The 245789-nt window shown below is 44.2% G+C and overlaps 1 protein-coding gene and 1 long non-coding RNA gene across 2 annotated transcripts; one reads left to right on the forward strand and one right to left on the reverse strand.

Moving 5' to 3' along the window:
• The first annotated feature begins 56758 nt into the window (after positions 1 to 56758).
• Positions 56759 to 58581, forward strand: LOC138657876 (uncharacterized). The gene is made up of 3 exons (XR_011317234.1): positions 56759 to 57154; positions 57238 to 57434; positions 57752 to 58581. It is a non-coding gene; the product is annotated as an uncharacterized lncRNA (long non-coding RNA).
• A 60411-nt stretch (positions 58582 to 118992) lies between these two features.
• Positions 118993 to 237513, reverse strand: ZDHHC21 (zinc finger DHHC-type palmitoyltransferase 21). Its single transcript, XM_069765111.1, has 8 exons — positions 237357 to 237513; positions 189522 to 189728; positions 171005 to 171103; positions 170471 to 170582; positions 149602 to 149740; positions 145102 to 145218; positions 120573 to 120616; positions 118993 to 119896 (listed from the first exon to the last, which is right to left on the reverse strand). The coding sequence occupies exons 2-8, from the start codon at positions 189673 to 189675 to the stop codon at positions 119764 to 119766; spliced, it is 798 nt and encodes a 265-aa protein (XP_069621212.1). The 5' UTR covers positions 189676 to 189728; positions 237357 to 237513; the 3' UTR covers positions 118993 to 119763.
• Positions 237514 to 245789: the final 8276 nt, after the last annotated feature.

A 245789-nucleotide genomic window follows, 5' to 3' on the forward strand; every position in this document is an offset into this window, starting at 1 on the left:
CCAAAAATAGGACCATAACGGACTAACTGCAAAGCATAAACCAAAAACCAACAGAAGAAAAAAAGCAGCATATAGTCCAAGTACAATGTAGAAAAAATACTTTATTAGTAGTTAAACCAGATTAAAAACGACAGGGGGAGACAATCCCCATGCTACACTCAGCACGCACCTAAATGGACAGGACATAGGTGCTTACAAAATAAAGGAATCCACACAATAACCTGCATAGGCATTATACAATGATCAAAAGTTGTGTAAAGTACATACAGTATGCCTAGATATATTAGGTACACTGACCCAGAAGATGTCTAACAATACATGCACAGTACAGATCACTAATATACATACCGGTTAATGTGGCAATATATCTCAGCGTATACTTGGCACCTCACTCCTGTCCCCCCCGACGCGCGTTTCGGCTTAATGCCTTTCTCAAGGCATTGACAGCTGGCATCGGACAAGGATCCAAGTGGAGTTTAATAGAGCAGCCCACTAACGAATTAGCCTCGTCACCTGTGGAAGGAAACTCAGAAACAGCCACAGGCATCAGAGAAAGTCCATGGACAGAACCAGCCGAAGTACCATTCATGACCACAGGAGGGAGCCCGAAAACAGAATTCACAACAGATTGGCCCCCAACCTCGGTAAAATTTTTACCTCCGGTCACAGCTGTGGGCTCACGTTCTCATCTGACAGCGTGGGAGAGGCGTCTCTCTGAGCGGCGGTAATGATCTTACCTCTGATCAGAGGCAGTGTTTGCTGCACTGTCATGCACAGCATGGCAAACACTTGATGTTCAGGACCCTCCATTCAAGTGAATGGGTTTCCGTGTTCGGGTACTGTTCTAGTACCCAAGCAGAACTTTTTTAACTGTTCAGCCAACCCAAACATCCAGGGGTTCACCCATCACTAATCCCGATAAGTAGAATTAAGAATCTGCATCTGCCTTGAGGATTTGCATGCTCAGAAATTTGTTGAAATTTAACAGAGTTTTTATAGCTGTTAGTACACCTGCTTTTTTATTTGAGTTGACTTGGTAGATATGGGGGAATTTAGAATGGTAAAAATTAAATCTGTTGATTTTCAGTTTTGTTTCCTGAAAGGTGATGATGTCTGCTTTGAAGCTTAAAACTTCTTTCCACATAGTGTGTCTCTTATATGTACTGTTCAAACCCCCTAACCTGGGGTCAGATTTTGCCTTGAGAAGAGGAGGGCTTCCTTAACTGGAGGTTTACTAGTACATTTCTAGGAACCTCATGGGAGATGTGCTTAGATTTAGGGATCCTATGTGTTCTGTCAAATATTATTATTATTATTTATTTATATAGCACCATTAATTCCATGGTGCTGTACACGAGAAGGGGTTACATCAAAATAAAAATATCACTTACAGTAAACAAAACTAACATATTAAATCCCTCTTGTGGGTTGTTGGAAGGAATTTTCTTATGAGGTCCTGTATGTAACGTGCAAGGTACTGTGTGTGTGTGGGGGGGGGGGGGGGAGAACAGACTCCCGGATTGTTTCTTGTACCCCTGTCCGATAAGTCAGCTGTTTTTAGTTGGAGTAATTTGTCCTCTTTCGGGTGAGCCTCGTGTTTGGTGGAAAGAGATTTGTAGGCAGAAGATAAGTCATTTATTCCTTTTTCATTTTGACTTAAGCTAAGAAGCAAGAGAAGTATAGGGTCTTATCTGGTGGTGAGCAATAAATAATCTGATAAGAAGTGCTTGCTCACCTGGTACAGATGTGTAAGATGAATCCCGTTTGTAACAGGTAATAGGTAAGAGGACTTTTTTACTCAAAGGAGGCATCCAGAGCTTGAATCATCCCTTAGGTATAGGTGGAAAATTTCTTTATCTGTGACTCTAATGCTACCAATATAATCTATGCGACTGTTGGGACTCAGGATGATTGATAGCACCATCTGAGGCGCGGGAGGGGGAACTCCTGACTTTCTGCTTGTCAGGGGATAAAGGGGAAGAGCTGTAATCTGAATCAGGACCAGAGCTTCCGGATATAAGCGATATGCCCCCGGGGGTGGCATTAGGCTGTTTTCCCGATAAGCTTTTCTGCTTGATGGACTGGGAATGGGGTTTGCCTAACTTCATGAGACTTCAGGGTCTCCACCGAGTGCTACAGTCTTCTAGTGTGCTAACCTCGGGTGCTGAGTAGGGAAATCAAGGCTTTCCCTTTGTCTCTGTAAATAAAGTTGTTAACTTGCGGATATCCTGTTCTGGCTTTCTTAATATGACCAGCGCTTGATGCAGGAGAGATTTAGCAGATAGGCCACGCTCCTGTCAGTTTGTAACTTATGAACATCTTCTATTAACTACAAAATACTGCGTAGCCTGGTGCCATTGTTAAAAATAGAAATAACACTATTAGCCTTGCCTTCAAGATCATTAAGCACTTAGTGACTAAGTCCAATTTTTTACATCTGACATATGCCCCTTTATGTGGTAATAACTCTGGAACACTTCAACATATCCCAGTGGATATGAGACTGTGTTTTCGTGACACACTGTACTTTACGTTAGTGGTAAATTTAGATTAAAGTGTTTTTGCATTTACGTAAAACAAATAGAAATTTGATGACAATTTTGAAGTATTTGCAATGTTCAATCTTTGAATGTTTGTAACTTTAAATCAAATAGTATACTGCTCAAAAAAGATAGTCTACTTTATGGCAGAATCCTTCTTTAAACATCCTTTTACTTTTTTAGATGTTAACCCCTTCCCGACCTGTGACACAGCGTATGCGTCATGAAAGTCGGTGCCAATCCGACCTGTGACGCATATGCTGTGTCACAGAAAGATCGCGTCCCTGCAGATCGGGTGAAAGGGTTAACTCCCATTTCGCCCGATCTGCAGGGACAGGGGGAGTGGTAGTTTAGCCCAGGGGGGGTGGCTTCACCCCCTCGTGGCTACGATCGCTCTGATTGGCTGTTGAAAGTGAAACTGCCAATCAGAGCGATTTGTAATATTTCACCTAAAAAAATGGTGAAATATTACAATCCAGCCATGGCCGATGCTGCAATATCATCGGCCATGGCTGGAAATACTAATGTGCCCCCACCCCACCCCTCCGATCGCCCCCCCAGCCCCCCGATCTGTGGCCCGCTCCCCTCCGTCCTGTGCTCCGCTCCCCCGTCCTCCTGTCCGCTCCCCCCGTGCTCCAATCACACCCCCCGTGCTCCAATCAAACCCCCCCGCACTCCGATCCCCCCCGTGCTCCGATCCACCCCCCCTGCACACCGATCCACCCCCCCTGCACACCGATCCACCCGCCCGAACACCGATCACTCTCCCCCATGCTCCGATCCCTCCCCCCCCGTGCTCCGACGCCCCCCCGTGCCCTGATCTCCCCCCCCTGTGCCCTGATCTCCCCCCCTTATACTTACCGATCCTGGCGGGGTCCGTCCGTCTTCTTCCCCGAGCGCCGCAATGTTCCAAAATGGCGGGCGCATGCGCAGTGCGCCCGCCGAATCTGCCGGCCGGCAGATTCGTTCCAATGTGAATTTTGATCACTGTGATATAATCTATCACAGTGGTCAAAATAAAAAAACAGTAAATGACCCCCCCCCATTTGTCCCCCATAGATAGGGACAATAATAAAATAAAGAATTTTTTTTTTTTCCACTAAGGTTGGAGTTAGAACTAGGGTTAGGGTTAGGGTTAGGGGTAGGGTTAGGGGTAGGGGTAGGGTTAGGGGTAGGGGTAGGGTTAGGGGTAGGGTTAGGGGTAGGGGTAGGGGTAGGGGTAGGGTTAGGGGTAGGGTTAGGGTTAGGGGTAGGGTTAGGGGTAGGGTTAGGGGTAGGGGTAGGGTTAGGGTTTCGATATGTGCACACGTATTCTGGTCCTCTGCGGATTTTTCCGCAGCGGATTTGATAAATCCGCAGTGCTAAACCGCTGCGGATTTATGGCAGATTTACCGCGGTTTTTCTGCGCATTTCACTGCGGTTTTACAACTGCGATTTTCTATTGGAGCAGTTGTAAAACCGCTGTGGAATCCGCAGAAAGAAGTGACATGCTGCGGAATGTAAACCGCTGCGTTTCCGTGCAGTTTTTCCGCAGCATGTGTACAGCGATTTTTGTTTCCCATAGGTTTACATTGAAATGTAAACTCATGGGAAACTGCTGCGGATCCGCAGCGTTTTCCGCAGCGTGTGCACATACCTTTAGAATTAGGCTATGTGCACACGGTGCGGATTTGGCTGCGGATCCGCAGCGGATTGGCCGCTGCGGATCCGCAGCAGTGTTCCATCAGGTTTACAGTACCATGTAAACCTATGGAAAACCAAATCCGCTGTGCCCATGGTGCGGAAAATACCGCACGAAAACGCTGCGTTGTATTTTCCGCAGCATGTCAATTCTTTGTGCGGATTCCGCAGCGTTTTACACCTATTCCTCAATAGGAATCCGCAGGTGAAATCCGCAGTAAATCCGCAGGTAAAACGCAGTGCCTTTTACCCGCGGATTTTTCAAAAATGGTGCGGAAAAATCTCACACGAATCCGCAACGTGGGTACATAGCCTTAGGGTTAGGGTTGGGTTGGAATTAGGGTTGTGGTTAGGGTTAGGGGTGTGTTGGGGTTAGGGTTGTGGTTAGGGTTACGGCTACAGTTGGGATAAGGGTTAGGGGTGTGTTGGCGTTAGAATTGAGGGGTTTCCACTGTTTAGGCACATCAGGGGGTCTCCAAACGCAACATGGCGCCACCATTGATTCCAGCCAATCTTTTATTCAAAAAGTCAAATGGTGCTCCTTCCCTTCCGAGCCCCGACGTGTGCCCAAACAGTGGTTTACCCCCACATATGGGGTATCAGTGTACTCAGGACAAACTGGGCAACAATTACTGGGGTCCAATTTCTCCTGTTACCCTTGAGAAAATAAAAAATTGCTTGCTAAAACATCATTTTTGAGGAAAGAAAAATGATTTTTTATTTTCACGGCTCTGCGTTGTAAACGTCTGTGAAGCACTTGGGGGTTCAAAGTGCTCACCACATATCTAGATAAGTTCCTTGGGGGGTCTAGTTTCCAAAATGGGGTCACTTGTGGGGGGTTTCTACTGTTTAGGCACACCAGGGGCTCTGCAAACGCAACGTGACGCCCGCAGACCATTCCATCAAAGTCTGCATTTCAAAAGTCACTACTTCCCTTCTGAGCCCCGACGTGTGCCCAAACAGTGGTTTACCCCCACATATGGGGTATCAGCGTACTCAGGAGAAACTGGACAACAACTTTTGGGGTCCAATTTCTCCTGTAACCCTTGGGAAAATAAAAAATTCTGGGCTAAAAAATTATTTTTGAGGAAAGAAAACGTATTTATTATTTTCACTGCTCTGTGTTATAAACTTCTGTGAAGCACTTGGGGGTTCAAAGTGCTCACCTCACATCTAGATAAGTTCCTTTCGGGGTCTAGTTTCCAAAATGGGGTCACTTGTGGGGGGTTTCTACTGTTTAGGCACACCAGGGGCTCTGCAAACGCAACGTGACGCCCGCAGACCATTCCATCAAAGTCTGCATTTCAAAAGTCACTACTTCCCTTCTGAGCCCCGACATGTGCCCAAACTGTGGTTTACCCCCACATATGGGGTATCAGCGTACTCAGGAGAAACTGTACAACAACTTTTGGGGTCAAATTTCTCCTGTTACCCTTGGGAAAATAATAAATTGCAGGCTAAAAAATCATTTTAGAGAAAATAAAATTTTTATTTTATTTTCATGGCTCTGCGTTATAAACTTCTGTGAAGCACTTGGAAGTTCAAAGTCCTCACCACACATCTAGATTAGTTCCTTTGGGGGTCTAGTTTCCAAAATGGGGTCATATGTGGGGGATCTCCAATGTTTAGGCACACAGGGGCTCTCCAAACGTGACATGGTGTCCGCTAATGATTGGAGCTAATTTTCCATTTAAAAAGCCAATTGGCGTGCCTTCCCTTCCGAGCCCTGCCGTGCGCCCAAACAGTGGTTTACCCCCACATATGGGGTATCAGCGTACTCAGGACAAACTGGACAACAACATTTGCGGTCCAATTTCTCCTATTACCCTTGGCAAAATAGGAAATTCCAGGCTAAAAATCATTTTTGAGGAAAGAAAAATTATTTTTTATTTTCATGGCTCTGCATTATAAACTTCTGTGAAGCACCTGGGGGTTTAAAGTGCTCAATATGCATCTAGATAAGTTCCTTGGGGGGTCTAGTTTCCAAAATGGGGTCACTTGTGGGGGAGCTCCAATGCATAGGCACACAGGGGCTCTCCAAACGCGACATGGTGTCCGCTAACAATTGGAGCTAATTTTCCATTCAAAAAGTCAAATGGCGCGCCTTCCCTTCCGAGCCCTGCCGTGTGCCCAAACAGTGGTTTACCCCCACATATGAGGTATCGGCGTACTCGGGAGAAATTGCCCAACAAATTTTAGGATTCATTTTATCCTATTGCCCATGTGAAAATGAAAAACTGAGGCGAAAATAATTTTTTTGTGAAAAAAAAAAGTACTTTTTCATTTTTACAGATCAATTTGTGAAGCACCTGAGGGTTTAAAGTGCTCAATATGCATCTAGATAAGTTCCTTGGGGGGTCTAGTTTCCAAAATGGGGTCATTTGTGGGGGAGCTCCAATGTTTAGGCACACGGGGGCTCTCCAAACACGACATGGTGTCCGCTAACGATGGAGATAATTTTTCATTCAAAAAGTCAAATGGCGCTCCTTCCCTTCCGAACCTTACCATGTGCCCAAACAGTGGTTTACCCCCACATGTGAGGTATCGGTGTACTCATGAGAAATTGCCCAACAAATTTTAGGATCCATTTTATCCTGTTGCCCATGTGAAAATGAAAAAAATTGAGGCTAAAAGAATTTTTTTGTGAAAAAAAAGTACTTTTTCATTTTTACGGATCAATTTGTGAAGCCCCCGGGGGTTCAAAGTTCTCACTATGCATCTAGATAAGTTCCTTGGGGCGTCTAGTTTCCAAAATGGGGTCACGTGTGGGGGAGCTCCAATTTTTAGGCACACGGGGGCTCTCCAAACGTGACATGGTGTCCGCTAAAGAGTGGAGCCAATTTTTCATTCAAAAAGTCAAATGGCGCTCCTTCCCTTCCAAGCCCTGCCGTGCGCCCAAACAGTGGTTTACCCCCACATATGAGGTATCAGCGTACTCAGGACAAATTGGACAACAACTTTCGTGGTTCAGTTTCTCCTTGTACCATTGGGAAAATAAAAAAAATGTTGCTAAAAGATAATTTTTGTGACTAAAAAGTTAAATGTTCATTTTTTCCTTCCATGTTGCTTCTGCTGCTGTGAAGCACCTGAAGGGTTAAAAAACTTCTTGAATGTGGTTTTGAGCACCTTGAGGGGTGCATTTTTTAGAATGGTGTCACTTTTGGGTATTTTCAGCCATATAGACCCCTCAAACTGACTTCAAATGTGAGGTGGTCCCTAAAAAAAATGGTTTTGTAAATTTCGTTGTAAAAATGAGAAATCGCTGGTCAAATTTTAACTCTTATAACTTCCTAGCAAAAAAAAATTTTGTTTCCAAAATTGTGCTGGTGTAAAGTAGACATGTGGGAAATGTTATTTATTAACTATTTTGTGTCACATAACTCTCTGGTTTAACAGAATAAAAATTCAAAATGTGAAAATTGCGAAATTTTCAAAATTTTCGCCAAATTTCCGTTTTTATCACAAATAAACGCAGAATTTATTGACCTAAATTTACCACTAACATGAAGCCCAATATGTCACGAAAAAACAATCTCAGAACCGCTAGGATCCGTTGAAGCGTTCCTGAGTTATTACCTCATAAAGGGACACTGGTCAGAATTGCAAAAAACGGCCAGGTCATTAAGGTCAAAATAGGCTGGGTCATGAAGGGGTTAAAAGGGTTAAAAATTTAGCTGCAATTTATTTTTTTTCATGGAAATTTCTAACAATTATTTCTTAGGGGACCTACTCAGTTTTGAAATGACTTTGAGGAGCCGATAGATTTGAAATCTCCTAAAACTGATACAATTTTAAGAACTACATTCTTTAAGGTATTTAAAGTGGAATGAATAATTACATTTTCCAGGACGTCCCTCCTGACAGCACCCCGGAGGACGTCCTCCTCCTCCTCGCAGGGACAGGAAACACACGAGAGTTCAAATATCTGGTTCCACCCACCGATCCTCAGTGTTTTTCCTGTCCCTGCACGGAGGGACACACGCAGAGAAGCAGCAGGCTTACCGGGCTCAGGGGGATCGGGCGGGCATCCAAACCTTCCCCCTGTCAAGCGGCCCAGGGTCGAAACTCCCCGGGGGGAGTCCCTCTACCCCAAAGGCCTGGAGCAGGACGAGGCTCCGGGATCGAACCGCTCCTCCCGGTGGAAGGCTCTCGGTTCAGGATGCGCCGGCGATCCATCAGCGACTCCATCTGGCAGAGCGCGCAGTATTGGAGACGCTACAGCGGCCGGCACTTCCGCGTATGGGGAGTCGCGTCACTTCCAGTTTCATCGGAGCCGGCGAAACGTCACTTCCGGTGGCGTTCTATGAGCAGTAAAGCAGATGCTCCAGCAGGAGAACGCCGACAGAGCGGTCGCTACTGTGCTAGCGTCCAGCACCTTAGGAGGGGGTCGTATCATCTGCTACAGGTCCGGCTATGGAAGAAAGAAACGTCGAGGAGGGGGTAAGTCTGCCCTGGGCAGTACACCCCTTTTATCCAGGAGATCCCTCGTTCCATCTAGCCTATTCTCCCTATCTTATGTTGTTTTGGATAAGGGAAACCCCGCTGCTCCCCCGGTCACGACTAAAAAGTCTGGGAAGGTCACGGTGAAGAGCTACAGATGTCCTGTATGCCATATTAAACTACCATACTCCCATGGCAAGACCCTCTGTGACACCTGCACGTCTAAAATCATGAAGGACGAGCAGTCATTGCTTTTTTCTGAGATGAGATCCCTTATTCGGGAGGATGTGCAGGCTTCTATATCCAGCCTCTCACATTCTCGGCCTGCCAATCCCATAACTGGTTGCAAGCGGGCCAGGAAGGAGGAAGCTCATGGGGAGCCAGAGTATTCTTCTGATGAAGGTTCCGAGCTCAGGGACTCACTATCAGAGGAGGAGGGAGAAATTCCCGTAGAAAACCAGGACCAGGGCAGGAAGTACCTCTTCCATTCTGAAGAGACAGATGAACTGGTCCAGGCGGTCAGGAATACGATGCAGATTGAAGACACTGCTAAGCCACAGTCCAGACAAAACTTAATGTTCGGGGGTCTTGTGGCACGAAACCAGACTGTGTTTCCCATTCGTGACCATATTAAAGCTATGATCCTGGAGGAATGGAAGGATGCTGAATGCAGACTAGTGTTATCTCATGACTTTAAAAGTCGCCTGCCATTCGATCCCGAGGATGTCAAGCTATGGGAGGAGATCCCTAAAATTGATGTTCCTGTCGCAAAAGTCACAAAAAAGACTGCTATACCCTTCAATGACTCCTCTAGTCTTCGTGATCCTATGGACAGGAAGGCTGACATACTCCTTAAAAGGGCTTGGGAGGCCTCCGCAGCCGTGATTGGAACTAACATAGCGACCACTTCGGTGGCCAGATCTATGTACCTATGGATGGGGCAGTTGGAAGAGCAACTGTCCAATAAGACCCCCAGATCAGATATTCTGCATTCCCTTCCCATAATGAAATCAGCAATGGCTTTCTTATTGGATATGACAGCCGAATCTGTTAGATTTTCAGCCCGTAATAGTTCTCTATCTAATGCGGCTAGGAGGGCGGTGTGGCTAAGGTCATGGTCAGGTGACATTGCCTCCAAATACAAACTCTGCTCTATTCCGTTTTCGGGACAGAGGGTGTTTGGACCAGCTTTAGACTCCATCCTCGAGTCAGCCTCGGATAAAAGGAAGGGATTTCCGGAGGACAAACCTAAATGTTCTCAGTCCTTTCGGAGAGGTTTCTTCTCCAGATAGCAGTTCGATCAGAGGGGTCAGGGTCGGTCCAGCAGAGGATCCTACAGAGGCTCCCGGGGACAGAGTAGTAGGAACAGAGGTTCTTTCTTTAGCCCTTCCTATAAAAACAAGTCTTTATGACGCCACTTGTATCGGGGGGAGGCTTCGGAGGTTTGCAGGAAATTGGGCGCAAATTACGCAAAATCAATGGGTTCTCAGTACTGTATCCGAGGGTTACAGTGTAGAACTTTATTCTCCTCCCCCAGAAAGGTACATTACACCTACGTTAATCGTGGCAGATTCGGCTATACTAAAAGACTTACAGGACATGCTCAGGACAGAGGTAATAATTCCTGTCCCTCAGTCAGAGTTGGGGAAAGGTCACTACTCTTCCCTTTTCACTATCGCACAGCCATCAGGCGACACCCGCACCATAATAAACTTAAAGCCTTTAAACCATTGGGTGAGATACAAAATGTTCCGCATGGAATCCATTTGTTCAGCAATCCTGCTTATAAATCAAAATGCGGTCATGTGCACTATTGACCTAAAAAGGGCCTACTACCAGGTCCCAGTACATCCTTTATCTCAGAACCTGCTGAGATTTGCAGTAGCTCTGCCATCTCGGACCTGCCACTATCAATTTCAGGGCCTCCCCTTCGGTCTGGCTTCTGCTCCTCGTATTTTTACCAAACTTGTATCAGAGATGGTGGCCTTCCTAAGGAAACAAGGCATCATAATAATTCCATACTTAGACGATTTTCTTCTCGTGGCAGATTCTGTAAAGCTTCTGGAAGATCACAGAGAGCGGACTAATGCTCTAATGAGACATCTCGGATGGGTGATAAACTGGCAGAAATCCGATCTTGTACCAGAACAAAGGAAAACCTTCCTGGGAGTGCTTCTGGACTCCAGACGCAGAATATCTTCACTACCCGACATCAAGAGAATGATAATTCAGACTCGAGTCCGATACCTGTTGGAACATCGAGTTACCATAAGGATGGCTATGAAGGTTCTAGGCCTAATGACAGCTTGTATACCATGCGTCAGATGGGCACAGGCGCATTCAAGACAGCTACAAAAGCAGATCTTGTCCAGCTGGAATCGACGTCAGTCATCACTAGAGGCTCCATTAAGGCTGACTGGTCTAACACGAAGATCTCTCTTCTGGTGGATACGATCAGAAAATCTAAAGGTGGGAGTTCTGTGGATCACTTTCCCTTACGTAGTTATTACTACGGACGCCAGCGCATGGGGCTGGGGAGCTCATCCTCAAGGCAGAATTTTGCAAGGCATGTGGCCAGAAAGTATAAAAAACAGATCGTCCAATTTCAGAGAACTCTACGCCGTATGGCAAGCATTAAGACACAATCAGCTCAGCCTCTCAGATTGTCACTTAAGAATATTCTTAGACAACATAACAACAGTCTCATTCCTGAACCATCAGGGAGGACCAAGATATCAACCACTGCAGGACCTAGCAGAGATGATCTTCAGCTGGGCAGAAGACACAGTGCTATCCATAACAGCGATCCATCTAGAAGGATCCCAGAATGTGGTAGCGGATTACCTAAGCAGGCGGAACCTGTGTCCAACAGAGTGGGAATTGGAGCAGAGCATATTTCGAAGATTATGTCTCAGATGGGGAACTCCCAACATTGACTTATTCGCAAGCAGGAGGAATGCGAAGACCCCAAGATTCTTCTCCCTGAACCCCTCGGATTTGCCAGAAGGGGTAGATGCTCTGAGCCAGCGATGGGATCAACCTCTGTCATATGCATTTCCACCACTGGCGTTATTTCCAGCTGTACTGCGAAAGATCAAGGAAGATCAGGTGGCAGTCATCCTAATCGTACCGCATTGGCCAAGAAGGAGCTGGTTTCCAGTGCTGGGGACTCTAGCAATCGACAATCCAGTCGAATTGCCCATCAGAGGGAAAGTCATTCACCAGGGTCCAGTGTATCACCCAGACCCAAGCAAACTCCGTCTTTCAGCCTGGATCCTGAAAGGGACATCCTGAAGTCAAGAGGTCTATCAGACCATATCTACTATCCAAGGTAGTAGAAAACCAGTTACCTCAGCCATTTACAGGAAGATCTGGAAACGCTTTTGTCTAGAAGGTGGCAGGTCTGATGTTGTATCAGACTCTCCGGACATCCCTGGTATCTTATACTTTCTACCGAAAGGGTTTAATTTGGGTCTTCGTCCCAGCACATTGAAGGTCCAGGTGTCCGCGCTAAGTTCATTCCTAGACTATCCTTTGGCATCTCACCCATGGATAATAAGGTTTATTCGGGCCACTCAGAGGATGCGTCCCTCCATTAGACAGCTGTCTCCATCTTGGGACCTTAACTTGGTTCTTAGGGCCCTATGCAAGGGCGTTTACTCTTTGGGGGATAATATGCCTATTTCTATTCTCACTCGTAAAATAGCTTTTTTAGTGGCGATCACTACGGCTAAGAGGGTTGGAGAGATTCAGGCTCTATGTATCAGAGATCCTTACCTACAGATAAGGGAAAACTGCCTAATCCTGAAATTAGATCCAGCCTTTATTCCGAAGGTAGCCTCTACTAAAAATAGAAATCAAGAAATTATTCTCCCTTCATTTTGTAATAATCCAGCTAACGACAAAGAAAGGGCCCTCCATTCTCTGGATGTTAGGCAGGGGGTATTAGACTACTTAAAAGCCACAGACTCTTGGCGTATAGATCCAAACCTTTTCATTCTGTTCGGGGGAAAGAATAAGGGTAAGAAGGCCTCTAAGGCCTCTATTGCACATTGGATCACTAATGTAATCTCAGACGCTTATCGGTCAGAGGGTATTTCCCCCCCTTCAGGCTTAAAAGCTCATTCTACCCGTGGTGTTTCTGCCTCCTGGGCGGAGCGTACGGGAGCTTCGGTAGAACAGATCTGTAAGGCCGCAACGTGGGCCAAGGCTGACACTTTCTGTAGACATTATAAACTTGATGTAACTTCTGGTCAGCACACGGCTTTTGGGAGGAAAGTCCTCCAAGCGGTAATCCCACCCTGAGGAGGTCCTTTGGTACACTCCATGGTGCTGTCAGGAGGGACGTCCTGGAAAATAGGTATTAGTCATACCGGTAATTATGTTTCCAGGAGTCCATACTGACAGCACCAGTAGTTCCCCCCCATGTATGTAATAAACTCAGGTGTATTCAGACTTGTGCCTATATATTATTTTGTGATGTGATTATGTCATTAAAAATTTTATTTGCATTATTCCATGATTTGGTTCTTGTTACAACACTGAGGTTCGGTGGGTGGAACCGGATATTTGAACTCTCGTGTGTTTCCTGTCCCTGCGAGGAGGAGGAGGACGTCCTCCGGGGTGCTGTCAGTACGGACTCCTGGAAACATAATTACCGGTATGACTAATACCTATTTTTACACTGAAATGTCACAAACATCCTAACCACCTTAGTTGACAGATCCTGTGGCCATTATTTGGCTTTGTATTGCCTTAATAACTATCAGGACAATATGATTTTGATCAGGGGAAATGGAGAAGGCAATTAATTTAATTAGGTAACCCACTCTCCTTTTGCACCATCTAAATGTGTTAACCAGAATGTCAGCTATAGTACACATACGGATTGTCATTAAGGTGTATTGGCGATAATTTAAGGGGTTAACAAATGAGTTTAATAATGGCAGACCCATTACCATTAAGGTACACCAATTATAACCTTAGACCATTCAGAGCAGCAGCCATTTACAATTTTTTGGGTCCAGTCATGTTGCTAGATTTTGGTCAAATTAAAAACCATTTGAGCGAGCATGCTTGGTACTCGAGATTTCCGAGCATGCTCGAGTAGTCTCCGAGTATTTTGGGAGTGCTCAGAGATTTAGCTTGTGTCGCAGCAGCTGCATGATTTGTGGAGAGAATAGAAAAAGGCGTTCCAGCTCCGTAAAACTTCCAAACTTTATTTCTTCATTAAAAATGTGTACAGCAAATCCTTGCCTTGGTGCGAAAGTATGAATGCAGAGTACATGCGACGCGTTTCGATCTAAATGATCTTACTCAATGCATGGTTTTTTGGAGACTGCGGTGATAGTTAAACGCTTGCTGACCAATCCATTTGCTGGTGCAAGTCACGTGACTATTACTACAGGTCCTGTGCGCGCAAACTTCACCGCAGCTGCCAAAGATATACAACAACTTAACCAAGGTAAAGAAATAATACCTAACAGAAAATACTAAAAAAATATACTATAAATATAGCTAAAACATACAGTCAATGATACAATGAGAAACTAGCAATAATGGTACATGATCTCATTTTTGCGATTTAAACCGAGTGGGTGTCTAGTTCTCAGATTGTAGATCCAGAAAGCTTCTCTGGTTAGAAGCTGTCTCTTAACATCTCCACCCCGCTGTGATAAATTGACATGCTCTATACCCTGAATCGTCATCATAGATATATCTCCTCCATGGTGCACATTAAAATGTTTTGCAACGGCTGATATATTTCTACCAAGAGTGTCACTCCTCCCTAGGTCCCTCAGATGCTCAGATATTCTAGTTTTCAACTTTCTAGTTGTACAGCCTATATATGCTACATTGCATTCGGTGCAATCGATTTTATAAACTACGTTCCTAGTGTGGCAGTTAATAAAACTTTTTATATGATGGATTTGAGTTTTATCCCTATCCTGAAACGTGTTTTTTACAAATGCATTCCGACAAGTACTGCAAGCAGCGGCACCACACTTATAGAAGCCCTTACATTCAAGCCATGTTTTTGAAACCGGCTGCGATGAAAAACAGCTCGGCGACAGAGAGTTGCCAATAGTCGGCGCTCTTCTCGCCACAACATTGAGACCGTCTTTAAGAATTTCAGAGAGAGAATCATCTTCTTTCAATAAAGGTAACCTTTTTAAAATTATGTTCTTAATTTCATGAAACTGAGTGCTATATTGAAAGCACACATAGGGTTTTTTCTTTCTAATTTATTTTTCTCTCTTATTTTCTCTATCCGATGTCAAAAGACTGTCTCTTGGCTTACTTTCAACTATTTTTTGCGCTCTATTAAGGGTCCAATCAGGATACCCTCTTTTTTTTAATTTTGTTTTTAAGAGACAAAACTCCTCTTTACTTGATGTATCTCTGCTGCAGTTCCTCTTTAGCCGCGTGTATTCCCCAACAGGAATCGATTTGACGGTGTGTCTGGGATGGCTACTTTTTGCATGCAGCACAGTGTTCCCACTAATGGGTTTAACATGCGTTTTACTATCGATGATCTCATTGTTCACACCCATCAGATCAAGGTCCAGAAATGAAATTTCATTCTGGTTCCATCTGTGGGTGAATTTGATGCCATAGTCATTTCCATTAATGTACCCCATAAAGTCCGGTACGGCAGACACATCGCCACCCCAAATGATAAGGGTGTCATCGATGTATCTGCCGTACCAGACAAGGAAGTCAGCAAAGGGATTGTCCACACAATAAATATATCTACGTTCCCAATACGACATGGTTAAATTGGCCAATGAAGGTGAATACGTAGCCCCCATTGGAACACCTGTTCTTTGCTCATATACCACATTCTCAAAGGAAAAGATATTGTGTTTGAGAAGAAAGAAAGTGACATCCAAAACATAATTAATAAGGTCCCGCGTATAGATGCTGAAATTCTCCAAATGATAATGCAACGCTTCCATGGCCAATGTATGCGGTATGCACGTGTAAAGTGATATTACATCACAGCATAGCCATGAGTAATTATTGTGCCATACTTTCTTAGAAAAGGTTCGGAGGACCTCCCTAGAGTCTTTAATGTAACCAGGTAATTTGACTACGAGCGGTTGTAAGATGGAGTCAACCCACTCACATAAATGTTCATTCATTGAGCCTATACCTGATACTATAGGTCTCATTGCTGGCAAACCCACCCCTTTGTGTACCTTGGGCAAACCATACAGTATGGGCATTTTCGGATGGGGAACATATAGGTAATCTGCCTGTTTTTTGCTGAGGACACCCAAGCTTAAACCTTCATTTATGATGATGTTAATTTCCTCATTATATTTCTTTGATGGATTTCCCCTTATTCTACCATATGTTACATTATCCATTAACAATTCCAACATTTTGTCTCTATAATCTTTTTCATTCATAATGACTATCATGCCCCCCTTATCACTTTTTTTTATAATAATTTCTTTCTTTTCTTTTAATTCGTTGAGGGCTTTCTTTTGTCTATATGTGAGATTATTAGTTTTATTTTTCTGGGGTGCTCTAGAGATAATGTCTTTAAGGTCCTTCAAATCCCTTTCTATCCTCTCCTGAAATCTATCCATACACTCCACCCTAGATTGAATAGGGTAGAAGTATGGGTTCTTAGTACCAAAGTGTGTGGACTGCTTTTTTTGTGTAGATCCCATTTCGCTCTGTGCCGATAAATCTTGCAGACATAAAAGCGCTAATTGCTCACTAAAGTCCATATGTGCAAATTCATTTTCTTCTTGTCTTTTCGTTTCCAAATCTCTTTAATCTTTGCTTTTAACAAAATGTTTTTTTATGGTGAGGTTACGAATGAATTTATTCACATCCATAATGGTCATAAACAAATTGAATTCAATGTCCGGCACGAAATTGAGACCCAGAGACAAAACATCCAATTGATCCTCTGTTAATTCGCATGTTGAAAGATTGATAACATTGCATCTCATTTCCTTTTCTGTTTGCTCTTGTATCTGGTGGTTACTCTCGGCGTGTTTTTTATGTTTTCTCCCGCCCCGTCTTTTCCGTTTTTTGGCGGTTTGTAGGATGACCTCCTGTTCTCCCATGTGTTGTTTTCCAAGGACATATCTGATGTGCTAAGGTTTGTGTCCGATGATTCAGCATCTGATGAAATAAAGCCCACCTGCGATTTGTTGATCGATCTTCTGTGAGCTGAACTGGACTTTAAGATGGATCTCGGGGATTTATAACTTCTATCCCACTGGCCCCACTCGTAAACTTTGTCTGAGGCATAGTCTTTTAAATCTCTCTCAAATTTCCGTTTTTTTCGATCCATGATTTCAATTTCTAGCGCACTAAAATTATCTTTCATTGCTTTTATAGATGATTCAAACTGTGAGGAATCCCTGAATTTGTCAATAGTGATATTGAGTTCCTCAATGTTTTTTTGTATTTCACCCAGTTTCAGCTCCTCATTTTTTATTAACAGTTTCATCAGGTTTAGTGAACAATTTGTCAATATTTGATTCCATTCCTTCTGAAAGTTTTCCGAATAAATTGTGGTAGAGACTTTTTTTATTCTTAGACCCCGTGGAATCATCTCTTTCGCTAGATAATTATGCAACGTGGTATTATTCCACCAGATTCTCATTTCATGTTTGGATAGTTTTTCTAACTCCAACATGTGCAAGGAGAAATCAGGGTTTTCAGCTGAGGTGCTATTGAGGTCACCAAAGACTTTGGCAGCCTTTGCTGATCTATCATTAATGTTCATGGTGACCTCAAACACTCTGCACTACTAACATTCGCAATAAAATAAATGGAAACGAAAAGACAAGAAGAAAATGAATTTGCACATATGGACTTTAGTGAGCAATTAGCGCTTTTATGTCTGCAAGATTTATCGGCACAGAGCGAAATGGGATCTACACAAAAAAAGCAGTCCACACACTTTGGTACTAAGAACCCATACTTCTACCCTATTCAATCTAGGGTGGAGTGTATGGATAGATTTCAGGAGAGGATGGAAAGGGATTTGAAGGACCTTAAAGACAATATCTCTAGAGCACCCCAGAAAAATAAAACTAATAATCTCACATATAGACAAAAGAAAGCCCTCAACGAATTAAAAGAAAAGAAATTATTATAAAAAAAAGTGATAAGGGGGGCATGATTGTCATTATGAATGAAAAAGATTATAGAGACAAAATGTTGGAATTGTTAATGGATAATGTAACATATGGTAGAATAAGGGGAAATCCATCAAAGAAATATAATGAGGAAATTAACATCATCATAAATGAAGGTTTAAGCTTGGGTGTCCTCAGCAAAAAACAGGCAGATTACCTATATGTTCCCCATCCGAAAATGCCCATACTGTATGGTTTGCCCAAGGTACACAAAGGGGTGGGTTTGCCAGCAATGAGACCTATAGTATCAGGTATAGGCTCAATGAATGAACATTTATGTGAGTGGGTTGACTCCATCTTACAACCGCTCGTAGTCAAATTACCTGGTTACATTAAAGACTCTAGGGAGGTCCTCTGAACCTTTTCTAAGAAAGTATGGCACAATAATTACTCATGGCTATGCTGTGATGTAATATCACTTTACACGTGCATACCGCATACATTGGCCATGGAAGCGTTGCATTATCATTTGGAGAATTTCAGCATCTATACGCGGGACCTTATTAATTATGTTTTGGATGTCACTTTCTTTCTTCTCAAACACAATATCTTTTCCTTTGAGAATGTGGTATATGAGCAAAGAACAGGTGTTCCGATGGGGGCTAAGTATTCACCTTCATTGGCCAATTTAACCATGTCGTATTGGGAACGTAGATATATTTATTGTGTGGACAATCCCTTTGCTGACTTCCTTGTCTGGTACGGCAGATACATCGATGACACCCTTATCATTTGGGGTGGCGATGTGTCTGCCATACCGGACTTTATGGGGTACATTAATGGAAATGACTATGGCATCAAATTCACCCACAGATGGAACCAGAATGAAATTTCATTTCTGGACCTTGATCTGATGGGTGTGAACAATGAGATCATCGATAGTAAAACGCATGTTAAACCCATTAGTGGGAACACTGTGCTGCATGCAAAAAGTAGCCATCCCAGACACACCGTCAAATCGATTCCTGTTGGGGAATACACGCGGCTAAAGAGGAACTGCAGCAGAGATACATCAAGTAAAGAGGAGTTTTGTCTTTTAAAAACAAAATTAAAAAAAAGAGGGTATCCTGATTGGACCCTTAATAGAGCGCAAAAAATAGTTGAAAGTAAGCCAAGAGACAGTCTTTTGACATCGGATAGAGAAAATAAGAGAGAAAAAGAAATTAGAAAGAAAAAACCCTATGTGTGCTTTCAATATAGCACTCAGTTTCAGGAAATTAAGAACATAATTTTAAAAAGGTTACCTTTATTGAAAGAAGATGATTCTCTCTCTGAAATTCTTAAAGACGGTCTCAATGTTGTGGCGAGAAGAGCGCCGACTATTGGCAACTCTCTGTCGCCGAGCTGTTTTTCATCGCAGTCGGTTTCAAAAACATGGCTTGAATGTAAGGGCTTCTATAAGTGTGGTGCCGCTGCTTGCAGTACTTGTCGGAATGCATTTGTAAAAAACACGTTTCAGGATAGGGATAAAACTCAAATCCATCATATAAAAAGTTTTATTAACTGCCACACTAGGAACGTAGTTTATAAAATCGATTGCACCGAATGCAATGTAGCATATATAGGCTGTACAACTAGAAAGTTGAAAACTAGAATATCTGAGCATCTGAGGGACCTAGGGAGGAGTGACACTCTTGGTAGAAATATATCAGCCGTTGCAAAACATTTTAATGTGCACCATGGAGGAGATATATCTATGATGACGATTCAGGGTATAGAGCATGTCAATTTATCACAGCGGGGTGGAGATGTTAAGAGACAGCTTCTAACCAGAGAAGCTTTCTGGATCTACAATCTGAGAACTAGACACCCACTCGGTTTAAATCGCAAAAATGAGATCATGTACCATTATTGCTAGTTTCTCATTGTATCATTGACTGTATGTTTTAGCTATATTTATAGTATATTTTTTTAGTATTTTCTGTTAGGTATTATTTCTTTACCTTGGTTAAGTTGTTGTATATCTTTTGCAGCTGCGGTGAAGTTTGCGCGCACAGGACCTGTAGTAATAGTCACGTGACTTGCACCAGCAAATGGATTGGTCAGCAAGCGTTTAACTATCACCGCAGTCTCCAAAAAACCATGCATTGAATAAGATCATTTAGATCGAAACGCGTCGCATGTACTCTGCATTCATACTTTCGCACCAAGGCAAGGATTTGCTGTACACATTTTTAATGAAGAAATAAAGTTTGGAAGTTTTACGGAGCTGCAACGCCTTTTTCTATTCTCTCCACTATATTCACTCATCCTGGTCCGAGATGAAGTTCCGTGCACCTGCGTGGATCGGTGAGCTGGCTGTGGCTGTTTAGTCTATTTATCTTGCATATTGCATGATTTGTGGCTGCTAGACAGCCTCAACACATGTGGGGATTCCCAAACAAACAGGTATCCAACACATGTATTCAGGCTGTCTAGTGTTAGGTGTCAAGTTCCCGCCTCTGCACAGGGGGAATCTCGAACTATCTCTGCTGCGGTTTCCCATTCTTCTCCAGCCGCAGTGGAGTCTACTCAGTGGAGACATCGGTCCCAGTGTCTAGCTCAGGCTGATACTGGATGACTGGTTACTACTGCCCTTCCAGGCTCTGTTCTTGTAGTCAGCAATGTTCAGTAGCGAGCAGGTCTTTCTGGGACTAAGTCCTGCTTTTCCCTTACTGAGCATGCCCATGGGATGACCTCCCATTGGAGGTCGGGGGTCACATGCTCAGGTCCTGTTGCGGCTCCTTTTGGACCATCTGGAAGGTCTTATAGCACTGCCTCTATAAAAGGTTTGCATGGCCGCTCGGCCATGCGCTAATGTATACTTGTAAACGTGTGTGTGTTGACGTGTGAAAGTTGCTCATTAATTATCCCCTCCCTTGTGTATGACTGCTCATGTAAGGTGGATGATTGCTATCTAGCGCCTGACTTGCTATCAGCACATGACACACAAAACAGTGTCAAATTGCTGTGACCGCCAGTGCGGCGCTGTGCGCTTTCACAGCACTTTCCTTGCCCAAGCCTGAGTGGTTAGTGGCGTCCGCCAGAGCGGCACCACACACACTCCCGTGCAATTAAATTATTATTTCAGTTATGCTGAAACCCAAGTTGTGGTGTTGAGCGCAAGAGGTCTTGTTGTACTCTAATCCCGAGTCTAGGGGTAGAGTTCTGTGATTCCTTGCTTGCGCTCTTTTGTGCAGTACCGCGGCCCTGTGACGTAACAGGGTTAGCTTTCTTCATACTGGGTGAAATTAACCCGTGTGTAAATCCATATTGTACTGCCATATAGTCCATCATTACTTAGCAGCAGGTTCCGTCTCTGCACGGTGGACCCCGGGCTGCAAATGCACCTTACCCAATCTTTCTAATTATTTGGTGCATTCCGCTAGAACTAACATCTAGCAGCCGCAAATCATGCAGCTGCGGTGACTCAAAAATAATCTCCGAGCACGCCCAAAATACTCGGAGAACACCCGAGCATGCTCGGAAAACCCGAGTACCGAGTACACTCGCTCATCACTACAAGCCATACTTTCTATGCTTGTGGAGCTTAAATCATAATTTACCCATTAGGCATCTATGTTGAAAAATTGCTAAATTTAGCCACTACTCAGAGTTTTGTGGCTATTGGTGTCTTTACACCAGTTTCTCCAAACTTCGTTGAAATGGGTGGAGCTGGGGATGGACAGTGGGGACGACGACCTCCATCGTCAAATTCACGATGAGTGGCAGCATTCGCTATACCAACAAATGTTACTCCAGCAGTAGTTTGAGCAGGATTTGTAGCACGGTGTACACTGAGCATTCCAGCACACCCTCTCATTAAGACTGGCATTAATAATGCTGGTCTTGATTAATCGAATCCTGTATCCCCAGCCATGCTTTTGTTCAGGTTTCTACTCGCTTCTGCACAACAACAAATCAGGTTTGTCAACTGTTCTTTGTAAAACTGTGCAGCCTATCCATTATAATGTTAATTTCTACTACATACTCCTTTATATATTCTTTTACAAGCCCTTTAAACATATTTAAAAATAAACAGCAAAACACACATTGAAGAATACATTTTTCTTCAATATCTTTTTATAGTCATATTCCAATTAAAAAAAACATATAGTGAAACAGAACACTAAATATTCACCCCAATTAGGTAGTAATAATAATAATAATCTTTATTTTTATATAGAGCTAACATATTCCGCAGCACTTTACAGTTTGCACACATTGTCATCGCTGTCCCCGATGGGGCTCACAATCTAGAATCCCTATCAGTATGTCTTTGGATTGTGGGAGGAAACCGGGTTACCCGGAGGAAACCCACGCAAACACGGAGAGAACATACAAACACCTTGCAGATGTTGTCCTTGGTGGGATTTGAAACCAGGACTCCAGTGCTGCAAGGCTGCTGTGCTATTCACTGAGCCATCATGCTGCCCTGGTAACAATGAATAAGTACCATAGAAGATCCTAACATACCTTCCAAACACGATACATTTGAGAACAATGGAGATGGAGGGGGTAGGAGCAATTTTCAAAGTGTAATACAACACACCATTTTGATGCAACATTTTGGTGACACGCATAACTGGTTTTGGGATATGGCAGAACATTGCAGAGTATTCCACTTCATTGTCTTAGAAAACAAGTGGGCAAATTTTGCAGTATGTTTTGGGTCATTCTTCATCTGTACTGTGAAGCGCTGTCCAATCAACCTTGCTGCATTTAATTGAATTTGGCCTTGTACACTTCAGAATTCATCTGGCTGCGTCTGTCTTCAGTCACATGATCAATAAACACTAGTGACCCAGAGCCATTGGAAGCCATGCATGCCCAAGTCATCACACTGCCTCCACCATATTCTACTGAGACTTTGGTATGCTTTGGATAAGTAGCCATTTAACTCCTTCTCCATTCTTTCTTTTTTCCTATCATTCTGGTACAAGTTGATCTTATTTTTATCTGTCCTAAGAATGCTTTTCCAGAACTGGCCTAGCTTCTTTTGATTTTTTTTTAGTAAAGTCCAATCTGGTCTTTCTATTTTTAAGGCTAATTAATGGTTTGCACCTTGTGTTGTTCCCTCTGTATTTGCTCTCGTAAAGACTTCTTCTTATGGTAGACTTAGATACTTCCTGGAGAGTGTTCTTCACTAGGGTGAATGCTGTGAAGGTGTTTTTCTTCACCATGGAAAGGATTATGTGATCTGTTGTGAATTCTGTGGCTGAATTCACTCCTGTGGTCACAAGTGGTACTGCAGCTTCTGGGCTTCCTCCCTCAGGTGTTCTGGTGAGCTCGTTGGCTGCCTTGTTATTTAACTCCACCTGATTCTTTCTTCCTTGCTCCTTGTCAATGTTCCAGTGTTGGATCTGAGCTTCTGGATCTTTCCTGTGGCCTGCTGCTCTGCTTAGTTAAGTGCTTCTTTGCTTTTGTTGCTGTTTTTTCTGTCCAGCTTGTCTATTCGTTTTTGCTGGAAGCTCTGAGACGCAGAGGGTGTACCGCCGTGCCGTTAGTTCGGAACGGTGGGTCTTTTTGCCCCCTTTGCGTGGTTTTTGCTTTAGGGTTTTTTGTAGACTGCAAAGTTCTCTTTGCTATCCTCGCTCTATCTAGAATATCGGGCCTCACTTTGCTGAATCTATTTCATCCCTACGTTTTCTCTTTTCATCTTGCTAACAGTCATTATATGTGGGGGGCTGCCTTTTCCTTTGGGGTATTTCTCTGAGGCAAGTCAGGCTTGTATTTCTATCTTCAGGCTAGTCAGTTCCTTAGGCTGTGCCGAGTTGCATAGGTAGTGTCAGGCGCAATCCACAGCTGCCTTTAGTTGTGTTTAGGATAGGTTCGGGTATTGCGGTCTACAGAGATTCCACGTCTCAGAGCTCGTTCTATTGTTTTTGGGTTATTGTCAGATCACTGTATGTGCTCTGATTACTGGCACACTGTGTTACTGGATTGCCTTCATAACAGTACAAGGAGCCAAACTAATGATTCTCAATAGAGGGAAAAAAGAAGTTCTGACATCATTTTTTTTTCTCAGCTCTGTGTTCAGTCTTTTTTTTCCCCTAGACATTAGGGTGCTTCAGGACACAGCTGTGGACATGGATATTCAGGCTCTGTGCTCTTCAATGGATAATCTCATTATAAATGTACAAAAGATTCAAGATACTATTGATCAGAAATCTATGCTAGAACCAAGAATTCCTATTCCTGATTTGTTTTTTGGTGATAGAACTAAGTTTCTGAGCTTCAAAAATAATTGTAAGCTATTTCTGGCCTTGAAACCTCATTCTTCTGGTAATTCAGTTCAACAGGTTTTGATTATTATTTCTTTTTTGCGCGGCGACCCTCAGGACTGGGCATTTTCTCTTGCGCCAGGAGACCCTGCATTGAGTGGTGTCGATGCGTTTTTCCTGGCGCTCGGATTGCTGTACGATGAGCCTAATTCAGTGGATCAGGCTGAGAAAAATTTGCTGGCTTTGTGCCAGGGTCAGGATGATATAGAAGTATATTGTCAGAAATTTAGGAAGTGGTCAGTACTCACTCTGTGGAATGAATCTGCGCTGGCAGCTTTGTTCAGAAAGGGTCTCTCTGAGGCTCCTAAGGATGTCATGGTGGGTTTTCCTATGACTGCTGGTTTGAATGAGTCTATGTCTTTGGCCATTCAGATCGGTCGTCGCTTGCGCGAGCGTAAATCTGTGCACCATCTGGCGGTATTGTCTGAGATTAAACCTGAGCCTATGCAGTGCGATAGGACTATGACCAGAGTTGAACGGCAAGAACACAGACGTCTGAATGGGCTGTGTTTCTACTGTGGTGATTCCACTCATGCTATTTCTGATTGTCCTAAGCGCACTAAGCGGTTCGATAGGTCTGCCGTCATTGGTACTGTACAGTTCAAATTCCTTCTGTCCATTACCTTGATATGCTCTTTGTCATCGTATTCTGTCATGGCGTTTGTGGATTCAGGCGCTGCCCTGAATCTGATGGATTTGGATTATGCTAAACGTTGTGGGTTTTTCTTGGAGCCTTTGCGGTGTCCTATTCCGTTGAGAGGAATTGATGCTACACCTTTGGCCAAGAATAAACCTCAGTACTGGGCCCAGCTGACCATGTGCATGGCTCCTGCACATCAGGAAGTTATTCGCTTTCTGGTGCTACATAATCTGCATGATGTGGTCGTGTTGGGGTTGCCATGGCTACAAACCCATAATCCAGTATTGGATTGGAACTCTATGCCGGTGTCCAGCTGGGGTTGTCAGGGGGTACATGGTGATGTTCCATTTTTGTCTATTTCGTCATCCACTCCTTCTGAGGTCCCAGAGTTCTTGTCTGATTATCAGGATGTATTTGAAGAGCCCAAGTCCGATGCCCTACCTCCGCATAGGGATTGTGATTGTGCTATCAATTTGATTCCTGGTAGTAAATTCCCTAAAGGTTGTTTATTTAATTTATCCGTGCCTGAACACACCGCTATGCGCAGTTATGTGAAGGAATCCCTGGAGAAGGGACATATTCGCCCATCGTCATCACCACTGGGAGCAGGGTTCTTTTTTGTAGCCAAGAAGGATGGTTCGCTGAGACCGTGAATTGATTACCGCCTTCTTAATAAGATCACTGTTAAGTTTCAGTATCCCTTGCCATTGTTATCTGACTTGTTTGCTCGGATTAAGGGGGCTAGTTGGTTCACTAAGATAGATCTTCGTGGTGCGTATAATCTGGTGAGAATCAGGCAAGGAGATGAATGGAAAACGGCATTTAATACGCCCGAGGGTCATTTTGAGTATCTAGTGATGCCGTTCGGACTTGCCAGTGCTCCATCTGTTTTTCAGTCTTTTATGCATGACATCTTCCGTGAGTATCTGGATAAATTCCTGATTGTTTACTTGGATGACATTTTGATCTTCTCAGATGATTGGGAGTCTCATGTGAAGCAGGTCAGAATGGTTTTCCAGGTCCTGCGTGCTAATTCTTTGTTCGTGAAGGGATCAAAGTGTCTCTTCGGTGTGCAGAAAGTTTCATTTTTGGGGTTCATCTTTTCCCCTTCTACTATCGAGATGGATCCGGTTAAGGTCCAAGCCATCCAGGATTGGACTCAGCTGACATCTCTGAAAAGTCTGCAAAAGTTCCTGGGCTTTGCTAATTTTTATCGTCGCTTCATCTGTAATTTTTCTAGCATTGCCAAACCATTGACCGATTTGACCAAGAAGGGTGCTGATTTGGTTGATTGGTCTTCTGCTGCTGTGGAAGCTTTTCAGGAGTTGAAGCGTCGTTTTTGTTCTGCCCCTGTGTTGTGTCAACCAGATGTTTCTCTTCCGTTCCAGGTCGAGGTTGATGCTTCTGAGATTGGAGCAGGGGCGGTTTTGTCACAGAGAGGTTCTGGTTGCTCAGTGTTGAAACCATGTGCTTTCTTTTCCAGGAAGTTTTCTGCTGCTGAGCGTAATTATGATGTGGGCAACCGAGATTTGCTGGCCATGAAGTGGGCATTCGAGGAGTGGCGTCATTGGCTTGAAGGAGCTAAGCATCGCATGGTGGTATTGACTGATCATAAGAACCTTACTTATCTCGAGTCTGCCAAGCGCTTGAATCCTAGACAGACCCGTTGGTCGTTATTTTTTGCTCGCTTCGATTTTGTGATTTCGTACCTTCCGGGCTCTAAAAATGTGAAGGCGGATGCTCTGTCTAGGAGTTTTGTGCCCGACTCTCCGGGTTTATCTGAGCCGGCGAGTATCCTCAAGGAAGGAGTCATTGTGTCTGCCATCTCCCCTGATTTGCGGCGAGTGTTGCAAAAATTTCAGGCTAATAAACCTGATCATTGTCCGGCCGAGAAACTGTTCGTCCCTGATAGGTGGACTAGTAAAGTTATCTCTGAACTTCATTGTTCGGTGTTGGCTGGTCATCCAGGAATCTTTGGTACCAGAGAGTTAGTGGCTAGATCCTTCTGGTGGCCATCTCTGTCACGGGATGTACGTACTTTTGTGCAGTCCTGTGGGATTTGTGCTAGGGCTAAGCCCTGCTGTTCACGTGCCAGTGGGTTGCTTTTGTCCTTGCCGGTCCCGAAGAGGCCTTGGACACATATTTCGATGGATTTCATTTCTGACCTTCCCGTTTCTCAAAAGATGTCAGTCATTTGGGTGGTCTGTGATCGCTTTTCTAAAATGGTCCATCTGGTGCCCTTGGTTAAATTGCCTTCCTCCTCTGATTTGGTGCCTTTGTTCTTCCAGCATGTGGTTCGTTTGCATGGCATTCCTGAGAATATTGTTTCTGACAGAGGTTCCCAGTTTGTTTCAAGGTTCTGGCGAGCCTTTTGTGGTAGGATGGGCATTGACCTATCTTTTTCCTCGGCTTTCCATCCTCAGACTAATGGCCAGACCGAACGAACCAATCAGACCTTGGAAACATATCTGAGATGTTTTGTTTCTGCAGACCAGGATGATTGGGTGTCCTTTTTGCCGTTGGCTGAGTTCGCCCTTAATAATCGGGCCAGCTCGGCTACCTTGGTCTCTCCATTTTTCTGCAATTCTGGGTTCCATCCTCGTTTCTCTTCAGGACAGGTTGAGTCTTCGGACTGTCCTGGTGTGGATTCTGTGGTGGACAGGTTGCAGCAGATCTGGACTCAGGTAGTGGACAATTTGACCTTGTCCCAGGAGAAGGCTCAACTTTTCGCTAATCGCAGACGCCGTGTGGGTCCCCGACTTCGTGTTGGGGATCTGGTTTGGTTATCTACTCGTCATATTCCTATGAAGGTTTCCTCTCCTAAATTTAAACCTCGTTTTATTGGTCCGTATAGGATTTCTGAGATTCTCAATCCTGTGTCCTTTCGTCTGACCCTCCCGGACTCCTTTTCCATACATAATGTATTCCATAGGTCGTTGTTGCGGAGATACGTGGCACCTATGGTTCCATCTGTTGAGCCTCCTGCCCCTGTTTTGGTGGAGGGGGAATTGGAGTATATTGTGGAGAAAATTTTGGATTCTCGTGTCTCTAGACGGAAACTCCAGTATCTGGTTAAATGGAAGGGTTATGCTCAGGAAGATAATTCCTGGGTTTTTGCCTCTGATGTCCATGCTCCAGATCTTGTTCGTGCCTTTCATGTGGCTCATCCTGGTCGGCCTGGGGGCTCTGGTGAGGGTTCGGTGACCCCTCCTCAAGGGGGGGGTACTGTTGTGAATTCTGTGGCTGAATTCACTCCTGTGGTCACAAGTGGTACTGCAGCTTCTGGGCTTCCTCCCTCAGGTGTTCTGGTGAGCTCGTTGGCTGCCTTGTTATTTAACTCCACCTGATTCTTTCTTCCTTGCTCCTTGTCAATGTTCCAGTGTTGGATCTGAGCTTCTGGATCTTTCCTGTGGCCTGCTGCTCTGCTTAGTTAAGTGCTTCTTTGCTTTTGTTGCTGTTTTTTCTGTCCAGCTTGTCTATTCGTTTTTGCTGGAAGCTCTGAGACGCAGAGGGTGTACCGCCGTGCCGTTAGTTCGGAACGGTGGGTCTTTTTGCCCCCTTTGCGTGGTTTTTGCTTTAGGGTTTTTTGTAGACTGCAAAGTTCTCTTTGCTATCCTCGCTCTATCTAGAATATCGGGCCTCACTTTGCTGAATCTATTTCATCCCTACGTTTTGTCTTTTCATCTTGCTAACAAGTCATTATATGTGGGGGGCTGCCTTTTCCTTTGGGGTATTTCTCTGAGTCAAGTCAGGCTTGTATTTCTATCTTCAGGCTAGTCAGTTCCTCAGGCTGTGCCGAGTTGCATAGGTAGTGTCAGGCGCAATCCACAGCTGCCTTTAGTTGTGTTTAGGATAGGTTCGGGTATTGCGGTCTACAGAGATTCCACGTCTCAGAGCTCGTTCTATTGTTTTTGGGTTATTGTCAGATCACTGTATGTGCTCTGATTACTGGCACACTGTGTTACTGGATTGCCTTCATAACAGTGATCATCCAACACTATTGTCATCCATGGACGTCCAGACCTTTTTGAGATCCCGAGCTCATCAGTGCGCTCTTTTTTTTATCAGAATGTGCCAAACTACTGATTTGGCCACTCCTAAAATTTCTGATATCTCTCTGATAGATTTCTTCTTTTTTTTTTTCAGTCTAATGATGGTCTGTTTCTCTTCTATTGAGAGCTTCTTTGTCTGCATGTTTTGGTTCACAGCAACAGCTTCCAAATGCAAATGCCACACCTAGAATCAGAACCAGACCCTTTACTTGCTTAATTGATGATGGATGATAACTCATGCAGCCCAATAAAGGGCTGTTCAATTACTTTTGGTCAGTTTAAAAAGAGGCAGCTACATATTAAAGAGCTGTAATTCCTAAACCCCTATTCCAAGTAGAATGTGATTACCCTCAAATTAACGTTGACAGCCTGCACTTTAAGCCCATATGGATTATATAACTATTTCTGGAATATGTTTTGGCAAACAGCTAAAATGCCAAAACTTGTGTCGCTGTCCAAATATTTCTGAAACTAACGGCATATATAAATCTCCTCAGTTCTCACTCCTCTGTAACATAATGTCTGCAGATTAGCATCCATTTTCATGGCGACATGTTCCCCTTAACAATTTCTTCTCTGCCTCCTATCAGCACATATAGGTTGGTTTGTTAAAGGTCAAAAAATAGGGAAAATACAGTTGTATTCACCGCTGTAAAGACAAATTTTCATTCTGCTGACAGTTTTTTAGGACACTAATGTAAAAATATTACTGCCCTGCTTTATTTGACAACTGCGAGTTATAAAAGGAATGGTTCAGTAACTGCTACAGTATATGATTCCCTAAAAATATGAATAGAACTTTTATCCAGATTTTGTTTTGCAATCTTTTTTCTCCATTACATAGATAAATAAATCTTTTGATCTAAGCTATATGGTAAACATAAAAAACAATAGCTGTTTTGGAAACACCAAACAAAACATGTACTTTTGTTGATGTTTGTCTTTATTTGCTATTGCTGTTTTTATGATTTCTCATTTTTTTAATTCTTACATGCAGATGCCAAGAAGAACGATATAGTCTTGCTAAAAGAATGATATTGCAGTTTATTATCAAACAGCTACTGGCAAAACAATGCATACAGATCCACTTTCTCTAATGAAGCGTGCCTTATTTTCACTGAGCTGGATGATGTAAGTGTTTTCAGCAGGGCAAAAGAGTCAATGAATACAAAAACATATGCTGTGCTCTAATTTCATCTACGATTTATATTTTAGCTATTTCAGCTTTAATTTCCTTTGAATTGCATTAGCATTTAGTGTCACACAAATATAAATACATTTCTCTTTGTGTCAGTTTGAAAACATATTATTTTTGGAATTATAAAAGACTCTGCATATGCATTTTCCAATCGGTAGAATCAGGGACAAATATACAGTGCCTTGAAAAAAGTATTCATACCCTATGAACTTTTCCACGGTTGTTCACGTTACATCCACAATTTTAAATGTATTGTATTGGGATTTTATGTGATATACACATGTGGTCAGAATTGTTGGTACCCCTCGTTTAATGACAAAAAAACCCACAATGGTCACAGAAATAATTTGAATCTGACAAAAGTAATAATACATAAAAGATCTATGAAAATGAACAAATGAAAGTCAGACATTGCTATATAACCATGCTTCCAAAGAATTTAAAAAAAATAAAACTCATGAAATAGGCCTGGACAGAAATTATGGTACCCTTAACTTAATATTTTGTGGCACAACCTTTTCAGGCAATCACTGCAATTAAACGATTCCTGTAACTGTCAATGAGACTTCTGCCCCTCTCGACAGGTATTTTGGCCAACTCCTCAAGAGCAAACTGCTCCAGTTCTCTTATGTTTGAAGGTTGCCTTTTCCAGACAGCATGTTTCAGCTCTTTCCATAGATGTACAGATTCTAGACACCCTGTGTCAGATGCAGCAAAGCAGCCCCAGAACATAACAGAGCCTCCTCCATGTTTCACAGTAGGGACCGTGTTCTTTTCTTGCTATGCTTCATTTTTCTGTCTGTGAACATAGTGCTGATGTGCCTTGCCAAAAAGTTCCATTTTTGTCTCATCTGTCCATAGGACATTCTCCCAGAAGCTTTGTTGCTTGTCAACATGTAGTTTGGCAAATTCCAGTCTAGCTTTTTTATGATTTTTTTTCAACAATGGGGTCCTCCTTGGTCGTCTCCCATGAAGTCCACTTTGGCTCATACAACGATGGATGGTGCGATCTGACACTGATGTTCCTTGAGCTTGAAGTTCACCTTTAATCTGTTTAGAAGTTTTTCTGGGCTCTTTTGTTACCATTCATATTATTCATCTCTTTGGTTTGTCATCAATTTTCCTCCTGAGGCCATGTCCAGGAAGGTTGGCTACAGTCCCATGGATCTTATGGATCTTAAATTTCTGAATAATGTGTGCAACTGTAGTCACAGGAACATCAATCTGCCTGGAGATGGTCTTATAACTTTTACCTTTAACATGTTTGTCTATAATTTTATTTCTAATCTCCTGAGACAACTCTTTCCTTTGCTCTAGTCCATGTTGAGTGGGATACACACCATGTCACCAAACAGCACAGTTAGTATCTGTAGCCCTATATACAGGCCCAGTCACTGATTCCAAGATTGTAGACACCTGTGATGCTAGTTAGCGGACACACCTTGTTGTAACATGTCCCTTTTGTCACATTATTTTCAGGGGTACCATCATTTCTGTCCAGGCCTAATTCATGAGTTTCATTTTTTTTTTATTCTGTAGAAGCATGGTTGAAAAGCAATGTCTGACTTTCATTTGTTCCTTTTCATAGATCTTTTATGTATTATTACTTTTGTCACATTCAAGTTATTTCTGTGACCATTGTGGGTTTTTCTGTCATTAAACAAGGGGTACCAACAATTTTGACCACGTGTGTACTAACATAAAGTAGCAAGTATTTCTGAAGTGTAAAGGAAATGGTACATAGTTTTCTAAATAATTTAAAAATATAAATCTGAATAATGTGACGTGCATAAGCCCTCTGTAGTTTGATACATCTTAATAAAATCCTGAGTGACCATTTGCCACCAGAAGTCACATAATAAATACATTTTATAATTATTTGTGTGTAATTTATTCTCAGTACAACTGCAGCTGTTCTGTGTAGGCCTCAGAAGTTTGTTTCAGAACATTAGGGATCAAAAAGCTTCATAAAAACCAAGGAACACCCCAGACAGGTCAGGGATAAAGTTCTGGAGAAGAGCAAAGCAGGGTTACATGATTAAAAACAGCTACATGAATGTCTTCAAATAGAGATTGAAGCCTGGAGCAATGTAGGTTGGAGGTCTATCTTCTTCAATGATGAGTCACGCTTTTTGTCTTTGACGCAAAGATAGGTGCAGATTGGTTTGAAGGCTATTTAAGCAACACCATGAAGAGGCCTTCATGATACTGAGACTCCAATCTTATCAGTGCCTTACTATTGGTATGGGCCATGACATATTGTTGTTGATATTCATTTTACTACACATCTGTATCTTCTATCATATATCTTATTAATCTATATATGTGTAGTAGTATTGTCCAATACATAAAAGGTGTGGTATTCATTTGTCTGATTAGGAGTGTGAATCTGGTACAACAGTTTAACCTCATTTACGGTATATTTTTTGTATGATATTTGGAATATGCTATTGAGTACTTTTAAAAGCAGCATTTATTTTAAAGTGATTTTTAGGCCTTTTTTCTTCAGTTTGTTGAGACCCTTTTTTTATTACTGTGTCATACTGTTGTTTTGTGTCAAAGTTCCTTTAAATAACCTTTAGCAGTGTGGCACCAGATATTGAAAGCCAAAAGGTAGCTTAACACAATCCTTCACATGCAAATAAAAAACAGTAAGTAAATGGCCACAGGTTGCATCCTTTTGCAATGTAATGTTTGTGTAAAGTTTTCATTTAATGATATTCTCTTTACATAGTAACATAGTAACATAGTTCAGGGCTGCCACTAGGAATTTCAGGGCCCCATACTGGCAAAATTTTCAGGGCCCCTTAAGACTCCGCCCAGGCTCCACCCCAGCCCCGCCTCCACCCCTCGAACTGTCAACAGCCCCACCGCTGTCTCTTGCCAAAACTCCACTTCTCACAAATCACACATTAACAGTTCCCATTACCAGATCAAACACATAGCCAGCAGCTTTTGTTTTGGCCAAAAGGTTTTTTTAAATTTGAGACGACAACAAGGTAGACTCTTTTGGCCGAGCCCTACTCTACTCTAATCTATTAAACATTTGTTAAAATATGCAATACAATTTAGGTGTATTTTTATTTATTTTTCAATTGACCAATAATACCACATACAAGGGACAAATACCACAACACCATGACCAGACACCATATTATCACCACATAGTGACCTATAATACTATCTACAAGGAACAAATACCGCCACACCATGTGCAGACCACATATTACCACCACAGTGACTGAACAATATCACATATAAGGGACAAATACCACCGCAGCATGTCCAGACCACATATTACCATCACATGGTGACCAACTACATACAAGGAACAAATACCAACACAACATGAACAGACCACATATTACCACCACACAGTGACCGAATAATAGCACATACAAGGAACAAATACCGCTACACCATGGCCGGACAACATATTACCACCACATTGTGACTGAATAGTACAATACTGATCATTAATAAAAAAAAAAATACTATCACCATAAGTGCCATTATACACAGGAGATCTGTACTTAGTATGCAGTGTGTGTACAGGTAATACAGTGGTCGCCGATGCCATTATACACAGGAGCTCTTCATATAGTGTCAGTGTACATGTAATACAGCGATCACTAGTGACATTATACACAGGAGCTCTGTATATAGTGTATAGTGTACATGTAATACAGCGATCACTAGTGACATTATACACAGGAGCTCTGTATATAGTGTATAGTGTACAGATAATATAGTGATCACTAGTGACATTATACACAGGAGCTCTGTATATAGGGTACAGTGTACATGTAATACAGCAATCACTAGTGACATTATACAAAGGAGCTCTGTATATAGTGTATAGTGTACAGATAGTATAGTGATCACCAGTGACATTATACACAGGAGCACTGTATACAGTATACAGTGTATGGTGTCAGTGTACAGGTAACATACTCACCAGTGACGTCTCTAGCTAAAGTCCTTCATCTTTGCGTTTCTTTTTAATCCAGCGCAGACCGCTATCACTTCTTTCTGCCAGGACTCGTCTCATCTGCATAAAATAACACAGTTATCTAGAGCACCGCTTCCAGAGCACATTCCCCATTTTTTCCCTTTCTTCTACACTACACATCTGACTACAGACGTTCACCCACCATTAATATATAATTGGTTATTATGCAACCCACCATTCCAAATATAAATTATAATCCGCCACTGTGCCCCCACTATCTGTATATAGCCACTTTCCTCATTTAATATATAAATTAATTAGCACCTGTATTCTTCCAATTTATTACCAGTTACTTTATCCTCAACGAACCCACTATGTACCTCCCGCTCTAACCCTTACCCCAATTCATTATAGTTACATGCCCCTTCTGCCTCAATTCATTGCCACGTCTTCTCTCTCTCCCACCCTCTATTCATTATCAATTGATCTTCCCCACCCTCAAAATTCATTATTTGCTCTCCCCACCTTCAATACATCATTTGCTCTTCCCACCCCCAAGTTCAATTCAATTGCTGTCCACGTCCCTCACACTCACTTCATGTGCAGTCCCCATCACCCCCACTTCATCATTTAGTCCCCTATCATCATTTAGTCCCCTATCCCCCCCGTCACTTCATCTGCAGTCCCCCTTACTTCATCATTTGCAGCCCCCTATCATTTCATCATGTGCAGAACCCCCTCAAACACACTTCATCATCTGCAGTCCCTATCACTCCCACATCATTACCTATCCCCATCCCCCCACATCATTTGCAATTCCCATCACCCCCACATCATTTGCAGTCCCCATCTCCCACATCATCATTTGCAGTCCCCATCACCCCCACATCATTTGCAGTCCCCATCACCCCCACATCATCATTTGCAGTCCCCCCACATCATTTGCAGTCCCCATCACCCCCCATCATCATCTGCAGTCCCCATCACCCCCACATCGTTTGCAGTCCCCCAACATCATTTGCAGTCCCCATCACCCCCACATCATCATTTGCAGTCTCCATCACCCCCACATCATTTGCAGTTCCCATCACCCCCACATCATTTGCAGTCCCCATCACCCCCACATCATTTGCAGTCCCCATCACCCCCACATCATCATTTGCAGTCCCCCAACATCATTTGCAGTCCCCATCACCCCCACATCATCATTTGCAGTCTCCATCACCCCCACATCATTTGCAGTCTCCATCACCCCCACATCATTTGCAGTTCCCATCACCCCCACATCATTTGCAGTCCCCATCACCCCCACATCATCATTTGCAGTCCCCCCACATAATTTGCAGTTGCCATCACCCCCACATCATCATTTGCAGTCCCCATCACCCCCACATCATCATTTGCAGTCCCCCAACATCATTTGCAGTCCCCATCACCCCCACATCATCATTTGCAGTCCCCCAACATCATTTGCAGTCCCCATCACCCCCACATCATCATTTGCAGTCTCCATCACCCCCACATCATTTGCAGTCCCCATCACCCCCACATCATTTGCAGTCCCCATCACCCCCACATCATCATTTGCAGTCCCCCAACATCATTTGCAGTCCCCATCACCCCCACATCATCATTTGCAGTCCCCCAACATCATTTGCAGTCCCCATCACCCCCACATCATCATTTGCAGTCTCCATCACCCCACATCATTTGCAGTCTCCATCACCCCCACATCATTTGCAGTTCCCATCACCCCCACATCATTTGCAGTCCCCATCACCCCCACATCATTTGCAGTCCCCCTCACCCCCACATCATCATTTGCAGTCCCCCAACATCATTTGCAGTCCCCATCACCCCCACATCATCATTTGCAGTCTCCATCACCCCCACATCATTTGCAGTCCCCATCACCCCCACATCATTTGCAGTCCCCATCACCCCCACATCATCATTTGCAGTCCCCCAACATCATTTGCAGTCCCCATCACCCCCACATCATCATTTGCAGTCCCCCAACATCATTTGCAGTCCCCATCACCCCCACATCATTTGCAGTTCCCATCACCCCCACATCATTTGCAGTTCCCATCACCCCCACATCATTTGCAGTCCCCATCACCCCACATCATCATTTGCAGTCCCCCAACATCATTTGCAGTCCCCATCCCCCACACATCATCATTTGCAGTCCCCATAACCCCCACATCATTTGCAGTCCCCATCACCCCCACATCATTTGCAGTCCCCCAACATCATTTGCAGTCCCCATCACCCCCACATCATTTGCAGTCCCCCAACATCATTTGCAGTCCCCATCACCCCCACATCATTTGCAGTCCCCATCACCCCACATCATCATTTGCAGTCCCCATCACCCCCACATCATCATTTGCAGTCCCCATCATCCCCACATCATGTGCAGTTCCCATCACCCCCACATCATCATTTGCAGTCCCCCCACATCATTTGCAGTCCCCCCACATCATTTGCAGTCCCCATCACCCCCACATCATCATTTGCAGTCCCCTATCCCCCCTTCACTTCATCTGCAGTCCCCCTTACTTCATTTGCAGCCCCAATCATTTCATGTGTAGTACCCCCTCAAATACACTTTATCATTTGCAGCCCCCTATTATTTCATCATGTACAGTACTCCCTAAAACACACCCCATCATCTGCAGTATCACTCCCCCCACCTCACCTCACCTATTAAAAAAACAAAAATGTTTTTTATACTTACCTCAGTCGTTCCCGGGGCGTCTAGTGTTTCCAGCAGTGAAGCAGCAGCTAGAATGTATGGGCTGCTGAGAGGACCTGACAGGAGCCCCTACATTCTAGCACATTCACTACTGAGACGGCTAGAATGTATGGGCTGTAGTCAGGACCTGCAGGGAGCCCATACATTCTAGCCACAGCCGAGCAGGAGCTGTGCAGCCGACTAGGTGAGACGGCCGTGCACAGCTCCAAAAAGGCTCCCGGGCCCCAGCGCCGACGTGCACAGTATTTTACTGCATGATGGGGCCCGATCAGTAGAAGCACAACAGTGGGGCCCCGGATCTGCGGGCCCCTCTGTGTACTGCTGCTGACCGGGCCCCATACAGCAGTAATGGCTGTAATGCCCTGATGGCGGCCCTGACATAGTTAGTAAGGCCGAAAAAAGACATTTGTCCATCCAGTTCAGCCTATATTCCATCATAATAAATCCCCAGATCTACGTCTACGTCTTTCTTTGGGGCAGATCTTTAGGCGGGTCTTTTCTTGATGCTCTAGGCCAGAGAAACCAAGAATATATACAGGTGCATCTCACAAAATTAGAATTTCATCAAAAAGTTAATTTATTTCAGTTCTTCAATGCAAAATGTGAAACTCATATATTAGATAGACTCATTACAAGCAGAGTGATGTATTTCAATGGTTTATTTCTGCTAATGTTGATGATTATGGCTTGCAGCCAATGAAAACCCACAAGTCAATATCTCAGTAAATTAGAATACTTTGTAACACTTGAAAAGATGATTTTAAAATCCAAAATGTTGGCCTAATGAAATGTATGTTCAGTAAAAACACTAGTACATGCCCTTATCATCTCCCGCCTTGACTACTGCAACCTCCTACTCTCTGGCCTTCCTTCTAGCACTCTGGCACCACTCCAATATATCCTAAACTCTGCTGCCCGACTAATCCACCTGTCTCCCCGTTATTCCCCTGCCTCTCCTCTCTGCCAGGCCCTTCACTGGCTTCCTATTGCCCAGAGGCTACAGTTCAAAACACTAACAATGACATACAAAGCCATTCACAATCTGACTCCTCCATAGTAACATAGTAACATAGTTAGTAAGGCCGAAAAAAGACATTTGTCCATCCAGTTCAGCCTATATTCCATCATAATAAATACCCAGATCTACGTCCTTCTACAGAACCTAATAATTGTATGATACAATATTGTTCTGCTCCAGGAAGACATCCAGGCCTCTCTTGAACCCCTCGACTGAGTTCGCCATCACCACCTCCTCAGGCAAGCAATTCCAGATTCTCACTGCCCTAACAGTAAAGAATCCTCTTCTATGTTGGTGGAAAAACCTTCTCTCCTCCAGACGCAAAGAATGCCCCCTTGTGCCCGTCACCTTCCTTGGTATAAACAGATCCTCAGCGAGATATTTGTATTGTCCCCTTATATACTTATACATGGTTATTAGATCGCCCCTCAGTCGTCTTTTTTCTAGACTAAATAATCCTAATTTCGCTAATCTATCTGGGTATTGTAGTTCTCCCATCCCCTTTATTAATTTTGTTGCCCTCCTTTGTACTCTCTCTAGTTCCATTATATCCTTCCTGAGCACCGGTGCCCAAAACTGGACACAGTACTCCATGTGCGGTCTAACTAGGGATTTGTACAGAGGCAGTATAATGCTCTCATCATGTGTATCCAGACCTCTTTTAATGCACCCCATGATCCTGTTTGCCTTGGCAGCTGCTGCCTGGCACTGGCTGCTCCAGGTAAGTTTATCATTAACTAGGATCCCCAAGTCCTTCTCACCGGCAGATTTACCCAGTGGTTTCCCGTTCAGTGTGTAATGGTGATATTGATTCCCTCTTCCCATGTGTATAACCTTACATTTATCATTGTTAAACCTCATCTGCCACCTTTCAGCCCAAGTTTCCAACTTATCCAGATCCATCTGTAGCAGAATACTATCTTCTCTTGTATTAACTGCTTTACATAGTTTTGTATCATCTGCAAATATCGATATTTTACTGTGTAAACCTTCTACCAGATCATTAATGAATATGTTGAAGAGAACAGGTCCCAATACTGACCCCTGCGGTACCCCACTGGTCACAGCGACCCAGTTAGAGACTATACCATTTATATGGGCGGCACGGTGGCTTAGTGGTTAGCACTGCAGCCTTGCAGCGCTGGAGTCCTGGGTTCGAACCCCACCAAGGACAACATCTGCAAAGAGTTTGTATGTTCTCTCCGTGTTTGCGTGGGTTTCCTCCGGGCACTCCGGTTTCCTCCCACATTCCAAAGACATACTGATAGGGAATTTAGATTGTGAGCCCCATCGGGGACAGTGATGATAATGTGTGAAAAAATGTAAAGCGCTGCGGAATATGTTAGCGCTATATAAAAATAAAGATTATTATTATTATTATTATAACCACCCTCTGCTTTCTATCACTAAGCCAGTTACTAACCCATTTACACACATTTTCCCCCAGACCAAGCATTCTCATTTTGTGTACCAACCTCTTGTGCGGCACGGTATCAAACGCTTTGGAAAAATCGAGATATACCACGTCCAATGACTCACCGTGGTCCAGTCTATAGCTTACCTCTTCATAAAAACTGATTAGATTGGTTTGACAGGAGCGATTTCTCATAAACCCATGCTGATATGGAGTTAAACAGTTATTCTCATTGAGATAATCCAGAATAACATCCCTCAGAAACCCTTCAAATATTTTACCAACAATAGAGGTTAGACTTACTGGCCTATAATTTCCAGGTTCACTTTTAGAGCCCTTTTTGAATATTGCCCTTATTGAATACATCTGTGACATGGTCTCCCGCTACCTACCTACATGCAACCTTCGATCATCTCATGATCTCCTACTCTACTCCTCTCTCATCTCTTCCTCCCACAACCGCATCCAAGACATCTCCCGTGCTTCCCCCATACTCTGGAACTCTCTACCCCAACACATCAGGCTCTCACCTACCACGGAAACCTTTAAAAGGAACCTGAAGACCCACCTCTTCCGACAAGCCTACAACCTGCAGTGATCCCCAGTCTGCTGAAGCGCCACATGACCAGCTCTACCCTCACCTAGTGTATCCTCACCCATCCCCTGTAGACTGTGAGCCCTCACGGGCAGGGTCCTCTCTTCTCCTGTACTTGTGTGTGCCTTGTTTTACTCATGTTTATTGTACTTGTCTATATTTGCCCCATTCACATGTAAAGCGCCATGGAATAAATGGTGCTATAAAAATGAATAATAATAATAATACTTGGTCAGGGCTCCTTTTGTATCAATTACTGCATCAATGTGGCGTGGCATGGAGGTGATCAGCTTGTGGCACTGCTGAGGTATAATGGAAGCCCAGGTTCCTTTGATAGCAGCATTCAGCTTGTCTGCATTGTTGGGTCTGGTGTCTCTCATCATTCCTCTTTACAATACCCCATAGAGCTATGGGGTTCAGGTCAGACGAGTTTGCTGGCCAATAAAGCACAGTGATACTGTTATTTTTTAAACCAGGTATTGGTACTTTTAGCAGTGTGCACAGGTGCCAAGTCCTGCTGGAGAGTGAAATTTCCACATGCAGAGCGAAGCATGAAGTGCTCTACAATTTCCTGGTAGACGGCTGCGCTGACTTTGGTCTTGATAAAACACAGTGGACCTATACCAGCAGATGACATGGCTCCCCAAACCATCACAGATTGTGAAAACTTCACACTAGACCTCAAGCAGCTTGGATTGTGTGCCTTGATTTCCAAGGTCTAGTGTGAAGTATCCACAATCAATGATGGTTTCAGGAGTTATGTCGTCTGCTGGTGTAGGTCCACTGTGCTTTATCAAGACCAAAGTCAGCGTAGCCGTCTATCAGGGAATTTTAGAGCGCTTCATGCTTCCCTCTACCTACAAACTTTTTGGAGATGGAAGTTTAATTCTCCAGCAGGACTTAGCACCTGTTCACACTGCCAAAAGTACCAATGGTTTAAAAACAACAGTATCACTGTGCTTGATTGGCCAGCAAACTCATCTGACCTTAATCCCATAGAGAATCTATGGGGTATTGTTAAGAGGAAATTGAGAGACACCAAACCCAACAATGCAGATGAGCTGTAGTCTGCTATCAAAGCAACCTGGACTTCTGTCACGCTCATGCCAACTGGTGGGCGTGAGCTCGGGGGGTTTGTGGCCCCACTGTGCCAAGAACCAGACTACCCTGGAAGGGGCGTGACTATGACAGCTGCCTTGGTTTTCACTGGAGCCTCTGATGGTGAGGTCAGGCTTGTGCGGCAGGCAACTGCCAGGTGCTACTCCAGGGTGGTGTCTGGCTGTGGCTGCTGATCTTACTTGGAGAACAGGAACACTAGGACAGGTGTGGGCATCAGGCAAGACTAGCAGATGATCATGGATGAAACTCAGACGAGTAGGCTGGCACGGCTGAGACACAAAGCTGGCAGAGACAGGACTGGCAAGAACAGCAGAGACACAGGGCTGGCAGGGACAGCAGTGACACAGGGCTGGCAGGGACGGCAGAGACACAAGGCTGGCAGGAACGGCAGAGACACAAGGCTGGCAGGAACGGCAGAGACACAGGGCTGGCATGAATGGCAGAGACACAGGGTTGGCAGGAATGGCAGAGACACAGGGCTGGCAGGAACGGCAGAGACACAGGGCTGGCAGGCATGGCAGAGATACAGGGCTGGCAGGAATGGCAGAGACACAGGGCTGGCAGGAATGGCAGAGACACAGGGCTGGCAGGAACGGCAGAGACACAGGGCTGGCAGGCATGGCAGAGACACAGGGCTGGCAGGAATGGCAGAGACAAAGGGCTGGCAGGAACGGCAGAGACACAGGGCTGGCAGGAACGGCAGAGACACAGGGCTGGCAGGAACGGCAGAGACACAGGGCTGGCCAGAACGGGAGAGACACAGGGCTGGCAGGAACAGCAGAGACACAGGACTGGCAGGAATGGCAGAGACACAGGGCAGGTTGGTGTGGTGTATGAAGGAACAGGTAGAGACCTGTTCACACAGGAGGTGCAGGCATGGATATGTAGTATGAAGGAACAGGTAGGGACCTGTTAACACAGAGAGGTGCAGGTAAGAAAACAAGCAGGAAGGAATGAAGCATGAAGGAACAGGTAGGGACCTGTTAACACAGAGAGGTGCAGGTACGGAAACAAGCAGGAAAGACTGGAGTGGGAAGGAACAGGTTGGGACCTGTTCACACAGGAGAGAACCGCAATGCTGCGGATAGGAATGGGAGAGCAGCAGGAGATGGAGCAGCAACAGAAGCTAAGCAGAGCGGAACCGCAAGGAATGTGGAGAGGAGCTGCAGCAAGTGGTTTCTGCAGAAGCAGAGCAGAGTAGAACAGAGCAGAACCGCAGAAGTGAGGAGCAGAGGCAAAGCTGCAAGAGAGCGAAGCCCAGGCAATGTCACAAGGGTTCAGAGCAGGCAGAGCCGCAAGAGTGCGGAGCATTAGCAGACTGAGAACACAAGGAAAGACACAGCAGGGATAGAAGTCACAGACAAGGAGGCAGAGATTTAACTAAGTACAGACAAGGATAATGGAGCAAGACAAGGTACAAGAACAAAGACACAGGGACCAGGATATACAGCCTCCTGGAGGGCAGACAAACATGATCAAGGCAAGGCAAGGAGAAAAGCCTCTAGAGAGGGAGTAACACAGAGCAAGGTCTGGCAAACTCAGAAGCTAAACACAAACTGAGCTATCACATTGCACAGGCCCAGTCCACTTTGGTGGAGCTGCACTAAATACTGGAGGCCTCTTGGTAATTGGTCAGGAACGGATTAGATAGGTGCACCTGATTCCTATAAGAACCAGAGCATTCAGGCGCCACCCCCCTATGCACAAAGACAGGAAGCGTGCAAAGAGCAGAGGCACAGAATATAGAGCTGGGAAGAAACGGAAACCACATCATGACCTGAGCAGTGGATAAGATAGTGTGAGAGATGAAAGGCCATTCCGTGATGCCAGCAGAGTTGTTACAACTTCTATAACACCTCAGCAGTGCCACAGGCTGATTGCCTCCATGCCACACCGCATTGATGCAGTAATTGCTGCAAAATTAGCCCCAACCAAGTATTGAGTGTATTTACTGAACATACATTTCAGTAGGCCAACATTTTGGATTTTAAAATCATTTTTTCAAGCTGGTGTTATAAAGTATTCTAATTTACTGAGATAACGACTTTTGAGTTTTTATTGGCTGTAAACCATAATCATCAACAATAACCATTTGAAACAAATCCCTGTGCTTGTAATGCCTCTTTATAACATATGAGTTTCACTTTTTGTATTGAAGAACTGAAATAAATTAACTTTTTGATGATATTCTAATTTTGTGAGATGCACCTGTATATACCTGATTACAATCATGCTGCGATTCATGCTGCCCGCGATTTGGGAAGCATAAATTAAAAAACTCTAATTACAAAAAATACACAGAAATATGATTATTGCCCCCCTAAAAGACCCAATTTCCCAGCAAAATTCAGGTCTGAAATTTTCAGGTTGAAAATACAGAATACAAAGCAGGATCCCACAAACCTCTGCGCTACTCACTGGCAAAGTGTGAAATAGACACATTATGCACACAGAAAGTATCTGCACAACCCTCCAAGGCATAACTTATTGACAACGTATTATGCAGGTGTTTCTTACAAAATGATATAATCAAAAAGTTAATTTATTTCAGTTTTTCAATGCAAGAAGTGAAACTCATATATTAGATAGACTCATTAAAAACAAATTCATTTCAAGTGTTTATTTCTGTTAATGTTGATGATTTTATGGCTTACAGCCAATGAAAACCCAAAAGTATTATCTCAGTAAATTAGAATACTTTATAACACCAGCTTGAAAAATGATTTTAAAATCCGAAATGTTGGCCTACTGAAATGTATGTTCAGTAAATGCACTCAATAATTGGTTGAGGTTCCTTCTATATCAATTACAGCATCAATGTGATGTGGCATGGAGGCCATCAGCCTGTGGCACTGCTGAGGTGTTATGGAGGCCCAGGTTGCTTTGATAGCAGTCTTCAGCTTGTCTGCATTGTTGATTTGGTGTCTGAACAACAAAGTAGAGGCAGGCACCGCCGCCCGGGATCACCTTCAACATGCTACAGGAACATAGTATAACCAACAAGAAAAGAATAGCATGCACAAAAGAAGGGATCACCGCAAATAGTAGCAAAACATAACAATTTTATTATAACACCACACATAAACACTACAAAAATCATAAAAACAGTTAAAATTGCACAACAAAGTACAAAGATGAATGAAAACCAGACCCAAAATAAGGTCAACCACGGTGCCCCCCTATATATATATATGCAAGAAGCTGCCTAATCTATCGATGCATGCAAGGGATACAAAAAAAGGGATGGTGACTCCCTCATACAACCAGACCCCTATGGAGCCCTATGGAGAACAACCTGAACAAGGTGAGGTAACCCATACAACCTGATAGAATAAGGCAGGTGTCCAAGGCAGCATTCCTGGCAATAATAACAGGGTGATAATGGCAGATGGCAATAGAGAAGGGGGAATGACACCGGGCACAGAAGCCCAACGCGTGTCGCCAGTAAAACTGGCTTCTTCAGGGGCAGTACTATTAGTGAGTATAGTGTGTGGTTAAATACCTTCATGTAAATGAGCAGAGTCGTGACAGCTGGAGACCAGGGGTGATCAGGAGAACTGCACATGCCGCCCGGCCGGAAGTAACCAGGACGCCGGCGGCTGCGCAGTGCGGGGGCTCCAACAGCGCTGCGCCCGCACAAGGCAAGTGCGCACGCGCCGAACCGACGCGCGCACAACGAGCACAGCAGGCCCAGCACAGCAGGGGACACCTCGCATAAAGCCCCGCCCACCGCTACCTACGTAGTAAGCTCAAGGGAGAGGGAACCTCCCGTCCCAAGGAGACCGCCCGTGGCCCAACGCGCATGCCCAGGCCGGCAACATGGGCCAGGGGCGGACGCCGAGAAGACAGGAGAGACAGTATACAACAAGTGGAAGCAGGGGGAGGCTGGGCACTAAAAGGACAGGGGAACTGCACACAGGGCCATGCTGAAGTACATTTACTAGGGAACAAGGGCAGTGGTCAAACATATACATATATACAAAGAAGTCACCACTGCCCAGACAAAGAAATATACATATATATATATGACAATAATAAAGAACAAGTGCCACAAGAACTGATTACACTTTAGTCAAAAGACGATCACAACACAGTTAACATACAGTCTAAGGCAGGTATAGATGAAGAAGAGCATACGAACAAATATATACATATACATATTTACACTCAAAGAGTGTCGCAAGGGTCAGCATAGAAGAACATATATATATATATACATCCATATTTCCTTCCCCTAACTACCAAAGAGAATATGCGGTGCAAACCCCTTGTACAATATTTGTTAGATATGGACCTATCATTGTATAAAGAAAAACCATGGTTTTCCACGGATAGAAACTAGTTCATCCGTATACTACATCTAAAACCAATAGGTATTTGTTCCTAGACCGGAAAGGAAGGAATGGTCACATGAATACAGAAAATACAAAACAATATACAAACGATAAGACATGCAAGAAGTCATTGCAAGCATATTAGTCAACAACCAGAATATTAAAGTTGTTTATAATAACCAGTGAAAAGTAGTTCCTCATTTAGTCCATGTGGGGTAAGAGAGTTCAAATTGTGAATCCATTTGGATTCACATCTCAACAAACTCCTGACCATATCTCCGCCACGGATGTTTTGTGAGATAGCCTCCAGTCCAATGACCCTAAGTCCCCTTGTCCGTCCCTCATGAAAATCCAAAAAATGAGCAGCTACCGATGTGATTCCCCTGTCCCTCTCACGATCCCTTGCTGCCATAGCGATATTTGAAAGATGCTGCTGCGTTCTTCTTCGCAACATCTGCGTAGTCTGTCCCACATAGATCTTCGGACACTCGCAAATTAGAGCATAAACGAGTGAACGGGTCTTGCAGTTGTAAAAGGCTTTTTTCGGCATAATCTGAAAGGGCCTGGTGGTTCCTCGTTTCTTGGTGTGTGGCACGCCGTGTTTAAATAGTTATTCTTTAGCTTATATATATATTTTTCTTGATAATTTTTCCTTATTATTATTTATGGATTTGCAGACCAGAGAGACGGCTTGGAGCCAGAGGGCTCAGGGGATTTTTGATAATGGAGGTGATTGTGCTGTTGAATTGGCTAGCAATGATGATGGCTTTTCTAAGGTCACCAATGATTTGACTAATTTGCATAAAACCTCATGACTTAGGGTCATTGGACTGGAGGCTATCTCACAAAACATCCGTGGCGGAGATATGGTCAGGAGTTTGTTGAGATGTGAATCCAAATGGATTCACAATTTGAACTCTCTTACCCCACATGGACTAAATGAGGAACTACTTTTCACTGGTTATTACAAACAACTTTAATATTCTGGTTGTTGACTAATATGCTTGCAATGACTTCTTGCATGTCTTATCGTTTGTATATTGTTTTTTTAAACAATAAATTTTTATTGAAAGTTTTCGGTTTACATTTACGTGATAATCAAGATAATCAAAAAAAAATCAGGATAAGTCTTTACATACAATCTGAACAATAGTGCATGTGGTTAACTGACATGCAATCATACAACCTAACCAAAGTAAGGGAAAGGGGGAGTGGGGGAGGGGAGCCCGAGTAAAGAGGTGTATAACGTCTAAAGGGTTTGGTAGGTTATTCTGAATCCGACTGAATGTAGTTAGTTGGGTATAGTACCGGTGTGGCAAAAGGGGTATGGTTGGTGTATTCCGCCCAGGGGAGCCATATTTTCTCGAATTTTCCAACTTTGTCCATTAGTATAGCCGACAATTTCTCATTGATCATGTACCAGGTGAGGCGTGTTTTGACTGCGGAAAAGTCTAAGTTTGGTTTTTTCCATGCCAAAGCAATGATTTGTTTCGCTGCTAAAAATATAAATGAGATAAGGGATCGGGTATGATTAGGGATGTTGGGGATGCGCTTGTTAAGTAGTGCCTCCCATGAGTTTTTTTTAAGGTTAATGTTCGCTATGGAAAAAACCAAATGGTATATCCTAATCCAGAACCTTCTGACAATCGGGCAAAGCCACCATATATGGAACATGTCTCCTGTTGAATTGCAACCTCTGAAGCAATTTGGGGAGTGGTTAGCCACAGCTTTAGCTACTCTAGCGGGGGTCAGATACCATCGGGTTAACACTTTGTAGTTGGTTTCTAACATAAGTGTGTTTAACATTCCTCCAGTAGATGAGGACCAAATTTGGGACCATTCCGAGTCTGTCAGGGTAGATCCGATGTCCGACTCCCAACGAACGGTATATTTCAAACAATGCCTATGGGAAGGGGCATTAATGTATGAGTAGAGGAGAGAAATAATCCCCGAGGCATGTGGGTTTTGACGACACTTTTGTTCAAAAGGGGTCATGGAGTAAGGAGGGGTAGAATTTTTTAATAAGGAGTTGGCAAAGTTTTTTAATTGTAAGTATCGAAAGATTTCTCCGGAGGGGAAGTGGTACTTTTCCTGTAGAGCCGCGAATGGGATTATCCCATCAATATTGAACAGCTGGTGAACCCTGGTTATGCCGGCTTCGACCCATCTATAAAAACTTTTGATAGATCCCACGCCTGGGGGGAATAGGGTATTACCCCAAATGGGAGCGAGGGGTAAAAAGGGTGAGATCAGTTGTGAGGAATATTTTAAAGTGTCCCAGATTGTAAGAGAATGCTTTATAATGGGGTTCGAGATATGTTTGCGTTGAGTTGGGAGGATCCATAGTACTGTGTCTAGAGTACTGGGTTGCATTTCGAATGCTTCCAGGGATAGCCATAATGGGGGTTCGTTATAAGCATGGTATAAAGTCAGTTGGCCTAATTGAGCTGCGCGGTAATATTTCAAGAGGTTGGGGACTCCCAAACCCCCTTTTAGGCGATGGCGGTATAAAGTAGCCTTGTTAACTCTCGGGATGCCTCCTCTCCATACGAAGGTGTCTATAGACCTTTGGGCCATTTTAAGGAAGTGTGAGGGGATAGGTATAGGCAGAACGCGAAATAGATAGAGCAATTTAGGGAGGATTGTCATTTTTAGCGCACGTACTCGGCCCAACCAAGAGAGATGTAGTTTCTCCCATGATTGGAGCAGAAGGCGAAGTTTCCGGAGCATAGGAGGATAATTAGCCGCATAAAGGGAGTCTAGGTTAGCTGTTAGTTTAATCCCCAAATAGTCCAAATGGTCAGTGGCCCATTGGAACGGAAAGTTGTGCTGAAGTAGTGAAACAGTAGGTCGCGAAAGGGATATGTTCATAGCGTAGGATTTGCTGGTGTTTAAGTGGAGGCCGGATATAGTTTCAAAGCTTTCTAGGGTATGTAAGAGGGCCGGCAAGGAAGTCTTAGGGGACGACAAAAGCAAAAGCATGTCGTCAGCAAATAAAAGAAGTTTATGAGAAACTGACGCCACTTCCACTCCCTGAACTTCAGAATTAAGGCGCATATGAATAGCTAAAGGTTCAAGCACCAAAAGAAACAACAGGGGTGAAAGGGGACATCCCTGCCTGGTTCCCCTACTAATAGGGAAATACGTGGAGGAAAAGCCATTATAACGTACGTAGGCCGAAGGGGAGCTATAGAGAGCGTAAATCCAAGAGAGAAAGTGGTCGGGAAACTTCCATCTCCGCAGCACCGCAAACAAATATGGCCATGAGATAGAGTCAAAGGCTTTCTTGAAGTCTAATGACAGTAGCATACTTGGTATGTCACGGTGTTTGCAGAGGTGCAACAGATGGGAGACCCTCCGTATATTGTCTGAAGCTTGTCTCCGAGGGACAAAACCCACTTGATCTTTGTGGATTAGGGTACCCAGGCCAGAGTTCAGTCTTTGGGATAATATTTTGGCTAAAATTTTGAGATCTATGTTGATAAGGGATATTGGTCTATAATTAGACCAGAGTAGGTGGTCTGTGTTGGGTTTAGGTATCATAGATATTGCAGCAATTAGAGAGGCTGCACCTGGCTTATTGCCTTCTCTCAAAGAGTTAAAGTAATTAGTGAGGTGGGGGATCAGAATTGGAGCATATTTCTTATAGTAGAGGGCCGTAAAACCATCGGGGCCTGGTTTTTTATTGGTTTTCAAGTGTTGAATGGCTAGTTCGATTTCACTTGGCGTTACGGCTTGGTTGAGGAGTTCAATCAAATCGGAGCTAAGAGCTGGAAGGGGAATAGAGTCTAAAAATGTCTCTATCGTTTCTGAATTCGAGGTAATTGGGGCCTTGTACAGCTGCCTAAGTTTTTGTTGGAAAAAGTGGGAAATTTGTTGTGGATTAGATGTGATACCAGCAGGTGTGCGTATTCGAATAGGGGGCCTGGGTAAGGGTAGGCATTTTAAGCGTCGAGCTAAATTAGAGTTATTTTTATTATTGAGAGCGTAGAAGCGTTGCTGTGACCATCGTATGGCCCGGTCTGCGATCTCAGTGAGACTAAGATCTAATTCAGTGCGAGCATGGAGAAGGTCGCGATACGTAGTTGGTGAAGGAGTGCTTTTCATCTGAGACTCTAAGGCTGACACCCTGCCCTCCAGTTCAGCTATCCTCGCGTTCCTGTCTTTTTTCTTGCGGGAGGCCTCTTGAATGCAGAGACCTCTAAGCACTGCTTTATGTGCTTCCCAAAGGGAGATTGTCGATGTAGCTGAATGTTGATTCAAGGAGAAATAATCATCAATGTGATTTTTCAGCCTTTGAGAAATATCGGGATAAGAGAGCAGTGAGTCATTCAGAGCCCAGTTGAATGAACGGGGCCGTGGGTGGAGCGTCGAGCATGTGAGGAGATTTGGGGAGTGATCCGACCAGGGTGTAGAAAGAATGGATATATTAGAGATGTTTGGGAGGAAGGATGGGTTAGCGAATATGTGGTCGATTCTAGTGTGCACTAAGTGGCGTGCGGAGAAGTACGTGTAGTCTCTATTGGAGGGGTGGATCTCCCTCCATAAGTCCACCCAGTGGTGTTGGGCGAGAATCTTATTAAGAGCGGTTGAATCCGCAGAAGGGTAAGGCTGCGGGGGATTAGAGGAATGGGGACTTGAGGATTTATCGAGGCTAGCTTTCAGTATGCAATTGGAGTCTCCACATAGTATTGTGGTGCCTTGGGCATGTTCGGAGACTAATTCCAATAACTGGGAAAAGAAGGCAGCTTGGTGGGAGTTGGGAGCATAATAGGAGACTAAAGTGACCAGTTCATCTGATATCAAACCTGTCACCATGATATAGCGTCCTTCCTTATCAGCCACTGACGACTTAAAAACGAAGGGGACAGATTTTTTAAAACAGACCGCGACTCCTTTGGTTTTATTTGGGGCGTTCGCCATGTAGAAAAGTGGATACGAAGTGGACATAAATTTGGGGTAGGAGCTGGTTGAGAAGTGCGTCTCTTGGAGGCAAACCACATCTGCCTGTTGGGATCTATAATAACGAAAGGCCTTAGTGCGTTTGTGAGGGGAATTTAGGCCCCTCACATTGTGTGATAGGATCGTTAATGGCATGATAGATGGTTGTTGAATTTGCTTATGTTGGCAGTAAGTTTTGGGTCGTTGGCGGAGTTAGAGAAATTATTGTTAGGTGGACCAAATTGGTAGAGTGTACTCGGGCGAGTAGTAGGGATGGAAGGGAGGGCAGGTTGAACAATAACTATGATTAGGAAAGGGTAGGAAGAACTCGTTGGGAAGGGGGGGGTGGGACTGTTGTTGGCTAAGCACATAGTGCGAAGCATCAGTGTACAAGGACACTGTGGGGTCATGAGGGTCCGCTAGGGGGCACAATGAAACATATTTAAATGTCGTGAAGAACGGGAGTGAGAACGAGATAGTGGGTTAAGTTAAACTGGAAATTCAATTTCACAGGCTAGGAGTGGGCTTTTCATAGTGCCGGGGGAATTAGGGATAGAGGGCGTAGTGCGAGACCTGAAAATAACCATTATATTAAACATAGTTAATTAACGCCTTAATATGGTCTAGTGAAATATTTGAAACCTGGCTGCCCATTTAAAAGGCCTGACAGAATTCTACAACTTAACACGGTATAAAGAGGAGAAAAGAGAAAAAAAAAAAAACACTATGAAAACTCGTGTAATAAACATAGTCACTTGTCTGAAGTGAAGAGCAAGTCAAATGGCGTTGTCAGTCTGGAAGTTCGGTTGAAGCGAAAGCTGTAACGGCTTCTGTAGGGTAGGTAGTGGAGCTGTACGCTCCAAGAACGCCTGTAACAATAAACTGAAAAAGAACACATATGAACTATTTGTTCCATTGAACATTATAAAGTATAGGCTAGCGTGTTGTATCCGGGACTACGCTATGAGGTTGTCCTGAAGAGAAGCCTATGGAGTAGTATAGGCACGAACTAAAGTTAGTGGATATCCAGCACGTCATGGGGGAGCCGGAGGATCACGTGGTCTGGGACGGAGGGTCGCAGGTTGGGGCCTCGAGAAAGAAGGTGGGGGGGATGATGGGAGGTCCATGAGTTGTAGTTTAGACAAGCAACGGCTCGCTCCTTCAGGGGAGAGAACTGTATGGACCATATCGAGATGAGAGAAGATCAGTTTAAATGGGAAGCCCCAGCGGTACTTGATGTTGTTGGAGCGTAGGACCTCCAGGTATGGTTTCATAGCACGTCTTTTGGCGATGGTAGTAGGGGCCAAGTCGGAGAACAGTTCATATGAGTGGCCTTGGAATACCAGCGGTGACGAATTTCTTGCTGCCTGTAAGAGCTGTTCCTTGGTTTTGTAATGATGTAATTTAAGGATGATATCCCTTGGTGGACCTTCCGGTTTGCGTTTGCTCAGGGCTCTATGAATTCGGTCCATTTCTAGGCGCTCTATAGGGATTCCTGGTATTAGTTCTTGAAAGAGAGCCGTCGCCGTGGACTGGAGATCGGTGATTGTTTCGGGTATGCCCCTGATTCTGATGTTGCACCTGCGGGCTCGATTTTCGAAATCCTCCAGTCTGTTGTTGAGGGTGTGAATTTCGTCGTGTAGCATCTCGATGTCTTTCTCGTGAGTAGCAAGGGTTGTGTGGGTAGCGTCCATTTTGTCCTCCAGGTCAGAGGTACGGGAACCGAGTTCTCTGATCTCCTTGGTTAAATCCTTGGTCAATTTTTCTGACATTTTGAGTAATTCTGAGTGTAAAATTGATTGAAACTGTGATAGTAAGGCAGATTGATCTGAGGTTGAGGTATTAGGGGTCTTGGTTGTTAAAGCTGGAATCATTTCAGAGTCCGCACCCTCAGGTATAGACGAGTTAGAGGATTCTGACTGGGAGAAGGGGCCAGAAGACATATCGCCGTCCAGATCTGTTAAAGCGGCAAATCTGTTGCTGGGTTGTTTTGAGCTGGCTCTGCGTGCTTTAGGCATGAGGGCGAGTTGAGTAGGAAAGGGCCTCCGTGGTGCTTATCCCGTTCAAGGAAAGAGGGGCAGTAGGAGGGCATATTGCAGAGCGACCCCTAGCGGATATAGGGGGGGCACTTTAAGGCATTACAAAAGTCTTAAGGTGTATTATAAGCTGGGCTTATTTGGGGTGGAGACTGCGATGGGAGGGTTGGTATGATGGTATATAGCCGAGAGGATGATTTTTAAAGTAATCCTCATAATGTGCACGGAATTAGAGCTCAACATGGACACTAGGTGTCGCTATTGTATCAGTGAAGACGGTTGGTGACCAGCTGAGTCTTTTTTGTGTATTATAGAATGTATCACCAGTTCTTAGATTGAGCACTAGGTGTCACCAAACGTCTTTCTTCTAGGGCACCCTCTTTATCCCACTGTATATGACACTTTAGTGGAATGCAGACAGAATTAGCCTAGCGTGCCAGAGTATACTTGTATAGCTCAATGTAGCTATGGAGCCTGCAGGCTCAGCAAAACAGTGCACTGTAAAGTCAGTAAATTGTTGCAATTATGACCCCAGGGGAGAGGAGGGTCAGGGAAGCAAGGCTGAGAACCAAAAGAGTCCAGCATACAGTATACAGTATCTCTGTTCAATGCACTCCCTTCCTCTCTGCAGCGTAATGAGAGATAACAGTAGCCCCAGCGATAGGAGACAACAGAAACTCAGCAGGGTGAAAGATAAGTTGGATCTCTAGCAGGTTTATCTTCAGTGCAGGCTGAGGGAGCAGATGGGAGGAGCACAGACAATAATGCAGACTAATGCAGACGCTGGGAGCCGGCCAGTGTTTATGTAGTTAATGAGGGAGCAAGGGTCCCCGTCTCTCAGGGCACTCAGGGCACACACTGCACATTCCCCCTCTCATACCTCCAGGATTTCCAGCTAGTCCGTCCAGAGCCAAGTACCAGCACTCCGAGTCCCTCTCCTTCCAGGTGCACTGTTAGAAAATGGCTGCCGCCTCATGCAGACACTGCTCTCCACCAAGGTATCTCTGAATTAAATCCAGCTGCGGCCGTGATACCGACCTCCTCAGAAGCCGGATGCCTCCAGGTGCCCAGGTGAGCCCAGCGATACCGGTACCAGAACTCTCTGGGTAATATAGCTGCGGGTTATGGTTCAGGGTAATCAGAGCTCCAGCCAGGCACGTCTTTCCTGCTCCACTACAAAGCCACGCCCCCGTTTGTATATTGTTTTGTATTTTCTGTATTCATGTGACCATTCCTTCCTTTCCGGTCTAGGAACAAATACCTATTGGTTTTAGATGTAGTATACGGATGAACTAGTTTCTATCCGTGGAAAACCATGGTTTTTCTTTATACAATGATAGGTCCATATCTAACAAATATTGTACAAGGGGTTTGCACCGCATATTCTCTTTGGTAGTTAGGGGAAGGAAATATGGATGTATATATATATATGTTCTTCTATGCTGACCCTTGCGACACTCTTTGAGTGTAAATATGTATATGTATATATTTGTTCGTATGCTCTTCTTCATCTATACCTGCCTTAGACTGTATGTTAACTGTGTTGTGATCGTCTTTTGACTAAAGTGTAATCAGTTCTTGTGGCACTTGTTCTTTATTATTGTCATATATATATATATGTATATTTCTTTGTCTGGGCAGTGGTGACTTCTTTGTATATATGTATATGTTTGACCACTGCCCTTGTTCCCTAGTAAATGTACTTCAGCATGGCCCTGTGTGCAGTTCCCCTGTCCTTTTAGTGCCCAGCCTCCCCCTGCTTCCACTTGTTGTATACTGTCTCTCCTGTCTTCTCGGCGTCCGCCCCTGGCCCATGTTGCCGGCCTGGGCATGCGCGTTGGGCCACGGGCGGTCTCCTTGGGACGGGAGGTTCCCTCTCCCTTTAGCTTACTACGTAGGTAGCGGTGGGCGGGGCTTTATGCGAGGTGTCCCCTGCTGTGCTGGGCCTGCTGTGCTCATTGTGCGCGCGTCGGTTCGGCGCGTGCGCACTTGCCTTGTGCGGGCGCAGCGCTGTTGGAGCCCCCGCACTGCGCAGCTGCCGGCGTCCTGGTTACTTCCGGCCGGGCGGCATGTGCAGTTCTCCTGATCACCCCTGGTCTCCAGCTGTCACGACTCTGCTCATTTACATGAAGGTATTTAACCACACACTATACTCACTAATAGTACTGCCCCTGAAGAAGCCAGTTTTACTGGCGACACGCGTTGGGCTTCTGTGCCCGGTGTCATTCCCGCTTCTCTATTGCCATCTGCCATTATCACCCTGTTATTATTGCCAGGAATGCTGCCTTGGACACCTGCCTTATTCTATCAGGTTGTATGGGTTACCTCACCTTGTTCAGGTTGTTCTCCATAGGGCTCCATAGGGGTCTGGTTGTATGAGGGAGTCACCATCCCTTTTTTTGTATCCCTTGCATGCATCGATAGATTAGGCAGCTTCTTGCATATATATATATAGGGGGGCACCGTGGTTGACCTTATTTTGGGTCTGGTTTTCATTCATCTTTGTACTTTGTTGTGCAATTTTAACTGTTTTTATGATTTTTGTAGTGTTTATGTGTGGTGTTATAATAAAATTGTTATGTTTTGCTACTATTTGCGGTGATCCCTTCTTTTGTGCATGCTATTCTTTTCTTGTTGGTTATACTATGTTCCTGTAGCATGTTGAAGGTGATCCCGGGCGGCGGTGCCTGCCTCTACTTTGTTGTTCATACAAGACTTTTTTGAGGGCCTGGTGGTTCCTCGTTTCTTGGTGTGTGGCACGCCGTGTTTAAATAGTTATTCTTTAGCTTATATATATATTTTTCTTGATAATTTTTCCTTATTATTATTTATGGATTTGCAGACCAGAGAGACGGCTTGGAGCCAGAGGGCTCAGGGGATTTTTGATAATGGAGGTGATTGTGCTGTTGAATTGGCTAGCAATGATGATGGCTTTTCTAATGTCACCAATGATTTGACTAATTTGCATAAAACCTTAACTAAAGTTTGGTAGAACATTAGAAGTCTGGAGGAGTATAGGGCCACGGGACTTGTTCCTCGTGGCCTTAGAGTTCAGATATTTCCTGCATGGGAGGTCGATGCATCATTTCAAAGTACTTGGGAGGCAGGTTTAGTGAAATGTTCATCCATTTTAATAGATATGTTGATAGCCCATGACCAAACCCTTCTAGTTAAACTTAAAGATGATATTAAAAATAGAGAAACTACACTTGCCACTTTTGAGGTTTCCTCAGTGGCCACGTTTAAGCAACAGCTTAAAAATACAATTGATAAGTTTGAGAAAGAAATCACAGAGGGTAAACGACGCAAATTCTATAGAGACAAGACGGACTTTTCAAGTGGCCGAGCCTATAGATGGGGACACCGCGGCAATAAAAGAACAGCACCTCCTGAGAGAACCACTCAGACGAATATTAATAATAGATTGGAAGTTTCCTCTAGCGATTTTCTATCGTCAGATCCAAGCGATCTAGAAGGGGCTGTAGGCGGGGCAGACGTAAGACCAAGAGGCACAACGGCAAAGAAACGCACCAGGGGATTCAAGAACTTGTCCCCGGCATACAAGCGGGAGACGAGAAACAATTACAGGAAACGTTAGGCCTAGTACCCTGTCCCTCTCTGGAGCAACAGAATCTACATGATGACCCGGGTAATTTACAGATAATTAATTTGTCTACATATACATTGACCCCAGTAGAAAAACAAGTTTTGAGAAAGGGTCTTTCCTTTGCTCCAATGAACACCTTGGATACATTTACCCTGGTGAAGGACGTTTATTTATTTTGTCGTCAACTAACGTTTAAACTTTTGTACCATCATCCCTCATCAGTAGATGCGCTCCCGGACGACGAACGGCAGGTCCTTAGAGAGCTTATGGACCTTCTTCAGGAAAATGAAACGACATGCACAAGAAAACGTTTTGGCGGCAGACTTCCGTCACAGGCCACGCCTTCCTTCTCCCTTTTTCCGGCAGTCCAGATTTTTTTCAATCAAACCTGCAGGGAGATCCGGGCACTTCGGTCCGATGGTAATAGAAATAATAATCTTAATCCATCTGAGCGCAGGGCACTCTGGGACTTGCAGAAAAATCAAGAGTTCCTTGTTCGAGAGGCGGACAAGGGAGGAAATATTGTTTTGTGGCCTAACTCTCTTTATTTACAGGAGGCTGGACGCCAATTGGGAGATTCTACATGTTATGTACGCCTCCCAGCGGATCCTACGGACTTTTTCAAAAGAAAATTGGACCACCTTATTGGACAGGCAGCGGGTAGTGGCACTCTGAGTAAAAAAGAGGTAGATTTTCTTACCACGGAATTCCCTGTTATACCGACGTTCTATCTTCTCCCGAAGGTGTACAAATCATTGGTAGATCCCCCAGGTAGGCCTATAGTTTCTGGCATCAATGGTCTATTTGAGAAGCCATGTATTTACGTGGACTTCTTTTTACAACCTTTTGCCATGAAACTCAAATCCCACCTTAGGGACTCGACACATCTTATCCAATTACTTCAAGATCTTTGTGTACCACCAGGCACATTAGTAATTACTTTAGATGTCGAGTCCTTATACACCAATATTAATCATGATGTGGGATTGAAAGCGGTTTCCTTTTTTCTTGATCGTAATACCACAGGGGACAGGGAGCATGATCAATTTCTACTTGACCTTTTGCTCTTTGTCCTCGATAAAAACTACTTTGTCTTTGACAGGTGTTTTTATAGACAAATTAAGGGGACCGCTATGGGGGCACGGTGTGCACCCTCATACGCGAACCTCTTCTTAGGATGGTGGGAGGAGTCGGTTGTGTACGAGCATGTGGCTTTTGGGGAGAAGTGCCTCAAGTGGCTTCGATTTATTGACGACATTGTGATGTTTTGGACAGGCACCGAGGAGGACTGCAACCAGTTTATTGCAGACCTGAATGACAACTCTTGTAACATCCGACTTACGTCATGTATATCTTATACCTCGGTGGAGTTCCTCGACCTAAAAATCAGCTTGGTAGGTTCCAATGTCGTCACTACCTTATTTCGTAAGCCAACTGCGACGAATAGTCTATTACACTTTTCTAGTTTCCATCCTAGGCACCTCAAGAACGGGATCCCCACTGGCCAATTCTTGCGCCTTAAGAGGAATTGTAGTTTGACGTCTGACTTTCATCATGAAGCTAAGACACTTACAGACCGCTTCAGGCGCCGTGGTTACCCGAAAAAGATAATCTCTTCCGCATTTCAGAGGGCTCGTATCAGTCCACACCCGGATTTACTTCAGAGACGGACACGTGAGTCAAATGCACCTCTTGGTATTGTAACCACCTTTAATAATCAATGGCAGGACATTTATAGGGTTTTGGACTGCAGTTGGGGTACCTTATTGAGTGAACCAAAATTGGTTCCTTATATTTCTGCTACCCCCAAATTGATAGCCCGACGGGCAAAAAACCTTAAAGATCTGCTCTGCCATAGTCACTATACACGCCCCACATCAAGACTAAATAGGGGAATAAGAATTTTTGGAACTTTTCCATGTGGTGGGTGCAACGTTTGCCAGTTCATGGTGGCACAGGATGGCCTCTCGCTAACTGCTTCTCCCTTTCAGATTACGCCGAAAAAAGCCTTTTACAACTGCAAGACCCGTTCACTCGTTTATGCTCTAATTTGCGAGTGTCCGAAGATCTATGTGGGACAGACTACGCAGATGTTGCGAAGAAGAACGCAGCAGCATCTTTCAAATATCGCTATGGCAGCAAGGGATCGTGAGAGGGACAGGGGAATCACATCGGTAGCTGCTCATTTTTTGGATTTTCATGAGGGACGGACAAGGGGACTTAGGGTCATTGGACTGGAGGCTATCTCACAAAACATCCGTGGCGGAGATATGGTCAGGAGTTTGTTGAGATGTGAATCCAAATGGATTCACAATTTGAACTCTCTTACCCCACATGGACTAAATGAGGAACTACTTTTCACTGGTTATTATAAACAACTTTAATATTCTGGTTGTTGACTAATATGCTTGCAATGACTTCTTGCATGTCTTATCGTTTGTATATTGTTTTGTATTTTCTGTATTCATGTGACCATTCCTTCCTTTCCGGTCTAGGAACAAATACCTATTGGTTTTAGATGTAGTATACGGATGAACTAGTTTCTATCCGTGGAAAACCATGGTTTTTCTTTATACAATGATAGGTCCATATCTAACAAATATTGTACAAGGGGTTTGCACCGCATATTCTCTTTGGTAGTTAGGGGAAGGAAATATGGATGTATATATATATATGTTCTTCTATGCTGACCCTTGCGACACTCTTTGAGTGTAAATATGTATATGTATATATTTGTTCGTATGCTCTTCTTCATCTATACCTGCCTTAGACTGTATGTTAACTGTGTTGTGATCGTCTTTTGACTAAAGTGTAATCAGTTCTTGTGGCACTTGTTCTTTATTATTGTCATATATATATATATGTATATTTCTTTGTCTGGGCAGTGGTGACTTCCTTGTATATATGTATATGTTTGACCACTGCCCTTGTTCCCTAGTAAATGTACTTCAGCATGGCCCTGTGTGCAGTTCCCCTGTCCTTTTAGTGCCCAGCCTCCCCCTGCTTCCACTTGTTGTATACTGTCTCTCCTGTCTTCTCGGCGTCCGCCCCTGGCCCATGTTGCCGGCCTGGGCATGCGCGTTGGGCCACGGGCGGTCTCCTTGGGACGGGAGGTTCCCTCTCCCTTTAGCTTACTACGTAGGTAGCGGTGGGCGGGGCTTTATGCGAGGTGTCCCCTGCTGTGCTGGGCCTGCTGTGCTCGTTGTGCGCGCATCGGTTCGGCGCGTGCGCACTTGCCTTGTGCAGGCACAGCGCTGTTGGAGCCCCCGCACTGCGCAGCCGCCGGCGTCCTGGTTACTTCCGGCCGGGCGGCATGTGCAGTTCTCCTGATCACCCCTGGTCTCCAGCTGTCACGACTCTGCTCATTTACATGAAGGTATTTAACCACACACTATACTCACTAATAGTACTGCCCCTGAAGAAGCCAGTTTTTACTTGGGCTTCTGTGCCCGGTGTCATTCCCCCTTCTCTATTGCCATCTGCCATTATCACCCTGTTATTATTGCCAGGAATGCTGCCTTGGACACCTGCCTTATTCTATCAGGTTGTATGGGTTACCTCACCTTGTTCAGGTTGTTCTCCATAGGGCTCCATAGGGGTCTGGTTGTATGAGGGAGTCACCATCCCTTTTTTTGTATCCCTTGCATGCATCGATAGATTAGGCAGCTTCTTGCATATATATATATAGGGGGGCACCGTGGTTGACCTTATTTTGGGTCTGGTTTTCATTCATCTTTGTACTTTGTTGTGCAATTTTAACTGTTTTTATGATTTTTGTAGTGTTTATGTGTGGTGTTATAATAAAATTGTTGATTTGGTGTCTCTCATCTTCCTCTTTACAATACCCCATAGATTCTCTATGGGGTTATGGGCAGGTCAGTTTGCGGACCCTCTGTTCGTAATGACTCTTTATAATATATGAGTTTCACTTTTTGTATTGAAGAACTGAAATAAATTAACTTTTTGATGATATTCTAATTTTGAGAGAAGCACCTGTATATATTGCGCTGTTAACTAAAATCTGAAACAGGGCTGATCTGTGACTTCTGTATGAATAATGCATTAGTGCTGTTCTAATTAAAAGTGCAAGATCTAAAGGTAACACACAAGATCTCTCGCTTTGCTAATTAGGGGGTGCCGAGAGTTAAGATAAGTAATTGAGATGAGTGAATATTTCAATGTTCAGTACGGATTGCGATCGCCTATTTTGCAATAGTCAACGATTTATTGGTCGAATATTCGCCGAACATAGCCGGAAGCTATTGGAGTCAATGGGAGGCAAAAATAAATGCATACACACCATCAAACAGGCCCAAAAGCTGACAAAACACATGAAATTAGGGGCAGACACAAGGAAATTGGCCTCAATTCACCCACAGTACAAATTTTAGAATGGCACAGCAGCAAACAGCCATGCATGAGGTATCAGGGTCTGGGCCAGCATTTACAGCTATCAATTGAACTTCAAATTAAGATGAGGTGGGTGAGGGATCCGTGTAGGCCTGCTGTGCTGGTAGCCCTAATATCACATGCAGCAGCTCAACCTGCTTTGATGCTCAGCCACACTCATGTGGCACATATATCATTTTCGTAGATTACGATTGTCAGAAAAATCTAAGGATAGTAACATGGGTAGTTGACTCAAACGAAGTGGAGGCCTGCTGTTCTCAGAGGCCTACTGCTACAGGCAACGCACATGAAGGAGACCCAACCAAGAGTCTATACATTTCCAAAAATTAGTGGCAGACACCAAAGTTTCATCAATTTCACTAGAGTAGAAATAGTATAATGGGGACTGACACCTCTTCCACTACAGCCAACCCAGCAGATGGAGACTGTAACTGGCAAGGTTGTGGAACCTCTGTGCCATAGCCCTCAGAAAGCCTGGAGCGGCGTAACTGTATCTAGCTGGCCTACTAAATCCGACCTCGGATAAGCAGCAGCAGGTGAAAACTGAGACCCAAAGAGGGACAAGGAGTTGTCACCAGGTGCTACTCGAGCGCTGACCTACAGAGGGTGACAGCTGACCCCCTAGAGTGGCTAGGCTGGTACAGCCCAAAGGAGGGATGAAGAATGCAGGTAGGCACTATAGGGACACTGAAACCACAGGTGCAGATGCGACCTAATGAGGAACAGAAAAGCATTTGCAGATGCAGACTATACTGGCTGTTGGACAAATGCGAACTGGCAGGTGTGAGCTGAACCAGCTGAGGAACAGGAGAGCACTCGCAGGTGGGGACTGGACTGGGTATTAGACAGATGGGCCCTGGAAGGTGAGGGCTGGACCGGCTGAGGAACAGGAGAGCACTGGCAGGTGCGGACTGGATGGGTGTTAGGCTAGGTTCACATTGCGTTAATGGGTTAACGCTAGCGGACTCCGTTACTTGGCGAAATTGTCGCAACTACCGCCATGCAATGGATCTGTTAGCGCACCCATTGACGGCAATGTGCTAATGGATCTCTAGCGCATCGCTAGCGCATGCCAATTTCGGCACGCACTAGCGATGTCCCGTTAGTTTCGGACGGACCGCGGACGCTGCTTGCAGCCTCCGAGGTCCGTTCCTCGCTATCGCAGATCGGGTATGAACCTAGCCTTAGACAGATGGGCACTGGAAGGTGGGGGCTGGACAGGCTGAAGAATAGGAGAGCACTGGCAGGTGTGGGCTGGACCAGCTGAGGAACATGAAAACGTTGTCAGGTGCGGACTGGACAAGGTATTACACAGATGGACACTGACAAGTTTAGGCTGTACCGGGTGTTATACAGAGGAGCACTGGCAAGTGTAGGCTGGATAGGCTGATGGACAGAAGAGCATAGACAGATGAGCAGACGGGTACAGGGTAGACAATCATATGGGCGGACCTGGGGAACCTGACAACTAGCAAGCAGAGAAGGCAAACTAACAACATTGTTCAGGCACCTCCATATTGGAGTAGACTTAAATAGAAGGCGTTACCAAGCTATTGGCTAGGGATACCTTAGGGTGACACGCTCAATCCCTTTAAGAGGGAGGGAGCACATGCTCTAAGCATAGTGCCTGGGCCTACAAGTGAACCTTGGGGGACATCGACACATAGGGAGCAAGATTAGGAGGTGGTGTGTGAGTAGAAGATACTGAATGTCCTGTCTTTTAGGTACGAAGAGATCTAACAAAGGGCCAAGACTATGATGCCAAGAGATCAGAAAGTCTGTAGTAATAGGGAATGGTCCACCCTGTCAAAGGCAAGTGCCAGGTCCAGGGGAAGGAGGAGGACAAACTAGCGACGCTTTGATGTGATGTTTAGTAGGTCATTGGTGACTTCAGTCATGGCAGTTTCAGTGGAATGGTGCAGTCGGAATCCAGATTATAAGTGGGCAAAGAGGGAGGAAGAGGAGAAGTGGGAGGACAGTTCAAAATGGACATGTTGTTCCAGTAGTTTGGAGGCATAGGGGATAAGTGAGATTGGACGACAGTTAGACACAGAGGATGGTTCAAGGGAGGGCTCGAGGTGTGATCGAGATACGTTTCAATCATGAGGGGAAGACACCAGCTGTTAGTGATAGGTTCAAGAGGTAGGTGGGTTCGGCTTAGGATGAAGACTGTGGTAAGGTTTGGAATGAGGTGAGACATTATTGGGTCTAGTTCACAGGTGGTGAGATGTGATTTGGAGAGTAAAGAGGAAAGTTGATCTTCCGTAATGATGAAGTTGGTTTTGGAGGAGGAAGTTGAGTACTTATGAGGAGAGGCTGCAGATACTTTAAGCAAAGTTTTTACCTTACATTGTAAATCTTCTCCTTGAAGAATAAGAAAAAGTCTTCAGGTGAGATGAGAGGACAGGCAATGGGAGCTGGTGGACAGAGGAGAGAACTGAAAGTAATGAATAGCTCTTTAGGGTTGTGAGACAGGTATAATATGAGAGATGAAAAATAAGTTTGTTTTGCTTAAGGGAGCAATTGCGCAGCATTTTTACAGCTTCTGTTACTAGACGGGCTACTCCACTCCCTGTCTTTGGCAGCCGCACAGCGGTACACTTTGAAGATGAGGGTCAGAAAGAAAACGTGCTTCAGTAGATGACAAGTGCTTCATCAAGTGGCCTCTGCTCCTCTTCCTCCGACTTAACATCACAAACTGTACAGTCCTCAGAGGTGGCACCCCAATTATCCTTGTTTTCCCTCATGTCACAACTCCCTAACTGCCCAACTGACTGTAGAGAACCATAGATGGCTGAGTCTGCAGATCTGTTCACACATTCTATGCCATGGGCAGTGGAAGTGGACTCCAAAGATTCCTCCTTTCAAGAGGAGGAAATCATCTGCACCGATGCTCAAATTTTTTTCAGTTTGATCCAGGGCCGAAAGAAGTTGGGTCCGAGCAGAATACCCTCGTCAATGGATGTTAAATCCCAGGGGTGAAGGTGATCCTAATGAGACTCAGATACTTGAGGCTCACATTGACAGTACTGTGCAGTCAGAGCAGGAAGATTATGAGGGTAACTCTCAGGGAGAGGAGTGGGAGAACAGAAATGATGACAATGGGGCAGCATATCTCACTTGGTGCAAACCAAGAGGCATGCAGTTGAATAGCTCAGCAGAGGAGGTGAAAGAGGAAGACGAGGAGGTTACGTTGCGGCTTCCCACACAGAGTTATGCAGCCATGACAAGCAATGCATCCTCAGCCATAACTCTGTCAGTAAAAAGCGAATGGCACCGAGTAGCGCACTTTACTTACTTTTATCGCAGAGTAGACGAGGAATCATGGACACAATACAGTGGTTGTATCACGATGTTGAAGGTGCTTGCTGGAAAGCCACATGAAGAAATCCCAAAATGAAGAAAGATAGCAGCAACACTCCAAATGTTGGTGAAAAAAATCCTTAGTCCTTTATTTTACTAAGAATTGCATGGACAAGGTTGTGCGGGCAAGGACAAGTGCAGATTATGCAGAAAAGAGAAACAGGACTGTCCTTGCCCTGGATTTTAGCAGGCCAAAATCACCAGGCTATTTGAACTTTTGATCAGGGTCATTTGGATGTTTTGGGTTGTCATTATAATTTAAAAAAAGAAAACACAGTAGTTTGACAATAAATGGCTTTACCCAACCACTAACCATAAGTGGAGAAAAAGTTTTGGTGTTATCATTCATACTCTCTGAAAAAAGGCCAAGAAAGCAAAAATTCTGCCAGGGTATGTAAACTTTTGATCACAACTGTATATACACGTATTCCATGTGTTGTAATCCGTAGGTGGATATGCCATACGCTCACTATTAGATTTCCGATAACTAATTATTGTGAACAACCTACGGCCTCCTCGGTTGATCATCACCCAATCATGTAATTATCTTCACAATAGCGGGTGGTTCTGCGTGACTCATGGCCTATGATCTCTGTGATTATTGTACAGCCAAAACAATCTGATGACCATGGAAATGCAGCCTTTCTGCCTTATGGATACAGATGGTTTCCGAAAGCTGTTGGCCGTCGCAGTCTCCCAGTGCCAGTTGCTCAGTCACTATTACTTCTCTAAGGAAGATGTGCCTGCGCTACGTCAGCATGTCACAGACAATATCACCCGTTACCTGAAAATGTTATGTCTGCCAGGGTGAATTTTAACACTGTCACCTGGATGAGTATGCATTGACAGGGGCGTTACGGTCTGGTCACTTGGTGACTCTAGTGGTTGTGGGAGCAGGCTGGGAAGGGGCTGCACTACAAATCTTAGAATCCCCGAGGCTTGCAGGGCGCTTGGGGATGGAAAACTAAACCACTACACACCATTAGAAGGAGAACTAAACTACCACACAACAGGGCTTGGTGAAAAAAACTACTAAATACCCAAAGCTGGCTAACTAAAGCATTACACACCATAAGATGGAGAACTAAACAACTAGACAACAGGGGTTGGAAAACTTAACCACTAAAAAGCTAGGGTTGGAGAATGAAACAAATACACACCAAAGTATGAAGAACTAAAGTAATAGACAACAGAGGTAGGAGAACTAAACTACTAAACACCTTGAGTTGGAGAACCAGGGGATGGAGAACTAAAGCACTAGTGCCACAACACTGCTGTCGGGTGTTCTAGGGCAGGGGCTCCTTCCCTGCCCCTATCTCTAGGGCGCACGCTAACTTGCCCTATTCTCCGGGATACTTCCAAAGTTGAAGATGCTGGGGCCTCGACCCTTGCCCTGTCTCCTGAGTTAGCCTTCTGTCTGTTCTCTTCCCCCACCCATGGAAGAGGGACGCTATTGTGCACTGCAGTACACCAACTCGACAAACAAGGCTAAACAAACAACGGTTAACAGAAAACTCCAGTCATGCAAAATATTCACTCACATATAACAGAGGAATGCATCGAGGAGTGGAGATAGGGGAACAAACAAAAATAGAGAAAGGAAGAGAATTGCCACACTTACAAACCACGCAACAGTCACAGATAATTCCTCCAACATTCCTTCTTATATGAACACCTCTCCCTCCTGAAGCCATTGTCATGATCCGTTCCAGGGTTTATTAGTGCCTGTCCTTTTTTTTGGACGGATCATGTCAATGGTTAACTTTGCTCTGTCTCATTCTGGGTTCAGGTTTGCTATTTAGCTCTCATGAATCTTGCTGGCAGTGTCAGCTATAGTTCTGCTTTCGGCATGTTAACCTATCCCTGCTGGTAGCTCTTGATTTGCCCTGCTGTGAACCCTGACTTGTCCTGTGTCTGTTAACTCCCTCTGTCTGCCCTTTTCCCAGTATTTCTGTCAGTTTGTCTGCTTGATTCTCCGGTTCTGATCTCCTGGCTTGGCTATTGACTTCGTTACTGTTTGTCCCTATTGTACCGTATATTGCCCGTTCTGGTTTACTGATCTGTGGCTATGTCCTGACTATCCGTCTGTCTAATCCTATTATACTGTCGTGCTATCTCGTGCTTTTGACTCAGCCTGTCTGACCACTCTCTCGCCACTTGGTGGCGTCTGTTCTGCTGTCCTGTGTGTGCAGTCTCACTTTCCTCTCAAGCTCCCCCTGGTGGAAGTTATGCTGTACTGCAATGCAGCAGCCTGACAGCCATGCAGCAAATGCTACTCTGACAAGGATTTGCATCAGAGCCCAGATTATAAAGGGAATGGGAATGACTAACTGTGCTCAGCTGCAAGCTCAGAGCTCTCCAACATGGCTGATTAACCCCTGCTCTGGCAGAATAAATAAACACCATTAAAAATAAAGGTGAAGTGCTTCTTCTCAGTGCAGGAGTGGGAGCAATCAGATGCTGCAGTATTCTAGCTAATCTCTCTTGCAGAAACCCCACGACAACTAGACACCAAGGTGTCACTAGACACCAAGTCGTGGAATTCCCTGGGCTTGCGGGACAAACTTCTGTATCTAATAACACTAACAATAATGATCTTTCTTTATAGCATCAACATATTCTGCAGTGCTTTACAATTCAACAGTTCATATACAACAGTCATAGCAAAGTTAACGATAATACAATAATTACAATCTGCAATGAGGTGGGAGTGACAAAGTACAGGTGCTTATTTACAATGCTGGTCCAGCCATCTTGAGGAAATGAAGGGTAGATAAAGGTTGCATGAGCTAGTCACCAGCCAATATTTGTATATATATATATATATATATATCATAGTAACATAGTTAGTATGGCCGAAAAAAGACATTTGTCCATCCAGTTCAGCCTATATTCCATCATAATAAATCCCCAGATTTACGTCCTTTTACAGAACCTAATAATTGTATGATACAATATTGTTCTGCTCCAGGAAGACATCCAGGCCTCTCTTGAACCCCTCGACTGAGTTCGCCATCACCATATCAAATAACTTTGATTAGGGGACCTGATAGGCTGCCCTAAACAGATGTGTTTTCAGGGAGTGCCTAAAACTGTGTAAGTTGTGGTTAGTTCTAATTTCTTGGGGAAGAGCATTCTAGAGGATTGGTGCTACTCGTGAGAAGTCTTGGAGTCGGGAGTAGGAGGTACGGATTAGTGTGAATGTTAGTTGAAAGTTGCTTGCGGAGCATAATGAGTGGGTAAGCTGATAAACAGAAATGAAGGAGGAGATGTAGGAGGGTGCCGCACTGTGGAGAGCTTTGTGAGTGAGAACAAGCAGGATCCCATAATGTATTGGCAGCCAGTGCAATGACTGGCACAGAGCGGAGCCATCCGAGTACCGATTAGCCAGATAGATGGCCCTGGCTGCTAAATTAATGATGGACTGTTGAGGGCAAAGTCGAGTGAGGCCCTCTAACACTTCCTCCTGTGCTTCTGCTTCCACTACCTCCTCTAGAGCCTCCACCTACAACCTCAACCTCTGCCTTAGGCTACTTTCACACTAACGTCGTACAACGCACGTCACAATGCGACGTTGTGACGTACCAACGCATACTGTGAAAGCGCCGCACAACGGGGGCAGTGGATGCAGTTTTTCAACGCATCCGCTGCCCCATTCTGAGCTGTGGGAAGGAGGGGGCATAGTTCCGGCCGCACATGCGCGGTAGGAATTGGCGGACATGCCTCAAAAAACATTACATGCAACTTTTTTGGTTTCGACGGTCTAACGCAACACTAAGCAACCATCGCACGACGGTTGCGACATATGGCAAAGCGTCGCAATGCGTCGCTAATGTTAGTCTATGGAGAAAAATGCATCCTGCAAGCAATTTTGGAGGATGCGGTTTTTCTCCAAAATGACGCATTGCGACATGCATCGTACGATGCTAGTGTGAAAGTAGCCTAAATGAGTCACACGTTCCAACACTGCAGACAGAATTCCCCCACCTCCGTACTGTGCAGCCAGGGCTCACGGCTTTCAGGTAGTATTTAAATTAATATGCCTTGGAGATTGCAATCATACAGATCAAGAGTTGTGGACAGCTATCCATGCCGAGTTTGAGCAATGGCCATCTTCACTGAACCTGGAGCCAGGGAAGGCTGTTTTCAAAAACCTGGTGGGGGCCCTATGCCGGGGCAACCTCACACATGTGCCTTGCATAGCTCACATCCTCAACCTGATGGTACAGCAATTCCTCGGCCACTGTCCCAGCCTGGATGCACTGCTGCAGTAACCACTGTCGTTGTGTGCTCACTTACACCATTCCACTTAAGTTGGTATAGAGATCTTTCAGCCTACCAGTTGACCAGTTGATATGCGATGTGACAACACCATGGAATTCAACTCTGCACATGTTGCAGCGACTGTAGCAGCAGCGCCGAGTCCTGGTGCAGTATGACATTTTGCATAGCCTGGCCCAATGCAGTACAGACTTGGTGCAAGTCACACTTGCGGAGTGGACATAGATGAAGCACTTCTGCACGTTTTCAAAATGACTACTAAAATAGTCAGAACTGATGATGCCATCGACGAGGAGAAGGACAAGGAGGAAGAGGTGATGGATGCACAGCAGTTAGGATATGAAGAGGATAATGATTCCCTCTCTGGTGTCTGTGGTTTCCTGGAGGGGATGGAGGAAGCAAGCTTGAGTGTTATCCCACAGCCAACACACTATGGACTTGGATCTCTGCAACAGCTGTGCACAAAGATGAATTTCACCACCACTAAATGACAAGGTGGGATATGGTGTGCTGTATCACATTTAGCAACTGAAAAAATAAGATTTTGAAAGGTCTGTGTGTGCAACAGAAAAAAATGTTGTTATTTTTTTTTACTCTAAAACAGCTGTGCACAAAGGTGAATTTCGCCACCACTAAATGACAAGTTTAGATATGGTATCCTGTGTCACATTTAGCAACAGAAAAAAAAATTGCTTTTTTACTCTTCAACAGCTGTGCAGAACGAATATTTTCACCGGCACTAAATGACAAGGTGAGATATGGCATGTTGAATCATGTTAGCAACTGCAAAAAATATTTTTTTTTACTGTGCAAGAGCTCTGCACACAGATCAATTTCACCACCACTAAATGACAAGGTGGAATATGGTGTGCTGTATCACATTTAGCAACTGAAAAAATAAGATTTTGAAAAGTCTACACGTGCATGGAGCACAATAGAAGCAGTGCACAACACACTTCTATGAAATGTGCCCTGCTGTATTTGTCTGTGGACCTCACTAATGGCAAAAGAAAAAAAATCTGCTGGAAGGTCGATTTCACAGCCACACCAGACTCTAGCTAGCTAAACTGTCTGACTTTGAAACAACCGCCTAGCTAACTAGCTAAAATCTATCAGCACCCAGGCACACTATCAGGAGCAGACTCTCTGTCCTGTTATACTGACAAATTGGCACTAAAACAAGATGTCTACTCTTTATATAGAGAGGGACATATAATTTCAGAAGCCACCAAAGACACAAGCCGTTGTGTCTGGACATTGTGGATGCTTCCTGCACCCTGATTGGCTAGCCACAATGTGCACACCTGAAGATGGAAAAAAAATGTACAAGCACGCAGCTCCTCTGAACTCTCCCCACCCCTTTCCCTCATCAAACACATGCCCCACGCTCAGCATACATCACCACTATCCTAGCCAAAGTCAAAATACTTTAGTGGCAAGGCAAATATTTTCTCTCACTTTTACCCAATGTTACCAATTTTTATTGATTTTATGAACATTTGAACGTGTTTCCAATCACGAATCCGAATGTGCCATATTTGTGCCGAATTTATGTTTAGCGATCGTTTTTTCAACATATTCGTTCATCCCTATTCAGTAATTGTTCTGTTCATAATGCGGCAGTTCTGTTTTCATTAAAAGCATTAGATCTCACTATGATAAACAAGAGCTCGTGCTTTGCCAGTGATGGAAGCCATATAGGGTTGTAGGATCATGCTCTTTAAGTATTAGTATCATTTAACACAGCTCTCAACTGAAACCTCAAAGGACAGAGAACGCCAATATTCCCCTAACATCAGTGGGATCCCAACTTAAAAGACTATCTATGAAAATGTTTGGAATGCTATAATTTTTACATTGATAGATGACTTTGATCATCAATGCTGTGTATTTTATATTAAAAGTGATGCATTTTGTCTTGTAGAATTAAGTGGCATTCTACCTAGGTACATTTTCTTAGGCTTTGTTCATATCTATTATGCTCTGCTTACTTTATATAGCACCCTCATATTCTGCACATCTGCAGCATCTACTCATTTATAATGGGGTCACCATTGGGTGCCAATAAGGTGTTTGTTGCTTTGACAGAAAACCAGTGCAGCATACAGAAGTGTAACTAGCCTCACTCTATATTCTAACCATATTCTGTAAAGTCATCTAGTACTGCACAATAGTTACAGTCACTATAGAACCTCTAGCACGATTTTGGAAAATACTATTGATTTTAAGCTCAAAGACTTCAAACAAAGTTATTTTCTGGCAGGCAACACAACATTCAATCTATGACATGCTTATGTGTAAGAGTTCTTCTAAACTTGCTCTAGTACATGCTTTATTGGAAGTTCCACTCCATTAAAGGAAATGATTAAGAACTGGAATCTACAGCTTCATAGGGATCCACAAAGCTGTTAAACGCTATGATCCTTAGTCCCACGGCCCAACCCTCGTCAGAAAGTGGCGTCGATGTGTACATTTTGTAACTTGACATTTGCAAGAAACAATGCTATACATATTGGATTATTAGGGTTAGCTTGTAGTATCTGCATTTTTGTGGCCTAATATTTAATAGTTTTCAGTGATGTGCTTGGAAACGTATTACTTTATAAAGAAGATTTGCATAATAGTTGATTTTACAATTAGATCCTATAATGAGAACAGCTAGGAACAGATGTGAGCAGCGGAAAGCCTTCATGACAAATGTCAACATTTTATTTACTAATAGGGTACACAGACTACTGGAAGACCGCGAAGTTGTGTGGCTACCATAAGCATTGAGCCCCTCCTAGTGGACAGATGACTGTACTGCAACATATTGTACAGCTGATAGAGAAGGCATTATGATTTACTACATGAAAGATGTCCGTTCTCCATAATATACAGCTAATATATGTTAACTAGAAGGCTTTACGATTTACTGCTTGGAAGAAAATGAAATGTGAATTGCTACTTTAACCCCTTCCTGACATTTCTTTTTTCGATTCTTTTGCGCTTTCAGTTTTTCCTCTCATAACTTTTTCCGTTCACATAGCTGAATGAAAGCTTGCTTACTGCAGAACGAGTTCTAGTTTTGAATGACACCATACATTGTATCGTGTGATGTACTGGAAAGCGAGAATAAAATTCCCCAAAAATTCCAGCAAAATTGCGAAAACTAACAGCCACAACTGTTCTTTTTACAACGATAAATAAACGGTAACAATTACTTGGCAATATGATTCTCCTGGTTAGCACGATTACAGGGATACCAAACATTTTTTTTTTTAAGTGGTGAAAAAAAATTTGGAAATTGGTATGAAAAAATGTTTTTGCTTGCGATATTCCGATAGCTGTAATATTTTCAATTTTCAGATGATGGAGCTGTGTGCAGGCTTGTTTCTTTTTGTGTCCTGAGACAATTTTTTTATTGATAGCATTTTGTGCTAGAAATGATGTTATGATCGCCTCTTCTTGTATGTTTTAAGGCGTTGTGGCAGCCGAAAAAATGTAATTCTGGCAGTTTGATTTTTCTTCCATTTACCAATAAGGTCAACTAATGTTATATCTTGATTGACTGGACTTTTACAGATTTAGCAATACCACATTTGTGTATTTTATAAAAAAAATATATAGGTTTTTATAGTTTTAATGGGGAAAAAAGGGGTTTCAAAGTTATATATCTATATATATATATATATATATATATATATATATATATATATATATATATATTTATATATATATATAGATATATCTATATTTATCTATATATTTTACTGTAAATCCACCAGAAATGATACTACAATCAGCGACTGGTGTACATTTCTTTCATATTTTAGGTCACTAAAGCAGTGTCAATTTAGATGAATTTTCCAGGTAGGCTTCGCCGAGCCCTGTACATATAAGTAATGTATGGTGGTCGTTCAGATTAGTGGATGTCCATGTGGGGTGAACAGCATTACTCTACAAAAGCAGGAAATGCTCAGAGGACCTCTCCTCTCCTTTTTTGCTCATGCAGAGGTCCTCGTTTTCTACCATTTATTTGTCCTGCGATGACTCCAGATGCAATTTGTATATCATGCATATCTTTTTGGAGGACCTTCCACACCAGTACATTGAACATTGAAAGGAAAACCTACTGTTTGGCTTTTGTTAAGGGAAGCAGTTGAATTTACCTTCCTTGGACCTGCAAACTAAACCTTTACCATGTTTCCACTTGCACAGTATATCATTAAATGACATTCACAAATCTAAACATGCAGGCCATTTGCTCGCCGACATCAGTCACTGGCTACTGGCTGTGTGTTATTTTTATTCTGTTTACTCTCCGCTCATATTTTGTCTTCAAGATTCACATAGCGTAACAAGTTGGATAAAATAAATACGCATGTATATTTAACCCCTTAAAAGGAATCAGTCACCCCATCTGGGAGCAGCAGGATGTAGGGGCAGGGAACTCAATTCCAGTGATGTATCACTTATTGCTAAAATCACTGTTTTATCTGCTGCAGACCTGCCAGTTCTGTGATAGCTAAGCTCACTATAACCCCGCCAACACCACTGATTGGCAGCTTTCTGTATGCACCATTAGTAGGCAGAGAGCTGTAAGTAGTGGGGGCGGAGTTACCCTGAGCTCATGAATATGCCGGATTACTTGGAAGCAGGATTACTAGTCCTTCTAAAATTAGTTTTATCGGCAGGAGATTATTAAAACTATAGAAAGCAATCCCATAAGATACAGATCACTGGAATCAAGGTCTCTGTGTTAGGGTATGTGCACAAGCTGTGGATTTTGCTGCGGATCTGCAGCGTTTCCGCAGCTGCGGATCCGCAGCGGTTTCCCATGAGTTTACAGTACCATGTTAACCTATGGGAAACGAAATCCACAGTGCACATGCTGCAGAAAAAAACGCGCGGAAATGCAGTGGTTTATATTCCGCAGCATGTCAATTCTTTGTGTGGATTCCGCTGCGGTTTTACACCTGCTCCAATAGAAAACTGCAGGTGTAAAGCCGCAGCGGAATCCACAGTAGAAACCGCGATCAATCCGCAGGAAAAACCGCAGCGGTTTTGCACTGCGGTTTTTCCAAATCCGCTGCGGAAAAATCCGCAGTCCTCCAGAATACGTGTGCACATACCCTTAAGCATCTCCCTGGTTAGATGGCGAAAACCCGGTGACACAATTCCTTTAAAGACTTGCCCATTTTGGGCTATTAGGATAAAGCAAGTAAGTTCATTGTCACCTTACATTTCTTTTCAACCCCTTTCCTGACATGTCTATATTTCGATTTTGCTCTTTAGCTTTTACCTCCTGTTTTCCAGGCCCATAACATTTTATTGACACAGTTTGCTGTATGAGAGGATGTTTTTTTGCAAAATGAGTTCCACCTTTGACACCAACCATATTATCATGTACTGGAATGGGCAGCAGGAAAAAATTCCTAAGTGCAGCCAAAATTGTGAAAAAAGCACCATTCCACAATTTTTTTTCCAGTGTTCATTATTCAGCAAAAGTGGCCTGGAAATGTTATTTTTCACATCAGTACGATACCAAAAAAGCTTAGTTTAATTCCTTTTTATTTAAGTGTTGAAAAAAATTGGAAATTGAAAGCAAAAACAAAACAAACTTGCTATTGTCGTCAATGCTAGTGTCGACATATTTAATTTTTGTTGATGGGGCTGTGTGAGGGCTTGGTTCTTGCACCCTGAACTGATGTTTTTGTTGATTTCATTTTGGGGTAGATACAATGTTTTAATCACCTCTCATTGCATTTTTGAAGTGTTTCGACTGCCAAAAAACTGTAATTCTGACATTTTGACTTCTTTTGCATTGGACCATCTATTGAACGGGTTACTTCAATTTATATTTTGATAGATCTGTCTTTTACAGACTCTGCCCTACCACATGTGTATTTTTTTTATTTCTTTATGTTTAATGGGTGAAAAGAAAGAAAATCAAAATATATATATTTGATTTTTTTTACTTTATATTTGTTAGTTCCTTAAGGGACCTGAACCTGCGACTGTCTGATCACTTGTACTATACACAGCAATGTAAAAGGCTGAGCCAGGGCTGTAGTCGTGGCTGAGAACAACTGGTTATGCGTTGCCTGGCCCCCATTTACATGTATACAATGTCCCTTGTGCAGCATACCTTTCGCTTCACCCTATGGGTCCCATCAGGCTGGCTGGAGTTCCACTACTTCCGTTGCACAATAAGAGGCAGAGTCCTTTTCAAACTTAAAATGATGAACTTTACTACTTGCTTGTCGCAGCACATTTTGTACAATTACATCATAAACATTAGGTTCCACACAGTTCCTGTTCTCTGCTCTCCTACGCTTTCTCCTAAGTCCTGCAGTACATTACAGGGACGTATCGCCTCCTGCGATAAAAAAAAGTGTCCTCCCTGTGCGAGCTCACAACACCTGAGTGTTCCCTCGTCCATTTTTGGCACCGGCACGGAGGGCGCCAGCTCAAGCAATGATCTGCCACATGATGAGCGACCTGTGTCCCTGTACTGGTCAAGGACCACGTCTCTAGCTTCTGTCCCGAACTGTGGTTACACTGCTGCCTCAACTGTACTTCTGTCCATCTGGACTCTGAATGGCTGGGTATCTTGCTTGAATGTTGCAGAGCTGTCTGCCCAGCACGGGCACTAGGCCCCCCACTAACTCTAAAAAGGAAGATACTTTTCTCTTGCACAGTCAGCCCCTCCTACATAACTACTGTATGTATAATATTGTCCCCATCTAGTGTCTGACTAACTACGCTTACCCTATCAATGCTGAACCAAGTGGAATAAATACATTTGTTACACAAAGCGACATACTATGTACATAGCAGCATGACTTACAGTACTATACATCTATACACCTTTAAGGGGATAGGGATGTGCCCCCCCCCCCCCCTTTACAGCAATACCACAGTACTCTCATGGAACTGAAAGAATACAATATGCACACTCCTGGCCACATTGTGACTAGATGTGCATGGCAAGTGAAATAAGCCAGGTCCCACACATTAACCCCATTAAATTCAAATATATATATTATATTATATATATATATATATATATATATATATATATATATATATATATATATATAATATTACGGTACATATTATATTATGTTATTCCCATTAAATTCAAAGGGAGGCAAAACCATACGTATACACAACATCTTAAAGCTTCCCACACAGCTAAAACTAAGGGAAGACACCATGAAAAGTGGCATCAATTGACCCAAAGTAGAAATTTGCTAATGGCACAGCAGAAGTCAGCAATGTGCCATGAATTGAAGATTCAATTAAGATGTGGTGGGTATGGGAGTGGTGTAAGCCTTCTTTGCTGGGAGCCCTGGTACCTCATGCAACAGCTCAATTTGTGTTTTTTCCTAGCTACATTCAGGTGGCACAAACAACAGTGTCATAGAGTACATATCCTGGCAAAAATTATGGAATCACCAGCCTTGGAGGATGTTCATTCAGTTGTTTAATTTTCTTTATTTCTTTTAGAGTTTCTTAAAGCCAGAAAGTTGCCATTTGAAATGACTTTTAGTTTTGTGCAGTGTCTGTGATCTGCTTTTTTTCTATAAAATTAAACAACTGAATGAATATCCTCCAAGACCGGTGATTACATAATTTTTGCCATGGGTCGTACTCTTGGTAGAAAAATGTAAGAAAAGTAATACAAGTAGTTGACTGATCAATTGACCCACAGTAGAATATTTTATAATGGCACAGAAGCAGTCAGCCATGGGCCATGTATGAGGTATCAGGGTTTGGGCCAACATTTAGAGCTTTGAACTGAAGTTTCAATTAAGACATGATGGGCAAGGGAGTGGTGTAAGCCTTCTTTGCTGGGAGCCTTGATACCTCATGCAACACTTCAATTTTTTTCCCAGCCACTCTCAGGTGGCACAAACATCAGTTTCATAGAGAACTATTGGTAGAAAAATGTAAGGAAAGTAACACACATAGTAGACTGAGTTTGAAGTTTCAAAATATTATTGTCACACACCACTAAAGTGGCATCAATTTCCACAGAGTAAAAACAGTATTATAGGCCTCTAAAACACCTTCCACTAGTCTTTCCAGTCTGCAACTGGGGTGCAAAAGTCATTGGAGATCCATAACTTGTTCAATTTGATGAAAGTTAGGTGGTCTACAAGTTCAGGGGACAGCCGGATGTGCTTATCCATCAGAACACCACCAGCAGCGCTGAACACCCGTTCTGAGAGAATCCTGGCTGCCGGGCATGACAAAACCTCAAAGGCATGATAGGCAACTTCAGGCCACTCTTCCATTTTTGAAGACCAAAATGCAAAGAGTCCAAATTTCCCCTCATGACATTGATATTGAAATCAAGGTGTACAATAACAAATTTTATTTTAGTACCATGTTAGCCAGAAAAATCGATGTGAATACTTTTCTGCCCAATGATGATAAAAGTATTCTATGAGTGATACCTTTATTGGCTAACCAGAAAATAATATGTTTGCAAGCTTTCAGGGCACAGTGGCTCCTTCTTCAGGCAAGATTACAAATAGATTAATAAGAAAAAAGCACAATATTTAAAGAATACTACAGTAGGACATTTGCTCAGGAGGTGGGAAGTGTGATGCCTCCTAAAGATAAGCCAATGAAATCAAATTGGGCATTTTCTTACAAATGGAGAGGCAGTGCGAATAATGTTCTTAGTTATCTGGAGTCCTTCTGGTGGAGGTGTGAATTGTATCCATGTAGTGACTCATAAATCCAGGTGTTAAATTGAGTCCTAGTGTCAAAGAATTGAACATCTTCATTAGTTTGAATTCCCTAATTTTTCTTTCCCTGTCATCCTTAAAATGACCTTTTAGTATTAAGACTTTTAAATCTGTCATACTGTTTCCAGGTCCAAAGAAATGTTTTCCCACCGGCGTGTCCATTTAATTCCTGATTTTGTGTCTGCATAGATTCATCCTAGTTTGTAGTTTTTGCATGGTTTCCCCAATATAGATACTTCCAGGGCACCTCGTACATTGTATCATGTACACCACGTTGGAGGATGTACATACATGAAAAGGAACCTGTGACCTTATAGTCCTGATTTGTGTTTGGTACACGGACTATATTTGTTGGTAATATGTGGGTACACGTTTTGCATTTTTTATTGTTACAAGGGAATGTGCCAGTCACTGATGGTGATGAGAGGACACTTCTAACAAGGAGATTCCTTAAGTTAGGGGGCTGTTTATAGGAGAGAAGTGGTAGTTCTGGGAATATGTCTTCAATTTGTGTTCTCTGTGGAATATGGGTTGGAGATCAGCACCAATTTTCCTTAGGATGCTCATGTGGGGGTTGTATGTGACTACAAGAGGCACTATGTTGTTATCCTCTCTGTTTGTAATCCAGGAGGCTGTTTCTTGGGATCCTTGTAGACCTGTGGATCTGTTCATCTATTACCAGTGCATGGTATCCTTGTTGTAGGAATGTATTCCTCAGTGATTACCGCTGTAGTTACCTGTCTTTACTGTTTGAACAGATCCGAATATACATCAGAGCTTGACTGTAGATGATGGATTTTTTTGTGCGTCTTGGATGAAAGCTGTTTCGTCTAAAGGCCCCTTCACATTAAGCGACGCTGCAGCGATACCGACAACGATCCGGATCGCTGCAGCGTCGCTGTTTGGTCGCTGGAGAGCTGTCACACAGACCGCTCTCCAGCGACCAACGATGCCGGTAACCAGGGTAAACATCGGGTAACTAAGCGCAGGGCCGCGCTTAGTAACCCGATGTTTACCCTGGTTACAATCCTAAAAGTAAAAAAAACAAACAGTACATACTTACCTACCGCTGTCTGTCCTCCAGCGCTGTGCTCTGCACTCCTCCTGTACTGGCTGTGTGAGCACAGCGGCCGGAAAGCAGAGCGGTGACGTCACCACTCTGCTTTCCGGCTGACCGACGCTCACAGCCAGTACAGGAGGAGTGCAGAGCACAGCGCCGGGGACAGACAGCGTTAGGTAAGTATGTACTGTTTGGTTTTTTTACTTTTAGGATGGTAACCAGGGTAAACATCGGGTTACTAAGCGCGGCCCTGCGCTTAGTTACCCGATGTTTACCCTGGTTACCAGTGAAGACATCGCTGGATCGGTGTCACACACGCCGATCCAGCGATGTCCACGGGAGATCCAGCGACGAAATAAAGTTCTGGACTTTCTTCAGCGACCAACGATCTCCCAGCAGGGGCCTGATCGTTGGTCGCTGTCACACATAACGATTTTATTAACGATATCGTTGCTACATCACAAAAAGCAACGATATCGTTAACAATATCGTTATGTGTGAAGGTACCTTAAGATATGCAGGACGTCCTGTTGGCTTATGGTAAATTGATGTTTGTATGGCGTTGTTCTTGATGTATATGGTCTTGTCCAGAAAATTTATTTGGGTCTTTGAAAAGTTGAAGGTGAGCTTGATGGTTGGGTGGAACTTGTTGAAGTTATTGTGGAAGGTGAGTAGATCATCTTTTGAGTCTGTCCATATAATTAGCAAATCATCAATGTAGCAGTAGTATGCAAGAGGTTTAACAGAGCAAGATGAAAAAAATTCTTCCTCCAGTTTCGCCATAAATAAGTTAGCATATTGTGGGGACATTTTGCTTCCCATGGCGCTGCCCATACACTGTTGATATAAATTGTTCCCAAAAGAAAAATAGTTGAGATGGAGCGCAAACCTAATAAATTGCAGTGTTGGTTCTGTGGCTAGATTATTCTTTTGAAAGAAATATTTGCATTCTGCAATTCCATCCTCATGAGGAATGTTGGAACAGAGAGACTCTACATCCATGGTGGCTAGTATCGTGTCCTCTGGAAGTGGGCCCAGCGCTGACAATTTGCAAAGAATATCCGTGGTGTCCTGGATATAGCTGGGTGTGTGCCTCACCAAGGGTTTCAGAATGTTCTCCACCCAGCCTGAGATATTCTCAGTTAAATTCCCAATAACATAGACGATAGGCCTCCCAGGATTACCTTCTTTATGTATTTTAGGCAACATGTAGAAGGCACCTGTTTGGGCACACACTTCCCACCCCCTGAACAAATGTCCTACTGTAGTATTCTTTAAATGTTGTGCTTTTTTCTTATTAATCTATTTGTAGTTTCGCCTCAAGAAGGAGCCACTGTGCTCTGAAAGCTTGCAAACATATTATTTTCTGGTTAGCCAATAAAGGTATCACTCCTAGAATACTTTTGTCATCATTGGGCAGAAAAGTATTCACATTGATATTGAACTCAAGACACTCCTGCACCATCCTCTCGTGCCGTTCACAATGTGTCAGGTTTGTACTCTGTTCTGTTGGTGCACGGGCTGGTCTAACAAATGTGTGAAATGACTCACAGAAATTGTTTATGCCCCTTACACTGCTGCTGCTAATGTTTTTACGGTGACGCCTTGACGATCGTTGGGGTTGAAAGTCTAGAACTGCGATGCACACTGTGTGCCTCACTGCTGTCTAGGGGGAAAACCACTCTTAAGATTGTGTACAAGCATGTTTCAATACTCCAGTATGCACGTGTTCCTTTCCAGGGGTGGAATCATCTAACAAAATTTGCTCTTGTACCGTGGATCTGCAGAGTGGCAACCCAATAGTCAGCACTATTTCTAACCCTAAGAATCATCATGTTTAGGCGCTCATGTGTCAGGCAGTTCCATGAGGTCAAAGTCCATGGTGTGTTGTGGCAAGTAACCCTTAAGCTTGTTTCCTCCGTCCCCTCCCACCGACCATGTACAACAGAGAGGAGATCATTATTCTCTTCAGCTCCTGACTGTTGCGTGCCCATCACTTATTCCTCCTTGTCCTCCTCCATTTGTTTCTCGGCTCCTGCACCTTCACCAACAGTTTATCTGGTGCCATAAGCCCCCTCAATCGCTGTAATCCACCTTCAAATGGCACCCGCGTGTACGACGACAGTCCGGAACTTAGAGATATTGTCATCCCTTTCACATCCTCCTCTGCTTCCCCCTTTTCCTCTGGGACCACCACCTTCTCACACAGACTATTCAAAGTGTGCTCCAGTATGTAGATGCTGATGATGGCATCGTCAACGCTAATCATCTTAGTAGCCATTTCAAAACTGTGCAGAGGGGTGGAGAAGGTCCTTCATCTGTGCCCACTCCACAATCGTGATTTGCACAACACATCCATATTGAGTTGGCCCAGGCTATGCAAAAGAACATACTACATCATGGTTCACTGCTGCCACAGTCGCTGCAACATGTGCACAATGGAATTCCACCATGTCAGAACATCGCAAATCACATGGTTAACCAGTAGGCCGAAAGACCTCTGTAGCGATGCAAGTTGATGACCTGCAGGGTGCGATTGTCGTAAGTGAGCACACAGTGACAGTGCTTTCTGTAGAGGTGCATCCAGGCTGGGATAGTGAAGTAGAAATTGCTGTACTATCAATTTGAAGACGTGAACCATGCAAGGCACATGTGTGAGGTTGCCCCAGCATAGGGCCACCATCAGGTTTGTGCCATTATTGCACATGGCCTTCCCTGGTTCCAAGTTCAGTGGAGACAGCCATAATTCAGCCTGGCTAGCTGTCAACAGCTCTAGAGCTGTGGGACTGCGATCTCCAAAGGCATATTAACTTAAACACTGCCTGATTGCGGTGAGCCCTTGGCAGTGCTGTACAGAGGTGGGGTGATTCTCTCTGCACTGTTGTAACGCGTGTTTCATTAAGGGAGAGGTTGAGGGTGCAGATGGAGGGTCTAGAGGAGGTGGAGGAGCCAGAAACAGTGGAAGAAGTGTTACATTCAGAGGTTTGTCCCGCAAGAGGGAAGATATGTGTCGCAAAGGTTGTTATCCTGCATGATGTGAAACCCATAAGTTTTCCTCCAGCATGATATGTGCGGAGAGCAAAATAGTCGTTACCTGAGTCTGGTGTTCATGGTGAGTAAGTGTAAGAGATGGGCAGGATGCCTACTCACCATATCTTCAACTCAAGGGTGTGGTTGGATGGAGTTAAATGTCAAGCCACTGTTTTTATCTCTCTTGTCTGTTTGGAGGAAAGGAGCCTCCAGGCTGAAGCTCCAGGGAGAGCTGTCCTGAGGCTGGAGCCATACTGTGGTAGACTTTTGTATGAACTTTTTATTTTATTTTGTGCCAGAAAGGCTGTTTTGTGTTACTATTTTCGCTTTGTGGTTTATGAAGCAATAAACCACCCAGAGACTTGAATACAATGTGTTCCTGTGTCTACCTCGGGAAGCAGCTGAGTGAGCCGACCTTCACAAGTGCTTTGGATGTGAGCAACGTTCCAAGGGCACTGGCAGCAGTTGTGGACAAATCATATGTCTTGGGTGAAGGCGGCTACAGGGATAGAACAACGGTTGGACAAAATGGAGAAGTTGATCAAGCATCTGATTCTGAGCCAACAGCAGCAACTCCGGCTGCATCGACAGCAGCAGCAGCAGCTCCAAGAGTAACAGTACTGTGAGCACCAGCAGATACAGTAGGAGACAAAAACTCCTGATGCAACAGATTCAACAGCAGCAAAAGCAGATTGAACTCCTGGTGGGAGATGTCCATAGCAGATAAACCGCCCCTCCCCCACATTAAGGTGATGACTCGTATACCTGGAAAGCGGTAAGACGAGACATGTAAAAGATAACCCCAGGAGATGATATAGAGGTGTTTTTGACTGTGTTCAAATGAGTTTCAGAGCGGGAGAGGCTGCCCCCAGAGCAGTGGGTGGAGGTGCTGGTCCCCTATCTGACTTGCGAACTCTCGAAAGGTTGTTTTGACTTGGCCTTACAGGATGTCTGGGAATATGCCAAGTTAAAAACGGAGATATTGTCACTATGTCTGTCATAGCCCAAAGGGTTCATCACTGGGCGTATTATGGTGACAAACCTCCCCTGTCTCATATGTTTGACTTGTTGCATTTGGACCAGAAATGGTTGCAGCCAGAGTCCTCCACTAACAGTCCGGTGCAGACCTGGGTTGTCCAGGGAAACTCCCAGAATGCCGATGACCTGGTGGGCCTCGTAAAAAGGTACCAGATGGTCAAGAAGTCCCCAAGGGAGCCGAGGTGTGGGGCATCTCAATACTGGGGTACTCAGCGGGAGCACGAGTCCCAAAAGAGGGGTAGTAGAGTCACAATTGGGGGGAGTCCGAGATCCTAAAGAGTCACTGAGGGATTGCCAAAGGGTGCTGGTAAAAACCTAAATCTGCTGGAGATGCCACGGGCCTGGACACATAGCCGCCCATTATCTTATGTCCTCTGAGCAGATGGACTGCAGCCTATGGACGTGCTCTTCGTACTATGTCTATCACGCCTGCAGTGTGGACTATCAGCCCAGAGAGGGGCCGCAGCCATGTCCCGTGACAAAAAATGGAGTACAGTACTGGTGTCAGGACTCTTGGACTGGAGTTTGGTGACCCTGATAAGGGCCACACTTTCCCACCTGTTGATCCCAGGGAAATATGGGTGTCCGCTGTATTCATGGAGACGCCAAGGACTACCGTATTCCCAGAGTGTTGATAAAAACGAGCTGCGGTATGGAGTCCCATGAGGTCGGGGTAGTCAGACAGGTAGACAGGAGCTAGCTTAATCCTGATGAATCCCTGTCGCAGTCGGAGGAGTTCCCCTTGTGTGTCCTAGAGGTGATGAGGACAAAATGCTGACCATTTAGGCTGAGGTTCCTGTACTGGGGGTTATGGGGAAAATTTTGGGACTGCTCAAATGCAGAATATTACCCTAATAGGGGCATTTGAAAATGTGTCTGTGATCTATGGGGTTGCTCAAGAGCCGGGGTTGACACCAGGTACCCACATTTTGCTGTCAATCGAATTATTGTATCGGCTGACCACACTGAGGGGAGATGAGATAGTAGAGCAGCTGTTGGTTCCAGGACCCTACCAGCAGAGGGTTTTAGACATGGCCCTCATGTTTTGGGGGGACATCTGGGGGTAGAGAAAATTCATGAGAGAATAATGCAGAAGTTCTATTGGCTGGAATTTTACCAGGACATCCTGAATTATTGTATGTCCTGCCCCACCTGCCAGATAACCACGCCCTCCTCTCACTTCCAAAGTCCCCAAGTCCTGTTACCAGTAATAGAGGTCCCATTTGAGTGAATTGCCATGGACTTAGTAGGTCCTCTAGTTAGTCTTCACAAGGGCACCAATATATCCTAGTGGTCATGGACTATGTGACCCAGAACCCTGAAGCAATACCACTAAGGAACTCTTCGGCCAAGAGTATTGCTCAGGAACTTGTCCATATTTTTGCTAGGATGGGCCCACCGAAGGAGATTTTGACAGACCAGGGAACCCCCTTCATGAACAAGGCAATGAAAGAGCTGTGTAGGGTCATCCAGATTGCCCAGAGCGACAACCTAGTAGAGCGTTAAAATAAAACCTTAAAGGCCATGCTCAAGAAGGTCATTGAGAAGGACAGTCAAGACTGGAACTATCTGCCGAGGTCGCGCCACATCGGAGCATCATAGAGCATGTTGCCCAGCTGAAAGAGAGGATGGCAAAAGTAATGCCTATCGTGAAGGAGCATCTTCCCCTGGCACAGGAGGCACAGTATAGTAAACTCTGTTTTTTGTGGTTGGCGGGAGGGGATGGAGGAAACAAGCATCAGTGTTACCCAGCCACCAACACAGCATGTGCTTGGACCTCTTGGAGAAGCCCGAGATATGAGTACCTTCTTGCTGCAATATCTGCAACATGATCTCCGTATAGTTATGATTTGAAATAGGTTGCCACTCTGTTAGATGCACATTAAAAGAGTAAATTTTGCCAGATGCTTCCTGCCCTGGAAATTGACCAGCGAATGCTGGCGTATCGAAACACTTTTTTACACACTTAAGAGAGGTTTTCCTCAAGATAGTAGCGAAGCACAGTGTGCATTGCAGCTCTAGACTTCCAACCTCCAGCACATTAATTTGTCATTGTCAAAACCTGAGCAGCAGCAGTAGTGTAAGTGGGAGAAGAAACTGTTACACATTTTTTAAACCAGCTTGTGCACCAGCACAAGGAAGTCCAAGTCTGACACGTGAATGACTGCAGAGGATCAACTCAATATCAATACCATCAGGGAGGATTGGACCCTTTCACATTTTGGACTTCAAAAATGGATGAGTGGCCTGAGCTCGCCTCTCACAACTTGAAGGGTTTATCATGCCAGGCAGCCAGCATTCTCTCAGGACATGCCTTCAGCGCTGTTGGTGGAGTCCTGATAGATAAGTGAAGCCGGCTGTCTTCTGAAAGTGTAGACCACCTAACTTTCATCAAGATGAACAAGTCATGGATCCCAAGGACTTTTGCACCCCAATCGCAGACTGTACAGACTAGGTGATGTTGCAGTTTTTAGTGTGCTACATTGATCTTGTGTAATTGCAGTCTATAATATCTTTAGTGGGGCTTTTGTGCCTGCTGTTGCTGCAGAAGTTAACACTAAGGCCGAGATCACACATACGCGAGATACGGCCGAGTCTCGCAGGTGAAATCCCTCCTCTGACGCCGGCACTTGGGAGTGGAGCGTGCAGCTCCATGTGTTGCTGTGTGGCTGCACGCTCCGCTTCGGAGTGCCGGCACCAGAGGAGGGATTTCACCTGCGAGACTTGGCCGTATCACGCGTATGTGTGATCCTGGCCTAATTTGTGGAAATGTTGGATCTCCATCTGCTGGGTGGGCTGTTGTAGAAGATGTGTCCTGGTTGGGTCTCCATCTGCTAGGTTGGCTGTTGTGGAAGACGTGTCAGTACCTATTATTCTATTTCTACTCTCATGAAATTAATGCCACTTTTTGGTGTCTTCCACTAATTGTTGAAATCTGAACACTCCTGGTTGGGTCTATATCTGCTGGGTTGGCTGTAGTGGAATAATTTGTTGGTGTCTGCAAATAATTTTTGGAAATGTGGAGAGTTCTGACTGGGTCTCTCCATTTGCTGGGTTGGCTGTAGTGGAAGAGATGTCGCTCCCCAATACACTATTTCTACTGTGGTGAAATTGATGCCACTTTAGTGGTGTCTGCCCCTACTTATTTTAAATTTGAAGACTCCTGATCTCCATCTTAGATCTTGGATCTCCATCTGCTGGGTTGGCTGTAGTGGAAGACGGGTAGGTCCCTATAATACTATTTCTGTGGTGAAAATGATGCCACTTTGTTGGTATCTGCCACTAATTTTTGGAAAGGTGGAAAGTCCTGATTAGGTCTCTCCATCTGCTGGGTTGGCTGTAGTGCAAGAGATATCACTCCCCCTTATTCTATTTCTACTCTGGTGAAATGGATTCAACTTTGGTGGTGTCTGCCGCTAATTGTTTGAAATATGTACACTCCTGGTTGTGTCTACATCTGCTGGGTTGGCTGTAGTGGAAGAGATCTCGTTCGATTTCTACTGTGGTGAAATTGATGCCACTTTGTTGGGGTCTGCCCCTACTTATTTTAAATGTGAACACTTCTGATTAGGACTCCATCTGCTGGGTTGGCGGTAGTGGAAGAGATCTCGTTCCCTATTATACGATTTCTACTGTGGTGAAATGGACGCCACTTTGTTTGTGTCTGACATTAATTTTTGGAAATATGGAGAGTCCTGATTGGGTCACTCCATCTGCTGGGTTGGCTGTAGTGGAAGAGATGTTGCTCCCCATTATATTATTTCTACTCTGGTGAAATTGATGTAACTTTGGTGGTGTCTGCCCGTACTTATGTTAATTTGGAGACTCCTGATTGAGTCTCCATCTGCTGGGTAGGCTGTAGTGGAAGATGTGTCGATCCCTATTTCACTATTTCTACTGTGGTGAAATTGATACCACTTTGTTGGTGTCTGCCACAAATTTTTGGAAATATGGAGAGTCCTGATTGGGTCTCCCATCTGCTGGGTTGGCTGTAGTTGGAGAGTTTTCAGAGTCTAGTGTATTGATTTTTATCTCATTGCTCCAAATCGCCTGTTTCCAAATTCTACTGTCCACTTTTTGTACTTTGTTGCAAACAAGGTCAATGGCCAACACTTGTAACAATATTGAAGTGGAAGCTTCTCCACTGGTGCAACGTGTGTCGCCTGGTGTTATATTAATTAACCAGATGACTATTTTCTGTATGCCAAGAAGAATAGACTATTATCTACATGTTGACTTTTTGTGTGTTTCTTTCTGGTTGGTCAAGAAAACAGACTTTTGTTTGTGTAAGCTGTAATATTGACTTGTAACTTGACAATTTGTTGCAACATATTGTGCTCTTATCCTGGATGACTAGTGATACAGGGTCATGGAACAATGATGTTTTCTGGTATGTTGATTACACATTGTGCAGGCCAGCCAGTTTGTTGACTTGCAAAACAGAGTAGGAAAAAATTATGCAAATAGATTAAATCTATTGATCTTGTCACCATTCTTTCCCTTTAAATCTGAATGCTGGATGAAGGACATTTGTTAGCTATAAAAAGAGGTTATATGCCTCTGTAACATGAGACAGGCATTCAGCCATGAGATCCAAACATTCAAAGGACCAGTGACTTTATCCAGGAGAGCAGCCAAGACATCACGGCTCCATCATGAATGATACAGATTTGTCATTCTATAGGATGCAAGCCTGGCTCTATGAATTTGTTCAGAGAAGCAAGGTTGTGACCCTCCGGTCAACTGGCCGTGTACGTCAATGGACTGTTTTCTTCCCAATCTTGTCGTTACTTCATCTCTGTGAATGACACAGGTGGGGTAGTCGGTCCAGGAAGCTTTGAAGTCACAGCTGCTCTTATCCTGGCGAGTCAGTGGAAGGGTGAGACTGTAATTTTACACCATCTTCGGTATTATGCTGGGACACTTCTATATGCTATTGTGTATTGGTGGTTCAATAAATTATTGTCACACTGTTTTACCCTCACCCTGTGTTGTCTGAGTAGTGTTCTGTCCACAGAAAGAGAGCGCGGGCGTTAAGTGGTATGAGCCCTAGTCCATGCAGTCTTTCTAAAGACAGCAGGGCCAGCGGATGAGAGGACCCACTAACCCTATGTCTCTGCACCTTGCATGGACATTAGTAATCTCACTATTATGAAGCATACAAGCCACCTCCACTGCCGTGTTTGCCGGACCAGAACTGATAGATCTTGTGATGAACCAACTTGTTGAGTCCAATATTTTGCCAGGATGTCCACCTTTTGGCTTTTGCATGGACCTAATTTTGTATTCTTCTAAATGTCATGGTACTCACATGATATAGTTTTGCAATTTTCTTGGCCCAGAGAATGCTATCAATGAGCTTGATGATGCTATTTCTCTATTCTTGGGAAATCATCTTCATGACTGCTCCTCAATAGAGATGGGCAGACACCTGGATGTTCGGGTCCAGCGGGTACGGCCAAACAGTTACAAAAAGTTGGGGGTCAGGTACCAGAACAGTATGCGGACCCAAATTCGGACCCCATTCACTTGAATAGGGGCCCGAACGTCCAGTGTTTGCCACGCTGTCATGTACATGACAGCGCGGCAAACCGATTCTGATCAGCGGTGAAATCACCGCTGGTCAGAGACCTGCGGTTCCCTTGCTGTCAAAAGACAGCGTGATCCCGCAGCTGTGATTAAAGGTATAAAGTTCACCTCCAGTCACTGGTGTCCGCTGATGAGACTACCGCTCCCATCAGCTATGGGAAATCCTGCTGCCACTAATAAGTGAGAGCAGGAGCAGCTGATGGGAGTATTCATTAGCCGACTCCTGCGCTGTAAATAATTTTAAAAAAACCCGGTGTGGGTTTCCCCGTATTTTTGATAACCATCCAGGCAAAACTCACAGCTGTCAGCTTCAGCAAGGCTGGTTATCAAGAATAGAGGTGTCATCCCACCATATTTTTTAATCGCTTAAATAATTCAGAATAACGGCGTGGCCCCTCCCCCCCCTTCATTTTTGACAACCAGCCTTGCTAAAGCTCCCAGCTGGGGGCTGGTATTCTCAGGCTGGTAATGGGCCAAGGATATTGACCTCCCAGCCTTAAAATAGCAGCCCTCAGCCACCCAGAAAAGGCGTATCTATTAGATGCACCAATTCTGGCGCTTCGCCCTGCTCTTCCCATTTGCCCTGTAGCAGTGGCAAGTGGGGTTCATATTTGTGGGGTTGATGTCACTTTTGTATTGTCCGTTGACATCAAGCCCATGGCTTAGAAATGGAGAGGCGTCTATAAGATGCCAATCCATTATTAATCCTATAGTTGTATGGTAAAAAAAAGACACAGCCAGAATAAAGTATTTTATTTGAAATATAACAAAACACATTTTTACTTTTTAATTTAAAAATAACACAGTTATACTCACCTAACACCTAATTTCACTGAATCCATCATCTCCTGTAAAAAAATAAATAAATAAAAAAAAAACAACAATATCCCTGACCAATACGTCGTTCTGTCTCACGCCGTAATCCATGTCTGGGGAATAAACATTTTTCAACCTGGACAGTATCTCACGGTAATAGCGGGGACCTCAACAAGGTCCCTGCAGTTCAGCCCGGCTGGGAAAGCAACCTCAGTCACCGGAGGTAACCTCGATGACGTCACTGCTCGTCACTGAGGCTGTGCTCACAGAAGTTGAGTCACCAGTGGTCCTCAACTTGGACGCATCTTACAGACATAATCATTATGGACCTGTAGAAGCACAAGTGAAGTGCGAAACGGTCATTGCCCACCATGTCTTTTTTTCTGAAATCCCTGCACCTGCATTTACAATATTAGCACTACCGCACTTTATGATATTGTCCTGGATGTTAAGAAACTAAAAATGGACTGATTTACCTATAGATTGGGTGAGTGCTGACATTTCGTCTTCTCCTTAAGGCTATGTGCACATGTTGCAGATTTAGCTGCAGATCGGCAGCGTTTTGCGACACGCAGAGTTGCATCAAATACACACTATAGTGCACAAGCAATGTTAGTCAATGGGAAACTGACATTTGATGTGCACATGCTGCAGAAAAAAAACACACAGAATCGCAGCTTTTTTTCCCCCGCAGCATGTCAATTCTTTTTGTGGATCTGCAGTGTTTCTGCACCCATTGACATCCATTGTGTCAGGCCACTCCGCAGCAAAACCGCAGGTTTAAAAAAGATCTGCGTATTTGCTGCGAATGTGCCTGTGAGAAATGCGGCCGTGTGTAGGCAGGCATTGTCCGATGGGCCTACTAGTCCTATTCGGCTATGCCTTCTACAGTGACATGTAGCCGGATGATAGGACAGTAGTAGTCCCATCATCCAGCTACTGTGTTCAAGTGTAAAAAAAAGAAAAAAAAACATACACAGTACACACATAGACATACAACATACTCACCAATCACCTAGCTCTCGATCACCTGGCAAAAATTTAAAATTAATAAACCAACAGTATACTGCCTGATCCGATGTAATCCATTTAATAAAGAGTGTCCCACAACGATCTCCCAAGGAGAGCTGTCATATTGGCAGATGCGACCGCTCTCCAGGGGATTCGGGATACAATGACAGAAGGTATCCTTCCGCACTGCATCCCTCCGCCGCTGTGAGTACAGTATAGTTCATATTGTCACTTGCAGCACCGCTGCGTGGGAAAATTCTCAAGCAGCAGTGCAGTAAAGAGAGGCCATTGAACCCTCAGTGATAACACTGCAGGTACCATTGTCTCCTGTCAGTGTGTCACTGGAGGGCTATACAGCTGTCACATCTCCTGATGTGACTGCTCTATAGGGGACATCGTCGTGGGACATTCATTATTAATTGGATGGCATCGGACCAGGGAGTATACTGTTGGTTCATTTTTTATTTTTTGCAGGTGATTGATGGCTTCAGAGAATTAGGCGTGGTTGTAAGTATGGTGAAATTAAGAATAGTAAAATACTTTTTTTTGGATGTCTTTATTTAACTCTATCATTACTATAGGATTAGTAATGCATAGGTGTCTTATTGACCCCTCTCCATTACTAAACGGGCTTAATGTCACTTTCCGGGTAAGGAAAGGGTGAATCAAACACCTGAAAACTCCGCCCATATGACCGAAAACCGGTCCCGCCAAATTCAGGTGATCGGTTCCCTTTAAAGATTGCATGCAGATTTTGTGTGTGTGTCTTTATTTAACTATTTATGTAGCATATTCATTACTGTAATGAGCAGTAACGGTGACCGCTCACTACAGGAAGAAGCTGCAGCGCCGGGGAAGCAGGGACTGCACAGTGCCAGGAGCAGGTAAGTTATAACGGGGAGGGGGAGCGCTGCGTGATCCTCACCTGCTCCTCGTTTCGGCGCCGCTCCATCTTCAGCAGTGGCGCTAAGGTCAGAGGGCGCGGTGACGTGGTTAGTGTGTGCCCTCAGCCTGAACACCAGTGCTGAAGATGGAGCGGCACCACAACGATCAGCACGTGAATATTGAAAGTGCCGGGGGCCTGAGCGACGGAGAGGCGAGTATGTGATTTTTTGTCTGTATGGAGCATCTATGGGGCCATAACGTTTGTGCAGCACTATAAGGGGCCATAACGTTTGTGCAGCACTATATGGGGCCATAATGTTTGTGCAGCATTATATGGGGCCATAACGTTTGTGCAGCACTATAAGGGGCCATGTTTGTGCAGCACTATATGGAGCAAGTGTCTGTATGGGGCCATAATCAATGTTTGTGCAGCACTATATGGGGCAAATATCTTTATGGAGCATCTTATGGGGCCATAATCAGTATTTGCGCAGCATAATATTGGGCAAATATGTCTATGGAGCATCTTATGGGGCCATTAATAACCTTTATGCAGGATTATATGGGGCATATTTTAATATGGAGCATCTTATGGGGCCATAATGAACTTTATGGAGCATTATATGGAGCTCCTGATTCAATATGGATATTCAAAAACACTTAACCTACTGATGTCTCAATTAATTTTACTTTTATTGGTATCAATTTTTACTTTTGACATTTACCGGTAGCTGCTGCATTTCCCACCCTAGGCTTATACTCGAGTCATTAAGTTTTCCCAGTTTTTTTGTGTCAAAATTGGGGGGGGTCGGCTTATACACGAGTATATACGGTAATTTATGTATGAGATAGCCAAGATGATTGTCTATAAAATGATGATATTCTCACGTTCAAAGCAGTATTGGATGGTGAGATATGGAGCCTGAAAGTCAAAAGTTCAAAAAATTGTTACCATTTTGCTTGTCAGTGTAGGTAAAGACAAATTTGACACAGTCTTCTTAACTGATGAGTACCATGCAACCCTGGATGGTCCAGATGGATGGTCACCATATCCCAACAATCATGTTTTGGGAGGGAATCATGGGGAGAGAGCTGGTAGGCCACTGTAGGGTCCCTAATGATATAAAATGACCTCAGCAAAGTACATAGTTTCTGACTGACCACTTTCTTCTATGGTACAAAAACAAGAACCATGCCATCCACAACAAAATGATCTTCATTCATGAGAATGTACCATCTCATGCTGTAAAAAATACCTCTAAGTTTGCTGCTATGGGCATAAAAGGAGAGAAACTCATGGTGTTACCACCATCCTCCCCTGACCTCAACCCTATTGAGAACCTTTGGAGTATCCTCAAGCTAAACATTTATCAGGGTAGCAGGCAGTTCAAATCAAAATAGCAACTCTGGAGGCTATTCTTACATACTAAATCATATAAGGACCTAGTGTACTTAAAAGTATAACCTTTAATTAAACACCTTTAAAAATGCTACATTATGGCATACAATGGCCTGAAAACACACAACACAAATCGCAAACATAAAATATTAACAAACCATGGAGAATTGTATGTGGGTAACTATTAGCCCTGTGCTGCTCCTGTGCTTAACCCCTGCCTACCAGCGGATGTTGGCACCTTAAGGGAAGCGTTGTGGCACCCCCGCTCTTCGGCAGCTGACCCTAAGGGGTCCTGACATCCCCTGTATCTGCCAGTGTGTCCCCGTCTATAGTAATGCAACAACTAGCACTAGGATTTTGTTAGGACACATAAATCTCATGTAAGGTATGAGCAACCACCAAATTTATACTGGATAAATCATTGGACTGATAAATGAAAAGTCAGCAAAGAAAATGCATTCCAAATATTGATCCCAATTTTTTGGGGGGGTATACAGTCATTCAGCAAATATATAGAATAATCAGATTGGTACTCATCCATAACGGTATGCCACCAGATCATTGCCTCTGCCTCAACGCGTTTTGCCATGCTGACTCTTCAGGAGGCCCGATATCCCATGTTGCATCTGAATGCTGATTGATGTGTATGTGTTCTCCGAAGATCGCATCCATTTGTATGGCCGCTTTCTCAATAAACACACTCCAAAAATCACACAATTTCCTGTTTGATGAATCACCTGTTTCCAGTGCGTTCCAAGCAGGAACACAAGAAAGTATTGGACGGCGCTTCCAGGTCGCATGCATTCGTGACCAAATGTAGTACGGTCTGCACTGTATGCGCTTGACCGGAATTGACACGGTCTTAGTACCGTATGTCATGCAAGAAAGTATTGGATGGCACTTCTGGGTCGCACGGTCTCAGTTCCACACATCATTCAGCAACCTGGGTCAAATAAAGTGTGTTACCCTTGTGACATATGATGGTCACGTGCTGAAACACATATACGGGAAGTAGAGCCTCCTCTTGTTGTTAAATTGAGACATTTAACTCTTGTAAATGTATTTAGCATTACAGGGAAGCCAAATTGTGAATGCACAGGAGGGGGATAATTGTTTTTGACTATTTCTCGTAGATTTTGGAATACAGATATTCCCTGTCCAATGAATGTGCAGGGTCAGACTGGCCCACCGGAGAACCAGAGGATTCTCCGGTGGGCCCAGGCACTGAAACCTGCTGGCATACAGGGCTGGCAGCTGCCTAGGGCCCCCATTGCTCCAGGGGCCGCCAGCCAGTGGCATGTCGCTAATAGTGGCACACCATGCAGCGGCTATGGGGCCCATGAGTCAGGGGGCCCACCCGATGCCAGCAGAGCAGCATTGGGAGACAGGAGGCAGAAGCCTGTCCCCGCTGCTAAAGAGAAATGAATATTTACTCTTCCCCATGCCCCTATGGGCATGGAGAGGAGTGAATATATATTTCACTGTAATAGCTGGCAGTGTTAGCCGCAGGCTAGAATACCGCATGTGCGGCTGGTGGGGGCCCGGAGGTGGAGGGAGGCCCCTCCAGGCGGCTAACATTGAGGGTAATCTGGCCAGTTTATCTGACATCGAGTCTCCGGGGGGCCCCTGGCCAGATTGCCCTCATGTGTGGCAGGCAGGGAGCGATGCCTGCAGCTCCGCTGCCTACAGGAGAAAATGGCAGCGATCTGTCCTGCTTCCTGCCCAGCGCTTCCGGTCTGACACAGCAGCGCAGCTGGATGATATCATTCAGTGCACGGCTGTGCTGGAGAGGAAGCTGCCAGAGACGAAAATGCTGCTGGGGAACGGACAGCTGTTAGTGGTGCTGTGTGTGTGTCTGTGGAAGAACATGCAGAGGTGTGTGTGTAGATGGTGGAGGGAAATGTGGGTGATGGAAAGGACGATGGTGGTGGTGGGAAGTGCAATGATGGGGGGAGAAGGCAATGATGGAGGAGATGGAGAGGGCAATGATGGGATTGGCAGGGGAGAAAGCAATGATGGCTGGGTGGGGGAGAAGGCAATGATGGTGGTGGTGGAAAGGACGATGGGGTGGTGGGGCAGGAGGCAATGATGGAGGTGGTGGAATTGGCAATGTGGTATTGGGGGAGAAAACAATCAGAGATGGTGGAAAGGGCAATGATGGGGGTGGTGGGGAAGAAGGCAATGATGGAGGAGATAGAAAGGGCAATGATGGGGTGGTGGGGAAGGCAGTGATGAAGGTGGTGGAAAGGGCAATGATGGGGTAGTGGGAGAGAAGGCAATGATGGGGGCGGTGATGAGGACAATGATGGGGTGGAGAACAATGATGGAGGTGGTGGAGCGGGTTATGAGGAGTGCTACATTATATTCTATGAAGGGGCTTCATTATATTTTATCAGGGTTCTGCATTATACTATGTGAGGGCTGTGTTATATTCTATGAGGGGGCTACACCAACACCTTCTACATAATTAAGACGTGTACAACCTTATATTATACCCTGATATTAGCATGTTTTACCGCACAATCAGTGGTCTTGTATTTATTTTTATGTAGCTACACAGTGGGCCCCAAGAACAATTTTCTCTGGTGGGCTCAAGGTGCTCCAGTCTGATGCTGGTCCTATGATAAAATGCAACTTGGCCTATTAAGATGGTCTGACCAACGCGCCAGCTGTACTTCAGAATTTCATTAATCATGTTTTTTCGGATTTCATTAGGCGCTTCAAGGTGGTGTATCTGGATGATATCCTTATAGTCTGCTGATAAAATGAAACATATGGGTCATCTCCGTCATGTCCTCCAGAGGCTCAGGGAGAACTCTCTCTTTGCTAAACTGGAGAATTGTTCATTTTTTGTTTTCACATGGACCCTGGAAAGGTACAGGCTATTCTTGAGTAGGTGCAACCCAAAGATCTCAAGGGTCTTCAGCGATTTTTGGGTTTTGCCAATTACTATAGAAAAATCATCAAGGGGTTTTCACAGGTGGTTAAACCCCTCACTGATTTAACTCGCAAGGAAGCTGATATCAAAAATTGGTCAGCTCCAGCTTTAGTGACATTCTCTTCTTTAAAATAATGTTTTATGACTGCCCCTCTACTGATTCAACCTGATCTGTCTAAGCCATTTATCATGGCAATGGATGCCTTGGAGATGGGAGTGGGGGCGTTATTGTCTCAAGGGCCCATCACGTTAACCAATTTAAAGGGAACCTGTCGCCCCCCAGGGCCTATTAAAGTAAAAGAGCCACCTTCAGCAGCACTAAGGCTGCATTCTGTGAAGGTGGCTTTTGTTTATTATCCCTAGGAACGCTGAAATAATGAGTTTTATAAACTTGCCACCATACCTCTACTGAGTCAGGGAGGTATGTTTTCTACCCCTGACTCCGCCTCGCAGCCGTCCATCATCCCCCTCAGGCCTCCGGGTGCCTGCGCTCTGCAATCAGTTCTCAGGTATGAGCCGTGCGCGCTGCCCGGGAACTTACATCAGGTGATGTAAGGATATCGCGCCTGCGTGTAGCGGAGGCCACAGTGGGTTATGATGTATTCACACTGCGGGACAGGATCTGGGGCCTCTGCAACACACAATTGCAATATCCTTACATCACCTAATGTAAGTTCCCGGGCAGCGGGTGAAGAGTTGGAAAGGAGACATGCAGTCGAAAACAAGTATCTGCGCTATCCCATGTGAGGGTGCGTTTCTCTTTGGGAAAGCCCTAGATGACATCCTTAAAAAGGCAAAAGAAAGAAGGCTTTCCCTGAACCATCAATTCCTTTCTATAGAACATTTGAAAGGAGGCCATTCGGAAAAAGGAAGCAAGGAGAAAGAACAACGCATTGGGGCACAAAAGAAGAAAAACAGAGGGGTACTATGTTTAGAGGACCTACCTGCCGCAAAGACAAATACTAAAGTACTGGTCACTCCAGTAGGGGGTAGGCTAAAATTATTCTTCCCACAGTGGACAAAAATAACAGCTAGTTCGTGGATCTTGAATATTATTAAGGAAGGAATTAAAATAGAATTCCTCCAAATTACCCACGACTCCATCATAACATCCCTCAGCTCGCCAATACAACAATAAGCCCTTGAAATAGAAATTCAAAGCCTATTAAACAAAAGAGTCTTAGTTAAAGTTCCAGAGGGGCAAGAAGGTAGGGGTTTTTACTCTCCTTTATTTCTAATCCCTAAGCCCGATGGTTAATTTGGAATATTTTTTAGTATTAATCTAAAAAGGCTTAATACATTTACTAGAAATCATAAATTTAAAATGGAATCCATCAGATCCACCATTAAGCTCCTTTTCCCAAATTGCATGATGGGGGGCACTGATCTAAAAGATGCATATTACCATTTCCCTATCCATGACAGATACCAAAGATACTTCAGGGTCGCAGTGACATTCGAAGGCCAAATCCGTCACTTTCAGTACATGGCCATGCCCTTTGGCCTCTCCACAGCACCAAGGATCTTCAAAGTGATGTTAGAGGTGATGGCTTATCTTCGTCAAAAAGACACCTTAATTGTCGCTTACCTGGATGAATTTTTAGTCGTCGGGAATTCAGCTGTCCAGTGTGCTAACCATTTAGCTTACACGGTCTCATCTTTTAAGATTCTAGGCTGGATCATCAACTTCAAGAAATCCAGACTTATCCCACATTCCCTCCAGATGTTTTTAGGGTTCCATCTAGATTCCACAAGCCAAAGGTGTCTACTCCTTCAGGTAAAAAAAATTGCTCACTAAAAATAAGGTGACAGCCGCAATAGACAAACCACGAATGTCTCTAAGGGAAGCAATGTCCTTGTTAGGATCCCTTTTTTCCTGTACCCCAGCTGTCCAGTGGGCACAATACCATACCCGGATGCTGCAACATCAAATCCTTCGAGATAACCTTAAGTCCCTGCTTCTCTAGTATGGTGGTTAGATAGTAAACATTTGGCGGGTGGTGTCCCTTGGGTAATAACACAATCCCATACTTTAAACTACTGATGCTAGTCCCCGCGGATGGGTAGTCCATATGGGAAATAGTTTCTGCCAAGGGATATGGAATAAAGAAGAAATCCAACATTCATCTAACCTAAAAGAACTAAATGCAGTAAACCATGCATTACATCATTTTCTTCCACAGCTTCGAGGAAAACACATCAGCATTTTGTCAGACAACACGACAGTGGCATATCTAAACAAACAAGGGGGTACTCTATCAGACGCTCCAATGTCTTCCGCAGAAAAGATCTTGAACTTGGCCGAAAGACATCTTCTATCCCTTTCTGCCCTTCACATCAAGGGAGAGAACAACCAACAGGCGGACTTCCTAAGTCGATACATTCTACGACAAGGAGAATGGTGCCTAAATTATTAGATCTTCCAAAAAAGAGCATTACTATGGGGTCATCCTTAGACAGACCTTTTTGCTATGAGAGAAAACAAACAAGTACGGAAATTTGCCTCCCTATATTTGGCAGACCATCCGGACGGACATTCTAGATGCTCTTCAAATACCTTGGCGATTCAATCTAGCATATGCCTTACCTCCGATAATTCTACTGCCACAAGTCATTCAGAAAATCAGAGACGAGGAGGCCAGGATAATTTTAATAGCACCATTTTGGCCCATGAGACCATGGTTCTTGTGCCTACAAACAATGTCAGTGTCAGACCCCTGGGTCCTTCCCTCAGTCCCAGACCTACTCTCTCAGGGACCTTTCTTTCACCCTCAAGTAGACAGCCTCCACTTGACGGCCTGGAATTTGAAAGGCAGATACTAAGATCTAGAGGATTCTCAGAAGGGTTAATTGATACACTTGTAGATTGTGAGCCCTTATGGGCAGGGTCCTCTCTCCTCCTGTACCAGTTGTGACTTGTATTGTTCAAGATTATTGTACCTATTTTTATTATGTATACTCCTCCTCACATGTAAAGCGCCATGGAATAAATGGCGCTATAATAAATAATAATAATACACTCCTGCACATCAGGAAACAGTCCACTACAAAGATTTACGCTAAAATATGGAGGAAGTTTCTTCAGTTCCATTCAACTTCCGATTCTACAGAAGTCCCGATAGGACCCATCTTAGAATTCATACAAAAGGGAAAACAGTTAGGTCTTTCTGTAAATACATTAAAAGTCCACGTGTCTGCACTAGGTGCCCTCTATGGCTATAATGTTGCAAACAATAAATGGGAGTCCTGATTCATCACAGCTTGTGAACGAATTAGCCCTGTTCACATACCTAGGGTTCCTCCTTGGGATTTAAGCCTAGTCCTAGGCGCTCTAACAGAACCTCCATTTGAGCCTACAGATACAGCATCTCTAAAACACCTGTTGCTAAAAACAGCCTTCTTAGTAGCACTAACATCGGCTAGGAGAGTCAGCGACATTCAGGCCCTGTCTATACATCCACCCTTCCATCTGAAATTTCAGGATAGGTTAGTTTTAAAACCATACCCCCCATACCTCCCTAAGGTAGCGGGAAAATTTCATAGATCACAAGAAATACTTCTCCCGACTTTCATTAGGGACACCTCCACTCCTGAGAAACAAACGTTTCACACCCTGGACGTCAGGAGAATAGTATTACCATACATTGAAAGAACTTGGAGTTGGAGGCAGTGTAGGGCTCTGTTCATATCCTTCCAGGGCCAAAATAAGGGGTATGGAATCACGAAGGGCACCTTATCCCGGTGGATTAGAGACGCTATCCAGCTGGCTTACTTTGTGAAAAATAAAGATCCTCCGGAGGGCATTAAAGCACATTCCACCAGAGCTATGGCATCTTCCTGGGCCAAAAGGGGAAACGTTCCAATTGAGGACATATGTAAGGCGGCAACGTGGTCGGCTCCTTCTACCTTCTATAACCACTATAGGCTTGACCTCTAGTCGACTTCTGACCTGGACTTTGGCAGGACTGTCCTCAGCACGGTGGTCCCCCTAGGTGATGGTCTCTGGAAATCTCTCCAGTGGGTGTTGTCGTGGCGAAGAGTAAAAAGCCAGATTACTTACCGGTAATGCTCTTTTAAAGGGACACTGTCACCTGAATTTGGAGGGAACCATCTTCAGCCATGGAGGCGGGGTTTTGGGGTTTTTGATTCACCCTTTCCTTACCCGCTGGCTGCATGCTAGCTGTAATATTGGATTGAAGTTCATTCTCTGTCCTCCATAGTACATGCCTGCACAAGGTGCAATCTTGCCTTGCGCAGGCATTTACTATGGAGGACAGAGAATGAACTTCAATCCAATATTGCAGCCAGCATGCAGCCAGCGGGTAAGGAAAGGGTGAATCAAAAACCCCCAAACCCCGCCTCCATGGCTGAAGATTGTTCCCTCCAAATTCAGGTGACAGTGTCCCTTTAATGAGTCCACGACAACACCCAGTCACTTCCCTCCCTAAAGATTAATATAGTACATACTAATTGGATTACTCCTTTTATAGAGTAAATAAGTTTAAACATAAAATAATAAGTATTTTGCCTAATACTGGCGGTCCTCCTGGTACTCAAACCCAACTGAGGAGGAGAGGCGGACCACCCCCTTTTATTCATCCTGTAAGTTTCCAGTTCCTATGGGGCGGATCCCTCTCTGCAGTGGGTGCGGTCGTGGACTTATTAAAAAGAGCATTACTCGTAAGTAATCTGGCTTTTTTTACCACTTAAATGTTAACTTTTGAATAGGCCTCTATAGAGGGCAGACTCTAAGGCCGTTATTTGGCATTTTATTGCCAGAGCAGAAATCAGTACCACACAATCATAATCTCAGTATGCCGATGGGGTTAAAGAGTGAGACCGCATACTCCGTTAACCATTTAGATGCCATAGTCACTATTGACAGCAACATCTAAGAGGTTAATGGTTGGTGAAAACACCATTCAAGGTTGATGCAGCAAGGTGTACAGCCGACAGCTGCTGCATTTTCACCAGTCGGGGGATGCTATTGTCTGATTTGTGAGGTCAGTAAAAAGACGTATTGGTGGTCACTAAGGGGGTTACTATCCCCCTCGAAGAAGCTCTAAACAACACGCGAAAAGCACTTTGGGGCTCTAGAATTTTGTCCTGGTGACTATTTGGCTCCATTTGGGTAAGAGTGCAATATTAGGGATATGACTCACTGATAATTATAGCGTACTTTTTTGGACATGGTACCTGTGTATCCATAGCGATAGTTAGATTCATGTTATAGACCATGCCCATTATACATTTTTTTTCTATAATATTTTTTCTGCACTTCCCAGTGGGACCTACAATTTTGTCACATTATATAAACTTTTCATGCATCCGTCACTCAGGTAATGGTTTTTGGTTGTTGTCCTTTTTGTTTTATCATGTTTGTGTATTTTATATAATTGTTAATAAAGTGTATATTTCTTCTGCCAAAAACTCCTTTCTGGCTTTTTGCTACATATAATTCTTTGGAGTAGCTTAATGTGGCTTAGGTGGACGTATGGCTAAAATGATCCTAGAGAATCTATTGCTATTCAGAGAAATTATAAAACTAGCTAGCTCTGTAGATACTGCATCGACACCACATAATACAGTGGCAGAGGAGTCTGCCACTTGCATTAATGCCTTAACCCCATAAAAAAAATGTAAAATCTGTATACTGATAGTTTTTGATGGTTTTTCTAAGTGAATTACCACAATAGTAAACTGAGCACAAGCCTAGTCTTTACAGGAAGAAAGTTAAAAGAAGAAAGGAATGGGATTGACAGTCTTTATGCAATTCCACATCTCAAAAGACTGTCATTTTTATAAGAATACATTAGGGAACAAATGTGGACGGTTTATAGATAGTGTTCATCGGATAAACAGGAACATAATCATACAGCATTTCGCCTGTCACTTCCCTCCTAAAGCTTATGAAGACTCTTTATCTTTCCTAACCGGATGTATTCTGTGCAAATATACCTCCCACTGCACCTAAAATGAGTGGTAATCAACAAAGCCCATTGCAGTCAAATTTGCCAATAAAATCCGGTGGGTGCAAGAGTAGATGTCTTCATAGAAATTGATCCGACTCCCATGAAATCCAATTTTACAGAGTGAGTACAGAGAGAATACAAAACAAACCAGTCCATAAATAATTTAAGATGCAGCACTGTAGCCCAAGTGTCCAGATGTTCAATTCCATTTTCTCTCTGCTGAATTGTCACAAGCAAACACATGAACCACTCTTTGACCTATTCTCCAGCTCATAGTGGCTACTGCTGGAAAGTGTGCTCTTACCCCACTTCCTTTCACCTTCTAATTTAACACAATTTCAGATTATCACATGAGGAATTAGAACGGATGTGACTGAACGGTAAATAAAAGCTTTGTTCTAGCATTCGCGGAGGATTTATTTTTACACATACAAAGTAACACCATCAGACAAGTCATATGATTATGGGTCTGTGTAAATTAAGAATTCCATTTTTTGTGCTATTTTTTGCAAAAAGAAAAAATTAAATTCTTGCAGAGAAAACATCAGTCACATGACAGACAAAATAACATTTACTGTAAGAGTCCAGCTTGTTTCCATACTGAGGTACGTCATTTTATGGATTAGGAAAATCAAAACAGTCCAGTATGCTGTGCTATTTTTTTCTATTATAAATATTCTGTGACGAAGGAGATGTAAGCATGGCTAACTATCTGAAACATGAATAAAATAAGAACGCCATTTTCGTTTTTTTTAAATAAAATTATGTTTTATTCTTCTTAGGCATGACATATTAAAGGGGACAAATGTAAAAAGCACACTTTTTACAAAAAAGGAAAACATTCACATAAACCTCACATTGCAAGAGCTTGAACAGTATAATATTGAGCAGCGCAAAATAAAAATATTTTTAAAAAAATCAATTGTAAACATGAAAAATACATTTTCATTAGACAATCAAAAATCTGGAAGCAGAAGTACAAAGCTACAGATCTAATTAAAAAAAACCTAACAGAAAAAAATGGGCGTTTTGTACAACAAATTGATGATCAGCCTTTCTTTTCAAATTGATGTTGAAAATTAAAAGAAACTGAACAGTTGTTATAGGCAACAAGCCATTATACTTGACAGAATTGTTAAATGTGCACCAATAAATTATTGCTGTGGAATAATAATGCACGAATACTGCAGAAATCTATCTTTAAAGTGGATATTAAGGATAAGACATTGTGATTTTGCAATGCCAACAAAATCCCACAAAAACAATTGGAGAAGGAAGTTGTAACCTCATGGCTTCTTGTTTTACAAAAAAAAAAAACAAAAACAAAATAAAAACCAATGGTATAATATAAAATTAATTTTATACAAAATGATGGATACCAGGAAATTAACAAAAAAAGGAAAAAAAATATTACCTCATACAGTGTGCTAGATGTAAAACAACACCCTCAGACTTAAATAAGCTAGAGTTCAGAAGAGATCCATTGAAAAATAACTACCGTATATACTCGAGTATAAAAACGACCCGAGTATAAGCCGAGGCCCCTAATTTTGCCACAAAAAACTGAGAAAACTTATTGACTCAAGTATAAGCCTATGGTGGGAAATGCAGCAGCTACTGGAAAATTTCAAAAATAAAAATAGATACCAATAAAAGTAAAATTAATTGAGACATCAGTAGGTTAAGTGTTTTTGAATATCCATATTGAATCAGGATCCCCATATAATGATCCATGCAGTTCATGATGACCCCCATAAGATGCTCCATATTAAAATATGCCCCATGTAATGCTGCACAGAGGTTAATGATGGCCCCATAAGATGCTCCATATTAAAATATGCCCCATATAATGCTCCATAAAAAGTTGATGGCCCCATAAGATGCTCCATATTAAAAAAATGCCCCATATAATGCTCCATAAAGGTTGATGTCCCCTTAAGATGCTCCATAGAATAATATGCCCCATATGCTGCTGCGATAAAAAAAAAAAAATTACACACTCACTTCTCGTCACTGGGGGCCAGGTACCAGTGTCCTGAGCAGGCGGGGACACCGATGCGCTATGGGGGCCAGGTGCCCAAGTCATCGCTGCCTCAGGCCCCGGGACTTGCGATATTCACCTGTCCCCGTTCCGCCGCCGCATGCCGCTGTGTCTTCCAGGTCTCTGAAGTGACTGTTAAGGCAGAGGGCATGCACTAAACAAGTGACCTGAACATCAAAGCAAAAGGACCCGGAAGACACAGCGCGGTGGTTGAACGGGGACAGGTGAATATTGCATGGCTCGCCCTCCCCAGTCATACTCACCCCCTCCTGGCGCGGTTTCTGCTTCTCAGATGGTCTCTGGCGCTTGCAGCTCTTCCTGTGTTCAGCTGTCACATGGTACCGCTCATTAAAGTAATGAATATGTGCTCCACCTATGGGAGTGGAAACACGTCCATACTCATTACTTTAATGAGCGGTACCATATGACCGCTGAGCACAGGAAGAGCTGCTGCACAGGGACATCAGAATGATGCAGGGAGGACTTGCTATGATCGCGCGGGGAGTGGGTGAGTATGATGTATGATGGGCTGAAAATCTCGGCTTATCCTTGAGTATATATGGTATTAAATTATATAGAACAAGTTAAAAAGACATTAAAAAAGCAAAAATGTTTCACAGTGGACGCTAGTGTGGCCACATTGTTCAAGGACAATTGCCAAAATGCATAAAAATATTTCAAAATATTATTATTACTTATTATTATACATTTTTATAGCGCCATTTATTCCATGGCGCTTTACATGTGAATACGGGGCAAATATAGACAAATACATTAAACATGAGCAGATAACAAGGCACACGAGTACATAAGGAGGGAGGACCCTGCCCGCGAGGGCTCACAGTCTGCAGGGGGTGGGTGAGGATATCACTCTTGTCGTTTGGGTAAGGCTTGATAGATAAATAAGGTGCATTTTGGTATATAATATAGGCACTCTATACAGAAAGGGGTAAAAAAATAGAGGATTTTCTATACATACATATATATATATATATATATATATATATATATATATATATATATACATACATACATATACACACAGTTAGGTCCATATATATTAAGACAGAGACAACATTTTTCTTATTTTGGTTATAGAAATTACCAACATGAATTTTAAACAAAACAATTCAGATGCAGTTGAAGTTCATACTTTCACTTTTTATTTGAGCGTATCCACATTAAAATTGGATGAAAGGTTTAGGAGTTTCAGCTCCTTAACATGTGCCACCCTGTCTTTAAAGGGACCAAAAGTAATGGGACTATTGACTCCAAGGCTATTTCATGGACCGGTGTGGGCAATCCCTTCCTTATGTCATTCTCAAATAACCAGATAAAAGGCCAGGAGATGATTTGAGGTGCGGTGCTTGCATTTGGAATGTTTTGCTGTGAAGTAAACATGCGGTCAAAGGAGCTCTCCATGCAGGTGAAAGAAGCCATCCTTAAGCTGCGAAAACAGAAAAAACCCATCCGAGAAATGGCTACAATATTATGAGTAGCAAAATCTACAGTTTGGTACATCCTGAGAATGAAAGAAAGCACTGGTGAACTCATCAATGCAAAAAGACCTGGGCACCAACGGAAGACAACAGTGGTGGATGATCGCAGAATAATCTTCATGATGAAGAGAAACCCCTTCACAACAGCCAACCAAGTGAACAACACTCTCCAGGAGGTAGGCGTATCAATATCCAAATCTACCATAAAGAGAAGACTGCATGAAAGTAAATACAGAGGGTTCACTGCACGGTGCAAGCCACTCATAAGCATCAAGAATAAAAAGGCTAGACTGGACTTTGCTAAAAAACATCTAAAAAAGTCAGCACAGTTCTGGAAGAACATTCTTTGGACAGATGAAACCAAGATTAACCTCTACCAGAATGATGGAAAGAGAAAAGTATGGCGAAGGCGTGGTACAGCTCATGATCCAAAGCATACCACATCATCTGTAAAACACGGCGGAGGCAGTGTGATGGCTTGGGCATGCATGGCTGCCAGTGGCACTGGGTCACTAGTGTATATTGATGAAGTGACACAGGACAGAAGCAGCCGAATGAATTCTGAGGTATTCAGAGACATACTGTGTGCTCAGATCCAGCCAAATGCAGCCAAACTGATTGGTCGTCGTTTAATACTACAGATGGACAATGACCCAAAACATAAAGCCAAAGCAACCCAGGAGTTTATTAAAGCAAAGAAGTGGAATATTCTTGAATGGCCAAGTCAATCACCTGGTCTCAACCCAATTGAGCATGAATTTCACTTGTTAAAGACTAAACTTCAGACAGAGATGCCCACAAACAAGCAGTAACTGAAAACTACCGAAGTGAAGGCCAGGCAGAGCATCAAATAGGAGTAAACAGCATCTGGTGATGTCCATGAGTTCAAGACTTCAGGCAGTCATTGTCAACAAAGAGTTTTCAACCAAGTACTAGAAATGAACAAAATTATTTAATCTGTCCAATTACTTTTGGTCCCTTTACCAACAGGGTGGCACATGTTAAGGAGCTGAAACTCCTAAACCCTTCATCCAATTTTAATGTGGATACCCTCAAATGAAAGCTGAAAGTGTGAACTTCAACTGCATCTGAATTGTTTTGTTTAAAATTCAATGTGGTAATGTCTATAACCAAAATTAGAAAAATGTTGTCTCTGTCCAAATATATATGGACCTAACTGTATATATATTGCAAACTAAGAAGCAATGTTTGATTCAGCAGGGATCTAATTTATATCGGAGCGAAATGCTATTAAGTTCAGTTCCCTACAGAATCAATGGTAAACACAACATATGCGATATAGTAAATGAGAAGAATTGACGCATTCTCATTCCCCCATATGAAAGCCCTTGAGAGGTGGTGTAAAGTATATACCGTTAGGAATACCTGAGTAGAGTGCTGTAGTTGGTGGTCCACATGTGTGCCCCCTCATTGAAATTTTCCTTGTTTTATGGCATTCAAAACTGATTAATTTGCAAGACTCGCGGAGTGAGGGGACGCACGTGTGGACCAGCCACTACAGCACTCTAGCGTAGCGTCTCCATTTTTCATGATCTGGGATCGGTTGAGGGCTTATTTTTTGCGTGCCGAGATGACGTTTTTAATGATAGCATTTTGGTGCAGATACGTTCTTTTGATCGCCCGTTATTGCATTTTAATGCAATGTCGCGGCGACCAAAAAAAGTAATTCTGGCGTTTCGAATTTTTTTCTCGCTAATGCTTTTTTTTAAATGATAGATCGGGCTATTCTGAGCACGGCGATACAAAATGTGTAGATTTGATTTTTTTATTGATTTATTTTGATTGGGGCGAAAGGGGGGTGATTTTAACTTTTTTTTTTTTTTTTTTTTTACTTTTGCCATGCTTCAATAGCCTCCATGGGAGGCTAGAAGCAGGCACAGCACGATCGCCTCTGCTACATAGCAGCGATCTGCTGTTCGCTGCTATGTAGTAGAAAATCAGGTGTGCTGTGAGCGCCGACCACAGGGTGGCGCTCACAGCTACCGGCGATCAGTAACCATAGAGGTCTCAAGGACCTCTATGGTTACAATGGAGAAGCATCGCCGACCTCCGATCATGTGACGGGGGTCGGCGATGCAGTCATTTCCGGCCGCCCGGCTGGATGCGGTAGTTAAATGCCGCTGTCTGCGTTTGACAGCGGCATTTAACTAGTTAATAGGCACGGGCAGATCGCGATTCTGCTCGCGCCTATTATGGGCACATGTCAGCTGTTCAAAACAGCTGACTTCACTCGGCTTTGGTGCGGGCTCACCGCCGGAGCCCGCATCAAAGCGGGGCTTCTGACCTCGGACGTACTATCCCGTCCGAGGTCAGAAAGGGGTTAAACATTGCTTCTTAGTTTGCATTATATATATATATATATATATATATATATATATATATATAAAAAATCCTCTATTTTATGACCCCTTTCTGTGTAGAGTGCCTATATTAAACACCAAAACGCACCTTATTTAGAGTTGACCGAATTTGTTCGGATTCTGTTCCGAATACAATCGGCAGCGAATATTGTTTTTGCAATATTGATCGAACACAGCCGAACGTCATTAGATTCAATGCGAGTAGGAATTACCGAATATGATCGGAACCGATCATCAAACATGCATTCGGCACGAATAGGGTACCAATATTGCACGAATATGGCAAATTCAGATTCGGTGACCGAATCAAAACAAGTTCGCGCAACTCTACATATTTTTCTATCAAGCCTTTAACTACAAGAGTGATATTCTGAAGATTTTTTAGGCATTTTGGCAATTGTCCTTAAACAACGTAGCCACACTAGCGTCCTTTGTGAAACGTTGTTCTTGCTCTATTTAATTAACCCCTTCATGACCGGGGGATTTTTCGTTTTTCCGTGTTCGTTTTTCGCTCCCCTCCTTCCCAGAGCCATAACTTTTTTATTTTTCCGTCAATTTGGCCATGTGAGGGCTTATTTTTTGCGGGACGAGTTGTACTTTTGAACGACATCATTGGTTTTAGCATGTCGTGTACTAGAAAACGGGAAAAAAATTCCAAGTGCGGTGAAATTGCAAAAAAAGTGCAATCCCACATTGGTTTTTTGTTTGGCTTTTTTGCTAGGTTCACTAAATGCTAAAAATGACCTGCCATTATGATTCTCCAGGTCATTACGAGTTCATAGACACCAAACATGACTAAGTTATTTTTTATCTAAGTGGTGAAAAAAAATTCCAAACTTTGCTTAACCCCTTTACCCCCAAGGGTGGTTTGCACGTTAATGACCAGGCCAATTTTTACAATTCTGACCACTGTCCCTTTATGAGGTTATAACTCCGAAACGCTTCAACGGATCCTGGTGATTCTGACATTGTTTTCTCGTGACATATTGTACTTCATGATAGTGGTAAAATTTCTTTGATAGTACCTGCGTTTATTTGTGAAAAAAACGGAAATTTGGCGAAAATTTTGAAAATTTCGCAATTTTCAAACTTTGAATTTTTATGCAATTAAATCACAGAGATATGTCACACAAAATACTTAATAAGTAACATTTCCCACATGTCTCCTTTACATCAGCATAATTTTGGAACCAATTTTTTTTTTTGTTAGGGAGTTATAAGGGTTAAAAGTTGACCAGCAATTTCTCATTTTTACAACACCATTTTTTTTTAGGGACCACGTCTCATTTGAAGTCATTTTGAGGGGTCTATATGATAGAAAATGCCCAAGTGTGACACCATTCTAAAAACTGCACCCCTCAAGGTGCTCAAAACCACATTCAAGAAGTTTATTAACCCTTCAGGTGTTTAATAGGAATTTTTGGAATGTTTAAATAAAAATGAACATTTAACTTTTTTACACAAAAAATTTACTTCAGCTCCAATTTGTTTTATTTTACCAAGGGTAACAGGAGAAATTGGACCCAAAAAGTTGTTGTCCAATTTGTCCTGAGTACGCTGATACCCCATATGTGGCAGTAAACCACTGTTTGGGCGCATGGGAGAGCTCGGAAGGGAAGGAGCGCTATTTGACTTTTCAATGCAAACTTGACAGGAATTGAGATGGGACGCCATGTTGCGTTTGGAGAGCCACTGATGTGCCTAAACATTGAAACCCCCCACAAGTGACACCATTTTGGAAAGTAGACCCCCTAAGGAACTTATCTGGATGTGTGGTGAGCACTTTGACCCACCAAGTGCTTCACAGAAGTTTATAATGCAGAACCGTAAAAATAAAAAATCATATTTTTTCACAAAAATTATATTTTTGCCCCCAATTTTTTATTTTTCCAAGGGTAAGAGAAGAAATTGGACCTCAAAAGTTGTTGTCCAATTTGTCCTGAGTACGCTGATACCCCATATGTGGCAGTAAACCACTGTTTGGGCGCATGGGAGAGCTCGGAAGGGAAGGAGCGCAGTTTGACTTTTCAATGCAAAATTGACAGAAATTGAGATGGGACGCCATGTTGCGTTTGGAGAGCCACTGATGTGCCTAAACATTGAAACCCCCCACAAGTGACACCATTTTGGAAAGTAGACCCCCTAAGGAACTTATCTAGAGGTGTGGTGAGCACTTTGACCCACCAAGTGCTTCACAGAAGTTTATAATGCAGAACCGTAAAAATAAAAAATCATATTTTTTCACAAAAATTATATTTTTGCCCCCAATTTTTTATTTTTCCAAGGGTAAGAGAAGAAATTGGACCTCAAAAGTTGTTGTCCAATTTGTCCCGAGTACGCTGATACCCCATATGTGGCAGTAAACCACTGTTTGGGCGCATGGGAGAGCTCGGAAGGGAAGGAGCGCCGTTTGACTTTTCAATGCAAAATTGACAGGAATTGAGATGGGACGCCATGTTGCGTTTGGAGAGCCACTGATGTGCCTAAACATTGAAACCCCCCACAAGTGACACCATTTTGGAAAGTAGACCCCCTAAGGAACTTATCTGGATGTGTGGTGAGCACTTTGACCCACCAAGGGCTTCACAGAAGTTTATAATGCAGAGCCATAAAAATAAAACAAAATTTTTTTCCCACAAAAATTATTTTTTAGCCCCCAGTTTTGTATTTTCCCTAGGGTAAGAGGAGAAATTGGACCACAAAAGTTGTTGTCCAATTTGTCCTGAGTACGCTGATACCCCATATGTGGGGGGGAACCACCGTTTGGGCGCATGGGAGGGTTCGGAAGGGAAGGAGCGCCATTTGGAATGCAGACTTAGATGGAATGGTCTGCAGGCATCACATTGCGTTTGCAGAGCCCCTAATGTACCTAAACAGTAGAAACCCCCCACAAGTGACACCATTTTGGAAAGTAGACCCCCTAAGGAACTCATCTTGATGTGTTGTGAGAGCTTTGAACCCCCAAGTATTTCACTACAGTTTATAACGCAGAGCCATGCAAATAAAAAATATTTTTTTTTCCACAAAAATTATATTTTAGCCCCCAGTTTTGTATTTTTCCAAGGTTAGCAGGAGAAATTGGACCCTAAATGTTGTTGTCCAATTTGTCCTGAGTACGCTGATACCCGATATGTGGGGGGGAACCACCGTTTGGGCGCATGGGAGGGCTCGGAAGGGAAGGAGCATCATTTGGAATGCAGACTTAGATGGATTGGTCTGCAGGCGTCACATTGCGTTTGCAGAGCCCCTAATGTACCTAAACAGTAGAAACCCCCCACAAGTGACCCCATATTGGAAACTAGACCCCTCAATGAACTTATCTAGATGTGTTGTGAGAACTTTGAACCCCCAAGTGTTTCACTACAGTTTATAACGCAGAGCCGTGAAAATAAAAAATCTTTTTGTTTTCCCACAAAAATTATTTTTTAGCCCCCAGTTTTGTATTTTCCCAAGGGTAACAGGAGAAATTGGTCCACAAAAGTTGTTGTCCAATTTGTCCTGAGTACGCTGATACCCCATATGTTGGGGTAAACCCCTGTTTGGGCACACAGGAGAGCTCGGAAGGGAAGGAGCACTGTTTTACTTTTTCAACGCAGAATTGGCTGGAATTGAGATCGGACGCCATGTCGTGTTTGGAGAGCCCCTGATGTGCCGAAACAGTGGAAACCCCCCAATTATAACTGAAACCCTAATCTAAACACACCCCTAACCCTAATTCCAACGGTAACCCTAACCACACCTCTAACCCTGACACACCCCTAACCCTAATCCCAACCCTATTCCCAACTGTAAATGTAATCTAAACCCTAACCCTAACTTTAGCCCCAACCCTAACTGTAGCCCCAACCCTAACCCTAACCCTAATCCTAGCCCTAACCCTAGCCCTAACCCTAACCCTAGCCCTAACCCTAGCCCTAACCCTAGCCCTAACCCTAGCCCTAACCCTAGCCCTAACCCTAGCCCTAACCCTAGCCCTAACCCTAACCCTAACCCTAGCCCTAACCCTAGCCCTAACCCTAGCCCTAGCCCTAACCCTAGCCCTAACCCTAGCCCTAATGGGAAAATGGAAATAAATACATTTTTTTTTATTTTTCCCTAACTAAGGGGGTGATGAAGGGGGGTTTGATTTACTTTTATAGCGAGTTTTTTAGCGGATTTTTATGATTGGCAGCCGTCACACACTGAAAGACCCTTTTTATTGCAAAAAATATTTTTTGCAATACCACATTTTGAGAGCTATAATTTTTCCATATTTTGGTCCACAGAGTCATGTGAGGTCTTGTTTTTTGCGGGACGAGTTGACGTTTTTATTGAAAACATTTTTGGGCACGTGACATTTTTTTATCGCTTTTTATTCCGATTTTTGTGAGGAAGAATGACCAAAAGCCAGCTATTCATGAATTTCTATTGGGGGAGGCGTTTATACCGTTCCGCGTTTGGTAAAATTGATAAATCAGTTTTATTCTTCGGGTCAGTACGATTACAGCGATACCTCATTTATATCATTTTTTTATGGTTTGGTGCTTTTATACGATAAAAACTATTTTACAGAAAAAATAATTATTTTTGCATCGCTTTATTCTCAGGACTATAACTTTTTTATTTTTTTGCTGATGATGCTGTATGGCGGCTCTTTTTTTGCGGGACAATATGACGCTTTCAGCGGTACCATGGTTATTTATATCTGTCCTTTTGATCGCGTGTTATTCCACTTTTTGTTCGGCGGTATGATAATAAAGCGTTGTTTTTTGCCTCGTTTTTTTTTTTTTTTTCTTACGGTGTTTACTGAAGGGGTTAACTAGTGGGCCAGTTTTATAGGTCGGGCCGTTACGGACGCGGCGATACTAAATATGTGTACTTTTATTGGTTTTTTTTTTTTATTTAGATGAAGAAATGTATTTATGGGAATAATATTTTTTTTTTTTTTTTCATTATTTTGGAATATTTTTTTTTATTTTTTTTACACATTTGGAAATTTTTTTTTTTACTTTGTCCCAGGGGGGGACATCACAGATCAGTGATCTGACAGTTTGCACAGCACTCTGTCAGATCACTGATCTGATAGGAGTGCAGGCTGCTTCACAGTGCCTGCTCTGAGCAGGCTCTGTGAAGCCACCTCCCTCCCTGCAGGACCCGGATCCGCGGCCATCTTGGATCCGGGGCTCGAGCAGGGAGGGAGGTGAGGAGACCCTCGCAGCAACGCGATCACATCGCGTTGCTGCGGGGGGCTCAGGGAAGCCCGCAGGGAGCCCCCTCCCTGCGCGGTGCTTCCCTGTACCGCCGGCACATCGCGATCATCTTTGATCGCGGTGTGCCAGGGGTTAATGTGCCGGGGGCGGTCCGTGACCGCTCCTGGCACATAGTGCCGGATGTCAGCTGCGATAAGCAGCTGACACCCGGCCGCGATCGGCCGCGCTCCCCCCGTGAGCGCGGCCGATCGGCTATGACGTACTATCCCGTCCAGGGTCAGATAAGCCCAGGGCACCTCGACGGGATAGTACGTCTAAGGTCACAGAGGGGTTAAAAAAAAAAAAAAAAAAATAATTGCGCCATTTTCCGATACTCGTAGCGTCTCCATTTTTCATCATCTGGGGACGGTTGAGGGCTTATTTTTTGCGTGCCGAGATGACGTTTTTAATGATAGCATTTCGGTGCAGATACGTTCTTTTGATCGCCCGTTATTGCATTTTAATGCAATGTCGCGGCGACCAAAAAAACGTAATTCTGGCGTTTCGAGTTTTTTTCCCGCTACGCTGTTTAGCGATCAGGTTAATACTTTTTTTTATTTGATAGATCGGGCGATTCTGAGCGCGGCGATACCAAATATGCGTAGATTTGATATTTTTTTTATTGATTTATTTTGATTGGGGCGAAAGGGGGGTGATTTAAACTTTTATGTTTTTTTATTTTTTTCACATTTTTTTAAACTTTTTTTTTTTTAACTTTTGCCATGCTTCAATAGCCTCCATGAGAGGCTAGAAGCAGGCATAGCACGATCGGCTCTGCTACATAGCAGCGATCTGCTGATAGTATGCTGCTTATAGTACGCTACATGTCCAGATTAATTAACGTATTTGTCGAGTGAATAACATGAGGGATACAAAATATCATAATTACATATATACTGCAACAAAGCTATATTTATATATAAAAAAATACTTAACGATAAACTGAAAAGGCACATATATTATAGACCAGGACAACAATCTTTCTGTATTAATTCCCTTTAAATGAGAAATAGGATTTACAATCTATATACAAAAATAGCCTGTGTGTCCTCTTCATAGCACCACGAGAATGATGAAACTGTCCTTGCCTAGTTTGTTCTTTTATGTCAGGCCTACCATTCCTTAACAGCGGCTGTGTCACCAGGTCAAGGGGACCCCCATCGTGAAGGTAGCGACCGGTCCTGGAGATGAGGATCCGCATCAGACATCTACAGAATATATGCCAGAAATGACTAAAGGAGAGATTACCCCAATGTATTTTTTAAAGCTAGCCTTAATGATGGCCTGTTTACCAAATTGATATCTCCCCTGAATCAGGATCCAGTCACTTCTTTGACAACTCATTCTCTCTTTCTTTCAATAATTTTAATAAGTAAGCAAATATAGTTTACATTAGAAACATGACAGAAAATAGGATAAAAACTAGGATCTTTGTTATTTAATCATATATACAATGGAACATTTTGCTCCAGAATTTAGGCAAACAATGCGACAATATGCGATTTATGGCATAACAACTTGATCATCAAGTGTGACCAACAAGGCAGATCAGAGGCAGTTGGGAGAATATAAATCCCTAGATTAGATAGTAAAAGCTCATGTAGAATGAGTAGATAAAGGATATTTTAAATCCTTGATCCGCTCCTTTAATGAAACAATATGGTGCTTTAAATAATGCAGCATGAGCTGCATTGAAGTTTTTCTTGTTTTAAGGCATTCAAAACTGATTAATTTACACGACTTATTAACCTACCATACAATCATGACACCAGTGAGGCTAAAAATACAAAATAGATAGGTAACCCTGTATAATATATGTATTTCATATACGTTAAACTCTACACACAAAGCATAGTCAAACACATGAGATTTACAAAATGCTGAACATTTCAGGAGATATTTTTCATTTTATAGCTGCTCTAGGTCAGGTAGGACACAATTAGAGGAGAGCTTCCAACTAAATTGTATTTTAAATGACTTGTAATTGTACCCAGTTACTGCAAAAATTAAAGTAACCTCAAAATTCACTGAGCAGTAATTTATCGAGACTAACACTAAATAGTCGGTGTGTAGGGGGAAAGGGAAGCTTGCTAAGAAATTTATTTTAGCAACAATATCCGCATGTAATTGAGTTGCTGAGAATTACCTTTATTAGCGGTCGGTTTGCTATTAAATTGCTGGTAGATACTGGGTAGAACGATCTAGGTAAAAATAAAAATAATCATTGCTTCTGGTCACTGATACAATAAAAGTAATGCATTAAAGAGGTTCTTCAAGAATGTAATGACATGGCCCCCCCATCATGTAGTTCAAATGGTAGGCTATCCTAGTCACGTCTTAAGATGGACTGCTGTCTGAAGAAACACAGCTCCCTAAACCTGTGTCTCAAATAACAGAACACTAGTTAAGGTACCGTCACACTAAGCGACGCTGCAGCGATACAGACAACGATCCGGATCGCTGCAGCGTCGCTGTTTGGTCGCTGGAGAGCTGTCACACAGACCGCTCTCCAGCGACCAACGATGCCGGTAACCAGGGTAAACATCAGGTTACTAAGCGCAGGGCCGCGCTTAGTGACCCGATGTTTACCCTGGTTACCATCGTTAAAGTAAAAAAACAACCACTACATACTTACCTACCGCTGTCTTTCCCCGGCGCTGGGCTTCTCTGCTCTGGCTGTGAGCAGAGCGGCCGGAAAGCAGAGCGGTGACGTCACCGCTGTGCTTTCTGGCTGCCCGGCGCTCACAGCCAGAGCAGAGAAGCCCAGCGCCGGGGACAGACAGCGGTAGGTAAGTATGTAGTGGTTGTTTTTTTACTTTAACGATGGTAACCAGGGTAAACATCGGGTTACTAAGCGCAGGGCCGCGCTTAGTAACCCGATGTTTACCCTGGTTACCAGCGAAGACATCGCTGAATTGGTCACACACACCGATTCAGCGATGTCAGCGGGAGAGCCAGCGACGAAATAAAGTTCTGGCCTTTCTTCCCCGACCAGCGACATCACAGCAGGGGCCTGATCGCTGCTGCGTGTCACACTGGACGATATCGCTAGCCAGGACGCTGCAACGTCACGGATCGCCAGCGATATCGTCTAGTGTGACGGTACCTTTACTGTAGTATCGCAAGTAGACAAAACTCACTCAGTGAGAAGGGCGGTAACACCAGAAGAAAAAAATCCGCTATGTGCGCTTATGAACAAATACTCTGTCAGTTGATGCAAGGTAAGATTTTAATACTAGAGGTTTGGATCATCCCAAATTTGGGTACACCTTGATGCCCGTGGGATGGCCTTATGTTTGTTTTTTTTAACCAAAAACGGTGTTTACCAAGTAAACAATGTTGTTTATAAGCACTATTACTTTTACTTATTTACTTGCATTAGGGTATCTGTTAATTTTGTTTCTGTCTTGGTTTTTTTCAGTTGCAACGCTGGACTCGGAAGCTATGTTTCTTAAAACTGTTCTAACACGCGACTAGGAGGGTCTGACATTTGACTTATTTGATGATGGCAATTTGTTACATTCCTGGAGAATTCCTTAAAGTTGGTTTTCTCAAAGCTCAAGACCGCCAACAGAGAGCAAGTCTGTAAAAGCAGCTATCCCTCTGGTGGAAGCAGCCTGTCTATACATTAAATGGTTGTCTGTTATTTTCAATGGCTGGAATATAATGCCACATAATAACTAGACCTGAATTTCCCCAGAGACAGCAGATAACCAGGGCAAAAGAAGTCACACATGCCGATTCTCTTACAACCAGCTTTTAGCTATTAACAGGAGAAGCCACTGATCGTAAAGTTGGCATTTTTCCCCACAATAAATGTCTCCCCGCAGAGACTCAAAATGACATCAGTGCAATGTCACATTTTACACTGTGCAAGCCTAAATTTATACACCTCTTATACATGTAGACCAATTGTAATGCCACTCACTGCATGCACTATGTATATGTACACATTAGATATGGTTATTGGATAATTAATGGTAATTTTAGGCATACAAAATATGTAACGCTCAGCATAAATGCATGTGTACAATATGCATTAAAATGTCGCAATAGACCTGTGAAATGGTCTTATTCATAGCCTGTATTACATAATAACATTTTACAACTTCCTTAGGCATACGTACATTTTGCCATGTGCTATCAATAAGGTAACATTGCATATACAGATCGTGTTCTGATGTAAACTATGGAGCCAAGACAAACGTAAAAGTCTTGTTTCTGCTATTACTATAGCAAAGCTATCTGACACAAGCTTCCTATTTGGCTTTTATATAGAGATGTTGCCTTTCGATTGCATTTGCAAACAATCTTAGTCTAAATATTTTACAAGCTATGTAGAAGCAGTCAAGCTATCTAAGATTCAAACCAAAATATTTTAGAAGCAGATTACCATGACCCTATACAAGATTAATCAGTACACCAATCATCAGAAGTTATAATCATTGCGGTATGCTCTTAAATTATGTATTTAACTAAATGATGTCCTGCACCGGATTTGTACTGTCTTAAATGGGTGTGGTTTCTTACCAACAAGTCTAAAATTACTTGCCAATGTTTGAATGAAGCTTGTAAACCAGTTAAAGGGAATAACAGCAATCACAAAAAAAAAGTCAGATTTGCAATTCATTTCTCTCTCCTCTGATATGCTCTAGCATATCAGAGAAGAGAAATGGGGCCCACCCATGGACCCCCGATACCTCAGCCATCCCAGAGCCCCTCCTGCTCTGTCCCCCGGGCCTCCGCATCATCTTCCTGGAAGAAAATGGCTGGAGCATGCGAGGTGCACCCGCCAAGATCTGAAGGCGGTAACCGGCAACAATTGGAAATTTTTACGAGTTATTCCTTTTGATCACTGTGAAAAACCCTATCACAGTGATCCAAAAAAATAAAAAAAAATAAAAATACATCTTTTTAATTTTTTTTTCCATTCTTTGCAGTTAGGCTTGGGGTTAGGTTTTTTTCAAAAGTAAAAAAAAAAAAAAAAAATTATGACGACGATATGACAGCTAGTGTTGAGCGAAAGTATACATCAGTATACATCATCGAGTATACATCAGTTGCTAGGGTACGCCCGGAGTATCGTGGATTCCCGAGTTTGTTGTTTCGGGGGTACCATACAGCCACGAAACATGTGGGGAAGGGATTAAAGCAAGTCACTCGAGCACCCACGATACTCGGTGCATACCCAAGCGCCTGATGCAAACTGGAGAGCACTTTCGCTCAACACCAATGACATAATCAATATGATGACCTAATGTTATCAAATTCTGTGTTGTACCTGTGGGTTCAAAATGCTCACTAATACCCCTGAATAAAAACCTTGAGGGGTGTGGTTTCCAGAATGGGGTCACTTGCCAGGGGTTTCCACTATTTAGGCACATCAGGGGGTCTACATCGTGCTCCCATTGATCCCAGCCAAAAAGTCAAACTGTGCTCCCTTTCTTCTGAGCCCTGCCATGCACCCAAACAGTGGATTTTGCCCCACATATGGGGTATCAGTGTACTCTTCTGAAAATAAAAAAGTTTGGGAGATGCAAACTCGGCTTTGGGAAAATGGCCGCCGCGATCTCCATCTGCGCACGCGCGGCATCCCGCGGCCGTTTTCCTGAAGCCCCGTGCAGCAGAGCACTCCATCTGCGCACGCGCGGCCCCAGGAAGATGGCCGCCCCCACCGATGACAGGGGTAATAGCGCAGATCGCGCGCTGTTTCTTCACGTGCGCGCAGTGGATTCGTCACTTGGACATGCGCACACCACTACGCCACCAACGGAAAGCTGGGGAAGAACCAGCGATGTCACCACGCCCACCTGACCTAACCAGCCTGATTGACAGGCGAAAACGGCGACTTTGGTAATGTATTTCGCAGCATAGGTGGGGAATCAGGGTACACTACATACACTATTGAAACGCACAGCGCAGGCCCTATTTAACAGTATTTTTATCTCAATCTGAAAAAACGGGGTGACAGGTTCCCTTTAAAAGGTGGGGGGAGTTGTTACAAAATAATTACAGACACTTCACTGAAACATGACACCCAACAAACACTTAAATGGGTTGTCTCAAGATAGTATCATTCAAAGCTCAATAGGTGGTGAAAAACATGTATTAGCAATGAATCTACGAATAATGGTGTGTGGTTTTGTAACTATATTACATTTTCATTTGTAAGTGTCCCATGCCATTTCTCCTGTGCATTTCCATCTTCAGTAGTGGACAGTCATGCTCAGTCGTTTCCTGGCTCTGTTCCTGCCCATTCAGTGTAGTGATCGGTCCGCAGAGAGGCTGATTCTTTGAGAGGACTACCATGTGTAAGGTAGATGTAACAAGGGGAGAACACAGAAGAGGGAGATACACATACACATTGAAAAATAGATATGAGGTAGATAGGCAGGAGCTGAGGCGTTAATAGGAACAGTCTGCGATGTATTCCCTTTTTTTAATAAAAATAAATAAAATAAAAAACCTGTTTCTCATTAACCAATAGGCCATTCAGTGCCTGAAAAGATTTCTGAGCATTAGGATCCTGGAGATTTTTTTTGGTGCTTTCAGTTTTAATGATATAGGAAAGATGTCTTCATGCTGTCCTGAGCATGCACAAATTCTGTACACCTTGAACATTTATAGGACGTTTGCTAATTACTGGGCTAGACATTTTGCCAAACATGACACTTTATGCAATTTTTACAGAATATTACTCCAAAATGTCAAGTGCTAAGTAGCACTTCTGTAAGGTGCCAGGTGTTACGTTCCAAAAATAGTTGACTATAAGCAATCAAATTTTTCCCATTATTTTTATTTGTTCAAGTTATATTTGTGCATTTCAAAAGTGTGAAAATTGTCCCCACGCCCGTAAGATGAAGGCTCCGATTCAGCAAAGTGATTGTGCAAGACTTCTGATGTAAATGGCTCCAAAAAGATCCAACGTTTTTGCTCAACTCAGAGGTGAGCAAAAATTTAGCGACTTTTGCCATTTTCTCACCAGTTTCCCCCAGCTCCGCCAAAACCCCACAACTCAACTAATTAATGACGAGCTGCATCACTCCTTACTCCAGTCCCTGACTAGAGTAAGATTTGTAGCCAGGTGCACACCACTTGTTAGGCGCTCCTAACATATTAAGAGGCATGTGCCTCACATTAAATTAAGGAGATCTGATTCCAGCATGGCTCCTCATCAAGAATGACATGAAAAAAAACACAAAAAAAACCAAAACAAAAAAACCCAGTTTTCATGCATCAGTAAACAAAAAACCTTTATGTCACATCTATAGGACACGCCTCAGTTCTAATTAATGGGAACCTGATCTGAAAAACCCACACATCACCTCATTACAGCTTTCATACACTGCCACTAATGCAATGATTGTTTGCACTTGCCCATTATGGTACTTTGGTATCCTAGTTGTCAGACCCTGAAAGATCAGACTTTCTTGATATGATTGACTGGCTTTAAAAGTCATTCATAACTTTTTTTCTGCTGTATGAGAGATTGTATTATATAAGAAAATACTAGATGCTTTAATAAGAATTGCTAGAATTAGAACCACTTTCATTTTAAGACCTGTATTTGCAAAGACAACACAAGTATATAAGAAAAAACATACACCGTGAATATTCATTATGACATTTTCAATAGAGGGCAGTAAACTCAAAGGCTAACTAAATTACCAGATGAAACAGCCACCACAGAGTACCATATAATCAGTCAAAGAAAAGGTAGTAGCAACATTTACATTAGAATAGTGTTGTATAGTGGAGTGTTATAAAATCTGACTGTTCAAGCTAAAAGGAAATTGACTTACAGTCAGAGCTATTTTCTTATACTTTATATGTAGAATTAGTCCAGAAAAATAAAATATTAAAAACAATAATGGTTCACAAAAGACATTATGTTTTACATTATACAAAAATAAATACTATTTTGTTTGTTAAGAATAATAATTAAAAAAAATTTAATAGAACATCAGTGCACAGATAAAAGCAAAGAAAATAATAATAATAAAAAAAAGTAGCTGAAAACTTTCGGCTGACAGAAATCTTAATCCATGGTTTTAGTTCTTAGCCTGAGGGAGCTCAATGTGTCCTGAGGGTAAAAGGACATCTTGAAAGGATACTATGTTCAGCACATAAATACATATCTTGTACTGTTCCCACAACTGCATTGAGATCACTATTAAAACAAAGCCTGGGGCACTTTGTGATGTATAAGATTGGTGGGTGGATTATAATTGACTTGAAGACTGTCATAGCACTGTTATGATAAAACCTGTAACTTGCTTCCAGCATGGTGGACCCATCTGTGCCCACCATCCATCTGTTTAGACATGATTGGCAAAGTAGTAGGAGATTCGCAGTGGTCGCCTCCGCCTGAAAGGAATGAACCACAGGATCTTCCAGCGAGTGCCAAAAACTTCTGAGAAGGTCTGCTGCCATGGTTTTCGAGCTCTCGATCTACAGAAGACAGCATTATTAGTGAAAGACAGCATTCCCATGGTGCATTTCAGTCAGTGTAGACAATACAGGGTTGGCTGGGGATCTATTAGAGGGCTTAGATGAATTGTGCTCCCTAGCATCACAAATGTAGCTTTCCTTTCTTTGTGACATGCAGCTGCGTTTTACCACCACCTAGCAGGGGCTGAAACTTTATTGTCAATCAACGGAGGGCAACTTCTGAAGTTGTAGACAATCCTGGGATGACAAGAATTCATGTCAGCTGAACAGTGGCAAGTCCTTTCATACCTCTTTGAACCTTGAAAATACTATTGTGTCTTATCAAAAACACCCCTCATAAGAACAAAAACAGAATTGAAAAAGATGAAAATGTTGCTTCCCCTCCCATGAAAGGATGCCAAAGTAATGGAAATTAGAAGAAACAATAGATGTCAGTCATTTGAAAAATCAAACATCATTTTCCCTCACTATCATGATCAGGTAGAACAAATTACATACACGTGTGCTCTGAAATTAGGATATCTGCTTGGGAAACTGAACACTTTTCTTCCAATATGTGTTTGTATATTACCGTATATTTTATTTAAACATTAAAATAGATAAAATGTAATTGTATAAAATGCAAAATCTATTATCTACACACAAATAGGTACATTTGTAGATAAATGTTACATACATTTCATCACAACAGGTGGACATCTTCTCTATAGTAGTCATATCCTAGAAAAAAATAAAAATAAAAGAAGAGGGAAACAAATTAAGATGGTGCTTGTTCACAAGACAATAGCTTGTTTTAGCAAATCTCATGCACACACTGTTCACAGTATTTTCCTTGGGGAAGAACAGATCTTTACATTAGGTTAGGTTCACATCTGAATTTGAGACCGCAGCGTATCGTCCGCAACCGCAAGATAACGCAGCGTTTATCTGCATCAGCTTACGCATGACGGCAAAATAACCGCAGCGCTTGCATGCGTTTTTACATGCGTTTGCGCTTTTTATGCGCATGCATTTTATATTCCCAGGAGGGCGTGTCTCAATGGGCATGCCTAAATCAGTTACTGGACATGCACAGTCCAAAGTATGCAAGAGCATCGAACGCATGTGTGCGCAAAGACATGCGTATGTATGCGTTCCCATAGACAGTAGTGCGTTCTTTTAACTCATCTGCATGCCTGCGTATATTTGACAGAAATTTGCCGCCTCAAAAATTTCAACATGGTGCGTTAGCCGCGCCCCGCCGCACACCGCGAAAAAACCGCATGCATAAGCAAATGCGGGTGACCGCTTGCACCTGCGTCTACAATGTTAAAGATAGGAAATCAAGACGCATGTGGATGTATGCGTCAGAAACGCTGCAGACACAACCGCAAATGTGAAACCAGCCTTAGTGTAATGTCACATTCTATAGCCAATTTATTCCAGATTTTCTTCACTGACTTCAATTGGATGCCAAAACACAAGATAAAAAAAATACAAAGTAGATCCACAGCAAAAATCAACAAACCTAGAAAGAAAATAAAGCACTTTCCTACATGGATCCCTCTTGATTAGGACAGTTTTCATTTTTGGAACTCTACCCTTCTCCCATCCTCCTTTCAATAATCATAAATTTGATTTTTCCCCATCAACATAACTATATGAGGACTTGTAGTACTAGTTATTAAAAAAAATTGCCTTTACTTAACCCCTTTTGTGACCAAGCCAATTTTTTCAATTCTGACCATGTCACTTTATGTGGTAATAACTCTAGAACGCTTCAACGGATCCCACTGCTTCTGAGATTGTTTTTCGTGACATATTGCACTTCATGTTAGTAGTAAAAAAATTTTAATATGACTTGCGTTTATGAAAAAAAAAAAATGAAAATTTGGCAAAAATTTTAAAAATTTGGCAATTTTCAAACTTAATTTTTGTGCCCTTAAATGAGAGAATCGTGTCACAGAAAATAGTTCATAAATAACATTTCCCACATGTCTACTTTACATCAGCACAATTTTGGAAACAATTTTTTTTGTTAGGACATTATAAGGGTTAAAAGTTGACTAGCGATTTCTAATTTTTCCAACAAAATTGACAAAACCATTTTTTTTTAGGGACCACCTCATATTTGAAGTGACTTTGGGGTGTTAATATGACAGAAAATGCCCAAAAGTGACACCATTCTCAAAACTACATTCAAGAAGTTTATTAACTCTTCAGGTGCTTCACGAGAACTAAAGCAATGTGGAAGGAAAAAATTAACATTTAACGTTTTTCACAAAACATTTGTCGCGTTCAGAGACTCCCTAATGTGCCTAAACAGTGGAACCCCCCTTTAACTCCAACCCCAACACAGCCCTAACCTCACAACCCCAACACCACAACCCTAACCCCAACACCACAACCCTAACCCCAACACCACAACCCTAACCCCAACACCACAACCCTAACCCCAACACCACAACCCTAACCCCAACACCACAACCCTAACGCTAATTTTCAGGTTTTATTATTTTTACCTAAGGGGATGACCGGGGGGGGGGGTTAATTTACTATTTTTTTTTCTTTTGAGCACTGTGATAGGGTCTACAACCGTGGTCAAAATGAACCAATAGGAAAAATCTGTTGTTGCCGGGCACCGTCCGGCAGATTTCGGCAGGCACACTGCGCATGGGCTCACCATTTACTTCCATGGAGATGATGTGGTGTACCGCCGGACAGAACAGGAGGGTCCGGGAATGGCAGAAGTACCAGGGGACCCAGTTGCTCTCTCCTCTGGTATGCTAGATCATATCAGAGGAGAGAGAAATGAATTGAAATTCAGACTTTTTTTTTGCAATCGCCTTTATTCGATGAATAACGGCAATCACAAGACTGGGTATGGTAAAAACCGACCAGAATCATGTTCTGACTCCTTTCGCTGTACACTTATTTCTCAGCGCCGTTAAAAAGCGCAGAGGAATAAGGCCCTTAACTGCTGCTGTTAAAAAGGCATATTGGCGGTCATTAAGAGGTTACGTGTGTGTGTCTGCACACATACATGTAACAGTATATACACACACTCCATAGACTAAAATAAGAGCCTTGGTTACATGGGAAACTGACCCCTGCAGTGCCACATAACAAGAGCAGCAAAGCAAACCTAGATCATCTCTGTGCTGGACAAGGCATTCAGGTAATTGCCAGGTCCTACAGGAGCATAAGCAATGTAAGAGGTAATTTTTAGGGTTGATCGAATAGCTTCGGATGAGTGCTTATCCAAATAGCTATTTCGCTTACCGAATTGCTGCCTCGGTAACCTGGAGCGCTCCTGATAATCAGCAGGTCGGACCCACGGCTGCATGCGTCGTGGCTGTATGACAGTCACAACAAACATGTGTTATGATTGTCACACAGCCGCGACACATTCAGCTGCAGCACCGAACAGCTCCAGGTATCCAGGTTACAGAGGCAGCTATTCAGGAAGCGCTATACATATTCGGATATAAGCACTTATCCAAAGCTATTCGATCAACCCTAGTAATTTTCTTCACACGTTAAATACTTTATACAGGGGAATGTTGATAAGGCTATTGAACAGATTAACAATGCTGCAGATGAAAAGGAAGAAAATCAAGTACCAGGTTTACTTCCAAAGGGTTTTCCAGACAGATTATTAATCCCTTAGTGACAGAGCCAATTTGGTACTTAACCCCTTCATGACCCAGCCTATTTTGACCTTAAAGACCTTGCCGTTTTTTGCAATTCTGACCAGTGTCCCTTTATGAGGTAATAACTCAGGAACGCTTCAACGGATCCTAGCGGTTCTGAGATTGTTTTTTCGTGACATATTGGGCTTCATGTTAGTGGTAAATTTAGGTCAATAAATTCTGCGTTTATTTGTGATAAAAACGGAAATTTGGCGAAAATTTTGAAAATTTCGCAATTTTCACATTTTGAATTTTTATTCTGTTAAACCAGAGAGATATGCGACACAAAATAGTTAATAAATAACATTTCCCACATGTTTACTTTCCATCAGCACAATTTTGGAAACAAAATTTTTTTTTGTTAGGAAGTTATAAGGGTTAAAATTTGACCAGCGATTTGTCATTTTTACAACGAAATTTACAAAACCATCTTTTTTAGGGACCACCTCACATTTGAAGTCAGTTTGAGGGGTCTATATGGCTGAAAATACCCAAAAGTGACACCATTCTAAAAACTGCACCCCTCAAGGTACTCAAAACCACATTCAAGAAGTTTATTAACCCTTCAGGTGCTTCACAGCAGCAGAAGCAACATGGAAGGAAAAAATGAACATTTAACTTTTTAGTCACAAAAATTATCTTTTAGCAACAATTTTTTTATTTTCCCAATGGTAAAAGGAGAAACTGAACCACGAAAGTTGTTGTCCAATTTGTCCTGAGTACGCGGATACCTCATATGTGGGGGTAAACCACTGTTTGGGCGCACGGCAGGGCTTGGAAGGGAAGGAGCGCCATTTGACTTTTTGAATCAAAAATTGGCACCACTCTTTAGCGGACACCATGTCACGTTTGGAGAGCCCCCGTGTGCCTAAAAATTGGAGCTCCCCCACAAGTGACCCCATTTTGGAAACGAGACGCCCCAAGGAACTTATCTAGTTGCATAGTGAGCACTTTGAACCCCCAGGGGCTTCACAAATTGATCCGTAAAAATGAAAAAGTACTTTTTTTTCACAAAAAAATTCTTTTAGCCTCAATTTTTTCATTTTCACATGGGAAACAGGATAAAATGGATCCTAAAATTTGTTGGGCAATTTCTCCTGAGTACAACAATACCTCACATGGGGGGGGGTAAACCACTGTTTGGGCACATGGTAAGGCTCGGAAGGGAAGGAGCGCCATTTGACTTTTTGAATGAAAAATTATTTCCATCGTTAGCGGACACCATGTCGCGTTTGGAGAGCTCCTGTGTGCCTAAACATTGGCGCTCCCCCACAAGTGACCCCATTTTGGAAACTAGACCCCCCAAGGAACTTATTTAGATGCCTAATGAGCACTTTAAACCCTCAGGTGCTTCACAAATTGATCTGTAAAAATGAAAAAGTACTTTTTTTTCACAAAAAAATTCTTTTCGCCTCAATTTTTTCATTTTCACATGGGCAGTAGGATAAAATGGATCATAAAATTTGTTGGGCAATTTCTCCCGAGTACGCCGATACCTCATATGTTTGGGCACACGGCAGGGCTCGGAAGGGAAGGCGCGCCATTTGACTTTTTGAATGGAAAATTAGCTCCAATTGTTAGCGGACACCATGTCGCGTTTGGAGAGCCCCTGTGTGCCTATGCATTGGAGCTCCCCCACAAGAGACCCCATTTTGGAAACTAGACCCCCCAAGGAACTTATCTAGATGCATATTGAGCACTTTAAACCCCCAGGTGCTTCACAGAAGTTAACGCAGAGCCATGAAAAAAAAAAAAAAAAAATTATTTTCTCAAAAATGATATTTTAGCCTGCAATTTTTTATTTTACAAAGGGTAACAGGAGAAATTTGACCCCAAAAGTTGTTGTCCAGTTTCTCCTGAGTACGCTGATACCCCATATGTGGGGGTAAACCACTGTTTGGGCACATGCCGGGGCTCGGAAGTGAAGTAGTGACATTTTGAAATGCAGACTTTGATGGAATGCTCTGCGGGCGTCACGTTGCGTTTGCAGAGCCCCTGATGTGGCTTAACAGTAGAAACCCCCCACAAGTGACCCCATTTTGGAAACTAGACTCCGAAAGGAACTTATCTAGATGTGTGGTGAGCACTTTGAACCCCCAAGTGCTTCATAGAAGTTTATAATGCAGAGCCGTGAAAATAATAAATACGTTTTCTTTCCTCAAAAATAATTATTTAGCCCAGAATGTTTTAATTTTCCCAAGGGTAACAGGAGAAATTTGACCCCAATATTTGTTGTCCAGTTTCTCCTGAGTACGGTGATACCCCATATGTGGGGGTAAACTACTGTTTGGGCACATGCCGGGGCTCGGAATTGAAGTAGTAACGTTTTGAAATGCAGACTTTGATGGAATGCTCTTTGCATTTGCAGAGCCCCTGATGTGCCTAACCAGTAGAAACCCCCCACAAGTGACCCCATTTTAGAAACTAGACGCCCAAGGAACTTATCTAGATATGTGGTGAGCACTTTGAACCCCCAAGTGCTTCACCAACGTTTACAACGCAGAGCCGTGAAAATAAAAAATCATTTTTCTTTCCTCAAAAATGATGTTTTAGCAAGCATTTCTTTATTTTCACAAGGGTAACAGGAGAAATTGGACCCCAGTAATTGTTGCGCAGTTTGTCCTGAGTATGCTGGTACCCCATATGTGGGGGTAAACCACTGTTTGGGTGCACGTCGGGGCTCGGAAGTGAGGGAGCACCATTTGACTTTTTGAATACAAGATTGGCTGGAATCAATGGTGGCGCCATGTTGCGTTTGGAGACCCCCTGATGTGCCTAAACAGTGGAAACCCCTCAATTCTAACTCCAACACACCCCTAACCCTTATCCCAACTGTAGCCGTAACCCTAATCACAACCCTAACCCCAACACACCCGTAACCCCAACACACCCCTAACCCTAACCACAACCCTAATTCCAACCCAACCCTAGCCCTAAGGCTATGTGCCAACGTTGCGGATTCGTATGAGATTTTTCAGCACCATTTTTGAAAAATCCGCGGGTAAAAGGCACTGCGTTTTACCTGCGGATTTACCGCGGATTTCCAGTGTTTTTTGTCCGGATTTCACCTGCGGATTCCTATTGAGGAACAGGTGTAAAACGCTGCGGAATCCGCACAAAGAATTGACATGCTGCGGAAAATACAACGCAGCGTTCCCGCGCGGTATTTTCCGCACCATGGGCACAGCGGATTTGGCTTTCCATATGTTTACATGGTACTGTAAACCTGATGGAACTCTGCTGCGGATCCGCAGCGGCCAATCCGCACCGTGTGCACATAGCCTAATTCTAAAGGTATGTGCACACGCTGCGGAAAACGCTGCGGATCCGCAGCAGTTTCCCATGAGTTTACAGTTCAATGCAAACCTATGGGAAACAAAAATCGCTGTACACATGCTGCAGAAAAACTGCACGGAAACGCAGCGGTTTACATTCCGCAGCATGTCACTTCTTTCTGCGGATTCCGCAGCGGTTTTACAACTGCTCAAATAGAAAATCGCAGTTGTAAAACCGCATTGAAATGCGCAGAAAAAACATGGTAAATCCGCCATAAATACGCAGCGGTTTAGCACTGCGGATTTATCAAATCCGCAGCGGAAAAATCCGCAGAGGAACAGAATACGTGTGCACATACCGAAACCCTAACCCTACCCCTAACCCTACCCCAACCTTAGTGGAAAAAAAAAAAAAATTTTTTATTGTCCCTACCTATGGGGGTGACAAAGAGGGGGGGGGGGGGGGGGGTCATTTACTTTTTTTTTTTTTTATTTTGATCACTGAGAGGTTATATCTCAGTGATCAAAATTCACTCTGGAACGACTCTGCCGGCCGGCAGATTCGGCGGGCGCACTGCACATGCGCATGCCATTTTGGAAGATGGCGGCGCCCAGGAAAGAAGACGGACGGTCCCCGGGAGGCCAGGTAAGTATAAGGGGGGGAGATCAGGGCACGGGGGGGGGGGGCGTCGGAGCACGGGGGGAGGGTGGACCGGAACACGGGGGGGTGGATTGGAGCACGGAGTGGGGGATCGCTGTGCGGGCGGGTGGATCGGAGCACGGGGGGGGGGGGGGGGGGGGGAAATCGCTGTGCGGGGGGGACCGCTGTGCGGGGGGGGGGGATCGGAGTGCGGGGGTGTGTGATTGGAGCACGGGGGGTGTGATTGGAGCACGGGGGGAGCGGGCAGGAGGACGGGGGAGCGGAGCACAGGACCGATGGGAGCAGACCACAGATCGGGGGGCTGGGGGGGCGATCGGAGGAGTGGAGTTTTTTTAGGTGAAATATTACAAATCGCTCTGATTGGCAGTTTCACTTTCAACAGCCAATCAGAGCGATCGTAGCCATGAGGGGGTGAAGCCACCCCCCCTGGGCTAAACTACCACTCCCCCTGTCCCTGCAGATCGGGTGAAATGGGAGTTAACCCTTTCACCCGATCTGCAGGGACGCGATCTTTCCATGACGCATATGCTGCGTCATGGGTCGGAATGGCACCGACTTTCATGACGCAGCGTATGCGTCAAAGGTCGGGAAGGGGTTAATGACCAAGCCGATTTTTGCAATTCTGACCACTGTCACTATATGAGGTTATAACTCTGGAACGCTTCAACGGATCCCGCTGATTCTGAGATTGTTTTTTCGTGACATATTGTACTTCATGTTAGTGGTAACATTTCTTCGATATTACTTGCGATTATTTATTAAAAAAACGGAAATATGGCGAAAATTTTGAAAATTTAGCAATTTTCAAAATTTGAATTTTTATTCCCTTACATCAAAGAGATATGTCACACAAAATGGTCAATAAATAACATTTCCCATATGTCTACTTTACATCAGCACAATTTTGGAATACATTTTTTTTTTATTAGGGAGTTATAAGGGTTAAAATTTGACCAGCAATTTTTTATTTTTACAGCAAAATTTACAAAACCATTTTTTTAGGGACCACCTCACATTTGAAGTCAGTTTGAGGGGTCTATGTGGCAGAAAATGCCCAAAATTGACACCATTCTAAAAACTGCACCCCTCAAGGTGCGCAAAACCACATTCAAGAAGTTTATTAACCCTTCAGTTGCTGCACAGGAACTGAAGCAATGTGGAAGGAAAAAATGAACATTTTACTTTTTTTCACAAACATTTTACTTCAGAACCAATTTTTTTTATTTTCACAAGTGTAAAAAAAGAAAATGAACCACATAATTTGTTGTGCAATTTGTCCGGAGAATGCCGATACCCCATATGTGGGGAAGGACCACTGTTTGGGTGCACAGTAGAGCTCAGAAGGGAAGGAGCGCCATTTGGCTTTTTCAACATAGAATTCCCTGGAATTGAGATCGGACACCATGTCGCGTTTGGAGAGCCGCTGATGTGCCTAAACAGTGGAAACCCCCCACAAGTGACACCATTTTGGAAACTAGACCCCCTAAGGAACTTATCTAGGTGTGTGGTCAACACTGAACACCCAAGTGCTTCACACAAGTTTATAACGTAGAGCCGAAAAAATTAAAAATCATTTTTTTTTTCACAAAAATGATCTTTTCACCCCCAATTTTTTATTTTCCCAAGGGTAGCAAGACAAATTGGACCCCAAAAGTTGTTGTGCAATTTGTCCTGAGTATGTCGATACCCCATATGTGAGGGTAAACCTCTGTTTGGGTGCACAGTAGAGCTCAGAAGGGAAGGAGCGCCATTTGACTTTTTCAACATAGAATTCTCTGGAATTGAGATCGGACACCATGTCGCATTTGGAGAGCCGCTGATGTGCCTAAACAGTGGAAACCCCCCACAAGTGACACCATTTTGGAAACTAGACCCCCTAAGGAACTTATTTAGGTGTGTGGTCAACACTTTGAACACCCAAGTGCTTCACACAAGTTTATAACGTAGAGCCGAAAAAATTAAAAATCATTTTTTTTTTTCACAAAAATGATCTTTTCACCCCCAATTTTTTATTTTCCTAAGGGTAGCAAGAGAAATTGGTTCCCAAAAGTTGTTGTGCAATTTGTCCTGAGTATGTCGATACCCCGTATGTGGGGGTAAACCTCTGTTTGGGCGCACTGCGGAGCTTGGAAGGGAAGGAGCGCCGTTTGAATTTTTAATCTCTTAATTGTGAGAGCGGACGCCATTTTGGGTTTGTAGATGTGCCTAACAGCAGAAACCCCCCACAACTGACCCCGTTTTGGAAACTACACCCCTCAAAGATTTTAATCAGGGGTATATTGAGCAATTTGAACCCACATGTATGACACAGAGTTTGATAACATTAGGTCGTCATATTGAAAAAATTCATTTTTTTCCACGAGAATCTTGTTTTAGACCTGAATGTCTCACTTTTTCAGAAATAACATCAAAAAGTGGACCCCACAATTCGTTACCCACTTTATTATGAGCGCAGCGATATCCCATATGTAGTCAAAAAGTTCTGTTTGGACAAATGGCAGGGCTTGGACAGAAAGGGGCACAATGTGACAAATTTGGCTTTATTTGAAATTGAAGATCCAGGACCCATTCAAAGCTTCTAGAGACATTGAGCAAAAAAGAAAATCCTTCCAGGAATTATTACTCACAGAGGGAGGCATGCTCCTAAAACACAATGGCTGACTATAAAATTGGTCTTGCTAACAAAACAGTTGTCCTGCATTTGCGTATATTGTAGCAGGAAGAATAAACTGTACTGGAATGAAGGGCAAAATGTGTAGGAAAATGCAGCCAACTAAGTGGCAAAGCGGAGTTTGTTCCAAAGATGAAAGAACACCATCAGGGCTAGAATGGCAGACACTTTCAGAGACTGGTCGTACAACGTCCTTTTAGCTCCATCAATCCCTATATGAGAGACGAATGTGCCAATAGACGTGGTACACCATAGCAAGCTCCCACCCGCCAAGGTCAGAACCGCTATATGCACAAAACAACCAGTTCTCTATAGAAAGTATTGTCCGGTACCAGAGGTTCGGCAAGAACCATAAAGTAAAGCCCATAGTGTATAAGTACGGAACTTCCTAATTTTTTTTAGAAATCCTACAATAAAATGATCATGCCCGTATCATCAACATAAATATAAGTAATATAAATGGAAGCCAAAGTTTTGTGTAGCAAGAGTCATAAAGCAGTCAAAGTTAGATAAATGGTCAAAAATGTTTGTGAGTAATCAAGTCCTAGAATTCATTTTCAGATGATTTCACTTTTCAAGATCATTTCTGGGGTCCACATTCTAACGCTTATTGACATAGGTACGTGGACGAGAATTTGTTGGAATAGTAGTTTGGTATGGGATTGATCGAGTCGTAGAATTTTCAGATGACCTGACTTTGCAAGAACATTTGTGGGGTCCACACTCTAGAGCGTACAGACGTGGGTACGTGGATGAGAATTTGTTGGGATAGTAGTTTGGTATGGGATTGATCGAGTCGTAGAATTTTCAGATGACCTGACTTTGCAAGAACATTTGTGGGGTCCACACTCTAGAGCGTACAGACGTGGGTACGTGGACGAGAATTTGTTGGGATAGTAGTTTGGTATGGGATTGATCAAGTTCTGGAATTAATTGTGAAATGGGGTAAAATGGGATCTACTAATTAACCCCTTCCCGACCTGTGACACAGCGTATGCGTCATGAAAGTCGGTGCCAATCCAACCTGTGACGCATATGCTGTGTCACAGAAAGATCGCGTCCCTGCAGATCGGGTGAAAGGGTTAACTCCCATTTCACCCGATCTGCAGGGACAGGGGGAGTGGTAGTTTAGCCCAGGGGGGGTGGCTTCACCCCCTCGTGGCTACGATCGCTCTGATTGGCTGTTGAAAGTGAAACTGCCAATCAGAGCGATTTGTAATATTTCACCTAAAAAACTGGTGAAATATTACAATCCAGCCATGGCCGATGCTGCAATATCATCGGCCATGGCTGGAAATACTAATGTGCACCCACCCCACCGATCGCCCCCCCCCAGCCCCCGATCTGTGCAGCGCTCCCCTCCGTCCAGTGCTCCGCTCCCCCATCCTCCTGTCCGCTCCCCCCGTGCTCCAATCACACCCCCCGTGCTCCAATGAAACCCCCCCGTGCTCCGATCCCCCCCCGCACAGCGATCCCCCCCTCCGTGCTCCGATCCACCCCCCTGCACAGCGATCCCCCACCCCGTGCTCCAATCCACCCGCACACCGATCCTCATCCATGCTCCGACGCCTCCCCCCGTGCTCCGACGCCCCCCCCGTGCCCTGATCTCCCCCCCCCCCCCCCCTTATACTTACCGAGCCTGCCGGTGTCCGTCTTCTTTCCCGGGCGCCGCCATCTTCCAAAATGGCGGGCGCATGCGCAGTGCGCCCGCCGAATCTGCCGGCCGGCAGATTCATTCCAGAGTGAATTTTGATCACTGAGATATAACCTATCTCAGTGATCAAAATAAAAAAAATAGTAAATGACCCCCCCCTTTGTCACCCCCATAGGTAGGGACAATAAAAAAAAAAAAAAAATTTTTCCCCACTAAGGTTGGGGTAAGAACTAGGGTTAGGGTTAGGGGTAGGGTTAGGGTTCGGGATGTGCACACGTATTCTGGTCCTCTGCGGATTTTTCCGCAGAGGATTTGATAAATCCGCAGTGCTAAACCGCTGTGGATTTACCACGGTTTTTCTGCGCATTTCACTGCGGTTTTACAACTGCGATTTTCTATTGGAGCAGTTGTAAAACCACTGCGGAATCCGCAGAAAGAAGCGACATGCTGCGGAATGTAAACCGCTGCGTTTCCGTGCAGTTTTTCTGCAGCATGTGTACAGCGATTTTTGTTTCCCATAGGTTTGCATTGAACTGTAAACTCATGGGAAACTGCTGCGGATCCGCAGCGTTTTCCGCAGCGTGTGCACATACCTTTAGAATTAGGCTATGTGCACACGGTGCGGATTTGGCTGCGGATTCGCAGCAGTGTTCCTTCAGGTTTACAGTACCATGTAAACATATGGAAAACCTAATCCGCTGTGCCCATGGTGCGGAAAATACCGCGCGGAAACGCTGTGTTGTATTTTCCGCAGCATGTCAATTCTTTGTGCGGATTCCGCAGCGTTTTACACTTGTTCCTCAATAGGAATCCACAGGTGAAATCCGCACAAAAAACACTGGAAATCCACGGAAAATCCGCAGGTAAAACGCAGTGCCTTTTACCCGCGGATTTTTCAAAAATGGTGCTGAAAAATCTCATACGAATCCGCAACGTTGGCACATAGCCTTAGGGTTAGGGTTGGGTTGGAATTAGGGTTGTGGTTAGGGGTGTGTTGGGGTTAGGGTTGTGATTAGGGTTATGGCTACAGTTGGGATAAGGTTTAGGGGTGTGTTGGAGTTAGAATTGAGGGGTTTCCACTGTTTAGGCACATCAGGGGGTCTCCAAACGCAACATGGCGCCACCATTGATTCCAGCCAATCTTGTATTCAAAAAGTCAAATGGTGCTCCCTCACTTCCGAGCCCCGACGTGTGCCCAAACAGTGGTTTACCCCCACATATGGGGTACCAGCATACTCAGGACAAACTGCGCAACAATTACTGGGGTCCAATTTCTCCTGTTACCCTTGAGAAAATAAAAAATTGCTTGCTAAAACATCATTTTTGAGGAAAGAAAAATGATTTTTTATTTTCACGGCTCTGCGTTGTAAACGTCTGTGAAGCACTTGGGGGTTCAAAGTGCTCAGCACATATCTAGATAAGTTCCTTGGGGGGTCTAGTTTCCAAAATGGGGTCACTTGTGGGGGGTTTCTACTGTTTAGGCACACCAGGGGCTCTGCAAACGCAACGTGACGTCCGCAGACCATTCCATCAAAGTCTGCATTTCAAAAGTCACTACTTCCCTTCTGAGCACCGACGTGCGCCCAAACAGTGGTTTACCCCCACATATGGGGTATCGGCGTACTCAGGAGAAACTGGACAACAACTTTTGGGGTCCAATTTCTCCTGTAACCCTTGGGAAAATAAAAAATTCTGGGCTAAAAAATTATTTTTCAGGAAAGAAAACGTATTTATTATTTTCACGGCTCTGCGTTATAAGCTTCTGTAAAGCACTTGGGGGTTCAAAGTGCTCACCACATATCTAGATAAGTTCCTTTGGGGATCTAGTTTCCAAAATGGGGTCACTTGTGGGGGGTTTCTACTGTTTAGGCACACCAGGGGCTCTGCAAACGCAACGTGACGCCCGCAGACCATTCCATCAAAGTCTGCATTTCAAAAGTCACTTCTTCCCTTCTGAGCCCCGACGTGTGCCCAAACAGTGGTTTACCCCCACACAAGGGGTATCAGCTTACTCAGGAGAAACTGGACAACAACTTTTGGGGTCAAATTTCTCCTGTTACCCTTGGGAAAATAAAAAATTGCGGGCTAAAAAATCATTTTTGAGAAAAGAAATTTTTTATTTTCATGGCTCTGCGTTATAAACTTCTGTGAAGCACTTGAGGGTTCAAAGTGCTCACCACACATCTAGATTAGTTCCTTTGGGGGTCTAGTTTCCAAAATGGGGTCATTTGTGGGGGATCTCCAATGTTTAGGCACACAGGGGCTCTCCAAACGCAACATGGTGTCCGCTAATGATTGGAGCTAATTTTCCATTTAAAAAGCCAAATGGCGTGCCTTCCCTTCTGAGCCCTGCCGTGCGCCCAAACAGTGGTTTACCCCCACATATGGGGTATCTGCGTACTCAGGACAAACTGGACAACAACATTTGTGGTCCAATTTCTCCTATTACCATTGGCAAAATAGGAAATTCCAGGCTAAAAAATCATTTTTGAGATAAGAAAAATTATTTTTTATTTTCATAGCTCTGCATCATAAACTTCTGTGAAGCACCTGGGGGTTTAAAGTGCTCAGTATGCATCTAGATAAGTTCCTTGGGGGGTCTAGTTTCCAAAATGGGGTCACTTGTGGGGGAGCTCCATTGCATAGGCACACAGGGGCGCTCCAAATGCGACATGGTGTCCGCTAACAATTGGAGCTAATTTTCCATTCAAAAAGTCAAATGGCGCTCCTTCCCTTCTGAGCCTTACCATGTGCCCAAACAGTGGTTTACCCCCACATGTGAGGTATCGGTGTACTCAGGAGAAATTGCCAAACAAATTTTAGAATCCATTTTATCCTGTTGTCCATGTGAAAATGAAAAAATTGAGGCTAAAATAATTTTTTTGTGAAAAAAAAGTACTTTTTCATTTTTACGGATCAATTTGTGAAGCACCTGGGGGTTTAAAGTGCTCACTATGCATCTAGATAAGTTCCTTGGGGCGTCTAGTTTCCAAAATGGGGTCACTGGTGGGGGAGCTCCAATTTTTAGGCACACGGGGGCTCTTCAAACGTGACATGGTGTCCGCTAAAGAGTGGAGCCAATTTTTCATTCAAAAAGTCAAATGGCGCTCCTTCCCTTCCAAGCCCTGCCGTGCGCCCAAACAGTGGTTTACCCCCACATATGAGGTATCAGCGTACTCAGGACAAATTGGACAACAACTTTCGTGGTTCAGTTTCTCTTTTTACCATTCGGAAAATAAAAAAATTGTTGCTGAAAGATCATTTTTGTGACTAAAAAGTTAAATGTTCATTTTTTCCTTCCATGTTGCTTCTGCTGCTGTGAAGCACCTGAAGGGTTAATAAACTTCTGGAATGTGATTTTGTGCACCTTGAGGGGTGCAGTTTTTAGAATGGTGTCACTTTTGGGTATTTTCAGCCATATAGACCCCTCAAACTGACTTCAAATGTGAGGTGGTCCCTAAAAAAAATGGTTTTGTAAATTTCGTTGTAAAAATGAGAAATCGCTGGTCAAATTTTAACCCTTATAACTTCCTAGCAAAAAAAAATTTTGTTTCCAAAATTGTGCTGATGTAAAGTAGACGTGTGGGAAATGTTATTTATTAACTATTTTGTGTCACATAACTCTCTGGTTTAACAGAATAAAAATTCAAAATGTGCAAATTGCGAAATTTTCAAAATTTTCGCCAAATTTCCGTTTTTATCACAAATAAACACAGAATTTATTGACCTAAATTTACCACTAACATGAAGTCCAATATGTCACGAAAAAACAATCTCAGAACCGCTAGGATCCGTTGAAGCGTTCCCGAGTTATTACCTCATAAAGGGACACTGGTCAGAATTGCAAAAAACGGCAAGGTCTTTAAGGTCAAAATAGGCTGGGTCATGAAGGGGTTAAAATATTATTTATCAATTGTTCCAAATTGTACTACTGGGGCCACTAAGCAGAAAATAAAAATTATTGAAAAAAAGCAAACTAATAATTGTAGGTGGTGTGGTAGGTCTCAAAACAGTGGGAGATACAAAGGCCTGGTTGGGATGGGCATGTGGGGCAATAGAATCGGGAATCACTCCGCCTGCCATGCTTTCTGCAAACTCGGCACCTTTTTTGAGGATACCTTTGGGTGGGAGTGACAGGGACAGGGTGAGGAAAATGGCGTTCTGACAGTCTCCGGGAATCCTCAGAGTCGAAGGCTTCCCCCGGTGCCATGGACTCAAATATGAGGCTCTCTACTACTTTTTCCTGAAAGTGCAGGAAAGTTAGCGGTCCTTGAGATTTTTTATATAGGACAAAGCTGTTGTAGGTGGCAGTCTGAATTAGATAGATTCCCACCTTTTTATACCACGCCCTGGTCTTCCTCTTGACCAGGTATGGTTGCAGAACCTGGTCTGACAGGTCTACGCCACCCATATGTCTGTTATAGTCTGTGACGCAGACTGGTTTTTCTTTGTCCCTGGTGGCACCCCTCTCTCTGACCGTCACAGTGGTGTCCGTATGCAGTGTGGAAAGCATATAGACGTCCTTCCTGTCTTTCCACTTCACTGCAAGAAGTTGGTCGCTTGCAAGTGAAAATGACGCCCCCCTCTCCAAACGTCTGGACACGGAAACCCCACTCTGTTTTTCCTCACTGTCCCACAGGCCCCTGTATTTGCAGCATGGAGGGATTTGTATAGGGGGATACTCGTGTAATAGTTATCGGTATACACGTGGTACCCTTGATTGAGAAAGGGCGTCATTAGCTCCAAGACAATTTTGCCTGGGATACCAATTGTCTGGGGGCAGTTTGGGGAGTTTATTTGGCGGTCCCTACCTTCATAAATTAGGAAGGTGGACGTGTACCCTGATGAGCTCTCGCAAGCTTTATATAATATTACGCCGTATTTGGCTCTCTTGGAGGGAATAAATTGGCGGAATAACCGACGGCCCTTGTAGCTCATCAAGGACTCGTCGACTGCCATATTTTGCTCTGGGGTATAGGAATTTAGAAAGGAAGTTTTTAGGAGGGAAATTAGGGGTCTTAATTTATTTAGCCGATCGTAGTTGGGGTCAGTTCTTGGGAGAGCTTGGGAATTGTCATTGAAGTGGAGGAATCTCATCAGGGCTTCGTAACGGGCTCGGGACATGATGGCTGCAAATACAGGGGTGCAGTGGACAGCTTTTGTTGCCCAGTAAGAGCGGAGAGTGGTTTTTTTTTTACTATACCCATATTCAGGGTGAGGCCTAAGAATTTTTTTATTTCAGGGACATTTGTGGGGATCCAGGAACGGGAATGAAAGGCAGTGGGTTTTTGGGAAATATATTGCCGGGCATATAGATTTGTTTGGTGGACGATTAATTGCAGGACTTCGGGGCTAATGAAAATTTCAAAAAAATCAATGGGGGTAAAATTGGCGACATCTACTTTTATTCCAGGGACTGCAGAAAAAGGGGGAATTTGAGGGGAAAATGAGGTGTCATTATACCACAGCGGTGGGGGGACTGCGGTACTTGGTCCTGCCTCTGAAGCTTCAGCAGTGACGACCGACTCCGCTACCACCGGGCTGGGGGATCCCGTGGAGGAAGAGTCGTCATCACTGTCTGAAAACTGCTCAACTTCAGGGGCAGAATCTGTTTCGCTGCCGGAGCAAAGCAGGCTGTAAGCTTGCTCCGCGCTAAAAGTTCTGCGGGCCATTTTATCTAATTCCTCCCCTAACCCTAACAAAAAATTTAAAAAAAAAATTATAATTTTTCTTTTTTTTTTTTATAATCCTCTGCTGATGATGCAGGGATTACGGAGAACGGGGGTGGGTAAATTGGATGCTGGCGGAGGCAGATATTATGTTTTTTGTAACCGACAGGGCAGCACTTGAACTGTAGTCTCTCTCTCTTCTCTCCTAGAACAACTACAAGGAGAGAAGAGAAAGGTACAGCCCAAGTGCTGCCATGTTTATCAAATATCAGGGGTTTTGATCACTGTAATTGGACATATTACAGTAATCAAAACCCAGCAGCCAATGAGAAAATTCTCATAGGTTGCTGGGTCTCTGCTGGCAGATCATGGCAGGCGCACTGCGCATGCGCCCGCCATTTTCTTCCAGCAGAGAAGAAGAAGGGGGGCCAGGAGCCGTGGGCTGAGGACCGGGGACAGGAGCACTGATGTGCAGGCGGTATGGTGGGGGGCTCGGGGGCTCTATTTCTCTCCCTTCTGATGTGCGATCACATCAGAGGGGAGAGAAATGCAAAGCATTTTTTTTTCACAAACTATTTGCAGCGATCGCAACCCCGGGGGTCTGTAAAGACCCCCGGGATTGCGATCGCTCCAGGGGTCGGTAAAAACCGACCCCAATACACCGGGGGAAGCTAGGTTTTGGCGGGCGCATCTGCACTTGCGCCCGCCATTTTAGAGCCCGCACCGGAAGGAGGAGGGTCGGGGGACCGGGGGGGGGCACCTTCACCGGTACATTAGGTACCGTGGGGGGCTCGGGGGACCCTATTTCTCTCCCCTCTAATGTCCGATCACATTAGAGGGAAGAGAAACACAACGCAAATCGCGCTTTTTTTTTTTTTTTTTTGCGATCGCCGGTAAACGGTTAATTACCGGCGATCGCAAATGCGGGGTGGGTAAAAAACCCCCCGAATCATGTTCTCTGGGGTCTCGGCTACCCCCGGCAGCCGAGACCCCGGAGAAATTCGGCCTCTGGGGGGCGCTATACACTTTTTCCACAGTGCCGTTAATTAACGGCGCTGTGGTTTAAGTACCCTTAGCGGCCGCCGTTAAAAGGCGTATCGGCGGTCGCTAAGGGGTTAAAGCACTGTAGGCTATGTGCACACTTTCAGGATTTTTTTTCACGTTTTTTCATCCGTTAGCCGCTGAAAAAAAACGCTAAAAAAAGTATACATAAGCATCCCATCATTTTTAATGCATTCTGCAATTTTTCTGCACATGCTGCGCTTTTTTCCATGAAAAAAACACATTGCAGTAAAAAACGCAGCATGTTCATTCATTTTGCTGATTTTTTTTCGTTTTTGCCGTTATTTATTGCATTGGGAAGCTCTGGAAAAAAACCTGAAAAATCCACAAAAAAAGTGCAAAAAACGCATGCGGATTTCCTGCAGAAAAAGTCCGGTTTTGTTCAGAGCTGTCCCAGGTGGTGATGCGACCTCCAGCTTCTTATGTCCTGCTACAGTCAATTTAAGGCAGAGATTTCCTGTCTGTGCTTTAATTAAAAGGCCCAGCCAGCAGCTCTACAGTGTGCTCTGAATGGTGATTTCATGGTGGAAATGGCCTGTGATCCTCCACAAGTTTCACAGGGAGGGAGAGCATATTGCAGGCTACACACAAAGAAAGTAATCTTATAAGCTTGTGACTTTAGCCAGAGAGGTTGGTGCTTGCTGTTCCAGACTGCTAGATTACATCATAATAAATTAATACATTATTTGACTCATTGCTTCCCTATAATACATGGAGGCAGTGTGGTGTCAGTGCCAGCATTTGTAATATTGCTGACTGCAGGAGAGTGTCAGGATAGCACATACTAGGTGGAGTGGATGGAATTCTAGGAAGGAGAAACTAACTGTGTGCAGCAATTTATCCATCTTGAGGGCTTCTTCACACGTCCGTTTTTCATGTCCATATGCGGTCCATTTTTTAAGGGCTGCAAATATGGACGCCGCATTCTATTCAATGGTGGTGCGCACATGTCAGGTTTTTCACATGGACTGTGTAACGTGTGAGAAACACGCAGACAAATCAGTTTTATTTTTGCACAGCACTGACAAAATACGTGCTGCACAGTGATGACATCCGTTTGTTATCAGTGTGACACGTACCGGCGCATGGGAAGCAGTACAGTTCGCACTGTTCACAGGCGCAGGCGGCTGAAGGCAGCTCACATCATTGTCTCCTGCTCGCACTGAGATCAGCGCGACAATGAGAAAATGATGGTAGTTGTATTCAGCAGTAGCTGTGTACCTTCTGTGTAAAATAAAGAATTAAATTTAATACCCTAAATACTCGAGTATAAGCCAACCCGAGTATAAGCCGACCCCCCTAATTTTGCCACAAAAAACTGGGAAAACTTAATGACTCGAGTATAAGCCTAGGGTGGAAAATGCAGCAGCTACCGGTAAATTTAAAAAATAAAAATAGACACCAATAAAAGTAAAATTAATTGAGATATCAGTTCATGATGGGCCCCATAAGATGCTCCATACAGTTCATGATGGACCCCATAAGATGCTCCATATTAAAATATTCCCCATATAATGCTGCACAAAGGTTAATAATGGCCACATAAGATGCCCCATAGACACATTTTCCCCATACAGTACTGAATAAAGGTTAATAAGGGCCCCATAAGATGCTCCATAGACACATTTGCCCAATATAATGCTGCACAAATGTTGATTATGGCCCCATAAGATGCTCCAGAGATATTTGCCCCCATATAATGCTGCACAAATGTTGATTATGGCCCCATAAGATGCTCCATAAAGATATTTGCCCCATATAATGCTGCACAAACGTTGATTATGGCCCCATAAGATGCTCCATACAGATATTTGCCCCATATAGTGCTGCACAAACATTGAGTATGGCCCCATAAGATGCTCCATAGAGATATTTGCCCCATATGCTGTTGCTGCAATTAAAAAGAAAAAATGACACACTCCCCTCTCGTGGCTCAGGCCCCGGCACTTACAATACTCACTGGTCCTCGTTCCGGCGCCGCTGTGTCTTCCTCCTCCTCTGCACTAACGTTCAGGCAGAGGGCGCGCAGTAACCACGTCATCGCAACCTCTGACCTGAGCGTCACTGTAGAGGACGCGGAAGACGGAGCGGCGCCCGGAGCGAGTAAAGGTGAATATCGCGCAGTGCTCCCGCTCCCCATTATACTCACCTGCTCCTGGCGCGGTCCTTGCATCTCCGGTCTCTGACAGCTTCTTCCTGTATTGAGCGGTCACCGTTAGCGCTTATTAAAGTAATGAATATGCGGCTCCTCCCCTATGGACAATAACTCGAGTATAAGCAGAGAGGGGCACTTTCAGTCTAAAAAAAAAATGGGCTCAAAATCTCGGCTTATACTCGAGTATATACGGTAAAACTGCATGGGCTGCCGAACTATTTTCACAACCAGAAAAGGAAAACCCACAGCTGGGGACTGATGTTCATAATTTTGAAAAAGGGATAATACCCCATAAAGTTCCCAGGCTATTACAGGTAACCTGTCACCCCCAAGGGGCGTTCCTGCTGCGGTCCGGTCCGATAGGCATCGCGGTCCGGGGCGTCCCATCTTCTTATGATGACATCCTCTTCTTGTAGTCACTCTGCGGCTCCAGCGTACTTTGTCTGCCCTGTTGAGGGCAGAGCAAAAGTACTGCAGTGTGCAGGCGCTGGGAAAGGTTAGAGAGGCCCGGAACCTGCGCACTGCAGTACTTTGCTCTGCCCTCAACACAGCAGACAAAGTACGCCTGCGCCGGAGCATGAATAGAAGAAGAAAACGTCATCGTAAGAAGATGGGAGGCCCTGGACCGGACTGCGACGCCCATCATACCGGGACCGCCCCTGGGTGAGTATAATCTAACCTCTTTTTCTCATCTTTCAGGATACATCGGGGGTTTATCTACAGCATTTCAGAATGCTGTAGATAAGCCCCTGATGCCGGTGGGCTTAGCTCACCTTCGATTTTGGGGGTGACAGGTTCCCTTTAATAACATCTCACAGCTATTTGCTTAGCCATTACTAGTGAATTTATGGCTATCCCAGGAAGAAAAAAAAATTACGTAGGGTCCACCTATAAATACAAATCAGCAAAGGCTAAACAGACAGCTGTGGGTTGATATTAATAGCCTTGAAAGGGATCATAGATATTGCCCACCCCAGGCTATCAACATCAGCCGTCAGCCGCCCCAGAAATCGCGCATCCATAAGATGTGCCAAATCTGGCACTTAGCCTCGCTCTTTCCACTTGACCTGGTGCGGTGGCAAGTAGGGTAATATTTGTGGTGTTGTCAGCCTTGTATTGTCAGCCTTGCATTGTCAGCCTTGCATTGTCAGGTGACATCAAGCCCAGGGGTTAGTAATGGAGAGGTGTCTATAAGACACCCCCAATATTAACCCCATAGTAAGCTTGGAAATAAACACACAGCAAGAAAAAAATCCTTTATTTCAAATAAACAACCATATCGCTCACGTGTCCAAAGTGAAGATAAGCCATACTGTCACATGCCGTAATCCATCTCAGATATCTGGTTTACAACGTGAGCAGTGGAATGATGCTACCTTCCAGGTTGAAAACCATGAGACAATGAGGTGTGGCGAGCGCAGCTTCAATGACGAGTGGTGACGTCAAAGAGGTTACAGCAGGTCACTGAAGGTGCGTTCCCCGGCAAACTTCACTTGACCCGGGACAATGAACTGCGGTGACCTCAATGAGCTCACCACTAGCACCGTGAGAATTTTCTCACAGTGATCTCATTGAGGTCACCACAGTTAATTGGGCAGCTCACTCACAGAAGCTCATTGTGTCCTGCTTTTCAGCATGGACTGTCGCATGACGGCACCGATCATGTTGAATATCAGATATCAGAGATGGATTACGGCGTGGGACAGTATGGATTATCTTCACATCGAACAGGTGAGAAATATGATCATTATTTTTGTTTTTTACAGGGGATATGGGCTTCAGAGGATTATCTTCACGTCTGAAAGGTGAAGGATATGGTGGTTTATTATTTAAGTTTTTACGGGGGACAAGGGCTTCAATGGATTAGGCATAAGAGGAGTATAACTTTTTTTATTTTTAAATGTGCAAAACCAGGTGTTTTGTTTAATTTAAAATAAAGGATTAAATGTTTGCTGTGTTTTTATTTCAATACTATGGCGATAGTAATGTGGGCGTCTTATAGACGCATCTTTATTACCAACTGTTGGGATTGATATCACCTGACAATACAAAGGTAACCCCCAACCCTATTACCCCACTTGCCACCGTCACAGGGCAAGTGGGACAAGAGAGGCTAAGGGCCAGATTTGGAGCATCTTATTGACGCGCCATTTCTGGGGCGGCTGAGGGCTGATGTTAGTAGCCTTGGAAGGGGTGGCAAGACCTCTGGCTCCCTCCCAGGCTATTAATATCATCCCACTGTCTAAGCCTTTGCTGGTTTGAATTTATAGGGGGACTCTACGTTTTTTTTTGTTTTGTTTTTTAGGTCCCCGTAAATTTACCAGGAAAGGCTAAGAAAACAGCTGTGAGCTGTTAATCAACTGGGAACCTTTTGGGATATTGCCCCTTTTCCCAGATTATTAACATCAGCTCCCAGCCAGGCTTTCCCTCTGCTGGTTACGAAAATTGCGCGGGAGCCCACACAATGTTTTTAATTTAATTGTTTATTTTACACAGGAGGGACATAGCTGCACCTGAATACAATTCCCATCATTGTCGCCTGGTTGCGCTGATCTCAGGGAGACCAAGCGACAATAAAGAGAGCTGCCTTCAGCAGGTGACGGCTGGGAAAAGCAGTACAGTTCGCGCTGATAAGTAAGTGTCATACGGACACACAGACTGCACATGGATGTCACACTGATGTGAAGACAGCAAACGGACACATGGATGTCAAATACATACATATGGATGGCACACATATGGATCTCACCAGCACAGTTTTTTTTGTGAAGGAGGTCTAAGACAGTATAGGAGTCTGTAGACTGGGCTTTGCTGGTGGAGTGGACGGGCACAGAGAGTGTGTGAGCTGTCAGACACATACAACTGTCTCTTGGGAAATGTGGTCTAGAGGTAGAGAGGGAGAATTAGTAGGATATGCAGGATGTAAATATTTTTAAAAAATGGGGTTTGGGAAACCAAATTGTTTTTTTTAATTGGCGTGTCCAAAAATCTCCCTGAAGTTCCAACCTTAAATTAAACAATTTATGATGAGGTAAGGGATGTTTAAAACACATACTATTTTAGAGAATGAGGCTTTACATTTTATAGATTTAACGACCAAGACAAAACACAGCCTAATTCCTGAACCTGATGTTTTTGAAGGAAAAAAAAATATACTGTATAGACAAACAGATATAGGTTTTTCCTCTTGAAGTTTGTTAATGGTTAATAAAATAATGTATATTATCTGTATAACAATAGTAGCAATAAACTTGGCACTCAGAAATTTATAAACTTTTAAACAGATTTATTGCTACTACTGGATTACAGGTTGGAACCTTAAGGCCCCGTCACACATAGCGACGCTTAAGCGATCCAGACAACGATACGACCTGTCAGGGATCGTTGCGGCGTCGCTATGTGGTCGCTGGTGAGATGTCAAACAGTGAGATCTCCCCAACGACGCAGCAGCGATGCGGCGACCTATAGCGACCTGTACAACGATGCTATTTCATGACGATTCAATGGGACGTCCTGTCAACGAGGTCGTTGGTAAGGTGTCAAACACAGCGATGTGTGCTACCCAGCGGGACCTCAACGATCAAAAAACGGTCCAGGCCATTCCGACACGACCAGCGATCTCACAGCAGGGGCCTGGTCGCTGCTACGTGTCACACATAGCGAGATCGCTACTGAGGTCGCTGTTGCGTCACAAAACTTGTGACTCAGCAGCGATCTCGTTAGCGATGTCGCTGTGTGTGACGGGGGCTTTACTTGGGCACCTGAATCACTCACCAGGAGTGCCATATATTCCTTCTCTACATGCCTGTATAACAAATCATGATAAGCCTTGAAAATTAGGCCCTAGATTAGTCTGGGTGAAGGATGTAGCCCAGCTGAAACATCTGGTCACATTAAGATGAAAGAGACATTTTTAAACTTTAGGAAATAGGATTTCCAAATCCATCCTATACAAGTATCTGGGTAAAGTCTAATTACTTTATCTGGGTCATGGATAATCTGCTTAGGCAAACTGCATACACAAGCATTAGAGGAGAAGGGGAAGGATCATCACTCGAATCATGATCGAATTACCCAGACTCTACACTTGTTTTTTACCACAAATAATCTTGCCTTTAACAAGCAAGTACTGCATTTTTCGGATTATAAAATGCACTCCACCTCCCACCCCTCTCCAAATTTTTTTTAATTGTACTTTTGTTCATTAACGTTTGCCATCTTGTACATGCACACCAATTTTAGGATATCTTGTGTCACTCATCTCAGGATGTCCCAAGTCAAAAGGAAAGGTAGTGAAAGATGTTACTGTATAGTCTTACACTCTAAATAAGTAACATGAAAACAGGGACGTGACAAAAAAAAGAGTAGAAAACACACAGGTTCTTACCGTTAGTATGCCAACAACCTGGGTGTAGAACAAACTACACATTCCTCCAAACATGACAATGCCCATAAACGTTGATATTCGAAGAAGTGCCAGTTCATGTCTAAATACAAATAAATCCTGCAAGGACCAGATAAGATGAAATTAAAGCAAATGCATAATAATGCTGTGGGAGCATTACGCCTGTTGAAATGTTGGTTTCTTATCTCACTTCGTTTCATGGTTCAGTCCTGGTTTTACCTGGGAGTACACTTCAATGAAACCAAAGTAGTCAATGAGCAGCAATAGATGTTGCAAACTTCAATTGTTCCCCATTAGGAGAAAGGCTACAAGTGGCATGGCATCTGTCATTTTAGTCTTCTTTAGAAAATAATTGAAACAAAGTTCAATTCAAAGTTCAGAATTCAATTCAAAGTTCAAAGTTCACATGTGACTTTGTATGACTGAGAACTAAACACAAGCTATAGAGAGATTAAATCTCATGAGTGCAGCTTCGTTGTATAGAACAGATAAAGATTTAGATCCACAGCCAAACATGAGGGGTGCTATATCAGTAAGCAATATGATATACAACAAACAAAAGAGCATTACAGTAGCTAAGCACACCTTCACATAAATAATATTTTTTTGATTTCCCCTGAGGAAGCTGCTCTACAGCTTCATTTACACCCTCATGATATCCTCGGTATTTGGATCCTACATTATGGGCCCATTTGAAGTAGTATGCCAGGGTCACAACTGGCAGCAGCCGACTGCTGCTGCTGCTGCTAACACTGTTCTGGCCGTTAAAGAAAATTAATATTAACTGCTATCCATGCCCATAGTCTCGCCCACCTCTATGCACTGAAGCCGAGAGGTGGGAGGGACTATGGGCGTGTAGAGCAGTGAATAAATATATATATCATTTTTATTTTTTTTTTTTATAGCATAGTGTTAGCTGCAGCCTCTGGGTGATCACGTGTGCCTGCTATTAAACAGAAGGAATATTCACTGCTCTACACTGCCATTGGTGTGGAGAGAAGTGAATATTCATTCTGTTTAATAGCGAGCAGTGTTAACTGCAGCCGCCGGCTTCCTGCAGTGGCTGGGCGATCATGGTGCCCGCTATTAAAGAGAAAGAATATTCACTTATCTCCACATTCATGGGAGTGGAGAGCAGTGAATATTAATTCTCTTTAATAGTGGGCACACGTGATCTCCAAGATGCTGCAGGAAGCCCGCGTCTGCGGCTAGAACAGTGTGCCTGCTATTAAAGAAAATTAATATTCACTGCTCCCCACGCCTATAATCCCGAGCGTGGGGAGCATTAAGTATCCCGGCAGGTGACCTCAGCGTGAGGATGCACGGCAGTGACGTCATGCGCTGTTACATGCTAAAATGCGCTGCCTGCATTAGAACAAGACGCTGCTGCGAGGGAGTGGACAAAAGATAAGTAGAATTGATTATTCTTTTTATGTGTACAGCTTGATTGGGGCCCCGTATACCAGGATGGCGGCCCTATATACCAGGATGGTGGAAGGGGACCACATTATACCAGGATGGTGGATGGGGGCCACGTATACCAGGATGGTGGATGGGGCCACGTATACCAGGATGGTGGATGGGGGCCACGTATACCACGATGGTGGATGGGGGCCACGTATACCACGATGGTGGATGGGGGCCACGTATACCAGGATGGTGGATGGGGGCCGCATACAGCATAATGGTGGATGGAACCACATATAGCATAATGGTCAATGGGCGCCACATACAGCAAAATGGTGGATGGGGCCACATATAGCAGAATAGTGGATGAGGGCCACATATAGCAGAATGATGGATGGAGGACACATAGGTGGATGGTGGGTGGGGGCCACATATAGCAGGATGGTGGATGGGGGCCACATATAGGAGGATGGTGTATGGGGGCCACATATAGCATAATGGTCGATGGGCGCCACATATAGCATAGTGGTCGATGGGCGCCACATATAGCATAGTGGTCGATGGGCGCCACATATAGCAAAATGGTGTATGGTGGCCACATATAACAAAATGGATGGGGGCCACATATAGCAGGATAGTGGATGGGGGCAACACATAGCAGGATGGTGGATGGGGCCACATATAGCAGGATGGTGGATGGGGCCACATATAGCAGGATGGTGGATGGGGGCCACATATAGCAGGATGGTGGATGGGGGCCACATATAGCAGGATGGAACAGTCAGCAAAGATTGACTGTTCAAACCAAAAATAATAAAAGGCAGCTATGCACCTGCTCGGTTTGCATCTATCTCCACCTTTGTCTGGCTCTATGAAGCCAAAACATTCAAAGTAGAAGGAAGGTAGACAAGCAGGTGTAAATAGTGCAGCAGAGTCCAATGGCATTTCCAGATTATAATCTGCGCCGCCATAGCACCTTCAAGTGCCGCCTCTTAACTGCATGTGTGTGACGTCTCTCCGTTATCCACGTAGTGCTGTAGGCTTGCGCCTGCGCAATGGAATCAGAGCACTGAGCAAGCGCGTCTCACTGTGACCTATTGAACAGCCAGTGATTCCATTGCACAGGCATGAGACTTCAGCACTATGTGGATGACCAACGTCATCCACGTACATGCAGTTAAAAGAGGTGACGTTTGAAGGGACCGAGGTGACATTGATCGCAATTTGTAAACACCCATCGGACAGGATGGCGCAATTTACATGCAGCACAGGGCAAGTAGAAAACACTTTCTGATGTATGCAGGGGCATATCTAAGAACATAAAAGGGGTTGCAGAAATACCATTTTTATGATCTTAAAAAGTGATGGGAATAGTTTATAAGCCAAAAAACTGGTGACAGGTTCCCTTACCTTATTTATCACACCGTGCGGCGGTACTTAGTTTGAACAGTTACTCTATGCTGATGCAATCCCTTTAACCCTGTCACTACCTGTGATGTACATGTACATCAAACGCAGTGTCCCTGCCTATGCTGTGGGCTTGCACGCCAAGCCCACATCTTTGTCGGCACTTGATGGCTGACGTAATCAGCCATCAAGTGCCTGAATGAGCCGATAATAAATGGAGTGGTGCTCTGCCCACGACTGTTAATCAGCTAAATCCCATTGTCAATGACCGACAGCAGGATTTAACATGCGCCAACATGGGAGTCTGCTGACAACCCCCGTACCTGTCATTACGATCCTCATAGGAGATCGCAATTTCTGGTATACATAGCAGTGCTGATGCCCTGCTGTGTATAGCACGAGAGACTGGACGATCGCAGCTTCAAGTCTCCTGAGGAAACTATTGAACACAGTAAAAAAAAGTTTTTAAAAATATGAAAAAAAGTCAAATCACCCCTTTTGCACCATTAAAAAAAACAAAAAAAACCCCACACATTTGGCATTGCTGTGTTTAGAAGTTTCAGATCACAATATAAAATAAAATTAATCTAATCGGTAAACAGCATAATGAGAAACAGAAATAAAAATATTGGATTGCCAAAATTATTTTTTGGGGCCATCGCAACATTGCAATAAAATGCAATAAGGAGCAATCAAAATATTGTATCTACCCAAAAATGGTATCAATAAAAATAAACTCAGGGCACAAAAAATAATCCCCAGATAACGAAAAAAAACAAAAAACAAAACTTTATGAATCTTGGAAAATGGCGACAAAAATTAAAAATAGTTGCACAAATTTTCAAAAAAAATGTCACCACCTAAATTTAAAAAACACACTATACATGGTTAGTATCTGCATACTCTTAAGGTACCGTTACACTAAACGATTTACCAATGATCACGACCAGCAATACGACCTGGCCGTGATTGTTGGTAAGTCGTTGTGTGGTCGCTGGAGAGCTGTCACACAGCTCTCTCCAGCGACCAACGATGTCGAAGTCCCCGGGTAACCAGGGTAAACATCGGGTTACTAAGCGCAGGGCTGCGCTTAGTAACCCGATGTTTACCCTGATTACCATTGTAAAAGTAAAAAAAAACAAAAAAACAAAACACTACATACTCACATTCCTGTCACGTCCTCCAGCATCAGCTTCCCTGCACTGTGTCAGTGCCGGCTGTAAAGCAGAGCGGTGACGTCACCGCTGTGCTCTGCTTTACGGCCGGCCGGCGCTGACAGGCAGTGTGGGAAGCTGACGCCGGGGGATGTGACAGGAATGTGAGTATGTACGGTTTTTTTTTTTTCTTTTACAATGGTAACCAGGGTAAATATCGGGTTACTAAGCGCTGCCCTGCGCTTAGTAACCCGATGTTTACCCTGGTTACCAGTGAACACATCGCTGGATCGGCGTCACACATGCCGATTCAGCGATGACAGCGGGTGATCAGCGACCAAAAAAAAGGTCCTGATCATTCCCAGCGACCAACGATCTCCCAGCGGGAGACTTGTCAGCTTTTTGGAATGGCCTCTATTACACACTTATGTCTTGTTTTCTAAATTTCAAAATAACTACTTTTTTTTTTTTAAAGTGTATTCAGACATAGGAAATTAAAAAATAAAACACATACCCAGTTGATGGCTTTTAGTGGTAAAAAGTAATAGTAGTGGCAGAAATCTAGAATGAGAGTATAGCCACTAAGGAGCTGTGTATAAAAACAAAGCTGCAGAAACAGCCAGTGGTTATCTTCTCCAACACAGTTGTTTATCCTGCAGGAAGAGTTAACAATCAGTAACATGAAAAAAAACAAAAGCATCTCATCATCATTTTAGCAAAACCTCCTTTTCATCTCCATTTTAATTTTTATGCACATCCATTGATTAACAGGATCCGTCAATTCTTAGTACTTTTTTTTTTAGCAAAATACAAAAGGTATTCAAGCAGATGTGATTGCATTTGTTTATATTTTTCCAATGACGATTTCTTAACCTCTTAGTGACAGAGTAAATTTTCACCTTAATGACCAAGCCACATTTTACAATTCTGGCACTTTAAGTGATTCTAACTCTGTAACGCGTCAATGGATCCCACTGATTCTGACATTGTTTTTTCATGGCATATTGTACTTCGTGATAGTGGTAAAATTTCTTCTAAACAACTTGCCTTTATTTGTGAAAAAAAAATATGGAAATTTTGGCGAAAATGTAGCAATTTTCAAAGTTTGAATTCTTATGCCCTTAAAGGGAACCTGTCACCCCCAAAATCGAAGGTGAGCCAAGCCCACCAGCATCAGGGGCTTATCTACAGCATTCTTCTTACGATGGCATCCTCTTCTTGTCTTCACGCTGCGGCTCTGGCGCAGGCGTACTTTGTCTGCCCTGTTGAGGGCAGAGCAAAGTACTGCAGTGCGCAGGCGCTGGGAAAGGTCAGAGAGGCCCAGCGCCTGCGCACTGCAGTACTTTGCGGCAGGAAGACAAGAAGATGACGTCATCGTAAGAAGATGGGAGGCCCCGGACCACGACGCCCATCATACCGGGACAGCCCACCCAGGTGAGTATAATCTAACCTCTTTTTCTCATCTTTCAGGATACATCTTTTCTCATCTTTTTTTCTCATCTTTCAGAATTCTGTAAATAAGCCCCTGATGCCGGTGAGCTTAGCTCACCTTCGATTTTGGGGGTGACAGGTTCCCTTTAAAATCAGAGAGATATGTGACGTCTACTTTACATCTGTCAAACAAGAAAAAGATAGACTGATATGGTATACACACCCACAAATATTAAAACAATATATAACTGTAAATATATCAAAGCACCTTTATTAACACTTCAAAAAACACATTTAAAAGCATTTAAAACAGAATATCAAAATCAATACACACACCATACCCTGCAATGGATGATAATCCCATAATTATACCAACAGTCCCATATAAACATATAATGCCCTTTGTGCACCAAATGACCCTGCAGGCAATGCCCAAGAAGGCTGCATAAGCCTGACCCAAATATCTCAGTACCTAAAGCACCAGACATAAGTGTCCATCCTGCATATAATCCCCAGGTCAAATGTCATACTGAACAGTAGCAGTAGATACAACCTGTCGTTAGTCAAGTAGGTCAGCAGCAGGCAGCAGAGGGGATAGGTGGCATAGTGCTTCACCACAAGGGTAAAATACAAACAAAGCGTCCATTGGGTAAAGTGCGCGTGCGCACACCGCGACACCTGATAGGTTCGCGTTGCGCACGCGCAATGGATACCCAATGGACGCTTTTTTTGTGCCGGCCACCATGCCGTTGCTATGACGCAGTGGGCGCTTCCCGGCCTCCGCTCTCCTCCCCTACATGACGCTCCCCACACAGCGGTATGTAATCATGGCTATTTACCTGCTATTTAAACCGGTTATGTGTACCTTTAATCACTTCCCCTGACGAAGCTGCTGCGGCAGCGATACGCGTGGGGCCTGCTCCCACCATACCCTTCTCGATCTGTGGGCTATTTGTGCGCCTGGCTGCCCCCTGCTTTATGGGTATTTTACCCTTGTGGTGAAGCACTATGCCACGTATCCCCTCTGCTGCCTGCTGCTGACCTACTTGACTAACGACAGGTTGTATCTACTGCTACTGTTCAGTATGACATTTGACCTGGGGATTATATGCAGGATGGACACATGTCTGGTGCTTTAGGCTTTAGGTACTGAGATATTTGGGTCAGGCTTATGCAGCCTTCTTGGGCATTGCCTGCAGGGTCATTTGGTGCACAAAGGGCATTATATGTTTATATGGGACTGTTGGTATAATTATGGGATTATCATCCATTGCAGGGTATGGTGTGTGTATTGATTTTGATATTCTGTTTTAAATGCTTTTAAATGTGTTTATTGAAGTGTTAATAAAGGTGCTTTGATATATTTACAGTTATATATTGTTTTAATATTTGTGGGTGTGCATACCATATCAGTCTATCTTTTTCTTGTTTGACATGTCTCTATATATAGACTAGGTATTGCACCCCTCTATGGTTATTTGTGGTATGATATTGGTGCGCCCCTTCTTTTTCAAATTCTTGTCTACTTTGCATCTGCACAATTTTTGAAACTTTTTTTTTGTGGAAGTTATAAGGGTTAAAAGTCGACCAGCGATTTCTCATTTTTCCAACAAAAATTTACAAAACCAATAGCCAAAAGTGACACCATTGTAAAGACTGCACCCTCAAGGTGCTCAAAAACACATTCAAGAAGTTTATTAGCCCTTCACGTGCTTCAAAGGAACAGAAGCAAAGTGGAAGGAAAAATAATGAACATTTAACTAAATTTTTTTTATTTTAACAAGGCTAAAAAAAGAAAATGAACCACAATATTTGTTGTGCAATTTCTCCTGAGTATGCAGATACCCCATATGTGGGGAAAAAGAAACAAACACTGTTTTGGGCACATGGCAGAGCTCGGAAGGGAAGTGACTTTTTGATTGTTAAATTGGCCGAACCGAGAGCGGACATCATGCCATGTTTCTGATGTGCCTAAACAGCAGAAACCCCCATAAATAACCCCATTTTGAAAACTAGACCCATCAAGGATTTTTATCCAGGGGTTTATTGAGCATTTTGAATCCACGTGTACGACAATATGAATTTTGGGACACAAATTTGGCTTGATTTGAAATAGGTGGACATATTTGCAGAGCCTGTGTGGTTCAAGAGCAACAGAAATCCCCTATAAATGTATTTTTTTTACATTTCCCCCATGTAATGTATTTAACCAGCAAGGTAGTGAGTAGTTTGGTGTCACTATTTTTTATGTAGTTAATGCAACACAAATTTGATAATTTACAATTTGCATTTTTTGCACTGTTTCTTTTATTATTATTTTGTACATTCTGAGGAACACACCTCAAATTTTATTGCACTAGTTTTTCAGTGTTCAAAAGTACATCCAATATGGCTCCAATGTGAGTTCTGGACACACAGTTTGGTCTTTAGGGTAAAATTGGCTGATATAAAACTTGGTTTTGCTAACAAAACAGCAAGTGACACACATTGTAACCCCTCCTGTTACTTTAATTTGGTTCCTTTTCTAAGCATACCACTGATTGGTCCGTGCAATAGGGCTTGGTACACACACGTTTGGGAGACATTAGTCATCTTTGGGCTCTTCCGTCCTTAAGTAATGAAATTAAAAAGAGGTGTTACCAGCTGGGTACCAAGGGCCCATCAGTTACCTGGTTTGCAGTCCAGCAACCAGAAGCGCCAGCGGTCGCATAGAGACAGAGGCGTTATGTTAACGGAGGAAATGGCTTTGCTAGCTGCATTCCAATAGCCTAGAAGCTGCTCAGCCTCAACTCCAGCGACTGGAAGTTCCAGTTGGGTGTCTGGTACAGAGGCGCAGACGCGCTGTCATTTCACAGGAGGGGCAGTATCATTAAGGGTCAACAACTCGGAGACCGCCTTGGCGTGCGTTCCAGGAACCGGAAGCGTCATATAGTGGGTATGGAAAGTATTCAGACACCTTTACATTTTTCACTCTGTCTCATTGCAGCCATTTGAGTCCCCTGATGATTAGGCTTGAATGAAACGCATTGGGGCACCATCTAAGGGAGCGTGCAGGGCTTTTCTTCAGCACAGGAGTAGTTGTGGACTGCCCTTGTCAGGGCGGGAGTTTTGGAGATAGGTTACTGCTAGCCCCATAGGAACAGACAGGGTATTGTCCGTCTCAAGAATCTTCCGATGATCCATCCGCACACAAGATTCACTCCCCTCTGAAAGCATACGTCTGATTTGGTGAGAACATTCCTTTTCTTATACTCTCAAACTTGACTATTATGGGTCCATTAACTACTAGTGGTGACACATTGTTGCCATAGATGGTATACCACTCTGTCTATATGCAAACAGGGTCATACTGCCATGCATTGGTGACTGGGCTTAGATTTATTTGAGTTCAAGATTTTATCACACGACAGAAGGTCTTATATTTTTACGGATCCTGCTCCTGCCGTTGCAGGAAGAATCAGTTTTTTATCCTAGGGAGGTTTTGACCCCTGGATGATATTTTGAGCTGATTCGGCCAGAAGTAACCCCCCCTCCTCAGTTCAGAGGTGACACCTTTTTGTTTTGCTTATTTTTAATAGGTATAGTAAAAGTTATATTTTAATGTTTGATACTTCAAATTCTCTCTTTATGCTATATATAAACAAAACAGTTGTCCTGCACTTGCATATATTATGGCAGGAAGAATCAACTGTAATGGAGGTAAGTGCAAAATGTGGAGGAAAATGTAGCCAACTATGTGGCAAAGTGGAGTTTGTTCCAAAGATGAAAGAGCATCAGCAGGACTAGAATGACAGAGGCTTTCAAAGACTGGTCGTACAACATCCATTTAGCTCCATCAATCCCTATATGAGAGATGAATATGCCAACAGACGTGGCACATAATAGCAAGCTCCCATCTGCCAAGGTAGGAACCGATATATGAACAAAATAACCAATCCCCTACAGAATGCAAAGCATTGTCTAGTACAGGTGTTTCGGCAACAGCCCATAATGTATAAGTACAGAACATCCTCATTGTTATAGATGCTCCAATAAAATGATCATCCACGTAAATATACAATATAAATGGAAACAAAAGTTTTGTATAGCAAGACAGTTGTAAAAACAGTCAAACTAAGATAAATGGTCAAAAAAGTTTGTGAGTAATCAAGTCCTAGAATTGTCAGATGACCTGACTTTCTAGAACCTTTCCACACTCTGGAGTGTACAGATGTGGGCACGTGGGCGACAATTTATTGCAATCTGTGACGTAGATTGTTTTTTGCTTGTCCCTGGTGGCATCCCTGTATCTGACTGTCACAGCGGTATCCACATGCAGAGTGATTAGCAAGTAGATGTCCTGTCATACCACTTCACTGCAAGAAGTTAGTCACTTGCGAGTGAGAATGACGCTCCTTCTCCAAACGTCTGGACACCAACTGTGACGGAAACCCCACTCTGTTTTTCCTGACTGTTCCACAGGTCCCTGTATTTGCAGCGTGGGAAATTTGTATAGGTGGATGCTCATGTAGTAATTGTCTGTGTAGACGTAGCACCCTTGATGGAGAAAGGGTGTCATTAGCTCCCAGACAATTTTGCTTCGGATGCCAATTGTCTGAGGCAGTTTGGGGGGCTGATTTGGCAGTTCCTACCTTCACATAGTTAAATGGATGTGTGCTCTCACACATTTTGTACAGTTTGACGCTGTATTTGGCTTGCTTGGAAGGGATGAATTGGCGGAATGAAAGACAGCCCTTGAAATTCATCAAAGACTCGTCCACTGCCACATTTTGCTCTGGAGTATAGGAATTAAGAAATGAATGTCGTAGGAAGGGAAATTAGGGGTCTCAATTCATTTAGCCGTTCATAGTTTGGGTCAGCTCTTGAGGGGGCTTGGGAATTATCACTAAAGTGGATGAATCTCATTAGGGCTTCATAACCGGCTCGGGACATGACGGCTGCAAATACAATGGTGCGGTGGACAGATTTTCAATTGTAGGACTTCTTGGTTAACGAAAATTTTGAAAAAATCTAAGGGGATAAAATTGGTGACATTTAATTTTATTCCAGGGGCTGCTAAAAAAGGGGGAATTTGAGGGGAAAATGAACTGTCATGATACCACAGTGGTGGGGGGACTGCGGTACTTGGTCCTGCCTCTAATGCTTTAGCAGTGATGACAGACTCCTCTACCATTGGGATGTGGGATCTCGTTGAGGAAGAGTAGTTGTCACTCACTGAAAATTGCTTTACTTCAGAGGCAGATGCAGTATGGGTGTACGCCTTGCTCTGCGCTAAATGTTCTGATTGCCATTGCTTTATTCGCCTGCCTAACAAGAACTAACCCTAAACTATTTTTTTTTTACTGCCTAACCCTAATAATCATAACCCTAACTGCAAAATCATGACAAAAATAAAAAAAATCTAATCTGATAAAGGGGATGACAGAGAAAGGGGCGGAGGGGTAATCAATAAGGTTAAAGGGGGTTTGCAGACGCGGACGTAGACATGTGACCTTTTTTTGTCACTTTTTTTATTTGACATGGAAGCACTTGGGTGTAGTGTATCTCTATTCTCTCCCAGAACAACTACAAGGAGAGAACAGCCCAAATGCTGCCATATTTACGAATATTGGGGGCTTTTGATCACTGTGATAGGGTCAATCACAGTAAAAGGCAGCAGCCAATAAGAAAATTCCCAGAGGTTGCCTGGTGCAGGCAGATCATGGCAGGAGCACTGTGCATGCACACGTCATTTTATTTCCACGGAAGGAAGGAACTGGGCCGGGGATCACTGATCCAGTACCTAAGGTACCGTGGGAGGCTTGTCGGATCCCATTTCTCTCTTCACTGATATGTTAGGTGATATCAGAGGGGAGAGAAAAGGATTTTAAATTGGATTTTTTTTATGTGATCGCCATTATTCGGTGAATAACGGCAATCACATGACAAGAGACTGTAAAATCCCGCCCTAGTCATGTTCTTCGGGATCTCAGCTACTCCCGGTACTACTACTACTAGAAATTTTCTGATGCTGGGGCGCTATACCCTTATTTCTCAGCGCCGTTAAAAAGCTGCAGTGAGGAATGTCTGACGCCATTAAAAGGCGTATCAATGGTGGTTAAGGGGTTAAAGCCCTGAATCATCTCAAAACCTTAACTGGGTTCCACCTTATTTTGTAATATGGTATACAAAGGGCCAGATTCTTTATTGGCACTCATTTGGTTTAGTGGTATTCGCTGATTTATTTTGTTCCAAATTCTTTAACCATTTTTAATGTTCATGAAAATGCCCATTTTTGTCCAAAGAAATTTTAGTGATTGTTTACCACGAAGAGCTGCATATTCTGGTAAATTGTCAAAATGTGCAGGAAAAAAAAAATCAAAAGTACATAAAATCACTGCAAATGGGCACTGGAGTACAACGGTCCATGAATTTTGCGACTTTTTAAAAATCAGCCGAAAACTTCTGAAGATAAACTCCACCTACAATGGTGAACATTTAAAAACAACCAAACACCTAAAATAGACTTTAAAAAAGGAGCAAATTTAAAGTAAAAAAAGGTGCAGAGTTGGCGAAAAACTAGACAAAGAAAAAAAAAAATGACGCAAATGCAATAATGAATAGGACCCATAAGGCCAGATTCATCAAAGCTTTCACGCAAGAAATGTGGTGTAAAGTCTCAAAATTTTGGCGTAAACCAGAGTTATGCCCACATTTTACAACTATTAGCATCTTTATGCCAGTTTCTCCTACCTCTGCTGAAATGAATGAAGTTGAGACAGGATGGGGCGTGGTGACCGCCGCTTGTTAAATTCAGGCCGACCACTGGCGTTTTCTACCCACAAATCTTACTCCAGCTGGGCCTAGAGTAGGATTTGTGGCGGGGCACAGGTGTACACTGCTTGTCAAAGCTCCCGATTCATGAAGATGCATAAGCCTCTACATGAATCAGGATCGATCGTCTGACTCTAGCATATAAACAACGACGATCTTGATGAATCAGGTGTATAGGGTCTTGCTAAAGTGACACTTTTTTGGGGCAAAAATATCTGAAGCAAAATGTTGGCTTGTGAATATGGGGGGAAAAAAACAAACAAACAAAAAAACACCCTTTCCTGACATGCGTCGTACATATACTGCTCTGCAGGAGCTGCGTTCACGCTAAGTAGTATATGTACGACGTCGCAAACACATGGGCTCAAATCCACAAAAAAAAGCAAGTCCCCACTCAGGTCTGTCATCTATTAACAGAAACATAGGGGGCTTTCATGTTACAGGTAGCACAAAGGCTCTGAGAAACCTAAATGGCTCCTCGCCACCCAAAAGAAATTCAGCAAATTCTGAGGTCCCAATTCCAAATACCCTCCTCCTTTCTGAGCCCCAGTGTGTCTAAACCATATATAGCACCCACATGTTTGGCATTTCTGTAGTGTTGAGAGCCCGCCTAACTAATGAGTGCGTGTCTCCAAAAGCATAAGCTGTGTATAACGTACTGGTCACTTCAACATACTGGTCACTACAATGGCAGTTTGCAATTATCACTCAGCAACATCCACAGCTGCTGGTTTCTGGAAAACACACATTGAGTCAAAATCATCACACCACCTGTAAATAATTTCCAAAATGGGGTCGCTTGAGGGAGGAATCTGTTTTTCTAGCACTTAGGGGCTCTGCACATGGAGTCCACAAACTATTCTAGGAAAATCTGCGCTCCAGGAGGCAAATAGCACTCCATTCCTCCAGAGTCTCTCTATACGGCTAAACTGCATTGTACAGCCACATAAGGGGGATTTCCACATTTAGCAGAAATTGTGGGACAGATTCTGGTGCCATTTTTACCCATTTCCCAGTATGAAAATGTAAAGTTTGGGGCGAACACAATTTAGATGGTAAAAATTTGAATAATTTTTTCTTCACTGCCCAATGGTATAAAATTTGGTGACCCACCTGTGGTGTCAATATGATCACTGCACCCCTAGATGAATTCATAGAGAGGTTTAGTTTGTAAAATAAGGTCACTTATGGGGGGAGGGAGGGGTTCGGCTGTTCTGCCATCTCAGGGGCTCTGCTAATGTGACCCCCAAATCAGTGCAGCAAAATGTGCACTGTAATATAGCGCTACTTCCCTTCTGAGCTTTGCACTGTGCCTTAAAAGTAGTTTTCGACCACATATGGGGTAACGGTGAACTCAGGAGAAATTGCACAACAAATTTTGTGGTCCATTTTCTAGTGTTAATCTTGTGAAAATACAAAACTTTTGACTAAAAATATCGTAGTTACTCACCGATAACGGTATTTCTCTGATCCCATGACGGCACCACGGAGAGAGAGGGATCCGCCCTCAGGGACAGGAAACCCACAGGTTAAAAAGGCGGGACCTCTCCTCCACCTCAGTTTGTTTTATAGATCCTTGACAGGACTTCATCTGTAACTTAAGTAGTTATTTACACACACAGAAAGTCTTTCAAGTCATCGTTTATCATCATTATATTGTTATTAAAATTTTTATTTATTTTTTTTTTTCCCCCACCGCGTGGCTAAGCATTAATGGCTAACTAGAAGTGTGCACACCCATATGTGAAGGGAGGGAATATACGGGTGCCGTCATGGGATCAGAGAAATACCGTTATCGGTGAGTAACTACGATATTCTCTTACTCCCATGACGGCACCACGGAGAGAATTTCATAGGATGTGAGTTTTAGGGTGGGATTACTGCCTCCAGAACCCTTCCCCCGAAGGTTAAGTCTGAAGAGGAAGATAGGTCAAGCTGGTAGTGCTTAAAGAAAGTAGAGGAAGAGGACCAAGTGGATGCTCTACATATCTGGTCAAGTGATGCTCCAGCTCGCTCTGCCCAAGAGGTCGCCACCAATCTTGTTGAATGAGCCTTAATTCCTTCTGGAGTGGCTTCCTTGGATGAGGCGTATGACAGGGCAATGGCGTCCCATATCCATCTTGCCAACGTGGCTGTTGATGCTTTGTGTCCTTTGTTTGGCCCCTGAAAATAGACAAACAGAGACCTCCCTTTCCTACACTCCCTCATGGCTGATATATATATTGGGTGAGACATCTCTTCGCATCCAGTGTGTGCAAGGTTTTTCCCCTTTTTATTTTTTGGGGTTTGGACAAAACCATGGTAAGGATATCTCCTGGGGTCTATGGAAGCGTGATGCCACTTTAGGAAGGGAGGATGGATCAGTTTTAAAGACTACATGGTCCTTTTATATCTGGTTTAGAGGCAGATAAGCTGATAGAGCCTGTAAGTCACTGATCCTGCAAGCCGAGGTTAGTGCTACCAGAAGGAAGGTTTTCAGGGAAACTATTTTTAAGGAAGCCTGATAAGGGTTCAAAAGGCGCTTTGGTTAGTGCAGAAGGAACTACGTTCAGATCCCAGGAAGCGTAGTATGATGTACCACTGGCCTAGATCTAGTTAAAGCTTTATCGAACCTTTTAATCTAGTGTTCCCTTCCCAGTCACAGTTATAAAGGGCGCCCAATGCTGCGACTTGAACTTTTAGAGTTCTCGTTGCCAAGCCTTTCTCTAATCCTTTTTGGAGGAATTCTAGTATTTCCTGAACTGGGGTCTCTCCCGATAAGCTGATACCTGAATTAGAGAGGAATCTTTTCCAGACTTTGCCATACGCACTGGTAGTTACTCGGTTCCTACTGGTTAACAGAGTTCAGACTAAATTTGGAGAAAACCCTTCCTGGTCAAAAGTTCCCTCTCAAATTCCAGGCTGCCATATGCAAGTTTTTTTTTTTTTTTTTTTTTTTTTTTTATACTTGTGGATGGTTTATTGGCCCCTGGCGCAGAAGATTCAGGGAGGACCCAAGGGTCTGTTACCGACATTAGGCGTAGCCTTGGGAACCGCGTTCTTTTTGGCCAAAAAAGGGGCTATCATGATCATCTTTGCTCTGTCGTCCTGGAATTTCCCCAGGACTAATGGAATCAATGCTATCGGGGGAAAGGCGTATGTTATTTGGAAATTACAGGGAATTAGAAAGGCGTCTACGGTCTCTGGATTCCCCCGTGGATTTATTGGACAGAATTTCTCTGTTTTCTGGTGTTGACTGCTCTCGAATAGATCTATATCCGGGGTCCCCAACGGTCCACTATGTGATTGAATATTTGCTGGTTTAATTCCCTGTTTTAGCTGTGTTCTGCTAAGAAATCTGCTGTCTGATTTTCTGACCCTTTGATAAGTAGGGCTGTTAGGGAGGATAGGTTGGATTCTGCTTGAAAAAGAATGGATTTCGTTACTTCCATCAGGGATTGGGACCTCGTACCCCCCTGGTGATTCAAATACGCCACTACCGTCCTGTTGTCTGTCAGTACCCTTACGTGATGGGAATGGAGGGGAACTAAGAAATGGTCTAGCGCGTATTTACTGCCAAAAAACTCTTTCATGCTTGAAGTGAAGAGCTTTTCCCCTCTGACCATGGCCCCTGGGCAATTTGATCTTTTAAGTGAGCTCCCCAACCCCATGGAATTGCATCCGTGGTGAGGGTTACTGAGACCGGCCATATCCATGGAACCCCCCTGGCGAGATTGGTCGAGTCTATCCACCAGGCTAGGGAAGTCATTGTCTGCGAGGAGTTTTCCAAGCGCTTTCCTAAATCTCCCTCTAGGTGGGATTTCCCACTGGAGATCTCTGGAATGATACTGAGCCCCCTGGATCGTCGGGATGCAGGCTGTCATCGATCCTAATATAGACATTACTTTCCTTAAAGAAAAGACTGGAGAATGTTATAAGTGCTCCACCAATTGTGTCATGTTGGAAATTTTTAACTCTGTTAGACGACTTTTTTTTTTTTTTTTTTTAGTCTATTATTGTCCCCCAGTACTGCTGTACTTGTGTTGGGATAATTTTGGATATCTCTAGGTTCAAAACCCAACCCAGATTTGATAGGGCTGTCGTCACTTTGTCCGACTGCTAACTGCAATGGAGAGAGGATCTGCCCATCACTGGGAGGTCGTCCAGATAAGGAACAATTAACCCCTCTTGTTCCCTTATGTGAGTTATCACTTCTGCCATTAATTTTTTAAACACCCTCGGGCCTATGGCAAGACCAAAGGGGAGAGCTTTGAACTGATAATGCCTCAATTCCCCTTGAATCACTACCGCCACTCAGATATTTTCGGTGATCCGGATGGATCGGCACATGGTAGTATGCGTCCTTTAGGTCTATTACAGTCATAAAGCAAGACGGATGAAGGGTTCTGACACATGATTTTATTGTTTCCATCTTGAAGCTGTCTATCATAAGGTATTTGTTTAAGTTCTTCAGGTTTATTATTGTCCTGAAAATTCCATCTGGCTTTGTCCATAGAAAAAAAGGGGAGTAGAACCCTGTTGTCCCCTCCTGCTGTAGGACGTTCTTCAAAAAGGAGACTGTAGACTTACTTTTGAATGGCCAGCTATTTGATCTCTGATTCCCTCTGTGGTGTTGCGACAAATTGATGATGTGGCATCGTATGGAAATTCAACTTCAGACCCGTCTTGATTATGTTTACTGATTTTTTATTTTTTTTTTCGACTTTGAGAAAGTATGTCGGTCTCCCTCCTACCTGAGGCGCACTTTCATTGGGGCCGCTTATTATCCTGTTTGTTAAACATGAAGCCTCTGCCTTTAAATCTCGTCCTCCCATCCTCAACCTTGAAAAGGGCAGTCTATGAGACTGATTGGGAAAACCTAGGAAGGTTTGTTTTTTTTTTTTTTTGTTTTTTTTTTACTTTGTCCACAGCTTTCCCAAGAATATCATCCAGGGAGGCCTGAATAAAAATTCGCCCTGACATGGTATGGAGCAAAGCTTGGCCTTAGTTTGTAGATCATCTGGCCAGCACTTCAGTCATAGCGCTCTTTTTGCTGCGTTTGAGAATGAGGCTGATCTTGCTGTCAGTCTCACTGAATTTATGGAGGAGTTCGCTATACATGCTGCGGCCCCCTCATTACTGACACCGAGACTAGTATAGATTCTCTTGAAGTCTTATCTTTTAATTGGGTCTCCAGGTGATCTAGTCATGCTCTGGCAGTACATGTAGCAGCTATCCCGGGATTTAAACCCCCGCTAGCTGCTTCCCAGGAGCCTTTTCTAAGAAGATGTCGGCCCTTTTATTCATAGGGTCTTTGAGAGTTCCTATGCTTTCAAAGGGCAATGCAAAAAATTTTTTTTTTTTCTTTAGAGGTCTTCGCAATTGCGACATCTAATTTTGGTAGAATGGGTATTTTCTCTTAGGTGTTAACAGACTTTTTTATCTGGTCTTTACCACTCCTTTTTTATTAGGGCCCGAATTTTTTATTTAACAGGAACGCCCTGCGATTCCTTTGTTCTAGTCCGTCAAACATAAGATTCCACCCTTTGAGGATGCAAAGGAGGACGTAGAGCTATCTGAATTATAGTTAACGCTAGACTCCTGGGATTTATGTCTGGCCTTGCGTTTCTTTTACGGTTTTTTACGCTTTTCAGCGCATCTTTCACTTGAGACTTAATTAAGTCCTTAAGATCAGAAGTGAATCTTGGGGTTTCTTCACTTATGGTGTTCTCTAAGCATGTCGCATAGAGTTTCTTTACCCAGGTAGCGGGTAAATTTGTGGAGCAAAGTGGGCACACTTTATGTTTAATTTTCGATGTGCCTTTCCACAATGAATCCCTATTTGGAATATATACATTCACGGAGGTCACTTACCCTCCTAATGTGGGGGAGATACCGGTTCTGGTGTTTGGGGAAGCCTCCTCCATTTGAACCGTTGATTTTCTCCCGGATCCGCTGGAGCCTCTGCTGCATTGAGATCCCGAGTTGTGGCATTGCACAGGTCCGCCCTGCTGTTGCGGTCTCCGCTGCGGGTGATGGCGCTGCTGCGGGCGTTTCTCTCTGCGGGGATTGCAGTTTCCTCTGCTAGCCGTTTTTTTTTTTTTTTTTTTTTTGAAACTTGTTGATCAGCGGCTTCGCCCCTAGCGCAAAGCAGCATCCAGATTCCCAGAGGTGCCCTGCGCCGACCCGGAAATGACCACCGCACATGCGCCGCCAGCCCAACGCGCGCGCGTGCTCCTGCCGGCTCCCAGGAGGGACGGAAGCCTTGCAGCAGCCGCCGCTGCTGTCTCCTGTTGGCGCTTCCTGCTGGTGACCGCCGCCACCTCCTCCCGGGGCCCTAAGCCGGCGGTAACATACCAGGTAGCCGCCGCTACCTATTACCAGCTGCTGCTGCTGAAGGAAAGAGGCAGACTGGTGTCCTCTTCACTGCCTCTTCCCTGCACATTCGTACAAGGCCCGCCGACCCCGGATTGTGCCTTCAGGGAGAACCTCCACCTACGACCGCGGCAGGGCCCCCCACTGCCTGAATTCGGCCAGATGGTCCCCGGTATCCCGCGACGTCAGGTAACTGTGGGTTCCCCGTCAGGGACAGGAAACCGAACTGAGGTGGAGGAGAGGTCCCGCCTTTTTAACCTGTGGGTTTCCTGTCCCTGAGGTCGGATCCCTCTCTCTCCGTGGTGCCGTCATGGGAGTAAGAGAAAACATGTGTGTGGAAAAAATGTGATTGTTTTCATTTTCACGGCTCAACGTTATAAACGTCTGTGAAGCACTTGGGGTTTTAAGGTTCTCAATACACATCTAGATAAGTTCCCTGAAGGATCTAGTTTCCAAAATGGTGTCACTTGTGGCGGGTTGCCAATGTTTAGGCACTTCAGAGGCTCTCCAAATGCGACATGGCGTCCGCTAATTATGCCAATTTTTACATTCAAAAAGTTATATGGCGCTCCTTACCTTCCAAGCCCTGCCGTGAACCTGAACAGTAGTTTTCCCCACATATGGGGTATTGGCATGCTCAGGAGAACTTGCACAACAATTTGTATGGTCCATTTTCTTCTGTTACCCTTATGAAAGTAAAAAAAAATTGGGTCTAAAGGAAACTTTTTGTGAAAAAAAAATTAATGTTTATTTTTCTCCTTCCACATTCCATTAATTCCTGTGAAGCACCTGAAGGGTGTCACATTTCGGTATTTCTGTCATACAGACCCCTCAAAGTAACTTCAAATGTGATGTGGTCGTTAAAAAAATGATTTTATAAACTGTGTTGTAAAAATGAGACATTGTTGGTCAACTTTTTCCTAACAAAAAAAATAGGTTTCAAAAATTGTGCAGATGTTAAGTAGACATGTGGGAAATGTTATGTATTAGATATTTTGGGTGACAGGACTTCGTGATTTAACCCCTTTACCCCAAGGGTGGTTTGCACGTCAATGACCAGGCCAATTTTTACAATTCTGACCACTGTCCCTTTACGAGGTTATAACTCTGGAACGCTTCAACGGATCCCAGTGATTCTGATATTGTTTTCTCGTGACATATTGTACTTCATGATAGTGGTAACATTTCTTTGATATTACCTGCGTTTATATGTGAAAAAAAAACGGAAATTTGGCAAAAATTTGGAAAATTTCGCAATTTTCCAACTTTGAATTTTTATGCAATTAAATCACAGAGATATGTCACACAAAATACTTAATAAGTAACATATCCCACATGTCTACTTTACATCAGCACAATTTTGGAACCAACATTTTTTTTTGTTAGGGAGTTATAAGGGTTAAAAGTTGACCAGCAATTTCTCATTTTTACAACACCATTTTTTTTTTAGGGACCACATCTCATTTGAAGTCATTTTGAGGGGTCTATATGATAGAAAATACCCAAGTGTGACACCATTCTAAAAACTACACCCCTCAAGGTGCTCAAAACCACATTCAAGAAGTTTATTAACCCTTCAGGTGTTTCACAGGAATTTTTGGAATGTTTAAATAAAAATGAACATGTAACTTTTTCACAAAAAATTTACTTCAGCTCCAATTTGTTTTATTTTACCAAGGGTAACAGGAGAAAATGGACCCCAAAAGTTGTTGTACAATTTCTCCTGAGTACGCCGATACCCCATATGTGGGGGTAAACCACTGTTTCGGCGCATGACAGAGCTCGGAAGCGAAGGAGGGAAATTTGACTTTTCAATGCAAAATTGACAGGAATTGAGATGGGACGCCATGTTGCATTTGGAGAGCCCCTGATCTGCCAAAACAGTGGAAACCCCCCACAAGTGACACCATTTTGGAAAGTAGACCCCCTAAGGAACTTATCTAGGGGTGTGGTGAGCACTTTAACCCACCAAGTGCTTCACAGAAGTTTATAATGCAGAACCGTAAAAATAAAAAATCAAACGAAAATCATCTTTTTGCCCCCAATGTTTTATTTTCCCAAGGGTAAGTGAAGAAATTGGACCCCAAAAGTTGTACAATTTGTCCTGAGTACGCTGATACCCAATATGTGGGGGTAAACCACTGTTTGGGCGCATGGGAGAGCTCGGAATATAATTTATAATGCAGAGCCGTAAAAATAAAACAAAAATTTTTTCCACAAAAATTATTTTTTGGCCCCCAGTTTTGTATTTTTCCGAGGGTAACAGGTGAAATTGGACCCCAAAAGTTGTTGTCCAATTTGTTCGGAATACCCCGATACCCCATATGTGGGGGGAGAACCACCGTTTGAGCGCATGGCAGAGCTCGGAAGGGAAGGAGCATCATTTGGAATGCAGACTTAGATGGATTGGTCTGCAGGCGTCACATTGCGTTTGCAGAGGCCCTAATGTACCTAAACAGTAGAAACCCCCCACAAGTGACCCCATATTGGAAACTAGACCCCCCCAAGGAACTTATCTAGATGTGTTGTGAGAACTTTGAACTCCCAAGTGTTTCACTACAGTTTATAACGCAGAGCCGAGAAAATAAAAAATCCATTTTTTTCCCCACAAAAATAATTTTTTGGCCCCCAGTTTTGTATTTTCCCAAGGGTAACAGAAGAAATTGGACCCCAAAAGTTGTTGTCCTATTTGTCCTGAGTACGCTGATATCCCATATGTTGGGGTAAACCCCTGTTTGGGCACATGGGAGAGCTCGGAAGGGAAGGAGCACTGTTTTACTTTTTCAACGCAGAATTGGCTAGAATTGAGATCGGACGCCATGTCACGTTTGGAGAGCCCCTGATGTGCCTAAACAGTGGAAACCCCCCAATTATAACTTAAACCCTAATCCAAACACACACCTAACCCTAATCCCAATGGTAACCCTAACCACACCCCTAACCCTAATCCCAACCCTATTCCCAACCGTAAATGTAATCCTAACCCTAACTTTAGCCCCAACCCTAACTTTAGCCCCAACCCTAACTTTAGCCCCAACCCTAACTGTAGCCTTAACCCTAACCCTAGCCCTAACCCTAGCCCTAACCCTAGCCCTAACCCTAGCCCTAACCCTAGCCCTAACCCTAGCCCTAACCCTAAACCTAGCCCTAACCCTAGCCCTAATGGGAAAAAGGGAAAAATTAAAAAATTTAAAAAATGTATTTATTTCCAAACTAAGGGGGTGATGAAGGGGGGTTTGATTTACTTTTATAGTGGGTTTTTAGCGGATTTTTATGATTGGCAGTCGTCACACACTGAAAGACGCTTTTTATTGCAAAAAATATTTTTTGCATTACCACATTTTGAGAGCTATAATTTTGCCATATTTGAGTTCACAGAGTCATGTGCGGTCTTGTTTTTTGCGGGACGAGTTGACGTTTTCATTGGTAACATTTTCGGGGACGTGACATTTTTTGATCGCTTTTTATTCCGAGGCAGACTGACCGAAAACCAGCTATTCATGAACTTCTTTTGGGGGAGGCGTTTATACCATTCCGCGTTTGGTAAAATTGATAAAGCAGTTTTATTCTTCGGGTCAGTACGATTACAGCGATACCTCATTTATATCATTTTTTTATGTTTCGGCGCTTTTATACGATAAAAACTATTTTACAGAAAAAATAATTATTTTTGCATCGCTTTATTCTCAGGACTATAACTTTTTTATTTTTTTGCTGATGATGCTGTATGGTGGCTCATTTTTTGCGGGACAAGATGACGTTTTCAACGGTACCATGGTTATTTATATCTGTCATTTTGATCGCGTGTTATGCCACTTTTTGTTCGGCGGTATGATAAAGCGTTTTTTGCCTTTTTTTACGGTGTTCACTGAAGGGGTTAACTAGTGATATAGTTTTATAGGTGGGGTCGTTACGGACGCGGCGATACTAAATATGTGTACTTTTATTGTTGTTTTTTTTTTTTATTTAGATAAAGAAATGTATTTATGGGAATAATATTTTTTTTTCATTATTTAGGAATTTTTTTTTTTTAAACTTTTTTACTTTGTCCCAGGGGTGGGACATCACAGATCGGTGATCTGACAGTTTGCACAGCACTCTGTCAGATCACCGATCTGACTTACAGTGCTGCAGGCTTACCAAGCGCCTGCTCTGAGCAGGCACTTGGTAAGCCACCTCCCTCCCTGCAGGACCCGGATGCCGCGGCCATTTTGGATCTGGGCCTGCTACAGGGAGGGAGGTAGGGAGACCCTCGCAGCACGCGATCACATCGCGTTGCTGCGGGGGGCTCAGGGAAGCCCGCAGGGAGCCCCCTCCCTGCGCTATGCTTCCCTATACCGCCGGCACACCGCGATCATGTTTGATCGCGGTGTGCCAGGGGTGGTCCGTGACCGCTCCTGGCACATTGTGCCGGATGTCAGCTGCGATAGTCAGCTGACACCCGGCCGCGCTCCCCCCATGAGCGCGGCCGATCGCTATGACGTACTATCCCGTCGAGGGTCAGATAGGCCCAGGGCACCTCGACGGGATAGTACGTCTAAGGTCAGAGAGAGGTTAAGGACATAAAAATGAAAAGTTTGAAAAATGCAAACATTTTCAAAATTTTCACAAATAAACGTTAGTCATGTTGAATAAATTTTACCACTATCATGAAGTACAATATGTCACAAAAAAAACCACTCAGTTAGATCCATTGATGCGTTACAGAGTATGACATCATACAGGCTTCGGAGTGAAGGGGTTAAAAGGGGTGTTCCCCAAGAACAATAGTTCATTTTAAATCAATGGATCGCAGTTCCACAGTTGGAGTGTTTAAATAAAATGTGCTGAGATCTACTACATAATTGTCTAAGGGTCACTTCCGTCTGTCATTCTTTCTTTCTGTCACGGTTATTCATTCGCTGATTGGTCTCGGCAGCTGCCTGTCATGGCTGCCGCGACCAATCAGCGACGGCCACAGTCCGGAAGAAAATGGCCGCTCCTTCCTCCCCGCAGTCAGTGCCCGGCGCCCGCATACTCCCCTCCAGTCAGCGCTTACACAGGGTTAATGGCAGCGTTGACCGCGGTGTAACGCACTCGGTTAACGCTGCTATTAACCCTGTGTGACCAACTTTTTACTATTCATGCTGCCTATGCAGAAATAAAAAAAATAAAAAATAGTTACATACTCACGCTCCGGTGGCCCCACGGATCAAGAACCGGCCTTTCCCGTTCCGCGCGACGCCCCGGTGACCGCTGCATGCATTGCGGTCTCGCGAGATGATGACGTAATATACTACGTGAATGGGCAATATACTACGTGACTGGGCAATAAACTACGTGGCTGGGCAATATACTACGTGGACATGCATATTCTAGAATACCCGATGCGTTAGAATCGGGCCACCATCTAGTATTTTCATAAATAAACGCAAAACATATCAAAATAAATTAAACACTATCATCAAGTACAATGAGTCATGAAAAAAAAAACAACTGTCAAATCACTGTTATATGTTTAGAAAAATATTTAGAATTGAGAGTCCTCAGTGGTTGATACCTTTTAATGGCTAACTGAAAAGATGGTAACAAATTGCAAGCTTTCGAGACTACACAGGTCTCTTCATCAGGCAAAGACTAAAACAAATTCTGAAGAATCACATATTTATGCACAACATAGTATAGGGAAAAAAAAAAAGGGAAAAAAAAAAAACCATGGATAAGCCAGGTGACATGAAGCAGAATTACCATGGGTGATAAACAGTTACGTCCATAAATATTGGGCCAATTCTTAGATAAGGATTGTTTTATTGTCCTGTGATTCTAGTCCCGGCGAGATAGATACAATATACCGGAAATGGAGTGTGGCTTGAAATATAAGAATAGCCATTGGTTGATAGTGGTATAGCGATGATTGGGTGGTGGTGGATTTAAATAGACCAAGCCTCCTCTCCATGACACACGCCCCCGGATGAAGATACGATCGAAACGCGCGTAGGGGTTTCCTTGAGCGTGCTGTAGTGAGGTGAATATGCTTTTCTGTGCTCTACACTTACCATCTTGTTAAGTTTAGTACGTGCGCATTATATGGGTATATTCTGTTGAGGCAGGTGCCACAGAAGTTGCGGTATGTACCGGTTCTTGTATATTTATGCATGGCACTATGATAGTTCTTTTGCAGCTAAACTCTAGCACGCAAATTATTAGCACATTTGCACTTTAGAGAGCTCACATTCAAGCAGTCACCATACAATATGATACCTAAAACATATATAGCATTTTTATGCAATGTTGGGTTCAATTACTAAGCACACATCAAGGTCTTTTTTGGAATAGAGGTACTTGCATAAGTTTTTGTATTTTATGTTTTTATAAAATATATTAATAAAGTTTATATTTCTGAACTAAACATTCTGTCCCCTGAATGAGATTCTTGTGGGCCTGTGGGTAAGATCAGTTGTTTGAATGTGTTCTAATAGAGGTTCTAAGGACTAATATGTATAAATACAGAAAATGTTACGTCTGTTGTCTCCGGCCGCCGGACAAACAATTTTCGACGGATCTGGCGAACGACGGATGAAACGTGAGGCCATCCGTCGCTAATACAAGCTTATGAGAAAAAAAAGGATCCGGCGGCATCTGTCGCCGGATCAGTTTTTTTTCAAAATTCGACAGATTGTGACTGATGGCAAAAAACTGATGTGTGAAAGGGGCCTTAGTCACCAAGGGGTTAATGTTTTGTAATGCGCGTTTAATGTTAAGTAGTACCAAGTGGAAATATGGGTAACAAATGGTATGGCATTTACCAAGGACAGTGGTGATCCATCTTTCTGACACAGTGTCCACATCGACTGCAGTGGTGAGAACGTTTTGGTCTCATCAGATTACATTTGTTGCATAGCTCCCAAAATTCTTTCTCTAGTCAAGGTAGAAAAAATAAAAAAAGTAAAACAAATATTGCGGTCATTCAGAAGTTATTGGTTTATTTTCTCTGGATTATTTCTAAATGGCGTTCAGACATGTTCCATTAAACATCCAAAAGTTGGGTTTGGCTATTGTCTATGCTGAACACCACTCACACATGGATACAAAAGGAGCGATTCATTAAGACTGGTGCAGCGCACACGGATGTTCACAAAATCGCTTGCTGGAGTTCACTTACCGGATTCCTTAAATGGCATACACTGCTTAGTGAATCAGGCCTGTCTGATAGTGAATGTGGGCTAGCCGGAGTAAGTTACTCCACTTCAGTGATCAAATAACGGCAATATTTGGAGGTTACAAGCATTACTAAAAAGTAGCCTAATATAGTAGTAAACTATGACTGTTACAACCATTACCTGTAATGGGGATTTTTGGACTATCTTGCAGTTTACCAGGATCTGCAGTTGATGCTCTTAAAAGCGAAATCACACAAAAGATGGAAGTTACATAATAAGCTGAAAGACAAAATATAGCACACATTACCAAAACTACGGTAATATTTTTACTAAATTACTATATGATTATTTTGGCTTTTCCCAAAATCACAGGTTATCTGCCATCTACAGGATACAGGATTACTTGCTGATCATGGAGAGTTGGACTGCCGGGTCCCCCAATGATTCAAAGATCAGGGCTCTGCATTTGCATATTAAAAGACAAACCAATCATGTAATTTGTAGCATCTAAAGTGTCCCCAGTGTGGTGTTAGTGATGTAATGTGTGTCACTGACACATTTTCCCATAAAAAAACCCAAAAAACTTTTGATAGTTATATCTTACCTGCTTGTTTAGTCTTAGGGATGTGCTTCAAAGCCTTGAGTCAGGGTTGTTCCCAACCATGCAATTCAAATTAAGTTCCCAGGGTTGTGCTGATGTCACTGTAAATCCTGCACTTGAGCAGCGTTGTTTTGCAGTGCTCACGCAGTGTCTATTGGAGGAGTCGCACTTGCGCATTGTTTATTGGTGATCCGCGCATGTGCTGTGACGAGCAGCGCAACTCCAGGAACATGAATCAAAATTGGGTGGGCACGGACAAGCCAGACTCAACGCAATGAAGCACAACCCTATGACTAAACGAGGAAGTAAGATATAACTATAAAAAGTGCTTTTTATAAGAATTACAGGGTCGATTTTAATGGAAAAAACATGTTAGTCCTGCGCCTTGCATCACTAACACCCCACTGGGGGCACTTTAGATGCTACAAATGACATGACAGGTTCCCTTTAAATGCAGCAATGGTGCACATGGCACAGGTGTCAGTTACAGTGATGACTGGACGAAAAATAGAGTACAGCGCTTTGCTTTCCCCGGCAGCCCCGTAAAAGGTTGACTGGCGCAGAGGGGCATACATCACATAGCCATGTAGTAAAAGTCCTAGACCCTCCACCCTTTCTCCATACCTCGAAGCAAAAAATAAAAAATAAAAATCATTTAAACACAAGGAGAGGGATATGCATTGCGACACATGCACAAGTAATTATGCCCTTAATATAACCCCTTAGTGTTATCACCCACTACAATACCCCTTTCATGACCCCAGTAAAGTGTTATGCACCCCCAAAGACAATATATTCCCCTAATCAATCCCCCAAACACATGCAAAGTATTGTGCTGCCACAGTGCTCCCAGAAAATATATTTTTCGGCCACAGACCCTCAACAGCATAATATTATTATTTATTTATATAGCACCATTAATTCCATGGTGCTGTACATGTGAAAAGGGCTTACATACAGAGTTATAGATATCGTTAACAGTAAACAAATTTACAGTGAGACTGGTACAGAGGGGAGAGGACCCTGTCCTTGCGGACTTACATTCTTCAGGATAGTGGGGAAGAGACAGGAGGTTGGTGTGCTGCAGCACTGGTGGTGGTGAGGCTGCAGCTCGGGTGGTCGGTGACGTGGCGGAAGCTCGGGTGGTCGGTGACGTGGCGGCAGCTCGGGCGGTCGGTGACATGGCGGCAGCTCGGGCGGTCGGTGACGTGGCGGCAGCTCGGGCGGTCGGTGACGTGGCAGAATGGTTATTGCAGGCTGTAGGCTTTCCTGAAGAGATGGGTTTTCAGGTTCCATCTGAAGGATCCGAGGGTGGTGGATAATCGGACGTGTTGAGGCATGGAATTCCAGACGATGGGGGATATTCGGGAGAAATCTTGGAGGAGGTTGTGTGAGGACCGAATAAGTGTGGAGGAGAGGAGGAGGTCTTGGGAGGATCGAAGATTACGTGAGGGAAGATATTGAGAGATTAGTTCAGAGATATAAGGAGGGGACAGGTTGTGGATGGCTTTGTAGATCAGTGTTAGTAGTTTAAACTGGATTAGTTGGGGAATTAGGAGCCAGTGGAGGGATTTGCAGAGGGGTGAAGCAGGGGAGTAGCGAGGAGAGAGGTGGATTAGCCGAGCAGCAGAGTTGAGGACAGACTAGAGTGGTGCAAGGGAGTTAGCGGGGAGGTCACAGAGGAGGGTGTTGCAGTAATCGAGGCAGGAGATGATGAGAGCATGCACAAGAGTTTTAGTAGATTGAAGGGACGGATTCTGGCAATATTTTTGAGTTGGAGGCGACAGGAGGTGGCAAGGGTTTGGACGTGCGGTTTGAAGGACAGGGCAGAATTGAGAGTTACCCCGAGGCAGCGGATTTCTGGTGCGGGATAGAGCGTGATGCCGTTTACTATAAATAGATAGTTCAGGTAGGTGGGATACGCGAGATGGGGGAAAGATGATGAGTTCGGTTTTGTCTACATCGAGTTTTAGAAAGCGAGAGTTGAAGAAGGAGGATATGTCTGACAGACACTCCGGGATTCTGGACATAAGAGGCGACATCTGAGCCAGAGAGGTAGGTCTGAGTGTCGTCCGCATATAGGTGGTACTGGAAGCCATGGGACTTTATGAGTTGTCCTAGGCCAAGGGTATAGATGGAAAAAAATAGAGGCCCTAGGAAAGAGCCTTGAGGGACTCCAACAGAGATTGGGTGGGGTGAGGAGGTAGTGTGTGAGTGGGAAACGCTAAATGTGCAGTTGGAAAGGTATGAGGCAATCCAGGACAGGGCAAAGTCTTTGATGCCGAGGGAAGAAAGAATCTGTAGCAGTAAGAGGTGGTCGACTGTGTCAAAAGCAGAGGACAGATCGAGAAGGAAGAGGATGGAGAACTGTCTGTTAGCTTTGGCTGTGAGTAACTCATTAGTAATTTTGGTCAGAGCAGTTTCGGTGGAGTGGTGGGGGCAGAAGCCAGATTGGAGGTTGTCAAGGAGAGAGTTAAGGTACCGTCACACATAACGATATCGTTAACGAAATCATTATGTGTGACAGCGACCAACGATCAGGCCCCTGCTGGGAGATCGTTGGTAGCTGGGGAAAGTCCAGGACTTTATTTTGTCACTGGATCACCCGCTGACATCGCTGGATCGGCGTGTGTGACGCCGATTCAGCGATGTCTTCACTGGTAACCAGTCTTTACTGGTAACCAGTCTTTACTGGTAACCAGTCTTTACTGGTAACCAGTCTTTACTGGTAACCAGTCTTTACTGGTAACCAGTCTTTACTGGTAACCAGTCTTTACTGGTAACCAGTCTTTACTGGTAACCAGTCTTTACTGGTAACCAGTCTTTACTGGTAACCAGTCTTTACTGGTAACCAGTCTTTACTGGTAACCAGTCTTTACTGGTAACCAGTCTTTACTGGTAACCAGTCTTTACTGGTAACCAGTCTTTACTGGTAACCAGTCTTTACTGGTAACCAGTCTTTACTGGTAACCAGTCTTTACTGGTAACCAGTCTTTACTGGTAACCAGTCTTTACTGGTAACCAGTCTTTACTGGTAACCAGTCTTTACTGGTAACCAGTCTTTACTGGTAACCAGTCTTTACTGGTAACCAGTCTTTACTGGTAACCAGTCTTTACTGGTAACCAGTCTTTACTGGTAACCAGTCTTTACTGGTAACCAGTCTTTACTGGTAACCAGTCTTCACTGGTAAGCAGGGCCACGCTTAGTAACCTGATGTTTACCCTGGTTACCATTGTAAATGTAAAAAAAACAAGCACTACATACTCACATTCCGGTGTCTGGTCACGTCCCTTGCCTTCATCTTCCCGCACTGACTGTGAGCGCCGGCCGCCGTAAAGCAGAGCACAGCGGTGTCGTTACCGCTGTGCTTTACGGCCGGCGCTCAGTCAGTGCGGGAAGCTGAAGGAGAGGGACGTCCCAAGACACCAGAATGTAAGTATGTACTGTTTGTTTTTTTTACATTTAAAATGGTAACCAGGGTAAACATCGGGTTACTAAGCGCGGCCTTGCGCTTAGTAACCCGATGTTTACCCTGGTTACCCGGGGACTTCGGGATCGTTGGTCGCTGGAGAGCTGTCTGTGTGACCGCTCTCCAGTGACCAAACAGCGACGCTGCAGCGATCGGCATCGTCGTCTAGATCGCTGCAGCGTCGCTAAATGTGACTGTACCTTTAGATGAGAGGTGAGAGGAAAGTTGACCATGGACATGCTGCTCAAGGAGTTTGGAAGCAAACGGGAGCAGTGATATGGGGTGATAGCTGGGCATAGCGGTTGGGTCAAGGTTAGCTTTTTGAGGATGGGTGTGATGGTGGCATGTTTGAAGGCAGAGCGGAAAGTACCAGAAGATAGCGATAGGTTGAAGAGCTGGGTTAGGGCTGGAATGAGCGTGTTAGTGAAGTTGGGGAGCAAGTGGGAAGGGATGGGGGCGAGTAAGTTCTCCTTCAGTGATGTTGGAGAGGGAAGTTGTTGGGGGAAGGGCAGAGGTCTGGTATATGGAGTGGTTGGGGTGGTGGAAAAAAGTTTGCCTTGTTTGGTCGATCTTGTTTTTGAAGTAGGTGGCAAAGTCCTCAGAAGAGATTAGGGGAGTTGGAGGTGGCAGTGGTGGGCGGAGGAGAAAGTTAAATGTGCTGAACAGTTGTTTTGGGTTGTAGGATAGTGAAGATACAGGGTTAGTGAAATAAGTCTGTTTAGCAGAAGTGAGGGCTAGTTTACAGGCAAGTGTAGCTTGTTTGAAAGTGTTGAAGTTGTCTGACAGGCGTGTTTTTTTTCCAACGCGGCTCAGCGACCCTGGATGCTTGTCGGAGTTTTTTGGTGAGGTTGTTATGCCAGGGTTGCCTATTGATTTGTCGCACTTTGCCATGCATGAGAGGGTTGACTGGGTCTATGACTGATGTGAGGGTGGAGTTATAGAAAGCGGTGGCGCTATCCATGTCATGGAGTGAAGATATGGAGGACAGGGGTAGAAGAGAGTCTGAGAATGTCTAGGTATGCAAGGTTTCTGCGATGATGTGGTACTGGCTGGACGTGGGGGGCAGGTGAGGAGGACAAGGAAGAGAAGGTGAGTAGATGGTGGTCAGATAAGGGGAAGGGAGAGGTTCATAATATGCCCCACATAATGATATCCCCACACACAGTATCCACAGATCCCCCCTAAAGCCACTCTCCTTCCACCCACCCATACTTTAATGGCCTCTATAGCCCCCAACAATTAAAGACATTAAAAAACAAATAAATAAAACCTTCTCATATCAATGCTCTGCTCAGATCTGGGCACCCGATGTGAGTTATTAATGTCACCTGCTGCGTGGAGACAAATGTTCAGTCTGAATGGTACAGCAGGGAGCAGACAGCTCCCTGTTACATCATTCAGTTCAATAGTGCCAGTGCACTGGGCCCCATATCGACCACGTGATCGGCCTCCATTGGTTTTACAACCCTGAGCGGAAGTCAAGCATGTGCACCTCCAATCCATTAAAGGCTAGGCTGCACAGCCCTGCTCTTAGGATCACTGGGCAACTCAGCAGTCAGGCCACCTCATCAGCAAGTTATCTTTTATCCCATAGATAGGAGTTAAAAGGTTTTTTAACCCCTTAGTGAAGGAGCCAAATTTTTGAAATCTGACCAGTGTCACTTTATGTGGTAACTCTGCAACGCTTCAACAAATCCCAGTGATTTTGAGAGTTTTTTCGTGACATATTATACTTTATGATAATGGTAAATTTAGGTCAATATGTTTTGTGTTTATTTATAAAAAATATCAAAAATTTGAGAAAAATTTTAAAAAATTAGCAATTTTCAAAATTTGAATGATTATCCCTTTAATTCAGATAGCCATACCACAGCAAAACATTAATAAATAACATTTCCCACATGTCAGCTTTACATCAGCATCATTTGTAAAATGTTATTTTATTTTTTTTAGCATTTTAGGAGGTTTAAAATTGTACCAGCAATTTTTCATTTTTTCAAGGAAATTTACTAAATATATTTTTTAGGGACTTATCCATGTCTGAAGTGACTTTAGGGGTCTCATATTGGGAAACCCCCAAACGTGATACCATTTTAAAAACAGCAACCCTGACATATCAAAAACTGCTGTCCGGTAGTTTATTAACCCTTCAGGTGCTTTACAAGAATTAATGCAAAGTGGCATGACAGAAATGAAAATGTGTATTTTTACCACCTAAATGCCTCTAACTTCTGAACAGATTACTACAGCCGTCAGACTCTAAGGCCGCTATTTGGTCATGAATTGCCATGGCAAACTTCAGGACCACACAATCATGATCTGAGGGCACCAATTTGGATAAAGAGGAAGCTCTCACACTCTGTTAACCATATATAATGATGTAGTCACTTTTACAGCAGCATCTAAGGGGGTTAAACAGATTTGGACGGTGCAAACACTGATCGTGGCTGATGCAGAAAGTTGTCAGCTATAGTATACAACCGACAGATGCTGGATTGTTACCTGTATGGGGAGGCTATTCTCTCAAATGTAAGGTCAGTTAAAAGGCGTATTGGCTGTCATTAAGGGGTTTTAAACACACACATGAAGGAACCCTCAAGTTTCAAAGCCCTGCTGTGTGCAATTCCTGTACCATGTACAGATAGACGTCGGCGGCATGCATTGCCTCCTACCTGCAATATTTTCCTAAAGCGCAAGAAGTAACTAGTCCCTATAATGCTCCATTAAGAAAAACACTACCAAAGGTCAAAAATGACCCCTGTGTCTGCCAGGCAAGTATGCTATATTAACCCCTTAACCCCCAGCGTTTTTTCAGTTTTGGGTTTTCATTTTTCGCTCCCCTCCTTCCCAGAGCCATAACGTTATTTTTCCGTCAATATGGCCATGTGAGGGCTTATTTTTGTGGGACGAATTGTAGTTTTGAACGACACTATTGGTTTTACTGTGTCGTGTACTAGAAAACAGGAAAAAAAAAAGTTCCAAGTGCAGTGAAATTGCAAAAAAAAGTGCAGTACCACACTTGGTTTTTTGTTTGGCTTTTTGCTAGGTTCACTAAATGGTAAAACTGACCTGCCATTATGATTCTCCAGGTCACTTCGAGTTCATAGACACTAAACATGTCTAGGTTCTTTTTCTATCTAAGTGGTGAAAAAAAATTCCAAACTTTGCTAAAATTAAAAAAAAAAAAATTGGGCAACTTCCCGATACCCGTAGCGTCTCCAATTTTCGTGATCTGGAGTTGGTTGAGGGCTTATTTTTTGTGTGCCGAGCTGACATTTTTAATGATAGCATTTTGGTGCAGATATGTTCCTTTGATTGTCCGTTATAGCATTTTAAGCCCTCTCTGACCTTAGACGTACTGTCCCGTCGAGGTGCCCTGGGCCTATCTGACCCTCGACGGGATAGTACGTCATAGCGATCGGCCGCGCTCAGGGGGGTAGCGCGGCCGAGTGTCAGCTGCCTATCGCAGCTGACATCCGGCACAATGTGCCAGGAGCGGTCACGGACCGCCCCCGGCACACTGAGCCCTGGCACACCGCGATCAAACATGATCGCGGTGTGCCGGCAGTACAGGGAAGCATCGCGCAGGGAGGGGGCTCCCTGCGGGCTTCCCTGAGACCCCCGCAGCAACGCGATGTGATCGCGTTGCTGCGAGGGTCTCCTACCTCCTTCCTCGCTGCAGGCCCCGGATCCAAGATGGCCGCGGCATCCGGGTCCTGCAGGGAGGGAGGTGGCTTCACAGAGCCTGCTCAGAGCAGGCACTGTGAAGCCTGCAGTGCTGTAAGTCAGATCGGTGATCTGACAGAGTGCTGTGCAAACTGTCAGATCACCGATCTGTGATGTCCCCCCCGGGACAAAGTAAAAAAAAAAATTTCCAAATGTGTAAAAAAAAAAAAATAAAAAAAAATAATTCCTAAATAATGGAAAAAAAATTATTATTCCCATAAATACATTTATCTAAATAAAAAAAAAAATAAACAATAAAAGTACACATATTTAGTATCGCCGCGTCCGTAACGACCCAACCTATAAAACTGGCCCACTAGTTAACCCCTTCACTAAACACAGTAAGAAAAAAAAAAAAAAAACGAGGCAAAAAACAACGCTTTATTATCATACTGTCGAACAAAAAGTGGAATAACACGCGATCAAAAAGACAGATATAAATAACCATGGTACCGCTGAAAACATCATCTTGTCCCGCAAAAAACGAGCCGCCATACAGCATGATCACCAAAAAATCGCCAAAACATAAAAAAATAATATGAGGTGTCGCTGTAATCGTACTGACCCAAAGAATAAAACTGCTTTATCCATTTTACCAAACGCGGAACGGTATAAACGCCTCCCCCCCAAAAAAAGTCATGAATAGCTGGTTTTCGGTCATTCTGCCTCACAAAAATTGGAATAAAAAGTGATCAAAAAATGTCACGTGCCCGAAAATGTTACCAATAAAAACTTCAACTCGTCCCGCAAAAAACAAGACCTCACATGACTCTGTGGACTCAAATATGGAAAAATTATAGCTCTCAAAATGTGGTAACACAAAAAATATTTTTTGCAATAAAAAGCGTCTTCCAGTGTGTGACGGCTGCCAATCAAAAATCCGCTAAAAAACCCGCTATAAAGTAAATCAAACCCCCCTTCATCACCCCCTTAGTTAGGGAAAAATTAAAAAAATGTATTTATTTCCATTTTCCCATTAGGGTTAGGGCTAGGGTTAGGGCTAGGGTTAAGGCTAGGGTTAAGGCTACAGTTAGGGCTGGGCCTAAAGTTAGGGTTAGGGTTTGGATTACATTTACGGTTGGGAATAGGGTTGGCATTAGGGTTAGAGGTGTGGTTAGGGTTACCGTTGGGATTAGGGCTAGGGATGTGTTTGGATTAGGGTTTCAGTTATAATTGGGGAGTTTCCACTGTTTAGGCACATCAGGGGCTCTCCAAACGTGACATGGCGTCCGATCTCAATTCCAGCCAATTCTGCGTTGAAAAAGTAAAACAGTGCTCCTTCCCTTCCGAGCTCTCCTGTGTGCCCAAACAGGGGTTTACCCCAACATATCGGGTATCAGCGTACTCAGGACAAATTGGACAACAAATTTTGGGGTCCAATTTCTCCTGTTACCCTTAAGAAAATACAAAACTGGGGGCTAAAAAATAATTTTTGTGGGAAAAAATGGATTTTTTATTTTCACGGCTCTGCGTTATAAACTGTAGTGAAACACTTGGGGGTTCAAAGTTCTCACAACACATCTAGATAAGTTCCTTGGGGTGTCTAGGTTCCAATATGGGGTCACTTGTGGGGGGTTTCTACTGTTTAGGTACATTAGGGGCTCTGCAAACGCAATGTGATGCCTGCAGACCATTCCATCTAAGTCTGCATTCCAAATGGCGCTCCTTCCCTTCCGAGCTCTCCCATGCGCTCAAACGGTGGTTCCCCCCACATATGGGGTATCAGCGTACTCAGGACAAATTGGACAACAACTTTTGGGGTCCAATTTCTTCTGTTACCATAGGGAAAATACAAAACTGGGGGCTAAAAAATAATTTTTGTGGGAAAAAAAATTTTGTTTTATTTTTATGGCTCTGCATTATAAACTTCTGTGAAGCCCTTGGTGGGTCAAAGTGCTCACCACACATCTAGATAAGTTCCTTAGGGGTCTACTTTCCAAAATGGTGTCACTTGTGGGAGGTTTCAATGTTTAGGCACATCAGTGGCTCTCCAAATGCAACATGGCGTCCCATCTCAATTCCTGTCAAATTTGCATTGAAAAGTCAAACGGCGCTCCTTCCCTTCCGAGCTCTCCCATGCGCCCAAACAGTGGTTTACCGCCACATATGGGGTATCAGCGTGCTCAGGACAAATTGTACAACAACTTTTGCAGTCCAATTTCTTCTGTTACCTTTCGGAAAATAAAAAATTGGGGGCAAAAAAATAATTTTTGTGAAAAAATATTTTCTATTTTTACAGTTCTGCATTATAAACTTCTGTGAAGCACTTGGTGGGTCAAAGTGCTCACCACACATCCAGATAAGTTCCTTAGGGGGTCTACTTTCAAAAATGGTGTCACTTGTGGGGGGTTTCAATATTTAGGCACATCAGTGGCTCTCCAAACGCAACATGGCGTCCCATCTCAATTCCTGTCAATTTTGCATTGAAAAGTCAAATTGCCCTCCTTCGCTTCCGAGCTCTGTCATGCGCCCAAACAGTGGTTTACCTCCACATATGGGGTATCGGCGTACTCAGGACAAATTGTACAACAACTTTTGGGGTCCATTTTCTCCTGTTACCCTTGGTAAAATAAAACAAATTGGAGCTGAAGTAAATTTTTTGTGAAAAAAAGTTACATGTTCATTTTTATTTCAACATTCCAAAAATTCCTGTGAAACACCTGAAGGATTAATAAATTTCTTCTTGAATGTGGTTTTGAGCACCTTGAGGGGTGCAGTTTTAAGAATGGTGTCACACTTGGTTATTTTCTATCATATAGACCCCTCAAAATGACTTCAAATGAGATGTGGTCCCTAAAAAAAAAAAAAAAATGGTGTTGTAAAAATGAGAAATTGCTGGTCAACTTTTAACCCTTATAACTCCCTAACAAAAAGAATTTTGGTTACAAAATTGTGCTGATGTAAAGTAGACATGTGGGAAATGTTAGTTATTAAGTATTTTGTGTGACATATCTCTGTGATTTAATTCCATAAAAATTCAAAGTTGGAAAATTGCGAAATTTTCAAAATTTTCACCAAATTTCCGTTTTTTTTCACAAATAAATGCAGGTATTATCAAAGAAATTTTACCACTATCATGAAGTACAATATGTCACGAGAAAACAATGTCAGAATCACCAGGATCCATTGAAGAGTTCCAGAGTTATAACCTCATAAAGGGACAGTGGTCAGAATTGTAAAAATTGGCCTGGTCATTGACGTGCAAACCACCCTTGGTGGTAAAGGGGTTAATGCAACATTGCAGCGACCAAAAAAAGGCAATTCTGACGTTTTGAATTTTTTATCGCTACGCCGTTTAGCGATAAGGTTAATCCTTTTTTTTGATAGATCGGGCTGACCGCCTGTGCGGCGGCCCTGCCTGTGATTCCCAGCTCCTCAGTGTCTTATGATTTATTCACACTGCGGGGCTGGGATACCTGGGCATGCGCACTGCGTGTCTAAGCCACTCACCCAGGTCGCAGTGCGCATGCCCAGGAATCCCAGCCCCGCATTGTGAATAAATGATAAGACACTGAGGAGCTGGGATTCACAAGCAGAGCGGCCGCACAGGCGCAGTCAGCGAGACTGCATATGAGGACAGATGGGCAGCGCTCATTGCGCCTGCCCCAGGCAAGACAAAAGAGCGCAGGCGCCGGCAGATTTCAAAACAAATAGTGCTGAGGAGGCGGCACCCGGCGCCAAGAAGACTTGAGTGACGGCTGTGTTCCGTCTGCAGCAAGGGGGGAAAGACCTGCCTCCAGGACTAAAGACAGGTATTTCGGACAAATTAAAAAACGGATTATTTCTGCATTTACACCACCAATAACTAAAAGAGCCACCTTGTCAGAATGCAGCATTACTGCTGCACAAGGTGGCTCTTTTAGTTTCAAATGCCTGGGAGTGGGGGGGGGGGGTGGTGACTGGTTCCCTTTAAGATCAAGCTTTCTTCAAAAATTCCATTATTGATAGACTAGTTGGCCTGTGCGAAATTTTCCCACATTGGATGTCAGAGGCACAGGCAATTTCAGGAATATAAAGCTGTTAAATGTACTTAATAAGATGATAAACACAGAGAGGTATGTGTGTCACTGATATATATATATATATATATATATATATATATATATATATATATATATATATATATATATATATATATATATATATATATATATATATATATATATATATATATATATTTTTTTTTTTTTTTTTTTTTTTTTCTTTCACGAATATTTGAGCCCACGGATCCATTATATGTCCATTTTGCAAGCTGGCAAGAAAATCTTGCCATACGGATGTCACATGGATGCTTACATGCGAGAAAATCGCATCCTCGCACTGCTCACGGGTGACGTATGGATCACTGTTCAGGGAACATTTCTGCGATTCTCGTCCGTGTAAAACGGACCAATTGTTTATACGTTGCATGTGACTCCAGCCTAAAGGAGATCCCCCAACATTAAACATTACAGTATTTTACTTACTGATCAGAAGGGTCTGATTGTCAGGACCTTGCAAAAGAACAGGGGCAGCAGCATTTTTTTCCCCTCAACAGCAGCACTGCCATCTATCTGCAGTGTAGGGAAGTGCAACACAGCCCTATGTATGTGAACGGAGCAGCTCCCTGTACAGCAGTGCCATTTTGACAGAAAAAATGATGAAGAACTGACCCCATAACTGAGCGTATTTACACCCTTGTATAATGGCAAGTTTACCTTTCAGATGGTGTATCATTTGTGTATGTGGGTGCAGTATGAACGGAGAAACAAGGAATCACTGAAAAAGAGTGTTTTGAAATATTATAGAAGGATTATTTATAACCCACAATGCCATTTCTTATGTGACTGCAGACATGTGAATCCTCACAGTGTAGAGTGACTGCAGCATTTCGTGCCAAACCTAGACAGCCCCTTTATAAATAAATTCCTAAATAACTTAATTTACCAAATCATACTCATTATGCAAGGACTATGAAATTAAGATGGGCGTTGTCTTCTTACACTGACAAATACCCATTACAGAATATTAATAGGACAAATGCATGTGAGCATGTGCAGTAGAAAGCTCCGCCTCCTCCCTTCTTTGGCACAAAGCAGTGCTTCCAGGTTATATATTTTCACTAATGTTGGAGATACCAGTGGTGCTGAGGTAGGAATAGTCTGCTCACAATGCGGTCCACCCTGTCTTTCTAATCCAATATTGGAAATACTGTGGTCCCGGTGGGAATCATAAGCTGCATTCACCACTGCCCATTGTTTACATCAGGGGTGTCAAACTGCATTCCTCGAGGGCTGCAAACAGGTCATGTTTTCAGGATTTCCTTGTACTGCACAGGTGATAATTTAATCACCAACTCATTATTTGTGTAGGTGATTAAATTATCACCTGTGCAGTACAAGGAAATCCTGAAAACATGACCTGTTTGCAGCCCACGAGGAATGCAGTTTGACACCCCTGGTCTACATAATCTAATATTGAAGATACTAGTAGTACTGAGGTAAGAAGAGACTGCTCACACTGTTCTCCAAACATGTCTTTCTGGAAGCTGGAGCACTCACAAACTACTTCTCATACAACTTATCAGGAAAACTTCACTTTTTACAGCCCTGGATAGCCGATAATTAATTGCCCGATAGTGAACACCACCTTGCGCACTGTTGGAGTCTTCAGAGTTCATGGGGGTTCTTGGAGGCACTGGAGCAATACTCAGGCTCTTTCTTGCCAATTCACAGACTTGTGGTTAAAGTGTGGAGAGCCACCAGAAAGACACAATAGATGCGTCCTCCTTATGGCATAACAGTGCTTTTCCAGAATTGCTACATTCCCAAGATGCTCGGTTTTGGATGAACTTAGTGGTCAAGACACTGGCACAGGAATATATCCAGGGTGTTCTTGATCCTTTGATCAATGTCAACTGCTGTATCAAGCTCCCAGACACATTTTCTTTAAGTACCTGCCTCTAAGGCTACTTTCACACTGGCGTTTTTTGCAATACGTCGCAATGCGTCGTTTATGGCAAAAAAACGCATCCTGCAAAGTTGTTTGCAGGATGCGTTTTTGCCCCATAGATTAACATTAGCGACGCATTGCCACACGTCGCAACCGTCGTGCGACGGTTGCGCAGTGTTGTGGCGGACCGCCGGGAGCAAAAAGCGTTAAATGTAACGTTTTTTTTTGCTGCCGACGGACCGCTTTTTCCGACTGCGCATGCGCGGCCGGAACTCCGCCCCCACCTCCCCGCACCTCACAATGGGGCAGCGGATGCGCCAGAGAAATGCATCCGCTGCACCCGTTGTGCGGCGCATCAAACACTAGCATCGGAATCTCAGCCCGACGCATTGCGACGGGAAGATTCCGACGCTAGTGTGAAAGTAGCCCAAGACATGCCCTAAATACCCAGTTTTCAGACATTAGAAATGCTCTCATCTTCATAGCCCCTAATTGGGATTCTACGGAGCCAAGGGGTTTATTTACTTTATATATACCCAGTTATTAACCCCTTCATGACCTTGGGATTTTTCATTTTTCCGTGTTCGTTTTTCACTCCCCTCCTTCCCAGAGCCATAACTTTTTTATTTTTCTGTCAATTTGGCCATGTGAGGGCTTATTTTTTGCGGGACGAGTTGTACTTTTGAACGACATCATTGGTTTTAGCATGTCGTGTACTAGAAAACGGGAAAAAAATTCCAAGTGTGGTGAAATTGCAAAAAAAGTGCAATCCCACACTTGTTTTTTGTTTGGCTTTTTTGCTAGGTTCACTAAAAGCTAAAAATGACCTGCCATTATGATTCTCCAGGTCAGTACGAGTTCATAGACACCTAACATGACTAGGTTATTTTTTATCTAAGTGGTGAAAAAAAATTCCAAACTTTGCTAACAAAAAAAAAAAAAAAATTGCACCATTTTCCAATACTCGTAGCGTCTCCATTTTTCGTGATCTGGGGTCGGTTGAGGGCTTATTTTTTGCGTGCCGAGATGACTTTTTAATGATAGCATTTTGGTGCAGATACGTTCTTTTGATCGCCCGTTATTGCATTTTAATGCAATGTCGCGGCGACCTAAAAAACGTAATTCTGGAGTTTCAAATTTTTTTCTCGCTATGCCGTTTAGCGATCAGGTTAATGCTTTTTTTTAATTGATAGATCGGGCGATTCTGAGCGCGGCTATACCAAATATGTGTAGATTTGATTTTTTTTTATTGATTTATTTTGATTGGGGCAAAAGGGGGGTGATTTAAACTTTTATATTTTTTTATTTTTTTCACTTTTTTTCACTTTTTTTTTTTTTTTTTACTTTTGCCATGCTTCAATAGCCTCCATGGGAGGCTAGAAGCAGGCACAACTCGATCGCCTCTGCTACATAGCAGCGATCTGCTGATCGCTGCTATGTAGCAGAAATGGAGGTGTGCTGTGAGCGCCGACCACAAGGTGGCGCTCTCAGCCACCGGTGATCAGTAACCATAGAGGTCTCTAGGACCTCTATGGTTACCATCCGGACGCATCGCCGAGCCCCGATCATGTGACGGGGGTCGGCGATGACGTCATTTCCGGCCGCTCGGCCGGAAGCGGTAGTTAAATGCCGCTGTCTGCGTTTGACAGCGGCATTTAACTAGTTAATAGGTGCGGGCAGATCGCGATTCTGCCCGCGCCTATTACGGGCACATGTCAGCTGTTCAAAACAGCTGACATGTCCCGGCTTTGATGCGGGCTCACCGCGGAGCCCTGCTCACTGACTGTGAGCACAGCGGCCGGAAAGCAGAGCGGTGACGTCACCGCTCTGCTTTCCGGCTGACCGACGCTCACAGCCAGTGCAGGAGGAGTGCAGAGAAGCTGAGCGCCGGGGACAGACAGCGGTAGGTAAGTATGTAGTGTTTGTTTTTTTTACTTTTACGCTGGTAACCAGGGTAAACATCGGTTTACTAAGCGCCGCCCTGCGCTTAGTAACCCGATGTTTACCCTGGTTACCAGTGAAGACATCGCTGGATCGGTGTCACACACGCCGATCCAGCGATGTCTGCAGGGAGTCCAGCGACGAAATAAAGTTCTGGACTTTCCTCAGCGACCAACGATCTCGCAGCAGGGGCCTGATCGTTGGTCGCTGTCACACAGAACGATTTCCTTAACGATATCGTTGCTACGTCACAAAAAGCAACGATATCGTTATGTGTGAAGGTACCTTAAGGGTACCGTCACATTAAGCGACGCTGCAGCGATATAGACAACGATGTCGATCGCTGCAGCGTCGCTGTTTAGTCGTTGTGTGGTCGCTGGAGAGCTGTCACACAGACAGCTCTCCAGCGACCAACGATGCCGAAGTCCCCGGGTAACCAGGGTAAACATCGGGTTACTAAGAGCAGGGCCGCGCTTAGTAACCCGATGTTTACCCTGGTTACCATTGTAAATGTAAAAAAAAACAAACACTACATACTTACATTCCGGTGTCTGTCGCGTCCCCCGGCGTCAGCTTCCCTGCACTGTGTCAGCGCCGGCCGTAAAGCAGAGCGGTGACGTCACCGCTGTGCTCTGCTTTACGGCCGGCCGGCGCTGACACAGTGCAGGGAAGCTGACGGCGAGGGACGCGACAGACACCGGAATGTAAGTATGTAGTGTTTGTTTTTTTTTTTACATTTACAATGGTAACCAGGGTAAATATCGGGTTACTAAGTGCGGCCCTGCGCTTAGTAACCCGATGTTTACCCTGGTTACCAGTGAAGACATCGCTGGATCGGCGTCACACGCCGATTCAGCGGGTGATCCAGCGACGAATTAAAGTTCTGGCCTTCTAGCTCCGACCAGCAATGTCACAGCAGGATCCTGATCGCTGCTGCGTGTCAAACACAACGATTTCGCTATCCAGGATGCTGCAACGTCACGGATCGCTATCATTATTGTTGTTAAGTTGTTCAGTGTGAAGGTACCTTAAGGGATTGACCTCCCCACAATATGTTTACCCAGGAATTGAATAACATGCTATTCCAAATGTATATACCGTAATCCATCAATGCTATCAGACACCTAGCAAGTCATATAAAATGGCTAGATTAACACTATAGATTGGCATAGGTGTGGGGAAGAAGTGGTAAATTTTATACATTAGTGGTAATTACCCTCCTATTGTAGATTTTTGAAAGGAGGCCATACCTTCACTGGAACTGAAGGGCCTAGGGCAATCCTTCAAATATAACTTTGAAGCATTATCCCTCCTCCACAAAACATTTCAATTGACACAAAGAAGTCAGGCAGGTATCATTCTCCTGGCATTTGCAGACCCAAATTTGTCCATCAGACTGCAATCCACTGCTCCAATTGTGGCAGATTTACACAATTACATTCAACACCTGGCACTGTGCTTGGTGATGTGAGGCTTGAATGCAGCTGCTAGGCCATCGAAACACATACCACCGAGCTCCCAGAGTGCGGTCGTTGTACTGATGTTAAAGGGAACCTGTCACCCCCCCAGGTGTTTGTAAAGAGCCACCTTGTGCAGCACTAATGCTGCATTCTGACAAGGTGGCTCTTTTAGTTATTATTCGTTGCACTGCAGAAGGTGGTCCCTCATACCTTCAAATCGTCCGGGGGGGGGGGGTGGGGGCTTCAGGTCTTTCCCCTCTAATCCAGACGCACCACATCCGTCACTCTGTGAGCCGGGCGCCGCCTCCTCAGTGTTATTGAATTCTCCAGGCGCCTGCGCTGTCATATTCTGCCTTGGGCATGAGCAGTTGGCGCCTGTAAGCAAGACATCAAGTGATGTCAGTGGTCAGGCAGTGCGAACTACACATGCCCAAGGCAGAATATGACAGCGCAGGCGCCTGGAGAATTTAATAACACCGAGGAGGCGGCGCCCGGCTCGCAGAGTGACGGATGTAGTGCATCTGGATTAGGGGGGAAAGACCTGCCCCCCGGACGATTTGAAGGTATGAGGGACAAATTTAAAAAGCGATCATTTCTGCAGTGCAACGAACAATAACTAAAAGAGCGACCTTGTCAGAATGCAGCATTAGTGCTGCACAAGATCGCTCTTTTAGTTACAAATGCCTGGGGGGGTGACAGGTTCCCTTTACCGCTAGAGAATGTTTGTAACTCTGCAGTGGAGTCAAGAGAGCGATGGTGACTTAGGGTACTTTCACACTAGCGTTTTTTTAAATCCGTCACAATGCGTCGTTTTGCAGAAAAAAACTCATCCTGCAAAAGTGCTTGCAGGATGCGTTTTTTCCCCATAGACTTCTATTGACGACGCATTTGCGACGGATTGGCACACTTCGCATCCGTCTTGCGACGGATGCGTCGTGCTTTGGCGGACCGTCGGGAGAAAAAAACCCTACATGTAACGTTTTTTTCTCCCGACGGACCGCTTTTTCCGACCGCGCATGCGCGGCCGGAACTCCGCCCCCACCTCCCCGCACCTTACAATGGGGCAGCGGATGCGCCAGAAAAATGCATCCGCTGCACCCATTGTGCAATGCAGCAAACGCTAGCGTCGGAATCTCTCCCCGACGCATTGCGATGGGGAGATTACATGCAATATGCAACCCCACTTTATACCTTTACAAGATCTGAGTTACGTTGTGGCTGAGTTTATGTGGTTCCTAAATGCTTCCATTTTTCCATTATCCAAGTCAAAGTTGATTGTAGAATATTTTAGGAGGGAAGAAATTTCACGAACTGGCTTGTAACAACAGTGGAATTCTGCTATAGTACCATGCCTGCATACAGCAAGATCTTTGAAAAGAATGTTTATGATGGCAGACTAAATGACGTAATAGTGCTTTTTTTTTTTTTATTTACCTGTGGTAATAAATCCAAGTTAAAAACCTGAATTCAAGGATTAATAGGCATTTCTCAATCATTTTACCCATATAGTGTATTTACACAATAAGCTTACAGTTATAGGGGGCAAAAATATAGAAAAAGCAACCTACCACAAATAGCAGCAGCTGTTACATGTCCTTCTTCAAAGCGCGGGAAGAGGATGAGTTTTGGAATAAACAGTGTGTTGTAGAGCCATACGAAAAATATAATACCGACACAGCACCATCCCTGCGGGTCAGCAACAAAATGTATAGGCAGCCCCATTGTTCATAGTATGATTTTTTTTTCTTGGAGAAAATCTGTGTCACAGCACCAATCTGTAAAAACATAAGAATTTTAAAATTATACACAGTGGGCTGTGAGAAACAAAAAATGGCGAAAAGTGAATTATCGAAATTTAGTTAAAATGTTACGAAAAGGTTAATGGCTTACCACACACACTGGAGACCAGCTGTGGGGAATTGTGGAACTGGACATTATAGTAGCTATACTGAGTGTGAAACTTCCTCAACAGCACCATTACCCAATTATAGGGGTGCATTTATCCACTGTCAAACAGTGGCTGCCCTCTGCCCCAAGGCTCTGACATTCTAAGGGTACCGTCACACAGTGGCATTTTGATCGCTACGACGGCACGATTCGTGACGTTCCAGCGATATAGTTACGATCTCGCAGTGTCTGACACGCTCCTGCGATCAGGGACCCCGCTGAGAATCGTACGTCGTAGCAGATCGTTTGAAACTTTCTTTCGTCGTCTAGTGTCCCGCTGTGGCGGCATGATCGCATGGTGTAACAAAGGTGTGCACGATATTGTATACGATGTGCGCATAGTAACCAACGGCTTCTACATCGCACATACGTCATGAAATTATCGCTCCAGCGTCGTACATTGCAAAGTGTGACAGCAGTCTACGACGCTGGAGCGATATTGTTACGATGCTGGAGCGTCACGGATCGTGCCGTCGTAGCGATCAAAATGCCACTGTGTGACGGTACCCTAAGGCTTTGAGAACTCCAGTAACCAAAACCAGTAGATAAAAGCCAATCTGTAGATAATGCTGTAGTAAGATTTATACTGTGCTTCATCTACTAGAATCAAGTACGTACTACTGTAAAGTGAATATAAGATCGTTGAATCTGAAAAACTACAGCCAAGTGCGCAAAAAGAAAATTTGAAAAAGAAAGAAAGTGATGTTACTTGCAGGGGCGACGCTAGTCTCTGCTTAGCAGGTTTTCTCCTTACAATGCACACAGAAACTGCACTCTCTTGCTGGCTCGTCATTTCTCATCAGAGTCGGTGACGAAGCGCATTGTCACTGTGCGTTAAAAAGAATATGAGCATATGTCAGAATTGACAACTGACGCATGCTCAGTAGAGCAGTGACTAGCCCAGTCCCCGAAACAACGCTCCATTTCATGATGAGGGCAGAGGCTGTGGCAGTTACTGGCACCTCAGAGCCATAAGAGAGTCTTTTTTGAGTATCCCAGCATGCACTGGGGGTTATCAAACTAAGCATAATCAAAAAATAAAAGTAAAGCAGTTAGACAGCGTAGTGAGGGTACGATAGGGATTTTTTTTAAATTAAAGTATATTATAAAAGATTACATTATTACATTAGACATTTAAGATTAAAATAAATAGTTTTGGACCACACCTTTAAGAGCAATGTACTCAGATTACTGCAGGTAAAGAGCGTGTCTGTACATGACATGTTCCCTTTAATCCCTTCATTATTAAGCGATAACATATTGGGCAGAGTTAAAGTCACCCTAGAACCTCATCACAATAGTCACATGCTCACATGGGGCCCTTAAGAAAATTAATTACACACCCATGCCTTAAAGGATTTTGTAACCCCACCAGGAATTTCAAGTTAGGTGAATGAGCATGGAATTGAGAGTAGGAAAACTAGCTAGGACTCACTAGCACAACATTACCAGCAATCACTTAAAAAAAAAAAAAAAGCTTATTTTTTCTATTCCAATGTTTTTGCCACTTATGTTTTGTATTTTGGAATAAATTATGTAAGGATCAACCATTTGCAAAGCTAGTCCATAGCAAGAATGTAATGTGGCAAAAAGCAGCATTACATTGGCCTTTTTGAACGATACATTGAACATTTAGCTTTGGGTTAGCATCATGGAGGTCAAAAGTACTGCAGAAATGATACCACTGCTGACTGACTGATACAAACATTAAACTGCTTAAAGGGAACCTGTCACCAGGTTTGACCGAGATGAGATCCGGCTGTCACGATAATGTATAAAACGGAGCAGGATTTTTCATATTCCCTGTTAGCACACCACTGTGGGCTCCGACCCCCACCCCCCTCTATGCTTCTGCTGTGTGTGAAGCTATTCCTCTATGCTCTGCCCTTCCTCCAAGCCAGGATTTTTTATTGCGCTTGTAGCTGCACAAATCTCCCTCCAGCTGAAACTGGTCTGATATCCCTCTCAAGACATGAGGTTCTTTATTCTATTATAGTAAGATATTGGGCCACCGATTTGGGCTGGAAAAATAATAAGTATATATTGCTAACTTCCATCGGTAGATCTGTCTAACACTAAGTGCGAGCAGCTAAACACTACAAGTACAAAGTGCGATTTCTCCAGAAACCGCGTGGAACAACTAGGACAAATTTGGTACCAATAGAAAGCTAATTTTAATACAAAATGGGTGAGGTGTGTGTTATGACTCTGCCAGATTCTCGAACGAAGATAGTAGGAATTAGTCCTACTGGTAATAGTGGAGGTTGTCCTTCATATCCTTGATAGGGACAGGAACACAGAAGAGGTTAAAATAGCCCCTCCCCACCTCCACCCTTCAGTGATTTTACAAAGTACCACACCAGGATGGATGCAACGCAGTTTTATTCAACTTCCTCTCTATACATGCTCATATCACACATCAGACAGGAATTCAAGGGAGGGTAAAAAAGGGGTGCGGTTATGATGGACTCCTGGAAACACTATTACCGGTAGGATTAATTCCTACTTTCCAGGACGTCCCTTTTAACAGAACCACCAGGAGAAATACCAAATAACTCCTATTTAGGGTGGGATTACAGCTTGGAGGACTTTCCTTCCAAAGACCGTCTGTTGATTTGACAGAATGTCCAGCTTGTAATGTTTGCAAAAGGTATTTGAGTTAGACCAAGTTGCCGCCCGGCAAATTTGGTCCATGGATGCACCTGCTCTCTCTGCCCACGAAGCAGAGATTGCTCTCAGTAAGTGAGCCTTTAGATTTTCTGGAGGAGATTCACCGGCCGAAATATACGCAGCACAAATGGTAGATTTAATTCATCTGGCTAGAGTAGCCTTTGAGGCTTTTTTCCCTCTGTGCTTCCCGGACATCTGGATAAAGAGGTTTGAGTCAATTCTCCAGCTGTCTGTAAGTTTTAAGTATTGCAATACTGTCCTTTTAACATACAAAGAATGGACAGAACATTCTTTGTCATCGTTGTAGTTCTGGCAGAACGTAGGTAATATAATTTCCTGGTATAGTAAAACAAAAGAAAAAGAGGCTAAGCCTCTGCCAGCTCACCGATACCACAGGTGCGTGGAACTCGTTCTGACCCGAAGTGTAGTGGATACAATATATGGAATGAAGTGGTAGATCCAGCTCCTTAAAATTCAAAGTCTTTATTTTCCAAGTTAAAACTTCATAGTCATCAAAGAATCCTTGTACATCATGGATGCATGGGAAGCGAAAAAGAAAGGTATAAGCAACAACGCGTTTTGATCAACTAAGATCTTTATCACAGCTTAATCCTACACCTGATGTAGGATTAAGCTGTGATAAAGATCCTAGTTGATGGAAACGCATTGCTTATATCTTTCTTTTTCGCTGCCCATGCATCCATGATGTACAAGGATTCTTTGATGACTATGAAGTTTTAACTTGGAAAATAAAGACTTTGAATTTTAAGGAGCTGGAACTACCACTTCATTCCATATAATTTCCTGGTTTCTGTGAAAGTCAGTCACTACTTTAGGGCGAAACGTAGGACCCAATTTTAAGATAATACAATCTTCCTGTATTTTTAAGTATGGGTCAGTTATGGACAGGGCTTGGATCTCGCCTATTCGCCTTGCTGACGTTATTGCGACTATGAAGGCGGTTTTGAACGTTACAGATTTTAGGTCTGCTTGATCTAGAGGTTTGTATGGAGCTTTCCGTAATTCGTTTAGTACCAAGCTGAGATTCCAGGGGGGTACAGAACTACGTATTGTTGGCCTAATACGTGGCGTAGCTTTAATGAACCTTACTACCCAGGGGTGATCGACTAGTGGATAGTCATAAAAGGCGCTTAAAGCGGAAATTTGTACTTGGTCTCAAACCCATATCGAAGCCTACTTGAAGGAAATTTAACTCCTAAAGAATATTTGGTCCTTGAAAGATGGATATTGGAGTTTTGCTCTGTGCGCAAAATTCCTTCCAGATTTTTCGATACAGTACAAACCAAAAGTTTGGACACACCTCATTTAAAGATTTTTCTGTATTTTCGTGACTATGAAAATTGTACATTCACACTGAAGGCATCAAAACTATGAATTAACACATGTGGAATTATATACTTAACAAAAAAGTGTGAAAAAACTGAAATTATGTCTTATATTCTAGGTTCTTCAAACTAGCCACCTTTTGCTTTGATGACGGCTTTGCCCACTCTTGGCATTCTCTTGATGAGCTTCAAGAGGTAGTCACCGGGAATGGTTTTCACTTCACAGATGTGCCCTGTCAGGTTTAATAAGTGGGATTTATTGCCTTATAAATGGAGTTGGGACCATCAGTTGTGTTGAGCAAACGTTTGGTGGATACACAGCCAATAGTCCTATTGAATAGACTGTTAGAATTTGTATTATGGCAAGAAAAAAGCAGCCAAGTAAAGAAAAACGAGTGGCCATCATTACTTTAAGAAATGAAGGTTAGTCAGTCCAAAAAAATTGAGAAAACTTTGAAAGTGTCCCCAAGTGCAGTTGCAAAAAACATCAAGCGTTACAAAGAACCTGGCTCACATGAGGACCGCCCAAGGAAGACCAAGAGTCACACCTCTGCTTCTGAGGATAAGTTTATCCAAGTCACCAGCCTCAGAAATCGCAGGTTAACAGCAGCTCAGATTAGAGACCACGTCAATGCCACACAGAGTTCTAGCAGCAGACACATCTCTACAACAACTGTTAAGAGGAGACTTTGTGCAGCAGGCCTTCATGGTAAAATAGCTGCTAGGAAACCACTGCTTAAGGACAGGTAACAAGCAGAAGAGACTTGTTTGGGCTAAAGAACACAAGAAATGGACATTAGACCAGTGGAAATCTGTGCTTTGGTCTGATGAGTCCAAATTTGAGATCTTTGGTTCCAACCACCGTGTCTTTGTGCAACGCAGAAAAGGTGAACGGATGGACTCTACATGCCTGGATCCCACCGTGAAGCATGGATGAGGAGGTGTGATAGTGTGGGGGTGCTTTGCTGGTGACACTGTTGGGGATTTATTAAAAATTGAAGGTATACTGAACCAGCATGGCTACCACAGCATCTTGCAGCGGCATTCTATTCCATCCGGTTTGCATTTAGTTGGACCATCATTTATTTTTCAACAGGACAATGACCGCAAACACACCTCCAGGCTGTGTAAGGGCTATTTGACCAAGAAGGAGAGTGATGGGGTGCTACGTCAGATGACCTGGCCTCCACAGTCACCAGACCTGAACCCAATCGAGATGGTTTGGGGTGAGCTGGACCGTAGAGTGAAGGCAAAAGGGCCAACAAGTGCTAAGCATCTTTGGGAACTCCTTCAAGATTGTTGGAAGACCATTTCCAGCGACTACCTCTTGAAGCTCATCAAGAGAATGCCAAGAGTGTGCAAAGAAGCCATCAAAGCAAAAGGTGGCTACTTTGAAGAACCTAGAATTTAAGACATATTTTCAATTGTTTCATACTTTTTTGTAAAGTATATAATTCCACATGTGTTAATTCATAGTTTTGATGCCTTCAGTGTGAAAGTGCAATTTTCATAGTCATGAAAATACAGAAAAATCTTTAAATGAGAAGGTGTGTCCAAACTTTTGGTCTGTACTGTATATAGCCGAGGTCACTGGCTTCCTGCTTTTTTGCATGGTTGAGATAACCGAATCTGATAGACCTTTTGATCTTAGGAACTCCTTTTCAAAGATCCACGCTGAAAGTTATAGCATGTCTAGATTTTGATGGGCCAGCAGTCGCTGCGTCGGAAGGTCCCACCTTGGTGGTAGTAGAATTAAACCTTCCAACACCATCCACTTCAGAAGGGGAAACCAGCTCCTCTTGGGCCAATATGGCACTATTAGGATTACTGCTGCAAGACTTTCCTGAATTTTCCTCAAAACTCTCAGAATTAGAGCAAATGGAGAGAATGCGTAAGCAAGTTCCATGTTCTAGCTTTGTGCCAAGGCATCCACCCCGGTTGGATTGTCTCTTGGATTTAATGAAAAGAACTCGTCTTTGTATTTCGCCTTGAGAAAAATAAGTCTGTGGAGTGCCCCATTGCCATTCTTAGTATTGACAGAAACTTCAGAATTTCTTCCCTGGGAGTTCTGTCTTCAATGTGACCTTCCAGCTCGTCTACCCAGAGGCTCATGGATCTTGCTACAGAGGTGGCCGCTATGTTTGTTTTCATAATGGCAGCTGACGTCTTCCAGGCTTTTTTTAAGGAGATCTTCCGACCTTTTATCCATCGGGTCTTTTAAACCAGATGAGTCTTCCAAAGGAATAGAGGTTTTCCTTGAGACTTTAGCTACTGGAATGTCGATCTTTGGCACAGATTCCCAGACTTTAGTTTCTTCCGGATCGAAGGGAAGACGGTACTTGAAGTCCCTCGGGACTACTAGCTAATTTTCCCACATCTTCCCATTCTTCCAAAACACCGCCGCAGACTCCGGGAATTTCGCTACGCCCCCCGGAAGTCATCACCGGCGCGCTCCCCTCCGAAGCGAAGCGCCGGAAGTCTGGGGAGATGCCGCCGGTGCCGGCTCCATATGGAGATAGCACGGTCAGGGGAACAGCGCCGGACACCGCTGCAGCAGCCGCTGCCTCAGAGCCCTTTGTGAAGGGATGAGGCAGCTGATGGGAGTACACAGCTCTACCTTATCGCATGAGGAGTCCCTCCATCGAGACTCCCGCAGCCCAGAGCCACCTCCAGGAGAAGACTGCCCTCGGGAGCACCTGCTCGACCGAGCCTGTCATCCGGCATTATGTAAATCCATTATCTTCTGGAGATCACTCTCCTGCGTCTGTCCCGGATATGGACACGAAAAACACTGAAGGGTGGAGGGGCTATTTAACCTATTCTGTGTTCCTGTCCCTATCAAGGATATGAAGGACAACCTCCTGGTGGTGCTCTCAGGAGGGACGTCCTGGAAATGAGAGTTATAAGAATTGTTGGAAAAAACTGTACAGCTGAGGAGAGGGGAGGGCGATGTTAACTCAACCCCTTTAGTGATGTCTCAAGGCTGCAGTTATAAGTTTCTGCACTTCACCCAGCATTCATTCTCGCCTGGGATCTCACTATAGAAATACTCTCTTGAATTGGGATATTTGGCTCCGCCTACCAGCATGGTTTTGCCTGCAATGATCTGAGCACATGTGAGTTTTAATCCTTGTTATTTTATAATTGCTTTGTACATACTTTGTCTCATATTGTAACATCTTTATATACCTTTTTATAAACACTGTCTGATCTTTAGGCTGTGTGCACACGATGCGGAATTTGTGCAGATTCGCAGCGGATTTTTCCGCGCAGAAACGCCGCAGTTCCGCACAGTGATTTACAGTACAATGTAAATCAATAGGGAAAAAAAGCTGTGCTAATGGTGCGGAAAAATCCGCACTGAATCCGCTGCGGATTGAAAAGAAGTGCATGTCACTTCTTTTGTGCAGAACTGCATTTCTGCACCCTTCCATTACAGAAATCCGCAGTGGTAAAATACGCACAAAATCCGCACCTGCGATTTCTGCCAGGAGCTGCGGATATTGTGCGGAAAATTCTGCACCCCAATCCGCAACGTGTGCACATAGCCTTATGGAGTAAAATATTTAGAATACTAGCTTCGTTCTCCTGCTCTAAAACGTACCCTAAGACTTCTGAAGGGAATTACGCTACTGTTTTGGGTTAGCTTCGGACCCGTTAATTGAAGCTGGTGGCGGCATACCTTGTCCTGCGCTTTTGGGAGTCATTGTAGCGACTGCGGCGTTGATAATTATTGTTCCTGCCTGAGTGGGAGTAATTATATCGCCCTCGCTGCAGTGTGCCCAACAGCCAGTACATAGCAGGCAGCATTTCTGGCGACTAATTACCCTAGGTACAGTATCCAATCTGACCTGAGGGTAAGGGGGGGCGCCAGAGAGCTGCAAGTTGTCAAGCGGAACTGCAAAGCGGGATATACATAAATCCCTGCTGTTCGTGTTATATTGCAGAGCAGTGGGATCACTAAAATTAGCCCCTGCGGTAAATTGAGAGGTCAATAGCCTTGTTTGTGTTTTCATCACATTGGAGCAGGAGGGATAACTAAGATAAGCCCCCTGCACATGTGATCGCCGTGGGCTGGCCTAAGGTCACCCCGATCGGGACGTACTGTTGACCCTCACGGTGTGAATCGTGACAACGGCAACCACCTTTCAGGCCTGATATACAGCATTCTGTAATGCTGTACAGGTCCTTCTCAAAAAATTAGCATATAGTGTTAAATTTCATTATTTACCATAATGTAATGATTACAATTAAACTTTCATATATTATAGATTCATTATCCACCAACTGAAATGTGTCAGGTCTTTTATTGTTTTAATACTGATGATTTTGGCATACAACTCCTGATAACCCAAAAAACCTGTCTCAATAAATTAGCATATTTCACCCATCCAATCAAATAAAAGTGTTTTTTAATAACAAACAAAAAAACCATCAAATAATAATGTTCAGTTATGCACTCAATACTTGGTCGGGAATCCTTTGGCAGAAATGACTGCTTCAATGCGGCGTGGCATGGAGGCAATCAGCCTGTGACACTGCTGAGATGTTATGGAGGCCCAGGATGCTTCAATAGCGGCCTTAAGCTCATCCAGAGTGTTGGGTCTTGCGTCTCTCAACTTTCTCTTCACAATATCCCACAGATTCTCTATGGGGTTCAGGTCAGGAGAGTTGGCAGGCCAATTGAGCACAGTAATACCATGGTCAGTAAACCATTTACCAGTGGTTTTGGCACTGTGAGCAGGTGCCAGGTCGTGCTGAAAAATGAAATCTTCATCTCCATAAAGCATTTCAGCCGATGGAAGCATGAAGTGCTCCAAAATCTCCTGATAGCTAGCTGCATTGACCCTGCCCTTGATGAAACACAGTGGACCAACACCAGCAGCTGACATGGCACCTCACACCATCACTGACTGTGGGTACTTGACACTGGACTTCAGGCATTTTGGCATTTCCTTCTCCCCAGTCTTCCTCCAGACTCTGGCACCTTGATTTCCGAATGACATGCAAAATTTGCTTTCATCAGAAAAAAGTACTTGGGAACACTTAGCAACAGTCCAGTGCTGCTTCTCTGTAGCCCAGGTCAGGCGCCTCTGCCGCTGTTTATGGTTCAAAAGTGGCTTTACCTGGGGAATGCGGCACCTGTAGCCCATTTCCTGCACACGCCTGTGCACGGTGGCTCTGGATGTTTCCACCCCAGACTCAGTCCACTGCTTCCTCAGGTTCCCCAAGGTCTGGAATCGGTCCTTCTCCACAATCTTCCTCAGGGTCCGGTCTCCTCTTCTCGTTGTACAGCGTTTTCTGCCACATTGTTTCCTTCCAACAGACTTACCATTGAGGTGCCTTGATACAGCACTCTGGGAACAGCCTATTTGTTGAGAAATTTCTTTCTGGGTCTTACCCTCTTGCTTGAGGGTGTCAATGATGGCCTTCTTGACATCTGTCAGGTCGCTAGTCTTACCCATGATGGGGGTTTTGAGTAATGAACCAGGCAGGGAGTTTATAAAAGCCTCAGGTATCTTTTGCATGTGTTTAGAGTTAATTAGTTGATTCAGAAGATTAGGGTAATAGGTCGTTTAGAGAACCTTTTCTTGATATGCTAATTTATTGAGACAGGTTTTTTGGGTTATCAGGAGTTGTATGCCAAAATCATCAGTATTAAAACAATAAAAGACCTGACAAATTTCAGTTGGTGGATAATGAATCTATAATATATGAAAGTTTAATTGTAATCATTACATTATGGTAAATAATGAAATTTAACACTATATGCTAATTTTTTGAGAAGGACCTGTATATATATCCCAATCCTACCTGCAACAAAAGAAAAAGACCTTTTGTTATACTCCCCTGTGAGGCGGTAAGGTCAGAGGGGTGTCGCTTCTTGCAATGCTGTCGTCCTTTTTGCTTCATGTGGATGCCACGTCCATACACCATCTACACAATTTCCCCGTCATCGTGCTCCTGTGAAGGCGTACTTGTCTGTCCTGACTATGGCAGAGTGAAGTACTGCAGTGCGCAGGTGCCAATAAAGGTCAAAGAGCCCCTTGTCAAGGCAAAGAAGTATGCCCGAGCAGGACCGCGATGCCAGGGAGACTGTGTGGATGACATAGGTACGCATCAGCCACACGTAGAAAGAAGGAGAATAGCATCACAAGAAGAATGGAGGTGCCGGATCAAGACCAGCGACACCCCTCGGACCGGACCGTACCACACCGCAGGCGAGTATAACAAAAGGTCCAGCTTTTGTTGCAGGCCGCAGCGGGGACATATATACAGCATTATAAAATGCTGCATATCAGGCCTAAGGGTGGTGGCTGTAACGCATCTCGATCAAACCCGGTGACAGGTTCGTTGTAAAGGGAAACTTTCATTATGAAAATGCAGTTCAATCTGCAAGCACAGTGTTATACAACATGGAAGCTAACTGATACATAATCGAGGGCAGCAGATGAAAATAAAGTTTTGTGAAAAAAGAATCAGTATGAGTCAGACGAGTCTCGGCTCACTCACAACCATGTAAGTCTATGAGTGCGAGTGACAACGCACAACATTCGTTTATCATCCGAGTGCGGTGCGATATCTCTCATCGGATGCCACATGCTGGTGTGACTCAGCCTTAGATTTAGCAATGCAACAGAGCTTAGGAAGCTAACCCCGCCCACACCAGTCTCTCTCTCAATGTGTGTGTGTTTTTGTGTGTGTGTGTTTTTGTGTGTGTGTGTGTTTTTGTGTGTGTGTGTTTTTGTGTGTGTGTGTGTGTTTTTGTGTGTGTGTGTGTGTTTTTGTGTGTGTGTGTGTGTTTTTGTGTGTGTGTGTGTTTTTGTGTGTGTGTGTGTTTTTGTGTGTGTGTGTTTTTGTGTGTGTGTGTTTTTGTGTGTGTGTGTTTTTGTGTGTGTGTGTTTTTGTGTGTGTGTGTTTTTGTGTGTGTGTGTGTGTGTGTTTTTGTGTGTGTGTGTTTTTGTGTGTGTGTGTTTTTGTGTGTGTGTGTTTTTGTGTGTGTGTGTTTTTGTGTGTGTGTGTTTTTGTGTGTGTGTGTGTGTTTGTGTGTGTGTGTGTGTTTGTGTGTGTGTGTGTGTGTGTGTGTTTTTGAGTGTGTGTGTGTGTGTTTTTGTGTGTGTGTGTGTGTGTGTGTGTGTGTTTTTGTGTGTGTGTGTGTGTTTTTGTGTGTGTGTGTGTGTGTGTGTTTTTGTGTGTGTGTGTGTGTGTGTGTGTGTGTTTTTGTGTGTGTGTGTGTGTTTTTGTGTGTGTGTGTTTTTGCTTACCACAGGAAAAGGCTTTGCTGGAAAAGGGCTGGGGACCAGCTAGTCAAAAAAAACAAGCTGACAGATTCCCTTTAAAATACAAGTCATACTGAATCTTTTCTCAGAAAACTATATATGAATCTCCTCTTGCTACTCCTGCTCTATATGTAGATTGGAATGCAGTTTCATGAAGACAGGTTTCCTTTAAATATCTAGAAACAAAAATCTAGGTATTCAAGTGACTCCAAGTACGAGGAAATGAAAATTAACTTCCCATTACCAATGTGACAAGGGTATATGCAAATTCTGAATGCTGAATAACACAGTGTTAATAAATGCCATTTTCTCCTTTCTGAAATGGCTAAACAACCCATATATTTCACCTTTAGGGTTCATACTCACTTGCGTGAAATACGACCGAGTCTCGCATGTTAAAACCCAGCTCTGCCGCTGGCACTCCAGAGCGGAGCATGCGGCTGCATAGCAATACATGGAGTTGCACGCTCCGCTCCCAAGTGCCGGTGGCAGAGCCAGGTGTTACCATGCGAGACTCGGCCGTATTTCACGCAAGTGAGTATGAGCCCTTATAATTAAAGGAGTTTTCCAGGAATAGAAAAATAATAGACAATTGGAAAGGTCATTATGAATAAATTCCAAAGTAATTGTAATTAGCATTTCACACTTGTTTTGTAAATCACTACAGTACATTAACCCCTTCATGACCCAGCCTATTTTGACCTTAAAGACCTTGCCGTTTTTTGCAATTCTGACCAGTGTCCCTTTATGAGGTAATAACTCAGGAACGCTTCAACGGATCCTAGCGGTTCTGAGATTGTTTTTTCCTGACATATTGGGCTTCATGTTAGTGGTAAATTTAGGTCAATAAATTCTGCGTTTATTTGTGATAAAAACGGAAATTTGGCGAAAATTTTGAAAATTTCGCAATTTTCACATTTTGAATTTTTATTCTGTTAAACCAGAGAGATATGTGACACAAAATAGTTAATAAATAACATTTCCCACATGTTTACTTTACATCAGCACAATTTTGGAAACAAAATTTTTTTTTGTTAGGAAGTTATAAGGGTTAAAATTTGACCAGCGATTTGTCATTTTTACAACGAAATTTACAAAACCATTTTTTTTAGGGACCACCTCACATTTGAAGTCAGTTTGAGGGGTCTATATGGCTGAAAATACCCAAAAGTGACACCATTCTAAAAACTGCACCCCTCAAGGTACTCAAAACCACATTCAAGAAGTTTATTAACCCTTCAGGTGCTTCACAGCAGCAGAAGCAACATGGAAGGAAAAAATGAACATTTAACTTTTTAGTCACAAAAATTATCTTTTAGCAACAATTTTTTTATTTTCCCAATGGTAAAAGGAGAAACTGAACCACGAAAGTTGTTGTCCAATTTGTCCTGAGTACGCCGATACCTCATATGTGGGGGTAAACCACTGTTTGGGCGCACGGCAGGGCTTGGAAGGGAAGGAGCGCCATTTGACTTTTTGAATCAAAAATTGGCTCCACTCTTTAGCGGACACCATGTCACGTTTGGAGAGCCCCCGTGTGCCTAAAAATTGGAGCTCCCCCACAAGTGACCCCATTTTGGAAACTAGACGCCCCAAGGAACTTATCTAGATGCATAGTGAGCACTTTGAACCCCCAGGTGCTTCACAAATTGATCCGTAAAAATGAAAAAGTACTTTTTTTTTTTTTTCACAAAAAAATTCTTTTAGCCTCAATTTTTTCATTTTCACATGGGCAACAGGATAAAATGGATCCTAAAATGTGTTGGGCAATTTCTCCTGAGTACACCAATACCTCACATGTGGGGGTAAACCACTGTTTGGGCACATGGTAAGGCTCGGAAGGGAAGGAGCGCCATTTGACTGAAAAATTATTTCCATCGTTAGCAGACACCATGTCGCGTTTGGATAGCTCCTGTGTGCCTAAACATTGGCGCTCCCCCACAAGTGACCCCATTTTGGAAACTAGACCCCCCAAGGAACTTATTTAGATGCCTAGTGAGCACTTTAAACCCTCAGGTGCTTCACAGAAGTTTATAACGCAGAGCCATGAAAATAAAAAATAATTTTTCTTTCCTCAAAAATGATATTTTAGCCTGGAATTTCCTATTTTGCCAAGGATAATAGGAGAAATTGGACCCCAAATATTGTTGTCCAGTTTGTCCTGAGTACGCTGATACCCCATATGTGGGGGTAAACCACTGTTTGGGCGCACGGCAGGGCTCGGAAGGGATGGCATGCCATTTGGCTTTTTAAATGGAAAATTAGCTCCAATCATTAGCGGACACCATGTCACGTTTGGAGAGCCCCTGTGTGCCTAAACATTGGAGATCCCCCAGAAATGACACCATTTTGGAAACTAGACCCCCAAAGGAACTAATCTAGATGTGTGGTGAGGACTTTGAACCCCCAAGTGCTTCACAGAAGTTTATAACGCAGAGCCATGAAAATAAAAAAAAAAAATTATTTTCTCAAAAATGATCTTTTAGCCTGCAATTTTTTATTTTCCCAAAGGTAACAGGAGAAATTTGACCCCAAAAGTTGTCCAGTTTCTCCTGAGTACGCTGATACCCCATATGTGGGGGTAAACCACTGTTTGGGCACATGCCGAGGCTCGGAAGTGAAGTAGTGACGTTTTGAAATGCAGACTTTGATGGAATGCTCTGTGGGCGTCACGTTGCGTTTGCAGAGCCCCTGATGTGGCTGAACAGTAGAAACCCCCCACAAGTGACCCCATTTTGGAAACTAGACCCCGAAAGGAACTTATCTAGATGTGTGGTGAGCACTTTGAACCCCCAAGCGCTTCATAGAAGTTTATAATGCAGAGCCGTGAAAATAATAAATACGTTTTCTTTCCTCAAAAATAATTATTTAGCCCAGAATTTTTTAATTTTCCCAAGGGTAACAGGAGAAATTTGACCCCAATATTTGTTGTCCAGTTTCTCCTGAGTACGGTGATACCCCATATGTGGGGTAAACTACTGTTTGGGCACATGCCGGGGCTTGGAATTGAAGTAGTGACGTTTTGAAATGCAGACTTTGATGGAATGCTCTGCGGGTGTCACGTTGCGTTTGCAGAGCCCCTGGTGTGCCTAAACAGTAGAAACCCCCACAAGTGACCCCATTTTAGAAACTAGACCCCCCAAGGAACTTATCTAGATATGTGGTGAGCACTTTGAACCCCCAAGTGCTTCACAGACGTTTACAACGCAGAGCCGTGAAAATAAAAAATCATTTTTCTTTCCTCAAAAATTATGTTTTAGCAAGCATTTTTTTAGATTCACAAGGGTAACAGGAGAAATTGGACCCCAGTAATTGTTGCGCAGTTTGTCCCGAGTATGCTGGTACCCCATATGTGGGGGTAAACCACTGTTTGGGCACACGTCAGGGCTCGGAAGTGAGGGAGCACCATTTGACTTTTTGAATACGAGATTGGCTGGAATCAATGGTGGCGCCATGTTGCGTTTGGAGACCCCTGATGTGCCTAAACAGTGGTAACCCCTCAATTCTAACTCCAACACTAACCCCCCCACACCCCTAACCCTAATCCCAACTGTAGCCATAACCCTAATCACAACCCTAACCACAACCCCAATTCCAACCCTAACCCTAAGACTATGTGCCCACGTTGCGGATTCGTGTGAGATATTTCCGCACCATTTTTGAAAAATCCGCGGGTAAAAGGCACTGCGTTTTACCTGCGGATTTTCCACGGATTTCAAGTGTTTTTTGTGCGGATTTCACCTGCGGATTCCTATTGAGGAACAGGTGTAAAACGCTGCGGAATCCGCACAAATTGACATGCTGCGGAAAATACAACGCAGCGTTTCCGCGCGGTATTTTCCGCACCATGGGCACAGCGGATTTGGTTTTTCATATGTTTACATGGTACTGTAAACCTGATGGAACACTGCTGCGAATCCGCAGCGGCCAATCCGCAGCCAAATCCGCACCGTGTGCACATAGCCTAATTCTAAAGGTACAGTGGGGCAAAAAAGTATTTAGTCAGTCAGCAATAGTGCAAGTTCCACCACTTAAAAAGATGAGAGGCGTCTGTAATTTACATCATAGGTAGACCTCAACTATGGGAGACAAACTGAGAAAAAAAAATCCAGAAAATCACATTGTCTGTTTTTTTAACAATTTATTTGCATATTATGGTGGAAAATAAGTATTTGGTCAGAAACAAACAATCAAGATTTCTGGCTCTCACAGACCTGTAACTTCTTCTTTAAGAGTCTCCTCTTTCCTCCACTCATTACCTGTAGTAATGGCACCTGTTTAAACTTGTTATCAGTATAAAAAGACACCTGTGCACACCCTCAAACAGTCTGACTCCAAACTCCACTATGGTGAAGACCAAAGATCTGTCAAAGGACACCAGAAACAAAATTGTAGCCCTGCACCAGGCTGGGAAGACTGAATCTGCAATAGCCAACCAGCTTGGAGTGAAGAAATCAACAGTGGGAGCAATAATTAGAAAATGGAAGACATACGAGACCACTGATAATCTCCCTCGATCTGGGGCTCCACGCAAAATCCCACCCCGTGGGGTCAGAATGATCACAAGAACGGTGAACAAAAATCCCAGAACCACGTGGGGGGACCTAGTGAATGAACTGCAGAGAGCTGGGACCAATGTAACAAGGCCTACCATAAGTAACACACTACGCCACCATGGACTCAGATCCTGCAGTGCCAGACGTGTCCCACTGCTTAAGCCAGTACATGTCTGGGCCCGTCTGAAGTTTGCTAGAGAGCATTTGGATGATCCAGAGGAGTTTTGGGAGAATGTCCTATGGTCTGATGAAACCAAACTGGAACTGTTTGGTAGAAACACAACTTGTCGTGTTTGGAGGAAAAAGAATACTGAGTTGCATCCATCAAACACCATACCTACTGTAAAGCATGGTGGTGGAAACATCATGCTTTGGGGCTGTTTCTCTGCAAAGGGGCCAGGACGACTGATCCGGGTACATGAAAGAATGAATGGGGCCATGTATCGTGAGATTTTGAGTGCAAACCTCCTTCCATCAGCAAGGGCATTGAAGATGAAACGTGGCTGGGTCTTTCAACATGACAATGATCCAAAGCACACCGCCAGGGCAACGAAGGAGTGGCTTCGTAAGAAGCATTTCAAGGTCCTGGAGTGGCCTAGCCAGTCTCCAGATCTCGACCCTATAGAAAACCTTTGGAGGGAGTTGAAAGTCCGTGTTGCCAAGCGAAAAGCCAAAAACATCACTGCTCTAGAGGAGATCTGCATGGAGGAATGGGCCAACATACCAACAACAGTGTGTGGCAACCTTGTGAAGACTTACAGAAAACGTTTGACCTCTGTCATTGCCAACAAAGGATATATTACAAAGTATTGAGATGAAATTTTGTTTCTGACCAAATACTTATTTTCCACCATAATATGCAAATAAATTGTTAAAAAAACAGACAATATGATTTTCTGGATTTTTTTTTCTCAGTTTGTCTCCCATAGTTGAGGTCTACCTATGATGTAAATTACAGACGCCTCTCATCTTTTTAAGTGGTGGAACTTGCACTATTGCTGACTGACTAAATACTTTTTTGCCCCACTGTATGTGCACACTGCGGAAAACGCTGCAGATCCGCAGCAGTTTCCCATGAGTTTACAGTTCAATGTAAACCTACGGGATACAAAAATCAATGTACACATGCTGCAGAAAAACTGCACGGAAACGCAGCGGTTTACATTCCGCAGCATGTCACTTCTTTGTGCGGATTCCGCAGCGGTTTTACAACTGCTCCAATAGAAAATCGCAGTTGTAAAACCGCAGTGAAATGCGCAGAAAAAAACGCGGTAAATCCGCCATAAATCCGCAGCGGTTTAGCACTGCGGATTTATCAAATCCGCAGCGGAAAAATCCACAGAGGACCAGAATACGTGTGCACATACCGAAACCCTAACCCTAGCCCTAACCCTAACCCTAACCCTACCCCTAACCCTAACCTAACATTAGTGGAAAAAAAAAAATTTCTTTATTTTTTTTATTGTCCCTACCTATGGGGGTGACAAAGGGGGGGGGGGGGGTCATTTATTATTTTTTTTATTTTGATCACTGAGATATAATCTCTCTCAGTGATCAAAATGCACTTTGGAACGAATCTGCCGGCCGGCAGATTCGGCGGGCGCACTGCGCATGCCATTTTGGAAGATGGCGGCGCCCAGGGAGAAGACGGACGGGACCCCGGCTGGATCGGTAAGTATGATGGGGTGGGGGGGGACCACGGGGGGGGATCGGAGTACGGGGGGGGAATCGGAGCGCGGGAGGGGTGGAACGGAGCACGGAGGGCGTGGAACGGAGCACGGGGGGGCTGGAATAGAGTACGGGGGGTGGAACGGAGCACCGGGGGGGTGGATCGGAGTGCAGGGGGGGTGATTGGAGCACGCGGGGGTGATTGGAGCACGGGGGGAGCGGACAAGAGCATGGGGGGGAGCGGAGCACTGGACGGAGGGGAGCCGGAGCAGTGTACCGGCCAGATCGGGGGGCTGGGGGAGCGATCGGTGGGGTGGGGGCACATTAGTATTTCCAGCCATGGCCGATGATATTGCAGCATCGGCCATGGCTGGATTGTAATATTTCACCCGTTATAATAGGTGAAATATTACAAATCGCTCTGATTGGCAGTTTCACTTTCAACAGCCAATCAGAGCGATCGTAGCCACGAGGGGGTGAAGCCACCCCCCCTGGGCTAAACTACCACTCCCCCTGTCCCTGCAGATCGGGTGAAATGGGAGTTAACCCTTTCACCCGATCTGCAGGGACGCGATCTTTCCATGACGCCACATAGGCGTCATGGGTCGGATTGGCACCGACTTTCATGACGCCTACGTGGCGTCATGGGTCGGGAAGGGGTTAAAGCCATGGTTTTTTTTCTTGACTAAGAACACCTTTAATGGGAACCTGTCACCCCCAAAATCGACGATGAGCTAAGCCCACAAGCATCAGGGGCTTATCTACAGCATACTGGAATGCTGTAGATAAGCCCCAGATGTATACTGAAAAAAGGTTAGATTATACTTACCTGGGGGGGCGGTCCGGGCCGCGGCCTCCTATCTTCACAGGATGACGTACTTTGGCGTACTTTGCCCTGTTGAGGGCAGAGCAAAGTACTGCAGTGCACAGGCGCTGGGCCTCTCTGACCTTTCCCGGCGCCTGCGCACTGCAGTACTTTGCTCTGCCCTCAACACGGCAAAGTACGCCTGCGCCAGAGCCGCGGCGTGAAGACAAGAAGAGGATGTCATCGTAAGAAGATGGGAGGCCCCGGACCGCAACGCCCATTGGACCCGAACCACAGCGGGACCGCCCCTGGGTGAGTATAATCTAACCTCTTTTTCTCATCATTCAGGATACATCGGGGGCTTATCTACTGCATTACAGAATGCTGTAGATAAGCCCCTGGATGCTGGTGGGCTTAGCTCATCGTCGATTTTGGGGGTGACAGGTTCCCTTTAACTTTTAACTTTAAATCTTTTGTAATGTGTAGGACCTGATTCACCAAAGCTTCCACTCTAGAATTCTGGTTTACAAGCTATGAAAAGTCGTTAAATTTAGCCGCAACTTGTTTCTTGTTTTCAGGAGTTTCTCCCACCTCCAACAAAACGGGCATAATACCACGCACACGTCCTGATATTTCCAGAACTGGTTTTTCCACTGGCATTTTTCCATGGTCCTGAGTAGGGTTGAGCGACTTTTACTTTTATAGGATCAGGTCGGGTTTCACGAAACCCGACTTTCTCAAAAGTCGGGTCGAGTGAAATCGGCCGATCCTATAGAAAAGTCGGGGTCGGCCGAAACTCGAAACCCAATGCAGTGCATTGGGTTTCTAATGGTTCACAGGGTCTGAAGGAGAGGAAACTCTCCTTCAGGCCCTGGGATCCATATTTAAGTGTAAAATAAAGAATTAAAATAAAAAATCGCTATACTTACCCTCTGACGCGCCCTGGTACTAACCGGCAGCATTCCTTCCTTAGAATCAGCGCGTGAAGGACCTTAGATGACGTCGCGGCTTGTGATTGGTCGCGCGACCGCCCATGTGACCGCTCACGCGACCAATCACAAGCCGCGACGTCACCGAAGGTCTTTCAAGCGCTGATTCTTAGGAAGGAAGGCTGCCGGAAAGAAGCATGGCGAGTCCGACGGTGAGTATATTCCTATTAGGTAGGTATTAGGTATATACTCACCCTCGGACGCACCCTGCTTCTTTCCGGCAGCCTTCCTTCCTAAAGGCCCCTTCACATTAAGCGACGCTGCAGCGATACCGACAACGATCCGGATCGCTGCAGCGTCGCTGTTTGGTCGCTGGAGAGCTGTCACACAGACCGCTCTCCAGCGACCAACGATGCCGGTAACCAGGGTAAACATCGGGTAACTAAGCGCAGGGCCGTGCTTCGTAACCCGATGTTTACCCTGGTTACCATCCTAAAAGTAAATAAAAAACAAACACTACATACTTACCTACAGCCGTCTGTCCTCCGGCGCTGTGCTCTGCACTCCTCCTGTACTGGCTGTGAGCACAGCGGCCGGAAAGAAGAGCGGTGACGTCACCGCTCTGCTTTCCGGCTGCCCGACGCTCACAGCCAGTACAGGAGGAGAGCAGAGCACAGCGCCGGGGACAGACAGCGGTAGGTAAGTATGTAGTGTTTGTTTTTTTTTACTTTTAGGATGGTAACCAGGGTAAACATCGGGTTACTAAGCGCGGCCCTGCGCTTAGTTACCCGATGTTTACCCTGGTTACCAGTGAAGACATCGCTGGATCGGTGTCACACATGCCGATCCAGCGATGTCAGCAGGAGTCCAGCGACGAAATAAAGTTCTGGACTTTATTCAGCGACCAACGATCTCCCAGCAGGGGCCTGATCGTTGGTCGCTGTCACACATAACGATTTCATTAACGATATCGTTGCTACGTCACAAAAAGCAACGATATCGTTAACAATATCGTTATGTGTGAAGGTACCTTAAGAATCAGCGCTTGAAAGACCTTCGGTGACGTTGCGGCTTGTGATTGGTCGCGTGAGCGGTCACATGGGCGGTCGCGTGACCAATCACAAACCGAGACGTCATCTAAGGTCCTTCACGCGCTGATTCTAAGGAAGGAAGGCTGCCGGTTAGTACCAGGGCGCGTCAGAGGGTAAGTATAGCGATATTTTTTATTTTAATTCTTTATTTTACACTTAAATATTGATTCCGATACCGATTTCCGATACCGATTTCCGATATTGCAAACATATCGGAACTCGGTATCGGAATTCCGATACCAGATTCAGAAGATCGCCGACCTCATGGCCGACCCCACAAAGGGGTCGGGTCGGGTTTCATGAAACCCGACTTTGCCAAAAGTCGGCGACTTCTGAAAATGACCGACCCGTTTTGCTCAACCCTAGTCCTGAGGTCACGGCAGTTCAACCCGGCCTCGATGATGTCACCGCTGGTGAATGATGCTGCGCTCTCAGCATCTTATTCACCAGTGGTTTTCAGCCGGGAAGATCGCATCTTACCGCCGTCCAGGTTGAAAACTATTTAGCCCCCAGTCATGGATTACGGCGCGAGACAGAACAACGGACAGGTATGGTATATTGTTGTATTTTTATTTTATTTTTATTACAGGAGATCAAGAGCTTTGCTTGAATTAGACGTTGCAGTAAGTATTGTTCAACCCCTTCCATCCATGTAACCTGGGCCCTAATTCCCATGGACGGCATAGTACGTCACATGGGATCAGCTGTGCCCACGGGGGGGGGATTATCACAGCTGACACACGGTACTAAGTGCCAGGAGCGGTCAGAGACTGCTCCCGGCACTTTAACCCCTGGAACACTGCGATCAAACATGATCGCAGCATTCCGGTGGCATAGAGAAGAATCAAGCAGGAAGGGGGCTCCCTGGGTGCTTTCTTCAGACCCTCAGAACAACGCGATGTGATCGCGTTGTTCTGAGGTTCTCCCTGCCTGCAGAACCCCGGATCCAAGATGGCCGTAGGTCCTTCCAGGTCCTGCAGGGAGGTGGCTTCTCAGTGCCTGGTGAGAGCAGGCATTGGCCAGCCTCATTCACTGCCTGTCAGATCGCTGATCTGATACAGTGCTGTGCAAAGTGACAATAAAAAGGTAAAAAAATATATATAGATATATATATATATATATATATATATATATATATATATATATATATATATTTATTAATTATACTGTGTAAAAATATATATTTTTTAAATTCCTAAATAAAGGGAAAAAAAATGTAAATAAAAAAAAAAAAAACGATAAAAGTACACATATTTAGTATCGCCACGTTTGTACCAACCCGACCTATAAAACTTTCCGACTAGTTAACAACCCTTTCAGTGAACACCGTTAAAAAAAAAAAAAAAAAAAGGCAAAAAACAATGGTTTATCATCATACAGCCAAACACCACACGATCAAAAAGACCGATATAAATAACCATGGTATCGCTGAAAATGTCATCTTGTCCCACAAAAAATGAGCCGCCCTACAGCGTCATCAGCGAAAAGATTAAAAAGTTAGAGTTGTCAGAAAGCGATGCAAAAACAATTATTTTTTATATAAAATAGTTTTTATTGTATAAAGCGCCAAAACATAAAAAAAAAAATAAATGGGGTATCACTGTAATTTTACTGACTAGTAGAATAAAACTGCCTTATCAATTTTACCACACCCAGAACGGTATAAATGCCCCACCCAAAATAAATTCATGAATTGCTGGCTTTTGTTCATTCTGCATCCCAAAAATCTTAATAAAAAGCGATTAAAAATGTCATGTGCCTGAAAATAGAATTAGACTTACCGATAATTCAGTTTCTAGGAACCTTCCACAACAGCATAGGAGGTTGTCTCCACACCCTAATGGGGGACAGGAAGCACAAGAGGTTAAAAGACCCTCCCACCTCCTAATCCTCAGTATCTTATAACGAATCCCATAGCACTGGTTACTATTAAAACTCCAAGAACTGATCAAGGAATAAAGGGAGGGAAATTAGAGCTGTCGTGGAGGGTTCCTAGAAACCGAATTACCAGTAAGTCTAATTCTATTTTCTCTAGTCACCTTCCACGACAGCATAGGAGGAATACCAAGCTATTTTGTAGTTGGGGGGGGGGACAACAGCCTGAAGCACTTTACGGCAAAAGGCTAAGCCCCGGTTGGATAGAGAATCCAACCTATAATGTTTCGTAAATGTATGGATAGAAGACCATGTGGCGGCTCTACAAATCTGCTCTGTAGACGTGCCCGCTTTTTCTGCCCAGGATGTCGAGGTAGATCTTGTAGAATGGGCTTTAATGCACTCAGGAGGAGTCATACCCTGAGAAAGGTAAGATTCAGAACTTGCTTTTCTAATCCATCTTGCGATGGTACTCTGACACCTTTTTACCCTTATTTTTCCCCACCGGGTTGATAAATACAGGTCCTTCTCAAAAAATTAGCATATAGTGTTAAATTTCATTATTTACCATAATGTAATGATTACAATTAAACTTTCATATATTATAGATTCATTATCCACCAACTGAAATTTGTCACGTCTTTTATTGTTTTAATACTGATGATTTTGGCATACAACTCCTGATAACCCAAAAAACCTGTCTCAATAAATTAGCATATCAAGAAAAGGTTCTCTAAACGACCTATTACCCTAATCTTCTGAATCAACTAATTAACTCCAAACACATGCAAAAGATACCTGAGGCTTTTATAAACTCCCTGCCTGGTTCATTACTCAAAACCCCCATCATGGGTAAGACTAGCGACCTGACAGATGTCAAGAAGGCCATCATTGACACCCTCAAGCAAGAGGGTAAGACCCAGACAGAAATTTCTCAACAAATAGGCTGTTCCCAGAGTGCTGTATCAAGGCACCTCAATGGTAAGTCTGTTGGAAGGAAACAATGTGGCAGAAAACGCTGTACAACGAGAAGAGGAGACTGGACCCTGAGGAAGATTGTGGAGAAGGACCGATTCCAGACCTTGGGGAACCTGAGGAAGCAGTGGACTGAGTCTGGTGTGGAAACATCCAGAGCCACCGTGCACAGGCGTGTGCAGGAAATGGGCTACAGGTGCCGAAATGGGCTACAGAGAAGCAGCACTGGACTGTTGCTAAGTGGTCCCAAGTACTTTTTTCTGATGAAAGCAAATTTTGCATGTCATTCGGAAATCAAGGTGCCAGAGTCTGGAGGAAGACTGGGGAGAAGGAAATGCCAAAATGCCTGAAGTCCAGTGTCAAGTACCCACAGTCAGTGATGGTGTGGGGTGCCATGTCAGCTGCTGGTGTTGGTCCACTGTGTTTCATCAAGGGCAGGGTCAATGCAGCTAGCTATCTGGAGATTTTGGAGCACTTCATGCTTCCATCGGCTGAAATGCTTTATGGAGATGAAGATTTCATTTTTCAGCACGACCTGGCACCTGCTCACAGTGCCAAAACCACTGGTAAATGGTTTACTGACCATGGTATTACTGTGCTCAATTGGCCTGCCAACTCTCCTGACCTGAACCCCATAGAGAATCTGTGGGATATTGTGAAGAGAAAGTTGAGAGACGCAAGACCCAACACTCTGGATGAGCTTAAGGCCGCTATTGAAGCATCCTGGGCCTCCATAACATCTCAGCAGTGTCACAGGCTGATTGCCTCCATGCCACGCCGCATTGAAGCAGTCATTTCTGCCAAAGGATTCCCGACCAAGTATTGAGTGCATAACTGAACATTATTATTTGATGGTTTTTTTGTTTGTTATTAAAAAACACTTTTATTTGATTGGATGGGTGAAATATGCTAATTTATTGAGACAGGTTTTTTGGGTTATCAGGAGTTGTATGCCAAAATCATCAGTATTAAAACAATAAAAGACCTGACACATTTCAGTTGGTGGATAATGAATCTATAATATATGAAAGTTTAATTGTAATCATTACATTATGGTAAATAATCAAATTTAACACTATATGCTAATATTTTGAGAAGGACCTGTAGATTAGGATCAATTCTCCAAGATTTAGACTGTTCTAGGTAGTATAGAATTGTTCTGCGGACATCATGAGTATGGAACTCTCTTTCACCTGCATTTTTCGGATTTTAACAGAAGGAGGGAAGCAATATATCCTGAGAGCGATGGAATTCTGATACGACCTTAGGTAGAAATGATGGATCAAGACGTAGAGCTAAACTATCATCTCTAATGGTGAAGTAGGGTTCTCTTACTGACAGAGCTTGAAGTTCTCCCACACGTCTTGCCGTGGTGATAGCCACTAGAAAAGCTGCTTTCCAAGAAGTACAAGATGATAGCGGCTCAAATGGATGTTGTGTGAGCCCCTTAAGCACCACATTCAGATCCCATGTAGGAATATTGGGTTGTCTCCTAGGACTTTTCCTCACGGCTGACGCTATGAATCTTTTGATCCACCTGTGGCCAGCTAGGTCAAAATCAAAAACAGAGCTGAGGGCCGGGACCTGAAATTTCAAAGTACTAGGCCTGAGGCCTAGCTCCAGGCCCTTCGGTAAAAAATCCAGTATTTGAGATATATTGGGATGTAGAGGGTCAGACAGGTTAGGCCTACAAAAAGATGAACATTTTTTCCACACCTTGTTGTATATCTTATAAGTGACTGGCTTTCTAGACATTTGAAGCGTTGCTATTACTTTATCCGACAGCCCTTTTACTTTTAGTACTCGGGCCTCAGGAGCCAGGCAGCCAACTTCAGTTTCCCAGGACCCGGATGGTATATTGGTCTCTGGGATAGAAGGTTTGTTTTGACGGTTAGAAGCATGGGACTGTCTACCTGAAGATTTATTATTAGGCTGAACAAACTTCGTTTTGGCCACATTGGAGCTATAAATATAGTTGGAACCTGATCCTCTCTGATTTTCTGGAGGGTTCTGGCTATCATCGGTATTGAGGGAAAAGCATAAGATAGATGAAACCTCCACTGCTGGGCGAATGCGTCTATCCCTTCAAAACTGTCTCTGGGATTTAGGGAGAAATAATTGTTGATCTGCGCATTCTGGGCTGAGGCAAATAGGTCGATTTCCGGTAGACCCCATCTGGAAACTAACATTGAAAAGACTTCTCGATTCAGTTTCCACTCCCCTGGATTTATATCCTGACTGCTCAAAAAATCTGCCTGCATGTTGGAGGAACCTTTTAGGTGTACTGCTGTTAGGGATAGTAGATGTTTCTCTGCCCAGCAAAGTATTCGACTTGATATAGCTCTTAGATTGTCGAATTTTGTGCCCCCTTGATGATTGAGGTGGGCTACATTGGTGACATTGTCTGAGTAAACTTTTATGTGATGACCTGTAATGATCCCACTCACTGCCACAAAGGTTTCTTCCACCGCCTTCAGCTCCCTGGTATTGGATGACCTGGCAGCCATTTCCGGACTCCATAGACCCTGAAAGGGAGTATGCAGGACCATATCCCCCCAACCCCTCTGGCTGGCATCTGTGGTTACCATGATAAGGGGAGACTGATACCATGCCACTCCCTTCCAGAGATTTGCTCATTTTAGCCACCAAACCAAAGACGCCTTTACTCTGCCAGGGGTCTGAACTCTTGTTTAGGGAATTGGGATTTCCGTTCCAATTTTTTTATATGCGAGTTTGTAGGGTTCTGGAGTGTGCTTGGGCCCAGGGAACAGTCTGAATACAGGCCGTCATTGAGCCCAAAACAGACATTGCCTCTCGAATTGCCCTGAAATTCATTATCTTTGATATCAGGTTGTCCTGATGATCCTCCGGAAGAAAAGACATTTGTTGTTTGGAATTTCGGACCACTCCTAGGAATTTCCTTATCATGGAGGACTGGAGCTCTGATTTTTTCAAATTTGGAATCCACCCCAACGACTGGAAGATATCTAATACTTTTTAAACCCGAGTATGTGAGAGGCCGGGGCTATAATAAGCAGGCCGTCTAGATAAGGAACTATACAGATGCCCTGTTTGCGAATGTGTGTCACCGTCTCTGCCATAATTTTGGAAAAAACTCTCGGAGCTTAAGATATTCCGAACGGAAGCACATTGTATTGATAGTGTTTTATCTGTTGATTTTGAAGGATCGCGAATCTTAGATATTTTCTGTGATGAGGATGGATGGGAATATGAAATAGGGATTTTTGTGTACTCACCGTAAAATCCTTTAATCCGAGCCATTCATTGGGGGACACAGACCGTGGGTGTATGCTGCTGCCACTAGGAGGCTGACACTAAGTAATACAAAGAAAGTTAGCTCCTCCCCTGCAGTATACACCCTCCTGCTGGCTCTCAGCTAACCAGTTCGGTGAAAAAGCAGGAGGAGATCAATAACAATATATGAGAGTATAGCATGTCAGATTATAAAAAACAATCATAAGCTAATAACAGGATGGGAGCTGTGTCCCCCAATGAATGGCTCGGAGAAAAGGATTTTACGGTGAGTACACAAAAATCCCTATTTCTCCTTCGCCTCATTGGGGGACACAGACCGTGGGACGTCCCAAAGCAGTCCCTGGGTGGGGACAACAATAGATCAGGCCCTGTGTAACCGCTACTTACAAGTGCGCCACTGCGGCCTGCATAGTCCGCCTGCCCAGACTCACATCTGTGGAAGTGTTGGAATTATAGTGCTTCAAGAATGCATGCGGACTGGACAAATCCGCAAGCTTGCAGGCGTGCCTTGCCGACGCCTGGTGCCTAGAACCCTTGATAGACAGGGAGATAGGCTGACATCTAGCACGGAAGGACTCCTGGATGGTGGAACGAATTCACCATGTTATCGTGGTCGATGAAACGGCTAAACCCTTCCTGAAAATGTCAGAAAGCCTTCCTCTACCGTCAGGAAGCCCAAATAAAGCGTCCAACCTTCGGAAGGACGCCGTCCTCAAGACGTACCTACTCAGAGCACTCACTTCGTCCAGAATATGGGGGAACTCATTCCATTTTGTGGACTGGTGCCAAAAGAGATGAGGGAAGAACTATGCCCTCATAACAGTGGTAATACAGTACCACCTTGGTAACAAGGGATGGGGATGGCCTGAGGACAACCTTGCCTCAAAGGTAATAAGGGAAAAAAGTCTGAAAGAGCAGAACAGCTAGTTCCGAAGACTCGTCAGAGTGAGAATATTGCAGAGGAAAAAGGTGCGACTTTCCCTGATAGTAAAGTCTGCCCGGATGAAAAGGAGCCTACTGTAAGGCTCCTAGGAATAATAAGGTCCCAATGAGCTAATGGTATGCGATAGAGAAGGACTACGTGTGAAAACTCCCTGTGAGAAAGTCGCAACTTGCAGTTTTGATGCGATAAGGCGAGAAGATACTAGCTCCGCAAACAAAAAACGGACGTGGTCAGTGCGGATCTCTGAGGATCACTGGGGCCCCTTTTTGCTTCCGAAAGGCTTTCGGAAGTAGTGGAAGGGGAGTTATGGAAACTGGTACCACGGCAGAACCAGAGCATGGAGTGCAATGGCTCTTGGATCTCGAAGCCGAACCACGAACTCGAGTACATTGGCCTTCAATCTGGATGTCATCCCACCTACAACTGGAGAGCTCCAGTAAGGGCAGATCTGATGGAAGACTTCGGGGTGAAGTTCCCACTGACTTGAGGCGGAACCCTGACGGCTGAATTTGTTTGCCGTTCAGAGTTCTACTCCTGGGATATATACTACCGAGATCACCGAATAATAGACTTTGACCCATCAGAGAAAGTGAGGTACCTCGGTCATGGCGCCTGACCGTGGGTACCTGCTAGATGACTGACGTATGGCACCGCCGTGGCATTATCCAATTGAATTCGGATAGGGTGACCCGCCAGAAGGCAGTGGACCTGCTGTAGGACTACCGTTCGGATCTCCAGAACAATGATAGGGAGAAAAAGACTGGCATTGGTAGTTACTAATAACCATTGAACCGGGAGAAAGGCCCTGGATGAAGAAGGAGCTCAGAGACTATTGTCTGAAAGTCTGTTTGACTTGCTGAAAACGAGCGGAGCGAAGGAAACCGCTTCCATTGTCACCATTTTTCCTCAGAACTCTCCAAGTAAATCAAATGAAATGAGGGGGTGAGTAATCAAGTCCTCAGAACTCTCCTTGTGCGAGCTCCCTGTTGAAGGGCCATGACCTTGTCTCGAGGAAGAATTACCATCCTTCTAGAAGTGTGCAGGATCATCCTCAAAAAGGATATCTGCTGGGCTGGAAATGAGGAGAACTTGTCTAAGTGTAGCTGCCAGCCCAGGAGAGAAGGTATCGCAAGTGATATAGACGACTCTGCGTAGTCTTGGAAGGGCGGCTAGACAGTCGACCACACAGGGCAGGACGAGCACGCCTCTAGAGTGCAAGAGAAACATGACATCTGCCATGACCCGTGCGAACACTCTGGGTGTGGAAGCAAGGCCAAAGGACAAGGTTGTGACTTGAAAATGCTGTTGACGAATGGAAAGGCGAAGGAATTTTTGCAGAGGGTAAGCACCCCGAATATCGATGGATGCCGGAAATTGCACCTTTTTCTGTTGAAGTAATGGCTGATCCAAAGAAGGAGGACCATGTCAAAGGTTGTTAGAAGTTTGAGGTCCAGGGTCGATCTTACTTTTCGTTCCCCTGTTTGGAACCCAGATCCCTTAGATCTAGACTGTGCTGGACAATCCTTATGCAATCCTTTGTCAGTCTCCCGCTCAAAGGATTTCATTGGCCAGTTGTTGCTGGTGTGAATCAAGGTAGTTAAGGTCTCCAGCCAGGAGACCATTGCTCTAGCAATCCATGCGGCCGCTAGGGAGGATAGAGCGCCGAACCCGAAGACGGAATGAACCAGATTTTCTATCTGACAGTCCGTGGTATTTTTAAGTGATGACACATCGGGTAGGGATACTGGTAGGTATACCACAGGAGATTCTACCCGGTTAATCTGCCCCATGGCAGAATGTGCGGCTGCATCCAGCAGGTCATAGTCTCTTGCCATCGCCGCTCTCTTTTCACGGTGCAGAGATAAAAATTAGGAACCCTCGATCCATCAACCTCTTAACAGGGAAGTGGAGAATTGTCCGCCTTCTTGCATCTTCCGCTAAATAGTGGTGATGCAGAGGGGGGTGCTCGTACACCAAAAAGGGTGCCTCTGTATGTCCACAGAGTCCAGGTCTCCGGGTGGACAGGACAGGTTGTCTGGTGTTAGGTCTGGATGCAGAAGAGGAAACATGGAGGCGACACTCCGTGTGCTCGTCTGTTGATGGTGTGGGGAGATCGGTGCCCTTTAAAGCAGAGGTCCCCAACTCCAGTCCTCAAGGCCCACCAACAGGTCATGTTTTCAGGATTTCCTTTGCATTGCACAGGTGATGCAATTATTACCTGGGCAAGACTAAGGAAATCCTGAAAACATGACCTGTTGGTGGGCCTTGAGGACTGGACTTGGGGACCTCTGCTTTAAAGGACCCGTCGCCCTTAAAAAAACAGTCCAGGCATCGCATCCCACGTAGAGGCTTCTGTCCAGTGAATCGCTTATCCGAATTGAATGGCAAATGCTCTAGAGGGAGTTTAGTCTCTGAAGCTCTGGCAAGTTCAGGCAATATCCAATCCATATTCAGAGCCTTGTTGTCATCAAATCATTGGCGAGGGAGCAGGAAACAAAAAACTTCCGTTTTCTAGATGCCTGTATGTTTCTAGACGCCTGCACATTTCTAGAATACTTGCGGCCCCTGCTAGCCGACGGCTCCCATGTAGGATAGGGACCATGTATATTGGTCCTGCGAGCACTCCAAACACAGAGGGTACACAGAGGGATTCAATCTCTTGGTCAGAGAACCATGGATTGTGGTCAGTGAAGAAGTCCACTGAGGGAAACTAGAGGATAAAGCTGGGGTCGGCGGCGGAGGGCTCATCGGTTTGATCAAGCGCCTTTAAGACCAGAGAATACTGGTCATGCGCCTTTAAGACCAGGGAATACTGGTCATGCACCTTTAAGAACAGGGAATACTGGTCATGCGCCTTTAAGAACAGAGAATACTGGTCATGCGCCTTTAAGACCAGGGAATACTGGTCATGCGCCTTTAAGACCAGAGAATACTGGTCATGCACCTTTAAGAACAGAGAATACTGGTCATGCGCCTTTAAGACCAGGGAATACTGGTCATGCACCTTTAAGACCAGAGAATACTGGTCATGCACCTTTAAGACCAGGGAATACTGGTCATGCCCCTTTAAGACCAGAGAATACTGGTCATGCACCTTTAAGACCGGAGAATACTGGTCATGCACCTTTAAGACCAGAGAATACTGGACATGCGCTTTAAAAGATCAAGGAATACATGTCATACGCCTTTAAGACTGGGAATACTGGCCATATGCCTTTAAGACCAGGGAATACTGTTCACGTGCTTTTAAGACCAGGAAATACTGGTCATGTGCCTTTAAGACCAGGGACTACTAATCATATGCCTTTAAGACCAGGTACTTCCTTACCCGGGTACTGATGTAGAGTCGATGTGCCCCTTTAATGCAAAAAAACTGTCACCCAAGTGTGAGCTGGCCAGGTGGACCAAGATGGCCATCGGGAGTTGCAGAGTTGATAAAATCTCGCAGTGAGCGAGAAGCGCCAATTTGGGGGGCGGAGCCACAGACACGATGTTGAATAGGCCCAAGCCGGGGCCTAAATTTCTGTAGCCGGCGGACGTCACCAGTGGGTCGTTCCAGGCAAGATTTCCAGGATGCGGTCTACAAATCGGCCAAAGCCAGGGGCTAAATTTTTGCAGCCATCCAGAGCGTTACCTCAGTGAGGTGGGCCACAGGGAAGTGGCTGAGGCTGCCTGTCAGCATGTGAATATCCCACTGAAGATGGATCCACTCACCATTGGTGCGCGTCCCGGCATGGAGCCGCCGCAGATGTGGGTTTCAGCGCTCTTCTGTGCAGCATGGACAATGCAGGGATAAACCTCAATCCATCATACCTTTGTTAGGGAGGTGGAGAGGAACCGTCCGCCTCCTTGTGCCATCCGCTTTCACAGTGGTGGGACAGTGGGGGCTGCTCGGACGCCATAGAGAGGGGCCTCTGTACATCCACAGAGTTCAGCCCCCGGGTGGACAGGGTCAGTTGTCCGGCATTAGGCCTGGCTCCAGGAGAGGATACAAGGAGGCGACACTCCATGTGGTCGCCTGCTGCTGGTGTGGGGAGATCGGGACCATGAAAGGAACCGTCGCCCCTGAAGTGAGCTCAGGCATGGCTTCCCACGTCGCAGGAGAGGGTACGGGGAGGTATACTCGCCTGTTGATGGTTCGGGGGAGATCGGAACCTTGACAGGAACCGTCGCCCCCTTCACTCCGTTAATTAAAAAATAAAAATTTACAGAAAATTAAACAATAAAATAAAAACGTTGGGGTCTGAAACAGACCCATGTGCCTCCTACAGACACTAAGCAAGAACTGGTTAGCTGAGAGCCAGCAGGAGGGTATATACTGCAGGGGAGGAGATCACTTTCTTTGTATCACTTAGTGTCAGCCTCCTAGTGGCAGCAGCATACACCCACGGTCTGTGTCCCCCAATGAGGCAAAGGAGAAAATAGGCATCTTTTAGATCGATTGTTACCACGACATATTGTGGGCCTATTAGAGGAATCGCCGTTTTTACAGATTCCATTTTGAATCTTCTGTATCGAAGTTTTGGGCACCGATGCTCAGGAAGGATATAATGGAACTAGAGAGAGTACAAAGGAGGGCAACAAAATTAATAAAGGGGATGGGAGAACTACAATACCCAGATAGATTAGCGAAATTAGGATTATTTAGTCTAGAAAAAAGACGACTGAGGGGCGATCTAATAACCATGTATAAGTATATAAGGGGACAATACAAATATCTCGCTGAGGATCTGTTTATACCAAGGAAGGTGACGGGCACAAGGGGGCATTCTTTGCGTCTGGAGGAGAGAAGGTATTTCCACCAACATAGAAGAGGATTCTTTACTGTTAGGGCAGTGAGAATCTGGAATTGCTTGCCTGAGGAGGTGGTGATGGCGAACTCAGTCGAGGGGTTCAAGAGAGGCCTGGATGTCTTCCTGGAGCAGAACAATATTGTATCATACAATTAGGTTCTGTAGAAGGACGTAGACCTGGGGATTTATTATGATGGAATATAGGCTGAACTGGATGGACAAATGTCTTTTTTCGGCCTTACTAACTATGTTACTATGTTACTATGAACGTGACGATTTATACTCTTCAGATTTATTATTATTCGTGCATCTCCGGACGGCTTCTTGACTATAAAAAGACGGGAATAATGACCTTCTCCTAGTTCTTGATCTGGCACTGGGGAAATCACATTCGCTTTCAGAAGACTCAGAAGACAACCTCCTATGCTGTCGTGGAAGGTGACTAGAGAAAATGGTACCAATAAAAACGTCAACTCATCCGCAAAAAAAAAAACCTCACATGACTCTGTGGGCCAAAATATGGAAAAATTATAGCTCTCAAAATGTGGTGATGCATAAACTATTTTTGCAATAAAAAGCGTCTTTTTAAAAAGCGTGTGACGGCAGCCAAACATAAAAACCCGCTATAAATAGTAAATCAAACCCCCTTTATCACCCTCTTAGTTAGGGAAAAATAATAAAATAAAAAAATGTATTTATTTCCATTTTCCCATTAGGGTTAGGGTTGTGGCTAAAGTTAGGGTATGTGTACACGTAGGCGGAATGTCTGTGGATTTTTACGCAGCCGTTTTTGTAAATCCGCAGGTTTTTTTGTGTGGGTATGTGCACACGTTGCGTATTTTGCTGCAGATCCGCAGCGGTTTTGACGCTGCGGATCTGCAGCTGTTTTCCATAAGTTTACAGTACCATGTAAACCTATGGAAAGCCAAATCTGCAGTGCACATGCTGCGGAAACAAACGCGCGGAAATGCTGCGTTGTTAATTCCGCAGCATGTTCATTCTTTGTGCGGTTTACACCTGCTCCATAATAGGAATCCGCAGGTGTAAAATCGCAGGTGGAATCCGCACAAAAACCATGGTACATCCACGGTAATTCCACAGGTAATCCGCAGTGCGGTTTACCTGCGGATTTACAAAAACAGGTGCGGAAGAATTCGCAGACATCCCACCTGCACATACCCTGCGGATTCCACCTGCAGTTTTACACCTGCGGATTCCTATTATGGAGCAGGTGTAAACCGCTACGGAATCCGCACAAAGAATGAAAATGCTGCGGAATAAACAACGCAACGTTTCTGCGCGTTTTTTTCCGCAGCACGTGCACTGCGGATTTTGTTTTCCATAGGTTTACATGGTACTGTAAACTCATGGAAAACAGCTGCAGATCCGCAACGTCAAAACCGCTGCGGATCCGCAGCAAAATCCGCAACGTGCGCACATACCCTTAGAGTTAGGTTTGTGGTTAGAGTTACGGATAGGGCTGGGATTAGGGTTAGGAGTGTGTTGGGGTTAGGGATGGACTTAGAATTGGGGGGCTTCCTCTGTTTAGGGTATGTGCAGACGTTGCGGATTTTGCTGCGGATCCACAGCGGTTTTGACGCTGCGGATCTGCAGCTCTTTTCCATGAGTTTACAGTACCATGTAAACCTATGGAAAACAAAATCTACAGTGCACATGCTGCGGAAAAAAACGCGTGGAAATGCTGCATTGTTTATTCCGCAGTATGTTCATTCTTTGTGCAGATTCTGCAGTGGTTTACACCTGCTCCATAATAGGAATCCGCAGGTGTAAAACCGCAGGTGGAACCCGCACAAAAACCGCGGTAAATCTGCAGGTAATCCGCAGTGCTCTCCAAACGCCACATGGCGTCCCATCTCAATTCCAGCCAATTCTGCATTGAAAAAGTCAAACAATGCTCCTTCCCTTCCGAGCTCTGCTGTGCGCCCAAACAGTGATTTACCCACACATATAAAGATATTAGCATACTTGGGACAAATTGGACAACAACTTTTGGGGTCCAATTTCTCCAATGTGAAAATAAAAAATTGGGGGCAAAAAGATAATTTTTGTGAAAAAAATATGATTTTTTTATTTTTATGGCTCTACTTTATAAACTTCTGTGAAGCTCTTGGGGGTTCAAAGTGCTCACCACACATCTAGATAAGTTCCTTAGTTTCCAAAATGGGGGGTTACCCCTGTATAGGCACATCAGGCGCTCTCCAAACGCGACATGGCGTCAGATCTCAAGTCCAGCCAATTTTAGTTTGAAAAAGTTAAACGGCGCTCCTTCCCTTCCGAGCTCTGCCATGCGCCCAAACAGTGGTTTACCCCCACATATGGGATATCAGCGTACTCAGGACAAATTGGACAACAACTTTTGGTGTCCAAATTCTCTCCTGTTACCCTTCGTAAAATAAAGAGTTGGATCTGAAGTACATTTTTTGTGAAAAAAAAGTTAAAATGTTCATTTTTTTTTTAAACATTTCAAAAATTCCTGTGAATTACCTGAAGGGTTAATAAACTTCAGTTGCAGTTTTTAGAATGGTGGCACTTTTTGGCATTTTCTGTCATATAAACCCCTCAAAGTGACTTCAAATGAGATGTGGTCCCTAAAAAAAAAATATGGTGTTGTAAAAATGAGAAATGGCTGGTCAACGTTAACCCTTATTACTTCCTAACAAAAAAAAATTTGGTTCCAAAATTGTGCTGATGTAAAGTAGACATACGGGAAATGGTACTTATTAAGCACTAGATGGTGGCCCGATTCTAACGCATCGGGTATTCTAGAATATGCATGTCCTCGTAGTATATTGCCCAGCCACGTAGTATATTGCCCAGCCACGTAGTATATTGCCCAGTCACGTAGTATATTGCCCAGTCACGTAGTATATTGCCCAGCCACGTAGTATATTGCCCAGCCACGTAGTATATTGCCCAGCCACATAGTATATTGCCCAGCCACATAGTATATTGCCCAGCCACATAGTATATTGCCCAGCCACATAGTATATTGCCCAGCCACATAGTATATTGCCCAGCCACATAGTATATTGCCCAGCCACATAGTATATTGCCCAGCCACATAGTATATTGCCCAGCCACATAGTATATTGCCCAGCCACATAGTATATTGCCCAGCCACATAGTATATTGCCCAGCCACATAGTATATTGCCCAGCCACATAGTATATTGCCCAGCCACATAGTATATTGCCCAGCCACATAGTATATTGCCCAGCCACATAGTATATTGCCCAGCCACATAGTATATTGCCCAGCCACATAGTATATTGCCCAGCCACATAGTATATTGCCCAGCCACATAGTATATTGCCCAGCCACATAGTATATTGCCCAGCCACATAGTATATTGCCCAGCCACATAGTATATTGCCCAGCCACATAGTATATTGCCCAGCCACATAGTATATTGCCCAGCCACATAGTATATTGCCCAGCCACATAGTATATTGCCCAGCCACATAGTATATTGCCCAGCCACATAGTATATTGCCCAGCCACATAGTATATTGCCCAGCCACATAGTATATTGCCCAGTCACGTAGTATATTGGCCAGCACAGAGCCACATAGTATATAGACTTAAAAAAAAAAAAAAAAAAAAAAAAACATATACTCACCTTCCGAAGGCCCGTTGAAGTCCTGCTATACTCACCCTCCGCCGCCTTTGCCGCTCCTTGCCACGCTCCCGGGACCGCTCCATTGCAAGCGGCAGCTTGCGGTCCCAGGGCTGGTGTGAGCAGGACCTATGATGACGTCGTGGTCACATGACCGTGACGTCACGGCAGGTCCTTGTCGCACACCAGCCCTGGGACAGGAAGCTGCCACTTGCAATGGAGCGGTCCCGGGAGCGGCAAAGGGTGAGTATAGCAGTTTTATTTTTTTTTTTTATTATTATTTTTAACATGACATTTTTACTATTGATGCTGCACAGGCAGCATCATTAGTAAATAGTTGGCGACACACGGTTAATAGCAGCGGTAACGGAGTGCGTTACACCGCAGCCTGTTACCGCTGCCATTAACCCTGTGTGAGCGGTGAGTGGAGGGGATTATGGAGCGGGCGCCGGGCAGTGAGTGCAGGGGAGTAGGGGAGGAACTAATCGGACTGTGGCCGTCGCTGATTGGTTGCGGCAGCCATGACAGGCAGCTGCCGAGACCAATCAGCGAATAAATAACCGTGACAGACAGACCGACAGACGGAAGTGACCCTTAGACAATTATATAGTAGATTTTGTGTGACATATCTGTGTGATTTAACCCCTTTACCCCCAAGGTGGTTTGCACGTTAATGACCGGGCCAATTTTTACAATTCTGACCACTGTCCCTTTATGAGGTTATAACTCTGGAACGCTTCAACGGATCCCAGTGATTCTGACAATGTTTTCTCATGACATATTGTACTTCATGATAGTGGTAAAATTTCTTTGATATTACCTGTGTTTATTTGTGAAAAAAATGGAAATTTGGCAAAAATTTTGAAAATTTTCGCAATTTTCCAACTTTGAATTTTTATGCAATTAAATCACAGAGATATGTCACACACATTTCCCACATGTCTACTTTACATCAGCACAATTTTGGAACCAAAATTATTTTTGTCAGGGAGTTAAGGGTTAAAAGTTGACCAGCAATTTCTCATTTTTACACCATTTTTTTTTTTTTTTTTAGGGACCACATCTCATTTGGAGTCATTTTGAGGGGTCTATATGATAGAAAATACCCAAGTGTGACACCATTCTAAAAACTGCACCCCTCAAGGTGCTCAAAACCACATTCAAGAAGTTTATTAACCCTTCAGGTGTTTCACAGGAATTTTTGGAATGTTTAAATAAAAATGAACATTTAACTTTCTTTCACAAATTTCACAAAAAATTTACTTCATCTCCAATTTGTTTTATTTTACCAAGGGTAACAGGAGAAAATGGACCCCAAAAGTTGTTGCACAATTTTTCCTGAGTACGCCGATACCCCATATGTGGGGGTAAACCACTGTTTGGGCGCATGGCAGAGATCGGAAGCGAAGGAGCGCCATTTGACTTTTCAATGCAAAATTGACTGGAATTGAGATGGGATGCCATGTTGCGTTTGGAGAGCCCCTGATGTGCCTAAACATTGAAACCCCCCACAAGTGACACCATTTTGGAAAGTAGACCCCCTAAGGAACTCATCTAGATGTGTTATGAGAGCTTTGAACCCCCAAGTGTTTCACTACAATTTATAACGCAGAGCCGTGAAAATAAAAATAAAAAATTTTCATAGAAAAATTATTTTTTAGCCCCAAGTTTTGTATTTTCCCAAAAGTAAAAGGAGAAATTGGACCCCAAAAGTTGTTGTCCAATTTGTCCTGAGTACGCTGATACCCCATATGTTGGGGTAAACCCCTGTCTGGGCGCACGAGAGAGCTCGGAAGGGAAGGAGTACCGTTTTACTTTTTCAACGCAGAATTGGCTGAAATTGAGATCGGACGCCATGTCGCGTTTCGAGCTCCCCTGATGTGCCTAAACAGTGGAAACCCCCCCCCCCTCAATTATAACTGAACCCCTAATCCAAACACACCCCTAACCCTAATCTCAATGGTAACCCTAACCACACCCCTAACCCTGACAAACCCCTAACCCTAATCCCAACCGTAAATGTAATCCAAACCCTAACCCTAACTTTAGCCCCAACCCTAACCCTAGCGGGAAAATGGAAATAAATACTTTTTTTTAATTTTTCCCGAACTAAGGGGGTGATGAAGGGGGGTTTGATTTACTATTTATAGCGGGTTTTCTAGCGGATTTTTATGATTGGCAGCCGTCACACACTAAAAGACGCTTTTTATTGCAAAAAATATTTTTGCGTTACCACATTTTGAGAGCTATAATTTTTCCATATTTTGGTCCACAGAGTCATGTGAGGTCTTGTTTTTGAGGGACGAGTTGACGTTTTTATTGGTAACATTTTCGGGCATGTGACATTTTTTATAATCGCTTTTTATTCTGATTTGTGAGGCAGAATGACCAAAAACCAGCTATTCATGAATTTCTTTTGGGGGGGTGCTTATACCGTTCCGCGTTTGGTAAAATGGATAAAGCAGTTTTATTCTTCGGGTCAGTACGATTACAGCGATATCTCATTTATATAATTTTTTTATGTTTTGGCGCTTTTATACGATAAAGACTATTTTATAGAAAAAAATAATTATTTTTGCATCGCTTTATTCTGAGGACTATAACTTTAATTTTTTGCTAATGATGGTGTATGGCGGCTCATTTTTTGCGGGACAAGATGACGTTTTCAGCGGTACCATGGTTATTTATATCCGTCTTTTTGATCGCGTGTTAATCCACCTTTTGTTCGGCGGTATGATAATAAAGCGTTGTTTTTTGCCTGTTTTTTTTACGCTGTTCACTGAAGGGGTTAACTAGTGGGACAGTTTTATAGGTCGGGTCGTTACGGACGCAGCGATACTAAATATGCGTACTTTTACTGTTTTTTTGTTGAGAAAATGTATTTATGGCAACAATATTTTTTTATTATTTATTTAGGAATTTTTTAATTATTTTTTTTTTTTAACTTTTTTACTTTGCCCCAGGGGGACATCACAGTAGAGTGACAGATCGCTGATCTGACACTTAGGTTGCTGTGCAGTGTGTCAGATCAGCTACCTGACGTGCATTCCTGGAGGCTTCCCGACGCCTGCTCTGAGCAGGCGCTGTGAAGCCACCTCCCTGCAGGATCCGGATGCATCCCCGCGGCCATTTTGGATCTGGGCCTGCTGCAGGGAGGAGGTAAGAGACCCTCGCAGCATCACGATCACATCGCCTTGCTCCGAGGGTCTCAGGGAAGCACGCAGGGAGCCCCCTCCCTGAGCGATGCTTCCCTATACCGCCGGAACACTGCGATCATGTTTGATCGCAGTGTGCCGGGGGTTAATTTGCCGGGGGCGGTCCGTGACCGCTCCTGGCACATAGCGCCGAATGTGAGCTGCGATAGTCAGCTGACATCCGGCCACGCTCCCCCCGCGAGCGCGGCTGATCGCGCTGGACGTACTATTCCGTCATTGGGAAGTAGGGCCCACCCCACATGGACGGAATAGTACGTCCAATGGCAGAAAGGGGTTAAGGGCATGAAAACTCAAAGTTGGGAAATTGTGAAATATTTGCCAAATTTCTATTTTTTTCACAAGTAAATGCAAGTCATATCAAAGAAATGTTACCACTATCATGAAGTACAATATGTCACAAGAAAACAGTGTCAGAATCACCAGGATCCATGGAAGCATTCCTGATTTATTACCTCAAACGGACAGTGGTCAGAATTGTAAAAATTGGCCTGATCATTAACATGCAAACCACCCTTGGCGGTAAAGGGGTTAATTTAGAATATTAAAGGAGTCTGTGTAATTTTAATAAAAATAAAGGATTTTATTCTGGCTTTGTCTTTATTTAACATATAACTATAGGATTAGTAATGGAGAGGTGTCTTCTAGACACCTCTCCATTATTAATCTGTGGTCTTCTTGTCACCTGACAATACAAAGGTGACATTAACCACACAAATATGAACCCCACTTGCCACCACTACAGGGTAAGTGGGAAGAGCCGGGCAAAGCGCCAGAATAGGTGCATCTAATAGATGTTCCTTTTCTGAGCAGCTGCAGGCTGCTGTTTTTAATTATTTAGATAATTTAAAAAACAGCGTGGGGACCCCTCTATTCTTGATAACCAACCTTGCTGACGCTGACAGCTGAGTGTATGTTCCCATGGTCAGTCAATGCTGCGGGTTGGACGCTGCTTACATCCGCAGCGACTAGATGTTACAGCATAGTGGATGGGATTTCAAGAAATCAGAAGATCAAGGGTTTCGGGAAATTAGGCGAGGTCACAAGTATGGTTTAATTTAGAATATTAAAAGGAGTCTGTCATTATTTCAAGTAAAGGACTTTATTCTGGCTGTGTCTTTATTTACCATGTAGCTATAGGATTAGTAATGTATATAGAAGTCTTATAGACGTCTCTCCATTACTAAGCCATGGGCTTGATGTCACCAGACAAAGGTGACATCAACCCCACAAATATTACCCCGCTTGCCACCGCTACAGGGCAAGGGGGAAGAGCCGGGTAAAGTGCCACAATTTGTGCATCTTTTGATGTGCCAATTGTGGGGAGGCTGCGGGCTGCTATTTTTAGGCTGGTTAACAAATATAGGGGGACCCCACACTATTTTTTTTGGAAAGGATCAAACTATTTTTGCTAACCATTCAAGGTAAGAAGACTGCTACAGCCTGGCATTATCAGGCTGGTAAGGTTCATGGATATTGGATCCTGCTGGTTAACAACTATAGGGGGACCGCACACAATGTTTTAAAAAAAATAGAGGGGGCCTCCACTTCCTGTGTCATGTATTTCTGGCTGTGTCACAAGATTCACCATTATGTAAATTAGTTTACATGCATAGTAAGCTGCATTCCCGAACTTAATACGCATGTGATTAGGAAGATAATGCGGTTTTACCGCATCTAATGTAAGTGTAATTTACGCAGCGGAGACTGAGCGTCTCCACTACATAAATTGACAGGCTGCAGTCTGGAAAGATGCACCGCATGTCCGTCTCTGCGGGTGAGCCGCAGGCATAGGTGCACGCATAGTGGGAATGAGATTTCTTGAAATCCCATCCACTATGCTGTAACATCTGGATGCTGGGGGTTGGATGCTGCAGATGCAGCATCCAACCCACAGCGTTTACTGACCGTCCGAACATACCCCAATATATTTGCAGACAGGAAATCACTTTTTTTTTTCCTTCCCAGAAGCCAACTTTCAGTTAGTTTTATTTCAAGTGACATAAAAAAACACATGCGGGAAAAAATGCATCAAAACACATGTAAAAAACGCATTATGGTAGGTGTCCACTGGCCAGATTACATCCTTATTAACTGCGGATTGAACAGCCACAGCATCCAGATGTTACAGCATAGTGGAGAGGATTTTATGAAATCCCGTCTCCACTATGCGCGCAAACTCGCATCCGGCAGCCTGCGTTTACAGACATGCGGCGCGTCTTTTTAGAACGCAGCATGTCTGTTTACCTTGCGGCGACACTCTGTCGCCGCAAGGTAAATAGCACAGTCCTATGCATAGGGTGCGGCGATGCCGGATGTGTTCAATGAACACATCCGGAATCACAGAGCGTACAGAAGGGGGCGGCGCTTTGAGCGGAGCGGGTATTCTGCTCCGTCCAAAGCGCCGACAATCCGGCCTGTGGACACGCACCCTTAAAAACGCTTGTAAAAAACGCATTAAAATGCAGGTGACCTGTCAGTGACCTTAGATGCAGATTTGGTGCAGATTTCACATGCGTCAAATCCTGAGCCATTCCTGACCGTGGGAACTTACCCTGAGGGCTGCAGCCCCCAGCTGTAAGTTTTGCCTGGTATTTTTCAAGAAAATAGGGGGAAACCCATGTCAGGTTTTTCATTCATTTATTTCATTAGATCGCAGGCGGCGGCTGTGTAATACCCCGATCATCCGCTCCTGCTGTCACTGTTATTAGCGGCAGAAGGTGGCAGATGATGGGAGTAAGAGTCCCAAAAGCCCCCATCAGCTGTCAGCATTCGGACTTTATTATAACTCTCATCATTCTCTTCTGCTTGCGCCGATCACCGGCAGAGAAGGGTAGAATGAGGAGAGCTGGCTTCAACACCTGCCGCTGGGGAACAGTGCTTACTGTAGCACTTCTTTGCCGATGCATGTCACATAGACACATAGAGGACATTAATGTGTGTTCTCCATGTGCACGTGTGCGGGACGTTTTGCCGTCCGTGCTGATGGTAAAAAATGGACTTGTCTACATGTGGAGCACATGGACACATGGTCCCTGGAAACACACTGACATGTGCACAGACCCATTCATTTGAGTGGGTCTGTGTGTGTGTGTGTCTCCAGTATGTGTGAAACCTGTCACCACACGTACCTGACACAGTGACGTGTGAAAGAGGCCTAATTCATGACAAGCTGTGTCGTTCCCTACACCAGAAATTTAACTCCAGTACCTGATAAAGTAAGATCTCTGCCACAGCACAAGAAGGCGCACACCACTCATCATATGCTGCAGATTCATGAAGAGGCGTGCACCCCTTTAGGCCGGTTTCACACGTCAGTAGCTCCGGTACGTGAGGTGTCAGTTTCCTCACGTACCGGAGCCACTGACACACGTAGACACATTAAAATCAATGCATCTGTTCAGATGTCATTGATTTTTTGCGGACCGTGTCTCCGTGTGCCAAACACGGAGACATGTCAGTGTTCGTGGGAGCGCACGTATTACACGGACCCATTAAAGTCAATGGGTCCATGTAAAACACGTACCGCACACGGAAGTTGTCCGTGTGCAGTCCGTATGTCGTGCAGGAGACAGCGCTACATTAAGCGCTGTCCCCCCCACTGGTGCTGAAGCCGCGATTCATATCTTCCCTGCAGCAGAGAAGATATGAATAATTGTGTTTAAAATAAAGATCTATGTGCCAACTGTGCACCCTCTCCCCCCCCCCCCCCCCCCCCCCGCTGTTCTGAAAATACTCACCGGCTCCCTCGCTGGCTGGCGCCGCTTCCTGTTCTGGCCGCATCTTCTACTGTATCAGCGGTCACGTGGTGCCACCGATTACAGTCATAAATATGCGGCTCCACCTCCCATAGGGGTGGAGCCGCATATTCATTACTGTAAATGAGCGGCCCCACGTGACTGCATATAGGAGAAGATGCGGCCAAAACAGGAAGCAGCGCCAGCGAGGGAGCGAGCCGGGTGAGTATTTTCAGAACAGCAGGGGGCACATAGATCTTTATTTTAAACACAATTATTCATATCTTCTCTACAGCAAACGCTGCTGCAAGGAAGATATGAATCGCGGCTTCAGCACCAGATGCTGGTACGTGTGGTACCCAGCACGGTGCGTGTGGTACCCAGTGGGCACACGGGCGGCACACGTGTGCCGCCCGTGTGCCACACTGCTGCCACACTGATGTGCCACAGAAATGTTGGGGCACACGGACAATTCCGGTACCGATTTTTTCCGGTACCGGAATTATCGGGACGTGTGAGACTGGCCTTATGAATCAGGAAAGTTTGACGCCAGCACGCTCCCTCATCAAGACCGATGTGAACGTCAGTCATGGTGAATCCGGACATAGTGAATAGAATTCTTTTGCCAATGTTGCATACAGCCCCGTCATCACCTTACTACAACCCTCACATTGTCTAGTGCTAGTATATCACAGTCGCGGGAAAGGTGTGGGGGGGGGGGGGTGAGTGGAGGTTGGCACATTCACCGTAAATGCCACTGCCAAAGAATGACAGCTTTTAAAGGTGTTAACAGTGATTGGGCAAAAACCCTGAAACAGCTGTCTGTGGATGGATACCATGCTTGGCATAGGTGGCTTTCCTTCATAGGATGCTGCCCTTCCCGTGGTTGTTCCTTCCCGGGGAAAGGCCTGGCTATTCACTGCTTGCGTCGAGAAACACGTGATGGTGTCTCCGCAGCTTCTTTACATGCATTAACAGTGATTGGAGCTTAGCGTAGTCAAGATTGCTGCTGTTAAAAGGAACCTGTTGGCTTATACATGCGGCCTGAACCACAGGCAGCATGTATAAGGCACTGGTTGTGATATGTTTGACTCAAGCACTGACCTGTTTCAGGGAAAAGCAAACTTTAAAAGCTGCTTGGGACAGAGCTGCACATTAGACTGATTGGACAAGCGAGTTCTCCGGTGGCTTCTCCCCACCCGCTGCCCTTGAGTGACAGGTCTCTTTAGCATAAGTGCATGTATAGGGAAAGATGTGGCACTCCACTGGAATGAGCAATGAGAAGCCTCCGGGCAACCTGCCTTTCCAACTTGTCACCCATGCAGCTTGGTCTTGGAGGGTTTTAAAGTGCTGTAGCGTTTCAGAGTCAAGCATACCTGGCCGAGATCATACAGCCAATGTCTGATACAAGCTAGCCATCGCAATGCCAGGATGTGTCAGCTAACAGACTTCCCTTAAAGACAGATACCAGTGTAACACAGCCAGCATATGTGAGTATACTGTTGGCCGCACCTGATAAGTGACCTACATTTCTGGCAGATGTTTTAAATGTGTGAAAGTGTTTTTCACAGTATCATAAATAGTTAAAACAGAAAGAGAATGTAAACAACCAAAACAAAACAAAGAAACTCGTGCTATTAAAAATCCTCACCAGTGTCTACAATGGAAGGATTTTTACTGTCTATTTCTTGTTGCCTAAGTTACCAGATACCCATACAGTTTATCAACGGTGGTCAGTCTCCTAGGCAAGGACACCGTTTCTTGTAGTGCTTGTAATTGCAGGTCTTAAACTGGGCAGGTCACTGAAGGACAGTCCTTTTAAAAGTAGAGTAATAATGTACCTGCGACTAGATGTCACCATTGTATAGACCACATTTGGATGGGAAAAAATGGGGGTGCATGCAGCTCCATTTTTTTAATCAAAACCAGAAATTGGTAGTGAGATTGACAATGAGGTCCATCCTGTGGAGCAGATATTGGTCTTGCAACAGATCCGCTACTGAGCTGTGGCTTTAATTTATAGCAGAAGCTGATGCACTATTAACAAAGCTTAATTCTGATTACATAACACATACCGTATATACTCGAGTATAAGCCGAGATTTTCAGCCCAAATTTTTGGGCTGAAAGTGCCCCCCTCGGCTTATACTCGAGTCACGGTAGCGGTGGGGTCGGCAGGTGAGGGGGTGAGGGCGCTGAGGTATACTTACCTAGTCCCAGCGATCCTCGCGCTGTCCCTGCCGTCCCACGGGCTTCGGCGCTGCAGTTTCTTCCTCTCTTCAGCGGTCACGTGGGACCGCTCATTACAGAAATGAATAAGCGGCTCCACCTCCCATAGGGGTGGAGCCGCTTATTCATTTCTCTAATCAGCGGTGCCGGTGACCGCTGATAGAGAAAGAAGCTGCGGCACCGAAGACAGGAGGGGACAGCGCGAGGATCGCCAGGACTAGGTGAGTATAGCATATTCACCTGTCCTCGTTCCAGCCGCCGGGCGCCGATCCATCTTCCCGGCCGGCGCCTCCATCTTCCCGGCGTCTCTGCTGACTGTTCAGGCAGAGGGCGCGATGACGCATATAGTGTGCGCGGCGCCCTCTGCCTGATCAGTCAGAGCAGAGACGCCGGGAAGATGGAGGCGCCGGAACGAGACGCCGGGAGCTGCAATCAAGGGAGGTGAGTATGTGTTTTTTTTTCTTTATTGCGGCAGCGGCGGCACAAATTTATGTGGAACATCTATGGGGCACAGTGAACGGTGCAGAGCACCGTATATGGCACAGCACAGCTATGGGGCACAGTGAACGGTGCAGAGCACCGTATATGGCACAGCACAGCTATGGGGCACAGTGAACGGTGCAGAGCACCGTATATGGCACAGCACAGCTATGGGGCACAGTGAACGGTGCAGAGCACCGTATATGGCACAGCACAGCTATGGGGCACAGTGAACGGTGCAGAGCACCGTATATGGCACAGCACAGCTATGGGGCACAGTGAACGGTGCAGAGCACCGTATATGGCACAGCACAGCTATGGGGCACAGTGAACGGTGCAGAGCACCGTATATGGCACAGCACAGCTATGGGGCACAGTGAACGGTGCAGAGCACCGTATATGGCACAGCACAGCTATGGGGCACAGTGAACGGTGCAGAGCACCGTATATGGCACAGCACAGCTATGTATGGGGCACAGTGAACGGTGCAGAGCACCGTATATGGCACAGCACAGCTATGGGGTACAGTGAACGGTGCAGAGCACCGTATATGGCACAGCACAGCTATGGGGCACAGTGAACGGTGCAGAGCACCGTATATGGCACAGCTATGGGGCACAGTGAACGGTGCAGAGCACCGTATATGGCACAGCACAGCTATGGGGCACAGTGAACGGTGCAGAGCACCGTATATGGCACATCTAGGGGGCACAATGAACGGTGCAGAGCACCGTATATGGCACAGCTAGGGGGCACAATGAACGGTGCAGAGCACTATATGGTTCACACCTATGGGGAAATATGAACGGTGCAGAGCACTATATGGCACAGCTATGGGGAAATAATGATCTATTTTTATTTTTGAAATTCACCGGTAAATGCTGCATTTCCACCCTAGGCTTATACTCGAGTCAATAAGTTTTCCCAGTTTTTTGTGGCAAAATTAGGGGGGTCGGCTTATACTCGGGTCGGCTTATACTCGAGTATATACGGTACTTGCCCTCTTCAGCAATGTATCAAATGTCACACTTTCCTTTCAGTTATTGAAAGCCCAGGTACATGTAGCTTGGTAACAAGAGTGCTTGGGCTCCGACCTGCGTATATTTGTACGGTGTACATTGTTTCAGCTGGTCTGACAGGCTTCACATGCTTTCCTTCATTGTAGAATCAAACATATGGAGAGTCACTGTACATTTTTACTGAATTACAAGGATGTGCCACTAAAATGGCGACATGGGCAAACGTCGTCTGCGTAATACATGCCTCGTTATAGAAATAGTTGTAGGCCAGGTTCACAAGAGTGAAGTTCACGGTCTGCATATGGGTCGCAACCTCCAGCCTCGCGGACGGTATCCCGATCCAAACTCACACCCTCATGTCTACGGCATTGTGTGAAATACGCTCCTGTAAACCCAGCCTGACAGGGACGACCCCTTATAAATGGAAGAGTGCCTCACCTGGTGAGGAAAGTCACATCCTGACCAGTAATGCTCCCATTTCTCCAACCGTATGGTGTGCATTTCCAGAGATGAGAAATGGGAGTTCAATACTAGAACACGTCAACTCCCGTCCCGCCTCAAGGAAGTATGGCGGACAGGAGTGATAAGACACACACGGCTGTACATACTGGTGGACGTGTGAGGGCATTAATGCCTGTGTATTGACGTGTCAGAGGCTAGACAGAAGAAAGCACGGTCTCCCTTAGCTTCTGGCAATGTTTTACCTCAGCTCACACCATTGTAGACACATTTACCCACTGACCTTACAGAAGGAGCAGCACTCTACACTTTAGGTGCCCACTGTATATAGTCAGTGTGGGGATGTGGGCAATAGACCAACACAGGGCGATAACACTGCTACCTGAGCCCTTCAGCTGCCCTACACTATGCAGGGAGTAAAACCAAGGCAAAGTATGGCAGCCTCCCTGCAGAGCTGTCCCCACAGTGCACACTCACCCAGCCAGCAGGGACTAGGAGACCCCGTGTATCGGCTGCCTCACATCTGCCCGCTGGACGCTCCCGCCTAATGCAGTCACCGGCTAGGCTGCTCGGTATGTTCCGCCCTCAGCTTCCTGTTCCTGCTGCACACAGCGTGCACCGCCCCACACCGACCACAACAACGCAGGGCCAGGCAGCATGGCTTCCTCTTCCTGCTCACTGCTCCAATAGCAGCGCCTATGACTCAGGACGCACGCTTCACTATGGAGACCGTCACCCTGACTGGACGCCGCCCGCCACACAGGCTGAGCGGTTGGTTTGGGAGGACCTCACCGTAGCCCCTCCGTTCTCGGCGGCTCAGTAGTCTGCAGTCCTCAGATAACACGTCCGCTACACAGCTCAGCACTGAGGCGTCTATAGGAGCGGATTCCTGGAGCTCCCCGTACAGATCCAGTCACAGATCCAGTCACAGATCCAGTCACAGATCCATTCTAGTCCGCTTTTCTGGCTATTAGGCTTTCTATGGAATTTCTCAAGGTGTTAATGGCGCAGACAGCACAAGTCAGACAGCAGGAAGATTTTTTTTTACACATTTTTATATTTTATGGATTTGGGCAAAATTCTTTTTTTTTCCTGATTTATAAAACTTACATTTTTATTTTCACTTTTTGTAATATAAATAATTGCTCACAGTGCTGATTGTTCAGTGTCACTAAAATGTCACTTATCCCGTCTGTCACCGGTCTTGTCTGCAGCTGTGACATTGTGAGAAGTGGGCGGAGCTTCACGGGGAGAGGCGTAAGAACGTAACTGACAGTCGTCATGATAGCGCGCAACCGACAGTCATCATAACAGAGCGCAACCGACAGTGATCATAACAATAGTGCAACCGACAGTCGTCATAACAACAGCGCAACCGACAGTCCTCATAACAACAGCACAACCGACAGTCATCACAACAGAGCGCAACTGACTGTCACCATAACAGAGTGCAACCGAAAGACCTCATAACAGCGCATAACAGTCATCATAACAAAGCGCAACCGACAGTCATCATAACAGAGTGCAACTGACAGTCCTCATAACAGCGCAACTGACAGTCATCATAACAGCGCAACTGACAGTCATCATAACAGCGCAACTGACAGTCATCATAACAGAGCGCAACTGACAGTTATCATAACAGTCAAATAAGGCAGCACACTGCAGCGTTAAAACATTCAAACATGAAACATAATAATAATATTTTTTTTATTTATATAGCGCCAACATATTCCGCAGCGCTTTACAAACTATAGAGGGGACTTGTACAGACAATAGACATTACAGCATAACAGAAATACAGTTCAAAACAGATACCAGGGGGAATGAGGGCCCTGCTCACAAGCTTACAGACTATGAGGAAAAGGGGAGACACGAGAGGTGGATGGTAACAATTGCTATAGTTATTCGGACCGGCCATAGTGTAAGGCTCGGGTGTTCATGTAAAGCTGCATGAACCAGTTAACTGCCTAAGTATGTAGCAGTACAGACACAGAGGGCTATTAACTGCATAAAGTGAATGAGAACATGATGCGAGGAACCTGGGTTTTTTTTTTATTTATTTTTTTATATAAATAGGCCACACAGGGATCGTTAGGTTAATGCATTGAGGCGGTAGGACAGTCTGAACAAGTGAGTTTTTAGGGTACGCTTAAAACTGTGGGGATTGGGGATTAATCGTATTAACCTAGGTAGTGCATTCCAAAGAATCGGCGCAGCACGTGTAAAGTCTTGGAGACGGGAGTGGGAGGTTCTGATTATTGAGGATGCTAACCTGAGGTCAGCGGAGCGGAGGGCACGGGAAGGGTGGTAGACTGAGACCAGAGAGGAGATGTAGGGTGGTGCAGAGCCATGGAGTGCTTTGTGGATGAGGGTAGTAGTTTTGTACTGGATTCTGGAGTGGATGGGTAGCCAGTGTAATGACTGGCACAAGGTAGAGGCATCGGTGTAACATGAAAATTGAACTGCATTACTGCACTAGAAATATGAAACAATTAGAGCGTTTAGCGCATGAATTGGCCAATTCATGTGTACCTGTTAGCCACATTAAGGAATCTCTCGTATACCAGGTCCTAAACTTTCCTTGCTGAGAATAAACGTCTTCATCTGAATGGGAACCTGTGAATCCTCTTCTTAAGGTACCTTCACACATAACGATTTAGTTAACGATATCGTTGCTTTTTGTGACGTAGCAATGATATCGTTAACGAAATCGTTATGCATGACAGCGACCAACGATCAGGCCCCTGCTGTGAGATCGTTGGTCGCTGGGAATGATCAGGACCTTTTTTTGGTCGCTGATCACCCGCTGACATCGCTGAATCGGCATGTGTGACGCCGATCCAGCGATGTCTTCACTGGTAACCAGGGTAAATATCGGGTTACTAAGCGCAGGGCCGCGATTAGTAACCCGATGTTTACCCTGGTTACCATTGTAAAAGTAAAAAAAAAAAAAACAGTACATACTTACATTCCGGTGTCTGTCCCCGGCATCAGCTTCCCTGCACTGTGTCAGCGACGGCTGGCCGTAAAGCAGAGCACAGCGGTGACGTCACCGCCACCGAAAGTCATCATAACAGAATGCAATCGACAGTCATCATGACAGAATGCCCCTGACAATCATCAGAAAAGAGAGCGCAACCGTCATCATAACAGAGCACCACTGACAGTCATCATAAAAGAACACAACCGACAGTCATGATAATATACAACACAGTGGTGATATGAATTATTATAGGAATGTCTAGGGTCACCAGAGAACATTTGTGGTGTAATTTTCATAACTTTTGTGATGTACTGTAGATTCTGGTGATTCTGTTGGCTGCACTCCATCACTGGCAGAGACTTGTGCACATACAAGAAAATTTGAATTCTATCAAAATTGAAAATCTCAGATCTGTGTAATGTTTTATATTACTAATAGTGATAATCAAAAACTAACTTTATTAACCCCTTTATGACATCAGACGTAATATTCCGTCCATGTGACCTGGACCTATGTGACCATGGACGGAATATTACGTAATTGCAATTGGCCGCGCACACAGTGATCGCCGCTGGTCTCTGCTTCCCGCACTGTGACTGCCGGCCGTAAAGTGAAAGCAGAGCACAGCGGCTGTGCTTTCACTTTCACTTTACGTCCGGCAGTCACTGAGTGCGGGAAGCAGACTGCAAGGGACCTGACGGACACCAGAATGTAAGTATGTGCTGTTTGTTTTTTTTTAGTTTAACGCTTGTAACCAGGGTAAACATCGGGTAACTAAGCGCGGTCCTGCGCTTAGTTACCCGATGTTCACCCTGGTTACCCAGGGACCTCGGCATCGTTGGTCGCTGGAGAGCTGTCTGTGTGACAGCTCCCCAGCGACCACACTACGATTTACCTACGATCACGGCCAGGTCATATCGCTGGTCGTGATCGTAGGTAAATCGTATAGTGTGACGGTACCCTTACAGTAAGCACTGTTCCCCTGCACCAGGTGCTGAACACGGCTCTCATCATTCTTTCCTGCTCTGCTGGCGATTGGCGCGAGCAGGGGAGAATGATGAGCGTTACATTTAAGTGATAAAAGAGACAGCAGGTGGTGGCTGATAGCACTATTGCTCCCATCAGCCTATCCCTGCTGCTTTTAACAGTGACAGCAGGAGCAGCTGATGGGGTATTCATCAGCCGCCGCCTGCGCTATAAATAAATGCAAAAAACATACAGTGTGGGTTCCACTGTATTTTCTATAACCAGCCAGGCAAAACTCACAGCTGGGGGATGCAATCCTCAGCTGTCAGCTTCAGCAAGGTTGTTATCAAGAATAGAGGGGTCCCCATGCTGTTTTGTTTTAATTATTTAAGTAAATAATTGAAAAAAATGGCATGGGGTTCCCCCCATTTTTGACAACCAGCCTTGCCAAAGCTCACAGCTCGGGGTTGGTATTCTCAGGCTGGTAAGGGGCCATGGATATTGCCCCCCCCCCCCCCCCCAAGCCTAAAAATAGCCTGCAACTGCCCAGACAAGGAACGTCCATTAGATTCGCCAATTTTGGTGCTTTGCCCGCCTCTTCCCACTTGCCCTTTAGCGGTGGCAAATGGGGTTCATATTTGTGGGGATGATGTCTGATGACACCAAGCCCATCTATCCATTAGTAATCCTATAGTTATATGGTAAATAAAAACAGCAAAAAACACTACCAAAAGGCAGAGCTGCTTACCTGCCCAGGCCTCCAAACAAATGCAGTGGACCCATGTAGTTAAGATGGCGGCAATACAGGTGCAGAATTACCGAAGAGACAACCACTCACAGCCTGCCAATCCCAATGGGGGGTGGTTGCTTGGTATGTACTTGCACAAAGAAGACTTGTATGTGGCACTGTTCACACATTGGAAATGCACAGAATCCACGTTAACAGCCTATTAGTTATACCCATACTATTGGATCAGGCAGCACGGTGGCTGAGTGGTTAGCACTGCAGCCTTGCAGTGCTGGAGTCTTGGGTTCAAATCTCGCCAAGGACAACATCTGCAAGGACTTTGTATGTTCTCCCCGTGTTTGCATGGGTTTCCTCTGGGTGCTCCGGTTTCTTCCCACTAAGACATACTGATAGGGAATTTAGATTGTGAGCCCCCTTGGGGATAGCGATAATAATGTGTGCAAACTGTAATGCACTGCGAAATATGTTAGCTCTATATAAAAATAAAAAATCATTAGATTGTTATCAGGCAGGCTGCTTCTCTATCCAGCTGCATCCCATGCGAACAGACACCACAGTTTACAAGACCGAAGGGGCCCAACTGCACCCCGAAGAATAAAGTGCAAATAACATGCATAAAAATATGTGAGTTATTAGTTAATATTTTGGACAAAATCCGCAAGTTCGAAACCTGCATCAAGGATCCCCACACTTGCGATTCCTACACTAAACAAATATAGCACAAAATGAGGATTCAGAGATCTTCCAAAAATTAATAAAAAACACAAGCAAAAGGCAGAGATGCTTACCTGCCCAAAATAAAGACACAGCCAGAATAAAGTCCTTTAAAGGGAACCTGTCACCCCGTTTTTTGAGATTGAGATATAAATACTGTTAAATAGGGCCTGTGCTGTGCGTTACTATGGTGTATGTAGTGTACCCTGATTCCCCATGTATGCCGAGAAATACATTACCAAAGTCGCCGTTTTCGCCTGTCAATCAGGCTGGTCTGGTCAGGTGGGCGTGTTCACAGCGTTCTTTTCTTCCCCAGGTTTCCGTTGGTGGCGTAGTGGTGTGCGCATGTCCAAGGTCCGGATTCCCTGTGCCCACGTGAAGACACAGCGCGCGATCTGCGCTGTCATTCCTTTCATCGGTGCGGGCGGCCATCTTCCTGGGGCCGCGCGTGCGCAGATGTAGTGCTCTGCTGCACGGGGCTTCAGGAAAATGGCCGCGGGATGCCGCGCGTGCGCAGAAGAGATCGCGGCGGCCATTTTCCCAAAGCCGAGATGCAAACTCGGCTTTGGGAAAATGGCCGCCGCGATCTCTTCTGCGCACGCGCGGCATCCCGCGGCCATTTTCCTGAAGCCCCGTGCAGCAGAGCACTACATCTGCGCACGCGCGGCCCCAGGAAGATGGCCGCCCGCACCGATGAAAGGAATGACAGCGCAGATCGCGCGCTGTGTCTTCACGTGGGCACAGGGAATCCGGACCTTGGACATGCGCACACCACTACGCCACCAACGGAAACCTGGGGAAGAAAAGAACGCTGTGAACACGCCCACCTGACCAGACCAGCCTGATTGACAGGCTAAAACGCCGACTTTGGTAATGTATTTCTCGGCATACATGGGGAATCAGGGTACACTACATACACTATAGTAACGCACAGCGCAGGCCCTATTTAACAGTATTTATATCTCAATCTCAAAAAACGGGGTGACAGGTTCCCTTTAATTGAAAAAATTACACAGACTCCTTTAATGTTCTCAATTGAACCATACTTACGACCTCACCTAATTCCACCGAAGCCCCCGATCTCCTGTAATAAAAATAAAAAACATCAATATACCATACCTGTCCGTTGTTCTGTCCCACGTCGTAATCCATGTCTGGGGGATAATTAGTTTTCAACCTGGACGGTGTCAAGATGCGACCGTCCAGGCTGAGACCCACTGGTGAATGAGCTGCTAAGAACGCAGCGTCAGTGACCGGGGGTGACATTATAGAGGTTACCTCCAGTCACTGGGCTCCTTTCCTAGCCGGACTGAGCAATGATGAGATCCCCGCTAGCACTGTGAGTGCCAGAGCAACGAGCCCAATGTAAGTCTATGGGAAACTCGAGCATTTTTACTGCAGCCCCCTCCCCTCCCCCCGGATAACCCTAGAGTGACTATAAATTGCGGAAATAGGCAACAGTGCTCAAATGTCATGGGAACATTATGGGGAAGACCTCTGGAAGCATTTCTGACTCTCAGGTCACTGCTGTGATCAATGTTGTCAGAGTCTTACGCCATTTTACAGACTCAAAATAAAACATTCAAAAACAAAATGGATTTTCTTGTGAAATATGGTAAAGAACCTCCTTTCCAGGGTAATGACTTATATATAAGGCTAAATAAATGACCAAAAACAAAAATGCTCCTCCACACCTCAGGCTATGTTCACAAGTAGCATTTTTGTTGCGTTTTTGAACTTTGGCATTGCTTTCAACCAAGATAAATGCATTCACTGGGAAATGTCATTTTGACATTTCACAACCTTATCTGGCCATGTGGTGTGTGATACATCATCAGAAACATCCTGTTTCATTTATGAAAAAGGGACTCTAAGTCACAAAGCCTATTTTTATAGGGCCATCAGGCGGCATTTACTATTCATCCATCAGCCGGCTATGCTTTGTTCCCATTATTAAACAATGAGTCTCAAATACTGTTATTGCCTATGCAGTGATTGGCAGGGCTGCCAAAAATTTGGATGCACCCCAATAACCCTTTGAACAGACGTACAGGAGGGCCTCATGAAAACAATGTTCTCATTATTACAAACTTGGTACTCCCATACTGTTTGCCCATTAAGTGAATGCAAGGCCTGCCCCAAATGTGGACACATCCCAATAACCATTTGAACAGATGTACAGGATGGCCACCTGAAAGCAATGTTTACAAAGTTGGTACTCACATACTGTTTGCCCATAAAGTGAATGCAAGGCCTGCCCTGTCCCAAATGTGGATACACCCCAATAATCCTGTGAACAGACGTACAGAATGGCCACCTGAAAGCAATGTTCACAATATTACGAAGTTGGTACTCCCATACTGTTTACCCATTAAGTGAATGCAAGGCCTGCCCCAAATGTGGACGCACCCCAATAACCCTTTGCACAGACATACAGGATAGCCACCTGAATGCAATGTTCTCATTATTATGAAATTGGTACTTTCATACTGTTTGCCCATTAAGTGAATGCAAGGCCTGCCCTGCCCCAAATGTGGACATACCTCAATAACCCTTTGAACAGACGTATAGAATGGCCACCTGAAAGAAATGTTCCCATTATTAGGAAGTTGGTATTCCCATAATGTTTGCCCATGAAGTGAATGCAAGGCCTGCCCTGCCCCAAATTTTGACGCACCACCCCAATAACTCTTTGAACATATGTACAGGATGGTCACCTGAAAGCAATGTTCCCATTATTAGGAAGTTAGTACTCCCATACTGTTTTCCCATGAAGTGAAAGCAAGTCCTGCCCTGTCCATGTGGACGCACCCCAACAACCATTTGAACAGACATACAGGATGGCCACGTGAAAGCAATGTTCCCATTATTATGAAGTTGGTACCCCATACTGTTTACCCATTAAAGGGAACCTGTCACCTGAATTTGGCGGGACCGGCTTTCGGTCATATGGGCGGAGTTTTCGGGTGTTTGATTCACCCTTTCCTTACCCGCTGGCTGCATGCTGGCCGCAATATTGGATTAAAGTTCATTCTATGTCCTCCGTAGTACACGCCTGCACAAGGCAATCGCAAAAAATAAGCCCTCACATGGCCATATTGAAGAAAAATATAAAAGTTATGGCTCTGGGAAGAAGAAGAGAAAAAAACAAAAATGCAAAACCGAAAAAAAAGCTGGAGTCATGAAGGGGTTATGATTTATGACAATCTTTTTGGAAGAAGAAAAGAAAACCTTGGAGACCACCTCTAAGAAACTAGCGGATCTAGTGGAGGAGGTTCTTAAATTCAAGACACACTCGGATTTCACTAGAAGGGAAGCTACTCTTCAAACAACTATCGAGCAGTTTCAGATTGAGACTAAAGCTTGGAAACACAAATAGTTCACTCTGGACATTCATGAATTTCAAGAGAAAAGGAATTATACTTTTTTGCAGGAGGATAGGAGAGTGCAGGCTACGACTGATATATCATCTTCGGACATTGATTCATCAGACACG

This window comes from Ranitomeya imitator, chromosome 1, assembly GCF_032444005.1.
Source record: "Ranitomeya imitator isolate aRanImi1 chromosome 1, aRanImi1.pri, whole genome shotgun sequence".
Taxonomy (NCBI): domain Eukaryota; kingdom Metazoa; phylum Chordata; class Amphibia; order Anura; family Dendrobatidae; genus Ranitomeya; species Ranitomeya imitator.

What these genes read in the sequence shown, in the direction of transcription:
- ZDHHC21 (XM_069765111.1), bottom strand. Translation starts at nt 189,675, where the DNA reads ATGGGGCTGCCTATACATTTTGTTGCTGACCCGCAGGGATGGTGCTGT. An exon ending in ATGGATCACCACTGTCCTTG is followed by an intron (nt 149,741 to 170,470) that starts GTAAATGCCATA and finishes CTCTTCCTGCAG; the next exon opens with GATAAACAACTGTGTTGGAG. An exon ending in CACTAAAAGCCATCAACTGG is followed by an intron (nt 145,219 to 149,601) that starts GTATGTGTTTTA and finishes TGGTCCTTGCAG; the next exon opens with GATTTATTTGTATTTAGACA.